Consider the following 288,358-nt stretch of genomic DNA (forward strand, 5'->3'; position numbering starts at 1 on the left):
AACCAGCGTAAACACCACCAACAATGTCAACCTGGAAATCCAACGCAGGATTACTCTTCCCAACAGGTGCTACTTCGGACTGAGTAAGCAATTGAAAAGTAAAGTCCTCTCTCGACGAACAAAAACCAAACTCTATAAGTCGCTCATAATTCCCGTCCTGCTATATGGTGCAGAGGCTTGGACGATGACAACAACCGATGAGTCGACGTTGCGAGTTTTCGAGAGAAAAGTTCTGCGAAAGATTTATGGTCCTTTGCGCGTTGGCCACGGCGAATACCGCATTCGATGAAACGATGAGCTGTACGAGATATACGACGACATCGACATAGTTCAGCGAATTAAAAAACAGCGGCTACGCTGGCTAGGTCATGTTGTCCGGATGGATGAAAACACTCCAGCTCTGAAAGTATTCGACGCAGCACCCGCCGCGGGAAACAGAGGAAGAGGAAGACCTCCACTCCGGTGGAAGGACCAAGTGGAGAAGGACCTGGCCTCGCTTGGAATATCCAATTGGCGTCACGTAGCGAAGAGAAGAAGCGATTGGTGCGCTGGTGTTGACTCGGCTATAATCGCGTAAGCAGAGTCTACGCCAGTAAAGAAGAAGAAGGAGGAATTTCTCGGACTTTGAATTTTGCATGTTGAAAGACTATAAAATGTTCGAAATTAGCTCTTTCTTACTAGTTTTTGAGAAGTTCCTCAAGTAATAAAACATCTCAAAGATGTGATGATTCGTTAGATAATAAAATAAATTGACTTTAAATAAATAGCCTATTTTATTTTAATAGGTTTATGTTAGGAAGTATTCTCGTAAAAAAACAAGCAATATTTATTAGTTTTCGTGAACTTCTGCACAGGTCTCCATCCTCCTAGGACACTAACCGATATTATGATGCCAATAGTACCCACAAGGGACAAGAGGGATATCACTTTAATACACCTCAAACCAACGCAAAAAAAAGTAACGTGCATGGACTTTTACTCATTCCATATAATAGTCCGTGAAAACAATTTTAATTTATAGGGCACTACCATCTAAATTCTTGCTGGATATTTAAATAAATATGAAGAGCGAGTGTGGCCGCTATATGTATCATAAAAAGGCACGCGCCGAGAGCTCCGTACAACTCCAAGGCGCCGCCCATTTTCGGTAACGCAAACTTCACAGTTTGGATGATGAAACCAGTTCAGAAATATGGCACCTTTGCCAAAATTGAAATTTCGAAAAAGCATTACTGCTGTAGATTTTGCGCAAAAGCGCGCGAGTTTTGCAACATTTGAAAAGTAGTTGCACAAAACTTTACACCAAAACCAACTATGCTAGCTAAAATATCATTGAGAGTTATTTAAATTAAATAGAATTTTAATATTATTGTTTTAATATATTACAGGAAGGACGGAAAATGCACAAAAACCACGTGCGCTCTTAAAAGAAGCGCAAACAAAAGAAAATGGTTCTCTGTTGTACAAGTGTACATTTTTTAGCCCGCGTTAGGAAGACAAGTTTGCGCGGACATAGTTCGATGTGGATGTGCCTCAGATGCCCTGGATAGAATTTATACCATACACATAACACAATTTGAGTGTTATTGTGTACGGTTGCTGCTAACTAGAAGGTCCTACTAATTTTCAAGCGCTCCAAATCGTAGATGTGAAGGAAAAGGCCACTTTCCGAGAAGCACGTGAGACGATGAGGTTGCTTGAGGACGTCAGCCATTGGGACGACCATGTTGAGAGTGCTCTTTGTGATTATAAGCACTTGCGGACTCCCCAACCCCGGGCAATTGTGGGACAAGTATAAAAACGTTTTGTCAGACCACATTGCTCGCCAGCAAAAAGAGATAATACTAACCAACGATGACATTATTTTTAACGAAGCGCTAAAAATATTGTGGATAAAATTTTGCGGTGAACGGAGAAGCTGTCAACTGATTTATTCAGAGAGTTATGGAAATTCATGTAAACCATAAAAAGTTCCTGCTACTATCGGAACTAAAACAAACTTTCAATTTAGTGATAAATCACGTAGATATCGGACAAGACCACCAAACTTTCTACTGGCAAAGAGAAAGTAGTTGCAGTGTCTTTTGCCTCCTCCTGAATAGCATTTAAGTGCTGACAGAACCGCACACTCTGCTTGCAAGTGACGTAGTAGTCACGGTGCTATATTGCAACGGTGATTGTGCAAGACAATCGGAACAATCCAATATTGATGGGTGGAATGGTCAACTTGTTGGTAGGTTATTTTCGCCAGACGTGGCCGATTACCGAAAGAGATGCCTCGGCAGATGAGATAAACGCATGTCTTAAGGCTACGCAGTTGTCGGCTAAGGTGGAGCAGTTACAGTTGAAAGCAAACATAAAAGTCTTCAATGATCAAGAGTGCAGACTCTCACTCAATCGCTTCTCGAACTCGGCGAGGGTGGAAGGCGGAAAGAGCTATTCTGGCGCCCAAACAAAAGTTAGTAGAAAAAAGAATAAAATAAATTAGAGTAAGTTCCAGGAGGTGACAACTGACGACGCAACTATATACACTTCAGAGTTCCTAAATTCCCTCGGCTTGTCAGAGATATCTTTCGACAAGTTGAAACTCAAATTTGGTGTTCCTGTCATATTAATGCGTAACCTGGGCGCGCCTAGGACTGTGTAACGGCACTAGGTTACATATCACTGAGCTGAGACGGCACAAAGTCCTGGCCATCAGGAACGAATTCGATGATCATGTCATAAGCCATGAATTGAACTTCAATACTGACTTCTAAAGCTTGAAGAAAGTCTGATTTATGGCTTCAAATAATCCTACAAGAAGTAGTCTAATGGTGTTTGGCTAAATGAGTATCGACGTGAAAACACATTCACTTCACTTCACCACACCGAAACACACAAATCACCACATAACTAAAAGTACAACACTGATACGCTACATCCACCTCATCACTACACGAATTCACCTCATCACACACATACATCAAAATGACATCGATGGCACCCCTCAGCACACCAATTGCAACAAAGGGGAACGATAAAGGACCACATTTTGTCGATCGCTTTACATTTCCGTTTTTTCGCAGCATCCCGGTTCTATTCTATATTTACCCGCCTTTTATATATTATATTTATTTAACATTTAATACTCATTTTTAAACAAACAATTGTATTAACATTTTTTAACTTGCATACATCTATTAAAATTTAATTTTGTATAAAATCAACTACCTTAAACTAAATAAGCATTTATAACAATTCTTTCGGAATTGAGTGCATTTTTCTTTTGAAGAAAGTGACACAAATTGTAAGTGAACACTAAGGTGAGTCTTTCTACATGGTCCTTTGAACCATAAAGAAAGGCACTGAGGCTAAATAAATACAAGAAAAACAAACAACATATGAATGTGCCACAAACCAGTTTAGTGAAGCAGCAAGTGCAGTGACCAAAAATAATATATAGTACACACATATGTACATATATAAAAAAAATAAAAACTTTAAAAACATATATTCCTGCATTAGTTTACATATACAAAAAACAAAAATATAATAACAAAAACAAGTGCTGTGAAAAAATAATAAATATAAATATTAAACAAAATCTAAAACATAAATCGGGCATGATATAACTATAAAAATACCAAAAATTAAAACATAAATCAGGCGCGATATATGTATTTAGAAAAACATAACCTTACATCATAACAACTAAGGCATGCCGGAACAGTCTACAAAGGAGGAAACGGGAGCTAGAAGACACTAAATAAAGGAGGAAATTATAAAAGGAACATAAACACAGGAGGAAACTGAAACAAAAGCAGAGGAAGGCAGAGGAGGAACACACACCTTCTTCCAAAGACATACTTTCCCCCAAAACTCCCTTGAGGCGAGACAAAGTAAGTCGTTTCCATTTTTTTTAACATATGTAAATATGTATTGTTACAAAAAGTAGTATTAAGTTGTATTTGTATTACTATATGCATCCCTGATTATGAACAATAGCTGTAGGTATATGGAATAGCATTTGTCTTGTTGTAGACATCTGGCGCCACACTGTCTGCTCGTCTAGTTAAACAATTGCTGAGTCTGGCGCCGCGACTGTCTGCTTGCGTCTGGCGCCGTATAGCCGTATGTTCTGGTAATATCCAGACGCGATATTCTAGAAGGACACGTCGGCATCAGCGAGAAGTGCGTGGCTATATAAGCCGTGGCAGTGCCAACGTAATCAATCAGTGCTAAGAGTAAACTGCTATAGTGTAGACGAGTTGTGAAATAAAGAGTTGTTGAATTAAATTAAACAGTGTTGATTTTATTTGTCAATCCAGAGATACGAACCTAACAAAGTAAACTAGCAAGAGTAAATTCGTAATAATTGGTGTCAGAAGTGGGATTGTCAAATAATCCAAATTCAAGATGGTTAAATTCGGAGAATTGAGAATTCAGCAATTAAAAAAGGAACTGGAGGAGCGTAATTTGCCGATAAGCGGGCAAAAGGCGGATCTGCAGGCACGATTACGTGAAGCAATGGAAGCGGATGGAATTAATGTCGACGAATTCGAATTTGATGGCCCAGAAACTTCTACAAAGGTAGAAGAAAAAGTAGAAGAACAACGAACATCATCAAGCGTAGACACGAACATGCTGTTAGTGGCTATTAAGCAAATAGCAGAAAATGCAGTGCAAACAGAAAATCGTCTGGCACAGCAAATAGCAGAAAATGTAGTGCAAACAGAAAATCGTCTGGCACAGCAAATAACGCAAATAGCTGAAAATACATCACAGTTAGAGTCTCGCCTTACACAACAGATTACGGAAAATACTACACAACTACAAAAACAAGTGCAAGAGAAATTTTCAAAATTTGAAGACGAATTAAGCACTTTAAAAAATGGCGAAGAAAATTTAAAATCAGAAGTTCTGCAATTAAGTAATCGTGTGCGAGAACTGCAACTACATGGCCCTGCACCATCAACAAATAATCAAAGATTGAAGGCACCCACATTCGATGGAAGTATTCCATTTCAAATTTTCAAACTTCAGTTTGAAAAGACAGCAACGGCCAATAATTGGAATGCAGCGGACAAAGTGGCGTCCTTGTTTGTATCATTGAAAGGACCGGCAGCAGAAATCCTTCAGACTATTCCAGACTGTGAACGGGACAACTATGAGGCATTGATGAGTGCGATAGAAAGACGTTATGGTAGTGAGCACCGGAAACAAATATACCAGATCGAACTGCAAAATAGGGGTCAGAAGATGAACGAGTCATTGCAAGAGTTCGCAACTGAAATAGAACGACTGGCTCATTTGGCAAATGCAGATGCACCTGTGGATTACATTGAGAGGGTAAAAATTCAATGTTTCATAAATGGAATTCGTGATGTGGACACCAAACGCGCCACATATGCATTGCCAAAAAGAACGTTTGCTGAAACGGTTTCGCACGCCCTCACACAGGAAACAGCTACCCTACTAAGTAAACCAGCACACAAAGTACAAAGGGTTGAAATGGAACAACCGGCGCTGATGGAAGAAATATTGAAGACTCTGAAGACAATTGCTGCACCGCGAGTAAATACAACAGGAAGATGTTTCAACTGTGGAAAAGCGGGTCACTTTGCCCGAAATTGCAATATAAAAGTAAACCCATCAAAACGGAAACAACCAACAGATAACGAGGACGGAGCATCCACATCTCACAAGTCGTTAAACTAAAACGGAACAGTTCAAAGGGGCGTGAGCTGGTTCCTACAACTATTTGCCCCGCCATCTCGATATCACAAATAGGTCGCCATGACAACAATCTTACTATCAACGGCATCGTAAATGGACGACTGTCAACGCTTACTTTGGATACTGGTGCCACACATTCAATTATCCGACCGGATGTGGTAAGAGGAACGGTTGAACCATTAGTCGGTTGCAAGCTTCGAACGGCCACCGGGGAGGAAGCAGCTGTCGCGGGAAAAGTGTTTTGCAAAGTGATGATTGGTACCCTGGAAGTTAATCACATCTTCATCGTAGCAGATATCACGGATGAAATTATAATGGGAGTAGATTTCATGATTGATCACGGGGTTACTTTGGATTTAAACAAGCAAATGCTGTTTTGCCAGAACATGGAGATGCCTATAAACACCGGATATGTGATCAACGTTGAAAGTAAGAGGGTGATTGTTGATGATAATCAGAGTATTCCACCAAAATCTGAGGCGATTGTATGGGCCAAAGTGAATGGAGGAGGTGGGACTGAAGAGTTGTGGATTGTGGAACCAACAAAAATAGATACACCCGTATTGGTAGGAAGAACGCTTGTGAAATCTAGTGAAGACGCCACCAAGTCTGAAGAAAGGAGCCGTAATTGGACAGTGCCAGAATATAAGTGCAATAGCACGATGCGAACGGTCACAACAGAAACCTACTATTGAGCCACAGCAGATAAGTCCTACACTCCTAAATAATTTGCTGAACGAACTGCATGGAAAGGAAAAATTAAAAGCAGAAAAACTATTAGAAAAATACGCATCCATATTTGCAAACGAAGGAAACACAGGAAGAACCGGCATTGTCAAACATCGCATAAATACCGGAGACGCTAAACCAATCCGGCAAGCTCCGCGTAGGGTTCCACTAGCAAAACGTGAAGATGCTAACAAAATTATTGAAGACATGCACAAAAACGGTGTAATCGAACCTTCAATAAGTCCATGGAGCTCACCTATCGTCTTAGTTAAAAAGAAAGATGGTAGCACCCGTTTCTGCGTAGATTATAGGAAGTTGAATGACGTCACAAAGAAAGACAGTTATCCTCTACCAAGAATCGACGATACATTAGACACCTTGTCTGGAGCGAAATGGTTTTCTACATTAGATCTACAAAGTGGATATTGGCAAGTCGAGATCGATGAATGTGACCGTGAAAAGACCGCTTTCAGTATGGGCGACGGGTTATGGGAATTCTCTGTGATGCCATTTGGGTTATGTAATGCGCCTGCAACGTTCGAGCGACTGATGGAACATGTGTTAAAAGGACTCAACTGGAAGACATGTTTGGTGTATCTTGATGACATTATCATCATGGGAAAAAGTTTTGATGATCATCTGAAAAATCTAGAGGAAGTCTTTCAGCGAATAGCATCAGCCGGATTACGCTTGAATCCCAAAAAGTGTTCATTATGGAAGAAGCAGGTCACATATCTCGGACATAAAGTGTCAACTGAGGGAATTCACACCGAGGAAGGAAAAATAAAAGCAGTGAAAGATTGGCCTCGACCCACCAACATTCATGAACTCCGCAGCTTCCTCGGCTTATGCACGTATTACCGCCGTTTTGTACCTGGATTTGCGAACGTGGCTAGAAGTTTACATGATTTAACAAAGAAGAATCGCCCGTTTGTATGGCAGTTGGAACAAGAAAAAGCGTTTGAGCAGCTTAAAGAACTACTTTGTACGGCGCCGATGTTGGCTTATCCAATACCTGGAAAGAAATTCATCCTGGATACAGATGCGAGCGCTTATGGAATTGGAGGTGTCCTGTCTCAGCTCATCGACGGACAAGAAAGAGTAATTGGGTATTACAGCAGAGTGCTCGGGAAACCAGAGAAAAACTACTGTGTGACGCGAAAAGAACTACTAGCTGTGGTGGAATGTGTAAAACATTTCCACAAGTATTTGTATGGACAACGATTCTTGCTGAGGACTGATCATGCAGCATTAAAATGGTTATTACAGTTTAGGAATCCGGAAGGCCAAATTGCACGATGGATCGAAAGATTACAGAATTACGACTTCGAAACGGAACATCGAAAGGGGATTCACCACAAAAATGCGGATGCATTATCACGTCGCCCTTGCCCACTGGAATGTAAACATTGCTCCAAATCAGAAGGAAAAGAAGGTATAATCGACGTGCGATTACTGAATATAGAACCTGAAGATGATTGGACTCCTCACCGCATCAGAATCAATCAGCTGGAGGACCCTGATCTTGCAAAGCTGATAATAGCCAAAGAAAATGGGGTACGACCACCAAAGGAACAAATAAGTAGCGAGAGTCCAACGGCAAAAGCATATTGGGCCCAATGGAACAGCATAAACCTCGTTAATGGATACCTTCATCGTACCTGGGAAAGCGAAGATGGCAAACAGTCTCGTCTGCTGATCATAGTACCAAAGTCCATGATCCCGAAAGTATTGAAAGAATATCACAATGGACCTAGTGGAGGGCACCTTGGGATTACAAAAACTATAGAGAAGATTAAACAACGGTTCTACTGGATCGGTTGTCGAGATTCCATAGCAGAATGGATAAGTAATTGCGTAGAGTGCATGGCAGCTAAAGGTCCTAAAGCCAAAAGTCGCGGTAGGCTACAACAGTACAACGTGGGATCACCATTTGAACGAGTCGCAATGGATGTTGCAGGTCCGTTTCCAACCAGTACGGCCGGAAACAAATATCTACTGGTTGTCATGGACTATTTCAGTAAATGGCCAGAAGTATATGCCTTACCAAACCAGGAAGCGAAGACCGTAGCCGAAGCGTTTGTAGAAAATTGGATAACAAGGTTCGGAGTGCCCGTCGAATTACACTCAGATCAAGGCAGGAATTTCGAATCTTCCATTTTCCAAGAAGTCTGTACATTATTGGGCATCCACAAGACACGGACAACAGCGTTACATCCACAATCAGATGGAATGGTGGAGAGATTCAACCGAACGCTCGAAGAACATCTGCGGAAAATCGTTGATAAAGATCAACGGAATTGGGACAAGTGCATCCAGATGTTCCTGCTGGCGTATCGTTCAGCGAAGCACGAGACAACTGGTTACACGCCGGCAAAGATTATTTTCGGATCTGATCTGCGACTCCCTGCTGATCTTAAGTTTGGAACGAATCCTACAGCTGTAAGAAATGATGGAGATTATTGTTCTGCCTTAAAGGAAGAAATGAATGAATTGCATCTAATGGTAAGACAGCATACGCATCTGATGAGCAATAAGATGAAGGACCGGTTCGATCAAGCGGCAAATTCAAAAGGTTTTGAAGAAGGTGATCTGGTCCTGTTGTACAATCCACTTCGAAAGAAAGGCTTGTCCCCGAAACTGCAGACAGCCTGGGAAGGACCCTATATGGTGATGAAACGACTTAATGACGTGGTATACCGCATACAAAGAAATGGAAAAGCACGATGTAAAATGAAAGTAGTACATTTGGAGAGGCTCGCCCCATTTGGTTCAAGAGGATTTGTGCCTAATCGGGACGATTAGGCTTTAGTGGAGGGCAGTGTTACAAAAAGTAGTATTAAGTTGTATTTGTATTACTATATGCATCCCTGATTATGAACAATAGCTGTAGGTATATGGAATAGCATTTGTCTTGTTGTAGACATCTGGCGCCACACTGTCTGCTCGTCTAGTTAAACAATTGCTGAGTCTGGCGCCGCGACTGTCTGCTTGCGTCTGGCGCCGTATAGCCGTATGTTCTGGTAATTTCCAGACGCGATATTCTAGAAGGACACGTCGGCATCAGCGAGAAGTGCGTGGCTATAGCCGTATGTTCTGGTAATTTCCAGACGCGATATTCTAGAAGGACACGTCGGCATCAGCGAGAAGTGCGTGGCTATATAAGCCGTGGCAGTGCCAACGTAATCAATCAGTGCTAAGAGTAAACTGCTATAGTGTAGACGAGTTGTGAAATAAAGAGTTGTTGAATTAAATTAAACAGTGTTGATTTTATTTGTCAATCCAGAGATACGAACCTAACAAAGTAAACTAGCAAGAGTAAATTCGTAATAGTATGATATCATACGGTTTTGTCAAATAGAAATATAAGAATACATGCCTACACACACATTATACGGTATTCGCAGTAATACACCCTACATTCGGGTAAATTATTAAAAGCCGCGATAATAGCATTATTTATAAACAATAAGCGTTGCGGAATTGTATTAAACAAACAAAAATAAAAAATACACATATAAATTGGTAATAATGATCAATATATTATTACATACTCTAAGCCCGTATAAGTAAATATTATTCAACAATACTCCTTATTCTTTGTATTACAAAAACAAGCAGGATTGTATACCAACCAATTTAGCATATCATATGCACATAAATACGCACATAGCATACACATATACATACATATGTAGAAAGGTTATTGACCCCCTATTCCTCCCTTACGAGTGCTTATACACAAGGATATACGGATAAGTCCGTAATAGATTATTTATTTATTTATTTATTTATTCACGCCAATCGGCTTTGTACAGAAAAGTGTAACAAAAATAAAAATAATAAAACAGAAAGCATACCCATGACTAGGCAAATCACACATTAATGATACTGTATTGATACATTATTAACTAATTCCTTAACCCTAGAGACGTAGCTCGCATATGTACAACCAAACATATTAATATTTTCATAGTGTCTATTTACTAAGTCTACAACCCTGCTCCTCGGTCCACCCCGCACGTAGTTCTTCGATGAGTTAACTGTTTTTAACAGTCTGTGCGACCTCAAACCAGGCATACGGCCTACAATGCCGAATTGTTCCAATATTTCCGGGGAGTCGATTAACCCATTTAGTAATTTAAAAGCAAACAAGAGATCTGATACTTGTCTCCGACTCATCAGGTTACATATCCCAAATTGACCACGAACCTCCTCCGAGCCTCCGACCCATCCTTTACGTCTCAGGAAGTACGCGACATATTTACAGAGTTTCTTCTGCACTCTCTCCACTTTGTCAATGAGGCAGTCGGTATGGGGAGACCAAACCACTGAACAGTACTCCAACATCAGACGCACCAAGGTCGTGTACAGCCTAACGAAAGTATCAGCATTCCTGAAGTCATCACCACATCTGAAAATGAACCCGAGTGTCCTGTACGCCTGTGAAGTAATTTTGTCAATGTGCTTGGTGAAATTTAGTGCGTTATCGATCATGACACCAAGATCTTTTACAACTGTGACTTCTTCTAGCTGATGATCAGCAATACGGTAAACTGCTGTACGACGACTCAAGGACCGTGACAAGAACATCACCTCGCACTTGTTTAAATTCAAACTTAATTTATTTTCATCGCACCACTCCTCAAGTCTATCGAGGTCTTGCTGTAATGCGCTAATATCATCCACAGTGCTTATCTTTCTGAATATCTTGAGGTCATCAGCATAAAGTAGAAAGTCCGACGACATTTTGTCCCCAATGTCGTTTACAAATATGCTAAACAGCACTGGAACCAGATGGGAACCCTGTGGAACCCCGGCAGACACTTGAAACTCGGACGACACGTAGCCATTGACTCGCACCTGCAGGCATCTCCCAGTTAAGTACGAGTTGAACCAGCTCAATTAAGGAACGTATTCCTTATAATAGTAACAAACAACAAAAGAATCTTTTGTTTCAGTAAATAGAATGCATCAAAACAACCTTGAGTTGGAACAATTGAAATGCACTATCACTGAAACAAACAATCCTAAACAAAGAAGTATCAAAACAACATTGAGTTTGAATACCACGACAACCTTATCTTAAAACAAAGAAATTGTATCTAAGCAAACAATATAAAGGGTGATTTTTTAAGAGCTTGATAACTTTTAAAAAAAAAAAACGCATAAAATTTGCAAAATCTCATCGGTTCTTTATTTGAAACGTTAGATTGGTTCATGACATTTACTTTTTGAAGATAATTTTATTTAAATGTTGACCGCGGCTGCGTCTTAGGTGGTCCATTCGGAAAGTCCAATTTTGGGCAACTTTTTCGAGCATTTCGGCCGGAATAGCCCGAATTTCTTCGGAAATGTTGTCTTCCAAAGCTGGAATAGTTGCTGGCTTATTTCTGTAGACTTTAGACTTGACGTAGCCCCACAAAAAATAGTCTAAAGGCGTTAAATCGCATGATCTTGGTGGCCAACTTACGGGTCCATTTCTTGAGATGAATTGTTGTCCGAAGTTTTCCCTCAAAATGGCCATAGAATCGCGAGCTGTGTGGCATGTAGCGCCATCTTGTTGAAACCACATGTCAACCAAGTTCAGTTCTTCCATTTTTGGCAACAAAAAGTTTGTTAGCATCGAACGATAGCGATCGCCATTCACCGTAACGTTGCGTCCAACAGCATCTTTGAAAAAATACGGTCCAATGATTCCACCAGCGTACAAACCACACCAAACAGTGCATTTTTCGGGATGCATGGGCAGTTCTTGAACGGCTTCTGGTTGCTCTTCACCCCAAATGCGGCAATTTTGCTTATTTACGTAGCCATTCAACCAGAAATGAGCCTCATCGCTGAACAAAATTTGTCGATAATAACACATTTCGAACCGAACACTGATTTTGGTAATAAAATTCAATGATTTGCAAGCGTTGCTCGTTAGTAAGTCTATTCATGATGAAATGTCAAAGCATACTGAGCATCTTTCTCTTTGACACCATGTCTGAAATCCCACGTGATCTGTCAAATACTAATGCATGAAAATCCTAACCTCAAAAAAATCACCCGTTATATGTAAACAAACCTAAACAAACAATTAATCTGTATGTAGACAAACTATCAACTATTTAGTAATAAGTATAAATAGAAGTAAGAACGATCTAATAAGTCAGTCTTAAGAGTATAAATAAAGAGTACACATTTCAGTGCAGCTCAAAATATATTCTTTTGACTCATTTTTACTTCTGGTAAAAATTAACTGGAGGCTCAACCGGGATGGCAAATTTATTTGCTATCCAAAAAGCCAGATTTTATTCCGAAAGGACTAAATCAAAAAATTCCACAGGAAGTAGGACTTCCAGCACTAAATGTCTGAAAAAAGTGCAGAAAAAATTGGCAATGAATATAAGTATAAGTCCTATAACAGCGGACAATACATCCAGAATGCATCAAAGCAGATCCTGAAAAAACGGACAGCGGCGAATTCAGCAAGGTTCACAACAGACCCTGGAACAGCGGACAGCGACAATTCCTGAAAAAGTGGAACAAGGTAAAAAAGTATAGGTCCTGAAATAATGGATAATACTTTCACCAATATTCGCAATAGACCCTGAAAAAGCGGACAACGTTGAATCCTGAAACATTTTACAGTTAATTATAAGTTAGGAAGAAGCAAAGATGCCCCAACTCCAAGCACAAGTAACTGCATTGATGGTAATTATAAACAAGCAACAAGAGGAATTTATACAAAGATTATCCTCAATCAAAAAGTGAAAATTTCCACAAGCAACACCAATTACCCAAAAAAGGCACCGAAAACAAGGCAAGCCAAAATGGTAAATTGTTGTTGAATTCTAGAAAATTATCGCTAATTCAAAACTAACTAAAAGGAAACGTTATATGTAACACGAAAAAATCATTAAGTATAGATATGTATTAATTATAAACATAAAAAATCAAACACATACGAAAGGTAAAAATGTTCACAAACACAGCCAATAATTCCAAAAAAAAGGCACTGAAAACAAGGCAAGCCAAAAAGGAAAATGGTTGTTGAATTGTAGAAAATTGACGCTAATTAAGAACTAAATTATACGAAAAAAGAAAGTGGTTGAATTGTAGAAAATTTAAGCGAATTAAAAAATAAATTATAATAGAAGAGAAAGCTTCATAAGAAACATGCAAAAACAATAATAAGCCCAGATGTTTTGAAATGAGGACATTTCATTTTAACATAGGGGAGAGTTAAGGAACGTATTCCTTATAATAGTAACAAACAACAAAAGAATCTTTTGTTTCAGTAAATAGAATGCATCAAAACAACCTTGAGTTGGAACAATTGAAATGCACTATCACTGAAACAAACAATCCTAAACAAAGAAGTATCAAAACAACATTGAGTTTGAATACCACGACAACCTTATCTTAAAACAAAGAAATTGTATCTAAGCAAACAATATATATGTAAACAAACCTAAACAAACAATTAATCTGTATGTAGACAAACTATCAACTATTTAGTAATAAGTATAAATAGAAGTAAGAACGATGTAATAAGTCAGTCTTAAGAGTATAAATAAAGAGTACACATTTCAGTGCAGCTCAAAATATATTCTTTTGACTCATTTTTACTTCTGGTAAAAATTAACTTGCATCAAAACAACCTTGAGTTGGAACAATTGAAATGCACTATCACTGAAACAAACAATCCTAAACAAAGAAGTATCAAAACAACATTGAGTTTGAATACCACGACAACCTTATCTTAAAACAAAGAAATTGTATCTAAGCAAACAATATATATGTAAACAAACCTAAACAAACAATTAATCTGTATGTAGACAAACTATCAACTATTTAGTAATAAGTATAAATAGAAGTAAGAACGATGTAATAAGTCAGTTCTTAAGAATATCAATAAAGGCACGCATTTCGGCGTATAAATAAAATTGTTTAAATTCTTGAACTCATATCGTGTAAACGATATTAACTCTCGTGAAATTCCGTCCGCCTCTGTGGCATGGTTGGCTTCAAATTACAACTATTAGGGCAGTCATACATGTCCCCCTTCGTTGCTTTATGTGATTCTCCTGACTCCTTGCATTTAAAATTTTAACTTTTACATAATTTCTTTTGTTCCATATGATTAGCCATATAACTGTTCCTATTATAATGACAATTAAAATAGCATTTTCTCCGTATGAAATCTTTTTATGATATTTTAGTTCTTTAATTTCATTTCAATTTTCGATATGGTTTAATATAATTTTTTCAAAATTTACTTTCACTCCATATGTTTGATTTAATACTGGTACAGGATATATGTATTTGTCAAAAAATTCTTTTCTACAATTTTCAAACGATTTTACAATTAAAAAAATTTATTACATAATTTTTTTGAAGTGTAAATTTTCGTGTATCACAGTTTTAGATCATTTCATTGTAAATGGCATTTTTAACTAACAGAGTACAAGTTTTAGTATTATCAGGCATGTTCCAGAAATCGTTTTCGCATGAAAATGATACTGAAATCGTGAAACGGTGTTCTGAATACCACTTTGCGATTATGAATACACATTTTTCGAACATGAAATCGGTGCGATATGGCATGTTCTAGAAATCGATTTCGCAAATTGTTTGACGTTTTGATATCGGTCAAAAAGAAGTGCGCGAAATTATTGAATTTGCTTTTAAAACTTAAAATGTAAGTATTTGAGCCAGTTTTTTGGATTTCTTCACAAAAATTAATACTTTCCTTTTCTTATTTTAGGGGAAAACATAAAAGCCAAAGTCAAGATAACATTTTTTTAAATTTTATGCGCAAATTCCAGACTTGGCGAATAATTTCGTTAAAGGGGATCGCGTCGGTGCGGAGGCTTTGTGGGCAGACCTTGCTAAAATGCTAAATAGCGAAGGTCCACCGCAAAAAGATGTTAACGGCTGGAAAAAAGTGAGAAAAATACCACGCGATAGTATATGTGAACTGCATTAACAATTTTTTTAATAGGAGGGCAATTCAACAAATTTTTCCTGACCTCCAGTGAGGAAGAAATAGCTCAAATTTGTGGAATATATACCGTGAAAGGCATCGCAAATAGCTCTTCATTTGGAGTTTACGTTAATTTTGTTGATGTCGCCAACGATTCTTTGGATGCCATGTTATCAAGTATTGATGAAATTGCCAACGGCGGACCAAAGTCCACAGCACGAAAACGACGGCATGAAGACACAAACCAAATACTAAAAATATCGAGTAATAAATTTTACTAATTAATAATATTATTAAATGATCTCATAGTCAAAAAGTTTAACTTAATGTGAAGTTTTTTATTGAATAAAAAAATATGAAAATTAAAGCATACGCGTTAAGTTATTTGCGATTCATCTCAAATGGATACAGCGTCAGTTTGCAGATGGCCAGAAAATCGTCCACTACATCTAAAGCAAAGGCATCCAGGTTTTAATGACGACAAATGTTGTGCAAAGCACTGTAAAAGAACTGAATTAATATCACCAACAAATTTCATATTTGTAAAATTCGCCGCCGAACTTTCTCATTTTTTTCCCATTCATTTTTTGCCAATAAATATGCAGTAGTGGTAAATAAGCTCATTTTGTAACATTTTTTTAAACAAATTTTATTCGTCAATACTCAATCAGCTGTTTCGTAGTTGATTTCGAATTTAAGCCAATTCGCGCGAATTGTGGAACACTGTTGCCAAATTCACGCGATTTGGAAATTCGGTGCCGAATTTAAATCGTGCGATTTCCAGAACATGCCTGATACAATTTTCAATAAAAATACTATTTTCACTTAATTTTAGTTTTCTTTACAATGCATTAGCTTTGTATTGATAATGTTAAGATTCTAACGTTATTATTTCCTCATCGATTTGATCAATTTCTAAATGATTTCTGTTTGGCATTAGGTTAGGACTGTACGTAGTCCTTTGTGATGCCATAGAAACAGAACTCCCGTTTTCGGGCTTACAGATCGGCAAAGCGCTTGATAGCCAATACAAATTTGCAAAGGCATTTAATATCTACACCCACCAGTTCGGTAGGATGTCTGAAGGTATGTGCCCCCAAGTGTCTAAGTCTTAACCTCCCGAATGCGGGACAGTCAAGAAGGAAGTGCTGGCTTGTTTCTGCCGCATCTTCTTCTAAGCAGCTTCTGCATACGGCATCCGGTAAGATTCCAAGTCTTACAGCATGTGTGCCAATAGGGCAATGGCCCGTCAAGACCCCCACCACTAAAGAGAGGTTAGCCTTACTGAGGGCAAAGAGATCGTTAGATCTTCTGCTATCTATTTTGGGCCCGAATGCTCTTGCGACCGCGCAAGTACCAATGCTGGCTCAACGTTGACCAAGGATCCGCGAGGAACAACTATCCAGTAGTAGGACACAAAAGGACAAGAGGACAGGCGTCGGCACCATTCTGAGACGCTTCCGCCAAGGTCCTCCTTAGCAATACGGGAAGCGGCTCCACCGCATCATCATGCGGCATATATGCAGAGATAATCCAGATATTTCCGGTATCACACTCCAGTTTTGCTGTTACTATGTCAACATTGCTAAAATTAGGTAAAAGAAATACCGTTAATTCATTTCTGACCAGCATACAGGCTCTGTTTCCACCTGAATTGTTGGTCGCCAGCAGCTTATGGCTCTTCGTCGTCAAGCCAGAGATCCCGCTACTAGTCAGCCACGGTTCCTGGATCAGGACGACATCGGCTTCGTCTTGCTCCAGACGGAATCGCCAATCGACGAACCTCCTCCAGAACTCGCCACGTCCGAGAGGTTTGGGTCATTTTCCATGGTCGCTTGACCATCGCTAACGCCGTCTGCTCTCTCCCTGCATGTGCAGTTTGAGTGCCATTAGCTTTGGTATTCGTTGGGAGTACCTTTAGCACCACCATTTCGAAACCATAGCTGATGGCTCCCTTGGTGTTGCTGAGAGGACCGATGGACTCCTCGTTAAGCATTATAAATGCCTGCGGATATGGTTCATCGGTTCTCTCTAGCCTTATAACTCCAGTCGTGCGTGGGAAGTGAGGGGTTGCAGTACTTGAGGATTTCCTCAATCTCATTTGCAGTGGAAGGTTCGGCCGGCAGCCAAACGCGAGCCCCAGGGCGAAGCGGAAGGTCCGCTTTGTCCACGGCCTCCAGTCTGGCCCCGCCAAACCGCCCCCACCTGAGATACTGCCGCCTTATATAAGATGGCCGATCTTTCATCGGCACACCTTGTCAGCTTGTGCAGCCCATGATGCCAACCGGCACTTACACATTTTGGGGGTGGACCCGGGTCTCCCTTAACCGCCTTGAGGAAGACTGAAAAGATAGCCGCTGCTACTCTCTTCCACTCTTCGTGGGAGATGGCACCGTCCTCCCTTCTACGGTCGAGCACACCAAGTACTCTGGCGCCAACGCTTTTAGCGATTTCGCTAAAAGTTGGCGCAGCCCCCGTTCGCGATTTCTTACCAAGGGAGGTTTCTCCCTCATGCGACCTTTGCCGCTTAACCGCTGGTTCAGGTACCTTCGTTTCGAGTCGTGACCTATCGGTTTCGCTTTCACTCTGAATCTTCTTAGCCCATTCGAGCGTGCTTGCATGCTGCTCAGACACCTGACCAGCATGCTTGCCACCGTAGCGTTCTACAATTTTTGCCGCCAGTCGACGGTCCGACTTCAGCTTCCTAGCTAAAGCTCCCCTGCTAGTGCCCCCTGTGGATCCCTTCATAATTCTAACAGAAGTTCCTCTGCTAGTGCAAGCGATTCCGCCATGCACGAAGGCTCCACCCTTCACTACCTCTTTTGCCGGCGGTTTTGCGCCGGCTCCCCCCATTCTTCCGCCTGATGAGGAGACTACTACCGAGGTCTTTGTCCTGTCGCTGCAGCTAGTCAGCAACGGTTTCGTCCCCAAAGGAGCAGCAGCTCCGCCTGGAACGAATCCGGATGTCGATTTCGACATCCCTTCGTCGCCTTTCCGTCAAAGTTTGTTGTGTTTGTTGGTGACTTGTCCATGCTAAAAGGGTCCCCACTCAGAGCTGCTATCCGTCCCCCGGAAGGTAGTCGCCTTTTGTGGTCCCAAGGTTATCTCAGTAACGAGGCCAAGGCGAGGGTTGACGTACGCCCTTATGAGGCAATACGTTCAGAGCCGACCAGAGTAAAGAAAGAGTACTCTTAACTTACACCTACCACGCCAACTTAACGACGACGGGGGGAGACGTACTCTGAGGCCTACCAGGGTTTTAACGGGACGGAGGCAGATCCAAATAAGTTTACCTACTCTAAAAACAAAAAAAAACCAGTTCAGTGCCAAAGTCGTCAGGGAGTTGTTAGGCCGTGTAGGCCGCAGGCCATTTAGCGTTACCCAGGATGCACCAGCGCGGAGGCGACCTGCACTACACTCTGTTTGGCATTGGTGTGATTAACTTTAAATCGGTGGATAAAGATGTTTTTGGTACCTGTATTGCAAGAATGATTTTTGTAAGTCAAAACTCCTACCTTTGCAAGTCTTAGCCAATAAAAATGTATCTTATAATAGTCGATTTCATCTTTTGTTAATATTGCTAGGTGTATAAGGTTATATTTTGCTGCTGCTATATTGTTTTTTATTTCTTTAATTTTTTCCTCTAAGTACCTTAATTTGTTCAACTGATCATTAAAGAAAACATGTTTCATTATTTTACCGTTCTCTGTTTGTAAAGGGTGATTTTTTAAGAGCTTGATAACTTTTTTAAAAAAAAAACGCATAAAATTTGCAAAATCTCATCGGTTCTTTATTTGAAACGTTAGATTGGTTCATGACATTTACTTTTTGAAGATAATTTCATTTAAATGTTGACCGCGGCTGCGTCTTAGGTGGTCCATTCGGAAAGTCCAATTTTGGGCAACTCTTTCGAGCATTTCGGCCGGAATAGCCCGAATTTCTTCGGAAATGTTGTCTTCCAAAGCTGGAATAGTTGCTGGCTTATTTCTGTAGACTTTAGACTTGACGTAGCCCCACAAAAAATAGTCTAAAGGCGTTAAATCACATGATCTTGGTGGCCAACTTACGGGTCCATTTCTTGAGATGAATTGTTGTCCGAAGTTTTCCCTCAAAATGGCCATAGAATCGCGAGCTGTGTGGCATGTAGCACCATCTTGTTGAAACCACATGTCAACCAAGTTCAGTTCTTCCATTTTTGGCAACAAAAAGTTTGTTAGCATCGAACGATAGCGATCGCCATTCACCGTAACGTTGCGTCCAACAGCATCTTTGAAAAAATACGGTCCAATGATTCCACCAGCGTACAAACCACACCAAACAGTGCATTTTTCGGGATGCGTGGGCAGTTCTTGAACGGCTTCTGGTTGCTCTTCACCCCAAATGCGGCAATTTTGCTTATTTACGTAGCCATTCAACCAGAAATGAGCCTCATCGCTGAACAAAATTTGTCGATAAAACACATTTCGAACCGAACACTGATTTTGGTAATAAAATTCAATGATTTGCAAGCGTTGCTCGTTAGTAAGTCTATTCATGATGAAATGTCAAAGCATACTGAGCATCTTTCTCTTTGACACCATGTCTGAAATCCCACGTGATCTGTCAAATACTAATGCATGAAAATCCTAACCTCAAAAAAATCACCCGTTACTTGGTTCAATGAGTTCGATACTTGCTTCCTGTAATTTCCTATTGTACTATTTAATTTATTGAGACTATTATTAAAATGGTTGTTTATTAAAATTTGTTTATTTAAATTGATTATCTCATTGTGACTATTTTCATCTACTATCCTTAGATACTCTTGTCTTCATCGTCCAAATAACCATTTGTAAGTTGTGCCTACTATGTTAATGAGTCCTATTTTCCTCCCTGGGGTAATTGATCTTATTTTTGACTATATAATTTCTATTTCATTTAAAAGTAGTTCTTTGTTATTTATAAATATATTACTTTTTATAATATTTTTTTTTTTAATCTTATTAACGGCTTCCATTATCTCTTTTGCTTTGATTATATGTAAAATAGTATTTACATCCCGTACCATCTCTACTTCTCCTAGTTGAACTACTTATGATATATCCTGCTTCTTCTGTGATTGGTGTCACTTGTAATTTCCGTTCTATCAACTCCTCACTCAAAACCACTGCTATAATGGTTACGCATATCTGAAACTGAAAAAAATTATTCATATATTATACACTAATTGTTTTTTTTTTTACCTATAACCTATATAGTTACCTATGATCTCTATATTCATTTCTGTTGAGAGGCTTGGATCCTCAATTCCTATTAGTTTTTCTAACAAGGTTGAGTGCAGCCTCTCAATGTCTGCATTACCTGTAAGGGAGTTTGGTTTTGTTAAGTGTACTTCGACTCCTTCTGTATCTATGAACTGAATTAACTGTTCGGTTCTGAATTCGTTGTCCCTGATGATCTTCTTTGGTTTCCCAAATTTCGTCAAATGTTCAATTATGATGGCCTTCTATACTCTCCAATTTCTGTCAGTTATATTTTATGATGCTGCAAATTTTGTTAGTTTATCAATTACCGTGGCAAATGACTTTTTTTTAAATGAAAAATGTCCACATGTTTTATTTAATTTTTATCTGAAGGTGTCTCTGTTAGTTTAAACTTCGGCTTTATCGGTTTCCTGCCATATTTAATTTGCTTGCATTTTTCGCAATTGCCTATAATTAGCTGTACATGTTCCCTTAATTTTGGATACTATATTTTATCCTTAAGTAAGTCTCATAAGTCTCGTTTATTCCGCTATGCAATGACTCATTACTATGGTAAAGTGAAATATGTTTATGAAGGTCTTCTTCTTGTATAATTTCTGTTACTCATTTTGTACATTTGCTATTGCAAGAAAACATGCTTATAAGTAATAGTTGAATTTTGTGATAGGCGGCCTCCTCCATTTCGGAAAAAATACCCACTTTGCCTCTGTTAATTTGTCTTCGGAAAATATTTTTCAATATGTTCTCCGTGTCAATAGGGTTGATTTCGATTACTTTCCTTTCATGTATTATTTGAACTTCAGTTTGGGGACTATATTTTATTATAATTTGGGTCTTATACTTGTTGACAATTTATTCTTTTGTGAAGAAATGTTCTAACAGTTTCTCTTCTGTGGAATAAACCTTTCAATTTGTTAGGATATTCCAACTCTTTCACACACACAATCAAAAATGCAAAATAAAACTGTCCGGATAAGTTCGTAAACAATTTGCTTTAATGTTTGATATATTTAAAATACAATAAAATATTTAAATATATCTAAATAAATTCGGAAGGTTGTAGCGTTCGATTAAACGCAGTTGGTTGTTTAATTGATACTGGCAGGAACGATTAGTGCATGTTGTTTTCCGATATTAAGTGTGGTGTTCTTCTCAGGGGAGTTGAGTTGTGCTAGTGTGAGCCAGTTTTTCCCGGATAGAGTGGTGGATGCTTAACTCATTTAAACATACTGGGCCCCCTAGGCAAATATTTTGCCAGTAATACGTATGTACATAGGCTGCTGTATATATTTCTGGACTAGGCAACACTAAGTGTTGCCAGGTGCAATCTGACATTTCCATTGGAAAGTTTGACATTTTTTAGCATAACATCACTCAGAACGTTTTGCCATTTAATGAATTGTTTTATTTACAGGGAATTAAAAAATTCATCTCGGCCAAAAAATGGAATTAACTCGTTAACATATTCGTGCGATCATTTTTCACAACTTTCGACGTGGATTATCACGACAAGAGTGCATCGATGAACTAAAATCTTTGTATGGCTATGAAGCACCATCCTATAGCACTGTGAAAAACTGATACAACGAATTCAATCGTGGCCGACGCTCGCTCAAAGACGAATTCCGTGAAGGTCGTCCAAAAACAGCCGTTTTGCCAGAAAACATCGATGCCGTACGTGAACTGATAATGCAAGACCGTCATCCTCTGCGAATGGTAGGCACCTTGTCGTGGTGCAGGGGCTTAAACCGCAGCACAGCACAGCATCTTCCAACCACCATGGGGGATGCCGCATAGCATCTCTCCTGAGGGCTGGCAGAAGCTGCATGTGCGCGGCGACCAAGAGCTACCACCTCCTAATCCAGGGTGTTATGCGACCCGTGCCCATGGATAATTTGCAGCCAGGAGGTAAATTCGGCTGTATTCGTACGGAGCCTTCCCAACACCGGGCCGCCTTGGGAAGTAACGGTGGCCTTACTGCGTCGAGGGGCTCTGGCGCAGCGGACTTTCAGTTTCCCCTTTCCAATACTAGACCGGGATGCTCACAAGACGGGCCAAACGGTCGTAAGCATATATGAATCAACAAACACACCAAAAAAAACAACAACAAACAACAACAACAAAAGCAACAACATCTACAACAACAGCTGGCAGCAGCAGCAGCACTAATGCCGCTAGAAAGAGTGGCCCAGGAGCTAGACGGAAGTTTAGCTTCCTGAATGCCTTGTCGCTGGAAGAACGTGTACTTTTTGTGGAGCACGCACGTGACGACGACGAAGAGCTCTCCTGCAGCGGCACTCAGCGTAGTGTGTCAACCGTGGCCACTGTAAATTGCGCAAGCGCTGCCCCCGCAACCCCCTCGAGCGGGATCGACTGTGGACAGGAGGGTGGTTTCACGAAAGTGGAATCAAGGGGAGAAAGGAAAAGGAGACGACAACGAGGGAACATTCCATGTACCCCGGAGCCAGAACGGCCAAGAGGTCACGATGACCCGCGCAGAGCTGGCATGAGTGGAGCCACTCTCAAGTGGTACCTAAGGTTCCTCGAAGACGGTATGACACCGGAGTCAGCTGAAAAGCGGGCTCTGAATAGGAGCGGTGGGAACAACCCCTCTCCTAGCAGTGCACGACGCGTAGGTGCCAATTGTGGTTCGTCCGCAACTAGACGCAGGAATCGGAGGCGCCGCCGAGCTCAAGCAGCCCTGTCGGAGGGACGAAGCGAAGCAAGGCAAGCACCCCAAGAGGCACTCAGTCGGATGGAGAAACGAAAGAGTGTACAAATAACACCCCAGGAGCCACCAATGCCCAAGAGAATACGGGAGGACAGACCACAGGGAGCCAGTGGAAAACGCCCCACCCCAACCAACAGCCGATGAGAACCAGGAGCCGCAAGGCTGTTAGCAGCATCCGGATGGCAGTGTTGCCCCAAAACTACCCGGCGGAGGCCCTAGGGTCGGAACAGCTGACGGCTCTCCAGGACTGCCTAGTAATTGCCTTAACTATTGGCGTCGGCTATACCGGCGCCTTTAACGGCATTTTCTTCAAGGGCGGCATGCTGCTGGTCGACTGCCAGGATGAGAAGTCGGCCACCTGGTTGAAGAATATCACGCCGAGGTTAGAGGGTTGGGAGGGTCCGGCCCTGTGTGTAAGAAGAGGAGAGGAAATACCGCAGCTGCACAGAATCGTAGCGTACTTTCCTAGGAGTTCTGACAAGAACTACGACTTCGTGCTCAATCTGTTGAGAAACCAGAACGAAGGTTTAAGTACCTCGGCGTGGAAGGTCGTAGCAAGCAGTGTTGAAGGCTGAACCTCGGCTGTCATCGTGAAGAGGTTCATTTCGGATATCCTGGGCATCGTCTTAATCCAGGAACCTTGGGTGTTCAGAGGAGAGGTATGTAAGAGGCCTCAACACGAGAAAGAGCAAGGTAATCTGGGATCTCTCTAGCGAGAGACCCCGTTCCTGTGTAGTCGTTAGGACGGCAGCAGCGTCCAAGATGTTGGGACCAGAGCCATACATAGCGGTAGGACCCCACACTCTTAAGGAGCTGCTCCGCACGGAGGAGAGAGAGGAAAGAGAGCGGCACTGGCGGCAGGCAGCAAGTATGCGCCACGCTAAGCTGCTTCTGGGAGGGTACAATCTCTCCAGGTTTAAAGAAATAATTAACCTTCCCCGTGAGAAATTCCGTCTCCTCGTCGCAATATACACAGGGCACTGTAAGCTCAGGAAGCACCTGTCCAACATGGGCATGGTCTCCTGTGCCAACTGCCGGTTCTGCGACCTCGAACAGGAGACACCAGCACACCTGATCCTGGATTGCACAGCAATCTGTGGGAAAAGGCTTAAGGCCCTGGATTCTGTTCATATCAGCAGGGATCACATCACCTCGCCTGAGCCCGGCAAACTGCTGGAACTGTTCAGGCTACTGGGGCTCTGTGAGGTCATGTGATATAGAAGAGGGCACAATAGACCCTAGGTCGCGGTGCATTACCTCAATTAACTATTCTAATTCTAATTCTTCTAAGACCGTCATGTAACATACCTTCAGATAGAGGCATGCCTATGCATTTCTCCCACCAGCATGCATTCGATATTGCATGAACACCTGGCCGTAAAAAAGGTTTGTTATCGTTGGATCCCGCACAATTTGACAATCGCTCAAAAAAAAGGCTCGTGTGGATTGGTGTAAAGAAATGCTGAAAAAATACGATCGCGGTGCTTCAAAAGACGTTTATAAGATCGTCACAGGTGACGAATCATGGATCTATGCGTACGAGCCTGAAACAAAACAGCAATCGACCGTGTGGGTCTTCCAATACGAGCCAAATCCAACGAAAAAAAAAAATATTCCTATTTGCATTATTAGGCCAGAAATATATATAGCAGCCCTCGTATTTGTTATTTATTTCTTTTAGGTGCGTATGGTTAGGACCTATATTTTGCTCGTTTATCCGACTTATTATTATAGTAAACATGTGTATTCGTTGTTTGCTTTTATTAATTTCATTAGCGGTTATTTAAATTTCTTATTTCATCGGTATGGTATACCGGTTGTTTATTATTTGCCTTTTTTATGTTATTGGCTTATAAAGGATAGTAACTCCACGCCTGGCTCAGATGTGGCCAGAATGGGTACTCCTTAGCCCTAGATTTTGGACTATGAAATTAGAGGGATCTTGCGAGAGAATGGCCGTAACTGGAGAACGGCTTCGATTCATACAGTAGAAAATTCTTCATAATTAAGTTGATGCTTTGTAGAGCTGATTTCTGTAAGTGTAGGTGCGTCACTTCATCGCATTGGGAGTATGGTGATTCCTTCCTTTCCTTTTGAGATTTTATTTATTTTTGAAAATTAATGAAAATGTCGATTTTTCGACAGGCAGGCCTAAGCAATCCTGTTTCAGTGTCGACGTGGACCTCTGGTTCCTGTGACTCGAGGAGCTTTATAGTTTCACTCAAGAAGGGTCGGCTTTTGCTTCGTTGACGTTTTCGCTGGCAACTTAAAAATGGATCAGATGTGAGAAGAAGCTTGTTTAAAACATCTTGTTTGCACTGAACCCGTTAAAATTTTGTTGCAAAGTCTTGTCGATATAGATGATAATGCTTGTTTCGAGCCTCCGCTGCCTCTTCTGATAGCTGACCCATAGGTAAGATAGCGTATTTTATAATTGTTGGGCCATGTGCAAGGATTTTATGAAGAGTGGGCGTCATTGGATGCCAGGAGTAGTTCTCCACGTACATTTTTGCTGTATCTTTGCAAAATATTTGAAATTTCATTACATCAATTTTATGGCTAGATGACATTGCTTCTAGAATGACCTTAAGTTTGATAATGAAATCTTTTTTTATTCCTGTAATTTCAGCCGCCAAATCTGGATCGCTGAAGAATCTTCGAGATGTGTTACCCGAAATAGAATTTCCGAAACCAGCTTTTGGCATGTCCATTAATAGTCCAGTCCTATCCCTGTATGCTTTTTGGATTCTCTCCTTATTTTCTTTCACAAGTTTTTTCTCTTCTGTGTTTCGGACTTGCCATTTCTTTAAAGGAAGTTTATAAGTAAGGTGTAATATGGTTTCAAATAAACGGATTCTAGCGTGGAGAATTGACAAACCAAATTTTAATGACTTGGGATCTTCCTCATTAGTACTTTCAAAGTTATTGAAACTTTTTAACGTTTTCCCACATATGTAACATCTCATGGTAGAAGTGGTATCGGTAGCCGCATTGCAAACTTTTGCGTCAACCACGTTGAAAGCAATGTATGTCGCACGAAAATATCTCGTATTGGATTGGGTATTTTGGTCACCAGCAATCGTTTTGCCTGATTCTCTACGTATAATATCTCTTCTTTTGTGACATTGACAGTGTCATGCAGAAATCGAATTCAAATTGGTCGGCAGAAACTTGTAGATGAAGGTGTAGGATTTTGCCACAGAACTTTTTTGATGTCGCCTATATGTGACTGCAACCTCAAGGGAACCAATGAACTCTGAAATATGTTGGAGTCGTCATCGTCAGGAGAGCTAAGGAGCGAGTATTTTTGTTGATATACAACTTGATGTGAACCATCGCAACCCCATTTTGAAATAAGTTCAAGATTCTCTAATTCGGCCACCGTGCAGTTTTGAAGAACGTCCTCAGTATAAACACATAGCCTTGGGGGGAAGGTTGGTGGAGGGGTCTACTGTCGGGAGCTCTCCATCAACTCCTGCTTCAGACCTCCCGACTACTGTAGTGTATTCCAGGCTGAGATCGCAGCCATCAAGGTAGCAGCTGATTTGCAGCTATGGAGTGCATTCACCTTCAGAGAAGTTACTATTCACTCAGATAGTAGAGCGGCTATATTAGCCTTGAACTCTTTCGCAGTGCGTTCACGCTTGGTCGAAGAATGTCTAACGTCGCTATCTCTAGCAGCTAGAGTTTTTGTGATTAGACTGGCGTGGGTGCCGGGTCATAGCGGAATTCCAGGCAATTGCAAAGCTGATGAGTTAGCAAGGAAAGGTACCCTAGAATCATTATCGGTAGAATGGGAACGGCTCGGTGCTCCTGTTTCTTCTTGTGGTCTACTACTAGATAGCTGGGCCACGCGGATGCTCGTCCAACGCTGGGCCAGCACCGGCACTTGTGCGGTTGCAAAAGCTTTCTGGCCCAGGATAGATCGCAGGAGATCTAATGATCTCTTAGCCCTCAGTAAGGCTAACCTCTCATTGTTAGTGGGTCTTTTAACAGGCCACTGTCCTATTGGCTTACATGCGGTAAGAATGGGTATCTTACCGGATGCGGACTGCAGAAGCTGATTGGAAGAAGATGCGGTAGAAACAAGCCAGCACTTCCTGCTTGACTGTCCCGCTTTTTGGGAGGTCAAGACTCAGACACTTGGGGGCGCATACCTTTGGACACCCCACCGAACTGGAGGGTGTTGAAGTTAAGCGTCTGTGCAACTATGTATTGACTACAAAGCGCTTCGTCAATCTGTAAGTCCGAATTCGGGAGTTCCTTTTCAATGGCATCACAAAGGACTAACTGTTAGTCTACGTGGGGTCTTTGATCAGCCATCTTACCTAACCTAACCTAACCTGCCGTGCGCTGTTGAGAGAATTTTTGGCGAGAGTATGGATTATTCATTTCTTTACTTACATTTTTTACTATTGAGTTGACTTCCATTAAGTTAAATTTTTCGAAGTGTGTTACGATAAGTGAGAATCGAAACAAATTAAAACGGAATTTCGCTCATTTATGAGTGGCGAGTATCTTGGTTTATTTCTGAAATATATTTCATTTGCCTAGTACAAATGCTTATCATATTTACTTTTGATTTTGATAATTATCAAGATCCACAAAGACAATGAATATAGAAGAAAATAGATAGATATAGAAGATATATTTTAGATATGTATAACCAATTTTGGAACCCATGTTTTCGTTTCTCTATCTATTTTAACGTCCTGCTATATGGTGCAGAGGCTTGAACGATGACAACAACCGATAAGTCGACGTTACGAGTTTTCGAGAGAAAGATTATGCGAAAGATTTATGGTATTTTGCGCGTTGGCCACGGCGAATATCGCATTCGATGGAACGATGAGCTGTACGAGATATACGACGACATTGACATAGTTCAACGAATTAAAACACAGCGGCTACGCTTGCTAGATCATGTTGTCCGGATGGACGAAAACGCACCACGCTGTTGTTAACTCGTCTATAATCGCTTAAGCGGTGTCTACGCCAGTAAAGAAGAAGAAAATCTATTTTATCGACCTAAAATTTCAGGTTACTTTCTTCCAAAATGCGGCAATTTTTCTTATTTACATATGTACATATTGAGCTAGAAATAGGTCTCATCGCTGCAAAAAATTTGGCACGAAAACGTCGAATCTTCTTGGAACTTTTCAAAAGTCCATAGAACGAAGCCGTGTCGCTTGCGAAGGTCGAGGGTCTTTAGTTCTTACACAAGCTGTATTTTGTACGATTTCAATTTAAGATCTCGACGTAAATGCGCCAAGTCGTTGCATACGTAAGTCATTGTGGCTGCGTACTGCGCTGAATCGACTCTCCACGGTCTTCTGTATTTTCTTCACTGCGAGTTGGACGTGGTCTATTCGGTCAAATAATTATTGTTGGGTCTCAAGATGGGTAAAGGTGTTACGAATAGTATGCTCAGCAGGCCGATATTGACCATAGGTTGAGGGCGGAAACACGTTCTTTATAGAACATGAATTTTCGTAATAAAGTCGAACGATTGTAACTAGTAAATGTTGTTCAGGCGTAATTTCTTCCATGATGAAATGCCAAACAATACTGAGCAAAAAAAACATGACAGTTTGACACGACTCACACATGATTTGTCAAAGAAAGGCTCTTGAAAAAAAATACATCTACTTGGATCACCCGTTATAGTAAATATTACCTGGGCTCTTGGTGCCTTAGAAGACTTTCGATGGTATTTACGATGCCAACGAAGCTTTGAATTATCCAAGTTAGTTTTAAATTTATATACCGTAAAACTGTAAAGTGGGACACGTTTACAACTTGGACTCTCGCTTAAATTGGACAAAATGTTCTGTACCAAATTAATATACTACAAAATATCCATATATTCACTGTTGAATTTTGGCATCAAATTTCATGGATTAGCTACGACACAATTACGCTTATTTGATCAGTTGTTGCAATCATCTATAGATATAAAAGAAAGTTGTGTTAGTTACACCATTTATAACTCCAGAACGGCTGGGAGGTAGCTTAGAACCAGGGTAGGGACATAGGATACTTTTCATCTCTTTATGTTAAAATTTAATACAACTTATAAATACAAAAATTATATTTCAAATCATAGACATTTGTTCAAAATTCATGTTTGTAGAAATCATTTGAATATATGCGTACAATTTGAAACAGATTCTTCATCAAAAATAATACCATTGCTAAGTATTTGGAATAGAAGAATAGAACTGCAACCAAATACGCAGTGAAATAGATTATAAATGGCTCAGTAATCAGTCCTTGAGTATGTATTATACCACATGCTTCCTAAAAGACTGATGTCATAACCTTTCCAGCCGCCTTTTTCGTCTTTTCCCGCCTGAGAACCAGTTCATCATGTGCAGTCCACTAGAATGACTGTTGATTGGACTCCAATAATCAGTTATTCATTATTTTTGTTGGATTATGAACTTGCGAGGCACCCGCTTTACACAGAGCTTTTGTTTCTTTAGAGCAACATTGTCCTCGGTGTTAATTTCGCCTGTTTCCAACTTAGCAAATATCTTTTCAACGGTGGATTTCTCTGAGCATAAATTCAACAGTATTTTCCCCCAAAAATCAATGATTTATTAACACACGAAGTGCTTTATGATCCATTTTTTTGTAAACTAACACAAGTTGCTTCACAAATATGCTATATCTCATTAACTAATAGTTACCAGTATAATCCAACTAATAGAAATCATATAGATGGTAGTAGCAGTATTATCTATGTATCAACCACAGTGAAGCGTGGACGGGTCCTCTAGTATCATATATAAAACACGCAGTGGATTTATCTCTGAAAATTAAAAGAAACAATTAAACGATCCAATAGAAAACCTGTCTAAAAGAAAATTGACAGAAAAAATGCAGATTTTAAAGCCATCTCAGAATGACGAAACTGGACTGTTTCATCGTCAATTACCTACTCGAAGTCTCCTTGCGAAAGGCGCAGTTTCTAAAAGCGATAAACTGGACTGGAAAAAAGTTCATGCCACTGGTTTTAGGTAACGCTGCGAAACCGCGAGCTTTTCACCCAAATCAAATCGATCCTAAAAATTTTATTGTGCAATGCGATAAAAAAGGATTGGATAACAACTGAGGAATGGTTTCGGCGATTCAGAGCGGATGAAAACGATACCATGGATAAGAAAGCCGACGGAAGACCTTCGACGACGAACACCGATCAATTCATGGAAAACATCGAGTTAGACCAGCATGTGGCTGGATACACAGAAAAGCTTGATGTTTGGGTGCCGCATGATTTGACGCAAAAAAATCTTCTGGACCGAATCAATGCCTACGATATGCTGCTGAAACGGAACGAACTCGAGCCATTTTTGAAGCGGATGTTGACTGGCGACGAAAAATGGATCACATACGACAATATCAAGCAAAAACGGCCGGTGAATCGTCCCAAACAGTGGCCAAGCCGGGATTGACGCCCAGGAAGGATTTGCTGTGTGTTTGGTGGGATTGGAAGGGAATCATCCACTATGAGCGCCCATATGGCCAGACGCTTAATTCTAACATCTACTGCAAACAACTGGACCGCTTGAAACAGGCGATCGGAAGGGTGTAGTGTTCCACCAGGACAACGCCAGACCACACACTTTGTTGATGACTCGTCAAAAGCTACGGGAGCTCGGATGGGTTTCACCGCATCCACCATATACCATCCCGGACATAGCGCCAAGTGATTATCATCTGTTCCTGTACATGGCGAACGTCATTGTTGGTGTAAAGTTGAACTCAAAAGAGGCTTTTGAAAAGTGGCTGTCCGAGTTCTTCGCAAATAAGGAGGAGGGCTTCTACGAGGAGGGTATTATGAAGTTGCCGTCTAGATGAAATAAGATTATTGAACAAAACGGCGCATATTTGAACTAAATCCGATCACTGTAACACTTTTTATAGACCATTGAATAAAGGGCAAAAAAGCGGAAGGAAGACATTTGACAACCTTATACATATACTCTCTATAACTCATACACTGACTGACAAATTGTGCATAAGATTTGTTAGAAAAACAAAAATCATTATATGTACATATGTATGTAGTATATGGGAGTTGGCGTAGTATCGCCCCGATCTCATCTATAAACTATTATCTTGCCACATATTAAAAAAAATTTTGTCTGGTTTACAGTAACCGTGCGATTCTGTACTGCAATACAGTCTCAAGTCTCTAAATTTGAGATTTTAAGATAGAGACAATTTTTGAGACTTGAGACGATTTTGCTTTCTGTAAGACAGTCACAAAATCTATTACATTTGATTATTCAGAGATATTTTTACACAGAATGAAAATAAATATGTCGATAACAAATATTAAATTTTCTATAACATCGTCAAAAAACATAATTATCAATAAAAATAAAAATATATGTTGACTTTGTTTCATAATATTTACGAAATTTATGTAAAATTGATTTATTTTTAACCTTTTCGTGTTTGAGTTGCTTACAAAATATAAAAAAACGACAATCGATTAATATCTATGATGATCTCTATTCAGTATATTCAAAATGGCAGACAAGAGTTCTTTTTAGTTTTGTGACCTGCTAACTCTCAGGTCTCAAATTTGAGGCATTGTTTTGAGACTAACGCTAGAGACTGTTTAGTGAATAGTACCTAGTCACAAATTGAGACCTTACCTCAAAATGTCTCAAATAGAGACTAGAGACTGGTTACAGAAATCGGCTATAAGATACTTCACATACAATCACCATTCATATGGAGCAAGGCCGGTTGTTCGAAATATGTTCTGTAATTTTGATTGAGATAGCTCAAATATTGTATATTGGCCTGTATATCCAGCATAAAGTCAACCGGAAGTTCGAAAATCGTAATATTAGGTAAAGGGGGCTCAAGGAAGTATTGACCCGATTCAACCCTTTTTTGATACACAGACAGAATCCTGTCCCCATCGACTGACATGTTCAGTCAAAAGCCAACTAAAAATGCTAGGGTCTACATATTCGATATCTAGGGGACCGAACAGTTTTGTTTGGATTTGGACAATTTTTAGTCATAAAGTGGCATACTTTAATGAAATTATTAGTACAAAATTGTATTTCATTATATTAATTACTTCTTAAGTTGTGTATTGGAAAGTGAAAAAATTAAGTGGAATTTAAAATTAGGCTATATTAAAAGTAGGCGTGGTTATTGCAACCAGTTGCCAATAGGCTTCAGTTAAACTCCAGAGCGCTTAGGTGTAATAAGTGCAGTGGATGGAGCCATCTTAAGACCTGCTCAGGCTTTACGACACACAGGGACTGGACCCTGAGTTAGGTCGCACCATGCTACCAACTTCGCCCTTAGTCTCTAAGAGTGTGAAATCTGCATCTAGTTCTCGCACTGCCCCGTCACTCGACCAAAGTGGCCTCCAGAGTACCTCCACCGTTCATTGGGGCTCAAATAGGCAGCATGACTTTTTATCCACTATTTCACTCCCAGGATCACCCACGGACACCCGCGACAAACTCAGATTTTACAATTTAATTGCAACGAAGTTTGGAGCAAAATCGTAGAGATAGTCGCATTCATCAGCCGGGTATTTTGCTCCTGTGGACAACCGTACCTTCGTTAATATTAACAAAGCTAACTGGGTCGGCTTCACAGAATTTACCGAGAGCACCTTCACTGCTTTACTCATTCCTAAATATGTAATTGTTAGCGAGCGTCACTTCCGCAACGTGATCGCAGCAGTTTCCGCTTGCTTTATCCCGGCCGAAAAAATAGTAGAACTCCGTCCTAATTTCCCTGCTGAAGCAGCTGTTTCAACTAATGATCCCCAAATAAGGAATTTCTTTTTCGAAATTCGACAAATGGTAAACCAACATAAGCGGAAAAAAATGGAAAAAACACCTGAAGTCATGTAACCTGTCCACCGGTGTGAGTAAGCTTCGGACTACTGTCAACGCTTTGCCTTATCTAAAGAGATATGATGACAGAGTTGAAATTCAATTCAAAGCCCGCAGAGTGGTGCCTTCTCCCAGTTATTGTTTAACTTTTACATCTCGGAACTCCCCCCCTTTACTGGCGTAGACACCGCTTACACTATTATAACCGAGTTAACAACAGCGAGCCAGTCGTTTTTTCTTTTCGCTACGTGGCGCCAATTAGATATTCCAAGCGAAGCCAGGTCCTTCTCCACCCGGACCTTCCAACTGAGTGGAGTTCTTCCTCTTCCTCCGCTTCCCCCGTCGGGTACTGCGTCCATTCGGACAACGTGATCTAGCCAGCGTAGCCGCTGTCTTTTAATTCGCTGAACTATGTCAATGTCGTCGTATATCTCATACAGCTCATCGTTCCATCGAATGCGATATTCGCCGTGGCCAACGCGCAAAATACCATAAATCTTTCGCAGAACCTTTCTCTCGAAAACTCGTAACATGGTCTCATTAGCTGTTGTCATCGTTCTTGTGCATCTGCACCAGGACGGGAATTATGAGTGACTTACAGAGTTTGGTTTTTGTTCGTCGAGAGAGGACTTCGCTTCTCAATTGCCTACACAGCCCGAAGTAGCACCTGTTGGCAAGAGTTATCCTGCGTTGGATTTCCAGGCTGACATTGTTGGTGGTGTTTATACTGGTTCCTAAATAGATGAAATTATTCAACAACGTCAACAACGACGTGAGAGCCAAGTCGCGAATGCATCGACTGTTTGTTTGATGACAGGAGGTATTTCGTCTTGCCCTCGTTCACTGCCAGACCCATCTGTTTTCCTTCCTTGTTTAGTCAGGAGAAAGCAGAACTAACGGCGCAGGTGTTGAGCCCGATGATATCAATATCATCGGCATACGCCAGCAGCTGTACACTCTTATAAAAGATTGTAGCTGCTCGATTAAGTTCTGCAGTTCGAACTATTTTCTCCAGCAGCAGATTGAAGAAGTCGCACGATAGGGAGTCACCTTGTCTGAAACCTCGTTTGGTATCGAACGGTTCGGAGAGGTCCTTCCCGATTCTGACGGAGCTTTTGGTGTTGCTCAACGTCAGCTTACACAGCCGTATTAGGCGGGTATTGTCACTTGCGAAGCGAATGAAAATTTTGGCAAGTTTCGCCGTGGCGAATTGTAAGTTGCGAATCTCTAACGAATTCGCCAGAAAATGGCGAACGAGTGGCGAAAATAAATTTCTGGTATTGCCACTGGCGAAAAAACGTCATTCGCTTCGCCATTAGTGTCAAAATTTGACGAATGTATTTTTTATTCGCTATTTGAAATGGAAAGGACGTAAGTAAATTTTGATCGTTATTTGAGCAAATGTAATTATTTAATTATATTTAACAAAACGATACTTCTAGAACAAAACGTACAACAACGCAACAATTCCAAAAATTGGTTGCGTTAATGGAAAATAATCCGGACGTCGCCAGAGGAATGGGGAATTTTGGATCGACGAAGAAAAGCAGGGCAGAGCAATGGGATCTGTTCGCTGCCGAACTCAATGCCATTGGTCCACCATTGCGAAACGGACGCGAGTGAAATAAGGTAAAAATTTAATTAATTTGTTTGGTTGAAGTTACTTATGTGTAGCATTTAGGTTTGGTTAGATTATAAACTGAAACTAAAAAAAAATAGCGACAAACCGACGCGAAACTGTTGCCACAGGAGGAGGACCTTATGCTCAGCAAAGTTTATCTCCATTAGAGCAAAGTGTAGATGAGCTTCTTCACCTTCAGGCGGCTGTAAATCCTACAGGCTTAGCATATGGCTCTAATGAAGTGGAAACAGCGGTAAATAATAATGAAATTCAGCCAGAAGAGCGCACGACCAAGGAAACACAACGAGCCATGGATTTGGCATCGCAATCCTCAAGCAGCCGTCCTAGAATGACAGTAGAGGAACGTGAAGTCATTCGAATGAAAGCGTTGGAAAAGCAAGCCGAAGTGTAAGACATCCTTTCCAACAAAATTGCAAAAATGGAAAAAAAAGTTGATGAAATTGCAAGGTATGCAAGAAAAACATATGAACTTAAACAGGAAGAAATTAAATTAATGAAAATGAAAGAAGAAAGGAAGAAGGAAGAATATTTAGAGAAAAAAAAGACATAAAGAAAAGATGGAAATAAAACTACAAATTTTAAAATTAAAAATGCAAAAAAAATAGGGTGCTTGTAAATAGATTGAATTTAGTTTATAGTTTATTTCATAAGAATGTGATGAATTTTTTTTTATTTCATATTTTAACCATGTGATGAATTTATTTTTACTTTATTATTGTAAGTGACGGAATTGAATCTGTGATTTTTTTAAGAAAACATGTGATGAATTTATTTTTACTTTATTATTGTAAGTGACGGAATTGAATCTGTGATTTTTTTAATTTAATTTAAAAGCATGTAGTTTTTGTAGTTTTTGTAATTTTTATATATTTATTATCTATGTAATATTGAATTTCAAAGTATTGAATAAAATGAAAGAATACAATATATTATTCACTGAAGTCGGTATAGTTTCATTTACATCAAAGCATCAGCAATTTGTCTTCTGCGGCGCTCTCCTGGTGAACCATTGCCATTTTCATTAATTGGTTCCAATGGTACAACGGCATCAAAGAAGGTTTCAGCCTCCTCCGGATCACCGATTCTAAATTTTTTACAAATGTTGTGCAAGGCGCAGCATATATTAATAACGGATGTTACTTTAGCAGGATCGTAGCGCATTTTTCTATCACTCAGAAGACATCTGAAACGGCATTTCAAAACTCCAATCGTACGTTCAACAACATTTCTCGCTTTCGCGTGCTTCTTATTAAAAATTGACTCCCTAGTTCCAGATTCTGCATGACGGAAAGGTGTTAATAAATAAGGGCTTAGTGGGTATCCGGAGTCACCTGCAAATGTATTATTGTTTTCAATATTCATATGTCAAGATTAAACCTGCGCAGTAGTCAAATATTGCGAATACCTAAATAAATAGAGTTCTGATCTCCATTTTGATGCGCTGCCTCTAAACATGCCTTTAGAGAACTATTGTTCCATACGAACGAATCGTGTGTAGAACCAGCATATCTAGCATCCACAAAACGGATATTCATATCATGATCACAAGCCTGTAATAAAAATATAACAAATTTTTTATACCAATTTTACTGTATTAAATTCATAAAAACTCACAATCATTGCATTTATGCTAAAAAATCCTTTTCTGTTTAGATAGAGGTGTTTGTTTGTGGTAGGAGCATAAATCGCAATATGGGTTCCATCGATGCAGCCTATTACATTTGGTATTCCCGATCTTGAATAAAATTTGCTCCTTGCCTGCTGCTTTTCTTCTTCACTCATATCTACGCTTATATGGGTACGACAAATTTCATTTTCCAAAATGGGTATGATCTCTTTTAAAATAAGGGAAACTGTTGGTTGAGCAAGTCCCAACTGAAATTCATTCCCTATAGCTTGTTGGTAACTGTCATGTGCAAAAAATCTGAGTGCGGCACACAATTTTAATATGGGCGTTATGGAAGACGACATCCGACAATGAAATTTGTCTTTTATTTTATCCAGCACATACATAAATGCGTCCTTGTTCAAGCGGAAATTCGCAACGAATCTACAAAAACGTGTACATTGAAAAAAAACTTCTTATTATTCATTATAATTGAACTGGATACATACACTGTATAAGGTAGCTCTGTAGGATTAGAATTATCTCTAATAAAACGGCGCTGTCGAAGAAGATTAGTTCGCGTTTCCACATCGTAATTATCTTCAAAATACAGATCCGCGTTATTAAACATATTTTCAAATTTCAGTTGATATAATAAAAAATTTTTTAAGTATAAATGGCACAAATGTCAAATTCGGATGAACGCACTACTTTTTTCATGAATGGCAACGACGTATTTTAGCGAATACGTTCATTCGCCATTCACAATGCAAATTTGGGGTATGTTCGCTAAAGCGTTCGCTTCGCCAAATAAATTCGCTTCGCAAGTGACAATACCCGCCTTAGTTTTGAGGGGATACCAAATTCAGACATCGCGGCTTTGAAATCGACGAATAGGTGGTGAGTGTCGATTCTCCTTTCACGGGTCTTTTCCAAGATTTGGCGCATGGTGAATATCTGGTCGGTTGTTGCTTTGCCAGGTCTGAAGCCACACTGATAAGGTCCAATCAGTTTGTTGGCGGTGAGCTTTAATCTTTCACACAATATGCTTGATAGAACCATATACACGATGTTAAGGAGGCTTATCCTACGGTAGGTGGTGCAGATTGTGGGATCTCCCTCTTTGTAGATTGGGCAGAGCACTCTTAAATTCCAATCGTCGGGCATGCTTTCGTCTGAAAATATGTTACAAAGAACCTGATGCATGCTCCTTATCAGTACTACGCCCCCGTGTCTGAATAGCTCGGCCGGCAATCCATCGGACCCCGCCGCTGTGTTGTTGTTCAGACGGGTCATTACTATTTGAACTTCTTCATGGTCGGGCAATGCAACGTCTGCTCCATCGTCATCGATTGGGGTATCGGGTTCGTCTTCTCCTGGTGTTGTGCGTTCACTGCCATTCAGCAGGCTAGAGAAGTGTTCCCTCCATAATTTAAGTATGGCTAGATCACCTTGGGGGGTTCTACAAGAGTATGCTCCGGTCTTGAAACCTTCTGTAAGCCGCCGCATCTTTTCGTAGAATTTTCGAGCATTACCCCTGTCGGCCAGCTTATAAAGCTCTTCGTACTCACGTATTTCGGCTTCTTTCTTTTTCTGTCTACAAAGGCGTCTCGCTTCCCTCTTCAACTCTCGGTATCTATCGCATCCCGGACGTGTTGTGGTCGATCGTAACGTTGCGAGGTAGGCAGCCTGTTTTCTCTCCGCTGCGACACGGCACTTCTCGTCGTACCAGCTGTTCTCTTGCACTTCCCCAAAACCAATTGTTTCGGTTGCAGCTGTACGTAAGAAGTTTGAAATGCCCTCACACAGTTCCCTTATACCGAGTTGTTGACGAGTGCTCTCAGAGAGCAGGAGTGCAAGCCGAGCAAAAAATATTATCTCTGATAATTATGGCACTCCCCCCTCTCACATTGTTATTTGGGTGATTCGAGCAATACGTCTTATAGTTTTTGAATTTAACAAAAGTCGCATTTGTAAAATGGGTTTCTGATATAAGACAAATATCAATTTTTTCAACATGGAGTAATGTCTCTAATTCTTTACTGCGTTTGAGCAAGCCGTTTGCATTCCAGGTCATAATTTTCATCGGTTTCACCGTATGAAGAATAAAATCCAATATCCTACCTGTCAGTCCCTCACATTTAAGCTGGGCAAGCCCGTCACAAAGCCAGCACGAAATAAAGTGTTCCGGTCTCCTTTAACAGAGCAGTTCGGAAAATTGCAAGTCATATTGATAAAAAACAATTTAAATAAAAATATAAAAAATGTTAAATAATAAAAGTAAAAAGAACAATGACAAAAGTATTTTATTAATAATTACAATTAGTACGTAATTATCAGTCTTATGTGACTTCTGAATAATGCTCGGTGGGAATGTCTTTCTTAGTTTACATCCTATCCTCCATGTCTACTTTTGGTCCCCTTTGTACTAGTTTTAGGTCTCAATTTTTCAATTATTTACGATAGTAAGAAACTGGACAAAATAGGGTGAGATCTGCAATGCACATGTTTTCCTAACTACTCAATGAAATTACAAAAACTCTCTAAATACTGTGAAACCTTCAACAACCGTCCTGAAGATTCCACAATTTGCGATAAACTTATTAGTTTCCAGATAACACTAGTATTGTCAAATCACGAAAATGAAATGTAACGTACGTATTAAACATATTGCGCTAAAATGACAGATACCGAATAATATAATGCTGCATAAAAACAGCAGTTGTATCCAAAATAAAGGTACTCTAAATCTACATATCGGAGTATTACACTCATATGTGTGTATATACAATACATTTCATATCACGCCTTCAACACGTCTATAATAATGCGTAAAACTGGTTTATCAAAATTTTAGTAGCATTTGTTCAAAATGTAGAAATCATTTGAATATTTCATTTCTTAAAAAAAAAAAAAAAAATAATAATAATAATAATAAAAACAAAAACAAAAAAAAAACACATTTATATACATAAAAGACCCGGCATTCTTTGTTTTTCCATAGATGAAACAAATAAGCAGGTTTTGAATTTTATCAAGTCATTTTTCAGGAAATAAAAATTAAATTATTTAAGTGTTTTAATGATTCTTTATTGTTCATGTATTCTAATGCTAATATCATTTAGGAATAGTTCCTTAGTTGCCAAATTTGTATACGTATGTAGATGGTATTAGGAGTACCTTCTATGTATCAGCCACAATAAAGCGTGGACGGGTCCTCTAGTCTAGTCTTAAATAAGTGCTTCATGAAAAAACAAAACTAAAATTTCGTGAGTTTGAATTTTCACTGGAATTTATATATGTATGAATAAATTAACAATAAATATTTATTTATCTTATTGCAATGTATACATAGGCTTGTGCATACTTACATTGCAACAACTTTAAATTATCTTTCACAATGAACACATTTATAATCTCTCTTGTTGTCGAGAGTGTTTCGTTCATGAGCAAAAAATAGTAAGCCTTTGTTCATAATTTTAAAATTCTTAATTTATTCTTCAAAATCTTTGTCGTTCCATTCAAATTAGTCTCCCTTGGCCCAAAACACTTATACCATTTTTCCCAATCCTCGAAACAGGTGTTAGAATCAATTTCTGGAATAGCATTCAATGCGCATAGTGATTCACGTTTAATGTCTTCAATTAACTGAAAACAGTTTCCCCGGAGCGGTCGTTTGAGTTTGTTGAATAGCTAGAAGTCACACGGAGCTAAATCGGGCGAATAGGGCGGTTGTGGCACGATATTGGTTGAAAATTATTCGAAAAACTCACGAGAAATCAATGCAGTACTCGACGGCGCATTATAGGGGGGCTGAAACCAATAGTTGAAGGCTCATATTTCCAGTTTCTTTTTACAAATAGCCATGCGCAAACGACGCATAATACTTATAGTGTTAATAAAATTTCATGTTGTATACTGTTAAAATGATCTTGACTTTTGACCTGCTTTGACGTGTTTTTTTCGGCTTCAGCTCACCTTTGCCGCGATATTCGGTCGATTTATTTTCTGTTTCCGGGTCGTAAGCATAAATCCAAGATTCGTCGAAGGTAATACAGTCAAACCTGGGTAAGTGAGAACTGAAACCTCTATTAGGGACAGACGAGCTATATTTATTTATGTATATTATTTAGGAGGAACTATAGCTACAATAAAAATACATACATGCACAAAAGATACACGCATACAGTAACAAATGACAAAACAAATTACAAACTTAACATACGCTATTTTATGACTAATTCTGAACTTTCGTGGAACCTCCTACCATGGGTTTTTTATTATTTTCTTGTCAATATTGTGGCTATTCTATTGCTTGGAACTAAATAGCGTTGTTAATTTATCGCATTCTTTTCGAATGGACATGTCGCTCATTTGCTGCAAGACCGGCATAAATCAAAAAACGTGATTTTTGAGTTAATGCTGCAGAATTGTTCGTTATATCATACTTCATGTTGAGTGAAAAATTCATATGAATACCTCTTATATGCTCCGCTTGAGAAGAGGTGTAAGGTTGGAGTCACCGTGTAAGGTTGTAGTCAGTTGAAAACTATAAACGCGTTTTCTGGAAAATCGATTTTTTTGACTTATGCCGGACTTGCAGCAAATGAGCGATGTGTGCCTGTGTAACGTAATCAATTGCGAAGGAAAATTCTGGTCTGCATCATGTCAAAACGGAAAATTAAAGTACTGTTATTGAGTGATAAACTTAAATCGTGCAATAAAATTCAGAGGAAGTTTAATTTACCAAAATCCACCTGTTATAAAATTAAAAAACTCTATATGCCTGAGTGCTCTGATATACATGGAAATATGAAAAGAACTAGAGTTTCTGAATTCTTCTTCTTTTTAATTGGCGTAGACAACGCTTACGCGATTATAGCCGAGTCAACAACAGCGCGCCAGTCGTTTCTTCTCTTCGCTACGTGGCGCCAATTGGATATTCCAAGCGAAGCCAGGGCCTTCTCCACTTGGTCCTTCCAACGGAGTGGAGGTCTTCCTCTTCCTCTGCGGATACTGCGTCGAATACTTTCAAAGCTGGAGTGTTTTCATCCATCCGGACGACATGACCTAGCCAGCGTAGCCGCTGTCTTTTAATTCGCTGAACTATGTCAATGTCGTCGTATATCTCGTACAGCTCATTGTTCCATCGAATGCGATATTCGCCGTGGCCAACGCGCAAAGTTCCATAAATCTTTCGCAGAACTTTTCTCTCGAAAACTCGTAACATCGACTCATCAGATGTTGCCATCGTCCAAGCCTCTGCACCATATAGCAGGACGGGTACTTATAGAGTTTGGTTTTTGTTCGTCGAGAGAGGACTTTGCTCCTCAATTGCCTACTCAGTCCGAAGTAGCACCTGTTGGCAAGAGTTATCCTGCGTTGGATTTCTAAGCTGACATTGTTGGTGGTGTTTACGCTGGTTCCAAGATAGACGAAATTATCTACAACTTCAAAGTTATGACTGTCAACAGTGACGTGAGTGCCAAGTAGCGAGTGCGACGACTGTTTGTTTGATGACAGGAGATATTTCGTCTTGCCCTCGTTCACTTCCAGACCCATTTGTTTTGCTTCCTTATTCAGTCTGGAGAAAGCAGAACTAACGGCGCGGGTGTTGAGACCGACGATATCAATATCATCGGCATACGCCAGCAGCTGTACACTCTTATAAAATATTGTAGCTGCTCGATTAAGTTCTGCAGCTCGAACTATTTTCCCCAGCAGCAGATTGAAGAAATCGCACGATAGGGAGTCGCCTTGTCTGAAACCTCGTTTGGTATCGAACGGCTCGGAGAGGTCCTTCCAGGTCCTGACGGAGCTTTTGGTCCCGCTCAACGTCAGTTTACACAGCCGTATTAGTTTCGCGGGGATACCAAATTCAGACATTGCGGCATAAAGGCAGCTCTTTTTCGTACTGTCGAAAGCAGCTTTGAAATCGACGAAGAGGTGATGTGTGTCGATTCTCCTTTCACGGGTCTTCTCCAAGATTTGGCGCATGGTGAATATCTAGGCAGTTGTTGATTTACCAGGTCTAAAGCCACACTGATAAGGTCCAATCAGTTTGTTGACGGTGGGCTTTAATCTTTCACACAATACGCTCGATAGAACCTTATACGCGATATTAAGGAGGCTAATCCCACGGTAGTTGGCGCAGATTGTGGGGTCTCCTTTTTTATGGATTGGGCATAGCACACTTAAATTCCAATCGTTGGGCATGCTTTCGTCCGACCATATTTTGCAAAGAAGCTGATGCATGCTCCTTATCACTTCTTCGCCGCCCAATATCAAAAAGTTCCTTTTGGAATGGATAAAACAAAATCTCGATAATAACATTCCCATAGATGAACCTTTGTTGAAAGAAAAATCAATAGAGTTTGCTACAAAACTGGAATCCAGAACTTTTGTGCTAGCAACGGCTGGTTAGATAGTTTTAAAAGGCGTCATAATATAGCTTTCAAAAAAACAGCTGAGAAAAGTAAATCTGTGGACCAAGGTGTGTGCAACCACTCGACTGAAACTCTGCCAAATCTTTTAAAAGGGTATGATATTTACAACGCGGATGAAACTGCTTTGTGTTTCAAGTGCCTTTCGAATAAAACATTTACGTTTAAAGGCGAAAAATGCCATGGAAAACAACAAAGCAAGAAACGCCTTACACTTCTACAGTGTGTAAACATGAGTGGTACGGACAAACTCCCACTTCTCATCATCGGGAAATCAAAGCGACCTAGATGTTTTAAAGGTGTCAAGACTCTGTCCGTTAATTATGCCAATAACACAAAGGCTTGGATGACCAAGATATAATATAAAGATTGGTTGAAAAAAGTTGACAAACAAACGAAGATAAACCGAAAAAAACTGCTATTCATGACTACTGTGCTGCCCATACGGACTTACCAACACTTCCAAACGTAAAAGTAATAGGGGTATTTAGACCAATTTTGTTAATTCGTTAGTCGTTATTCGGTAGTTTTGCATGGTTTTGTTTCTGTAAAATTAACAGATTACCGTTTTACCGAGTAACGAAGTACCAGACTGGCAAACATGATAGTTTTTTCGTTACTTGGTAACATCACTCAGCTGTTTTGTTTGCGTTCTTGCATCAAAAATTAACTTAATTCATTGCCAGACAAATACATTTACTGTCTACTTCTTCTTCTTCTTTACTGGCGTAGACACCGCTTACGCGATTATAGCCGAGTCAACAACAGCGCGCCAGTCGTTTCTTCTCTTCGCTACGTGGCGCCAATTGGATATTCCAAGCGAAGCCAGGTCCTTCTCCACTTGGTCCTTCCAACGGAGTGGAGGTCTTCCTCTTCCTCTGCTTCCCCCGGCGGGTACAGCGTCGAATACTTTCAGAGCTGGAGTGTTTTCGTCCATTCGGACAACATGACCTAGCCAGCGTAGCCGCTGTCTTTTAATTCGCTGAACTATGTCAATGTCGCCGTATATCTCGTACAGCTCATCGTTCCATCGAATGCGATATTCGCCGTGGCCAACGCGCAAAGGACCATAAATCTTTCGCAGAACTTTTCTCTCGAAAACTCGCAACGTCGACTCATCGGTTGTTGTCATCGTCCAAGCCTCTGCACCATATAACAGGACGGGTATTATGAGTGACTTATAGAGTTTGGTTTTTGTTCGTCGAGAGAGGACTTTGCTTCTCAATTGCCTACTTAGTCCGAAGTAGCACCTGTTGGCAAGAGTTATCCTGCGTTGGATTTCAAAGCTAACATTGTTGGTGGTGTTTACGCTGGTTCCAAGATAGACGAAATTATCTACAACTTCAAAGTTATGACTGTCAACAGTGACGTGAGTGCCAAGTCGCGAGTGCGACGACTGTTTGTTTGATGACAGGAGATATTTCGTCTTGCCCTCGTTCACTGCCAGACCCATTTGCGTTGCTTCCTTGTTCAGTCTGGAGAAAGCAGAACTAACGGCGCGGGTGTTGAGACCGATGATATCAATATCATCGGCATACGCCAGCAGCTGTACACTCTTATAAAAGATTGTACCTGCTCGATTAAGTTCTGCAGCTCGAACTATTTTCTCCAGCAGCAGATTGAAGAAATCGCACGATAGGGAGTCGCCTTGTCTGAAACCTCGTTTGGTATCGGACGGCTCGGAGAGGTCCTTCCCGATCCTGACGGAGCTTTTGGTCCCGCTCAATGTCAGTTTACACAGCCGTATTAGTTTTGCGGGGATACCAAATTCAGACATTGCAGCATAAAGGCAGCTCCTTTTCGTACTGTCGAAAGCAGCTTTAAAATCGACGAAGAGGTGATGTGTGTCGATTCTCCTTTCACGGGTCTTTTCCAAGATTTGGCGCATGGTGAATATGTGGTCGGTTGTTGATTTACCAGGTCTGAAGCCACACTGATAAGGTCCAATCAGTTTGTTGACGGTGGGCTTTAATCTTTCACACAATACGCTCGATAGAACCTTATACGCGATATTAAGGAGGCTAATCCCACGGTAGTTGGCGCAGATTGTGGGGTCTCCTTTTTTATGGATTGGGCATAGCACACTTAAATTCCAATCGTTGGGCATGCTTTCGTCCGACCAAATTTTACAAAGAAGCTGATGCATGCTCCTTATCAGTTCTTCGCCGCCGTGTTTGAATAGCTCGGCTGGCAATCCATCCGCCCCCGCCGCTTTGTTGTTCTTCAGGCGGGTAATTGCTATTCGAACTTCTTCTTGGTCGGGCAATGGAACGTCTTTTCCATCGTCATCGATTGGGGAATCGGGTTCGTCTTCTCCTGGCGTTGTGTGTTCACTGCCATTCAGCAGGCTGGAGAAGTGTTCCCTCCATAATTTAAGTATGCTCTGGGCATCGGTGACTAGATCACCTTGGGGGGTTCTACATGAGTATGCTCCGGTCTTGAAACCTTCTGTAAGCCGCCGCATCTTTTGGTAGAATTTTCGAGCATTACCCCTGTCGGCCAGCTTATCAAGCTCTTCGTACTCACGCATTTCGGCCTCTTTCTTTTTCTGTCTACAAATGCGTCTCGCTTCCCTCTTCAACTCTCGGTATCTATCCCATCCCGCACGTGTTGTGGTCGATCGTAACGTTGCGAGGTAGGCAGCCTGTTTTCTCTCCGCTGCGACACGGCACTCCTCGTCGTACCAGCTGTTCTTTTGCACCTTCCGAAAACCAATGGTTTCGGTTGCAGCTGTACGTAAGGAGTTTGAAATGCCGTCCCACAGTTCCCTTATACCGAGTTGTTGACGAGTGCTCTCAGAGAGCAGGAGTGCAAGCCGAGTAGAAAATCGCTCGGCTGTCTGTTGTGATTGCAGCTTCTCGACGTCGAACCTTCCTTGTGTTTGTTGGCGTGCGTTTTTTGCTGCACAGAGGCGGGTGCGAATCTTTGCTGCAACAAGATAGTGGTCCGAGTCGATGTTAGGACCTCGGAGCGCACGCACATCTAAAACACTGGAGACGTGTCTTCCGTCTACTACAAATTAGATTTTGACAAATTTTTCAAAAGTAAGTATTTAATATAATTTAATCAGCTGTTTTGAAACAAAACTTCCATCCACTACTGATGTACAGCAAAAAGTATGTTTAACTGTGTGTTTTATCGAAATATCAACTAACGAACTACCAGATTAACAAGTTCGGTCTGAATACCCCTAATCTGTTTTCCTGCTAACACCACTAATAAACTTCAACCATTAGATCAAGGCATCATTCACACTTTTAAACGCTTTTATCGCAGAGAAGTCATTAAACATATTCTTACGAGTCCGAAAAGAAACAGTAGCCTTAAAGTTAACGTACTTCTAACTAAGAAATTTGCTAGAAAAGTATGGTACTTAGTAAGTGACGTTACTGCGAAAAATTGCTTCAAGAAAACTGGGTTTTGGAAAAGTATAGATGAGCAAGACATGCCAAAAGAAAATTATAATGAAATTGAACCTTGCAACGAGAAATGGACTAAGCTTGTGCCTCACAAATCCAATATGTTAATGCCGAGCTTCGAAGATTTCTTTCAAATTGACGACGACGTAACTACCGCTGGAGAACAAACCGACGTCGATATCGTTAAGAAAATTGTGAACACCCTTGTCGTTGGAAATGACAGTGAAGACGAGGCACAGATTTCGGAAACAGAAATAAAGATCATTCCAATGAAGCTAGATTTAAATGTGCTAGAAACCGCCCATCAGTACTTTGAATACGGCGGTTGTTGATCAAACAATATTTGACAAAATTCATGAGCTAGAGACAAACATTGAAAATACAAAAACAGAAACCCAAACGAAATCGACGGATTTTAAATAAGTTCCCGTCTGAAGAACAACAAATCGGAGTGCCAGCTAATCTATTCTAACACGACAACGAAGAACCGATAAGGAGCATGCATCAGCGTACGCCGATGATATTGATATCATTGGCCTCAAAACCCGCGACGTTAGTTCTGCTTTCTACAACTAGATAAGGAAGAAAAGCAAATGGGTCTAATTGCACTCGCACTCGCGACTTGACTCTCACGTCATTGTTGACAATCATAACTTTGAAGTTGTAGATAATTTCGTCTATCTTGGAACCAGTACAAACACCACCAACAATGTCAGCCAGGAAATCCAACGCAGGATAACTCTTGCCAATAGGTGCTACTTCGGACAAAGTAGGCAAGCAAAGTCCTCTCTCGACGAACAAAAACCAAACTATATAAATCACTCATTATTCCCTTATTATGCTATAAGGTGTAGAGTCATTGACGATGACATATTGGCCACGGCAAATATCGCATTCGAAGGAATGATGAACTGTTTGAGATATACGACGACATTGACATAGTTCAGCGAATTAAAAAACAGCGGCTGCGCTGGCTAGGTCAAGGTGTCTGAATATACAAAAACACTCCTGCTCTAAAAGTATTCGACGAAGTACCCGCCAGAGCAGAAAGACCTCTACTCCGTTTGAAAGACCAGATGGAGAAGGACCAGGCCTGGCCTGGAATCTCCAAATGGTGTAAAGAAGAAACGACTGGCGCGCTGTTGTTAACTCGGCTATAATCGCGTAAGCGGTGTCTTCTCCAGTAAAGAAGAGAAGAAATAAGTTCTAAGTAAAATAAAATTACATAGTGCATGAATTTTTGTTTTGTTTTCGTAGGCATGTTTATTAGTATATGCCGAAATCTACAGCCCTATTCTCATGCCCTCACAAAAGTAACCAACCTCGCTGCAGTGATGTTTCTCACTATAGTGAGGGTTACCTTATTCAAGCTCAAATGCTCATTACTATCACAAATATCTGTGACGTGTGTTTGTTTTGTTTTACATCAATATTTGACATTTTTCAAAAAATTGAGGATTGAGTGTTATAATTATGTACTATATATACATATATACATATATGTAAGTTACTTACTGTCTCTGTATATTTTACCTCCTGTAAGAATGAATAAAAAGACATCTATCATTTATATTATAATTCTTGGTTTGTCGATAATAATTGTTGGAAAATTTTACCATGAGCAGTTAGAATCACAATTTATTAGGTAGCGCAGACCACTGTATTGTATAATACTCACAAAAATATGAAAGAAAGAGCCTGTGTGACTCAAATACACAATTTAGTTAGTTATAAAATTTTATAAGTTTACAGTAAAAGTTATTTACCTTAAAATCAGAGTGTATGTATATTAGGGTGTTGTTTTTTGAACTATTAATTTTTTTCAGTCCCGTCACGAAATTTCCTTGGAAATACGCTAAAAAAATTCCCTAAATATTTTAGACCTTAATATTAACATTAAGAACTGTACCAAGGCCTGTAAAAATTTTCCATAGAAAATGCACTACAATCGTGAGTTTTTATCTTTAAATTCCAACAGATCAGAAGTATTTTATGGCATCGCTTTGACATTAAACGCATATTTCTCAGAATTGTTCACTCTACAAAAGTGTGCAACAAAGTCGTAAATCACACCGGCGAGGTAGTACGGGGCTCTAAATCCGATTTTTCCAAGAATCTCGCATTTTTTTGTATATATCTTGTAAAAGACAGGAGCTATAGAAAAAATGTTCATGGCAAATTTGTAGGAAATTTTATTTGCTATAAAAAAGTTCCGATGTCAAAATCGCTATCATTAATACTCCTCGAGATATTCAGCTTTTTAAGTAAGGCTTTATAGAATTTTTATAGATGGTATGTATTAAAAAATCAAAAAGTTAGAGAAGTAATGACGTCACTACAAAAAGTAAATAAGTTGTCTTAGTCTGCAATTCCGTCATTATTAAGTCATAAGCTTATTTGGTTATATTATTTAAACTTGAAAATTCTAATTAAGTATAATTTGAAAATTTTTTATACCAAAAAGAGGGTTGTAAATTATACTTCAGTTTTCAATTCCGAATACTGGATTGAAAAAAAAATGTTACCCCAAAGTTTACAATTAAAATCGGAATCAAGTGATTATATGGAAAACCTTTCCACATGACTATATATTGTTTAGAAATCTGGCATACAAAGTCTGTCGCAAAAGAAACAGGACTGTTAAAAAAAAAACAAAAAATTAATATTTTTCAGAAGTTATATTTTTTTATTCAAAGTAGTTTGCTTGTGCTTCGATACAGCGTTTAGCGCGGTCAATTAGCATTTGAAAGGAGGGCACAATTCCGATTTCTTTGGCGCCGCGATTTAAATAAACATATAGGGTTATAGGGTCCGCAAACGCTTAGTTTAGAAGATATTCGACCTTAAAGTTCAAAAATTCGCAAAATTCGAACATTTCAAGAAGCTATTTCAGCACGATAAATACACATTTTTTTCTTCAAATTAATTAAATTACACTATAATCTTTTAAGTAAATCTATATTTTACACTTTTAGCAGGTTTTTTACCTAAGAAATCTTTATTTTAAAAATTACTTTTTACACTCGTAGTGAGCATCTTTTATGTGCTAACAATTATAAGGAAATGGAGCGCTGCCATATGATAATAAGCAAATATGAGCAATTCGCTGAATTTCTCTATTTTGATATAATTCCTCCTTCTTTAATTACCAATTTTAGTTTTAATAAAAACAAGTGTGTCTATAAATTATATCTCAAATAAAAATTAGTATGAACAATCTTTCCATGCATATGGATTTTTTCTTATTCAAATTTAATAAACAACTAGGTAATATATAATAATATTACGTATTAAAATAATAAAATGCATAGGTTACGTCGGGTATTGGCTGGATCAGGATTATCTTTTTAAAGGAGTACTACTCGAAAGTACTTCGGTCACCCCGGGTATTCTCTCGACTAGGGTTATTTTTTTAGAGCGCGGCCGAAGGCCGCCAACGCAGAAAGGAGTACTACACGAAATTACTTCGGTCACCCCGGGTATTCGTTCGACCAGGGTTATTTTTTTAGAGCGCGGCCGAAGGCCGCTAACGCAGAAAGGAGTACTACACGAAAGTACTTCGGTCACCCCGGGTATTCGCTCGACCTGGGTTATTTTTTTAGAGCGCGACCGAAGGCCGCCAACGCAGAAAGGAGTACTACACGAAACTACTTCGGTCACCCCGGGTATTCGCTCGACTAGGGTTATTTTTTTAGAGCGCGGCCGAAGCCCGCCAACGCAGAAAGGAGTACTACACGAAATTACTTCGGTCACCCCGGGTATTCGCTCGACCTGGGTTATTTTTTTAGAGCGCGGCCGAAGGCCGCTAACGCAGAAAGGAGTACTACACGAAATTACTTCGGTCGCCCCGGGTATTCGCTCGACCAGGGTTATTTTTTTAGAGCGCGACCGAAGGCCGCCAACGCAGAAAGGAGTACTACACGAAAGTACTTCGGTCACCCCGGGTATTCGCACGACTAGGGTTATTTTTTTAGAGCGCGGCCGAAGCCCGCCAACGCAGAAAGGAGTACTACGCGAAAGTACTTCAGTCAACCCGATATGATATAAATTTTACAATATTATAATAGATTTTTACTTATTTGTCTTTATTGAACATAAATCGCAATTTATACATATACATATGTAGATGGAAAAAGTTTTCACAACTCAATATTATAACTTGAAAGATGTTGGAAAGTATATTTCATTATAATTAATATAGAAAAATGAATCACGCAAAGAAACAAACAAAGAAATATCGTTAAGAATCCTACAAATTTGGTGTTTAAGATGTGGCAACGCTTGTTTTCCTCATAATTGTAAACAATCTAACCTTTGCAGCGATGAGTGAGATAAGTGATTTTTAAATTAATAAATTTAGGTAAAATATTACAAAATAAAAGTGAAATGTGAACTTATTGCAATCTTTAAAGTGTTTATTTAAATATACCAAGTGAAAAATGTAAAAAAATAGTGAAACTTAGAGAAATACCATGTGTTTTTAGTGCAAATTTGTGAATCTTTAATCGTGAATATTTTGAAAAATATAAGTTATTTTAAAATTATTTTTGAATATTTCTCCTCTGGAGAAGCTCCCCTATCCGCACACACCCCATTTATACGGAAATTCGGTTTTTTTACCCCTCCGCCAAAGTAATCGGAATCGTGCCGAAATGAGTGTTTAAGGTAATTTTTCGGAATGCTGAAATGTCCTGAAACCAGTGTCCTTTCATGGGCAAATGGAGTTTTCCAAATAGGTAAAACTCACAGGGTGCCAGATCAGGTGAGTAGGGTTAGTGATTGGTTAATATGGAGTTTTTTGTGAAAAAATCAGTGACAGGAGTCGACCAATGACACGGCGCATTATCGTGCAACAGCCGCTAGGACCCTGCCTCACGGTATTGTGGTCGAGCACGACGAATGCGTGACAAAAGACGCTTCATAACACCAAGGTAAAACACAGCATTAATCGTTTGGCCAGGTGGGACTAACTCTCGGTGTCCAATACCCTCGGAATCGTAAAAACAAATCAGCATTGTCTTTATATGCATTTTACGACCGATGACCAAAAGCTGCAGTCACTTTTTAAACGATAACAACGATTGTAGTTATCCAATTGTTTTAAAATTTTTACGAAATGTCAACAAGAACTTTTCAAACTTTGTATTTCATATACCCACCAATAGGTGGCGCCACCAGAAACAGTTATATTTAAAAAGTTCTGTTTCTTTTGCGACAGACCTTGTATATTCGTTGTTGACTTGTAAAGAGAAATTATATACAAATGGGTCAATAATCTAAATGTAAACAAATGTTGTTTTCTGTAGATGTAGTTGTATGCTTACCGTGGAGATAATGTGCTATAACAACGGGATATGTAAACAAATGGGGCATTAATATAAAGGTAAATGGAAATAAAGATTGTTATATTGTGTTATGCTCACGATACTACAATTTTCTTCGCATAAATAATGAAAAATGTTTTCGTGCAAACGTGTGTATTTTATATGGAAAAGAGCGACCTTTTTCTTGCATTTTGTTTCCTCCGAAATATGTCAACATATGGTTCCAGATATTGCTGATTTGTCCCTACGATTCACAAATTATACCATAAGATCCATTTCTGTCGAAGTTACGGGTTCAGATCATTGTCTTCATCCCAGGTGCAAACTTGAATTCTAAATATCTTTTGTTTTGTTTTTGGCCGTTGAGGAAATTGCATTTAGTGGCATAAAGATTTACGTTTGGTAAGTCTATTATGAATATAGAAGAACTAATTGCATTTAATATTTCCATGTGTATAAATTAACTTATTTTTGTTGAAAATCGCGTCACGTATTGTCATTTCATCCGAGACTTTCAAAACCGAGATATATTGAAAGAAGCGAGGCTCAGTCTAAAATGGCGCCAATTAAAGATTTAAGGCGTAGCCAGGTTCTACACCTGGTCTTTCCAACGGAGTGGAGGTCTTCCTCTTCCTCTGATTCCTCCGGCGTGTATTGCGTCGATTACTTTCAGAGCTGGAGTGCTTTCGTCCATTCGGACGGCATGACCTAACCAGCGTATGGTCTTTTAATTCGTTGAACTATGTCACTGTCGTCGTATATCTCATACTCATTATTTCATAGAATGCGACATTCACCATTGCCAACGCGTAACGTCGACTTATCAGGTATTGTCATCGTCCATGCCTCTGCACCATACAGCAGAACTGGAATAATGAATGACTTACAGAATTTTTTTTTTGTCGAGAGAGGATTTTACTTCTCAATTGCCTACTAAGACCGAAGTAGCACTTGTTGGCAAGAGATAATCTGCGTTGGATTGCAAGGCTGAAATTGTTGTTGATGTTAATGCTGGTGCCAAGATAGGTACAGCACCTGTACACTCTTATAGAAGATGTTACCTTCTCTGTTTAATTGTGTAGCTCGAATTATTTTCTCCAAAAATAGATTGAAGCAACACGAAAGGGAGTCGCCTTGTCTTGTCTCGCTTGGTATAGAACGGCTCGGATCCTTCTTGATCCTGACGGAGCTTTTGGTGTTGCTCAACGTCATTTTTTCCAGCCGTATTAGCTTTGCGGGGATACCAAATTCAGACATACCGTCATAAAGGCAGCTGCTCTTCGTACTGTCAAAAACTGCTTTGAAATCGACGAAGAGGTGGTGTGTGTCGATTTCCTTTTCACTGGTCTTTTCCAAGATTGGACGTATGGTAAATATCTGATAATTTACTGATTCTAGGCCTAAAGCCGAACTGAAAAGATCAAAACAGTTTGTTGACGGTGGACTTTAATCTTTCACACAATACGCTCGATTGAACCTTATATGCGATGTTTAGGAAAATTATTCCGCGGTAGTTGGCGGAGATTGTGGGATCTCCCTTTTTGAGGATTATGCAGAGCACACCAAGTTTTGCAAAGACGATGATGCATGCTGCTTATCAGTTCTTCGCCGCCGTGTTTGAATAGCTCGGCCGGCAATCCATCGGCCTCTTGTTCTTCGGACGGGTAATTGCTATTCGAACTTTTTCATGGTCGGGCGTTGGAACGTCTACTCCATCGTCATCGATTGGGAAATCGGGACCGCCTTCTCCTGGCGTTATACTTTCACTGCCATGAGAAGTGTTCGCTCCATAACTTTAATATGCTCGGGACATCGCTCATTAGATCACCTCTGGGGGTTCTACAAGAGTATGCTCCGATCTTGAAACCTTCTGTTAGCCGCGGAATTTTTTTGTATAGGGTGATTTTTTAAGAGCTTGATAACTTTTTTAAAAAAAAAAACGCATAAAATTTGCAAAATCTCATCGGTTCTTTATTTGAAACGTTAGATTGGTTCATGACATTTACTTTTTGAAGATAATTTCATTTAAATGTTGACCGCGGCTGCGTCTTAGGTGGTCCATTCGGAAAGTCCAATTTTGGGCAACTTTTTCGAGCATTTCGGCCGGAATAGCCCGAATTTCTTCGGAAATGTTGTCTTCCAAAGCTGGAATAGTTGCTGGCTTATTTCTGTAGACTTTAGACTTGACGTAGCCCCACAAAAAATAGTCTAAAGGCGTTAAATCGCATGATCTTGGTGGCCAACTTACGGGTCCATTTCTTGAGATGAATTGTTGTCCGAAGTTTTCCCTCAAAATGGCCATAGAATCGCGAGCTGTGTGGCATGTAGCGCCATCTTGTTGAAACCACATGTCAACCAAGTTCAGTTCTTCCATTTTTGGCAACAAAAAGTTTGTTAGCATCGAACGATAGCGATCGCCATTCACCGTAACGTTGCGTCCAACAGCATCTTTGAAAAAATACGGTCCAATGATTCCACCAGCGTACAAACCACACCAAACAGTGCATTTTTCGGGATGCATGGGCAGTTCTTGAACGGCTTCTGGTTGCTCTTCACCCCAAATGCGGCAATTTTGCTTATTTACGTAGCCATTCAACCAGAAATGAGCCTCATCGCTGAACAAACCGAACACTGATTTTGGTAATAAAATTCAATGATTTGCAAGCGTTGCTCGTTAGTAAGTCTATTCATGATGAAATGTCAAAGCATACTGAGCATCTTTCTCTTTGACACCATGTCTGAAATCCCACGTGATCTGTCAAATACTAATGCATGAAAATCCTAACCTCAAAAAAATCACCCGTTAGAATTTTCGAGCATTACCCCTGTCGGCCAGCTTGTCAAGCTCTTTGCACTCCCTCAACTCACCATCGGAAATTTTATCACCTCGTACGCTGATGATGTTACGATAATGACGTCAGGCAATGGAATCGATGGCATGTGCTCAAACGTAAACAGCTATCTCTACGATCTTTCTCGTTTCCTCCCTGCTCGGAACTTAACAATGTGCCCCACTAAATCTTCAGCAACAATCTTCAGAAACTAGACGAAGGAGTACAAACTTTACCTCAATATTGCAGTCGATGACGTTACAATTCCGACTGTCAATAACCCTAAAAAATAAGTTTAAGTTTGTTTATACGGCCTGCAGAGGACGTTCTTTTTTTTTGTAAAGTAATGATAGTTTCAATCTGTATACATGTAAATTTAAAAACTGTAATAAAATTTTGCGGTTTGCAAAATAACCTGACGTCTGAAGTAAACCAATCAAGCAACCAATTTTTGACTTCCCCGTACGAATCGAAATGCTGATCAGCCAATGCGTGTTCCATCGATGAAAATAATTGGAGATCGGAAGTTTTGTTGTTTTTCATTCAACTCATGTGGCACCCATTTTCTATATGGAGATTTGTTGTAGACCTGTATTATGATGATTGAATAAGTTATCACGATTAATTTGTTTGATTCGTTAGCAAAAATTATACTTCAGTTTTATCTTACTAAACCAACCCATATTTATTATATACGAATTAGATCTGAATATAATTGAAACATTAAAACTAACACAGCTAACAGTTAATCTACAAAATAAATACCTCACTATATGCAAGTAACTAAACTTTAAAACAAAAAGTAAACTTAAAGTTATTGCAGTGACAGCATTTAAATCTCATGAAATTTGGATTACATTAACATCATCACCTCTCATTTGTTTATCCATCAACAGTAACTTGGTTGGTTCGGACTCACTAAGTACAGTACATTCGGCTACCGTTGGCAAGGTTTGAATAGCTTGGATTGATTCCGCTTCGAAGAAACTATTTAATACATTATTTTGTGATGCTGGCGTGTCGAAGTTTTGTTCAGCTCTTATTTCAACATACGTTGGTTTAATTTCTGTAAGTAGTGTTGAAGAATCGAATGCCTGACATGACTGTGTTATTGACGGCCATGTTTTGCAACACCGCAAATCATATTCGACGTGCATATATTTCCGTTTCGATTTTTTCATATTTCTTTCGCGGCGCAGTTGCACTTTTTGAAAGAGTAAATAGTCAACAACGTATATCTCAACAATGACATGTACTAAAAAGTTGGCAGCTCCATAAAACAACATCCAAAATCGAAAGCGGAAATTGTTAGGTACAACTAGTTGGAAAAAGTCTCTAATCCATTGCGAAGGATAACATACTAAATAACAAACAATTGCAAGATTTGTAACCAATGAAAAGCAGAAAGGAACATTCGACCAAATTGGTTTTCGATATGGCGCTCCCTTAGAAAATATAAATGCAAGTATAATATACTGAAAACTGGATATCGCAAACATAGTGTAGTTTTCGTAGCATCCTAAGTGATCTTCATCACTGTGTTTGAAAGCAACAAACCAGTCCTGTTGATGCAACTGATACCAACCTATAAATAAAAAAGACACTTTGATTTTACAAGGAAATTTTGTTTGAAAATTAAATAAGACAAGCCTTTGCTGATAGAAAATATTTATCCTATTCGTACATTGTCCTCATCATAAGTTACCCCTATGTGTAAATAGTATTCCGCAAGCTTCGTTTAATTACAAAAGAAGAATAAAGCACTTATAACAATACTGCAGATTATAACGTTATTTACTAAACATGTGTAAAAAGTATCCAAACCATGGAAAAGATCAGAAGTCTGTTACGAACATAAGCACTTTTGCTAATAATGTAATAAAAACTAGTTGAATTAACACATGTATTAAATTTGTTTAAATGTGTAATCCCAAATACGGGAATAATAATTTAAAAAAAATATATATTTCAAATTCCGGAGTGAAACAAATTCCAAATACGGAATTAAAAAACGTAGTAAAATCAAAAAATCGGAATAAACATTTATTTTTGATTTTTTATTCCAAGTAACAGATAATTTCAAGCATGTAATTTTAGCAGATAAATTTTTTAATTTAATATTTTTTGTTGAACACTGGTCGGCAAACTTACACATTCAAGCGATCTAAATTTTATTCATATTGCATTCTGATTTTGGGATTGAAAATTCAATTTTCAATTTTAACAATTAAAATAAAAAATATATTCTTTAATTTCCAATCCCAAACGCATTAATATAATCTTAAATCACAACATTGGAATAAAAAATTTCATTAACTTAATTTTTCTTTAATTTATAAGAACGAAAGCAGAACTATATATAGAGCCATGAGCAAATAACCTTTAGGCTCTTTTGCATTTAATAATACACATCCCTTCATTAATAATATCGCAAAACGATTACTAATTTAATAAAAATCATATTATATTTGAACTTACCAGCCATTTGAAATACAACTACGACAAGTAAATGCAATATTATTGATGCTAATGGAGCTAAGGAGATAAGCGAGTTTAAAGGAACTTGTTTAGCGAGTGGTCCAACGTACGCCCCTGTTTTGCCAAAAAAAAATGCGAACACAGATATTAATCCTAAATCAACATATAAATACTGTTTATCCGTTAAGTTGGAGTCAATGGAGTATAATATCATAACTGATATAAATTGCACCATAGAATAAGCAGCCATGTATTTAAATATACCAAATGATGTAACTAGTGCAGCTCTTCCTTCCTTGATGACATATGGCACACATTCAATTGTTGCATTACGCGATGTAAATGGTGAGGCAATTGCAGACTCAGTTTCGCTTAGCGAAATACCAGTATGTGCAACTTTTAAGGCACCACAGTCGTTTGCACCATCACCACACATAGCAACGCAGTAGTCCATCTGTTGAAGATCTATAATTAGAGCTTGCTTTTGTTCCGGTGACATACGTGCGAAAATGGCGCCACGTACTACAAAATTTTTCAATTCATTCGGGAAATTTTCTCGTACAATCTGCCATGTTCTACCAATCATTGCGAATCTGTAATTGTTCCGCCAAGTAGGACGATGGCATTTTTTCTCGTGTTTACAGCTAACAACACCTAATTCTGGATCTTTGTACGTCCATGTTTCACAAGTCTCAACACTCGTTAGGCTATTACTGTTCGGTAGTGTCATTGATACACTACTTAATGATGTGATGTCACCATTAAATATTTGGTAATTCTCAGTTTCGCAAACTTCTTCAATAGAATTAGCGGTCGAAGATTGCAATGATATTATATCCGATATATTTACTAAATCTTTAGTAGCATTCTCACAACCACCTATATCAAGTGTGTAGTAAAGTTCATAAGCATGTGACTCTTTCTGAAGCACTTGTCGTGCGTTTACCGTGACAACCGCTTGATCCGACGAAACAATACCACAGTCACGAGCTACACTTATCGCCGTCAAGAGATTATCTCCGGTTATCATAACCGTACGAATGTTGGCATTGGTTAATGATGCTATCACCTCACCTGTATCCGGTTTTAGGCGATTTTCCATTACAACGAAACCAAGAAACTCAAGATCACTTTCAACTATTTCACGTGCCAAACGTTGTGCCTTAATATAACTCATTTTGGAACTAAGTGGTTTAAAAGCCATTGCGATAACACGATATCCGCGTTTTGCAAAAAATGCTAATTGTTGTGAGTAATTTTCTGGCAAACTGCTTGGTTGGCAAAGCTGCTGCATCATCTCAGGAGAACCCTTGCAATATACGTTGAAATTTGAGCCACTTAGACGGCGGGTAATAACGGACATCCGCTGTAAATTCGAAGTGAATGGAAACTCTCGAACAATACCATGGTCATTGTTTGTTTCACCATTAAGTAAACCAACGTCAGCCAACAAGTCGTCAATAGAAGACTGACGCTGTACTGAAGCCTCCGCAATATTCGATTCCCCGTGAAGAATTTCTTAAAACAAAAACTAAAAAACTTATATTGTATTTATTATGTAATAGTGATTTACCTTTCTTAGGCTGTCTTACGATGGTAGGATGAATTAGACTATACTTTTGACAGTCTGGCACATTTTTTTGGTCTTCTAAAGTCCAACCAGTAGACTCAAACATCTTCAAATCCAGTGGGTCACCCATCAGTTTTCCATTCACTATAGTTATTGAATGGCATGTTACCATCCCAAATAAAAAATTACCATAAGGTAAACGCTCAATCTGTTTGATGGGCATTTGAAACTCATTTGTAACAGTTTTCGGAACTACACCCCACATATCTAAACCTTCTTCCGTAAGAGTACCTGTCTATGAAATTTAAAGATTCAAATATACGTAACAATTCCACAGAGCAGCATTTCTATTATCGTACTACCTTGTCGAAACAACAGCAATCAATACTACCAGCAACATTAATGGATCGCGGAGAAATACAGTATATATTTTTTTTCTTAAGGCGCTTTTGTGCATAAAAACGACCCACAGTCATGGCGGCTGGTAGTGCTGGTGGAACAACAATTGTTATAAGATCTAAGGACTCCACCGCAATTTTGACCGCATCTATACCTCGTGAAACCTAAAATAAAAGACCAAATTCAGTTAAGTGAAATACTTATAATTAGGCTGTTCACGGTAAGGTGGTTATCGGGTTATGTGACTATTAGATTAAACATAACCTCTATGCTCCGTGAACATCCTATGTATGATTGTTTGCTTATTTTTACACAAACATCTGTTCATTGTTTACAATTCTAGTTCAATGAAATTCGTACTTATGTATAAAATGCCTAAACAAAGTTAAAAAAACAAAATATTCGAATTTAAAATAAGTTCAAGAAGTGGACTTAATTGAAGGTATGTGCTTATTACGTAATCCGAATTTTAAGAGTTCAAAAAATTCTTTGTATAAAATTTACAGACATCTTGCGTCCTGAGCAGTGTCACAATACTAGGGATGAAGTAGGACATAACTTTAATCATCTGTAGTAGACGGGGAGATGAACTACATGTTTCAAAATCTATTCATTGGCGAGAAAATGTTTTGTGTTGTTTTGGCGATGGAAGATCTTTACAAATGCTTGGCGTCAGCAAATGCCAATTCGCTCATTTCCTAGAAATATTTTCTAATGATATGCACTTTAATAATTCAAGTTTACAAATACCTGTAGATTTGCAACTCAAAATTGTATTGCTCCGATTAGGTCCATCGGGTGAAAGTGCTTCTATACGTAAAATCGCTACAACTTTGGTGTGGGAGATGGAGGTACATTGACAAATATCTCCAAAAGAGTTTGGTTAAATTGGTTATTTTGTCATACCTCTTTATCGTGGACAGCCTAAATGTATGGCGCGTATAACTCAGCAGATTGTACAACATACTTTCGCTGACCATACCAAGGACTGTACAAGTTTTTAATATTTATATTTCTGCTATAACTTTACAAATATTTTCGCTTGTAGCGGTACAGCAGACTACTCCGTTGCATTGCTTAATATTGCCAATTTTTTTCACCTAACGGTTTTAGGCAAACCCTAAAGAGATAAATAAAAAGAATCAAAGCGAAACGAGTAAAATTCCGATACAGTTGCGAGGGTCATTTTAGCAAATTCTGTGCCGACGCATATCGCATTGTTTAAAACTTAGCCTTTAGGCACAGACCGCCAGGAAAGTATTCGATGGCAACACGTCCCCCTGCTTTAAGTGTTGCTATATTAGTGACAAAATGAATTTGTTACGCACCAAACAGAATTAGATCGCCAAAAGGGGATCTCTTGGCCCGATAAAACACGAATCTTAACGTATTATCACATCATGTAATTCTTTTCTTTTACAATATGTAAGTCATCAAACTTTACCGTTACTTGTGTTCATATCGCGTATACATAATATATTTCAATAAAAATTCGTTCTATGTCATTTGGTAATAAATATTACGTATGATGAATATAGGCCCTGCAGTATAGCCCTGATGTTATGGAATGTGGACAGATTTGCTTAGATGTCACAATTTCAAACCAATTCTGATTTTCAATAGTTGCGCAGAATGATTAGAATTTCGGCTTTTCGAACATACGAAACATGATTTTACGCCTAGCTTAGGACCAGCCTAGTTACAGTTTGACAACTGAATACCAAAACGTACTTTACGAGTGAATAATGACTCTTGTCACAGGAAATTGAACCGTCTTTAGCCATTTTTTTAAAATATAATTATTGTGCAAAGTTTGGAGTTTGAATACAATAAACAGGTTTAGAGAAATTATGTACACGTATTTCTAAAAGAGTAAATTATCTAAACTTAAATATTTATTTTACGATACAATATTACAATATTTATAACTGTCAAAAATGTAAGTAATGCTGCCAAGTACTTTGAATAGTTTTTCACAAAAATTCATCTCAGGCTTATCTGTGCTATGGATATTTTTTAAAAGGTATGCAATGTGCATTTTGCAGTGTACTGACATTGTTGATGCTAGCAATAGGCGTTTCCGGGTAAGTTTTTCTCGTATAGCAACAATTAGACAACTAAACCTATACGAGGTGTGTTCAAAAAGTATCACGAATCGTAACTGACAGTTTTCTTCGATTGTAGGGGCGTGGTGCATCATGAGTTCTTGCCACAGGGAAGAACGGTCAATAAGGAATATTACCTGCAAGTTATGCGCAATTTGCGCAAAGCAAGGATTTGTAGAAGAACAAAAATTGGCTTTTGCGCCACGATAACGCCCTGCTCACACATCGTTGCTTGTGCGCGACTTTTTGGCCAAAAACAACACACTAATGATGCTGCAGCCACCGTATTCCCCAGATCTGGCCCCTGTGACTTTTTCTTGTTCCCTAAACTGAAGAGGAACCTGAAAGGACGACGTTACGCTTCTCTTGACGAGATAAAGACGGCACCGAAGGAGGAGCTGAAGAGGATAAAAAAATGATTTTTTAAAGTGCTTCGAAGATTGGGAAAACCGTTGGCACAAGTGTATAATATCTCATGGGGATTACTTTGAAGGGGACAAAATATATATTCATGAATAAATAAATAATTTTTGAAAAAAAACACAAAATTCGCGATACTTTTTGAAAACACCTCGTATTTAACTATTCTTATATATCTGAATAAAAATCCATATAAACAAATCGCTCAAACTTTTAAATAAACACATTTAGATTTATTATATTTTAAGAAACTCTCAGTAAAGAAATAACATTTATTACATACCTTTGTTACTAAAGTATAAATAAAACCAATCAAGGCAATTAAACCCAAGCATTCAATAAATTTATATGAGTCCTGTTCAAATTTATAGTCAATTGGTGGTGGATAGAGTATTGAACGAATAAGACCACCTTTAGCTGTTATATTGCCGGTGTTAATAACAATCGCCAAGACCTTTTCAGAACCAATATAACGCGTTTGTATAACTTTTGTTCCACAAAAAAGTGTATGCCTTGCATGTTCTTTCTTGTCGTATATCATATCTCGTCTCATTGGTAAAGGCGTTTTTGTTACCGGTACGCTTTCACCTACAAAAAAGAATTGTATATTGGAGTAAAATATAAACGTAAGATAAATAAAAACCTGTAAGCATTGATTCATCAAGTATGCAATTGCCTGATAAGAGCACAGCATCGCATTGCATAATACATCCGTTGGTGGGTATTTCGATTATATCGCCCAGAACTAGCCACTCAGTGCCAGTTTCAAGAACTTCTCCAGTTTCTGTTACAACCAAAGCACAACCTTTGTTTAGTACAGTTTCTCGCAGTGAATCCTGATTCTAAATATCAAAAAAGGCAAATCCTTTACTTGGAACTTTGAATTTTTCAATTAATATAACAAGAAACAACTATAGAAGGGTTAAGTTCGGGTGCAACGGAATATTTTATACTCTTGCAACTTTCAGGAATCAAAGCAAAGGAAATACCTTAAGGTGTAAAACGTCAAGCTGAGGATCGAAATCCAAGCAATTTTGCAAGGTGTATTCCAAAGTAAACAGGACTTTTTGAATTTAGTGCCCCCTAACCCCGCCATCGATATGTCGACTGGTGCCTTAGAATCTGCCATCTTTATCGATTGTCCACGAGTGAATTTCATGACATTGATTGGATGTGAAGTTATTGCGTTTTAAGTGTCAGTATGTTTGTGTTATCGGTGCGAAAATGAGCTTCGAACAAAGAGCCAATAATAAATTTTGTTTTCAAATTAGTAAACCTTTAACCGAAACGATTCGACATGCTTTTGGGCCGTACAAAAAGCTGTATTGAAGCAGGATACTATTTTGAATGAAATAAATTGATTTTGCCGAAAAAACTATTTGTTCTGTTTTTTGTAAGTCCTGTTTACTTTGGAACGCACCTTGTATATTGTATATAAATATTGTGTTGTCAAATATCGCCCCCCGGTTTTCTGCTTTTTTGCTTTTTATTCAATGGTCTATAAAAAGTGTTACAGTGATCGGATTATTTCAAATATGCGCCGTTTCGTTCAATAATCTTTTTCCACCTAGACGGCAACTTCATAATACCCCCCCTGTAGAAGCCCTCCTCCTTATTTGCGAAGAACTCGGACAGCCACTTTTCAAAAGCCTCTTTTGAGTTCAACTTTACGCCAACAAGGACGTTCGTCATGGACAGGAACAGATGATAATCACTTGGCGCTATGTCCGGGCTATATGGTGGATGCGGTAAAACCTCCCATCCGAGCTCCCGTAGCTTCTGACGAGTCATGAACAAAGTGTGTCTGGCGTTGTCCTGGTGGAACACTACACCCTTCATGTTGGCCAATTCTGGACGCTTCTGATTGATCACATGCTTCAAGCGGTCCAGTTGTTCGCAGTAGATGGTAGAATTAAGCGTCTGGCCATATGGGCGCTCATAGTGGATGATTCCCTTCCAATCCCACCAAACACACAGCAAAACCTTCCTGGGCGTCAATCCTGGCTTGGCCACTGTTTGGGACGATTCACTGGCCTTCGTCCACGACCGTTTTTGCTTGATATTGTCGTATGTGATCCATTTTTCGTCGCCACTCACCATCCGCTTCAAAAATGGCCCGAGTTCGTTCCTTTTCAGCAGCATATCGTAGGCATTGATTCAGAAGATTTTTTTGCGTCAAATCATGCGGCACCCAAACATCAAGCTTTTTTGTGTATCCAGCCTTCTGCAGATGGTTAAAATAGTTTGGTGACTAACTCCCATCTTCTAGGCGATGGCACGAGATGCCACATGCCGGTCTAACTCGATGTTTTCCATGATTTGATCGGTATTCGTCGTCACAGGTCTTCCGCCTGCTGGCTTATCCATGGTGTCGTTTTCACCCGCTTTGAATCGTGGAAACCATTTCACCGCAGTTCGAAGTGATAGAGTACCATCCATTAAAACACCATTGATCTCACGGGAAGCTTCTCTAGCGGATTTGCCTTTAACGAAGAACTTTAAAATAGCGCGAATTTCGGCGTTAGTGAACTCCATGTTTACACGTCTATAACTGTTGAACGCAATAGCCAAACTAATCATGCATAGCGTCGTTTTGTAGGTTATGTTAAGACCTGTCAAAGATATATAGTATTGCCAAATACGAGTTCTGTAGCGCTTTGACCAAGCCAAGTTTTTGCTCAAATTTAATTATTTTTGGCATAAAGATACACTGTTATGAGTAAACCATGCTACTCTTTATATTATAAATATGAGGACTAATGGAATTATTAACCCGATTCAACCCATTTTTAACATACAGACATACCATTATCAGAGTAGTACTATCCTTGAATTTCAATTATATATCTCAGACTATGAGTGATATTTTCTAATAAAAATCAACTATAGGCACTGGGGTCTAAATATAAGGTACTTAGGGGCGTGAAAAGTTTTTGTTGCATTTGAACAATTTTTGGTGGCATACACTAAAGGCATTATTCATGCAAAGTTTAATCCCTTTATATTAATTGCTTCTTGATTTGCATTCTGGAAACTGACGTGATTATTGTCCTATCTCGCTCATTTTCACAATGTGACATAAGAATATGAAAAAAATGTCACGTACCCAATTTTGTCGAAATCGGTTGGTGGGGTCCTGAGATACGGAGTCTCACCAAAAAGTGGGCGGTGCAACGCCCATTGTCGAATATTTACACCGGCTCCCATTTCTCATACCATCCCGGAGGAAAGTTTTAACGTTTCTGATGCATTTAGTTATTGATTTATCGCGCTTTTAGTAGTTTTTAACAGTGGGGAGTGAGCGGGATTATCCTCCGATTTCATCCATTTTCTAACTGTCGGTAGAAATTCTTATAAGATTTGTACTCATATGATATGACCTATGCACATTAAACCGCAGGACTTTTCTCAATTTTTTTTCCACAGGTGCCCCTTCCTACTGCGATCCCCTGTGCCAAATATGAGTTTTATATCTTAATTATGTCCTTAGTTTTGACACTTTATAGGTTTTTGGTTAATGATTTGTGGGCGTGGCAGTGGTCCGATTACGGCCATCTACGAACTAAAACTTTTTTTGTACTAAGAAACCTGCATACCAAGTTTCGTCAATATATATTAATTTTTACTCAAGTTACAGCTTGCACGGTCGGTCAGACAGGCAGTCAATCAGATTTCAATTTCTCTCCCTGATCATTTATCTATATAAAACCCTATTCTATCTCGATTAGTTTTAGGTGATACGTACAACCGTTAGGTGAACAAAACTATAATATTCTGTAGCAAGAGTATAAAAACTTTAACTTCGGTTGCACCGAAACTATAATACGCTTTACAAAAAAAAAAAAAAATCCATACAGGAACTTAGTTTGTTTAGCAGCCATATGCCATAGTAGTCCAATCTAAAAAAGATAATTCGGGATTATAGAGTTAATTTGAGTAATAAACCACGCGGAATTTCATGAACATATCTTGTTAAATAAAAAATTTTCCACACAAGAACTTGATTTTAATCATTCAATTTGCATGGCAGCTATATGATTTAGTGGTCTAATAAAAAAAAATTTCGGATATTTTACCATTGACTTGGCGAATAACCTTGCGTAATTTCGTGCAGGTATCTTGTTAAATCAAAAGATTTTGCTATACAAGAACTTGATTTGGATCGTTCTGTTTGGATGACAGCTATATGCGGCCACAATAGACCTAAGATGGCAGCGCAATCCTCGTGTAATAATCTTATATTGGTAAGTGGTCCGGTCTAAAAAATTTCTTCGTTCGGTTTGTATGGCATCTATTTGCAATCATGACCCGATATCGGTGATCCAAAGAAATTAGCTATTAGTGCGATAAGGACGGGTGCAAAAGTTCAGATCGATATCTTAAAACTTGAGAGACTAGATAGCGTATATATAGACAGACGGACAGACATGACTAAACCGACCTAGCTCTTCACGCTGATCATTTATATATAGTATACACTTTATGGGATCTCCGACGTTTCCTTCCGTGTGTTACAAACTTCGTGGGAAACTACATATTCTCTGTTCGGCGTATGAAACGAAATTAGTTGAAATCTTCACAGTATATAAACTCTTGTTGGTCCTGGTACCGCTTAAAAATGGATGATAAATAATTTATTTTAAAATACATTCATATAATACTACGTAATGGCAGAAGTCTAAGCTACTACTTTACTAAATCAACAAAAAGAAACCGGGCTGATAAACAAGCTAAACACATTTACAAAATATACTAACCTTTTTAGTTTGAATAATTGACATGGCAATGCCAAACATGGACATAAGCAGTATCACGCACGCGTAATAATAATAGTCATATGTGAACCATAATATGACAGAAAAGATTTGAAAAACGTAGAAAGGATTAAGCATTTCTAAAACTAATAAAGTTTTGAAATTTTTATAAGGAACAGTTATTTCATTTGGTCCATATGCTAAACGCCGCGATAATTGTTCTTGCACTGGTAGACCTCTCTGTTGATGAAAGTATGCGCTTGACACATTTACATCAAGTCCTTTTAATTTATTAAATGATTGCGTTTGTTTGTCCCACACGTAACGCAAATGTTTGCAATTGAACATTCTCACATGGTTAGTATCTGCAAAATAAAACCAACTAATTTTAATTTTAAGTATTTATGAATTGTTGTGTTTAATTTTTAGGCAAGTTTTACATCAACAAAAAGTTTAATAAAAAGGGAAGTCTTTAAAATGTGAGCAATGAAAAACAAGTCTGGTAGGGATTTCGACGCACTACAAAATATAATTAAACAAGCTGAAGGAAAGTATTGGCCCAATTCAACACATTTTTGACAAATAAACTATTGTCAGGAAAATATTATTGAATTTCAATTATATGTTTCACACCTTGACCGATATTTTAAGTCAAAAGTCAACTATAGGTGACAAATTTTATTTCGATTTAGACAATTTACATAATGCGTGCAAAGTTATATCTCATTATGATAATTTTGTCATTATTTGCATACTGGATAGCAAAAGAATCAAACAGATTCTTCTAGTCCGATTTGTCCATTTCATACTGTGACAGAGGAATGTTAAAATAATGTTATGTACTGAATTTGGTAGAAATCGGTCGAGCAGGTCACGAAATATGTGACTTTACCTAAAACAAGACTGCGTATTTAGTTAGTGATTTATAGAGCTTTTAGTACAGTAACAGTGTTTACACGGGGCAAAGAAAAATACTTTTATATTTTTCAAAACAATTTACTTTAATTAAAAAGATGTATTTTGACACTTCACATTTGACAATAAAAATTTATAAGTATATGAAGGCATTCACTGCATGCCAAGATACGATCGTATAAAAAGCGTATCCAGATGAAAATTGGACGATATGTGCAGGATCCCGGTCGAATTAGTCGTTGAATGACGAAAGCAGGATTGACCCGATTTATAGTGTATAAGCGAGAGTTGATTGCAGCGCGAGATCGGTGACGAAAAAACGAATGTATGTTGCTGTGCGCACTGTATGTGACGAAGTGTCGACCGAATGTGAGAGACGAATTGTGAGGCGCCGACGAGGCGTAGTGTACTTGCGCAAGTTTATGATCGAATTGTGTCTGCTTTCTCTTTGTCCAGCCCTTTTGATGAGTGAGTGTATAGGTATGGTGAGTTGTGTTGGTGTCATCAGCTGTGGTGAATTAAGCTGTCGCATTAGGATGCGACAATTTTACCGTGTAGAGGGGGTGGATGCTTAACTCGTTTAAACATCCTGGGCCCCCTAGGCGAATATTTTGCCTAGTTTTCCACGAATATGTGGTTGTCTGTATTTTGGCGTACTGCTAGTGGAGTAGCCGAGGCGCAGAATACATTCTGACAGCAGAAGTATTTGATGCTGGAGTTGTAATATACTCACATTTATTCGGGTGTGCAGAAAACGGATTTTGATTTAAACATGACACAGGTATTTTGTATGCATTTTAATTTGCGTGCAGGTATTTAAGAGAAGCAACTTTTTTTTTTTATTTGATATTTTGTTTATTTGATTTTGCTTTTTTGGGGAGTCATTACTACGGTTTACAAGTGTATGCGTTTTTTTTGCTTTTATTCATTTCATTGGCGGTTATTTCATCGGTATGGTATACCGGTTGTTTATTATTTGCCTTTTCTATGTTATCGGCGTATAAAGGATAGTAACTCCACGCCTAGCTCAGATGTGGCCAGAATGGGTACTCCTTAGCCCTAGATTTAGGACTGTGAATAGAGGGATCTTGCGAGAGAATGGCCGTGGATGGAGAACGGCTTCGATTCATGGAGTAGAGAATTCTTCATAATTAATTTGATGCTTTGTGTAGCTAATTCTCATAACCCACCCATATGAGGCGCGCGGATAGATGTGATTAGAACGACCTTTGCCTTTTGTAAGTGTAGGTGCGTCACTGCATCGCATTGGGAGTATGGCAATCCCTTAACTTCCTTTGGAGATTTTATTTATTTTTGAAAATTTAGGCCTCTGTGGGGCAATATTATATGCAAAGTGTCGATTTTTTTTTACTTTTGAGACACTTTTGTTATATTTTATGTTTAAGTGCGTATGCACTAATTTGACGTTTAGTACCGCGCCACATTGCTTGAGATTTTTTAAGCAGGATTTTTGTATCATTATTGGCGAAAGCCATCCTGCGGGGTCGAAAAGTTACGAACATATATTTTTGGTTTTATATGAGGTTGTCAGAGGGATTCTGACCTTGTTCTACCATTATGTGGGGTATTCGAAAATTGTGGCTCTAGTGGTTGTCGTACGACGTACCGGCCATTATTTGATCGAGTAGTTGTGGCTTTAGAGAAGTCCTCACAATACTGATCTTCTTTAGTTCTGTTTAATGTTAGGGGAAGTTTCCCTATCTCTTGAAATTTCCTTAATTGTGAATTAAGGTATTTATGTGATTTTTTTTCACAATGAGTTGGTTTGGTGGTAACTAGTTCTGTAACTAGTCCACTTTGTGTTTCGCTGTTGAGCGTTTGGAAAATTTGTGCGTTTGGAATATTGGGTGGTGAGAAAATCTTTCATTTGTTGCCACATTGGGTACTTTTTTCGTGATGAGAATGATTGCTCCCATAGAAGTAACGACTTTTCTGGTAATGCGGCGGTGCAAAAGTTTACCAGAATAGGATCCCAGCTGTCTGTGGGGATATTATGTGTCGATAGAACCGACAAACAATTAGAAACAGTGGATTCTAGTTTGATGAATTCTACATTTGTTTCTTTTTTAATTTTTGCAAGTTCATTAGTATTGTTACTTGCTTATCGACCAGTATTCTTTCGTTTTCATATCTAGCTTTTAGAGCTTCCCAAGCCATATTGAAATTATCGTCATTAAGGGCGAACTGTTTTATTATTATGCCTGCTTGACCTTTTGTTTTGTGTCGGAGGTGATACAATTTGCGCTTGTGATAATTGAGGATGGTTTATGTACACGGCCGTGAACATGTCCCGGAAGGACGGCCATTCTTCATAACCTCCGTAAAAGGTTTCGCTGCGGGCTACTCGAGTTGGATGCTTGAACTTGCCTTCTGACTGTCTTCTTGTGGCAGCTGTACTCTCGGATATGGAGTTTTAAAAGAAAACTCATGTCAATTCATTACACATGACCTTAAAAATGAAAAGTCATTTACTGCTGTTCTTCATGGCCTCGAAAATAAAACGACAGGTGAAGTGAAAAATGAACTAATCTCCATTGGATTAAAGTGCAAAGAGGTCAAAATGGTTACTAAATCATTTGAACACTATAACGACACTATTTATATAGTATATTTTGAGCGCAGTTCGGTAAAATTGCAAGATTTGAAAACTCAAGTAAAATCACTGTTTCGCGTTATTGTAAGATGGGACTACCAACGCAAGATAAAAAAACAAAATAATCCAGAGTCGCAACTGCCAAATGCACGGGCACGGCGAACGTGGATGCTTTGTGAAACCAAATTGCGCGAACTGCGCTGGAAAACACAAAACCTCGGACTGCACCTCTACGGAAAGAGTGCGATGCGCAAACTGCAATAGCAATCACAAATCAAATGACGCCACGTGTCCAAATCGGGCTATGTATTTACGCATCAAAGAGAAGTATAATAATTCTCCAGCACCTCATTCTCGGCCTTTACATAAAGCGCGAATGCAAGCAAAGCCAGACTTTTCTCTTTCACAATTTCCACCTCTCTCTGGGGAGCGTTCAATGATCGCTGCTGGAACAACAACAACACCGCAGAATTGGCGCTCACCTTGTAGCGCAACATCAGATAATATAAATAACAATAGCCTCTTTACTGAAAAAGAGATCACTGAGCTAACTTTTGAGCTTATACTAAAATTAAGAGAATGTAAAACTAAATACGAGCAATTTAATACAATTGCACAATTAGCAATTAGCAATTAGGTTTCTGTACTCTACTCCTAAGTAATGAATACATCTAAGTTGAGAGTAATATTTTAGAACTGCCGTAGCATCCGCAATAAATTTATGGAACTATTTAATTATTTAGTTAAAAACGATATTGAAATTTGTATGCTCTCTGAAACGTGGCTGAAGCACTCAGACAAACTTTATCACCCTAGTTATGTTTGTGTACGGAAGGACAGAGAAATGAGGGAAGGTGGCGGTGTTGCCATATTAGTTAAGAAATCTATTATCTTTACTGTAGTACCTAATATAAATACCGAAGTAGTGGAAAGTATCGGAATTGAAATTATTTCATCAGAAAACAAAAAAGTTAAACTTTTCAGCTCTTACTTTCCCGGGGGTACTAATACCCAGGAACTTAAAAATAAATATAAAAAAAGATTTGAGAAAACTCTTCAGAGTCAACGGATATTTCAACCATTGTGGGGATTTTAACAGCAAGCACCGGGATTGGGGATGCTCGAGAGCAAACGCATGGGGGAATATTCTACACGAATTCACAACATTCTTTCCAATATCAGTATCATATTCAAACTACCCTACGTATGTACCATCGTCCAGCAGGTGTGCACCATCGAATATAGATTTGGATTTTGGTACTATCAAACATTTCCAGCCATTTAACACAACCAACAGCGCTAAATGAATTCTTTTCTGATCATTTGCCTGTTAAGTTTGTTCTTAATTTAAGTTTCACGCAGCTTGAAAATCTTGAAATTGACTACAATAAAACGAATTGGAAAGTTTATCGTCGCTCCATCAGAAATGCTCTGCTTAGTCTACCTACAAATCTCCAACAAGTTAATTGCTCTGAGGAAGTTGATAAAAATATAGAAACCTTTTATGACAGCATAAATATCGCAATTTAAAGTTCTGTACCTTTTAAGAAAGCCCAGAAAACTTTCTTAAAACTACCTGGTTTTATATTAAACCTAATAAAAATTAGAAATTACCACCGTAGGCAATGGTGTAGATACAGACAACGTTATATTCATGAATTAGCGGGTTTATACTCCACAAAAATCCGTAATGAAATCTTCAAATTCAGAAATGAATCTTGGAAAAGAAAGCTTAGCTCACTTGAAAGTAGAAGTAAGCCCTTCTGGAACATCTGCAAAATACTACGCAAAAAACATACACAAATCCCTCCTTTACATAATCAGGATAAAATCATTGTTAACAAAATGAAAAAGCTAACCTCTTCGCTTATAAATTCCTTGATGTGTCATAAAGTGTCAACTCAACTTAGCACACCAATGCAGGAAAATTTGGTTACCACAACATTAACCCAACTTACTTCGTTACCATTAGACACTCCTGAGTCTGAATTTGTAGACGAAAAATATGTTGAAGATTTAATTCGTAGAGCCCCACTAAGAAAATCAGCAGGTCATGATGATATTAAAAATATTATGTTAAGATATCTGCCTACAGAAGCCATACTGTATTTCACGTTTATAATAAACTCTTGTCTAAAATTGCAATATTTTCCTCGCACCTGGAAGACAGCAAAAATCATACCAATCCGAAAGCCTGGTAAACCAATTAATATTACGGATAGTTATCGACCAATTAGTCTTCTAAGTAGCCTTAGCAACATTTTTGAAAAAGTTATTCAACAAAAAATGTCTCTATTTATAAATCTTAATCAAATATTACCAAATGAACAATTTGGATTTAGACAGTTTCACAGTACAACGCACCAGATTAAACGTATCTCTAATCATGTAAAGTCAAACTTCGAAAACAAAAAGTCAACTGTTCTAATATTACTGGACGTTGAAAAAGCATTTGACACAGTGTGGCATAATGGTCTTATACATAAATTAGTTAATTTTCACTTTCCATTGCATCTTTTAAAAATAATTCAAAGTTTTTTGACCAATCGCTATTTTTGTGTGTGTTTAAATAATGAATACTCCGACATGATTCAACTACCGGCTGGAGTTCCGCAGGGATCAGTACTTGGCCCCTTGTTGTATACACTATACTGTTCCGATTCCCCAAGAATTGAAAAATGTCATTATGCTATGTATGCCGACGACACTGCAATTTTCTATTCGCATGAGTTTGGCAATGACATAGTAACTAAGTTACAGGGTGCACTATTCAACATTTCAAACTACATGAAAGGATGGAAAATTAGAATTAACGCTAGTAAAACACAAGCTATCTTTTTCACTAGAAAAAGGAGTCCTTGCTATTTACCAAGCTCAAGACTCAAACTGGAAAATCACGAATTAACTTGGGCCAGCTCTGTGAAATATTTTGGTGTCATTTTTGATAAAAGAATTGCATATAGTTCACATATAAAACACATACAAGAGAAAGTCAACATAGCTATAAAAATGCTGTACCCTTTGATTAATAGAAAGTCTAGTATGAGCAAAGAAAACAAATTAGTAATCTATAAAACAGTTTTCCAATCCATAATTTTATATGCTTGCCCTGCATGGGGCACAGCCGCTGCGTCGCATTTAAAAAAACTGCAAATAAGTCAAAATAAAATCCTTAAAATGATGCTTGGTCTTCCTTGGGATTTCTCTACCATAAGACTTCATAATCATTCTAACATCAAACTAATATCAGAATAAATTCAAGTATTGACTGACAGATTCGTGATACGTTGTGCTTTCTCTGACAATATATTAGTATCTAATCTATATCCATAATAATTTAGTATTTTCATCATTTGGTCGAACAATACAAACTAGTTTGTAAGATTTATAGCAGAGGTTTTTATATAGTAGTACTTTCCTCTGAAATACCTTTTATAGAATAAATGAAATCTGTGATAACAAAAAGAAAAATGTTGTAGAATTAAGGTTTATATACCATATTCTGTGAATTGTACGCTATTTAAGTTTATAATGTAATATTTTTTCTACTTAATAAAGAATTTGAACATTTGATTGCTTTAATGAGCTTTAACTGATCGGAGTTCATAGCTTTCGTTTCTTCATATTGGTCCAAGCAATTTTCGTAAATATCGTAAGCCGATGATTTAAAATTATGTGTATCTGAATCGTTAGAATCTAGAATGGTGTCATGAGCCACCTGGAGCCGAGTCCAAAAGTTTTCAAGATTTTGAATTTTGATTTCTAATAACGATTAAAAGTTTTCATAAATCGGCAAAGAGGCAAATCTAGAGCAGTATCTTAATAAACTGTCACTTTGTGAAATGAATTTAGCGTAAGAAATATCTTTCCTACTTTTTTGCTTTGTAGCACCTTGTTTCGAGCGTGTAGCTTCTGCAGGTGTACTTGGGCTTTTGTCATCAGAAATCATTTTCGGAATTTTTTAAAACTGAGTAGATTTAGAATCTTTAGAGTCTGTGCTCATTTAGTAACAAATAAATTAATAAACGTGAAATATATTTTTAATATAAATTCAGATGAATGTAAAAACCCGAAAACTCTTTTACGTAAATAAGAGTTTTTATTTCCGAATTAACAATTATTTTTATTGAAATACGCGTATGTCGTGGTTTTTTTGAATATTTTTTTGAAATATTTAGGCAATAATATGATAAATATATTGTATATTTTATATGTGTGTATATATATATACATATATGTATGTACATATATATATACTTTTTATTTTATTTTTATTATGCCCTCGTATTCACTCTCGTAGTTACAGGCGTCAATACTCTTCGTATATGTGGCTGGTCTGTATGTAATGCGCTATAATATAAATAAAAGTATGCAGCGAAGACGAAAGGAAATATTTGCCAATGCCAGTATATATATATATTGGTTGTTGTACCGAACCGTAGAGGGGGTGGATGCTTAACTCATTTAAACAAACAGCTAACAGTACCGTTTTAATCCGATTTCATCCGTTTTAACACTAGAGGACCCCGTCTCAGCTTTACAATGACTAAGATTTGCATTAATTATTAGCTATTCAATATAGTAAAATTTTATTTATAAATAAAAACGAAAACGTTATTTTCGGTGTAAGAATAACCCCGTGGAAATTTCCAAATTTGAAAATAGTTGATACAAATTTTTTCGATTTGTATTAAAATAAACATAAAATATATTACCACATAAACTATTAGTTTTAAAAATTGATAGTTGATAATACTTGTGATAATGAAAGAGGGGAGATAATTCTTAATTTTTAACAATAATATTTATAGCTTCTTTACTATAAACTTTTTTAAATTCAATTTAAATCTGCAAGAGGCAAGAGTAGCATTTCTGTATTAAAGTTTTCAGTAAAGAGGTTTCTACAATAATATTTCTACCAATAATTTTGATTACCTAACGTAGGTGGTTGCATAATTGAGGTGGATTGAAATTACATTAAGTATAATTAGCTGAACAATTCTCAACGGATGATTATATGATATCATTCCGGGATATATCTCGATAATTTTCATTTTCATTCTCATGAACAGTATCGAATGATTTAAAACACATACATATGTATATTTGCCTGATGACAACTGTTAATTGTTAATTAATTTTGTCAACTTCCACATTAGCCGCAGAGAATTGATGAGCCAGTTATGAACCAAACAATTAATTTTTACTTTCAGGAATATACTCTCACTTAATCAAGCCAGTTTTGTGATGCACTGCGTATCTGGTTGCAAGTTCAATTCTATCATTTCCAATATATAGTAATTGTACTATATTAGAGACTGGATCAGTTTGCAATTGTTGGCATATATTAATTGAATTTTGTATCAACACTGCAGCTACTTCGCTATTTTTTATGTAAGATGTTGCGTTTGGTTTTTTGTGAATGCTTGTGCGTTGTTTGGTCATAATCTTGCAAAGCAACCGCAATTCCTTGGCAATGCAATTGTCAATGCGATTTTCTGTTGTAATATTAATAATGTCTTACCGGTTAAACACGGTGCGTCCTTAAAAACCGGCTTGTCATGAACAGGGCAAAAGTCAGTATAATCCATATACGAAAATTGCTGAACTTTTACAATAGCTATAAGTCGTTATTATTATTTTTCTTTTTGTAGTTCTGGTTCTAAGCCATCTCCTCACAAATTTTCAGCCAAATCGAGTCAGCCGTTTTTGAGTTATAAATAGTGTAACTAACACGACTTTCTTCTATACATGTATATAGAAATAATCTGCGTTTGTTTTTCATAATATCTGTCTGAACATTTTCAGTGTACGATTTCCTTGCAAAACACCCTTACTTTAAATTAAAAGCTACATTTTTCAAAAATGCAAAAAAAAAACCCCACTAAATGCTTCAAAGCTGCTTTTTCATCTAACGTTACGGTTATTTCCTAGTAGCAGCTGTAAAAAATGACGGTTTGAATAGTTTAGGGGGTTTTTTGTGGGTATTTAATTACATACTTTTTTGTTCATGCTAAACTATATAAATTTCTTTTCTACATCATGATTAATGACTTATTACGCGATTTTTTTATGGTGAGGAATGTATTAATTAGACAAAATTTATTTCTATTACTAACGGACCCACAAAACGTTGCCCTGCATGGGGCACACCTAGTGTGAAATTTTCAAGAAATTGATTTTCATATTTCGATAGGTTATACCTTTAAAAATAACATGTTAAAATTTCAAATCGATATCTGAAACAGTTTTTGAGTTACATTTTTTTTACGCTGTCAGACTAGGTGTGCTCCTTAAGCTATTAGGATATTAAACAAAGTACGTAATCACAAATACTAAATCAATTTCCTTATGTGAAATAACTTCAATAGTTCTTTAATTTTATCTTAATTCGAGTTGAAAAACAATATTTTTAGAATAAAATGATAGGTGAGCCAATATTTAAACGCAAGTTATGTGGTATCATTCGTAGGTTAATCCAGCGAAATCAAAAAATTCAACAGAATATTTGACCGCTGCGTCAGGATCGGTAACAATGTCGTTCGACTTGAACAATTTCTTATTGCCGGGCAATGACCGTTGTATTTGAAAGGGTGAATATCGATATTTTTGCAGCTAAAGTAGACAGTTCACGAATATAAATCAAAAACAAATATACATATATGAAACATTAACGTCTTTTCGCATAGCCAAACTAACTTAGTATATTTAGATTATAATTGAAAAACCAGTTTTTGCCTTCCGCACAGCTGGCTACTCTATTAAAGATAAGCCGATAATTGATCAAATCATTCTTGTGCGAAAAGGCTACTAGGGCGATTTAATTAACACATGTGAACATTGTACAGAAAGTTTTAAAAATATTATTTCAATTACACATTAAATTTGCATTAATTACAACTTAAAATAATATTTCAGTACACATATGATTTTTATTATATAAAGATGCGAAGTTTTAATTATTATTCTGAACAAGGGGGTTTTGGCTGGTAGCTAGGCTGTGTTTCGGGCATTAACCATTTTTAAATTATCTTGTGTATTTCCAACAAAATTCTGAACTTAAAAAATATATGTTGACTCATGCAAATAATTTGTCTACTCCATTTTTCAGTTTGTAAAATTTTGTAACAAAATGTTTTGCTTCACAGAAGCCTCCACCTCATTTTACTACATTCTAGGGTTCTGTTGAGCTTCATTTTTATGAAATCGTCACATCTAATTCGTGCTTTCCATTAAATTATATTGAAATTTACGTAAATTATCTCATTATCTGCGCGTTTATCACAAGTATAACGGGAATTCGATATGAAGTGCCAAATATGTATGAACTGGATGTCAAAAAATGTAAACAAAGAGAGTTTTACTTAATATTGTATATTTTGCTCGAACCTTTCAGAATTTACTCGCCCTTATCAGTGTGTTGTAGCTTAGCTAAACGTCGAATAACATTTTATGTCTAAATTTAACATTCTGTTACAACTAAGTAATGAATTTTATTTTGAATTTACGTTCGTAAGTCGGTTAAAAATGAACATTTTCAAATTTTACAGACAAAACAGACAAAAATCCAACTTAATTAATATAATACAATATATATAATTAAGATTACTTTCTATTCTTCCAAATTTTCATTGAATGATAGTATTGCTGATTCTATAAAAAGATATTAATCAGCAACATTTTGAAAGAGAAGAAATGCTAATGGTTGCATGTTTATAGGTAATCGATGCAGAGAACTGAGATATTTGCACGAAACTTACTACACTTATATTATGGATCCGCTCCGCTTAGAAGTGCTAATAAGTTCCATGTTGTATAATGAAGTGACTATTTAGAACTTAAATGATCTTTTAGACTAATATACCTGTGCTATTTAATTAAATCTAGAACTCTGCCGTCTGTACCACTCACGTTTAAATTGTCCTGAAGAAAGATGTAAACTTATGTGAAAACTCTTTTCATCAATTTCAACTTCACTCTGCCTTTGTAATGTCAATGTGTTTCCATTCCCTGAAGATCCATTTTTAGCAAGTGAAGATGGGGAGAATCCAGCTTGTAGTTGTAGAGATTTCCTAAAAATATTAAAAAATTTATACTAATATAAAACTAAGGATTATAAATGAATTTACATCGACATAGTAGCATTTATTTCTTGAATTGCTTTCACGTAATATGTAACATGTTTCCCATGGTAGTGTTCCTGTATCAAAACTTTTTCGGCTATATCTAATGAACATTTTTCGTGGGTTGCAATTAGGTACAAATGACGCCACCAATGCATTATAAGACTCAATAGTCCGCCTGTAAGGCAAATGAAAAACCAACAAAACGTGGTACGTAATAGTGAACGTTTGTAACCCGTAATTTGCATTTCATCATCTTCTTTTGCGTTCACCAAGCCTACCCAAGGTTTGGGATCTGTAAGAAAAAAAATATTACAAATACCAGCTAATTGTTTATCCTAATTAAATTAATCTCATTATATTTACTAAAAAATATTTATAAGTACCTGCTTGAACACAATTTATTTTAGCACACATTGAAGTTAGAAGCTGTAAAAAAAATTAATTTTATTATTTTTGAACTGTCTCGCCCATAATATTACTCCACGTATAGTGTGAGGAGCCCCTTGATCTGGTAAAATCATGACCAGAATTTGATGGTCAAATAAGTTCCTATGTGTTCTGGCAGGCTGCCCATACGGCATATGAAGTATTTAAAACATACCAAGGCAGTTAGAGACATTTTCAAGCAGTTGGAATAATTAGAAATAAAACAAAAGGTTCTGCTGATGCAATTTTAGCATCGTTAAATACAGTTTTTTTTCTACTTTAAGACAGGGTGACGTTTCAGTGATACAACACAATGAGGTTGAGAAAAAATTGACTCTTCTCACGAATAAAACTATGACCCATGAAGATGAAATAGCAAATTCAATTTGCGAAAAGTATAGAGCAGATGCTTTACGAATTTTTATATCAGGTCTTAAAAGACTATTATGCGATATACTGTTCGCTTCTCGACCCACTGACCTACCTAGTGCCTTAGGATTAGCACAAGAGGTACAATCAAATAGGGAAAGATATTTATTCGCTTCAAATTTGGCAACATCCATTGAGGATCAAAATAAATTTAGAGAAAACAATAACTCAGAGAAAAAGATACAACATCAACAAAGAAATCCCCTACAGTTTTGTAAAATGATTAGCAATAAAAAAGGCATTTGCAGACCCTAACGAGTCTTTGCATTTCAATACAAATATTGTATAATTGCTGCCAGTTGACTCGTAACTCTACCCATATCTTATGGGTGTAGCTGACTTCGTAAACAAAGAGGTAGCTGACCTTCTTGCCAATGGCATAATTCGTCCAAGGTCCCCATTAAACCGATTTGGGTTGTTGATAAAAAAGGAATAGATCAAGAAGGGAATAAAAAGAAACGCTTGGTGATTGACTTCAGAAAACTGAATGAGATCACAACCGAGGACAAATATCCGATGCCCTATCCAATGGTAATATTGCAAAATTTAAAGGGAGCTCAATATTTTACCACCCTTGATTTGAAATCGGGGTTTCACCAGATTGAGTTGGCGGAAAGAGACAGGAAAAAACAGCCTTCTCTGTAAACAATGGCAAGTAAGAATTCTGCCGCTTGCCTTTTGGGCTTAAAAACGCCCCAAATATATTTCAAAGAGCAATCGATGATGTTCTGAGAGATCAAATTGACAAGGCAGGCCACGTTTACATCGACGACGTAATTATCTACTCAAAAACAGCCGAAGATCACGTAAAGAACATCGAATGGGTGTTACGTAATCTTTACGAAGCTAATATGAGGGTATCGGTAGAAAAATCAAAGTTCGTTCGTTTTTGGGATTAGCAAGTTACTATAGATGTTTTATCAGAAACTTTGGCAGCATAGCAAAGCCACTGACAGACATGCTAAAAGGGGACAATGGCAAAGTGCAATCCAGTCGAAAAAAATTAAAATTCAGTTAACGCAAGAAGGTGAGGATGCTTTTAACAAACTTAAAAAAATTCTGTCTTCAGAGGATGTAACATTAACGTATCCTGATTTCACTAAACCGTTCGATTTGACAACCGATGCTTCCTCAAGGGGCTTAGGAGCAGAGCTTTCACAGGAAGAGAAACCAATAACCATGATATCGAGAACTCTTAGATAAAAAGAATAACAATTAGCAACAAATAAAAGAAAACTCTTAGCAATAGTATGGGCACTAAACAATTTAATAAATTATCTATATGGAGTAAACCAGTTGAACATTTATACTGACCACCAACCTCTGACGTTTGCAGTTTCGGATAAAAATCCAAACGCTGGAAATCTCTCATAGAGAGTTTTAACACAAAAATCCTTTATAAACCAGGTAAAGAAAACCATGTCGCCGACGCATTGTCAAGACAACACATGAATATGATAGAGGTTGAAACGGAAGCACACTATGACTGTGCCACTATGCACAGCGAAGAGTCACTGACCTACACCATCGAAACGGTGGATAAACCGGTCAATTGCTTCCGAAATCAGATAATACTTCAAGAGGGCGAAAGCTTATCAAAGCGATCATTTATAATATTTGGATAAAAAACAGGCATATAATATCATTCTGTAGTATAGAATCACTGCTAAAAATGCTGGAGGAGGTTATTAATGACGGCATTGTAAATGCTATTCATGGCAACTTACCAGTTTTAGCAAAAATTCAGCAGTCTGGTTGAACTCCACCCTAACATAAAATTCCGTCACACAGAAAAAATGGTTAAGATATCTTCAATGAAGGTGACCAAAACGAAATAATAGTTGCCGAGCAGAACCGAGATCATAGAGCGGCACAAAAAAAAGGTGAAGCAGATCTTTACCAACTATTTTTTTCCAAAAATGGTTAAGAAGGCAAACGAAGTAACAGCAAATTGTTGAATTTGTTCAAAATCAAAATATATAATGAACATTTTTCTGAACGTTAAAACAATATACTGTGATAATGAAAAGTCTCTAAACTCAAATACCATAAAATCAATATTATTAGAATACAACAATGCGAAAATTATTAATGGTCCTCCACTTCATAGTACATCAAACGGACAAGTGGAGCGTTTTCCCAGTACTTTGACTGAAATAGCTAGGTGCATGAAACTCGAAAGAAATCTGAATGACACTGTTGATTTGATTTTATTGGCCACTATAGAGTACAATAAGTCAATTCATTCCACTACGAATAAAAAACCTATAGATATCATTTATTTATATTACGGAATCAATTCGAAATCGCGTAAAAAAGTACAGACCACTGACCTCTCATATCATAATAAGGGTCGTCAGGATATGACGAATAAGACTGACGATAAGGTCTTAGTAAAGGGTAACCGAAGGCTAGGCAATAAGCTTACCACACTTTATACAGAAGAATTAGTTGAACAGGATCTGTTTACCACTGTAGGGGAGGGTTTGATGAAGCTTAAACTGTTTCGGTACGAGACTTAAAATCATCGCCGGCACCCCAGACTTTGATGACTTCCAGAGACCACAGATGATACAGGATATACTCGTTGACTGCAATAACAAACAGTATAGGATAAATACTCGTAACAGGAGATATTAGAAATAACAGAAAAAAGCTTATTCGCCTTTTGGAGAAACCAATACCGTTGCTGAATGCCGAAATAATGCGTACGCGGTGGAATGCGAAAAATCTACGTTTGCTACATTTTGCAAAACACTAAAAACTACCACTTGCGGTCAACAGCTCATGACGGGAACAGTGGCGAACTGCTCAACTTCCTCCAATCATTATAAGAGCCTTATTATAAACTATTATAAACTATCTTCAAGAAATGAATGTGGAAAATGTGAATTATATTGTCGCTCTTCAAGAAGAAGTCAACTGTAAAACTATTGTTTTTATATTTATAATAACGCCAGTCATTATCTTAAAATTGTTACGGTTTGCTTTGATAACATACAAAAAACATACTGCAAAAAGGGCAATAGGTGTATTGGTAAGAAAGGTAAATGAAGCACTAAGGAAGAGAGGAGTGAGCCCAAAACGCTGGCAGTCAAATTGCTCAGTCTGCCTAACATCTGACGAGACAATGCAGAACATAGTAACCCGACCCCAACAGCGAAAACCGTGGGATTCGCTGACTCAACATACTCCCAACGTCTACGACAGGTAGCCACAGGTCGAGTAGCGACGGTAGCGTAGGTTAAGCTATAGTTGTTAGTGAATTGTAAGTTTAGTTTTAAAAAGACTCAATAAAGAAGACACTAATAATAAAATAACTTGTACACAAATATTATACTTATAATATCCGCGTGGTGGTGGTGTTAGATTTTAGTTCAGATTTTGAAATTTTTAGACAATCATATCTGCGGAAATAAAATTAATCAATTTATACATTTTTATTTTACAAATAGAAATTGTTATTAAATTTATTTCAACGAATCCAAACTGACTAAACCGACGGTCATTTTGAAAAAACAGTGTTAGGACCTTCTGTAAGAATAAATGAATAACTGTACAAATTTTCACTTCTTTTGGTGGTGTAGCTTAGACCTATTCGAATACATAACGAAATAGCGTTTAATTTTTACATATGTTATGTAACAATGTTATATCCTGTTTATAAAAAAAAGCAAATGAAGTACATATAAACGCATTCTCATCTCCTTAAATCTTTCCGTGCTAGCTATAGCTTTTAACATTGGTTTAAAACATTCGATAATCAGATCTTTCACTAAAAGTTCAACACAAGTGATCTTACGGTATTGGGAACGCTCTCCCTACTACAGATTCAGATTATGGAGCGAAAAGATGCATGCGAGTTTTCTCTGTCTTGCAGTCAAAGTGATGTTGGCACTTCTACTTATATAGAACGTCCGAGCAAACTCGTTTTCTTTGCACAGGGGGAATAATACGGTGTGGTTAATAAGCCGTGATGTAACATGGTCTTGCAGGTTTGCCTTTCTAAAATACACGCGCTCACCGTTTGAGAGGTGCATGGTAAGATGGGTCACTGTTACGTACCTTTTATGTAATGAGGAACCGAGTATTCTCTATGGCACTTCGTTAAAACTTACACATCGGCCCGCCCGAAACATCAGCACCCAATCCTTTGGGCCAATTGTAGCGTTATTCCCCTGTCTCTGGGTAAAAATGACCTGGTCACTGTCCTCATATATTTATATTTCTAACTAACCATTAAATTTGAAATTTCTGTACATTTATATATATATATAAAGGGTGATCCACTTTCTACTTTTTTAAATAAAAAGTACAGAAACTTCAAATTTAATGGGAAAATGTTTATTATCGTAGGAAAGAACATTCTTTGGCATTTATTTTTTGAAGATTATTTCTTTAAAATTTTGGCCGCGATATATACGTCCGTTAAGTCCAATTTTCGATTACTCGTTCGAGCATTTCGACTAGTAACTAGCGAATGACACGCGAATGTTTTGCTCAAAAGCCTGAATCGAAGCACGATTGTCAGCAAAAACTTCAGACTTTACATATCTCCATAAGAAATGCAGAACATAGTAGTCTAGCAGATAGTAGTCTAACGGCGTGATATCACACGATCTTGGCGGCTGGTCGACTGGCCCAAAACGTGAAAATATTTGTTCACCGAAGTGTTCTCTCAATAAATCGATTGATTGACGCGATGCGTGAGAAGTGGCGCCGTCTTGTTGAAAACAAATTTCGCGAAGGTCCAAAAGGTTCAATTTCAGGCATCAAATAGTCAGTTATCTTGGCGCGATAACGATCGCCATTGACTGTTACGTTCTCACCGGCATCATTTTTGAAGAAATATGGACCGTTGATTCCACCGGCCCACAAACCACATCCAATCGTTGTTTTTTCTGGATGAAATGGCAGCTCTCAAATCTTTTCAGGTTTTTCTTCGCCCCAAGTGCATACCCATTGTGTCAGAAATGGGCCTCATCGCTAAAAAATATTTGGCTCAAAAACGTCCGATCTTCTTAGGCTTTTTCAGGAGCACATAGAGCGAAGCGATGTCGCTTGGCAAGCTAAAGCGGCTTCAGTTCTTGTACAAGCTGTATTTTTTACGTTTTCAATTTAATATATCGGCGTAAAATGCGTCAATTCGGCCCATACGTCAAACCAGTCAGTCAGTTTCGAATAGTACGCTCAGCAGGCAAATTATGTTGACCATAGGTTGAGCGAGGCGCGCGAAACACATTCTTAACGGAACGTAAATTTTCTAAATAAAGTCGAACGATTTGTAAACGCTGTTCAGGCGTAAATTTTCCATTATGAAATGCCAAACAGAAATAACATGACAGCTTGACACCACTTCTGAACAGTACCTCTGCTTGAATCATCTATAATAATGGGGTAACACAAAAAATTAAAAATCGCATACATCCGACAACGACGTTCGGAAAATTATAGATTTTTCAGAGCCGGTGAGGATTTTTTTTTTAGATACGGCTGGACCGACATTTAAGTATGTGTATTCCTTCTTTGATACATTTATCAGACAATAATCGACCGATAAATGTGTTAAAAATAATTTCGTAAATTGTGTAAATTTTTTCACAAGAAACTAGTTTGGTATGGGGCTTTTATAGCAATCATATTTTATTTTAGTTTTACTTGCTTTCGGACCCTAGTGAAATCGGTTACGAAAACCATTAGTTTTTGAAACAAGAAAAAAAAACGTTAACTTCGGTTGAATGGCAACCTTAAAAAAAAGGTTTCCCATACAAGATCTTGATTATGATCAGTCAAATGTACGCTATACGTAGACTGCTTTTTATACATCGGGATACGAGAACAAAATCAAATTTTAATCATCGAAATTCTGCTTATTGTTTTTCAAAACATTCTCCATTAAGATCTACACACTTTTGCATTCGCTTGAATCAGTTGTGGAAGCACTTTTATCACTCTGCTTGAGGTATTTCCAAAACATGCTTTTCGAATGCATCAACTGGGACTATTCTAGTCCCACTAATGCTAGTTCTTTCAATCGATAGCTCACAAGACGAACTTGCAATATTAGTTTGCGCATAGTATCAATAACGCTCGTATGCCAAAAAGTTCTAAGTATGCATACAATTAAAAAAGCCAAACTCTACGATATGTCAAAACCAAAAAAATACCATCAAATATGTCAAACTTTACGGTGAAATCGTGAATTTCCAGATAGCAACACTAGTGCTAATTTTGTTGTAAAAAAGTCCTGCGGTAATTTCGCTAGTTGGCGCTGAAAGCGCGTAGTACTAGTTTTATTCGTCCCATCGGGTCCTTTTTATAAAGCTCATTTCACGCGCTAACACGTGTTTCATTGATTGTCGTTTCTTTTAAGTCGTTCGTGAGTTATAGCGTCGCAAATATGGAGCAAAATAAAGAGAAAATACGGCATATTTTACAGTACTACTACGATAAAGGCAAAAATGCATCTCAAGCCGCCAATAAAATTTGTGCAGTTTATGGACCCGATACAGTTTCCATTTCCACCGCACAAGGATGGTTTCAACGTTTTCGTTCTGGTGTAGAGGTGGTCGAAGATGAGCCACGCTCCGGAAGGCCTGTCGTCGAAAATTGCGATAAAATCGCTGAATTGGTCGAAAGAGACCGGCATAGTAACAGCCGTAGCATCGGTCAAGAGCATGAGTCATCAAAAATTCATTTCAATTTCATTAAAAAAAAAATCAATAAAAAAAATACCGCAAGACTTTTTTGACAACCCAATATATGGACAGACAGACGCTGATCAAAACGAAAAATTTCATGGCAAACTTAATAAACCCTTTTTACGATGTAACGGATCGTCTATTATTAAAGTGCATTACTAACGTTTTTTGTTTCTTGTAAGTGTAAACAATATTGATAATTTCAAAGAATCATTAGTCATATTCGTATTCTCAGATACAAATGGTCGAATTTGTTTTATATACGATACGAATCCGATTGTGTGAGAAGTACATCTCAGAAACTGTATGAACCGCCTAAATCCAACATTATATATGTCTTATGTATGTAGAACACTCAAGGAAATCGTAAAGCTAGACCACAAATAAAACCATAAGTCTGGCCAGATTTATAACAAAATCTGATATCTCAATAAAAGAACCAAGACTTTCTTCATGTTCATCTCAGTTTGCAAAAATTGTTTAGAATTCGTTTGTAAACTAATTTTTTAATTTTGTTCAAAACTAAAGAAAACTTCTTACTTTGAAATCTTTGATCTTAATCAATGCTCAAACGCCTTATGAGGATGTAATTGAAATTTGATTTTTATTTTTGATTATCATACTTATAAATGGTTATATGTGATAACAGGAGATTACAATCAATTTTGTACACACAAGGTACGTTCCAAATTAAACAGGACTTAAAAAAAAACAGAACAAATGGTTTTTTCGGCAAAATCAGTCTCCTTCTGTTTCAATACAGCTTTTTTGCATAGTCCAAAAGCATGTCGAACGAGTGTTTTAGCTCGTTGGCCGGTGTGGCCGCCAGTATGCCGGTGCAAGCCTTTTGAATGGCCTCTACGTCTGCATAACGGTTTCCTTTCATGGGCAAATGAATTTTTCCGAAAAGGAAAAAGTCGGTGCTATATCAGGTGAATACGGAGAATGGTTAATGGTTAAAATGTGATTTTTGGTCAAATAATCGTACTTCGAATGTTGGATTCTGAACAATTTTTGGTCGGCAGTCAATTTGTGCGGAACAGACCGTGCACACCAAATGTTCGGTCAAAATACGACAAATCGATGTTTTAGAGATGTTCAATTCCATTTCCATGAATTTCAATGATTATTTTGGCTGAATTTTGTGAACTCACGCACAGTTTCGATGGAATTTCCGGTGATCGCGGATTTTGATTGGCACACATGTTGATCGTCATTTACCACTTTGAAAACGGAATAGGCAATCATCGCCGTAAACTTGTTTCATGATTGAAACGTTTCGGTAAAAAAAAAAAAATTTACCAGTTTTAAAACAAAATTTAATGATGGCTCTTTGTTCGAAGCTCATTTTCGCACCAATAACACAAACATACTGACACTTAAAACGCAATAACTTCACTTCAACTCGATGAAATGTCATGAAGTTCTCACTGAAAAATCAATAAAGTTAGCAGACGCACCAGTGGACATATACATGGTGCCACCAATGGGCGCTAGATTCAAAAAGTCCCGTTTACTTTGGAATTTACCTTGTATGATGCAGTGAATCGTAATCAATAAAAACTTAACTTGGTATTTTTTGACGATACATTTTTTATATTTTAGAGGGCGATATACTTGATATTATTTTTCAACCAGAATAAAATTTTCCTAAACGTGTTTGTTAGGCTAAAAAAGGTGGCTAAAAGTTTTCCAAGCCAAAATTGAATTTATTTAAACGCGTATGAAAGAGTTTGTGAATTAAAGCAGTTGTTATAGCTTACTGAAAATGGAAAGTAGATATTCATATTATATCTTATCAAACTAAGTTATATTAATATATTGAAATTTTTGCAAGATATTCCAACCACTTTTCAATACAACGGTTATAGTAGCGATCCTGTATTGTGTAATTTGTCTATGAAGAAAAAATCATAAAAGCTATTAAGATTAAGAAATATTTTTGTTTGTTTATAATCAATTGCGCACTTCACGTTGCTAAATGAAATCTAGATTCATTTGCATTCTAGCCGCCCGCGCTATTTACATTCTACTGAATATTCATACTACCCTGCTAGCACACATAAGTGATTGTAAATTGTTTATGCATTGTTAAAAAATGGCAGCAGGTTAATTGGTTGCAATAGTTGGAATATAAATTTTGATAAGCTGATATTTTTGGTGACTTTAACTCACAATTTATTGCCTGTTTTCTACAATTAACGATCATACTAATGTACGTATAAGTACTGGAACAAAACAACGCGGTGTTACACACAAAATCAAACATATTATATGTTACACTAACTACACAAGAATCACGTCTCGACAAAAACATATCTTTGGGAGGAGAAAGAGTTCCTGTAAATAATATTAAATTTTTACTTTCAAATTGCTGTCCATATTACAGAACATCTTCCTTAAACAGCGTTTTACTCATGTATGACAATTTTGTAGTTTAACAGTGAAATTAAGGGTAATTTTTGAGCTAAGCCAGATAATCACGATTTTTCCATCAAAACCGTCACAACTAGAAATAGTAAACTTTAGTTAATACCGCACAAGCTAATCGACCCAATTAACACAAAAGTAGACAAACGGTAGTTTTTCTGTAAATAAGATAGTGATTGTCAGAAATTTATTGAGCAGATAGATAAGTGTATTAATACATTGAAAAAAAAAAATGTATTTTGAAAAATTTTGAGTTGTGACTCTTTTGTAGTTAGTGTGCGATATATAGTACACAGTGAATCAAAATATTTACACATATTTGTATTAGTCCACGACACGCTTATTTGTTTTTATATCTATTTCAAAAGATGTAAATTTAGCAGATATTATGGCTTATTAAAATATTTTTTTTAAACATATAAGGAAAAAACGAATACAGAACATAAAAAGCGCATACACTAATTATTATTTATATAAATCAACACTAATTACAATAGTTTAAAATATATTTATTATTTTGTTGGCGTTTTTTATGTTGCAATAATTGCCTCCAGACGTCGATGCAAACTCCTCACTTAATTTCTAGAATTATTTCGGGATATTTTGACCTACTCAGTCGATAATGCAGTTTAAGGGCATCGGTTTAATTAGATCTTTTCGAATACGGTTCTTCAATATGTCTCAGATATGTTGAATAGGATTAATGTCTGGTAATTGCGGTATTTTTGGGAATAGAAGTTACACAATTCAAACCACACTTTAACGTAAATTTTTTTCTGATTTCTTAGCAGAGTTATTAAAGTTTTTTTTTGCGTGCAGTTCGTGCATTGTGCTCATTTTTGTGGAGCACATTTCAAATCATTTGTGGATGCACGCTATGCCCTGAGATGCATAATAATTTCTTCTGTGTATCTGTTATAATGCCTGCGATCTTTTAGTACAATATTACAACCTATATTTAAATTTATAGAGGGGTGTTAATTTTTATGAACGAACTGAGCGTGGCTTTACCTGAAAATTTCGGTGTTTGAATTTTTGTCTGCACACTCGATGGTGATTTGTTAATAATTCGGCCAATAGCAAATACAAGGCTAAGATAATTTTTCGAGTTTCCAATAGAATTTCACGACCACGACTCTACACTGAGCAATTGAACAGTTTTAAACAGAAATAATTGATTACCGATAGATTTCCGCGAAAAACGCAGAAAAAACAAAATACAACATTTTTTATGTGATTTTTAGTAATTTCTTTTTTAAATTTCTGACAATACTGAATGGTAGATATTACTACGTAAAATATTAAATCTTAATAGTATTGTTGAGTATTGTATAAATTACAGTTTGTTTTAATTGAAATTCTTGACCGTGAAAGGTTGATGCGGTTGTGTACGTAAACTTTCTTTACTCACTGTATATGTATGTATACTATATGCTATTCAGATGTGAATAATATTCAAGTTCAATTTATGCAGTTATATTTTACCAGTAAACTTTTGCACCTAATGTTAACAAACAATTAAATTAGGTATTTTTGTGTGTTCGTCTTTGTCTATTGTTTTGTGTATTTCAGCCAATGACAGCTTACACATACGTTAAAAGTGATTCATTATTTCCATCATAAGTGACACTCCGCGAAGAAAAAAACTTTGACTTGCAAGTACAAAATTATAACGTTAACTACCCCCGCCTTACTCTGGATCCGCCCCTGCACATAGCAGATGTAGAAACAAGAGCATGTAGAATTTTTATAGTGAGTCGTAATATGATAGTTTTACGATCATAGTTATTTTTATACTCTGAACAGGATATATTAAGTCTTCCACGGAGTTTGGTAATACCCAGAAGTAAACGTCGGAGACCCTGTACAATATATACATAAATGTTCAGCATGATGGCCTAAGAAGATTTAGACTTGTACCAAATTGAGTATTCCGCAGGGTAGAGTCTTCTCCCTGTTACTTCTAAACTGGCTCAACGACTGGATGGAATTTCTACCAAAATGATTCTATGATATCGACGTCAGGCAATGGAATAGGTGATATGTGTGTTAAAGTAGACGACCGTATCACAGATCTCTCTTCCCAACTAAATCCACGGCGGCTATATTAACAAACTGGACTAAAGAGTACAAACTAGATCTTAATATTGCAGTCGATGAAATAAAAATACAGGCTATTAAGAAAGATTTTAGGTATTATATTCGACAATCGCAAATATTGCGAAAGTTCAGAGCTGAAATAACATCCTCAAGCCGCTAACCGGCAACACCTGGGGTAAAGACAAAAAAACATTGCTGCATTATACAAGGCAATCTGGATATTTTAGCTAGTTAAATTAATACTTATCCAAATACGAAATGGTAATTTATTTTTTCACATATATTTATTTTACGCCTTGACCAAATCTCACAGGCTAATTAGATTGACGTCCTAATGACTCAAAGAAATAGAGAAACTTGTAAACTAAAAAATTAACTACTGAGGCAATTTAATCTATACCTACACACGTACGTGAGTGACGAGATAGCTAGAAAGAATGGGCACAAAGTTTTGGAACGTAATGAAATGGCCAACTATGTAGCTAAAGGAGCGGCATCAACAAAGTCAACACCCTTTCTCTGAAGTGAGTATACGCACATAGAAAAGAGCTCAGGGATGTGGTTGAGCTTTTTTGATAGAACGTTGCTCCCTAGGTGGCTGGTAGATCACTTCTTTGATCTGTTTGATTGCAGAGATTTACCAAGGCATTAGCCAATGGGTTTGAATGTTCGCGAAGTTTAGAAATATATCTCGTTCTGCAGTCCTCTATCTCCTTCTTTACCATAGGAATATCAAGTGCTTTATGATTACTTTCATTACGCATGTGCAATGGTGCACCCGTTATTGTTCTAAGCATTTTGGATTGGAACCTTTGTATCATATCAATCTTGGTTGCACAGGTCGTACCCCACAGTTGAATGCCATACATCCAAATTGTTTTTATGATTGAATTGTATAACAGGACTTTGTTGTCTAGGCTAGGTTTAGAATTTTTGTTTAAAAGTCAATTTAAATTTGATGATCTTAACTTCATGCAAGTTATTTTACTCGCTATAGGTTTTCGCCACGTGTATATTATGTACAGAGTTGGGCCTAGCACGATACCCTGAGGTACACTAGCCCTTATTTCTCGTTATTCTGATATGAAGTTTGCTACTCTATCTGTTAATTTCCTGTTTCTTAAATATGACTCACAAGTTTTATGCAATTCGTAAAACGATTTTGGTTTTCCATAAAAGGCCTTCATGCCAGACCAAACCAAACGTCTGAGCTACATTTAGCAACATAACGGAACAGTACTCTCTGTGCTCGAATGCTTTCCTGATTTCGTTGGTAATTCTATGTCATGTTTTATTTTCGTGGAGGAAAGGAGTCATCTTTGATAAGAGCTCTTTTTCACATATTTTAGAAACACACGGTACGTGATTTATTTGTCTATAGGAAGACGGCTGTGTTAAGTCTTTCCCAATCGTTAGCGGTATTGGGCAAAGTTGGCAACTTAAAGTTGTTTTTGGGGAATTAGGTTGAAATACCTTTTCTAGGTGAATTGCAAAGCAATTACCTTTTCCTCCTCACTACTTGCCCAATTACCATTCAACTGTCTTAGAGGCATGTTGAATTTTCTGGTGGCTTAAAGGACTTTTGGGCTTTTCAAAGGGTATTTTGCTTACTAGAATTTTATACAATTTTCAGTATTGTGTTCTTCATTGCATTTAATCGCTTTTTTTAACTTACGTACAGCAGATTTCAGTTGAAGGGAAACGACGTAACTGCCATTCACGTCTAGCTCGGCTCTTCTCATTTCTAAGTTTTTCTATTTCATTATTAGTGATTTTACTAAGACCATCTAGTTTATTGTTTCTTTTTGGTGTTGCCAATTCAGTTGCATTAGTTATTACATAATTAAATTCACTATCTATTCTTTTCTTATCACCATATGATATCGCCATCATACATACATACATGTATACCGTCACAAGCTAATGCGACTGCATCATATGTCACACACATGTCTCGATTCGAATTTGCGGAATTTGCTTATAAAATTTACTAATCACCGATGTTCACAAGCGAAATCTATTAAGTTCGGAATTTTTTTCTGTCACTGTCGGCTTACCAGGAGATATTATATCCAGGTTATGATTCTTATTCACAATAGCGTAGTACAACTGTCGTCCTTTCGAATTAATCAGACGTGAACCACAGTATGTGTGTTTTGCGTTGTAATCTCCACTTGCTAGAAATCTTTGACCTAGCATTTCAAAAAAATCTTTTAATTCGTTATTTGTAATTTTGAAAAGAGGTGGACAGTATATAAGTATAGCCGTAAGGTGTAAGTCAACACCTCGATTTTTTAGAAATATTGTTGAAGCTTTTAACTGCGCTGTAGCACGAGATTCTAATGCGTGGTGGTTTAATCGTTTTCTAACGAACATTGCTGATCCACCATGTATCTTTTCATCTGGGTGGTTTGTAACATAGAGTCTAAGTCCCGATATACATACATTGCGTAAGGTTGAAAATCATAGCTTCAGCGCATCCAATGATTTTGGGGCAATTGCATTTGTGAAGTTTTGCCTTTCACCACGTTTGCATAGCTCTCTTATGTAGCATTGTCTTTAAAGATTTACTGTTTTGAAATATTTGCAGAGATTTCAATATTTTCGTTACGAGGAATGTTTAACATTGGGTTACGACGTGCTTGAAAACCGACAGACAATTTCGTTTTTAACTCTTTATATACAGGGCAACCCCTATACCGTCACAATTACTAAACTTTTTATTTAAATTCTCTTCTGTTACAGTACATTTTGATGTGAGATGTAAATTACCACACAGTACACAGACACTGCGTAGGGTGCAATATGATTTCGTGCGTACAAGCTATTGACAGTTTGTGCATTGTATTGTGCCATTTCTTTTGTGTGGTTCCTCAACGGTAACTATGCGATGGAGCAGATATTTTAGGTTGTAAATGGGATGTGTTTCATTTTTCTTAAGTTGGCTATAAGTTTGCATCAATTCTATTTTGAACATTGGTTGTTGCGCTTTGTTCCTGATAAAAATGTTTACCACTGATTTAATACTAAAACCACCTTCTTCCAATGCTTCTTTAACATCCTTAGAGTCTACCGAAGACTCTATGCCTTTTATGACAAGAACTAGGACTTTTGAGCATTTCAGTTGGTAAGAGTAGTAATTCTGGTTATTATTTGACAAAAAGTTGAAAAAATTGTCTTCGAATCAAAAACAGAAAATTTAAAGAAGGAATTTTTGTAAGTTCGCAGACACGTTGAAAAAAGAATATGCCACATTTAACTTAAACTACCGACACAAGAAGACGTATCAGAGGACCATGGTGAAAGATCTCATCATGATATTAAGCAAACAGAAAAACGTTACAGTGGGAAATATTCAATGGAATCGATGGAAAAAAACTACAAAATAACTTGAATACCTTATCAGCGTATTGAGATATTTATATAGAACTTGAGACAGTAAAATTATAACTTATCACTGCAAATTTGATACTTAATGTTTTTCACCTTTTTATAATACTTATTGGGAAGACTTTAGAATACCGTCTCAGTATCTCGGGAATAAAATGGGCATGGCCGGATAGAGGAGGTTCTCCGGATCAAGAATATATAGTTACATACATAGTGTCGAAAACTTATAGTTTTCGAGATATTTGCGTTTAAAGTTGAAAATTACTACTATTTGAATTACCTATTTTTGCGATTTATATTTGAACTTTTATATCCACTAGCACTTCACTAATTCGTTTGTTCAAATTCAGTATACATTATATAGTGCAAAAATAGTTTTAATTCATTATTTAACTTATTGCTCAAATCTATTTACTTAACAATAACGAAAGAACTACAAACTCCATTTTTTGTGGATAGTAATGATGTTTGGAAATACTTTGTTGATGAACTCGGCTTTTGATGAGACAATGAAATTCCCTAGATTCATCGACAGGTCCTCACCATTACCGATAGTCGTTATTCCTCAGAAAAATCTTCAGCAGATATATCGTTAAGCAATGTAACTCTCATGTTTGTTGGCTGCTTAAGTTCATTCACATAGCGCCATAGATCCGATGATTTGAGGCAAGCGTTTATTTCATCTGCAGCAATTGATCTTGGTATTACTGGCAGTGTTTGGCGGAAATCTCCAGAAAGTAAAATCATCACACACACACACTCACACAAATCATCACATCCATAACATCTCGAGTCATTGCGTAGATCATTCAATGTGCGGTTTAATGCTCGTTTATGTGCCATTTTGCATTCGTCCCAGATGATGATTTTCGATGCTGTTAAAACTTTGGCCATTGCGGAGTGTTTTGCAATATTAAACGTTGGTTCTTCAATAGTTGAAAGATTTAACAACCCTTTTAATGTTGAATGAGCCGTACGGCATCTTTTTAACAATGTGGCTGCTTTTCCAGAAGAAGCAACTGCCATCGCAATGTTGGATCTCGCACAAACTACTAACATTAAATATAGCATATCAAAATATTTTGTTTTTACATAAATAAAAAAATTATTGCTAAAGCTTAAAATGCGCCTAATTCATATCAAAAAGGGTTACGTACGCTATTGATTATTTATATAAATCAAAAGTAACAACAATAGTTTTTGCGGTTTTTAGCCTACAATGGCAATTATTGTCCCAAGACGTCGACGCATGCTCCCCACTCGATTTCTAGTATTATTTCCGGATATCGATGATCCAGTTTTTTGGCCTTATTTTGATGAAATTCGATGTTTTCAAATACGGTTTTCCAAAAAGTTCCAGATATTTTGATTAGGATTAATGTCTGGTGATTCCGGGACCTATGGAGTACAGAATAAGACATCACTACGGACTATTAATGCTACAGTATTCCCAACATATCGTGCTGCATGTCAGGAACTAAATTTGTTAGAAAACAATATGTATTGGGAAACGACAATCGTTGAAACAATTATCTCCAAGTCAAATACGCACATTATTAGTATCATCATATCAACACGCTTTCCCTCGATCCCATCTGACCTGTAGCACAAACACAAGAAATACCGAATTTCAGATGAATGAGGAGATACATAATTGGGCTTTGATCCTGATCGAAGACATGTGTTACCTCGTGTGCGATAATTTATTAGTCAGTTTAAAAATGAAAGCGCCGAATCGTGAAATGAATGAGGCATTTATTCAAGAATTTAAACGGAAAAGTGACTGTGATCCCCAGGAATTAGATTTAATAGCTCGAATGAATGTACCCCTGTTGAATCACCAACAAAAGGAAGTTAATGATATATTTATGACGACCATTAATGATGTAAATAGTGGTTTATATTTCGTGTATTCTCCTGATGGTATTGGTAAGACATTGTTAAATATACATATTTTGAAATGAATAGAAAAAATACACAAAATTTGTTCATTTTAATACAACTAACGTGTCGTAATTTAATAGAACTAGGTGTATGTAAACTTTATTGATTCACTGTATATAGATATAGTGGACCCGGCGAACTCTGTTTTGCCGCAGAGGAAAGTCCTTTTAAGGAAATACAAATAAAATATTTAAGTATTTTAATCGTCCCACATATAATTGACCTTGCGAAAAACGTGGTTATTCCAGATGCAAACTACAAACTTAAAAAGATTGACCTTGTGGTTTGTATGATCATTACGAATAACAAAATCGGAAATTAAAGTATTTTAAGCTCAAACGGCATATCATTGATTCACTGTATATATATATAGTGGACCCGGCGATTTCTGTTTTGCCGCAGAGGAAAGTCCTTTTAAGGAAATACAAATAAAATATTTAAACATGTTAATCGTTCTTTATTGTTCATGTATTCTAGTGCAGAGGTAGTGCTCTTCAGTTAAATACCTTGTGATACACGATATTTTCTATTTAATTATCAGACGTAAGAACAAAACAACGCAGATGACCTTCTGTCCCTTGAGCATTCCACATATAATTGACCATGCGAAAAACATGGTTATTCCAGATGCAAACTACAGACTTAAAAAGATTGACCTTGTGATTTGTTAATGATCATTACGAATGACAGAATCGGAAATTAAAGTATTTTAATCTCAAACAGCATATCGGTATACTCCGAATCAAAACTTCCTTACCTTCGAATTTTCCTTTGATTATTTCAACGCAAATCACATTGATCATCAATTTACTTACCACGAAACGCGTACCGTCATTTGTGCGTTGGCAAACCAGGCTCATCCAAGGAGTTTACATTTCAATAGATTAGTTAGTGGCTTCATCTTCATTCATTACTTAGCTAACAGATTTGAACTCTTGCATTGACCCGATGTCTTCATTCTGAACCCGTAGGTTAGTTCTTCTACATCTTTATTATTTGTCGCTCACTCAACAATTCATCGCTTTTGTGGTTAGTAATGATGTTTGTTGATTAGTTCGTCTTTCGATGAGACAAAGTAACACAAATTATTAGAAAATTAAATTAAACGGCTCGTTTCATCAACAGGTACTGATAGTCAACATTAAGCAATGCAGTCATTCATTTCACAATTTGGCGCTGCATTCCTAACCTGATAAATAAACTATTGCACATGACGTAACACATGTCTTCGACCAAGAGTAAAACTCTATTATGTATCTTTTTATTCATCTCAATATCGTCATTTTTGGAGGGGATACGAATTTGATGCAAAATATCTTCTGAAGTCGAACCTACTAACGCGGCGCTTTAACCGACAATTTCTTGTTATTCTAAAGTCCTTTCATTTACAATATTTCGTATCCTTTTTGCATCTTAGTCGCGGGATTCTAATGATGATTATGTCAAGCCACACGGAAACATAAAATTTAATGATTGTACACTTGGGACGTTTGGTATTTTATTTTTTTAAGCAAAAAATATTCAAATGATTTTTGCAAACATGAAAAAGTACTTATGATTTGAAATATAATTTTTGTATTTATGAGTTGTATTAAATTTTGACATAAAGAGATAAAAACTATCCTATGTCCTTACCCTGGTTTTAAGCTACATCCACACCAATTTTCTGTTAAATCGGTTTAGCCGTTCTTGAGTTATAAATGGTGTAACTAACATAACTTTCTCTTATATACATATGTATATAGATGTGACGTTGTTTTTATTACTATTTTTTTTGTGGAGAAATTAAATATTCAAATGATTTCTACAAACATGAATTTTGAACAAATGCTTATGATTTAAAATATAATTTTTGTATTTTTGTATTTGCATGGATTTTGTACAAATGCTTTTTATTTGTATTTTTGAGTTGTATTAAATTTTGATATAAAGAGATAAAAAGTACCCTACGTCTGTCCCCTGGTTCTAAGCTACTACCCAACATTTTTCAACTAAATCGGGTCAGCCGTTTTTGAGTTATAAATAGTGTAACTAACACGACTCTCTTTTATATATATACATTCAGGGTAATTTTTCATCGTACGGCAATTGAAAATAAATTTTTCTGATATTATTCCACTCAAACGAAAAAAGTTCTTTCAATTACGGCAATTGAAAATAAATTTTTCTGATATTATTCCACTCAAATGAGAAAAGTTCTTTCACAAATTGATCAAAATAAAAGAAAAAATATATTTCATTTCATTCATATCATTTAAATGTTCCAAGTTGTTGCATCATAATTTATCGTACGGCATATTTTTAGTTAGTTTTCTGTTAGTTTTAAGTATTAGAATATGGAAGAGGCAGCATCTGACCCTAATAAGCAAAGGCAAAGGAGACCCAGGAACACCATCAACATACCGACCTTTATGCATGGTAGACACAGCAGGTAAGCTATAAGAAAGATTGTTGAAACCCCGCATCATAGCCGCCATAAACGATCCTGGAGGCCTATCAGACCGACAACATGGCTTCAGACCAGGCAGGTCCACCATCGGAGCCGTGGAAGACGTCGTGCGCAGCGTGGAGGAAGCTCATCGAAAGAACAACTTCTCGAGGCCAATAGTCCTCTTCGCAACAATTGACATACGAAATGCTTTCAATAGTGATCGACGCACTAGAAAGTCGCTTCAAAACGCCCTTCTACTTGATGAAAATGATACGAAGCTATCTTAAGGACAGGAAACTACTGTAGGATACGAGTGACGGCCCGCAAAGTAAGGAAATAACCTCTGGAGCTGCTCAGGGACCAATACTTGGACCAGGTCTTTGGAATGCCAGCTACGATGGAATTTTAAACGTTGAAACGCCTGACGATTTTGCTACCTCGTTGGCTACGCAGACGATATCGCCGCCCTCATAACCGTCGTAATACCGACATGGCCAGGCGTCGACTGACACAAGTTATGATACGAACACAGACATGGTTGGACTCACACGGCCTCAGCCTAGCTGCTGAAAAAACAGAACTGACCCTGCTCACTAGGAAACATATCCCGCTGGAGGTAAACATGCAAGTTTATTCAGAAACTATTAAAACGACGAAAACTCTAAAATAACTAGGAATAAGAATGGACAACAAATTGACGTACTGGGCTCAAATTCAACATGCTGCAAAAAAGTCAGCCAATATAACCATGGCGCTATCAAGACTCATGGCAAACACCGTATGCCCACTTGCAAGTAGAAGGAAATTGCTTATGGACACAACACAGTCAGTGCTACTATACGGTAGCGAAATATGGGTCGATACATTAAATGCAGAATACAGACGGAAAGTGCTTGCTAAAGTGCAGAGAACAACAGCCCTGAGAGTCGCCTCGGCGTACCGCACTGTATCCGAATCCGCAGTGCTAGTGATAAGCGGCGTCATCCCAATAGACCTTCACGCAAAGGAGAGAAGACAACTATGGCTATGGAAGAAAGACGGAATAGAAATACACATGGCCACAAGACAACAGGCGAGGAAGAAAACTCTTGAGCTGTGGCAAAATCGGTGGACAAGGGAGAGCAAAGGAAGATGGACCGCCAAACTGAAGTAATGCGAAAGCGGTCCCGGGGTAAAGGAAAAAACTCCATGATAGAAGGGGCGAGTTTTAGTGGGTACACCACTCACGTAAGAAAAAAAAAGTATTAGATTGTAAAACAAAATAGCTTCAACATAGAAGTGGAATCAGTTTATCAAGTATAGTGAAGTGGACAAGTGTTAATTTCATATTTCTCCTATAATGAATAAAAAAATGAGCTCCCTCAGATTTTCGAAAAATAGTTACAAAATTATAAAAAGAAGTGAAATCATTGAGCGAAATTGTTAGAAACACATCTAAATCGAAGTTTACTATACAGAATATAGTAAATTCGTTAAAAAAAAAAATAATAATACATGCAAATACAAAAAAATATCGGGACCTGCGCGGATATTCTTCACGAACAGCGCGTCAAAAATAATGATTGGCTTTTGGCAGACAGTGCTTTTTACAAAAGAAAGAAAATTGAACATTTTCGGATATGTTGGACCTTCAAAAGTTTGGCCGAAACCGGGTAAAGCTCTACGAACTAAAAATTATTAGGGAAAAATGGACAAATTATAATATTTAGAAATTTGAAGAAAAATTTAAAGCAGCCGGTTGAAAATTTGGGTTTATCTGATGATTATGTTTTCCAACAAGATAACGACCCAAAGCACTCTACGTATTTGGTTCACGAATGGTTGCTATACAATACGCGAAAACAGATTCGCGCTCCTCCACAATGCCCGGACTTGAATTCTATAGAAGACGTATGGGATTATTTGAAAAGGAAACTTCAAAATCATACAATTTCGTCATTGGCCACTCTAAAAAAAGGCCTTAATAGAAGAGTGGAACCAAATACCCACTGCATTTACAGATAAACTCATCTCTTCAATGCCAATTAGAATGCAAGAGGTGGCGAACCTACAAAATATTAGATTTTAAATTTCAAAACGAATGAATCGCATAAAATATAATAATAATGGATATTGATTGCATAAATATGTAGCGTACGATGAAATATTACGCAAAAATTTTGTTCGATTTACGCTTTTTTTAATTTATCATTTCCTTTAAGAAATATAATCAATCAATTTGCATATGAATTCTATTACTTATAAACTTTCTCTCATTTATTTAGATAAGTAAATTATGTGTTTTATAAGAAAATAAAAATACTTTAAAAATTGCTGGGGACATGAAAACTTGCACAGTTTGAAAACTCCACGTTTATTTTTGCAAAGGTCCTACAGAAGACCTTTTTGTAAAATCACTGTCTGTTTTGCAATTACATACGATGAAATAGATTGTAATACATAAAACTGAAATTCAATTTAAGTTTGTAAAATAAATTTTAAATAAAAAAAAAATATTTCGGCAGATACGATTGTTTGCCGAAAAATTCACGCCCTCAAATCTTCATTACTTGGGAAAATACTCTTGTGATTTTCTACATATGGATTTTGACATATTGAACCGTGGTAAAATATTTTATTCCCGCCTTTTCTCCGAATTTTGCCTTCTAATCTGAAAAAACTGCAACAATTTCTGGCTTTCTTAAAACATAATGGTGAGAGTTTAACGACGATGTCTATTTTTCGTTTTTATAGTTATTTTTCTTTATCAAGTTTTTCTTCTAATTATAATGAATCGATCAGTTTTGTTAAGCTCAATAATAGATGTAGTAGTTTGGTGTACTTAATATAATAAACTTAACAAACAACACCAAGAAAATAAATTTAAAATCGTGCTTAGCGACTTTAATGCCAAGGTGGGCAAAGAAGGCATCTTTGGCACTATGGTCGGTAAATTAAGCCTCTACGATGAAACGTCCCCGAATGGGTTAAGGCTGATCGAAAACGGCGTGGCCCGAAATATGGTTACCTGTAGTACTAGATTCCAGCATATGAAAATTCATCAATCTACCTGGATGTCTTCGGATCGAAAAGCCACCAACTAGATCGATCATGTTGTGATAGATGGAAGACGTGTCTCCAGTGGTTTAGATGTGCGTGCTCTCCGAGGCCCCAATATCGACTCGAACCACTATCTTGTTGCAGATAAGACTCGCAGCCGCCTCTGAGCAGCAAAAAATTCCCGTCAATAAATATAAGGAAGCTTCGGCGTCGAGAAGCTGTAAATCACAACAGACACCCGAACGTGCTCTTGGGGGCACTCATCAGCAGCTCGGTATAAGGAAACTGTGGGACGGCATTTCAAGCTCCTTACGTACAGCTGCAAATGAAACCATTGGTTTTCGGAAAAGACATAAGAACAGCTGATGCGACAAGGAGTGCCGTGTCGCAGCGGAGAGAAAACCGATTGTCTACCTCGCAATTGACCACATTACGTGCGGGATGGAATAGATACCGAGAGTTGAAGCGGGAAGCGAGACGCATTTGCAGACAAAAAAAGAGAGTCCGAGATGGATGAATAAGAAGAGCTTTATAAGCTGGCCGACAAGGGTAATGCTCGAAAATACTACGAAAAGATGCAGCGACTAACAGAAGTTTTCAAGACCGGAGCATACTCTAGTAGAATCTCCAGAGGTGATCCAGTGACCAATACCCAAAGCATACTAAAATTATGGAGAGAACACTTCTACAGCCTGCTGAATATTAGTGAAAGCATAACATAAGGAGATAGCGAACCCGATTCCCCAATCGATGACCATGGAGTAGACGTTCCAACGCCCGACCATGAAGAAGTTCGAATAGCAATTACCCGTCCGAAGAACAAGAAAGCGGCGGGGGCCGATGGATTGCCGGCCGAGCTATTCAAACACGGCGGCGAAGAACTGATAAGCAGCATGCATCATCGTCTTTGCAAAACTTGGTGTGCTCTGCATAATCCTCAAAAAGGGAGATCCCACAATCTCCGCCAACTACCGCGGAATAAGTTTCCTAAACATCGCATATAAAGTTCAATCGAGCGTATTGTGTGAAAGATTAAAGTCCACCGTCAACAAACTGTTTTGATCTTTTCAGTTTGGCTTTAGGCCTAGAATCAGTAAATTATCAGATATTTACCATGCGTCCAATCTTGGAAAAGACCAGTGAAAAGGAAATCGACACACACCACCTCTTCGTCGATTTCAAAGCAGTTTTTGACAGCACGAAGAGCAGCTGCCTTTATGACGGGATGTCTGAATTTGGTATCCCCGCAACGCTAATACGGCTGGGAAAAATGACCTTGAGCAACACCAAAAGCTCCGTCAGGATCAAGAAGGATCCGAGCCGTTCTATACCAAGCGAGACAAGACAAGGCGACTCCCTTTCGTGTGGCTTCTTCAATCTATTTTTGGAGAAAATAATTCGAGCTACACAATTAAACAGACAAGGTAACATCTTCTATAAGAGTGTACAGGTGCTGTACCTATCTTGGCACCAGCATTAACATCAACAACAATGTCAGCCTTGCAATCCAACGCAGATTATCTCTTGCCAACAAGTGCTACTTCGGTCTTAGTAGGCAATTGAGAAGTAAAATCCTCTCTCGACAAAAAAACAAATTCTGTAAGTCATTCATTATTCCAGTTCTGCTGTATGGTGCAGAGGCATGGACGATGACAATACCCGATAAGTCGACGTTACGCGTTGGCAACGGTGAATGTCGCATTCTATGAAATAATGAGTATGAGATATACGACGACAGTGACATAGTTCAACGAATTAAAAGACCATACGCTGGCTAGGTCATGTCGTCCGAATGGACGAAAGCACTCCAGCTCTGAAAGTATTCGACGCAATACACGCCGGAGGAATCAGAGGAAGAGGAAGACCTCCACTCCGTTGGAAAGACCAGGTGTAGAACCTGGCTACGCCTTAAATCTTTAATTGGCGCCATTTTAGACTGAGCCTCGCTTCTTTCAATATATCTCGGTTTTGAAAGTAACTGTATTAAGGAAAATTTAATCTACATTGTCAGTCAAGAAACACGGGAGAGCTCTGTGGTAAAATTATCCATATTTTTGCCTAAACCCCATAACAGATCCTGCGCCAAATGAAATTTGATGTCAAAAATGGATGAAATGACAATACGTGACGCAATTTTCAACATAAATAAGTTAATTTATACACATGGAAATATTAAATGCAATTAGTTCTTCTATATTCATAATAGACTTACCAAACGTAAATCTTTATGCCACTAAATGCAATTTCCTCAACGGCCAAAAACAAAACAAAAGATATTTAGAATTCAAGTTTGCACCTGGGATGAAGACAATGATCTGAACCCGTAACTTCGACAGAAATGGATCTTATGGTATAATTTGTGAATCGTAGGGACAAATCAGCAATATCTGGAACCATATGTTGACATATTTCGGAGGAAACAAAATGCAAGAAAAAGGTCGCTCTTTTCCATATAAAATACACACGTTTGCACGAAAACATTTTTCATTATTTATGCGAAGAAAATTGTAGTATCGTGAGCATAACACAATATAACAATCTTTATTTCCATTTACCTTTATATTAATGCCCCATTTGTTTACATATCCCGTTGTTATAGCACATTATCTCCACGGTAAGCATACAACTACATCTACAGAAAACAACATTTGTTTACATTTAGATTATTGACCCATTTGTATATAATTTCTCTTTACAAGTCAACAACGAATATACAAGGTCTGTCGCAAAAGAAACAGAACTTTTTAAATATAACTGTTTCTGGTGGCGCCACCTATTGGTGGGTATATGAAATACAAAGTTTGAAAAGTTCTTGTTGACATTTCGTAAAAATTTTAAAACAATTGGATAACTACAATCGTTGTTATCGTTTAAAAAGTGACTGCAGCTTTTGGTCATCGGTCGTAAAATGCATATAAAGACAATGCTGATTTGTTTTTACGATTCCGAGGGTATTGGACACCGAGAGTTAGTCCCACCTGGCCAAACGATTAATGCTGTGTTTTACCTTGGTGTTATGAAGCGTCTTTTGTCACGCATTCGTCGTGCTCGACCACAATACCGTGAGGCAGGGTCCTAGCGGCTGTTGCACGATAATGCGCCGTGTCATTGGTCGACTCCTGTCACTGATTTTTTGACAAAAAACTCCATATTAACCAATCTTTGAATAAAAAAATATAACTTCTGAAAAATATTAATTTTTTGTTGTTTTTTTTAACAGTCCTGTTTCTTTTGCGACAGACCTTGTATGCCAGATTTCTAAACAATATATAGTCAAATGGAAAGGTTTTCCATATAATCACTTGATTCCGATTTTAATTGCAAACTTTGCGGTAACATTTTTTTTCAATCCAGTATTCGGAATTAAAAACTGAAGTATAATTTACAACCCTCTTTTTGGGATTAGAAATTTTCAAATTATACTTAATTAGAATTTTCAAGTTTAAATAATATAACCAAATAAGCTTATGACTTAATAATGATGGAATTGCAGACTGAGACAACTTATTTACTTTTTGTAGTGACGTAATTACTTCTCTAACTTTTTGATTTTTTAATACATAACATCTATAAAAATTCTATAAAGCCTTACTTAAAAAGCTGAATATCTCGAGGAGTATTAATGATAGCGATTTTGACATCGGAACTTTTTTGTAGCAAATAAAATTTCCTACAAATTTGCCATGAACATTTTTTCTATAGCTCCTGTCTTTTACAAGATATATACAAAAAAATGCGAAATTCTTGGAAAAATCGGATTTAGAGCCCCGTACTACCTCGCCGGTGTGAGTTACGACTTTGTTGCACTGGGCACTTTTGTAGAGTGAACAATTCTGAGAGATATGCGTTTAAAGTCAAAGCGATGCCATAAAATACTTCTGATCTGTGGGAATTTAATGATAAAAACTCACGATTGTAGTGTATTTTCTATGGAAAATTTTTACAGGCCTTGGTCCAGTTCTTAATATTAATATTAAGGGCTAAAATTTTTAGGGAATTTTTTTAGGGTATTTCCAAGGAAATTTCGTGACGGGACTGAAAAAAATTAATAGTTCAAAAAAAAAAAAACACCATAATATACATACACACTGATTTTAGGGTAAATACTTTTACTGTAAACTTATAAAATTTTATAACTAACTAAATTGTGTATCTGAGTTAGGCATATTTTTGTGAGTATTATACAATACAGTGGTCTGCGCTACCTAATAAATTGTGGTTCTAACTGCTCATGGTAAAATTTTCTAACAATTATTATCGACAAACCAAGAATTATAATAGAGTTCAAAATTACGCTAATTTATATGTAGTAGTATGAAATTTGCTTCACAAAAATGTATATAGTACAGCCATGCATACATAAATAGCACACTTGGTCATTAAAAAAGAAAAATATTTATTTATTCCTTAAGGAATTAGGGGTAGTCAAAATTTTCAAAAAATGATTTTTTTTTTTGCATTTTCGTTATGTGTAATATCTTAAAAATATTCTCTGAAAATTTCACGTTGATCCGATAATTAGTTTTTGAGTTATTCGACAAATAACAAAGAGAGCTCGGGTACTCAGCGATCTTGTGAAACTTTAAACGCGTTTTTCTCAAAACTATGGCAACTCTAACTCGAAAACCGCTCAGTAAATTTTAATGAAATTTATACAGCTTTTATAATACGTAGAGAACTCGGGCATAATCGAAGGATTTTTTTTTTCAAAAATTTCGATTTTTTAAGATCAATTGATTTTTTCCTAAAAATGTAGACAAAAATTTCCTGAGGCCGCCATTTTTGTTAATTTTTGAAAAAAAAAGTCTTCGATCAGGTCCAGGATTTATAAAACTAATTTGCTTAGGTTTAGTCAATTGATTACAAATGCACATGTGCACTTGAAAACAACCCAAACCATGCAACATAAAATGATAACACACACACACACGTGTGTTGCATTGTATAGATAAAAAATCAACCCCATGTGGTGTGCAGTCCATACACATACATATATTTAATTAGATAAGTAAGGCAGACTTCCAAAATAGTATATAAGGCTTACAAAAATAAAAATTAAATTAAAAATAAAATTTGAATGAAAGATTTCTCACTACACATAAGACTTATTTATTTCCCCCACCAGTGGTAAGGTTGATAAAATCTTTGTTGATTTCAAACCTTTCCTTCGAGCCGGATAGTAGCTCGAGCCAAAATTGTAAGACCTGTATGAATAAAATACAGGAAATATATTGTATGTAAAAGTCCTATTATATGTTACTTACACAGGCAAATTAATAAGGAAATTGTAAGACGGGTCCATATTCCCGCATATTTTTATAATCGCATAAGCCGTTGTAGTACGAAACTAAACCTATGTAAATACTGTTATCTAAAAAAATATTCAGCGGCCGACAAATTACCTCCAACGATTTTTTAAAGAATAAAAACAGTTTATAAAAAAAAATTGTTAATAAAAATGTCGAACACTGCGGACATGTTACAAAGGAAAGGCGATCTCCGCGTAGAAGGAATCACTTTTAAGAAGAAGCTGCGCGTTGAAGATATTAGATTTTAGGAAATAAATCTAGACTATATATGGTGGAGAGCTGAAGATAATAGAAAGCAAAACCAGGAGCTCCAAAAGGAAATAGCTTCCAAAGAGATGGTCATAAAGGCTAGAAGAAATAGCCCAACTGATAAAATGATAGACCTCATAGAGCAGGCAATTGAAAAAAGATCGGAAAGAATTCGATCTACAATTGCAGATGCAAAAATAAATATAAATACTGGAGACGAAACTGGAATCGAATTTTACGAAAACCATCTCAAGAATTTATGGAGCAACATGGAAACAAATATCCACGAATTGACACTATTACAACAATTCATATTTTAATGTTGGGATAGAAGATCTATCTTGAGAAGTCACTCAATAAAAAAAAAAAATATTAAAGAAACAAAAACGCAATTTAAAAAATAGAGAAGATGAGCTATGCGTAGAAGAAATTACCTTTGGTAAGCTGCGCGTAGAATATATACGCATATTAGAAGATATACTTTTTGAAAAGCATATTGACGATATATTGAAGGAAGGTTAACTACGCGTAGAAGATATTACATTTGAGAAGCTACGAGAAGTGTTGCGTTGATGACATATTAGAAAATATAAGTTTCGAAAAGCATTGCGTTGACGACATATCGAAGAAAGAAAAGTTGTGTGTAGAAGATATAACCTTCGAGAAGTATAGCATTGATGACACAAGGCACGACTTAACGGTAGCTGACAAAAAGTCGACAACTAAATGCGATCAAAAACCATGGCGGAAACGAAGAAAAAAGAAGAGCAAAAGGAATCTTGGAAAGCTAAAATTTTGGATAATGATTTTAAACAAGCGATTATAACAACCACGGGAAGAGAAGACTTTAAGAGGCATTTTATTCCCCGGTAGAGTCCTCACTTCGGAGGAAGTAGGGAGGCTGGTTATCTTATTTAAGATGCAAAAATGGATATTGACCCGCCTGATGAAGAGCCAAATGAAGACATTACAATTAAAGTCGCTGACGATGGAGGTATGACGGCGGAAGATGCAGTACTGAATCCAAAAGCCAAGGAGAAGAAACGGATGGGATGTCTAGCAATAAAACACACACAGCAATTACCGAAAGACGAAAGCAATGAAGAGGATAATACTAAAGTGAAAAAAAAGAAGCGTCACATCAAAGGTATAGCGTCGTACGATATGAAAGAAGAAAAGTCGAGACGATCACAAACTGTAATTACTTTTGTCGCAGGACAGACAACAACATTTAAACCTTTTATATATTTATTTCACAAATATTAAATAAGATAAGAAAAATCTTACTATTGTAATACAGTCCACATATATAAGATAAGGCAGAGGTAGTACAAAACGTACATAAATATACATGCATTTATATGCAACATACATACATATATGACAACATAAATTATATGATAACACACACACACACATGTATTGCATTGTATAGATAAAAACAACCCAATGTGGTGTGCAGTCCATACACATATATTTAATTAGCTAAGTAAGACTTCAAAAATGGTATACAAGGCTTACAGATTTAAAAATAAAAAAATTATAATGAAAGAATTCTCAGCTTGAATAAGGTCTTTGTTTTCCGCCCACCAGTGGTAAGGATCTAATCTTATTTAAGTTTTAACGTTTGATCATACAAATCAAGCAGTTTGATTCTAAAATTCAAACAGGTACAAAAATGTATAAAAGTTATTAAAAAATAGCATAAGATTGCTACTTCATTAGTATTTTGTACTATATCCACCACCATTAGCAAAAAACCCTGCATTCTGTCCACCAGTTTTTGACATCGTTCCGTTAGGATAGAATACCAGGCTGAGTTTATGAGTATGGATTCAAATACAAATGGAGGATAGAGTCATGTGTAGAGCTTCACACAAGTGAGAAAAGTTCTCTGATCGCCACTCACTTGGGACTGACCAGAAACGATTCTTTTATATATGGTTCAAGCAGCTCCACACTTTCGGTTTTTGAAAAAGTATCTCTGGGTAGCCAAAGAACATACGTTAAAAGGCGAGCTATAGTGAGAAGACGAAACATCACCTCCGCAGGGTTTTGGCCACGTAAAAAAAATGCACCCAATGAAAAAGAACAACAAGCCTCGGATGAGAGACCCCCTTCTTTTGATGACGACCATTGCAAACGAATTAAGGATTAAGATTTGAAGGCATGCACCTGGAATTCCCGGTCCCTTAATTGGGAAGGCGATCAAAGATGCCTTGTACTCCTGCTCTCTGAGAGCACTCATCAACAACGCGGTATAAGCGAACTGTGGGTCGGCATTTCAAACTCCTTACGTATAGCTGCAACTGGAACCATTGGTTTTCGGAAAATGCAAGAGAAAAGAGAAACCAGGCTGCCTACTTGCATCATTACGACCGACCACAACACGTGCGAGTTGGGATAGATACCGAGAGTTGAAGATGGAAGCGAGGAAGAGTTTGACAAGCTGACCGACAGGGATAAAGCTCGAAAATTCTACCAAAAAATGCGGCGACTAACAGAAGGTTTCAAGACCAATGCCCAGAGCATACTAACATTATGGAGGAAACACTTCTCCAACCTGATGAATGACAGTGAAGGCACAACGCCAGGAGAAGGAGACCCCGATTCCCCAATCGATGACGATGGAGTAGACGTTCTATTGAATGACCATGAAGAAGTTCGAGTAGCAATTATCCGCCTGAAGACCAACAAAGCAGCGGGGCCCGCTGGATTGCCGGCCGAACTGTTTAAACACGGCGGCAAAGAACTGATAAGTAGCACGCATCCGCTTCTTTGTAAAATATGGCCGCACGAAAGCATGCCCAACGATTGGAATTTAAGTGTGCTCTGCCCAATCCACAAACAGGGAGACCCCAAAATATACGCCAACTACCGTGGGAAAAGTCCCCTCAACATCGCGTATAAGGTTCAATCCAGCGTATTGTGTGAAATATTAAAGCCCACCGCCAACAAACTGATTGGATCTTACCATTGTGGCTTGGAAAATCAATAGCTGACTAGATATTCACTACGCGTCAAATCTGGGAAAAGATCCGTGAAAAGAGGAACCACACACCCCACCTCTTCGTCAATATGAAAGCTAATTTTGACAGCACGAAAAGGAGCTGCCTTTATGCCGCGATGTCTGAATTTGGTATCCCGCACAACTAATACAGCTGTGTAAACTGATGTTGAGCAACACCAAAAGCTCCGTCAGTATCTGGAAGGAGCTCTCCGAGCCGTTCGATACAAAACGAAGTTCCAGATAAGGCGACTTCCTATCGGGCGACATCTTCAGTCTGCTGCTGGAGAAAATAATGCGAGCTGCAGAGCTAAATAGACAAGGTACAATCTTTTGTAAGAGGGTACAGCTGCTGGCGTACGCCGATTATTATGCATTTATTCATTTTTAATTTATGAGCTATCTAAAAATACGATGTGGAGTCTATTCGCCGCCGATATGAAGTATGCATTAGAACAACACGAACAGCATCGCCTTTGTATATCATCAGGATATATGAATCTACATTTTTGTTAAAGAGGTGCCACCATAACCTATATATGTAGGTGCAGTTCCCGGATTCCCAGCCTGGTTTGAGTCGTAAAACGAAAACGATGCTGTGTCCTTAGAATATTTTAATGGTGCATTTAACCGTGATAAGAAAGATAGGGTGAATAACGAAAAATACATATTCATCTGATATTATTTTGATTATACGAACGTTCAAGGTGTGCGGACATGTTTTTTAATTCGTTCCGTGTATTCTGATTTTGCAAAATGTAAACAACAATAGTAATATTACAAAAAAACAGGTGCGTGGAGTCCCTACGCGCGGAAGAAGTTATACTTCTTAGCGGTGTTCAGAAATGCATAACATTTTCTATGAAAGAAAACTTAAATTCACATTTTATAATTTTATTATGCACATTTTATAAAGCAAAGTCTAAATGAAGGAATTTTAATTCGGAAAGAAGTTCTGTATCTTCGTTGCGGAAGGGAATATTCAGCGGAACCATATATCTTTTGCAGTCCATCAACACGCGTTGAAAGCCCAGCAGTTATCGGTGAATTGACGATTGTTGATTCATCAGTAGTTATAGATGCTCCCGCAGAGATTGATGAAACAGCAGACGTTGAATCTTTTTTACGCGCTCTCTGATATTCCTCAGCTGTTTTCCTCTTCCTCGGTTGGCTGCCAGCTATCATTTCCAATTTCTCCTTTTCCCGCTCTGCTTTCTTTCGTGCTCGGTATTCACGATAATATTGTACTGTTTTCCCTCCTTTTGAAACACGGGACAGTTAGAATGGAAGATAGAGAGATGAGGAAGAGTGGTGATGCCACTAATATGTAAAATGTAAAATTATTCACAGCTCTAGCAAACTTGACGTTATTTTACAAATAAAAGCATAAAATAGCTGTATTATAACTTTATTATACCATTTGTAATAACAATTGCTAATTTAGAACAACAACCTAAGTGTCAATGGTGGTGTTGATGGTAAGCGCCTAGAATGTCACGATGAGAACACTGGTTCGAATCTCAACAGAATTTATTTTTAATTTTTTGCTTACTAATAGAAATTAAATTTATCACAGCAATATTATGTATATGTATATACATATTATGTATATGTATATTGCTGTGATAAATTTATTTTCTATTAGTAAGAAAAAAAAAATTTTATTAGTATAGTATACGATGTTAAAAAGCAAAAATTTAAAAATAAATTATGTTGAGATTCAAACCAGTGTTCATATCGTGACATTCTAGGCGCTTACCACCATCACCACCATTGACACTTAGGTTGCGCTGACTTAAATATGATTTGGTTATGCATGCAAGAAACATACGATGGTTCTAATAATTTTGTTTAAGTTAGAATATACATATACATTTGTAGAACATTTGCTTTCGCAATAAATTTATCACAGCAATATACATATACATAACATTGCTGTGATGCCCTGAGAAGTATAGTCTTAACTTCTTAACGGCCAACGCAGAGTATTTCAACCAAAAGGAATTTATTCATTAAAATCACCACTCAGAAGTCATTTTATCCATTGTAAGCGAGCGATTATCGAAGAAACATCATTTCTAATATGCCACACGACAAAATTAGAAATGAATTTCTTAAATCTCACGCTCCCAGATAAAACGATATACCTCGTCATCGTGGGTCGTTTTTCAAAAGCACAGAAATGATTCTGTGAAGTGTTAATTTTGAAAGGCCAACGCAAAGCATTTCAATTAACCCTCGTCGAGACCAGCGGGTCTGGCCAGGCATATTTTGTTTTTAAATGTTATTTAAATATATTTAGAGTGCAGCAAACGACTTGCGCTTCCAGGTAGCTTCCTAGAATTTTATTGTCTATAGAATTCAGAAAAAAAAATTCAAGGATATAGTATCGAAAAGGACGAAAAAAGGATATTATAATATTACACCTTAGTCGAGACCAATGGTGCTTGGCTAGACCCCATATGTTTTGTATGAAAATATATGAACTTTGGAATGTTTCTATCACTTCGCACAGTTAATTTATTTGTTTTCATATTCATTACATGTCCAAATTGGTTTGTATGTTTATCTAGGTCAAATACTTTAGCCGCTAGAGCGTTTTAAAGGTCAAGAAAAAATGTATTTTTTCTCAAAATGTTACATTTTTTGTGAACGCTATTGCGACGCCCCTGGTAGAGATAGAGGGAAGGTTGAGGGCTTCCCTGAAAGCCCCAAGGGCGAACTAACTCGCAAAATGGTTTTGATCTCCCCCGGCCCCATACCTCCCCAACTGTAGTGAAACAAAGGAGGGGACATGGTGAAAACCCATTTTCGCTTATTGCCACGCCCCCGGTGGGGCCTTGGGGGCAATTGGGCCTTGGAATTATACATTTCCTGAAAGCTCTTTAAATTACCCAACCGGTGCAATTTATTTGACCAACCTAAGTCAAATACTTTAGCCGCTAGAGCGCTTTAAAAGGTTAAGAAAAAATGTATTTTTTCTCAAAATGTTACATTTTTTGTGAACGCTTTTGCTACGCCAAGCGTGAACAAAGCGGTCAATTTGATTTCAATCAAATTGAGAGGTAAGAAATTTCAAAAATCTATATATATTGTACATATATGAGCGTAAATACAACACGTATTTCCATACAAATGTATGTAAACACATAGGGGCCTAGCCAAGCACCATTGGTCTCGACTAAGTGTATCAGACCGTTGGTCTCTACGAGGGTTAAAAGTCACACAAAATAGTTGAGAATTCGCAGAACAAACGAAAAGAAAAAGAAGTATAACTTCAATAATGCACAAGCATACAAACATATTTATGCGCACACATGTGAATATGTCACCAACCAAAAATTGAAACATTGTTCTACGAAAACAAAAACAACAACAGCATAAGCATGGCAACGTTGTGTTGTTGGTAGAAAAGCCGAGCTGTGCCGAAAGAAACGAACAAACGATCGGCGATTGTCACCGCTTCGCTTGCTGCTCGAACATCTTCGCAGACAAGGTTGCGTTACATTCATATGGATGGAGCGAGGTTGCGCAACCTTGCGTTACTTTTATATGGAAGGTTGCGCAACCAGAATCTATCGCAACCTTTTCCGGCGTCGTATAAGAAGTTTAACTTCAAAAATTAAAAACAAAAATAATGAGCGCTGCGCAGCCTCACCTCCAAATCCGTAGGCACTCCTTAAATGCCTAATGGTATGGTATTGATCGCTATATACATAAATGTAAAAAGCAAATCGAGTCTAATTAAATCAGCGGTCAATATCAAAACTTTTCAACCAGGCACGCGAAATGGTAAAAAGCATATATGAAGAAAAATATAAACATACACTGAAAAAAGTTGCAAGGGTCTTGTAAAATTCTTATAAAATAATAACTAGAAGTACTACTCTTAGCAACTGATGAGCTAGGCCTAGTAGATGTGATAAAAGGTATAGAGTCTTCGGCAGACTTTAATGATATTAAAGAAGCATCGGAAAAATGTGGCTCTAGTACCAAATCAGTAGTAAATATTTGTAACAGAAACAAAGTAAAACAACCATTGTTCAAAATAGAATTGATGCCAAATTCTAACCAACTACAGAAAAATGAAATACACCCGATTTACAATTTAAGATATCTGCTCCATCGCAGAATCACAGCTGAGGAACCACAAAAGAGAAATGGTCCAGTAGAATGAACAAACTTCCAAGAGTATGGACACACGAAAGCACATTGCACCCTACGCAGTGTCTGTGTGATTTGTGGTGATCTACAACCTACTTCAAAATGTACTCTTAAAAAAAAGTATTTAAATAAAAAATGTACTAATTGTAGGGGAAATCACATTGCATACTATAGGGGTTGCCTTGTATATAAAGATTTAAAGACGAAATTTTCTGTCGGTATTCAAGCACGACGTAATCAAATGGTAAATAATCCCCCAAACGAAAATATTGAAATCCCACGGTTCCTGGATCAGCTTCCCGGTTATCCGATTTGAACATCCTCGCGGTGATAGCCGAGGCTGCCGTCGCATGGTGTAGGTTCTAAAGGTCACAGGATTGGCTCGATGAGAGACCACCGTCCTCACCAACCCCTTGACGCTGCTCGCGACTACCTTCCATGCCATCATGTTATTCACTGGCGGTATCTCTTCACTCCTCTTCGCGCACAGGACTGGACCTGGCTAAACCTCCAGCTTCGGAGCGATCTCCGCTAGTCAGATGACCGTCTTCTCGTCCTGAAAGTCGACTAATAGCAGACCTGCTCTTAAGTATACTTCATGGAACGAGCCGGTGTATCAATACCCCAAGCAGATTTCGTAATATAATACTAAGCCAAGGTGTCGAGGTACCCGTGCCGAGGGCTTAATGGTCAGCGGGGGGTAATAAATAACTGATCGCGAACGGTCCCCTCCGATGCCCGGTCAAGGTCGGAGGTATAGAAGCCTTCTCTCCGCATACCGGCTCTGCGGACAAGTGACCAACCCTTTCCGGCCTACTGGTGGGACCAGAAATGAACAATAACTCAACAGCACCAACTACCAAATTCCCGACAACAGCGACGACTAAGGACATGTACAGGAATTCCATTACGGACTCCAAAGAGGACGAATTACTCGCCTCCAGCCAGGACACGAGTAAGAGTACTACCGGACATACCAATCAAAGTATACCGGTAGATACAGCAGTGAAAACATCAGTTATAAGGGAGGAAGCGTCCACCTCCAAGGCTGCCATGAGCACCAACCAAAGTGCACTGGCGGCTAAAGGAGAGAGCAAAAAGAAGCGCAAGAAATCCCAGAATCAGATGAGCAAAAACCGGTACCAGAGGACAGTCTTCACACTAGGGAAGATAGCCAAAGACCAGGCAGCCGGTACCCCAGTTGATGAGGCTGAAATAAAGCGCCTCAAATCAATAGTAGAGGAATATGAAAGCTACCTGAAAAGGAAGCAATCACAACCTCAAAAAGAGAGCAAACGAGAGAGTACTTCTCAGAAAAGAAATCGCTCCATCACAGAAGTACCAGGAACTCTACCTAAAAAACCGAGGCGGAGTGAATGTGAACATAGCAGCACAACAACGGCAAGGCATTTCTGCGATGTAGCCAGGGATAGCCTGCAAGTGGTCATCATAGATGGAAATTCCTCCTCTCCGAGCACTATACAGAAGAGATGGGTGGAGATCGACGTCAGATTGTCGAGTATGCTGCTAAGCTATGTACTCGACAATCCACCGGGTCCTTTGACTGCGCTGAGACCCTCAGGGGCTACAGGGTCATCAATGGCGCGGACCAGGCCTGGCTAGATTTCCTGACGGGTAGTGTTGCTAAAATCAGCAACGCCTTTGTAGGCCTCCAATTAAGGCTTATACCCGCCAGGGACATTCCGATGAGAGCTCGTGCTCGCATTTGGCTACCCCCTCCAGAGGAGACAGGCGAAAAACTCCTGAGGTGCATTAAGCTGCAGAACAAATCTATACCTGGTATAGGTGAGAGGCAGCTAATCAAGGAGGAAAAACCGAATAAAGCAAGCAAGCCAATACTAGTGGCCATTTGCGATGAGTCCATTGAGGCTCTGAAGAAGACAGGCTATAAAATCAGCTTCGGAATACGCAAGGCCAGACTAAACATCTTCCAAGGCGACAAAGTGGCTGACGAAGACGACATGGAAGAGGTCGACGATGTCAGCCAGTTGCTAAGGAATGTGGGCATCGAAGAAACCCGAGATGCCCAATAGCTTAAGATGCGTTCAGATAAACCTGCAGCACTCGAAGAGTGCTACAGCGAACCTGACAACCCTCATGAACGAGCGGGGCATCGACATCAGCCTAGTACAGAAGCCCTGGGTCAATGAAGATACCATAAAAGGGCTAAACAGCAGCAACTATAACATTTTTTACACACGGAACAAAGGTAAACCTAGGGCATGCATTCTTATCAATAAAAGTATAAATGCATTTCTTTGTTCTAATTACAGCACAGCAGATATCACAGTGGTAAAGGTGGAACAGAACGAAAAGCCTTTCTTCTTGGTCTTAGCCTACTCGGCCCATGACGAAGACATACCATCGGCCCCGCTCACCAGACTAGTAGAGGAGAATAGGAAGGAAGATGTCCTCATAGGGTGTGATGCAAACGCAAGGCACACCGTATGGGGAAGCTCCAGCATAAACACCAGAGATGAGTCACTCTTGCAATATATTCTTAATAGTAATCTAAGCATATGCAACAAGGGCGATAAGCCAACTTTTATTTTCCTAAGCTCTGATAGGTTTCCGGGGTGGGAGGAAGTGCTTGATCTCACGCTATCAACAGACACAGACAGTCTCGTTGTGGATAACTGGAGGGTATCCGATGAGCCTTCCATGTCGGATCACTCCTGGATACTTTTCAGCATCCGCGAGGGAAAAATTTATCAATAGAGCAGCAAAATGCCTCGAAAAGGGAGGCAATAAGAGTATCAGAAATCCTTAGGAACTAGATTCAGAAGTAAAGAAGTTGGAAAAAATCTTAAACACAACTTTCAATAATCTACTCCATTAACAGTTTTGAAAAAGGGAAACTCTCTTCCTTGATGGAACAGTGAACTCAAGAATTTGAGAACACAACTAAGGAAAGCTTTCAATGAGAGTTTTAGAACGAAAATCTGGCAGCCATATAAAGATATTATGAAAAGATACAAAAAAGCAGTCCGGAAAGCTAAAAACGACTCATGGCGATCTTTCTGCACATCTAAAGAAAGTTGCAGAGAAATCGCTAGGCTGAGCAAAATGCTATCCAAAGATCATATTAATACTGCCTACATTAGGGCGGAGGGAAGTGATTGGACCTCTTCGGCAAAAGAGTCTCTGGAGGTACTAATTACAACACACTTCCTCGGGAGTCAGCAAACACCTTCAACGAGGGTTCAATCAGAACCACCGTTGAACGCAGCTGATTATCAAAGCCAAATAGTAGACACAAGCAAAATCAAATATGACATAAATAGTTTTGCACCATTTAAGACAGAAGGTCCAGACGGGATTATGCCCATAATGTTGCAAAAACTGGTAGAACCACTGGTTCGAAGGCTTGAAAATATATACAAAGCTAGCATTCAACTATCTTACATCCCAAGAAGTTGGAAAAGAAGTAAAGTTGTGTTCCTTCCAAAACCAGGCAGAAGAACACACGAGAATGCCAAGGATTTTAGACCTATAAGCCTTACCTCATTTATGCTGAAGGTACTGGAAAGGCTAATAGATGTACAGTAAGCACAATAATGGCGGAGAAGTTATCGAAGTCTCAACATGCGTACATAAAAGGCCGATCAACCGAAACTGCCCTTCACGAGGTGATAAGTGTAATTGAAAAATCACTACACCACAAACAATACACCATGGCTGCTTTTCTAGACATAGAGGGCGCCTTCAATAACATAGAAGTAAATGCGATAATTAATTTTCTGTCACATGGTGGCATAGATGACACTGTGTGCAGATGGATACTATCGATGCTTGAGAATAGGAAGATTATAGCTCCAAACGGCGCTACAACACAAACAAGCTATGTGAGTAGAGGGACGCCTCAAGGGGGAATCCTCTCTCCGCTTCAATGGGTTGTAGCGCTGAACGAAATACTCCTCCAACTAAACGGTGGCACGGGGGTATTCTCCGCTGATCTTGGCATATCTCTCTCTATACGTCTACCGAACTCGGCTAGCATCCTCCAAGCGGAAGTACTAGGCATAGAAAAAGCCTGCGAAGCTCTATTAGAAAACCACGGGAATATAAATAAAGCAACTATATTTACGGATAGCAAATACGAACAGCTTGGCAAGCTGGCTGACTGAGGTAATGCTCGAAAATACGAACTTGATTCCCCAATATATGACGATGGAGCAGACCTTCCATTGCCTGACCATGAAGAAGTTCGATTAGCAATTACCTGCCTGAAGAACAAGAAAGCGCCGCGGACCGATGGATTGCCGACCGAGCTATTCAAACACGGGGGCGAAGAACTGATAAGGAGCATGCGACAGCTTTTTTGCAGAATATGGTCGAACGAAAGCATGCCCAACGATTGGAATTTAAGTGTGCTCTGCTCAATCCACAATAAGGGATCCACGATCTGTGCCAACTACTGTTGTATAAGCCTCCGCAACATCGCGTATAAGGTTCTATCGAGCGAATTGTGTGAAATATTAAAGTAAAATCTTCGGAAAGACCCGTGAAAAACTTGGTATCCCCGCAAAACTAATACGGCAAATAAATCGCTCTCTTTCCATTAAGCTTCATTTAAGCTATGCGTAAATTAAAAAATCACTTAAAAGCGAGGAAGAATTAACACCCAAACGTATATAAGGAGGTTGTGCCCAAATTCAAGCAAGCCAAAATTCCCTTTGGAAACCTCAAAATTTCATGAAACAACATTCGAACAAGTCTTGACTTGAGTGGAAATGGGAGCCAAAGTAACAGAGAAAAGGCTAATTGTCCAAAGAACAACTTTAAGCTATCAATCTTACCCAACATAGCTAGCGAGTCTGTCGACTCTTTTAAGGCATCATCTTCCAAAATTATCATCATATTCATGAAAGAACACAATTCAAAGAAGTCGCCAGGACAGGATAATATTACCCCAAAAATGATAATTGAGTTATCAAATATTGCTGTAGACGTGCCCTCTTTGCTCTTCAATGCAATTCTTAATCTCGGATACTATCCTAATTATGGAAAAAGTCGCAGATTATCTTGAAAGACAAACCTGGGAAAGGCTTAACACAGCTGTCTTCATACAGACCCATCGGTCTTTTACCCTGTCTTCCTAAAATATTTGAAAAAGTGTTACTATCAAAGATGTCTCCTTTCCTCCACGAAAAGAATATAATACCAACGCACAAATTCGCGTTTCGTGAAAAACATACCACGGTAGAGCAAGTAAATATAATTACTAACGAAATAACAAAAGCGTTTGAGCACAGAGAGTACTGTTCAGCTATAGTTATTTGTAGATGTAGCTCAGGCGTTTGATAAGGTGTGGCATGATGTCCTTTTATGCTACCAGCTGGCGTTGTGCTGCGTGAAATTATGTGTTTGGAAACGAAAAGAAAGCTTAATTTATATTGTATTGAAAATCATTTATTTGCGATTTGTTTACATTTTTTCAATGTAACGCAGCTTGATAAACAACATTTTTTTGTGAACACGCCACGTATAGCTGGCTGTGCGAAAACCATGAAAACACACTTCTAGCGGCTATACTTGTGTCCTGTTGATTGTCATCACAAATGCAATTTTCCCAGGAAACTGAATACGTTCGAACTGAAAAGGCAAATCGTTGGAACTCAAAAGAATTCGTAGAATCAAGCATTCTGCCTTGACTTCGATAGCTGCGTCACAATCAGTCGGGTTCCATTACACAGTTTCGGCGCATGCAGATATCGAAACATAATGACAAATCCAACATTGAGACGCAAATGATGCGGCCGCATACCAGGCCTCTCCAAAGATTTTAGAAATACCACTGGATGATTCAGGGCTTCGTCTTCACTGTCAATTGCTGGCATGCTCCTCAAAAAGTTGCACACACCATACCATTCACAATACGCAATGATTCCAATGAAGTTGAACCACGTACATTAATACAGTCGTCGTTTTACGGGTGGATTGTATAAATTAGTCGTAATGCATTTCCGAATAGAGCAATGTTTTCACAAACGGATCACTGACGCAAATTGACTCGTCAATGTCAATTTTGTTCTTCAAATGAACTGCGAGATGCACAACAATCGTAAAACGATCATGAATTGTATAAGTAAATATCTAACAAAACGCTTTATTACAGTTCACGTATCGACCCATTTGATACGTGCTGATCTTATCTCGTTTAAGGCCAATAACCGCCATGTGGCTTCCTTTGGTGACTTACTTGCAAACGTATTTGACCGATTTTACCAAACAGCAATGCTCAAGAGTTTTGAACGTGAATTAGACAATAGTGGCGAATATGGTACGATCCATGTGTTGTTATCTTCCATATTCACTCCTACAAACCGAAGTGGGATTGTGGTGTCTGCAAGGTCCATGAACCATATTGGGTTTTAACACTTCGTATAATTCTGGATCTATCTCTGTATCAGGGAACGCCGAAAAAAGTTAAAAAAAAAATTTGTATGGAAAAATCACATGTTACATTTTAAGACCAATATTTTGGTATCCCCAGCGAATAAAGTAATTAAAGTAAATTATAAACTAAAGTATTTACCTAAATAGAAGGCTCATGTGGAGAAAACACATCACTAGTAAAATAACTTACATGAAGATAAGAGCTGCAAATTTAAATACACTTTGTCTAGACAAAAAGGTCGGATATAAACCGATTTGGATGTATGGCATTAAACTGTGGGGTACGACCTGTGCAACTAATATTGATATATTACAAAGGTTCCAATCAAAAATGCCTAGAACAATCACGTGTTCGCCTTGGTATATATGTATATGCGTAGTGAAAATATCCATAAATATCTTGGTATTCCTAGTGCAAGGAAAGAAGTAGAACACAGCAGAATTAAATATATATCTAAACTCCGAGATCACCCAAACCCTTTGGCTAATGCTTTGGTACATTCCTGCGATCAACACGCCTTAAAATAAGATATCTGCCCGCGTACTAAGGAGCAATGTACATATCACCGAAACAGCTCAATCACTTGCTTGAGCCTGTCTACTTTTTAAATAGATTTAAGATTTTATAACTTATTGGCTTTAAAAAAAAACAGATTCATTAAGTAAAGAGATATTGAAAAAAACTGAAGTTGAGCAATAGCAAAACCTCGCAGTTGCCAATGAGCAAAATGCCGTAAATTTTCCGCAGAACCTTTCTCTCGAAAACTCGCAACGTCGACTCATCAGATGTTGTCATCGTCCATGCCTGTGTACCATATAGCAGGACGGGAATAATAAATGACTTATAGAGATTGGATTTTATTCTTTGAAAGAGAATTTTACTTTTTAATTGCCTATTTAGTCCAAAGTAGAACCTACTGAGTGATTCTGTGTTGGATTTTAAGGCTAATGATGTTGTTGGTAGTGTTATTGGTTACAAGGTACGACTTCGAAATTATGACAGTCAACAGTCTGAAGAAAGCAGAACTAACGGCTATTGAGTATGCCGCAGTCTTGAAACCTTCCGTTAGTCGCCACATTTTTTCATAGTATTTTCGAGCATTACCCTAGTCGGCCAGCTTCTTAAGCTCTTCATACTCATGCGTCTCGGTCTCTTTCGTTTTTTGTCTACATGACGCCACTCTTCCGTATTCAACTTTCGGCATTCCACTCGTGTTGTGGGCGATCGCAACATTACGCGTTAGGCTGTCCGCTTGCTCTCCACTACGCCACGGCAGTCCTCATCGTAACTGCTGTTCTTTCGAACGTTACGAAAACCAATGGTATCGCTTGCAGCTGTACGTAAGGGACTTGAAATGCCGTCCCACAGTTCCCTTATACCGCGTTGTTGATGAATTCTCTCAGAGACCAGGAGTGTAAAAGAATGCCGTTTAGATGACGATTGTGATCGTAGCTTCTCGACGTCGTGCCTTCCCTGTGTTTGTTGATGGACGTGCTTTGTTGCACAGAGGCGGGCGCGTATCTTTGCTATAAGATAATGGTCCGAGTCGATGTTAAGTCCTCGGACGTACACACGTCAAGGGCAATGGAAATATATAGTCCATCTAACACAACATGATCGATTGGGCTTTGAGCTGTTCGATCTGGAGACAACGAAGTAGCTTGATGAATTTTCTTTTGCTGGAATCGCGTACTACAGCCAACCAAATTTCGAGCCTCAGCGAAGTCGATCAGCCTCAATCCATTTGAGAGGTTTCGCCATGGAGGCTGAATTTGAACTGTTTTACCAAGGATGTGTCTTCTTTGCCCACCCTGGCGTAAAATCTCCAAACATAATTTTTACATCGTGGACGGGGTAGTCGTCCCAAGGGCGATCCAGCCGCTCATAAAATACATATTTGGTGATATTGTCCTGCTCTTCCGTCATGGTCTAGGCTCAAATCAGTGTGATGTTGAAAAATTTAGCTCTGTTGCGAATTGTGGCTTAGACGCCCATCCATGGCCATGAATGCCAGGACTCGACGACATGGTCTTTTTTCACCACGAATCCCAGACTAAATATGCGATCTTTTATAAGGATGCTATAGTAAATGTAATAAGGACCCACTCGTCTCCATCCTTGTCCCGTCCATCGTATTTCTTGAACGGCGGTGATGTCAGCCTTTAGTTTTATGAGGACCAGCTGGACAGCGACGCTTTAACAATTGAGGGTCCGCATATTCCAGGTGCATCCCCTTTAACCATAGTCATTTTTACGTTTGCTGTGGTCGTCATCAAAAGCTGAGTATATTATATAATAAAAAAATTCGGAATAATTATGTATTTATTAGTAAAACAAATAACAAAATGATTTATGGTAACTGCCAATTTATTATTTACCAATTTCACCCGGGCTTCGCAGACATTGAATTCCTTGAATAAATATCAAAGATTATAAAATACTAAAAAACTAAATACATAGTATGTATACGAATACTATCCTGCGATGATCATCTGTGTGGTGGTGGTGTTAACCCTAATTTTGTTTTATTAACGCTTTTGATACAGTTTTGTTTTATTTTCAAACTTTTCAACAAACAATCCGAAATCTATTTTACAAACAGAAATTGAATTTCAATTTCTAGAATGGAAATTTGTTTCATCGATAATCCCTATGTATGAAACAATTTTATGTTTTTAACCATTGTCTCTTTACATGATAAACTGAAAATTTGTTTATTAATTTTTCATAACAGGAAAATGGCAATACTGGTATTTGTCGAAAATGTAAATACCCAAATATGTTGAAACTGTGAGTGTGTCAAGTAATTTAAACCCCGTTCTAGATACCTCGGATGAAATCTTACCCCATTCTTCTCCAATGGCTTCTTTCAATATTGATTTTCTTGTACATTGAGCTTCCCTATATACATAGTATTTCGTTCCAATGACGCCAAAAGGTGTTCAACTGGATGCATATCCGGCAATGGCAGTAGTTTAGGTACGTCGTAAAGTAACCATGACAATTTCGGCCGTAAGTTTATAGTCTAAGAGCCCGTGACATCCAGACCTTCGTCATTTCATAAAAGCTGAAAGTTTGTTGAAGTATGCTTTGAACATAGGTAAGAACGATGGCAAAATGTGAAATTCAAGTCATCGTGGCTTTGGGGGGTAGCGGGTGGGACAGGTGCATATAATAATTGATGGATTCTTCATGTTGCATACGATGAAAAATATTCCAAAAACATTCGGCAGCATTTCTAAAAAAATGTTGCAAATGGTTACTCAAATGCGAGCATCACGAGTTGACGTTATATTCGACCAATACTTTACACCATCGATCAAAAATTACGAACATACCGAGCGAACTGGAACTGATCAAATTCGGCCGAATAATTTTCAAAAGAATTAAAAAATTCTAACTTTAAAACGGCTCTTGTTGACTTTTTTATATCGCATTGGGCCACTGACGAAATGGCGCCATTTATTGGTAATAAAACCATCCATATCAATTTTAAACATTGCCAGTCTTTTGTTGTTAATGGGTAGAACAGCGTAGAATCCAGGATTGTGGAAGAGTTATCATGTCCTCAACATTAAGAGGCTGATACTAAAATAATATTTCATGTCATCAATAACTCAGCGCAAGCGAATATAGTTATCAGAAGTATCGATACCGATATTGCTGCTTTCATGCTTGGTCATATGCACCATATACCAAATGATTCCCGTGTTTGGATGCTAACAGGTACTGGAAATAATTTAAGGTATGTAGATCTCACAAAGATACACACCAAGTTAGGCGACTCCATTTACGAAAGCTTACCTGGGTTTCATGCAATCACAGGAAAATTAGGACCGTACAAAATATTAATTACTACAGAAAAATATCAAAAGGCATTTATAAAATTCGGCGACACTCAATTATTTGAAGATGATAGTGAAATACAAAGCACTTTTGACATAATACAGCAGTTCATATGTGATATATATAATGTTGGTACGATAATTGATGTTGATGCTGCCCGTCTTCAATTGTTTATTAATAATTATACGGTCTGCGATGTTAATGAAGCGTTTCAGCGAAAAAAAATATGCAATTTTGATGGGAACAGTCTGCCACCCTGTAAATCAGAGCTATTCCAACAATTTCGACGTGCTAATTATATATCCAGCATTTGGAATAATGCTCATAAGAAAATTCCATCAATACATGAACCAGCAAACAATGGTTGGGTACAAGTTAACAGCCAATACAATTTTAAATGGTTTGAAGGCGATCAGTTACCGAATTTTGTCAGTGATGCACTGCAAACTATATCAGGTATATACATATTACTTCAAATTATTATACATAAATTTTTACTTTTCATAATTGTGTAACTTTTTTTACAGAAACTAACGAAGAAGATGACACTGACAATGAGCCAGAAGAAATATGGTGCAGCAGTGATGAAGAGTATGAAGAAAATTACGAAATCAATATTAATAATGAAAGCTATGTAGAATGTTTATAATTTTGTAAATTTCAAAAGAAACAATGCGCTTCTTTGAAAATTTAAATAAATATTTCTATTAATTAGATATGATAAATAATTTCTATAGCCTATATGTCGTAATTACAAAAGAAATATTTTCATTCCTTTTATGTATTAGCTATGCAATCAAATTTGAATGAGAAGTTTAATTTCGCATTAAATTTACACATTATTTAGTAATTTACCAAATAGGTTAATTTTTAAACTTTTTTTGAAATTTTAAGTCGTAAATAATTACACAATAACATCATTCGATCGCTCCTGACGCGCTATCTCACTCGCACCTATACGATTGTATATTGCCTCGCGCTCGTACCTATACCCTTGGTATTGGGACCCAATATGTTTGTCTGGCCTAGGTAGGAACTGTCGAAACTGTCTGGCAACTGAGAAAACATCTTCTAATAGTCACCCAAATAACATGTATAAATTTTAACTTTTATACTATAACGAAAGTAGAATTAAAATTTATTAAAGTTTTAGGGCGTCTGGCAAGGGATTGCCACCATAAAAAGTGTCTGGCAATAAATAAGATGGTTTGTAATGTTATTCCGAATAACATATTAAAAAATTACGCTTTATAAAATAACGAAAGTTGGCTGTTATTTTATGCACCCGCTACCCCCCAAAGCCACGATGACTTGAATTTCACATTTTGCCATCGTTCTTACCTATGTTCAAAGCATACTTCAACAAACTTTCAGTTTTTATAAAATAACGAAGGTCTGGATGTCACGGGCTCTTACTCTATTAAGGTCGTTGTCATATTGGAAGAAATATTTATTACCAAACCCAAACCTTCAAATGCTTTGCCGTACATTGGCTTTTAAAATATCCAAATATGCAAACCTATCCACAGTGGATTTAATAAATTAGAATTTTCCAACGCCACCGACTGCCATACACCGCCACATCATTGCTCCTCCACCACCATACTCGACGGTGGGAAATAAACTTCCTTTGTTAAGCGCTGTCCCCGTTTTTGTCAAACAATTATCCATCCTTTGATGCCGAAGATACAAAATTTACTATCATCCACAATTCTAAAGCATGTTGACGTAATTATTTTCGAAGGCGATACGTTTTAGTCGGTTTTGCAAGTAAATGCACATTTTTTCAACAATTATCGCTTTTTGTCGTTAGTTTTGACCTTCCTTATGCAGTTTTATTATAATTTGTCTTTTGCTAACGTCTGTTTCCTTTCTTTTTGAAACCATGATTAATATAAATAAAAAAACCACTGAAAATCTATATGTATAATATTGGGTAGTCGAAAAAGTCTTTTCGTATTATGCCAACAGATGTCGTTACAGTCGTATATCTCCAGTGCTACCAATCACATTGTGTCATAAGTTGAAAAAAAGTTACAACTGTTCAAAAATGAGTGAAAATAATGAAGAAGTTAGCTATATTTTGAAATTTTTGTATAAAAGTAGGGAGCAATGTCATGCAAGCCACCAATGAAATTTGTGAAGTTTAGGGAGAGGCTGCTGTATCAGTTCGTGTAGCACAAGAATGGTTCGCTCGCTTCCGTTCTGGAAATTTCGATTTAAACTGATGGAATAATGTCTCTAGCGGAAAATGGCAAAAAGTGGTCGACCAAAAATATTTGTTTATTTATTTATTAGTATAAATGTAAAAAACAAATAATTTGTAGTTTGATTAGAAATACGAAAAGACTTTTCCGACAGCCCAGTATATAAGATTTATGCCATAAACAAACGCTATTGTTATTAAATTCAACATACTGTGGCTACGATAGTTTGAAACGAATTATAATGAGCGTACACTTTTGACGCACGCATTACAAGGCTGCAGTAACAAAAATGTCGTTATGACTGTGCAAAAGAATTTGTGGTGCCAACATCTTAGCTTGCTACTATTAATACCGTTTATGGAGAATTTCTATTATTTTGGCGATTCTTTTATACATTCTGTGAAATAAATATGTATTTATTTCAACGTTTGGGAGTGTGTATGTTTGTTACTTCTTCACGACTAAATGGCTAGATCCTTTTTAATAAAGTTTACTGCAAGAAAATATCTTGTTTTAATGGAAAATCGATACGAAGAAATTCGCGGATAATGTATGGGGAACTTTGTACATAACTTTTTCAATTAAAACATGGTACTTAAAATGACTTTCAATTCATAAGTAAACACACGCGCGTTCAGTCGCTTGTCTTGAAGCCGGGACCGCGGGGAGTGACATGGATGCCCATTAGAAATAACGTTGACCCAATCGGACTGATGACCTTGTCGGATGCATGCGATTTATAATTAATTTATGTAATATATAAAATACACATACATTAGGTAGAAAAAGTCTCCGCTCACTAATTCGTGGAATGAGTTTTAATAAAAATATTGATAAAATATACATATGTGGTCTTTTAAATTCTTATTACAATATCAGATCCGCATACTTATAGCATTACAGTCGCCAAACTTCTTGGTATTCCTATGTAGCTTTTCAATGCTAATGGCAGTTTTTGAATGCTACTAATACGAGTATACATATGTACATTAGGGTGTGTCATTCTGGGGCAACCTTTTTTTTCAACTGAAAAACAGGCTCAAAACCTTCGAAAATGTGTAAAAAAGTCACTCAAAAGATGAGCTCTTAATATTAATATTAAGAGGTGCCTTCTTCAAATTTTCTGTTTTCCATATAAATTACATGCAAAAAAAATAGTTTTTTTTTGTGGTGGTTATTGTGCGGAGGTTTTATATGTGCCCCGATAGCTGCCAGTAGGGATGGTAAACTCGACTCCGATTCTACTCGAAAATCGAGTTTTCTCGTGAAATAATCGATTTTTAAAAATCGATTTTCAGTAGTCGAAGTGGAGTAAGAATCGGTTCTTGACATTCGAAAAATCGACCATCGGGGCACATATAAAACCTCCGCACAATAACCACCACAAAAAAAATGATTTTTTTTTCCATGTAATTTATATGGAAAACAGAATATTTGAAATAGGCACCTCTTAATATTAATATTAAGAGCTCATCTTTTGAGTGACTTTTTTTTACACATTTTCGAAAGTTTTGAGCCTGTTTTTCAGTTGAAAAAAAAAGGTTGCCTCAGAATGGCACACTCTAATGTACATATCGCTCATTTGCTGCAAGACCGGCATAATTCAAAAAACGTAATTTTTGAGTTAATGCTGCAGAATTGTTCGTTATATCATACTTCATGTTGAGTGAAAAATTCATATGAATACCTCTTATATGCTCCGCTTGAGAAGAGGTGTAAGGTTGGAGTCACCGTGTAAGGTTGTAGTAAGTTGAAAACTTTAAACGCGTTTTCTGGCGAATCGATTTTTTTGACTTATGCCGGTCTTGCAGCAAATGAGCGATATAATAAGCAGAAAAAGTTTCTGCTCACTGCTAATTGCATTAGTTTATTGTACTTTCGTCGCGTTTAAGACATGTTGATTTTTTGTGCGTTGTTGTCAATAATATATATTTAACGAATCGAAAGAAAAGACTGCAATTTTTGTGTAAATTTGTCTCAATTATTCAGCTTTAATCGAAATGAAGCAAAGTGCTGACAAATTAGGGTTGCCAAACGTGTTTTGCTTCCAACAGGACAATGAACTTGTTTGTCTTTGGCTACTTTACAATGCTCCAAAACAGCTACATTCACCCCCAAAATCACCTGACCTCAATAGAGTAGAGCATTTATGGGATCTATTGGCGCGCAAAATCCGCACACATACGATAACCAGCAAAGAAATGCTCCAGACCGCTATATTGGATGAATGGAGTAAAATATCGGCAACAGAAACAAAGAAATTAGTACATTCCATGCCTAAACGTCTAGCAAAAGTTCTAAAATTTCGAGGCTACCCACCAGCTATTAAATTTTTTATAATTACTTCATATGCTATTGTTTTATTCGATAAGCGGAGACTTTTTCTGCCTTATTTAATTGTTTTTTAAAATGTCACTGAGCTTTGTGACTTTTGTTTATTGAATTATTAGAAAAAAAATTATATTTTTTTTTAACAAAAAGAAATCATTTAATAAAACAAAAAACAAATTTTGAAATCTATTAAATGGTCAAACTTTTATCTCAGTTTAAAAGATTTTGCACCCAATGAGCGGAGACTTTTTCTACCTAGTGTATGTATAATAGGTATAAATACAAACATATATATAATGGGTATAAACATAAATATAGAGATAGTCGGTACGATCGACATAAAGGTTGAGGTCCTGATGTTTCGGGCGGGCCGATATGTAAAATGTAAGAAAGCGGCATGTAGAATGCTCGACTTACCGTTAGCCACTTTCTGAGAGGCATGTGTGACGATGAGTTTTTTTGAGGACGTCAGGCCACTGGGATGACTATGTTGAGAGTGCTCTTTGTGATTATATGCACTTGTGTACTCTCCAACATCCGGCAATTGTGGGACAAATATAAAAACGCTTTATTAGAAGACATTGCTCGCCAATACAAAGAGATAACACTAGTACACGATGACATTATTTTTAACAAAGCGCTAAAAATATTGAGGGTAAAATTTTGGGTTGGTTGGAAAAATACTGCTTGATTTCAGTATACCTGCTTTACAAAGAACGGCTGAATTGCCCACTGATTTCGTCAGAGAACTTGGTTATGATAGTGCGACTATGTGAATTCAAGTCAATCAAACACAGTCCCTCCTGCTACTATCGGAACTAAGACAGATTTTCAATTTAATGAGAAATCGAGTAGCTAGCGAACGAGGCCACCAAACTTTCTTGCTAAACTTTCTTCTGGCACAGTTGCGCAAATAGAAAGTGTTGCGCTATATTTTTTTAAGTGGTGACGGAACCGCACACTCAGTATTTAAGCTCCCGCTGAACCTTGCAAGTGAAGAAATGCTCATTTGCAATATCATCAAAAGTGATCGTCACGGTGCTCTATTACAATGGTGCACATTGATCGAACGATTGAAGCACTGGATCGTGCAAAACAATCAGAGCAATCGAATCTTGATGTGTGGAGTGATCATCTTGCTGCTAGGTGATTTTCGACAGTCGTTGTCAACTATCAAGTGAGGTACCGGGGCAGATGAGTAAACGCATGCCTCATGGCTACGCCGTTGTGGGCTAAGATGGAATAGTTACAGCTGAAAACTGTCTTTAAGCTCTTTAATGATCACGAGTGTGCACTCTCCCACAAGCGCTTCTCGAGGTTGGCTCATCGACGGATACTAACGGCCATTTAACCTTTGACAGACTATTTAGCAATGTTGTTAGCTCAGAAGATAACCTTATTAATGAGGTATTTCCGAGTTTACAAGAAAACCTGACTAGCGAAGAGTGGTTGCGCGAAAGAGATAACGTGGCGCCCAAACAAGAACTAGTAGAAAAAATAATATTAGAGCTAGTTCCAGGTGAAGTGAGAACCTACATCTCAATTGTTACGGCGATGACAACTGATGACGCAACTATATACACTTTAGAGTTCTTATATTCTCTCGACCTGTCTGTGGTACCCTCCCACAAGTTCAAACTCAAAGTTGGTGTGCCTGTCATACTGATGCGCCAAACGCTTACAATTTCTTTTAAAAGTGACGTTCTCTATCACAATAAATATCAGTCAAAGACAATCTCTGAAATTAGCTGGCATTCACCTGGACACCCCTTGCTTCTCCCATAGACAACTGTAATCATTTTATTGACGCAGACAACAACTTCCGCAATGTGATTTTTCGGAATGAACAGTCATTAGTTTTGCTGTTAATATACATTCTGACACCGCATAGCAATGCTAGTGTTAGAATGTATGCCGAAATATACTATAAGAACAATAAAGCACGGCGTTCTCAGTATTATGGTTTGGCCGGTTTTTCTTACTATGGTTATTGGTTCATTGGTTTAAAACTATGATAATTCAGCATGCATATGTTGATATTTTGCAAAAGCTGATGTGTAAGGACAATCGGATAAGCTTGATGAACTGGTCCCTACAATCGTCAGATCTGCGCTCAATTGAAAATCTTGGGGCCGATTTAGGTTAGACTAGATTAGGGTCGATTTAAAGAAAGGTATGTTTAATTGTCAGCCGAAAAACAATTACTAAGTTATTGTCTGCTATCCTCCGCTAATGGTAGACACCTGCCGTGATGCAAGGGCTTAATTGCGATGCATTTACGGCATCTCCCTACCTTCATGAGCGGTGCTGCATGGCATCTCTCCGGGGGGTTGGCAGAAGCTGCATGTGTGCGACGACCAATAGCTAGCACCTCCTAATCCAGGGTGTTATGCGACTCCGGTATTCATTGAATAGTTTGCAGCCAGGAGGTTAAATCGGCTGTATTTGAACGGAGCCTTCCCAACACCGTTAGGGCTGATGAGGAATAGCCTGGCGATGACGTATATCCCAGAACCATAGAGAATTGCGAAGGTAATATTCATCCCCAAGGTAAGTAGGAGAGACTACTCGTTTGTCAAATCCGATTAGTCTTACATCCCCCATCAATTGTGGGCAGGGAGTTGGAGATGTCGAAAGAGGCCAAATTCCTTGGCCTTACATTAGACTCATCCCTACGGTAGAATAAGCATGTGGATCTAACGCTGTCCAAAACCACCAAGGCTCTCATGATATGCAGACGCCTGGCCGGAAGATCCTGACGATGCAAGCCACCAAATAATTTTAGAGTTACTCTGAGCCATAAGACAGAGTGGAATGACTCCAGACTCAAGATACTGCTGAGAAACAGTACTATCCAGTGATACACTGACAGCTCGAAAACACCGGAAGACATTGGAGCAGGTAATGCGGGACCGCATACCAAGATATCCATACCAATGGGACGTTTTCCAAGCATTTTTCAAGCAGACGTTTTTGGTATAAGTCAGTACGTAGAACTTCATCTCCACCGCAACTATGGCAACAAGGGTATCGCCATTCTAAGCGATAGTAAAGTGGCACTAAAAGCGGTCTCAGCATATGAGATTAAATCGACTTTAGTAGAGAAGTGGATAGAAAGGTTGAACCGCCTATCAGTATACACCTAATCTGCGTGCCGGGGCATAACGGGGAAATGAGCTAGCCTACGAATTAGCCCGCTCTGCGGCAGCGTCTAAGATAACGAGACCAGAACCAAGCATCGCAGTGGGGTCCCACTCTCTTAAGGAGCTGCTCCGCACGGAGGAAAGAGTGGAGAGGGAACAGCACTGGCAGCAGGCAGCAGGAATGCGCCATGCTAGGCTCAGGAAGCACTTATCCAACATGGGCATAGTATCTTGCGCAAAATGCAGGTTCTGCGACTTGGAACAGAAAACACCAGCACACGTGATTATGGATTGTCCAATTTGCAGAAGCTAGCTTAAGGCCCTGGGTTCCATCTACACGGAAAGGAATCAAATCACCTCAGTAGCGCCAAACAGGCTCCTGGAATTATTCAGGATGCTGGACCTTGGTGACCATATGTGATATAGGAGAGGGCACAATAGATCCTACGTCACAGTGCTAAACCTCAATATTAGCTATATATCTATCTATAGTCTGCTATTGAGCGGTCTTAGAAGGCGATTCCAGTGGAAAGATATCAGAAACTAGTTGCCTCCACAGCCACGATTTACCACAATAACAAAGTATAAAAGTATAAGTTTAAGAATAAAGTTTTGTTTATGTAAAATTGAAATACTATAAAATGAATACACGTTTTTGTTACACAGCTTTATTAGTATATTTTATTTAACAACATTTAAGTGGAGATGCTATTTGTTTGAAGGAGTGCATTTCTTGTAGTGACATATATGACAACTTCTTTAAGTGTTGTTAAATTCTAATTTTAATAGAATAATAAGCCCGTTTGTTATGCCGAGTATTTTATAAAATACAACGTCTAGATAGTTAAACAATTCCAAGATTTTGTTTGTCAAACATTTGTAATGAAAAATATATAAATTAAAAAGTGTGTATAAAGTGTGTTAAACAAAGTGAAATAGCGTGCATTATTGTCCCAATTTTTGAAGTTTTATAACAAAAATTTCGAAAACTGTAAGTCTGCTGTGATTAGATTTTTTAATCTTGAGAACGTTTCCCATTCGTATCATGGTATGGATCGCAGCGCCAAAGATTTTTTTTCATTTTTGGGATTTTTTCACAAAGTGTACAGCATAAATAAGCTGTGGCAATTGGCAGTGCATGATTTGAACTAAAAACGTCTGTGTTTTTCGATTCTATTAACTAGCGTACTTATAATATTTTTTCGGATGCATATTACTAAGTATTTTACTCACCTTTTGCAAGGAGTTGAGAATCTTGCGATACATGATCTTCTCCATCGTTGGCTCTATGAGTTAAGAAACTCTGGTGGCGTGCCTCATTGCACGATGTCGATTTACTTGCAATGCCATTCTGAAGTTGCGGCTCGTGAAAACTCACATTAGCATGCTTCGAAGGTAAATCTGTTGGAGACGAACCGCCGCTACTATAAGAGACACCGCTGGGTTGACGTGAGGTACTTTTTTCGTGATGAGTAATCATCTGATAAGACGAATTATTGAGTTGAAGTAAGTTATCCTGTTTCATTCCTCTTTTGGTAAAGTGCATCTTTGACGTATTAACTAAGATTTGACATTTTTGGTCAGGGGGCTGTGGCTGTGTATCACTCTGATTGTTCATTGACACAAATTTTGGATTAGACGAATTTTGCAATATTGTATCTTGTTATTCAGAAACCTGTAGGGATAGCTCTTGCAATCTCTGTTCATATAACTGTCGACGCAATTAAAACCCTTTTTAGTCGTGAAACACTTTTTTGCATTCGCAACCGCTAGAAATTTGTCTGCATTCACCGATGTTGGCCTTTCAGTGTAATACGCCATAATTTCACGAAGCAGTAATGGTGCAATCTTTTGAAATTCAGGATTTGTTATTAACACAACATCTCCCTTTAGCACTGATTAATTACACTGCCCGTTATTCATATGTATATCATATTTAGCTTTTGTTAACACTATTTAATAACTTTCCTTAATATTGTTTGTTAATGCCGGCTGTATAAACTTAATCATGCCTTATAATATTTTTAAAAAATTTACTTTACGCATGCAAATAATAAATAGTAGCAAACCAAAATTGGTCCATTTTACAAAATAATATATTTGAGTTGGTATTATAATAATGCTGGAGTCCTTTCCATTTTCTATTCTGTAGTATTAATATTTATTCTATAGAAAAACGTAATACTTTGGTTTACTAAAGCAGTCATAGCCAGTAATATGGTTATCTGTAGACTAGATCCCAGCAAAGGAAAATTCATCAAGCTACCTGGCTGTCTCCGGTTCGAAAAACTACCAACAAAAACTTTCCGGTTGTGTAGGTTATAGACGGAAGATACGTCTCCAGTGTTTTAAATGTTCGTACGTTTCGAGGTCCTAACTTCGCCTCGGAACACTATCTTGTTACTGCCACAGAGACTTCGAGAAGCTGCAATCACAACAGACAGCCGGACGATTATCTGCTCGACTTGCACTCCTGCTCTTTGAGAACACTCATCAGCAACTCGGTATAAAGAAACTGTGGACGACTCCGTACAGCTGCAAGCGAAACAATTGATTTTCGGAAAAGACAAAAGGACAGCTGGTACGATTAGGAATGCCATGTCGCAGTAAAGAGAAAACAGTCTACCTTCTTCGCAACGTTACAATCGTTACTGCGGGATCGGATAGATACCGAGAGTTGAACAGAGAAGCGAGACGTATTTGCAGACAAAAACCGAGAGAGGTCGAAATGCGTGATTCTCAGAGCATACTAAAATTATGGAGGGACCTCTTATCCATCCTATAACACCATGAGATGGTGAACCCGATTCCCCAATCGATGACGATAAAGTAGATGTTCCATTGCCCGACTAAGAAAAAGTTCGAATAGCAATTACCCGTTTGAAGAACAACAAAACGGCAGGGCCGATGGAGTGCTGGCCGAGCTATTAAAATACGGCGGCGAAGAAATCTTGCCATACCAAGCAAGGTTTCAGACAAGCAGACTCCAAATCGTGTAACTTCTTCAATCAATTGCTGGAGAAAATATTGCGAGCTGCAGAGCTAAATAGAGAAGGTACAATCTTCTACAAAAGCGTACAGCTGCTGGCGTACGTCGATTATATTAATATAATTGGCATCAACTACCGCGCCGTTAGTTCTGCTTTGTACAGACTGGATAAGGGAACGCGGCGTATGATGCTGAAAATCTCCTGTCATTAAACAAAAAGTCGCCGCACTCGCGACTTGGCTCCAACGTCACTGTTGACAGTCATAATTTCGAGGTCGTAGATAATTTCGTCTATCTTGAAATCAGTAACAACATCAACCTCGAAATCTAACGCAGACTAACTTTTGGCAACAGGTGCTTTTTCCCGACTGAATAGGCAATTGAGAAGTATAGTCGACGAACAAAGACCAAACTCTAAAAATTACTCATCATCTGCCACAAAGGCATGGAAGATGACAACATCTGATGAGCCGAAGCTGCGAGAGTGAACGGCTATACGGAAGATTTATGGTCCGTATGCCGCAGTCGATGGAAAGATGAGCTGTTCGAGATATACGATTTTTTCGACAAGAAAAGATTTGAGATTTTACTGAAAGTTTACAAAATAAGCAAACTATTAGAACATAGGTCTTTCGTTTTTACAGATTTAAATATATCCGTAAAATTAATAAAATATTATTCGAAAATATTTATGACAAGTATCATAGGTCTAAGTTCAGGTGTAACCGAACATTTTATACTCTTGCAAATTCCATCGATTGAAGCCGGAGAAATACTTTCAGGTTCTGATAAAGTGTTTTATTCCACGAATTTGTGAATAGATTACAAACAGACAAACTTTGATTTTTAATAAAATAAGTTACAGGTAATAATCTCATTTAGTTCTATTGCTATATTTTACTTCAGGTCAGCTAATTATCTATTAAAAATCATCCTCAAATAAGATAAGGAAGAGTCTAAGTTTAATGTATTAAGTTTAAGAGGAAAAAGTCAAGCATAGGAAACGAAATTCATAATATTAGGGATTTGAGGTTTACAAATATTTTTTTTTCATATTCAGAGCAAAGCCATTAATATAATTTTAAAATTTCTATGGAAACTTGTACACTTAATTTCATGGAAATATCACACATTTGCACGAACTTAAGGGGTTATATCCACTTGTGATTTTCAAAAAATCGATTTTTCATTTTTTGAACATACATATATTGAAGAATATTCTCTGAAAATTTCGAATCGATCTGACAATTAGTTTCGGAGATATGAGCGTATTACTTAGAACGTTTCCGAGCGTTCGAAAGTAGGCGGAGCACGAGCCGGAGTAGCCGTTCACGAAACTTTAAACGCGTTTATCTCAAAACCGTGTTTTCAGAGTCGGTGAGGAAAATTTCTCCGAAACCGCTAAACCAATCGGTTTGAAATTTTCACACGACTTACTCAGATATATTTTTCAGGTAATAATCGAAGGAATAACGTTTTGGACAATAATTTCGATTTTTTAAGCCACTTTGAAGTGTAAAATTTTCATGGAAAACTGATTTTTTTTTTTTGAACAGCCGCCATTTTGTCAAAAATCAAAATTTTGACTAGACCTTCGATCATTACCTGTATTTATTTATCATAAAACTAAATATTTTTGGTTTTCAAATAATTTGGACCAGAGATATCTTGCTCACCGCCAAGAACTTTTTTTGGACGTCTCTCCGCAGATCATCTACAGGATCTAGGGGATCCAATATTTTTTGAAATAAACCGCTGATTGTTAAAGAAAATTAAATTCTGTTTAAGTACATTTTTTCCATTAATGTATAAAATAAAATGCTTCTTTGGCAAAAATTACAAAAAAACGCGTTTTTTCTGCCTCACAAGTGGATATAACCTCTTGAACTGAACTGGAATGTCGGAAATCATTTCACTAAGTATACAGGGTCTGTTCTTTTGCCATTGCGAAAATATCTTAAATCTATATATGTACAATATATACTGTGAGCGTCAAAAATAAGTAAACAGTAATTCTCTCAATCTTAATGTGTTTATTACAACGCAATCTTTAATACAATAATAATTCAAGGCCTATATTATAAGAGTTTAACTTAGCATTAATAATACAAGGTGGGTGCCAAAGTAAACAGGACTAAAAATAAAACAGAACAAAAGAATTTTTCGCCAAAATCAATTTATTTTATTCAAAATAGTCTCCTTCTGCTTCAATACAGCTTCTTGCACGGTCCAAAAGCATGCCGAACGAGTGTTTTAGCTCGTTGGCCGGTATGGCCGCCAGTATGCCGTTACAAGCCTATGAATGGCCTCTTCATCTGCATAAAGCTTTTATTTCATGGGCAAATGTATTTTTCCAAAAAGAAAGAAGTCGCACGGTGCCATATCAGGTGAATACGGGGAGTGGTTAATGAATAAAATGTGATTTTTGGTCAAATAATCGGTCACAAGTGTCGATCGATGAGACGGAGGATTATCCTGCAACAAACGCCAATTTTCATCTTCGTGATATTCAGGCCGAACACGTCGAAAACGGCGCACCAAACGCACGCTTCAAAACTCCAAGGTAGAATACCGCATTAACGTTTTGGCCGGGTGGAACAAGTTCTTTGTGGGCAATACGCTTGGAATCATAAAAACAAATCAGCATCGTCTTTATTTTTAACTTCTCCATGAACGATTTTTTGGGTTTCGGCTCGTCCGGGGCCTTCTATTCAGCAGTCTGGTGTTTCGTTTCGGGATCATATTGGAAACACCACGTTTCGTCACCAGTCACAATATTGTAAAGGAAGTTTTTGTCTTTTTTAACCTCTTTGATGATATCCTTCGAATGTTGGATTCCGAGCAATTTTTGGTCGTCAGTCAATTTGTGTGGAACAAACCGTGCACACACCTTTCGTAAGCCCAAATGTTCGGTCAAAATGCGATAAATCGATGTTTTGGAGCTGTTCAATTCCATTCCCATGAATTTCAATGATGATTTCTGCTGATTTTTGGTGAATTCACGCACAGTTTCGATGGAATTTCCGGTGATCACGGAATTTGATAGGCCCACATGTTGATCGTCATTTATGTCCTCACGACCACTTTGAAAACGTTGAAACCACTCGTGCACTTAGCTATGGGATAGGCAATCATCGCCATAAACTTGTTTCATCAATTGCAACGTTTCGGTAAAAGTTTTACCAATTTGAAAATAAAATTTAATTCTGGCTCTTTGTTCGTGGCAAATTTTCGCACCGATACCACAAACATACTGACACTTAAAACGCAATAACTTCATTTCCAATCGATGAAATGTCGTGATGTTCTCACTGGACAATCGATTCTAGCAGATTCTAACTCATCAGTCAACATATAGATGGCGCCACCAGGGAGCGCTAGATTCAAAAAGTTTGCTATTGTCTGTTTACTTTGGAACGCATTTTGTAAACAAAACCTAAACACAGCCAAAAATAATTCACTTGAACTAAAAATACTCTTGTTTTTTTGCGTCAAAAACAGAGTTCTGTAAAGTTAAAATCTATGTACATAAACTAATTAATATTCATTCTAGTATTTTGTTTACTTTACTTTGGACTTCTGGACCTCCCTTACACTTCTAGGCATGTATTCTGTAATATTTTTAGTAAATTCTGAGGAGATTTTGCTCCATTCTTCAATCATAACATTATTTAGGCCGCCCTTGCTTGAAATGTCCTTCTGTCTGATTTTGCGGTCAAAGTGCTCCCACAGATGCTCGATAGGATTAATGTCTGGGGTTTGTGGAGGGTTATCCAGAGTTTTGGTGTTCGATATAACAGCCAATCACTAACAATTTTGGACTTGTGTTTAGGATCGTTGTCCTGTTGAAAGATCCAGTTTCCTGAAAGGCCTAATTTTTCAATGCTTTGGCAACGTTATTTCTTTTTAAATGTTGAAATAATCCAACTGGTTAATAGTGGGCTCAATATACAGTCTGTCAAGTAAGAGCGTGGTCGACTTTACCGACAGTTAATGAAAGATTTCGCTCTAATTCCTTCGCGAGCCAATAGAGGGAAGCTTTGTCCTTGATGCATTGTCAACAAAGGTTCAGTTGCCGTTGATCTTTTGAAAGAGAATCACGTTAAACTCCATGGGTGCTAAGTACGCGTCGCGCTACGAAGCTCTGTTCCTTTGCATCCACCCGAAAGGTCCCAAAATGTCGCAATCAGCGGATACAGCGATATATAGTGGCTAAAAATGTCGATGATTTACCAGAACGAGGTTCGATAGAAAAAGTGAACAAAAAAGATGAAAAAAGAATAGTGAATCTGTTTTCGCGGAATCCTGCTTTAACACTGCGGTAAGGACAAGCAAAATTAATGGCAAAAAGTTTAGATATATCCTACGAAACTACCCGAACCCATCTTCATACTCATGATCTGAAATGGCGCAACACAATGAAGAAGCCTCTGTTGACTCAAAAACTTGTGACAAAGCGACTCGCTTAGGCGCATGAGAATATTGATACAAATGCCATTTTTACTGATGAATGTTCTCACGCGAGCCTGGTCAACTTCCACCAATAGACTTTTTCAGCGGCCCGTAAAACATGGAATAAAGGTGCATCTTTGGGGCTGCTTTTAAAAGCAGGGATTCGGCACCTTGTACCTCTTTACGGACAACCTAAATGCCGAGAAAATGATAAAAATCTACAAAAAGGCTTTACTGCTATCTGGCAAACGTTGGTTCATCAGAAAAAATTAAGATTGGATTCTGCAGGAGGACAACGATCCTAAACACCGCAGCAAGCGGTTTAGTGGAAAACTCAATCTGGCAACGTTACATTGAATTGGCCGTCGCAGTCGCCCGATGCAAACCCTATTGAAAATGTGTGGGCATTTATTAAACAGAAGCTTCATGGAAGACGCACATACACTTTGAAGCAGTTGACTTACGAAATTCCTCGGAGATCGTTGCCACTAGAATACGCCGTCAAATTAGTAGATAGCATGCATTGGAGATGCCAGGCAATTATCGACGCCGGTGGTGACTGGAAATATTATTGACCAAATTGTATTATTGTTTGTAATGTGTACAATGTATGTACATATATATAAATATGAAAGTGACAGGTGTAAAAAAAAATGTCGCATCCTGGTGACATTGATCCTGACTCTCCTGGTTTGAAAAAAAAAAAAATCAAAAGAAATTCTTAATCAGTAAGGATTCTGTTATAGTCCCTACCTCAGGGAACACGAAATTTTTTTTTTTTTTGAAAAATGGCGACTGCCTGAAAATAAAAATTATTTTTTACGCTTTTTTTTTGAAATTCCTGATTTTTTTTAAATATTAAAAACAAAGGATTAAGGATTATGTAAAGATAAAGGATTATATAAAGAAGGTTCACACAAAATTTCAAGCAAATCGGTTGTATAGAACTTGAGATAATGCCGGTACCGTGTGGAAAAAAGTAGTTTCGAGAAAAACACGTTTAAAAAAGTGAGTCTACCTACCTACCGGGCTAGGTACTGCGTCACTAAAGTAACTGTAGCTCTTAAAATTATTTTAATTTTTAAAAATCCTTTGGAGGATATGTTCTTAAGGGTCTAAACTTTAAATATATGAAAAAAAAAATCGAATTTTTCAAAATTCTAGAGTAGAATACCCCCTTAACACGACCACCTTCTTGCTTGACAGACTGTAAATTAAATTCCCAACATCAGATGCTACCATACAGCCCCAGAGCATAACCGCCGTAAGGCGCTTTGGTCGGCCCGGTCGTGACAAATTTTCAACAGTCTGATGTTTACCATGTTTAGCAATAAGTTTTTTTTATTATGCAATAGTGTCTTCCAACTATTTCTCTTATTTCGCATTTTATTATTTTGGGCGCTCACAGTATATATAAAAGAAAGTCGTGTTAGTTGCACTTTTTATAACTCAGGATATAACTCAGGAAAATTTGTGGGGTGGTAGCTTAGAACCAGGGACGGATATAGGTTACTTTTTATGACTTTATTGTTACAAAAGTAGTATTAAGTTGTATTTGTATTACTATATGCATCCCTGATTATGAACAATAGCTGTAGGTATATGGAATAGCATTTGTCTTGTTGTAGACATCTGGCGCCACGGCTGTCTGCTTGTCTAGTTAAACAATTGCTGAGTCTGGCGCCGCGACTGTCTGCTTGCGTCTGGCGCCGTATAGCCGTATGTTCTGGTAATTTCCAGACGCGATATTCTAGAAGGACACGTCGGCATCAGCGAGAAGTGCGTGGCTATATAAGCCGTGGCAGCGCCAACGTAATCAATCAGTGCTAAGAGTAAACTGCTATAGTGTAGACGAGTTGTGAAATAAAGAGTTGTTGAATTAAATTAAACAGTGTTGATTTTATTTGTCAATCCAGAGATACGAACCTAACAAAGTAAACTAGCAAAAGTAAATTCGTAACAATTGGTGTCAGAAGTGGGATTGTCAAATAATCCAAATTCAAGATGGTTAAATGAATTGAGAATTCAGCAATTAAAAAAGGAACTGGAGGAGCGTAATTTGCCGATAAGCGGGCAAAAGGCGGATCTGCAGGCACGATTACGTGAAGCAATGGAAGCGGATGGAATTAATGTGGACGAGTACGAATTTGTTGGGCCAGAAACTTCTACAAAGGTAGAAGAGAAAGTAGAAGAACAACGAACATCATCAAGTGTAGACATGAACACGTTGTTAGTGGCTATTAAGCAAATGGCAGAAAATGTAGTGCAAACAGAAAATCGTCTGGCACAGCAAATAGCCGAAAATGCAGTGCAGGCAGAAAATCGTCTGGCACAGCAAATAACGCAAATAGCTGAAAATACATCACAGTTAGAGTCTCGCCTTACACAACAAATAACTGAAAATAATACGCAGTTAGAAAAGCGTTTGGTACAACAGATTACAGAAAATAATACACAAGTGCAAGAGAAATTTTCAAAATTTGAAGACGAATTAAGCACAATAAAAAATGACGAAGAAAAATTAAGATCAGAATTTCTTCAACTGAGTAATCGTGTGCGAGAACTGCAACTACATGGCCCTGCACCATCAACAAATAATCCAAAATTGAAGGCACCCACATACGATGGAAGTATTCCATTTCAAATTTTCAAACTTCAGTTTGAAAAGACAGCAATGGCCAATAATTGGAATGCAGCGGACAAGGTGGCGTCCTTGTTTGTATCATTGAAAGGACCTGCGGCAGAAATCCTTCAGACTATTCCAGACTGTGAACGGGACAACTATGAGGCATTGATGAGTGCAAAAGAAAGACGATATGGTAGTGAGCACCGGAAACAAATATACCAGATCGAACTGCAAAATAGGGGTCAGAAGATGAACGAGTCATTACAAGAGTTCGCAACTGAAATCGAACGACTGGCTCATTTGGCAAATGCAGATGCACCTGTGGAATACATTGAGAGGGTAAAAATTCAATGTTTCATAAATGGAATTCGTGATGTGGACACCAAACGCGCCACATATGCCTTGCCAAAAAGAACGTTTGCTGAAACGGTTTCGCACGCCCTCACACAGGAGACAGCTTCGCTACTAAGTAAACCAGCACACAGAGTACAAAGGGTTGAAATGGAACAACAGGCGCTGATGGAAGAAATATTGAAGACTCTGAAGACAATTGCTGCACAGCGAGTAAATACAACAGGCAGATGTTTCAACTGTGGAAAAGCGGGTCACTTTGCCCGAAATTGCAATATAAAGGTAAACCCATCAAAACGGAACCAACCAACAGAACACCGAAAGAGGATTCACCACAAAAATGCGGATGCATTATCGCGTCGCCCTTGTCCACCGGAACGTAAACATTGCTCCAAATCAGAGAGAAGAGAAGGTATAATCGACGTGCGATTACTGAATATAGAACCTGAAGACGATTGGACTCCTCACCGCATCAGAATCAATCAGCTGGAGGACCCTGATCTTGCAAAGCTGATAATAGCCAAAGAAAATGGGGTACGACCACCAAAGGAACAAATAAGTAGTGAGAGTCCAACGGCAAAAGCATATTGGGCCCAATGGAACAGCATAAACCTCGTTAATGGATACCTTCATCGTACCTGGGAAAGCGAAGATGGCAAACAGTCTCGTCTGCTGATCATAGTACCGAAGTCCATGATCCCGAAAGTATTGAAAGAATATCACAATGGACCTAGTGGAGAGCACCTTGGAATTACAAAAACTATAGAGAAGATTAAACAACGGTTCTACTGGATCGGTTGTCGAGATTCTATAGCAGAATGGATAAGTAATTGCGTAGAGTGCATGGCAGCTAAAGGTCCTAAAGCCAAAAGTCGCGGTAGGCTACAACAGTACAACGTGGGATCACCATTTGAACGAGTCGCAATGGATGTTGCAGGTCCGTTCCCAACCAGTACGGCCGGAAACAAATATCTACTGGTTGTCATGGACTATTTCAGTAAATGGCCAGAAGTATATGCCTTACCAAACCAAGAAGCGAAGACAGTAGCCGAAGCGTTTGTAGAAAATTGGATAACAAGGTTCGGAGTGCCCGTCGAATTACACTCAGATCAAGGCAGGAATTTCGAATCTTCCATTTTCCAAGAAGTCTGTACATTATTGGGCATCCACAAGACACGGACAACAGCGTTACACCCACAATCAGATGGGATGGTAGAGAGATTCAATCGAACGCTCGAAGAACATCTGCGGAAAATCGTCGATAAAGATCAACGGAATTGGGACAAGTGCATCCAGATGTTCCTGCTGGCGTATCGTTCAGCAAAGCACGAGACAACTGGTTACACGCCAGCAAAGATTATTTTTGGATCTGATCTGCGACTCCCTGCTGATCTTAAGTTTGGAACGAATCCTACAGCTGTAAGAAATGATGGAGATTATTGTTCTGCCTTAAAGGAAGAAATGAATGAATTGCATCTAATGGTAAGACAGCATACGCATCTGATGAGCAATAATATGAAGGACCGGTTCGATCAAGCGGCAAATTCAAAAGGTTTTGAAGAAGGTGATCTGGTCCTGTTGTACAATCCACTTCGAAAGAAAGGCTTGTCCCCGAAACTGCAGACAGCCTGGGAAGGACCCTATATGGTGATGAAACGACTTAATGACGTGGTATACCGCATACAAAGAAATGGGAAAGCACGATGTAAAATGAAAGTAGTACATTTGAAGAGGCTCGCCCCATTTGGTTCAAGAGGATTTGTGCCTAATCGGGACAATTAGGCTTTAGTGGAGGGCAGTGTTACAAAAGTAGTATTAAGTTGTATTTGTATTACTATATGCATCCCTGATTATGAACAATAGTTGTAGGTATATGGAATAGCATTTGTCTTGTTGTAGACATCTGGCGCCACGGCTGTCTGCTTGTCTAGTTAAACAATTGCTGAGTCTGGCGCCGCGACTGTCTGCTTGCGTCTGGCGCCGTATAGCCGGATGTTCTGGTAATTTCCAGACGCGATATTCTAGAAGGACACGTCGGCATCAGCGAGAAGTGCGTGGCTATATAAGCCGTGGCAGCGCCAACGTAATCAATCAGTGCTAAGAGTAAACTGCTATAGTGTAGACGAGTTGTGAAATAAAGAGTTGTTGAATTAAATTAAACAGTGTTGATTTTATTTGTCAATCCAGAGATACGAACCTAACAAAGTAAACTAGCAAAATTAAATTCGTAACATTATATTAAAAGTCAATACATTTCATATATACCAAAATTATATTTCAAATCATATGCATGTGTGAAAAATTCATGTAGGAATCATTTCAAAATTTTATTACTTCAAAAAAAATATATAGTTAAAAAATAACAATGCAGATCTAACGCGGCAGAACACTAATTTTCCTATGCATACATAATTAAAATATGGGTTATACTTAATATTGCTCCTGAACAAGCCAGTTTTTTAGGACGAACCCATAGATATTTTTAATATCACCACAAAAAATCGCATTGACATTTTCGTCATCAAAGCATCGCGGCCACAGGGTTTGTCCGGAAAGTAATAGGACTGATTCGATTTAAAAAAATTTATTGAACCGATCGTTAATATTCTTTAAAAACTTTCAAAATAGACTCCTTCTGCGTCGATGCAGCGCTGCTAGCGCGATTTCCAAGCATTGAAGGTGTCAAGTGGCGTGTGCCACTCGGAAGGTTGCCTCCTCATGACTCGTAACCTGTGATTACGTTATTCAAAAATTAGGGGTCACTTTCACACATGTTCAAATCTTCTTGGTACACTTCCACTAGCTGCAATTTCTGGTCGCCACTGTGCACTTTTGAGACAATCTTCGCGCACACCTTGCGCATGTGCAAGAGTTGATAAATTTAACATCTGGGCAATTAAACGAATACTTAGTCGACGGTCTGGGTTCAAAAACTTTGCACACACGAGTCACATTGTCGGTGTTTGTCAAAGTCGCAGGTCTCCCAGCACGGTCTTCATCAGCGACCGCTTCCCGGCCCTCCAAAAAGGCCGAAACACACCACTTCTGGCTAAAGCAACATCTGGGTAAGCCTACTTCAGCATATCAAACGTTTCTGTCTTAATTAACCGAGTTTCACGCAGAATTTAATCGCGTACCCCTGCTCTTAGGAACTGTCCGATGTACAGACGCGGCGGAAGAAAATCTGTACTTTGCTAGGCGAAGAACGCAAACGAATTCATAACAAATCAAACGCGACATCTAGCATAAAAAAATAGCGGGATAACTGTAGAGATATACAGAAATATTATAGAAGCATTGCAATGAGCAGTGCCAGAGATAAAGAGATGTCCAACTCCTCTCTCACTGGAAATGAGAGAGCAATTGCCAAACGTCAAAACCTACAGAACTTTGACAGCTAATCGAGTTCAGTAGGTTTTGACGTTTAGCAATTGGAAAAGAGCAACGACCAGATTAAAATCTTAGCAAAAAAGGTAAATGTTCAGGATAGCGGCTTTTCCGAAAACGTGCGCCAATTTTCACGGGAAAGGTCTTAAAATACTCGTTTTTAATTCTACTTTACGAATATGTATGGCGCGTGCCTTTAAAATCAATATTTTATTTGTTTTTATCAAAAAACATCGTATTTCCCGAAATGATAAATTCACTTTTACACTTTACACGTCTTTAGATGTTAAAATTATACTTTCTATAAGTTATATACACGTAATTATTGATGTTGTTTAGTTAATCAATAAGAGAAATTGGTTTTTTTTTTATTATAAAAATATGAAAGACTTTACAATCACTTCACTTCAACGAAAATGGCAACGTTACGTTCGAAATTACGGCATCACTGTTGTAAATTCGAATGGCCACTATTGACGAATATCGAGAGTATCGATATTTCGAACTCGATCACTGCTTACGTCACTAGTGCGCAATTGAATTTTGAACAGTGATGCCATTTATAGCACAAATATCGTGCAAAATCATAAATTGATGCACATCCTGCTGCTCTCCTGAACATTTACCACAAAAAAATATGTAAACCGAGGGATTTGTTGCCGTCGGTCAAGATCGTTAATAAAATATATAAAACAATGAAAATCAAAGAAAATAGGAAATTTAAACATATTTCATGAAACGTTTGCAAATTTGATGCATAGCATAATTAAGTTTCAATTACAAATGATTAAAACCATTTATGCACGACGCCCCTGCTATCGAAGAAAAGTGTTACCAAAACCTTCACATTTGACCTAACTTGCCGTACTTTTTTCGGTGTTAACTCATACGGCAAGTTCCATTGGTACGATTGAGCTTTAGTTTTTACGTCATAGCCATACATCCCATGACCCTCTGAGGCAGACCTGGTTTGCCGTGGACTAAATCCAACATCTTCTGGGCATTGTCAACGCTGCGCTGTTTTTGGTCGAAAATGAGTAATTTTCGTACAAAAAAAAAAAAAAAACAAGACGAGCCAAAACGCGCCGAAGCAAAACAGCTGTCACAAATTAACTAAACGATCAAAATGGCCGGCCTTTTCAGCATAAGTAAGGGGTATGAGTACCAACATAACACGAAAATACAACCAACAAGTAATGAAGAGCTAAGTTCGGGTACAACTGAACATTTTGTACTGTTGCAACTTGCGAGAATCAAAGCAAAGGATATAATTTAAGGTGTAAAACGTCAACCTGAGGATCGAAATCCCAGCAAGTTTATATACATATATACAAGTATACTATATACAACTCCTATACTGACGGACACATAAAGTTTGTTAGAAAAAGGAAAACCATTATGGCAGTTGGGGTAGTATCGATCAGCTTTTATCTATTTTTCCAATACCACATATTATTAACATGTTACATACCAAAAAACTAATCATGTAGAGTAAAGTCAGCCAAATGTTCGAAAATCTTTGTATGCATAAAACACCCTCTCATATTTTTATTGGGATAACTCATCTGTATTGGCCGATATATGCGGTACAAACTCAAACCGAAATTCGAAAATTTTTATATTAAGTATATGGGGGCTAAGGAAAGTATTGGTCCGATTCAACATATTTTTGACATACAGACATACCATTATAAAACAAGGATTATCCCTTAATTTCAGTTATATATATCACATATTGATCGACATTTTCGATCAAAAGTCAACTATAGGTACCGGGGTCTGCCTGTCTGTCTGTTTATATAAACTCGTAGGTATAGCTCGTACGTTAACTAGTTTTTCAACTTTTGAGATATCGATTTAAAATATTGCACACGTTCTCTTCTCACCAAGGAGCTTCTCATTTGTCGGACAATCTGTGCGATCAAACTCAAGTCATTGTATTAAAAACTTTTGAATTTGAGAAGGAATCTTCACAAAATTTTGTATAGATTATTATCGGAAGCATCGCTAAAAACTCCGAATATATTGATCAAATCGGTCGACTTAATTCCTCTCGTTCGCGGATTTCGCCCCTCGCATCGGTTGGGCGAGAGGAGGCTAATCGTTGGGTATTATTAAAACGACGGCCCTTCAAGGTCTTATTTATTTTAAGAAATATGTAGGAAAAAGTCACATGGAGATATATGTGGTTAATATGGAGGCTGGATTATTAATTTTGATCGTCTGTCAGGGCTATAACCTTAGAGCATATTACAGACAAAATAAGTACTGAATACAGCAAACAATTAGACTCTCCAAACTCGTTAAATTTTAATTTTAAAACACTCGCTATTGTTTGAACCTCTTATATTTAAAGTTTTACTAAGATACTCTAAGTTGGAAAACGTTTTGTGATATCACTGCATACGATTGTAAATCTAAAAATTAACATGCATGTTCGTAAACTTATATTCTAATTACTACAGCTAACTTAAAAAATTCGTGTATCATATGCATTTATCAACCGTTAATGCAGAACATTTTTAATTACTAATGCTTTGAACTAAAATATATGCGAATGTATCGTAAATTTAATAGCACTCGTATTACTATTTATTTTATGAGGATACATACCTTTATTTCATATTAATACAACACATGCCGTGTATATTTATTATAAGTAAATACGGACGTATCTACGCGTAAAAGCCTTCAAATTGAGAAATACATAAACATGCGCATAACACGTAGGGTATATGTGTTGAGATTGTATTATTACAGTCCACGAAATAAGTATAGTCTACAAGCTAAAAGTCTTTTCTATTCATCTTTCTTATGATTATTTTTTATGTTATTTATTAATGAAATCAACCTCGAGAATTATTTACACAAAAATTATTATTTATAAATAAAATAATTCAAAACTCAATTCACTCGGCACGAAAAAAGTATAGCGTACTAAGAAATATTTCACATATTTAAATCAAACTTATTCGAAGTATTAAGGGGGTATTCTAGTCTAGAAATTAAAAAAAATCGAATTTTTTTTATATTTTCAAAGTTTAACTATTCAAGAATATGTGTACAAGAGGATTATTCAAAATTCAAATTATTTTCGGAGATATACGCATTTTTCTGACCCGGCATCCAAACTGGTTGGGCCGGAACGCGAAACTTTAAACGCGTTTTTCTCAAAACTGACTTTTTCGGAACGATGTCCACGATTTCTCAGGTTCTACTAGACAGATTTACTTGAAATTTTTATAGAGTCTTCTTTGTAGGCTTATCTATGGTTAGAACTAGTCCCATCCCCAAATTTTTATTTTTATTATTTTTAAAAAATTCGAAAGGTCAGAAAAAGTGATCCAAAAACACTTTTGTTTTTTAGGCAGTCGCCATTTTGTGAAAAAATTTTGTCCCCACTTTTCCGTAGTTCCGACCATTGCGACATTATTCTAGATTAATAATCTTTTTTTTTCTTTTTGGTTTCAGATAACTAGAAATCATGGGCATAGTCTCGTGGAAATTTTTAGAAACCCCCCACTTCGTCAGCTCATAATTTTTGAAATTTTTTACTTTTTTTAGTTTTAAATTTTTTTCTCTACTCTTCTAAAATTAACACATAACTAATAATTGCCTTTTTTACAACACCTTAAAAATTACCTGAAATTCATGCTTCTAGACTAGAATACCCCCTTAATAACTTATATGGTTACCGTTAGCCAAAATAACGGTGTTTATGCGTCTCGGAATGGATTCAATTAGAAAGCGAAGGGTGGAAATCGATATTTTCTTCTATTCGGCTTCAGTGCACTTCCTTAGATCTCTAACAGTATCAAATTGTCCACCACCGGAAAACTTGCTGAGAAAGTATTCCCCAAAGATTTTCCATGGCGCTTACGTCGGGACTTATGGCGGGCCAGTCCACTAATGCTATATTTTTGCCCATAAAAAAACTTTTTATTGCAGCTGCATTGTGTATCGCGGCGTTATCTTGCTGAAAAGTCCATGGTTCTTCATAAAATCGTTCCGAAAACTCTATTAAGACGTTGTTTAATAGTTTACTATAACTCATAGCATTCATTTTATGAGTTACAAAACAAATTGGGGTTGCACCATTATATCCGAAAGGGGAGAATGTTTAGCTAAGCTGGATTGCTAATATCTGACAGCAGAACAGCAAATTATTATTTTTAAACAAAAACAAGTAGATTTTTCAGAAACAAAGTCCACTACTGAAACGTATTTTAAGCATAAGTTTCTAGATGTCATACTTACATCGACAATCAACATCAATAAAAAATGCAACATAACATAGCATATTCTGGCTTAAAGTAAACCTTGACATGCTTCCAAAAATTGGAAGATTTATAACATTCATTTAGTGGAACGTAAAACACTGGCAATGTTTACCGAAAATGTTAACGTTCCTGGCCATACGATTAGATTGATAATTCATTTGAATCGTTACATTTCGGGTTCTTATGCTTAAATTTGTTTTTTGACTTTTAAATTTTACCCCAAACAAATGCCATATGCGATACTAACGTCACGCAATTGTTTTGCTTTTCCGAAACGTATGCACTAACACTTGCTTTTTGTCGTATAGTATTAAAGTTCAAATTGAGTTTTAACCCTCTAATACTTAAGAGTAACTCAAGGTTCTCTTCAGAAAAGTCGCACTTACGGCCATAGTTACAAGTTCTTTTTTTTAGAAAAGACATTACATTTGCCGGTTGGTTTTGAAAATACTTGTATACTCCTTTCTGTCACTTTTGTTCAGCTTTGTACTGGACAAGTGCAATTGTAATCGTACCAACTGTGCACGTACATCATCTTCCGTAAGGTACCGAATTAAGTGTTTTTGGATGTCGCGATCGCGTTCATAATTATTTTTCGAATATATTACTATACTAATATTTTATTACTTTGAAGTTTCATTTATGTGAATCAAGTTAATTTGAGAATTGCAGTAGAGTTCTGTTGAACAGTGCTTTGAGGCACTCTTCGCTATTAGGGAGAGCATGCTTTAGAGGCTTAGAAAAATCGAATTTTTTGAGAATTTTTTTGGGAGAGACAAAAATAATATATTTTAACATAATACCCAAATTTTATGGATACGAAAATTCTGCCTTTGGGAAGCAATTGCCCGAAGCATCTCGCATGTGCATTTGCCGGACGGCGGGCAGGATATGCAGGTCGCAATTACTATTTGAAACAGAAAATTCAAATAATAGTGATAGATAATAAACTTTGTTCCAATTTCATATGACGTTTAGTTTTTTTTCTATCCTGTCCGCCAATTAAAAAAAATCCAAAAAATTAAAAAACCGAGAAAACGAAAAAACGAGCGTCAAAGTCTGCCCAAGTGCGCATATACATACCAGCTAGACGCTCGGCACCTATTTCCCCTCCAGCTTCGATAATTTTTCAAAATCCCATCTGTAACTTTGAATCATCTGCGATGAAGAATTAGAGAAACTGTTTGACGAGGTGGAATCATTAGGCTCAATTTAAGATTTCGTATAAAATGTTGAAAAGACCTCGATAGCCTTGCCATCGATTGAAATATCTGGACACACATTTTTTGACTCGGCCAAGTGGCCGACAGCAAAATCCCTACAACCAAGTAAGTTAAAAATTGGCTGCAAAACTGTTCAACCAGCCATAAAAAAGGCATTGTCTTAAAAATTGTTTTTATGATAGATTATTTATCAATATAACCAATAATATGTTTTTGAATTCTTATTCATATTTTTAATTAAACTGAACTGTTTTCACTAAAGCTCAATAAACTATAGTGCATAAATTTACTGTGTTTTTACCACTGAAGTCTCAAGAGTGCGTCCAGCCACTCATTTATGTACGGAGTTTTCCAATAGGGGTGATATGATTTCTAAGTGACGTTTCGGATATTTCTAATATATCATGATCAGTAATCTTTTTTTCATTACATTCAGTAATGTTTACAATTTCAACATGGAAAGATATACGCAAGAACAATGTTTACAGAATACTCAATTTTGTTATCAAAATAATCGTTTTCCAATTGCAACTTTCGTGCGCTTTTGCCATTTTATTGTCGTAATATTGGTTAATAAACAAAACAATCGATTCTGGTGCGAAGAAAATCCAAAATTTATTCAAGAACTACCATTATATTCACCTAAATTGACAGTTTTCGATTTGGTGGTATCATCGGTCCGTACTTCTTTCGAAAAGAAGCAGGTGATACCGTTACTGTCAATAAATGATGATGATAACTAATTTTTTATGGTCGCAGCAATTGTAAGAAGTTAATCTTAACAACGCCTAACAATGACGGGGCTACGTGCTCCACAGCTCGTGCAAAAACAGAATTATTTCAAAAAAAAAAGTTTGAAGATTCGATTATTTCAAGAAATTGGGACATTGTGATTTCTGATTTAACACCATTAGGCTACTTCTTGTGAAGAAATTTGTTGTCATTGGTCTTTAGCAATAAACCAGACTCTCTTCAATATTGAACGTGATAATTATGACATTCGACTTGATTTATTAGAAAAAGTTCTCGTAAATTGGCTTCATCAAATTGGTTTCTGCCAAAGAAGTTGTGGAGACCGTTTGAATTGTGTTATATTCAGAACTTAATTGCATCGATTGTACTTCGCATTAAATAAAAAAATTGATTTCCTTAAAACAATTAGTGTGTGTGAGTTTTTAAAGAAATTATATCACTGTTATTGGATAGCCCTGTATTATTAGGTAGAAAATACACGATGGTTTGTGCAGACTTGCAACCCATTTTTTCGAAATCAGGGGCTCAAATTTACCGAAAAAAATATTATTATTAAACTTTTTTAAACCATCTTTAGGGGGGTATAATTATGAATCGTTTGTGGGATCGTTTTAGACATTTTTTTTTAATTTTCTCTGCGTCAGAACCAATCTCATACTTCAAATATTCCAAAAAAAATTTTATTTATAAAAGACTTTTATTAGTTTGACCGGTCTGTTTGTAACTTTTTCTAGTGCCACTGAAACTGAATAACACTGTGACAAAATGTATTGGGTTGTAAAAAAAAGTCTTGCGGTATTTTCGCTAGTTGGTGCTGAAAGCGCGTAGTTGTAGTTTTATTCGTCATGCTATACCTTTTCGGAAAGCTCATTTCACGCGCTAACACGTGTTTGATTGATTGTCGTTTCTTTTAAGTCGTTCGTGAGTTATAGCGTCGCAAACATGGAGCAAAATAAAGAGAAAATACGGCATATTTTACAGTACTACTACGACAAAGGCAAAAATGCATCTCAAGCCGCCAATAAAATTTGTGCAGTTTATGGACCCGATACAGTTTACATTTCCACCGCTCAACTATGGTTTCAACGTTTTCATTTTGGTGTAGAGGTGGTCGAAGATGAGCCACGCTCCGGAAGGTCTGTCGTCGAAAATTGCGATAAAATCGCTGAATTGGTCGAAAGAGACCGGCATAGTAGCAGCCGTAGCATCGGTCAAGAGCTGGACAAGAGTCATCAAAAATTCATTTCAATTTCAATAAAAAAAAAAATCAATAAAAATACCGCAAGACTTTCTTGACAACCCAATACAACTAACAGTTTCATACGCATGAGTGGGGCGCAGTTAACGTAGAATAATAAGCGACGTTAGGAGCCACTCCCAAAAACTGTCTTTTGTGCGCGGGATTCTCGCATATTCTTTTTTGGTGCTTTCTGTCTGTTCTTCTTATATCGCGTAACAGAATACACGAGCCGAAAATCTGCCAATGAGAATGTCACATAGAAGAATGACAATATGCAAGACCATAATTTGAAGTTTACCATTATGTTTGCTCATTTCCTTTTGATGCCCCGTTTTAATATTTGATTTGTATATATTCTATTATGCATTCACTGGCTTTATTGTTCAAAAGATTCCCGTAGAGGCAATTGCAAAAAAAATAATAATAGATGTTCCGACCACGTGGTTATTTACGAAGTGAGGATACCCGTACCAACACCACACCAAGCCAAGGTGTCGAGGTACTCATGCTGATGGCTGAACGGTTACGGGGCGCTAGTCAAATTACTCGCGTACGGTCCCCTCGGATGTCCGGGCGATGTCGGAGGTATCAAGTGCCTTCTCTACCAATACCGGCTGTATGTACGAGTAACCAACCCTTTCCCACTTACCTGTGGGAACAACAATGTACATACGTTACCAACGATGTAAAACCAAAAACGGTAACTACAAACACCTTGAAAACTAATGCTCTGACAGTGAAAACGACATAAATCCTCCTCGCCTACAGCCGGGAGACGATTAAGACTGCTTCCGGATGTACCAACGCCGGTGGAAACAACAGCAAATACAGAGAATACCAAAGAAGGTAGCCAAAACCCAAACGAACCAACCAAAGTGTCTGCTAAAGGCGAAAAGGTTCAAAAGAAACGCAAGAAGTCCTTGAATCAAGTGCGGAAAAGCCGGTTTCAGAGGACAGCCTGTATACTAGGTAAGATTGCCAAAGAGCAGGCTACCAGCATCTCAGTTGATGAAGAGGATGTAAAGTACCAAAAGAAGAAGTGGAGAATTATGATAATTTTCTAAAAAGGAAACAAACAGAACCTCTCGTCAAAAACGCCAAAACATTAGCAGATCGACACAATAACAACAAGCACTTCAGTGATGTGGCCAGAGACAGCCTGCAGCTGGCTCTTATTAACGGGAGCTACTCCTCACCGAGCACCACATAGGAGAGACGGGTGGAGATCGACGTCAGATTGTCGAGTCTAGTGTTAAGCTATGTGCAGGGCAGGTGCCCATCAAGTGTGCGAACCAAGCCTCCCTGGGTTTTCATAGGGATGGTGTGATTAAGATTAGCGATATCTTTGTGGGACTCAGACTGAGGCTTATACCAGCTAAGGACATCCCATGGTTGTTCCCTCTAGAGGCCTTCAAACTGCCAAATAAATCTATACCTGGTATAGACGAATGGCAGCTGATAAAGGAGGAAACCCCCAATAAAGCCAGTAAGCCAATACTAGTGGCCATGGGCGAAGGATCATTAGGGGATCTGAAAGTTGACAACAAAATCAGCTTCGACATCCGCAAGTTGCTTAGGGATATCGCAATAAAAGAGCGGAAAGATGCTCCGCAAGCTTCCCAGAAGAACAGCATGGGATAAATTTACTAAGAAAAGAAATAGCAAATGCCAGAATATAATCAGCCCTGTGCAAGAATCGAATGAGGACGTAGAAGAGTTCCAAAACACAACGTAACTTTAACCAAAATTTTAAACAATGTTCGGCTGCACGCGAACTAAGTCCTTCCTTATTTGTTTTAAACTTTAGTTATTATATTATTAGATGAACAATTTTATTTGTAACTTCAATAATTTGTTTATGTTTTACTTAAAAAATAAATAAATCCAGAGATTATCATAAAAATAAGTGTGCAAAGTCGAGATCTTTCAGTTTGAACCAGCAAAAAGCAAGGAAAAAACTATCCAGAAGTTCGAATACTGATAAAACCTGTTGAGACCTTAAGACTCATAGGGAGTAGTCGATATGTTATTTGCATGCTGCCAAAGCACTAATGCAACAAAACCCCCACGGCCATGCAAAATGCACCGCCAGTCTAGCCGAGTGGCCAATAAGGAACATCAAGGTCCCAAGAAGGTCAACCAGGAAGCATAACACACTTTCTGACCAAATAGATGAAATTATTAGCTGTGAAGGCATATTGATAGCTGAGGTCCAAGAAACCAAGCCAAACAGCAGTTCAAATCTTCTGAATTATGCAGCAAAGATGGTGAGCGAGACAGTGGTGGTTCATTTCGCCCTAAACAGTGCGGTATTGTCTTATCGGAAGGGGTATTACCTGAAAATGTCAGGGTATAATATCCGATCAATCGAGGCAAGCTCGAAATATTTAATATATACATGTTCCTAGTTACTTGTTGCCAAAGGGGATACTACCTGAACATAGGGCGCTGCTTCGTGATGAAAGCCGACGGGTACTTTGCGACTTTAACGTACACCAAGATTTTTGGCAGTCTTGCCTGTCAAACGATCGTAGGGAGTTGGAGCTGAGGAAACAGATACACGATTCGACATTCTGCACCATGAACGCTGAAGCTCCCACCAGAATAATGGCAATTGTAGCAGCTCGCCTAATATCACCATCGTTAGTGGTAGTCTGATAAACAGCATAATCTGAAAACGTATACTAACTCTCGCATTAGTCCAATTCTTCATAATAATGTTTATCGAGAAACCTGCTTGACTTTATTCTGTGGACAACCGCATCTACAAAGGCCTTCGGTGATAATTTTTTGTCGAGAGCAAGTGATTTTGATTAGTACAATTTATTCAAAAAGGGTTGAGAACGCGTTGCCGATGAACCACGTTCAGGGCGGCCATCAACATCAATTGATGATCAATAAGTCATCGAGGATTAACAATCAACAATCTTACTGGTATTGTTGAAATATCGGAAGGATCAGTGAAAATCATTTTTGAAGATCACTTGAGCCTAAGAAAAGTGAAAAAAACGATTGATATTATGACTAGCCACATGTCTAGGATCTACGATTACGATTCGGAAACGGCCGAAAAGTTGAACCGAAGCAAAAAAATACGTCAAAGCAGGCACCTCTATCTGCACTCCGAATTCCTTCGTATCGGCCAAACTGTCAACAGAGAATACTATTTGGATGTTATTAGTAAGTGTTTGTGCGCCACATTATTTGCTTGTGATTTTTTTGCACAATTTTTTACCAATATTTTCAATCTCAAACGATCACTCCGGAGAAACCGTTTTGCCTTTAACAACTGTTTTGAAGATTGGAAAAAACGTTGGCACAAGTTTATTGGGCAAATAGGATTACTTTGAGACATAGATTTTGAAGAATAAATTAATAATTTTAAAATTATAAAAAAAGTGTAAATATTTTTTGTCATATTTAATAATTGCTACTTATTATAGTTTTTTGTTTTTTTATTTTTATTGTTATTTCTTGCATAAGGTTTGATCATTATTACGTTCAAAACTTAGTTTATTGGTTATGAAGAAAATTACAAATCAAATATTTACAATTTATTTATTCAATATAATATATGTTGAAAATCCCCGAAAATATATCTAACGCCGTTTTGCCGAAAACTTGAAAACACATTCCAAATACCTTAATAATTAATCAGCAACAGAACCACAATTTGCGAATAATCCAATTTCATGTTTTGTAGCTCTTCCTTACCGTGTTATAAAAAGCAACTTCTAATATTTTGTCTAAAATGCAAATGTTTATCATACAGTTTCAAATTATGTACTCAAAAAAATTAAATCTTAGCAGTTTACAGGTTCGCAAAAAAATCCTAATAAGTCTGCTAAGAGATTTTCGTATTTTGTTAACATTGGGGTTCTACGTGGTGGGTTCCAAGCAACTGCTTATTTCGGCACCGACGTTCACTCGCAGGCGCTCCTCTGGTGAACAGACGCTGCAATTAGATTTCAACGAATCCCTAAATCTAATAAGCTCCGCTGATGCTTCCTCTTTTTAAGCTGTGATACGAGGCTCTACACGCGTTGGCTATCGCATCTTACACAAGGTTACTTACGTTTCAAAGGTGCGCGGCGAGGACACATAAGTAAGAATATGGTATAGCTCTACGACTGTAACTGCCTACTCAGAAGCATGGCTATACCTTTGCACCCCCACCTGAAGAACAACAAAGCGGCAGGGGTCAATAGCCAAGATAAGAGGGAACCCCATAATCTGCACCAATTACCGTGCGATAAGCATCCTTAATATCGCATATGAGGTCTTATCAATCGTGGTGTGTGAAAGACTGAAGTCTACCGTCAACAAACTAATTGTGATAAGGTTCAATTAGTTTGTTGTGTGGCTTTCAACCTGAATAATCAACTATCGACCAAAATTTCACCATGCACCAAATCTTGGAAAAGACCCGTGAAAAACAAAATTGACACGCACCACCTCTTCGTAGATTTCAAAGCTGATTTTGACATCACGAAAAGGAGTAAAAGCAGTCGCGATATCTGAATTTGGTATCCCGGCAAAACTAATACGGCTGTGTAATCTGAAGTTGAACAAAACCAAAAGCTCCGGCAGGATCGCGAAGAACCTCTCCCAGTTGTTCGATACCAAACAAGGCGACTCTCCATCGAGCGAATTCTTCAATCTACTTTTGGAGAACATAATTTGACCTACAGCTGAATAGTGAAGGTATAATCTTCTACAGGGTGGCGTAAAAGTAATCCTCCTATCAGAAGATGCTATAAATTTTGCAATTGACCTCGAATGTCAGTTCTGTTTTAACATTTGTGTAGTAAACACGTGCGAAATACAAGTAAATAAACTATGATACGCTACACTGCGTGCCACAACCGATATATCAGGCGCCTTATCTCCCGTTTTGGCGATTTGCGGTGGCCAGCAAGATCGCCTGATTTTACTGCTCCAGACTTATTTTTGTGGGGCTTTTTGAAGTTGCGGGTTTATGTCATCAAGCTTCACACTCTTGCAGCTCTTACAATATACAATATCCTTCAAGAATTTGAAGACCTATTGCCGGAAGATCTGGTCAAAGTGATGGAAAATGCCATAAAAAGGGCTCAAATAACAATCAACTGTGGCGGCGGCCATTTACATGATATCATATTTGGGACTTGGTGTAGAAAAATTTAAAAGGCCAAATAAAAATAATCAGCAAGCAGAATCAAAGTTTTTCGTTTTTTAAAAAAATTACAGCCAAGAAACTTCGGAAGGTTATTTTCGCGATATTTATAAAAGTGTACAACTGCTGGCGTACGCCGATAATATTGATATCACAGGCCACAACAAACGCGCCGTTAGTTCTGCTTTCTACAGGCTAGATAAAGAAACGAAGCGTATGGGTTCTGGTTGTGAACGAGGACAAGACGAAATATAGTCGACGTTAAGAATTTTCGAGAAAAAGGTTTTGTGGAAGATTGGCAACGGCGAATACCGCAGGAAGAGGAACGATGAGCTGTGCGAAATATACTGTGACAATGACATTGTTTAGCGAATCAAGAGACAACAGCCGGTTCTACGCACCGAAATTGACCGGGATTTTATCCGGCCAAGGGCTGTTAATTCGGAGATTTAACCACATTTAGATCGGTAAGTTTCAGGTTAACTTTGTCGTCACTGCCTGCATCTAGTTCGCGCACTGCGCCGCCACTCAAGCTCAAACTGGTATTTTGACTCACTTTCTCATGTCGAGCAGTGATCTGGTAAATAGACCTGGAGACCTATTAGCATAGGTGCATAATTATTTCGATCGAGAAACCTCCCGATATTGTTACTGTAAATTGCGGAACTCCGCCCTAATTTCCCAGCCGAATTAGCTTTCGCTAACGAGAGCGCCACCTTACGCCACCTTACACCTTACGCTGATCCCGGTGATCATAGAATAAGGGACCTCAATTTGGATATTCGGCGATTGGTAAACCAACACAAGCGGGCGAAATAGATAGAGCACCTGAAGTCCTGTAACCTCTCCACCGGTGTGAGTAAGCTTTGGACTACTGTCAAGACTTTGTCTTATCAGAAAAGACATGATGACCGACAACAGCATGATCCTCGTAGCGTTATCGAAAAATCTACGCTCCCTCCAGAACTGAAAAAGTTGACTACCACTCAGCCGTACTAACTCAAAACTGAGAAGAATCAAACAAGTTCCGCAGGGTGGTGTCTTCCGACAAGAACTGACCGCAGCTTCGATCTGGATACTGTTGCAGGTTGAACTTCTTTCTGTCCAGAATAGACCCCGACATATCCAATATATCTCCTGCGAGCAATGAGTCTCCGCATGACACTAGCCATCTTTTTGTCTCACCAACCCCACTTATCTGACACCCTCTCCCTTTGGTCCGTTAAATGACGTCGACAACTTAGCTAATCCTCGCCATCCTAACGGAGAGTAGGTACCCGCTACACAAACAACAACAGCGGCTGCACTGCTTAAATCATATTGTGCGGAAGGAAGAGAACACTCCAGTTTTGAAGGTTTTCGATTCAATACCCGACGGTGGAAGCAGAGGAAGAAGAAGACCTCCACTTAATTGGAGAGATCGGGTGGAGCTGGTTACACGTGGTATCTCAAATAGTCAAAAGGAGAAACGACTGGTGGCTGTTGTTTACTCGGCTATAAACACGTAAGAGCTGTCTACACCAGTAAAGAATTTTTATTAATAATGAATTGTGTTATTTTTCTTCCAAACATGGAAGCGGTAGTGGATTTAATTATCCGGGAGGGCATATCGGTAGTTGCGGTTCAAGACATCAAGCTAAACAACCCCTCCGATGCAAAGTGCAAGTTTTAACTTTTTACGTAAAGAGCTCGAGCGAGACATTTAAGGCTGTCTGGCCATCATTTTGTACCACACAAGGAATAGCTTTCTGATCCGACGATGTCGAGCTTGAAATCGTATGTATAAAACTGAAATGTTATTTCGTTATGTGCTCGTATAACGTCCGAGCCACAGCACTGAAAGACATGACAATTTGCCCAGGTACTCCTTTAGTCCTGGAAATGGCAAAATCGACATGGATTTTACAATATATGTATATATAAATAACTCAAGAACGGCTGAACCGATTTGTAGCATTTTTCAATATTCATAGAAGAATTATTTGTATTTTTTACTTCAAAAAACAAAATAACATCACACAGTTACTGTCAGGGTTTTACTTATAGTAGTTCCTGAATAAGAGAAAGTTGATCCATATTTTGAGATAGCTCACAAATATTATTTTCATACGTGTACTACTGACTGAATAAGTACTACTGGCTGAATAAGTAGAACAAAAAAATTAAATTTGAAGATTCGACAACTGGTAGATCAGCATAAGCGAACAAAATGGGTGGAGCACAAAAAGTCATGTAATCTCTCCGCCAGAGTGAGCAGGCTCGACGGAAGTAAGCTATCTCACCACGGTGTTTAATTTGTCACTGACCACCACTCACATAGCCGATGTGTGGAAATCGGAGGAGGAGTCCACTACTGAAACTTGGCAAACCCCAGTCTGCCCAGTCGTGAAGACACTTGGGGCTTAACTACTCCCGCCCTTCACAGACCACTTGAGCCTAGCCGAACACCAGCACGGGTTTCCTAAAGTACACACCACCACCACAGCACTTAGCGTCGTAAACGCTCTGATGGCGTGTGTTCAACCAGACATCGGGATTTCGACCATGAACTATATGAACGGTCGGCAATCATGGATACTATTTCGAGATTAACATTTCAAATTACGCCAAATTAAGGAGAATTAAAGAGGGGGTTCCGTTGATGCCTTCTCGCCACTACTATTTAATCACTATACATATTTCGAAACTCCTACAACCACCAGAAGGAGTCTCTATAACCTCATCTGCAGAAACCATTCCTGCAGTCACTTCCGTAAAGAGGAGCCGCTTCCTAGAAACATCAAAACATTCCTCTGACACTTCGATGACATAAAACAATATTTCGACCAAACTTCCGAAGTGACGAACTTTCGACAGACGTTGGCCGCCATTCACAATGGAGCTATTAACACATTTATTTACTCCCTCCCAATCAATGACGTACTTTGAGTCCAAAGATCGCCAACCGCATAACTAGAGTTCGAGTTGCCGCTAGAAACAAGAGTGAGTGTAGCGCAGCTTCGTTCTGGGTATTGTAGTAGATTAATGTCTATATAATAATACTTACCAGAATACACCCTGATGAGTCCTCTCTTGATACCAATAGCCTCTTTGCATTCCCCATGAAATCAATTCACTTACCCCCTTCTCCCTTTGGTACCAAGCGACGAAACAACTAATTTCCTGGGCCTAACAGCCAACTTATTACTTTCCCTTAACACAAGCAGCGTATAGATACTCGTTACAACAACAACAAAAAATCATGTTTCTATACAAAAATTCTCATCTGATTCTAACGCAAACACAATATCGTTGCAAGCAGATTGGTCAACTCAAGTCGAAAGCTCGCAAACTAAACCAAAAAATAAATGAATAAAGGCTACATCCTAAGTTAGTACCGACGCTCGACATGCGTCACTAAATTTTAAGGTATACCATACAGGTATACAAGTTCTGGGACTTATTTTCTTCAGCCGCGACTGTACTTCGGAGCGTGTGCGCACCGACTGCATTCGATAGAGGGCGTTCTTAACACGTTCGCGGACGCAAAAAATTTTAGGGAGCTGCAAAAATATACAGGCAATTATTTTTGAAACTAGTTGTAATATCCGAAATCTAATTAGACATATATTATAAGAGTAGTCAGAACATCGTATTTTAACCGTTATATACAATGAATGCTATAGCATCCACGACGATATAGATAAGGTTTTTCAACCAGAATGACGTGAATGAATTTGTAAATACACTGAGAAAAGATAAAATAATATGAAAGTATCTAATGAACCAATTGGTCATTATTTTGAAATGTGTATTAATTAAAAAAACTTAAGATTGTATTAAATTAAATGAATAAAAATTGGCTTTAAAGTTTGAATGCTATAGCATTCACGTCATTTTGCATCAGTATGAAAATGAATGCTATAGCATTCACGTCCGCGAACGTGTTAACTAAAGAAGGAACGGCTGGTCCGTTACCTCCGAGCACCTGGAAAGTCAGGACAAACATTTTCGCGCGATGTGTTTCTGTGAGTGGTGCAAGACGAAAATGCAGCGTTCGTTAGAGCAGAGGTACGTGATTAAATTCTGTGTGAAACTCTGTAAATCTGCGACAGAGACGTTTGATATGCTCAAGCAGGCTTACCCAGATAGTGCTTTAGCAAGAAGTGGTGTGTTTCCGTGGCAACAGGCCTTTTTGGAGGGCCGAGATGAGGTCGCTGACGAAGACCGGAAAAATGAGCAAATCCAAAGTGAAAACGATAGCCTTTGTCTTTTTTGACATCAAAGGCATCATCCACCATGAATTTGCTCCTCCTGAACAAACCGTCAAGGCCAAGTTCTGCGTGAAAATTCTCAAGAGACTCAAACGAAGGGTAAATCAAGTCCGACATGACATCGCAACCGATTCGAAGTTGCACCACGACAACGCCCTGGCTCACATCGCCTTTCTTGTGAACAGCTATCTAACCAAGGCTGGCATCCCAACGCTTCTGCAGCCGCCCTACAGCCCAGATGTGGTCTCCGGACTTTTTGGTTTCCTTGTCTGAAAAGGCCGATGAAAGGCAAGCATTTTGATATGATAGAGCATGCATCTCGGCTCTCAAGCCGGAATGACTTCCGTGACGCCTACAACGCTTGGAAATCGCGCTGGCAGCGCTGCATCGGCTCAGAGGTAGCCTATTTTGATAGTTTTGAAAGAATTGTAACGATTGGTTCAAAACATTTTCTTAAATCGACTCAGTCCTATTACTTTCCGTACAAACTCAGTATATAAGCGATTAATTCAAAAACACAGAAAGCAAGGACAGAGGCAAGTAGCTCCTTGTGGCAGTAACTACAGTGGCCATATAAAGGAGAGCAAGTTTGGTGTGGGATGCGTGGTGGGAGAGAGACTTCGTGTAGTTGTTGTTTTAACGGTTTGCTAATCCCCGTTAGGATGGTAAGGGTTGTTTGTGTTGTCGTCGAGGTCATCTAACGGTAGGCTCAAGAAACGTGCTGTTTCGACGGGGTCGGACCAAAGGGAAGAAGGTGTTAGATGGGTAGGGTTTGTAAGGCATGCAAAGAGGTGGCCAGTGTCATGCGGGGAGAGGGACTCCGTCGCCGAGTACTATCATTCACTCCGGTGAATGAACGTCTAGCCACAATCCGCATCAAAGCGAGGTTTTCAACATATCGCTGATTTGCGCCCACGCTCCGATGGAAGAGAAGCACGATGTGACCAAAGATGCCTTCTATGAACGCTTGAAGCGCACTTATGAGAGCTACCCCCGCCACGATGTCAAAATCGTGCTTGGCGACTTTAACGCCAGGGTGGGCAAAGAAAGTATCTTTGGCACTACGGTCGGTAAATTCAGCCACCCAAATGAGTTGAAGCTGATCGACTTCGCCGGGACCCGAAATATGGTTATCTGTAGTACAAGATTTCAGCATACGAAGATTCATCAAGCTACCTGGCTGTCTCCGGATCGAAAAACTACCAACCAGATCGATCATGTTGTGAAAGACGGAAGACACGTCCCCAGTGTTTTAGATGTGCGTGCGCTCCGAGGTCATCACATCGACTCGGACCACTATCTTGGTGCAGCAGCCAAGATTCGCACCCGCCTCTATGCAGCAAAAAACGCACGCCAACAACAAGAGAGGTTCGACGTCGAGAAGCTGCAATCACAACAGACAACCGAACGATTTTATACTCGGCTTGCACTCCTGCTCTCTGAGAGCACTCGTTAACAACTCGGTATAAGGGAACCGTGGAACGGCATTTCAAACTCCTTACGTACAGCTGCAATCGAAACCATTGGTTTTCGGAAAATGCAAAAGAATAGCTGGTACGACGAGGAGTGCCGTGTCGCAGCGGAGAGAAAACAGACTACCTACCTCACAACGTTACGATCGACCACAACACGTGCGGGATGGGATAGATACCGAGAGTTGAAGATGGGAGCGAGACGCATTTGCAGACAGAAAAGTAAAGAGGCCGAAATGCGTGAGTAAGAAGAGCTTGATAAGCTGGCCGACAGGGGTAATGCTCGAAAATTCTACGAAAAGATGCGGCGGCTTACAGAATGTTTCAAGACCGGAGCATACTATTGTAGAACCCCCAAAGGTTATCTAGTCACCGATGCCCAGAGCATACTTAAGTAACGGAGGGAACACTTCTCCAGCTTGCTGAATGGCAGTGAACGTACAACGCCAGGAGAAGGCGAACCCGATTCCCTAATCGAAGACGAAGGAGCAGACGTTCCATTGCCCGACCATGAAGAAGTTCGAATAGCAATTACAAAGCGGCAGGGGCCGATGGATTGCCGGCCAAGCTATTCAAACACGGCGGCGAAGAGCGGATAAGGAGCATGCATTAGCTTCTTTGTAAAGTATGGTCGGACGAAAGCATGCCCACGACAGCCGGTTCTACCCACCGGAATTGACTCGGATTTCATCCGACCAAGGGCTGTTCTTTCGGCGATCTAACCCCGTTTGGATCGGTGAGTACTAAGTTGTGTGTGCAGTCATTGGAGCAACGCCTTGCAGCAGGGTTGCTCCGCATCCTCCTGACTCGTGCTGGCATTGAGTCCAACCCGGGCCCGGAGGAATTTTTCTGCTGCGTTTGCGCAAAAAGGCTCCATGCACACTCCACCTCGGTCAGGCGTATTACATGCAATGGATGGAGCCATCTTAAGACCTGTTCAGCCTCTACGGCTGTGCAATCTGCACATAGTTCGCGCGCGCCGCCACTCGATCAGAGTAGCCAACTGAGGACCTCTACGGTCAGGAGCTCAATCAGGCAACATAGCTCCAACTCTGACTTGTCCCCCCCCCCAACCTTCATCCCGCTCCAATCCTCGTGCGAGAACCAATCAGCAACTCTTGGTTCCTCGCACAGTCTGTTCCGTGTGTCAGACCGTCATACGTCGGAATGTCACATCAGTTAAGTGCAATTCCTGCGCTAGCTGGTGTCACTTCCCGACGTGTTCCGGCCTGCGCAACACATGTAACTGAAGTGAGTCGTACGTTGCCCCATGCTGCAGGAGTCTGCCCCCGCAACTCACACCACTGGCGTCGCCTACCAACACCCCAGCGCGACAACCTCCCCTGCGGGTTCTGCAGCTGCAACAACTACCACCCACACGCCACTCCCTCACCCCCAGGATCACCCACGGACACCCGCGACAAACCCGACTACTTCAATTTAACTGCAACGGACTCCAAGATCGATGAGATAGTTGCACTCATGAATCGGGAACGTGTACCGATAGCTGCGGTCCAAGAAACCAAGTTAAACAGCCGCTCAGATCTTCTGAGTTGTGCAGGTTTCAACGTTATACGTAAAGATCGCGAGCGAGATAGTGGTGGTGGCCTAGCTTTCACAACACCGTGCAGTATCGTCAAATCGAAGAAGACATCGACCCGAGATACTACCCTAGAATGTCAAGGCATAGCTATCCGGTCAGGAGATGTCGAGCTCGAAATATTTAATATATACATCCCCCCAGTTACATGTTGCCCTACAGGATATCACCCGAACATAGGTGCGCTACTTCGTGGTGAAAACCGTATGGTACTAGGCGACTTTAACGTGCACCACGATCCTTGGCATTCCTGCCTGTCAAATGATCGTAGTGGGATGGAGCTGGCGGAACAGATTGATGACTCGACATTCTGCACAATGAATGACGAAGCGCCCACCAGAGTTATGGGCACCTGTAACAGCTCGCCCGATATCACCATTGCTAGTGGTGATCTGCTAAATAGCTATGCTAACTCTCGCATCAGACCATCTGCCCATAATTATCTCGATCGAGAAGCCTCCTGATTTCGTTTCTGCGGACAACCGTACCTTCATTAACTTTAAAAAAGCTAATTGGGTCGGCTTTACAGAATTTACCGAGAGCACCTTCAACGCTCTACCCATTCCTACGGACGTATGCGATGGCGAACGTCAATTCCGCAAGGTGATCGCAGCAGCTACCGCTCGCTTCATCCCGGCTGGAAGAATAGCGGAAATCCGCACCAATTTCCCAGCCGAAGCAGCTGTTCTAGCTAACGAGCGCGACACCTTACGCCATGCCGATCCCGGGAATCCCCGAATAAGGGATCTCAATTTGGAGATTCGGCGTATGGTAAATCAACATAAGCGGACGAAATGGATAGACCACCTGAAGTCCTGCAACCTCTCCACCGGTGTAAGCTTTGGGCTACTGTCAAGGCTTTGTCTAATCCGAAGAGACACGACGACCGAGTTGAAGTTCAATTCAATGGTCATGCCTCTTCGGATCCAAAGAAGTGCGCGAGCTAGTTTAGCCGGCAGTTTACACTGCACCCTTCGGTAGACAAGGCTAAGAGATGTGTTAACCGGCGGCTGCGCAAAATGCCAAACAACTGCGCGCCACTTACTTTCACCGAAGAGGAGGTTCAGGGTGTCATCAACAAGGCAAAGTCTTCCAGATCCATCGGCCCTGATGAAATCAACATGCTAATGTTAAAGCATCTAGGCTCGACGGGAGTAAAATATCTCACCAAGGTCCTCAACCTGTCGCTCACCACTCTTCAAATACCCGATATATGGAAAGTCGGAAGAGTGATCCCATTACTCAAACCTGGGAAACCCGCCAACAAAAGGGAATCTTATCGTCCGATAACTTTCCTCTCCCCAGTAGTGAAGACACTTGAGGCCTTGTTACTCCCGACCTTCACTCACCACCTGAGCCTAGCCAGCCACCAGTATGGATTCCGCACAGTGCACAGCACCACCACAGCACTTAGCGTCATAAACGCCCAAATAGTTCGTGGCCTCAACCAGAAACCACCCTGCGAAAGAACGATCCTCGTAGCGTTGGACCTGTCAAAAGCTTTTGACACGGTCAACCACACAACGCTACTGCAGGATATAGAAAAAACAACGCTTCCTGCAGGGTTAAAGAGGTGGACCATGAACTAGCTGAGCGGTCGTCAATCATCCGTACTATTTCGAGGTGAAACATCTAAATTGAGAAGAATTAAACAGAGGGTTTCGTAGGGTGATGTCCTCTCTCCGCTACTGTTTAACTTCTACATCTCGAAACTCCCGCAACCACCAGAGGGGGTTTCCATAACCTCGTACGCTGATGACAGCACGATATTGACGTCGGGCAATGGAATCGATAGCATGTGTTCGAAGGTAAACATCTACCTGTCCGACCTTTCTCGTTTCCTCACTGCACGGAACCTTACACTTTCCCCCACTAAATCCACAGCGACCATATTTACAAACTGGACGAAGGAGTATAGACTTGAACTTAATATTGCAGTCGATGGCGTCAAAATTCCGACTGTCAATAACCCTAAGATTTTAGGCGTAACCCTCGATAGTCTATGCTCTTTCTTTCCCCATACGACTGCGATTATCGCCAAGGTACAGAGCCACAACAAAATCCTCAAGTCGCTAGCCGGCAGCACAAGGGGAAAAGACAAAGAAACGTTGTTGGCAACATACAAGGCAATCGGCCGGCCGGTCCTCAACTACGCAGCACCTATATGGTCGCCAGGATGCAGTGGTACGCAGATGAGGAAACTTCAGATCTGTCAAAATACTGCACTCCGGACCACGACGGGATGCCTTCTGATGTCTCCCATAGAACACCTCCACAGTGAGACGCTTATGCTCCCGGTTAAGGAGCAGAATGAACTTCTCTCCAAGCAGTTCCTACTGGGATGTTTTCGTAGAAATCACCCCTGCAGCCATCTGCATGGAGCGGAACCGCCTCCTAGGAGCATCCTAGGACCGCGTCGACGTCGTACAGTACGCCGACCGGACTTCGGGCGTACTGACTTTCGACAGGCACTGACCGCCTTTCACATCGGAGCCATCAACACCTTTACCGACTGCCTTCCCGTGAATGGCGTTCTTGGAGTCAAATCACCACCCATAGCAGGCGAAGAGCTCCAACTGCCGCGAGAAACGCGAGTGACCTTAGCGCAACTTCGTTCTGGATACTGTACCAGGTTAAACTCCTACTCATCCAGAATAAAGCCTGACATATCCAATGTATGTCCTGCATGCAACGAGTATCCGCATGATACCGGCTACCTCATTGAATGCGCTACGAACCCTACTCATCTAACATCCTCCTCCCTATGGTCCGACCCCATCGAAACAGCACGTTTCTTGGGCCTCCCGTTAGATGACGTCGACGACAACACAAGTGGCCCTTACCATTTTAAAGGGGATTAGATATTCCGTTAAAACAACAAACAACAACATATCATCGGCCTCAACAGCCGCGCCGTTAGTTCTGCTTTCTCCAGACTGGACAAGGAAGCAAAGCAAATGAGTCTGGCAGTGAACGAGGGCAAGACGAAATTTCTCCTGTCATCAAACAAACAGTCGTCGCACTCGCGACTTGGCTATCACGTTACTGTTGACAGTCATAACTTTGAAGTCGTAGATAATTTCGATCGATTAGTCGACGTTACGAGTTTTCGAGAGAAGGGTTCTGCGAAAGATTTATGGTCCTTTTAGCATTGGCCACGGCAAATATCGCATTGACATAGTTCAGCGAATTAAAAGACAGCGGCTACGTTGGCTAGGTCATGTTGTCGGGATGAACGAAAACACTCCAACCCTGAAAGTATTCGACGCAGTACCCGACGGGGGAAGCAGAGGAGGAGGAAGACCTCCACTCCGTTGGAAGAACCAAGTGGAGAAGGACCTGGCTTCGCTTGGAATATCCAATTGGCGCCACGTATCGAAAAGAAGAAACGACTGGGGCGCTGTTGATAACTCGGCTATAATCGCATAACCGATGTCTACGTCAGTAAAGAAGAAGAAACATTTAAGCAAATTCACATTTTTGGCTTTTTACAGGGGTTTTAAGTAAAAAATTAATATCTAAAAATTATTTTTAAACTCGTAGTGGACATCATTTATGTGCTAACAGTTATGAGAAAATAGCGCGCTGACATAAGATAAGGAAATAAGAGCAATTAACTGAAATTTAGCAATCTTTCGCATTTAACATTTTTGTGCATTAAAATATAAAAAAAAATTCCCATAAAATATATTTCATACATATGAATTTTTTCTTATTTAAATTTAACAAAGAAATAAGTAAAATTACATAATATTACCTAATAAAATACTTAATTTACTCCTGGGATTGACTGGACTAGGGTTAATTTTTTAGGGCGAGGCCGATGGCCGCCAACGCAATAAGGAGTATTACGGGAAAGCACTTCAGTCACCCCGGCTCGACCAGGTTTATTTTTTTAGCGTGCAGCCGAATGCCGCCAAAGCAGAAAGGTGTATTAATCAAGAAAAAAATATATATGCAGTTGCCGCAGACTTATGGTTTTTGAGATATTTGCATTTAAAGTTCAAAAACTCATGTTTATTTTTTAATATGCGAATTTCTCTGATTTATTATGAATTTTACAAAAAATTAAGTTAAATATTATTTAAACAAATGGCCGCGAAAAAATATCTATAATATATGTAGCACGACCATTTTTCTTTGACTTCACAAAATTTCATCGATTTATCTCTAGTAGTTCATTAGAAAAAAATGTTACAATTTTATCATGCTCTAAAAATCAACTTTTAATAATTTTAATAAAAAAAAAAGACTTTTGACGAAATATTTATATCACGGGTATGCGTCTGGTCCCCTTCCTAATGAACTGCTAATTTTCAAAATCGGAGATTTTTTGAAATTTTCGTAGACCACTTAACGTGGTTTGACCCTATATAAAGGGACAGTGGTTCAAATTCAGTGGTTTTTTCATTAATATAGATCATATATTAAATATAATTTAATAAATGTAGGTAGAGATAATTTTTATTTGTCGGAGGAGTAGTACTTGTATTTTGTATGTCAGTGTATATGCGTAGGTTGGAGTGCTAATATTTTGTAGGTAACTGTATATGCCAGAGTGTTATTTAAAATAGGCGTCGCATTGGCGGCGCAAATAAACATAGTAACAGGACTAGAGAAGCTGTTACTGAGTGAGATCTGATCGTATTCTGCGGACAGGAAGAAAAGGCTCAGGAACCGTTAGCAACTTTTAGAACAATGAAGGGGTGCGTATATAATTAGGCGCTATGTCCTCGCAGAATCAGTTCAAGAAGTGATCTTTATAGGAGCAGAACTTGCTGTGCTCGAATAGTGAAGTGAAGTTATTGAGTAAAGTGTAAAGTGTAAAAGTGTGAAGTGTAAAGTGATATGGAGACATCAACAAGTAAATCCCTGACATCAGAAGTGGGATCAGCTAATCCTACAAGCCAAGATTCGTGCCAAATCCTCGCAGCGCTAGAAGCACAGCACCGGAATCTAATGGACATAATGAAGTTCATGCATATACCAAGACCGGTACGCACGCATAAGTGGAAAACCAAAGTCTTGAAGGTAGCCGCAGTGGCGGTAACGTTGGCAGACATGGCGTAAACCGATAGCAGTTTGTTACACTGGGTATGTACCTCCAATGTAACAAGCTGCAAAGAGCTACAACAACTGGAGGCCTACGGCATTAAGAGGCGTAACACGGAAGAGGATGTAACCGCCCCAGGCGGAAGAAGTTCAAGTTCCAACGACTGGAAAGGCGAAACAACGCAAAAGGAAACATAAAAATGAGAGCACCAATTCAGGAGTGATAGATCGGTACGGTATACGATGTTTCAAGTGCAACCATAAGACATTACGCTACTTCATGTCCTGAAATCCGGATCAGTGGGGGAGAGAGGAGATATAGATGCGTGTAGATATTTGCACTTTAGTTTCGCCAAAAGTTGTGGTAAAATTATCAGGTGAGTCCGTTCCATTTTGATTTAACTCTGGAGCTGAATGTTCATTGAAGGAAAGAAATTGTTAGTGTTTGTCAATATAGTAAGTACACACTATTGTTAGTAAAAGTTGTGGTTGGTTGGTAATGTCGAAATTGATGTACCTGAATTTGAACGTTAATCCTAATCTAGTGAAGAGTTAAAAAATGTAAAGCGAAATACAAAGTGGAAACGAAATTGTAATAAATCAAAATTAAGTGCATGGAAAATGAGAAGTGACCAAAATTATTAAATAACACTGTGGAACACTTTTGGGATTATTGAGAAATTTTAAGTCAGGGTGATGGTACTAGGTCAGTATAGTTTTCTACAGCTTTTTTTATGACCTTTTAAACTTTTTCCTTATCTTGATGTTTTTTCGCTTAGTTGTAAAATTTTGACAAAAAAAAAATTATAAAAATGTTTACTTTATTTTTTTAGTAGTTTATGGCCAGAAGTCCCCCCCCAGATTAGCTGTTGTACTGTGTGATCGAAAGAAGAAGTGGGCGTAGAATGCAAATAGGTAGTGAAGGGAAGTGGAACAGTAATAATACTTCAGGCCCTTCCTATTACTTAAATGTGCGTCAGACTATGCGTGTGTGTGTGGTAGTACGAGTTTATTTATTAGAGTGCTTTCAAATGGATTGTGATGCCCAGCAGTTGATAAAAGCATAACCAAAAGTTATAAATGACACGCGTTAATATTTTATCAAGGAATTCTATGATTAAAGAGTGTATGGAACAAAATAGTTAAAGGACGGATCGAACTCACTTAGGTAAATGATAATTGCCTGGTAGCCCAGTTATCAAGTAAGCTAAAAAAATGATGATTTGACAGAAAATTTAGAGAAAACATATGAATTGAGGAAAGGAGTTTTACATAGAAGGATAAAAAGAAGAGGTAAAACTAAATGTTTGTCCGTAATACCTAGGGCATTTAGATTAATCACCTCCACGAAGCTCTTATGCATTTAGGCTGAAAAAAAAAAACTTGGATATAGTCGATGGATTTTTTTTGTTCGAAAATATGTCAAAGTATGTTCGTTGGTTCGAAAATTGTATCAGCTGCAAATTAGCTAAGCTATCAATAGAAAAATTTTAGGCTAAATTAAATCCGATTTCAGAGAAAGACATTCCGTAGTGCAATAGGCATAAGGTGAAGATGAGTGAAAAAAAATTAATTAATTAAAATTGTTCTTAAAAAAAAATATGGAGAGAGAGAGCTACATTTAATTGCTACAGGTGTGAACAGTGCAGGGTAGAATGTATAATGAGCATGCTAAAAAGTATGCTACGCACCAGAATTGACTCGGACCAAGGGCTGTTTAAAAAAAAAAAAAACAGGGTTTCTCCGTATCCTCCCGACTTGTGCTGACATTGAGTCCAACCCGGGGCCCTGAAGAATGCTGCGTTTGCGCAAAAAGGCACCATCCAAACTACACCTCAGTCAGGTGCAACACATGCAATGGATGGAGCCATCTTAAGACCTGTTCAGGCCTTAAGACTCACAGGGAGTAGACCACGAGTTACGTGGCCCCATGTTGCCTACGCAATACAGCGACGCTAGCCTCTACGGCTGTGCAATCTGCACACAGTTCGTACGCTGCGCCACCACTCACCCCGAGTGGCCAACTGTGGGCCTGCACGGTCCCCAGGAGCTCAATCAGGCAACATAGGTCCCACTCTGACTTGTCCCCCCCAACCTTCATCCCGCTCCAATTCTCGTGCGAGAACCAATCAGCAACTCTTGGTTCCTCGCACAGTCTGTTCCGTGTGTCAAACCGTCATACGTCGGAACGTTGCATCAGTTAAGTGCAATTTCTGCACTGGCTGGTGTCACTTTCCGGCGTGTTCCGGCCTGCGCAACACATGTAAGTGAAGTGAGTCGTACGTTGCCCCATGCTGCAGGAGTCTGCCCCCGCAACTCACACCACTGGCGTCGCCTACCAACACGCCAGCGCGACAACCGCCCCTGCGGGTTCTGCAGCTGCAACAACTACCACCCACACGTCACTCCCTCACCCCCAGGATCACCCACGGACACCCGCGACTACTTCAAGTTAACTGCAACGGACTCCAAGATCGATGAGATAGTTGCACTCATGAATCGGAAGCGCATATCGATAGCTGCGGTCCAAGAAACCAAGCTGAACAGCCGCTCAGATCTTCTGAGTTGTGCCGGTTTCAAGGTGATACGTAAAGATCGCGAGCGAGATAATGGTGGTGGCCTAACCTTCATATTGCACAACATTGACCGCAGGGATACTACCCTAGAATGTCAGGGTATAGCTATCCGGTCAGGCGATGTCGAGCTCGAAATATTTAATATATACATCCATTCAGTTACATGTTGTCCTAAAGGATATCATCCGAATAAAGGCGCGCTACTTCGTGGTGAAAACCGTTTGGTACTAGGCGACTTTAACCACCACGATCTTTGGCATTCTTGCCTGTCAAATGATCGTAGGGGGATGGATCTGGCGGAACAGATTGACGATTCGACTTTCTGCACAATGAATGACGAAGCCCCCACCCGTTATGGAAACTTGTAGTAGCTCGCCTGATATTACCATTGCTAGTGGTGGTCTGATAAATAGCATAACCTGGCGACCTATGCTAACTCTCAAATCAGACCATCTGCCCATAATTATCTTGATAGAGAAACCTACCGATTTTGTTTCTGTGAACAACCGTACCTTCGTTAACTTTAACAAAGCTAACTGGGTCGGCTTCGCAGAATTTACCGAGAGCACCTTCAACGCTCTACCCATTCTTACGGATGGACATGCGTTGGCGAACGAAATCCGCCCCAACTTCCCAGCCGAAGCAGCCGTTTTAGCTAATGAGCGCGACACCTTATGCCATGCCGATCCCGATAAGGGATCTCAATTTGGAGATTCGGCGTATGGTAAATCAACATAAGCGGACGAAATGGATAGACCACCTGAAGTCCTGCAATCTCTCCACCGGTGTGAGTAAGCTTTGGGCTACTGTCAAAGCTTTGTCTTACCCGAAGAGACATGACGACCGAGTTGAATTCAATGGTCATGTCTCTTCGGACCCCAAGAAGTGCGCGAGCTATTTCAGCCGGCAGTTTACACTGCACCCTTCGGTAGACAAAGCCAAACGATGTGTTAACCGACGGCTCCGTAAAAGGCCAAACGACTGAGCGCCACTTACTTTCACCGATGAGGAGGTTCAGGGTGTCATCAACAAAGCAAAATCCTCCAAATTCATTGGCCCTGATAGAATCAACATGCTAATGCTAAAGCATCTAAGCTCGACGGGAGTAAAATATCTCACCAAGTTCCTCAACCTGTCGCTGACCACTCTTCAAATACCCGATGTGTGGAAAGTCGGAAGAGTGGTCCCACTACTGAAACCTGGGAAACCCGCTAACAAAGGGGAATTTTATCGACCGATAACTCTCCTCTCCCCAGTAGTGAAGACACTTGAGGCCTTGCTACTGCCGACCTTCACTTACCATATGAGCCTAGCTAGCCACCTGCATGGATTCTGAAAAGTGCACAGCTCCAGCAAAGCACTTAGCGTCATAAACGCTCAGATAGTTCGTGGCCTCAACCAGAAACCACCCTGTGAGAGAACGATCCTCGTAGTGTTGGAGTTGTCAAAAGCTTTTGACACAGTCAACCACACAACGCTGCAGGACATTGAGACAACAACGCTTCCTCCAGGACTGAAGAGGTGGACCATGAACTATCTGAGCGGTCGTCAATCATCCGTACTATTGGTAAAACATCTAAATTGAGAAGAATTTAACAGAGGGTTTCGCAGGGTGGTGTCCTCTCCCCGCAACTGTTTAACTTCTACATCTCGAAACTTCCGCAACCACCAGAGGGGGTTTCCATAACCTCCTACACATATGACAGCACGATATTGACGTCGGGCAATGGAATCGATGGCATGTGTTCGAAAGTGAACAGCTACCTGTCCGACCTTCCTCGTTTCCTTACTGCACGAAACCTCACACTTTCCCCCCACAAATCCACAGCAACCATTTTTACAAACTGGACGTGAAGGAGTATAGACTTGAACTAAATAATGCAGTCGATGGCGTCAAAATTCCGACTGTCAATAACCCTAAGATTTTAAGTGTAGCCTTCGGTAGTCTATGCTCCTTCACTCCCCATATGACCGCGATTATCGCCCAAGTACAGAGCCGCAACAAAATCCGCAAGTCGCTAGCCGGCAGCACATGGGGAAGACAAAGAAACGTTGTTGGCAACATACAAGGCAATCGGCCGACCGGTCCTAAATTACGCAGCACCAATATGGTTGCCTGGATGCAGTGGTACGCAGATGAGGAAGCTCCAGACCTGCCAAAGCACAGCACTCCGGACCAAGACGGGATGCCTCTTGATGTCTCCCATCGTACACCTACATAGGGGGACTCTAATGCTCCCAGTTAAGGAACATAATGAACTCCTCTCCAAGCAGTTCCTACTGGGATGTTTTCGTAAAAACCATCCTTGCAGCCATCTGCTTGAAGCGGAACCGCCTCCTAGGAGCATCCTAGGACCACGTCGACGTCGTACAGTACGCCGACCGGACTTCGGACGCAACTGACTTTCGACAGGCACTGACCGCTTTTCACAGCAGAGCCATCAACACCTTTACCGACTCCCTTTCCGTGAAAGGCGTTCTTGGAGTCAAATCACCACCCATAGCAGGCGAAGAGCTCTAGCTGCCGCGAGAAACGTGAGTGACCCTAGCGCAACTTCGTTCTGGATATTGTCGCAGGTTAAACTCGTACTTATCCAGAATAGACCCTGACATACCCAAGGTATGTCCTGCATGCAACGAGTTTCCGCATGACAGTGACCACCTTTTCTGCATGCCCTACGAACCCCACCCATTTAACACCATTTTTTCCTTTGGTCCGACCCCGTCGCAACAGCACGTTTCCTGGGCCTCCCGTTAGATGACGTCAACGACAACACTGATAACCCTCACCATCCTAACAGGGACTGATAACCGGTTAAACAACAACAACATGGAAGATGAGCATTATGATAAACTTAGGTTTGATAAGAATAAGACAAAGATAATAAAATATAACATAGGAGACCTTGTGTTGATAAAAAAACGAAGAGCGTAACCAAACAAAACTTGACCCAAAATTTAAAGGTCCGTTTGAAATAATCGAATTATTAGATGGAGATAGGTGTGTTTTAAAATCAATAATAAGTATAATAGTCCAAGAGCCAGTGAAAAGCTACCAGTATGTATTTGACCAGACCTAGCGTTTTGTCCAGTGAGGCCCCTATACTTATTGTACATGACATAGGGACTCACTAAGCCCAACGTGGCGGACGCGGCGCGCGCCCAGGTAAGACAGGTATCGATTTTTGGTGAAATTTATATGTTTTTGACCACGTCTGCCGTTTTGCAATTTTACAATATATTATTATTATTATCGAAAAACAACAATGGCAGACCATTATCGCGATCATGAATGCTCAACACCACTGATGATTTCTGAATTTTGTTCATCGATTTTCGGAGGTTACAACCGTAAACGGCGGAATTGTGATAGTTTTCAATGTCACGTGAAATTTTTGTCACAGGACATTATTTATATGACTCACAACGGTAACATCAAGACTTCCAAACATACTTGCCTAGGCATGGCACTAAAAAGTATAACAAGCAGTCGTAAAGTCATACATATAATTAATCGTTACGGTCATTGCATAACTTACAGCGCTGTCGAGGAACTAGAAACAGAAGCGACGTTTTCATCAGTTTCACGTACCGAAATATGTCCAGAAGTAATTAACAAAGAAGAAAATCTCGTGGCTGGTATGGCATTTGATAATTATGACCGATTTGTTGACACCAAGCCTGGAAAACGACACTCTCCATGATACAGTTGGGATAATGTATCAGAATATTGACTCCAAAGCCGACAATGGAGAAGAAGATGAAGATACTGGAAAGGCAAACACAATAGATCTAGTAGACGATCTTTTGAGTCCTTCGACTTTGAGTTACCGCAGTGTGCTAAAAAACTGAAAAGAACTAGCAATATTCAAGCTGAAAGTGAGGAAGAAGTTAATATAATCGTGTACAAGAAACTTTACGATCATATTGACGCAGTTTGGATGCTAAGTCATGCTTTGGGATTGTCTAATACTCCTATGTGGACTGGTTTTAACAGTAAAATAGTGATAGACGATACTCCACAGCAATTGATTTCATATTTAACTCCGATTAATCACTCACCAACAAGCAACGCAGTCGTTTTGGCAACTATGAACAGTGCATGAAAGCTTTGCAGGACTTAAATCAAGATTACATGTAAGTACGATTTAGCGATGGCAAAAATTGCACTGCAAATCCAAGCTACAGAAGGTAACACCTTCCAAAAATTATTTATACACCTGGGTGCTATTTTAAGGCGATTGGAAAAGTAATTAACGATTGTGGTTTATCAACAATCATGGTTGAAATCGAAATGCTTGCTGGTGGATCCGTTTCAAGTTTTATTGAAGGCAAGCATTTCAATCATTGTAAAAGATTACACCCAGTAATGCCTTTAGCACTACAAATAATGCATTTTAGACCTTTTCTCACACATAAAATATTGAAATCTCTAAAGATATTATAGAAGAGATTGAGCGATTACAGAATTGTGACACATCTTAATTTTTTATTCACAATGAAAGCTTGAAAGAACTTTGCAATGATTACGCTATTTATGAGCAGCAAACATTAAATGGTGAAAATGGTAAGACAGCTCAATTTTATATGATTTATGTAAAACTCGTTCATTATTATTTACAACTGAGTAGGAGCATTCGCATTGGTGACTTTCAATTGTATCTGGACACTTTACCAAAAATAACTTATTTTTTGTATTGAACCATCAAAATTATGCAAAGTGGACAGTTCAATATCACTACAATTTGATTAAAGTATAAGTGGTTTAGAGCAAGACTTCCGAAAAGCATTTTTTGGAGTAAAGCGTACCAATAAACCATTTTCAAGACAGCCTATTGATCTTTCGTTAGAGCAGACCATTAATGCCGATGATGCGAGAACGCTTACTGGTATCACACATCTCACTCACCTGATTTCAGCTCGTCAACGTGGCCGTGGTTCGAATCCACCCGACAGTCGCGGAAAAACATTTAACTTAATTAACACTACATAAATAGTGAGAGCTACAAACAATTTTCTATTTTAAAAAATTTTAACCGCAAATTAATACACTATGTAGAGATGGTACAAACCGCAAACATTTCATTAAACTCTTATTGCATTAAATATATTATTTTGTGAAAATTAAACACGACCTAACCGTGGGAGAAAGTGTGGAGCCAATGCTCTAAGAAATAAAGCATCCTAATCATCGTAATCGTGTCTTCCTGCTGCTGGATCACAACCCCAGGAATCATCGTGCTGCTGTGTGTTCGAAGCGGATCAGGGGAGCTCAAGGCGCTACCAAGCGGTAGGCATAATACGAAATAAAGTAGTAGGAGCCGCAGATAGCGATTTATCCTCTTTTAATACAGTTTTAAATTTTCACGCTATCATTTCTCGACTAGACTTTGTCTATGCGGACAAAAGACCAATTTATTTAATAGAACAAGAATTGTCGACCCTTAGGCAAGGAAAATCATCAGTGGTGGAGTTCTATGATGCAGTGGAGAGAAAGTCGACTCTGATAGTCAATAAAACAATCATGACCCACGGTGAGAACACCACGCCGATAGGATCACTTAACAAGAAATATCGGGATGATGCCCTTCACGTGTTCATTTCGGGACTCAACCGCCCTTTGTGCGATGTTCTCTTCTCCTCTAGACCCGCTGATCTTCCGTCAGCACTTGCCCTAGCGCAGGAACTGGAAGTGAATCAAGCCAGATCAACATTTGCATGCTCCTTTAACAGGCAGGCACCCCATAACTTAGACCCTTATTATTATTCACCCCATTCCGTAGAGTACCTCAAGACCAACGAGGACAAACTCGAACTCAGCAAACCCCAGTACCAATGGACATAGACCCTTCATATTCCCGACTCAGACAGAACAGACCCCAGCAACTCCGCGGTAATTACGATAGGTACCGTAATCAAGGAGCCTACCCTAAGATAAACCGTCCAGATAACGGAAATACGGCCGGCACATTCAATCGCCAACAGCATGTGTCAACAGGATTGAATAAAGAAAAAGCTGAGAAAAGACTACCGAAACCGGTAGTGATCAGCTGCCAATCAAAAAGTTCAGCGTATCAACAATCTCACCCAGGACCAATATGAACCTGAAAGTGAATATTGGAGTAATACCGGCTATGATGACTATTATCATGACGCAGAACTGACGCAGAGTGCTGAGTATGACCCGGACGGACCGAAGGACGACGTTAATTTTTTAGGACTAAGTCCCTCTTGCCCTATGTCGAAAGGACGCTTGGGGGAAGAGGAATAAGATTTTTAATCGACACCGGTGCTGAAAAGAGCTATGTAAAACTCCTTAACGCTCTAAAGGGAATAAAACCTGTGAATAACCCTTTCACTGTTAAATCCATCCATGGTACCGATATAATAAACAAAAAATGTACAATAAATATTTTAAATAAGAATGTTGAATTCTTTGTCTTACCCAGTTAAGAAACTTTTGACGGCATTATAGGATTCGACTTAATAAAAGAGGTAAATGGTCGTATTGACCTGAAGAGTGGTACGTTGAATTATGACGGTGTATTACGGTGGAAAGGAAAAATTCTTGTATCACTATTGTTCGGACGTTAACAAGTTAGCAGAAAGTAAATCGAAAACAAGCGAGGACAATATTGATATCTCTATACTGCTAAAGCGTCGTTTTCGCTGATCCAGATGAAGCACTGCCCTACAATACCAACATTGTAGGTACAATAAGGACCGTGGACGATTTACCTGTCTACTCAAAAAGTTACCCGTACCCCATTGCTTCTGCGGAATTTGTCAATAGGGAGATATCAGATCTGTTGCGTGACGGAATCATTAGACCATCCCGTTCCCCTTATAACAACCCAATTTGGGTTATAGAAAGGTTTAGACGAAAGGGACAACAAACGATCACGACTCGTAATTGACTTCAGAAAGCTAAACACTAAGACAATAAACGATAAATACCCAATTCCGGACACCTCTGTAATCTTGGCAAACATGAGAAGTGCTGGATTTTTCTCGACAATAGATCTCAAATCAGGATTTCACCAAATCAAACTTGCGGAAAAGGATAGGGAGAAAACGGCTTTCTCAGTTAATAATGGAAAGTACGAGTTTTGTAAGCTCCCCTTTGGCCTGAAAAATGCCCCTAGCATTTTCCAGAGGGCGATTGACGATGTTCTTAGAGAAGAAATTGGGAAAACGTGCCATGTTTACATAGACGACGTTATAATTTTCTCTCAAACTGCCAAATAACACAGTAAAAACATTAGCAAATCCTGACAAAACTTTTCGATGCCAATATGCGCGTTTCCCCTGAGAAACCCAAGTTCTTTCAGGCAAGTGTTGAATTTCTAGGCTTTACCGTATCAATGGAGGGAATCAAAACATGCCCCGACAAAGTCAAAGACATTTTAGAATTTTCTATCCCAAAATCGTTAAGAGCTTTGCGTTCATTCCTAGGATTAGCAGGATATTATCGACGGTTTATAAAGGACTATGCCTCGATTGCAAGACCTCTAACGAAGTACCTAAGGGGGGAAAACGGAAATATAGGCGCTAATCAGTCGAAGAAAATTCATATTACTCTTGATGAAGAAGCACTTAATGCATTTAATAAGATTAAGAAAATCCTTGCATCAACAGACGTATTGCTTCTTTATCCTGAGTATAAGCAAACATTTGATCTGACTACAGATGCCTCTTCCTATGCTATAGGCGCCGTTCTGTCAAAGAATGGAAGACCTATCACGATCATTTCCAGGACCCTCTCTTCAACCGAAGAGAACTACGCTACCAATGAGAGAGAGCAATAGTTTGGGCTCTACAAAAGCTGCATAACTATTTGTATGGCGTAAAGAATTTGAATATTTACACCGACCATCCAACCCCTCACACTCGCTTTATCCGATAAAAATCCGAACGCGAAAATGAAAAGATGGCGTGACTTTGTTGAAGAGTTTTCATCGCAGTTTCATTACAAGGAAAACTTCGTCGCAGACGCCTTCTCCCGACAACATATAAATGCATTAGACCACGACATGGACTCGGCAAGCATGGCTGCGAATAGCGAAGAGTCGCTGTCTCAAACAATCCCTACTGTAAAGAACCCCATAAATTGTTTTCGGAATCAAATAGTCCTTGAAGAAAGAAATTCCACAACGCTTAACTCGAAAATTATATTTAAATCCCGAATGAGGCACCGAAAATCGTTCAATAACGTAGGGGAACTGATGAAAACTATAAAACAATGCGTCAACCCAAATGTTGTGAGCGGCTTGCAGTGTGAATTGCCCATCTTGGCAAAGATTCAAAATGAGCTGGTCACGGCATATCCGGCTGCCAAATTCTGTCATACCACCAAACAGGTAATAGATGTCTTCAACAAAGATGACCAGCGCGAGATACTTCAAATTGAACATAACCGAGTTCATCGGTCACTCCGCGAAAACCAGGAATAAGTCCTTGAAAGTTATTATTTCCCCGAAATACGGCAAATTTTGAGGGAAATAATTTCTAATTGCAAGATATGCCACGAGGCCAAATACCAACGGCATCCCCCAAACCCAGAAATAGGATCGACTCCTTTACCTGAATATCCGGGAGAAATCCTTCATGTTGACATTTATTCCACCGATAAGACACATTTTCTAACATCAATAGACAAGTTCTCAAAGTTTGCAATAGTATTTCCAATCAAATCTAGAGCCATAGTTGATGTTAAAGAAGCCATATACGAACTTCTCAACTTTTACAGAAATACTAAGGTGTTGGTCTGTGACAATGAGAGATCTTTGAATTCAGAAACCATTAAATCTATACTCAAACATCACTTTGGCGTCGAAATCTACAACACCCCACCCGCCCATAGTACGTCAGGTAGAAAGATTCCACAACACCCTCACGGAAATCGCCCGCTGTCAGAAGCTTGAGACTGGTATCGCTAACACAATTGAGCTAATTCTGCTAGCCACAGCAAAGTACAACCGCACAATTCATTCAGTAACGAACAAAAAACAAATAGACGTAATACATTCAACACCGGACGAATTAATAAGGGAAATAAAAACTAGACTTACACGTATTCAGCAGAAAGATTTACAAAAACATAATGAAAATAGACAAACACGACAGTATAATCCAGGGGATAAAGTTTATGTGAAGACTAATAAAAGAATAGGAAACAAATTTTCAAAACTTTACATCGAAAAAGTAATCCAAAAGGATAATTGATGAATTATTATAATTGATGAACGAAAAGTGCACAAAAATAATTTGAGACACTGACCGCTCTCCCTTCTGTCGCCCTCAGAATCATGCTGCTTTCGTTAAGCTTTCGAGCTAACGCGGGAATACTCGACTATACCAACTCTTTTTACATTCCAATTACATCCGGAGCTGTAGCTGTTTATGAGCAGCATGACTTTTTACTTCATAGAACTAATTTATCAGCCGAACTACTGATCCAATTCCCACAATCACATATTAAACGACTATTAGAGAATGACGCTAATGAAATATTGCAACTATTGCGCGCAATAAAAATACACCATCGGTACGCTAGAGGTATAAATATTCTGGGGACTGCCTTGAAATACATAACAGGGACTCCAGACTCCGACGACTTTGAAATGCTCGAGACCAGAACCAATACCCTATTAGAAACAAACGAACAACAAATAGCGATAAATTCAGCTACACAATAGAAAATAAACGAATTGACAGTGACAGTAAACAAATTACTACAAAATGCAAAAAGCACTCAAATAGATACGGGATATCTCTTTTATCTAGCCTCTGCCAGAAATAGAGCAGTTATAATGGAATAGGAAACCATTTTAACGTCAATCACTCTGGGCAGGTTAAATATCGTCAACCCTATCCTGCTAAATGGTATGGAGATCAATGGGTTGTTAGCTGCTGAACACTCTGCAAATACTGGCATAAGTGATTTATTGTCCATTTCTAAAATTAAGATATTTCCCTCAGCATTAGCTCAAGAGTGGAGTCGTTCCACTCATTATTGTTGCTGAGGGTAACCTTAAACTTCTTCGTGAAGTTAACCCTTTCAGCCACGAAGTTGCTTATAAGCAACTTCTATGTATGTTTGACATCGTTTAAAAAGTTAAATACACAAAAACTTCTTTAAAATACACATCCTATAGATCAACTTCATGATCATAATTAACCCTTTTAGCCCCAAAGTTGCTTATAAGCAACTTCTATATATGTTTGACATCGTTTAAAAAGTCCTTTGGGGCTGAAAGGGTTAATTGTTTTGGTAATGCCGTCCTTCGGGAGGAGGGCTATTGGAATATTGCCACTTCCAACAGCTCTCCATGCAAGAAGGACTTATTATGACGGGGGTTAATAAGTGGGTGTAAAAGGAAATACACCAGTTGGTAAAGATAATTAATTTTCCATGAACTATAAAAAATGGTGAAGAAGCAAATGTAATGAAAAGAATTTATAAAATTTTATCAAGAAACCAATTTGCTCATTTGTATGTTGCTTACTTTTGTCTACTGCTTGATTTTGTCTAAAAGCCTCAAGCTTAATATAAAGAAAAATTAATGAAATGTTTTGTAAGTGACAAAAGCAGCAGCAACTGATGTGTTAGATTATGGATTAAAGTAAACATACGAGGACGTGTAAATTGTCAGGAAGGCCGTGTCGAAGCGGTAGTACTTGTATTTTGTATGTCAGTGTATATGCGTATGTTGGAGTGCTAATATTTTGTAGGTAACTGTATGTGCCAGAGCGTTATTTGAAATAGTCGACGCATTGACGGCATATATTACGAAACCGTTAGCTACTTTTAGAGCAATGAATGGGTGCGTATACAATTAGGCGCTATGTCTTCGCAGAATCAGTTCAAAAAGTGATCTCGATAGGAGCTGAACTTGGTGTAGTCGTATAGTGAAGTGAAGTTATTGAGTAAAGTGTGAAGTGTAAAGTGATATGAACTACTTTCTGCCTGGCGGCCTTCGGCCGCGCTTCAAAAAATAATAATCCTGGACGGTCCAACTCCGGGGTGTTCATAGTTCTTTTGTCTCGAACTACTTTCTGCAAAATAATAATCCTGGTCGGTCCAACAACGGGGTGTTAATAGTTCTTTTGTGTCGAACTATTCACTGCTCACCATCAAAAATAATAACCCTCATCGACCCAACACCTATATTAATCAAAAGGAAAGAAATACTGAAAAACTTTGCGTTCTATATAAAGTTTTTTTCTATTTTTTATGATATATAATCCATATAAATATTTATTTATTTATTTATTAAATTAACGCCAATCGGCAATATACAGCAGTTACTTTTATACTTCTTCTTCTTTACTGGCGTAGACACCGCTTACGCGATTATAGCCGAGTCAACAACAGCGCGCCAGTTGTTTCTTCTCTTCGCTACGTGGCGCCAATTGGATATTCCAAGCGAGGCCAGGTCCTTCTCCACTTGGTCCTTCCAACGGAGTGGAGGTCTTCCTCTTCCTCTGCTTCCCGCGGCGGGTACTGCGTCGAACACTTTCAGAGCTGGAGTGTTTTCATCCATCCGGACAACATGACCTAGCCAGCATAGCCGCTGTCTTTTAATTCGCTGAACTATGTCAATGTCGTCGTATATCTCGTACAGCTCATCGTTCCATCGAATGCGATATTCGCCGTGGCCAACGCGCAAAGGACCATAAATCTTTCGCAGAACTTTTCTCTCGAAAACTCGCAACGTCGACTCATCGGTTGTTGTCATCGTCCAAGCCTCTGCACCATATAGCAGGACGGGAATTATGAGCGACTTATAGAGTTTGGTTTTTGTTCGTCGAGAGAGGACTTTACTTTTCAATTGCTTACTCAGTCCGAAGTAGCACCTGTTGGCAAGAGTATTCCTGCGTTGGATTTCCAGGTTGACATTGTTGGTGGTGTTTACGCTGGTTCCAAGATAGACGAAATTATCTACAACTTCAAAGTTATGACTGTCAACAGTGACGTGAGTGCCAAGTCGCGAGTACGACGACTGTTTGTTTGATGACAGGAGATATTTCGTCTTGCCCTCGTTCACTGCCAGACCCATTTGCGTTGCTTCCTTGTTCAATCTGGAGAAAGCAGAACTAACGGCGCGGGTGTTGAGGCCGATGATATCAATATCATCGGCATACGCCAACAGCTGTACACTCTTATAGAAGATTGTACCTGCTCGATTCAGTTCTGCAGCTCGAATTATTTTTTCCAGCAGCAGATTGAAAAAGTCGCACGATAGGGAGTCGCCTTGTCTGAAACCTCGTTTGGTATCGAACGGCTCGGAGAGGTCCTTCCCGATCCTGACGGAGATTTTCGTGTTGGTCAGCGTCAGTTTACACAGCCGTATTAGTTTTGCGGGGATACCAAATTCAGACATCGCGGCATAAAGGCAGCCCCTTTTCGTGCTGTCGAAAGCAGCTTTGAAATCGACGAATAGGTGGTGAGTGTCGATTCTTCTTTCACGGGTCTTTTCCAAGATTTGGCGCATGGTGAATATCTGGTCGGTTGTTGATTTACCAGGTCTGAAGCCACACTGATAAGGTCCAATCAGTTTTTTGACGGTGGGCTTTAATCTTTCACACAATACGCTCGATAGAACCTTATATGCAATGTTGAGGAGGCTAATCCCACGGTAGTTGGCGCAGATTGTGGGGTCTCCTTTTTTATGGATTGGGCATAGCACAGACAATAGATTCCAATCGTTGGGCATGCTTTCGTCCAACCATATTTTACAAAGAAGCTGATGCATGCTCCTTATCAGCTCTTCGCCGCCGTGTTTGAATAGGCCGTCGGCCCCTGCCGCTTTGTTGTTCTTCAGGCGGCCAATTGCTATTCGAACTTCTTCATGGCCGGTTAATGGAACGCCTGCTCCATCGTCATCGATTGGGGAATCGGGTTCGCCTTCTCCTGGTGTTATGCGTTCACTGACATTCAGCAGGCTGGAGAAGTGTTCCCTCCATAATCTAAGTATGCTCTGGGCATCGGTAACTAGATCACCTTTGGGGGTTCTACAAGAGTATGCTCCGGTCTTGAAACCTTTTGTAAGCCGCCGCATTTTTTCGTAGAATTTTCGAGCATTACCCCTGTCGGCTAGCTTATCAAGCTGTTTGTACTCACGCATTTCGGCCTCTTTCTTCTTCTGTCTGCAAATGCGTCTCGCTTCCCTCTTCAACTCTCGGTATCTATCCCATCCCGCACGTGTTGTGGTCGATCGTAACGTTGCGAGGTAGGCAGCCTGTTTTCTCTCCGCTGCGACACGGCACTCCTCGTCGTACCAGCTGTTCTTTTGCACTTTCCGAAAACCAATGGTTTCGGTTGCAGCTGTACGTAAGGAGTTTGAAATGCCGTCCCACAGTTCCCTTATACCGAGTTGTTGACGAGTGCTCTCAGAGAGCAGGAGTGCAAGCCGAGTAGAAAATCTTTCGGCTGTCTGTTGTGATTGCAGCTTCTCGACGTCGAACCTTCCTTGTGTTTGTTGGCGTGCGTTTTTTGCTGCACAGAGGCGGGTGCGAATTTTGGCTGCAACAATATAGTGGTCCGAGTCGATGTTAGGACCTCGGAGCGCACGCACATCTAACACTGGAGACGTGTCTTCCGTCTATCACAACATGATCGATCTGGTTGGTGGTTTTTCGATCCGGAGACAGCCAGGTAGCTTGATGTATCTTCTTATGCTGGAATCTAGTACTACAGATAACCATATTTCGGGCCCCGGCGAAGTCGATCAGCCTCAACCCATTTGGGGATGTTTCCTCGTGGATGCTGAATTTACCGACCGTAGTGCCAAAGATACCTTCTTTGCCCACCCTGGCGTTGAAGTCGCCAAGCACGATTTTAACATCGTGGCGGGGGCATCTCTCATAAGTGCGCTCCAAGCGCTCATAAAAGGCATCTTTGGTCACATCGTCCTTCTCTTCCGTCGGGGCGTGGGCGCAAATCAGCGATATGTTGAAGAACCTCGCTTTGATGCGGATTGTGACTAGACGTTCATTCACCGGAGTGAATGACAGTACTCGGCGACGGAGTCTCTCTCCCACCACGAATCCCACACCAAACTTGCGCTCCTTTATATGGCCACTGTAGTAAATGTCACAAGGACCTACTTGTCTCTGTCCTTGTCCCGTCCATCGCATTTCTTGGACGGCGGTGATGTCAGCCTTTATCTTTACGAGGACATCTACCAGCTGGGCAGCGGCACCTTCCCAATTAAGGGACCGGACATTTCAGGTGCATGCCCTCAAATCATAGTCCTTGTTTCGTTTGCCGTGGTCGTCATCAAAAGAGGGGTCTCTCGTCCGAGGCTGTTTTTTTCTTTTCATTGGGGGTGTTTTTTACGTGGCGGGTCCCAAACCCAGCGCACAACCCTATGCAGGGGATGTTTCGCCTTCTCACTTTAGCTCGCCTTCAAACGGATGTTCTTAGGCTACCCAGAGGATACTTGGTCAAAGACCGGAAGTCGTGAGCTGCTTGAGTCATATGTAAAAGAATCGTTTCTGGCCACTCCCAAGTGAATGGCGATCAGAGAACTTTCCTCACTTGCGTGAACTTCTACACATGTCTCCATCCTCCTGAACTTCTACACATGACTCCATCCTCCTTACTTTTATAAGTAAAAGAAAAAAAAGAGAAAAAATATATAATACTAAGGGCTATCGTATTACAGTGATCACATTAATGGTATGGAAAGAGTTTGTCCTTTATACTATTGATGAACGAACTGAGGGAGCCTCCATAGAAATCGATGTTCTGGTGAAGTGAATTTACATGGTTAGCAATTCTGTTGTGAGGTCCATGGAAGACGTAGTTTTTCTGTGTCTTTGTTGTTTTAAGTTTCCGTGATTGTCTCAGCGAGAATGCCGTAGGAGCAAACTCAAAACTACCAAGAATCTCTGGGGCATCGATTAGGTTGTTAACAACCTTGAAGTAAAAGAATAGGTCAGCGACTTGACGACATGTAGCTAGGCTGTTGATTTTATAGCATGAACGTATATCGTCAGTGGAGAGTACCTGCGACCTCAAGGTTGTATGATAGGATAGAGACTTACAGAATTTGTTTTGGACCTTCTCCAATCTGTTGATTGAGACATCAGTGTGAGGAGACCAGACTACAGTGCCGTACTCAAGTATGGGTAGAACTAGTTGGCGAAATAGAAAAATCAATGTGTAAGGATTGCGAAAATCTTTGCCTGTTCCCGTGATTAATCCAAGAACCTTGAAAGCTTGGAGTGTGATCTTGTCTATATGCTTCGAGTAAGTATGTGAATAAAAATTTTGATTATATTTTCAGAACACAAAGTATGGCAACACTGCTATTTGTCGATGACTCGTCACCTGTGACGATCTTATAAACGTCTTATGAAGCACCGCGATCGTATTTTTTCAGCATTTCTTTACACCAATCCACACGAGCCTTGTTTGGAGCGATTGTCAAATTGTGCGGGATCCAACGAGAACAAACTTTTCTTACGGCCAGGTGTTCATGCAATATCGAATGTATGCTGGTGGGAGAAATGCATAGGCATGCCTCTATCTGAAGGCATGTTACATGACGGTCTTGCATTATCAGTTCACGTACGGCATCGATGTTTTCTGGCACAACGGCTGTTTTTGGACGACCTTCACGGAATTCGTCTTTGAGCGAGCGTCCGCCACGATCGAATTCGTTGTACCAGTTTTTCACAGTGCTATAGGATGGTGCTTCATAGCCATACAAAGATTTTAGTTCATCGATGCACTCTTGTCGTCATAATCCACGTCGAAAGTTGTGAAAAATGATCGCACGAAAATGTTCACGAGCTAATTCCATTTTTTGGCCGAGATGAATTTTTTAATTCCCTGTAAATAAAACAATTCACGATTAAATGACAAAAAGTTCTGAGTGATGTTATGCTAAAAAATGTCAAACTTTCCAATGGAAATGCCAGATTGCACCTGGCAACACTTAGTGTTGCCTAGTCCAGAAATATATATAGCAGCCTACGTATATATTAATTGAAAAATGTGAGAAAAGTGGGTTAAACATAGTGAAATAACGAGCATTATTTTTACAAATTTTTAAACTTTAAATAGAAATATCTCGAAAATTATGAGTCCGAGCAGGGTATATGTGTATACATTTTTAAATCCTGAGGATCTCCTCTATCCATCCGTACCATCAAATCGCAGCGCCAAAGGAATCGTAATATTGCCAGAACATATATAATTTTTGACGCCGCAAACTTATAGTTTTCGAGATATTTGCACTTAAGGTTGAAAAATTTTTTTTCTGAAGCGCGGCTGAGGGTCGCCAACGCAAAAAGGAGTTTTACTAAAAAAAAAAACTGACACACCCCGGTGTTGGATCGGTTAGGTTTATTTTTTTCTGCATTTGAGTTTTTTTGTTCATTTTTATTGTGTTCAATCGTTTGGGGTATGGTAACACTTATTTTTTGACAACACGGAACACTTACATATGTTATTGTGCATGTAGTGAAATTCGTGTAAAAAATAAAATGCTTAAGCAAATATCTAAGTAATAAATATAAAATAAATATGTACAAATGCTGCAGTCAAGTGTAAGTGTATAAAAACTGCATAATATGAAATAAAAAGTAGCTATAAATCGATTCACCGGGTTGGGTCCAAATACCTTAGAGGAGCTGCTCCGTAAGGAAGAGTGGGCAGAGAAAAGCATTGGCAACGAGCACATGGTAATAACATGCAATTCCCACGCCAGCCGGTTCTACGCACCGGAATTGACTCGGATTTTATCCGACGAAGGGCTGTTTTTTCGGCGATCTAACCCCGTTCGGATCGGTGAGTACTAATTTGTGTTTGTCGTCATTGGAGCAACGCCTTGCAGCAGAATTGCTCCGTATCCTCCTGACTCGTGCTGGCATTGAGTCCAACCCGGGCCCGGAGGAATTTTTCTGCTGCGTTTGCGCAAAAAGGCTCCATGCACACTCCACCTCGGTCAGGCGTAATACATGCAATGGATGGAGCCATCTTAAGACCTATTCAGGCTTTAAGACTCATAGGAAGTGGACCACGCGTTACGTGGCCCCATGTTGCCTGCGCAATACTGCGATACAAGCCTCTACGGCTGTGCAATCTGCACATAGTTCGCGCGCCGCGCCGCTACTCAACCAGAGTGGCCAACAGAGGACCTCTACGGTCAGGAGCCAAACAGGCAACATAGCTCCCACTCGAGGAGATAGTTGCACTTATGAATCGGGAACGTGTATCGATAGCGGTCCAAAAAACAAAGTTAAACAGCCGCTCAGATCTTCTGAGTTGTGCAGGTTTCAACGTTATGCGTAAAGATCGCGAGTGAGATAGTGGTGGTGGCCTAGCTTTCATATTGCACAACACCGTGTAGTATCGTCTAATCGATGAAGACATCGACCCCAGGGATACTACCCTAGAATGTCAGGGCATAGCCATCCGGTCAGGCGATGTCGAGCTTGAAATATTTAATATATACATCCCCCCAGTTACATGTTGCCCTACAGAAGCATTCCATGAAAAAGTGGAACTCTGAACTGTTTTACAAATATGCATTTTTTAATATATTATTGCACGTCCTTATGTTCTCATCTAAAATAATTTACAAAAGTTGTAGTGAGTATGTCTCATTTTTTGTAAATACCGTTATTTATTGAGAGTAACAACAAGTCGGATTTTTTCATTAGTCTTTACACAACTTTTTGCGAGGTCGCTGCCGCTATTGTTTATCAGATAGAAATTAGATTTCTGTTCTTAGTTATAGTATATGGTCTGCTGTATTTAACTGCATACTAATTTTTTTTGGTTAAGAGTTTTTTTGATAAGAAATTAATCATAACGGAAAGGTAAGTTTCGATGTCCCATACGTGACGCTTAATTCCTTTTTCTATTAATAATTGTAAAACAAGTCGACTATACAAATTGAATTTTTCTGTTCACAGCTAAATTTTAGCGGTCTAAAAACTGGTGAAACAATTTTGTTTGAAATCGCTTTGCTTACAATATATTCTTGGTGATAATAAAGTGTCTGTACGTGACGCTAAAGAATAAGTTATCTAACATCTTCAACTTTTACTGGCGTTTGTAATAAACAAAGCCCTTTTTTGTACTGCAAATCTCAATAACGCAAAAATGAGCGACCAGCAACCATCAACCAGTGCTAGCCGCATGCGAAAATTTCGAGAAAAGCAAAAAGAGAAAGATCCAAACTTTACCGCTAATGAGACTGAAAGATTGCGTGAGCTTCGTAAACGAAAAGCAGAAAATCTTGCTCAAGGTGAGTTAAAAGCAATTTTACTTAAGGAAAGGGATAAGAAGAGATTGCAAAGGGCAAAAAAGAGGGTTGAACTTAAAAATCTTACTGATTCTCCTGTAAGTACGGAATCTCCGTACAAGTCGAAACAGACTTTATCTAAAGCTGTTCAAAAGGCTCTAAAAGCACTGCCTCAATCACCAAGAAAGAAAAAAGTGGTTTTTACAGAACTAGCGCGTAAAATGGGCATTGCTCTAGCAGAAATTCCAAACATTAGCACATCAGGTGACGATATACGTTATGACGATGTGAAAGAATTTTACTATCGTCCGGATATTGTGTATACCTGCCCAGGCGCAAATGATTTCATCGTTGTTTGGGAAAACGGCATTAAGAAGAAGTGTCAAAAGCATTATTTGACTTTGTACCTACGAGAAGCCTTTTGCATTTTTAAAGAATTTTTTCCTAATATCGAAATTGGATTTTCAAAATTTTGTAGTCTAAGACCGAAAAACGTTTTGCTAATGAAAGACACACCTTCAGACCAGTGCAAATGTTTAACTCATGAAAATTTTATGTTGAAATTGAAAGGTTTGAAACAAAATTATTGTAACGACTGGTGGACTATGATTTTATGTGATCCTTCTTTGGATTCGAAGTGCTGGAAAAATGAATGTGATACTTGTTCTGATGGCAAAAAAATATTAATTTCTGTGGATTTAAGTACAATCTGTGTATGGAAAGAATGGGAAAAAAACTCAGAAAATAAACTGCGTCTAGTAAACCACGAAACAAGTTCAGGTGAACTTAAAGAAAAATTGATTGATTCTATCCATATTATGATGAAGCATGTTAATTTAAAACGAGTTCAAGCCGGTGAATTTCAAAAAGACCAACGCAATGAAAATGTGCGAATCCTTCAAGTTGATTTTGCGATGTCTTTTGGCTGTGAATACCAAAATGAAGTTCAAAGCGCACTCTCGTCACGAACAAGTGTTCTTTTATTTACTGCTGCAAGTTTTTACAAAGGCAATTGCCAAACATATCTTATATGCTCAGATGCGAATTCGAAAGACAAGGATACAGTTTTTGTTTTCATCACTAAGTTGTTTGACTTGATGCATAAAGAAAATGAAGACTTACCTTAATTTAAGAACCGTTATATGGTTAAACTAACATCAATGTTGAGCAAAAAGTACAAAAGGCCCTTTTATTGGAAATATTTTGCTACATCGCATGGAAAAGGTGTGATAGACGGAGTTGGCGGAAATATCAAAAGACTTGTAAGAGAGAAAATGATGAGCCAAAATGAACATGTCGTTGTCCAATCAGCCAAGGACTTTTCTGATTTAGCTTCTCAATTAGTCACAAAAACCCGTGTGATTTATGTGCCATGAAATTTATGAAAGGATTAGTAGTGCATCGTCGTGGGACAATGCCAAAGCTATAACTGGAATTTCCAACTTCCATTTTATTAAAACTGTCGAGAAAGTTGTGGAGTGCAGAAAACATTGCCTTTCCCAAGACACAACTGTATTTACATATTAATGTTTACATATATGTATTATAGATTTAAGTTGAACTATGTCCCGTACGTGACGCGACTTGTCTGTACGTGACAAATAAAAAAAAATGTTTTTGAATAATAAATATGTGTTTTAATTAATTTTTTTTTTTCGCTAGTAGCAAGCTTAATTCTTAGTTATAATTTCCTTCGAAGACACTTTTTGTGCACCTGTAATATATTCGCTGAAATTTGAATAAAACTCTAACGATTTCAAATGCTGGTTGACTTGATGTGCCCCGTACGTGACGTGGGTTGTTTGCTTTTTTCTTCAGTATTTCATGACTTTTTTTAAATGTTTCTTCGAACTATTAAACCCTAGTATATAATCTATTAAATTAGAGAAAAAATATATATATCTGATAAAACAATTAAGGGGTTATATACAGTTAGGAGGTCGAAAAAAAGGCATTTTTCAAGAATTTTTTCTAAGCAAACTATTTGGTTTATTGATCTGAAACTTGGCAGGTATATTATGACAACCTTAAACTATATTCACATGTTTTTTTTTGCCAAAAATAATTATCGGGAACGTTGATATTGCCAATTTTGCAGAGGTCCGCAAAAAAAAGGCCTCTTGCGGTGAGCACGATATCTCTGGACTGGATCATCTAAAAAGCAAAAACCAGATAAATTTCATTAATATAAGAAATAATCTAGTGATTGATCGAAGGAATTAGCAAAAAAAATTTTTTTGAAAAAATGGCGTCTACTCAAAGCAAAAGGTTCGATTTTCGACCAAAATTCGTGTCTTTAATTGTTTCTAAAAATAAAAAATTTTCATCGGATGGGGAAATCCTTCAATTAAGTACTAAAAAATATAGTTAAGAAGCTTATGTAAAAATTTCAGACCGATCGGTTCAGCCGTTTCTGAGAAATCTTGCTCACCGACTTTGAAAACACCGTTTCGAGAAAAACGAGTTTAAAGTTTTGAAAGCACTTTACTTGTAGTCGGCGCGCCTTCACTAATGTGTCTATAACTTCGAAAATATTCGTCGGATCGACTTAAAATTTTGTATGTGTATAGGTAGGTAGGTATATATTAAGAAAACGTAAAAACAAAAAAATCGATTTTTTGAAAATCCTAACTGTATATAACCCCTTAAGTGCTATATGTAATATAAACCGTAAAATTAGTTGAACTTGTCTGTACGTAACAGTGGAATGAACCTACAGGATATTACCCGAACATAGGTGCGCTACTTCGTGGTGAAAACCGTATGGTACTAGGCGACTTTAACGCGCACCACGATCTTTGGCATTCCTGCCTGTCAAATGATCGTAGGGGGATGGAGCTGGCGGAACAGATTGACGATTCGACATTCGGCACAATGAAGGTCTCAATTTGGAGATTCGGCGTATGGTAAACCATCATAAGCGGACGAAATGGATAGAGCACCTGAAGTCCTGTAACCTCTCCATTGGTGTGAGTAAGCTTTGGGCTACTGTCAAAGCTTTGTCTTACCCGAAGAGACATGACGACCGAGTTGAATTCAATGTCTCTTCGGACCCCAAGAAGTGCGCGAGCTATTTCAGCCGGCAGTTTACACTGCACCCTTCGGTAGACAAAGCCAAACGATGTGTTAACCGACGGCTCCGTAAAAGGCCAAACGACTGAGCGCCACTTACTTTCACCGATGAGGAGGTTCAGGGTGTCATCAACAAAGCAAAATCCTCCAAATTCATTGGCCCTGATAGAATCAACATGCTAATGCTAAAGCATCTAAGCTCGACGGGAGTAAAATATCTCACCAAGTTCCTCAACCTGTCGCTGACTACTCTTCAAATACCCGATGTGTGGAAAGTCAGAAGAGTGGTCCCACTACTGAAACCTGGGAAACCCGCCAACAAAGGGGAATCTTATCGACCGATAACTCTCCTCTCCCCAGTAGTGAAGACACTTGAGGCCTTGCTACTCCCGACCTCCGAAAAGTGCACAGCACCACCACCGCACTTTGCGTCATAAACACTCAGATAGTTCGTGGCCTCAACCGGAAACCACCCTGTGAGAGAACGATCCTCGTAGTGTTGGAGTTGTCAAAAGCTTTTGACACAGTCAACCACATAACGCTGTAGGATATTGAGACAACAACGCTTCCTCCAGGACTGAAGAGGTGGACCATGAACTATCTGAGCGGTCGTCAATCATCCGTACTATTTCGAGGTGAAACATCTAAATTTAGAAGAATTAAACAGGGGGTTCCGCAGGGTGGTGTCCTCTCCCCGCTACTATTTAACTTTTACATCTCGAAACTCCCGCAACCACCAGAGGGGGTTTCCATAACCTCGCACGCTGATGACTACACGATATTGACGTCGGGCAATGGAATCGATGGCATGTGTTCGAAGGTAAACAACTACCTCACCGACCTTTCTCGTTTTCTCACTGAACGGAACCTCACACTTTCCCCCACCAAATCCACAGCGACCATATTTACAAACTGGACGAAGGAGTATAGACTTGAGCTTAATATTGCAGTCGACGGCGTCGAAATTCCGACTGTCAATAATCCTAAGATTTTAGGTGTGACATTCGATAGTCTATGCTCCTTCTCTCCCCATACGACCGCGATTATAGCCAAGGTACAGAGCCGCAACAACATCCTCAAGTCGCTAGCCGGCAGCACATGGGGAAAAGACAAAGAAGCGTTGTTGGCAACATACAAAGGCCGGCCGGTCCTTAACTACGCAGCACCTGTATTCAGACCTGTCAAAATACTGGACTCCGGACCACGACGGGATGCCTTTTGATATCTGCCATAGAACACCTACACAGTGAGTCGCTTATGCTACCATTTACGGAGCATAATGAACTCCTCTCCAAGCAGTTCCTGCTGGGATGTTTTCGTGGAAATCACCCCTGCAGCCATCTGCATGGAGCGGAACCGCCTCCTAGGTCTTTCCTTGACTACGTCGACGACGTCGTAGAGTACGCCGACCGGACTTCGGACGCAACTGACTTTCGACAGGCACTGACCGCCATTCACAGAGGATCCATTAACACCTTCACCGACTCGCTTCCCGTGAATGGCGTACTTGGAGTCAAATCGCCACCGATAGCAGACGAAGAGCTCCAACTGCCGCGAGAAACGCGAGTGACCTTAGCGCAACTTCGTTCTGGATACTGTAGCAGGTTAAACTCCTACTTATCCAGAATAGACCCTGACATACCCAATGTATGTCCTGCATGCAACAAGTCTCCGCATGATACTGACCACCTCTTTGCATGCCCTACGAACCCTACTCATCTAACATCCTCCTCCCTATGGTCCGAACCCGTCGAAACAGCACGTTTCTTGGGACTCCCATTAGATGACGTCGACGACTACCAAATGACCCTTACCATCATAACGGGGATTAGATATTCCGTTAAAACAACAGCACATGGTATGCAACATGCCAAGTTGCTAATTGGGGGGTACAACCAGAATAGGTTCAAATCGATAATCAACCTCCCAATAATACTCAGGTTACTAGTCGCATTCTACACCGGCGACTGCAAGTTGAATAGGCATTTATTTAACATGGGTATATCCTCTTGCGCCAACTGCCGGTTTTGCGAAAGGAAGCCTGAAACCCCGGAACTAATCGACTGCATAGCAGTCTGTAGACGCAGGTTGAAGGCCCTTGGATCCATGTTTCCGGATAGGGATCAGATCGCCTCACTGGCACCCAGCAGGATATTGGACTTTATCAATAGGCTGGCTAAGTGCGTCCCTATGAGTTGGGAAAGGGCACAATAACCTAAGGTCGCGGTGCATTCCTCCATTATTTATCTATCTATAAATTACGAAATTGCGGAATTAAAGGAACTGAGCACGCCCAGGTTTTGGTCCGACTGAGGGTTTTTTTCTTAGAGCGCGGCCGCTAACGCCAAAAGGAGTTCAAGGCAAAGGAACTGAGCACGCCTAGGTGTTTGTCCGACTAAGGGTTATTTTTTGAAACGCGGCTGAAGGCCGCCAATGCAGACAATTCCCACGACAGCCGGTTCTACGCACCGGAATTGACTCGGATTTTAGCCGACCAAGGGCTGTTCTTTCGGCGATCTAACCCCGTTTGGATCGGTAAGCATTAATCTGTGTTTGTCGTCATTAGAGCAACGCCTTGCAGCAGGGTTGCTCCGTATCCTCCTGACTCGTGCTGGCATTGAGTCCAACCCGGGCCCGGAGGAATTTTTCTGCTGCGTCTGCGCTAAAAGGCTCCATCCAAACTCCACCTCGGTCAGGTGCAATACATGCAATGGATGGAGCCATCTTAAGACCTGCTCAGGCCTTAAGACCCACAGGGAGTGGACAACGCGTTACGTGGCCCCGTGTTGTCTGGGCAATACTGCGATACAAGCCTCCACGGCTGTGCAACCTGCACACTGTTCGCGCGCCGCGCCGCCACTCAATCAGAGTGGCCAACAAAGGACCTCTACGGTCAGGAGCTCAAACAGGCAACACAGCTCTCACTCTGACTTGCCCCCCCCCCAACCTTCATCCCGCTCCAATCCTCGTGCGAGAACCAATCAGCAACTCTTGGTTCCTCGCACAGTCTGCTCCGTGTGTCAGGCCGTCATACGTCGGAACGTCGCATCAGTTAAGTGCAATTCCTGCACTGGCTGGTGCCACTTCCCGACGTGTTCCGGCCTGCGCACCACACGTGAGTGGAGTGTCACCTACGTTGCCCCATGCTGCAGGAGTCTGCCCCCGCAACTCACAACAGTGGCGTTGCCAACCAACACCCCAGTGCGACAACCGCCCCCGCGGGTTCTGCAGCTGCAACAAATACCACCAACACGTCACTCCCTCACCCCCAGGATCACCCACGGACACTCGCGACAAACCCGACTCCTTCAATTTAACTGCAACGGACTCCAGAGCAAGATCGAGGAGATAGTTGCACGTATGAATTGGGAACGTGTATCGATAGCTGCGGTCCAAGAAACCAAGCTTAACAGCCGCTCAGATCTTCTGAGTTGTGCAGGTTTCAACGTTTTACGTAAAGATCGCGAGCGAGATAGTGGTGGTGGCCTAGCCTTCATATTGCACAACACCGTGCAGTATCGTTTAATCGAAGAAGACATCGACCCCAGGGATACTACCCTAGAATGTCAGGGCATAGCTATCCGGTCAGGCGATGTCGAGCTCGAAATATTTAATATATACATCCCCCCAGTTACATGTTGCCCTACAGGATATCACCCGACTATAGGTGCGCTACTTCGTGGTGAAAACCGTATGGTACTAGGCGACTTTAACGCGCACCACGATCTTTGGCATTCCTGCCTGTCAAATGATCGTAGGGGGATGGAGCTGGCGGAACAGATTGACGATTCGACATTCTGCACAATGAATGACGAAGCCCCCACCAGAGTTATGGGCACCTGTAATAGCTCGCCGGATATTACCATTGCTAGCGGTGGCCTGATAAACAGCATAACCTGGCGACCTATGCTAACTCTTGCATCAGACCATCTGCCCATAATTATCTCGATCGAGAAGCCTCCCGATTTCGTTTCTGTGGACAACCGTACCTTCATTAACTTCAAAAAAGCTAATTGGGTCGGCTTCACAGAATTCACTGAGAGCACCTTCAACGCTCTACCCATTCCTACGGACGTATGCGATGGCGAACGTCAATTCCGCAAGGTGATCGCAGCAGCTACTGCTCGCTTCATCCCGGCTGGAAGAATAGCGGAAATCCGCCCCAATTTCCCAGCCGAAGCAGCTGTCTTAGCTAATGAGCGCGACACCTTACGCCATGCCGATCCCGGGGATCCCCGAATAAGGGATCTCAATTTGGAGATTCGGCGAGTGGTAAATCAACATAAGCGGACGAAATGGATAGAGCACCTGAAGTCCTGCAACCTCTCCACCGGTGTGAGTAAGCTTTGGGCTACTGTCAAAGCTTTGTCTAATCCGAAGAGACACGACGACCGAATTGAAGTTCAATTCAATGGTCATGCCTCTTCGGACCCGAAGAAGTGCGCGAGCTATTTTAGCCGGCAGTTTACACTGCACCCTTCGGTAGACAAAGCTAAGAGATGTGTTAACCGGCGGCTGCGCAAAATGCCAAACAACTGCGCGCCACTTACTTTCACCGGTGAGGAGGTTCAGAGTGTCATCACAAAAGCTAAATCATCCAAATCCATTGGCCCTGATGGAATCAACATGCTAATGCTAAAGCATCTAGGCTCGGCGGGAGTAGGTTATCTCACCAGTGTCCTCAACTTGTCACTAACCACCCTTCAAATACCCGATGTGTGGAAAATCGGAAGGGTGGTGCCACTACTGAAACCTGGGAAACCCGCCAACAAAGGGGAATCTTATCGCCCGATAACTCTCCTCTCCCCAGTAGTGAAGACACTTGAGGCTCTGCTACTCCCGACGTTCACTCACCACCTGAGCCTAGCCAGCCACCAGCATGGATTCCGAAAAGTGCACAGCACCACCACAGCACTTAGCGTCATAAACACCCAGATAGTCCGTGGCCTCAACCAGAAGCCACCCTGTGAGAGAACGATCCTCGTAGCGTTGGACTTGTCAAAAGCCTTTGACACAGTCAACCACACAACGCTATTGCAGGACATAGAAAAAACAACGCTTCCTCCAGGGTTAAAGAGGTGGACCATGAACTACCTGAGTGGTCGCCAGTCATCCGTACTATTTCGAGGCGAAACATCTAAACTGAGAAGAATTAAACAGGGGTTCCGCAGGGTGGTGTCTTCTCCCCACTACTGTTTAACTTCTATATCTCGAAACTCCCACAACCACCAGAGGGGGTCTCCATAACCTCCTACACATATGACAGCACGATATTGACGTCGGGCAATGGAATCGATGGCATGTGTTCGAAAGTGAACAGCTACCTCTCCGACCTTTCTCGTTTCCTCACTGCACGGAATCTCCAACTTTCCCCCACCAAATCCACAGCGACTATATTCACAAACTGGACGCAGGAGTATAGACTTGAGCTTGATATTGCAGTCGATGGCGTCAAAATTCCGACTGTCAATAACCCTAAAATTTTAGGCGTAACCTTTGATAGTCTATGCTCTTTCTTTCCCCATACGACCGCGATTATCGCCAAAGTACAGAGCCGCAACAAGATCCTCAAGTCGCTAGCCGGCAGCACATGGGGAAAAGACAAAGAAACGTTGTTGGCAACTTACAAGGCAATCGGCCGGCCGGTCCTCAACTACGCAGGACCGATATGGTCGCCTGGATGCAGTGGCACGCAGATGAGGAAATTACAGACCTGCCAGAACACAGCACTCCGGACTACGACGGGATGTCTCTTGATGTCTCCCATCGAACACCTCCATAGTGAGACGCGCATGCTTCCTGTAAAGGAGCATAATGAACTCCTCTCCAGGCAGTTCCTGCTGGGATGTTTCCGTAGGAATCACCCTTGCAGCCATCTGCTTGGAGCGGAGCCGCCTCCTAGGAGCATCAAGAGGTCATTCCTCGACTACGTCGACGACGTCGTACAGTACGCCGACCGAACTTCGGACGCTACAGACTTCAGACAGGTACTGACCGCCATTCACAGTGGAGCCATTAACACCTTCACCGACTCCCTTCCCGTGAATGGCGTTCTTGGAGTCAAAGCACCACCTATTGCAGATGAAGAGCTCCAGTTGCCGCGAGAAACGCGAGTGACCCTAGCGCAACTTCGTTCTGGGTATTGTAGCAGGTTAAACTCCTACTTATCCAGAATCGACCCCGACATATCCAATATATGTCCTGCATGCAACGAGTCTCCGCATGACACTGGCCACCTCTTTGCATGCCCCACAAACCCAACTCATCTAACACCTTCCTCCCTTTGGTCCGACCCCGTCGAAACAGCGCGTTTCCTGGGCCTACCGTTAGATGACCTCGACGACAACACAGATGACCCTTGCCATCCTAATGGGGATTAGCATATCCGTTAAAACAACAACAACAACAGCCGCCAATGCAGAAAGGAATTCTATGCGGAAAACTAATCTGTGGGTCGGCTTTAGTATACCATCCCACCATTTTAGGGTTAAAAGTGGTATGGTTGGATAGAGCTGATGCTCCTATAAAGAGTATATATAATTTTAGCCGCCGCAAACTTATAGTTTTCGAGGTATTTGCATTTAAAGTTAAAGATTTTGCAACTTTTATCTTGCAATTTCTCGATTTCTAGTAATTATTTCTTTCATATTATGAATTTTTTATACACTTACACTTCATTACATTGTTTCTACATACTTATTTTTCAGTAATTATTTAAATATTTGCTTAAAAGAAGCATTTTATATTTTACACAAACACAATAACAAAAGTGTTCCGTGTTGACGGATAATAATTGTTGCCATAATTACACATTTATCAAACGAATAAAAATTAATAAAAAAATAGGTTTATACCCCAATTCATTATCCCTTTTCTTGCTATATCATGAGTAAAAAGCAAAAAAAAAAAATTTAATCGAAAAAAAATTGACACACCCCGGTGTTGGATCGGACAGTTATTTTTTATGAAGCGCGGCCGAAGGCCGCCAACGCAAAAAGGAGTTTTACTCGAAAAAAAACCTGACACACCCCGGTGTTGGATCAACCAGAGTTATTCTTTTGAAGCGCGGCCGAAGGCCGCCAACGCAAAAAGCAGTTTTACTCAAAAAAAAAACCTGACACACCACGGTGTTGGATCGGCCAGAGTTAATTTTTTTGAAGCGCGGCCGAAGGCAATGCAAAAAGGAGTTTTACTTAAAACAAAACCTGACACAACCCGGTGTTGGATCGGTCAGGTTTATTTTTTTCCTGCATTTCAGTTTTTTTTTATTTATTATTATTGTTTTCAAGGCACGATTCCGATTACTTTGGCGGAGGGAAAAAAAAACCGAACGGATGGGGGGGCTTCTCTAGAGGAGGAATATCCAAAAATTATGTAAAAATAGCAAATATTTTTAAAAATATTCACGTTTAAAAATTCAAAATTTGCCCTAAGAACACATGTTATTTCTCCATGTTTCACAGAATATTTTCACGTTTTCACTCACTATATTTAAATATACACTCTTAACATTGAAATAAGTTCACTTTTCACTTTTATTTTGTAATTTTTCAGCCAAATTTAGTAATTTAAAATCACTTACCAAATTTATGGCTGAAAAGCTTAGAGTGTTTATATTTACGAGGAAAACCAGCATTGCCACACCTTAAAAACCAAAAGTGAAGGATTTTTTTAGCGTTTCACAGCGTTTTCTTTGTTTGTACTTTCGAGTGATTCCTTTTTCTTTATTAACTATAAAAAAAACTATAAAGAAGATTTTTCGAGCTAAAATTGAATATGTGAACACTTTTCTATATACATACATACATATATGAATAATATGTGATTTATATTTAATAAACACAGATAAGTAAAATCGTGTGATAATACCTATTGTATAATATGATTGTAATATAACATTTTTATATATGTACACATTACAATTTTATACTATAATAAAATCATCAGCGAATACCCGGGGTGACCGAAGTACTCTCGCGTAGTAAATCTTTCTGCGTTGGCGGCCTTCGGCCGCGCTCTAAAAAAATAACCCTGGCCGAGCGAATACCCGGGGTGACTGAAGTACTTTCGCGTAGTACCCCTTTCTGCGTTGGCGGCCTTCGGCGGCGCTCTAAAAAAATAACCCTGGCCGAGCGAATACCAGGGGTGACTGAAGTACTTTCGCGTAGTACTCCTTCCTGCGTTGGCGGCCTTCGGCCGCGGTCATAACCCTGGCCGAGCGAATACCCGGGGTGACTGAAGTACTTTCGCGTAGTACCCCTTTCTGCGTTGAAAATAAAAAAAATATATTGGCTTTACGGTATAAAGTGGTTATAATTTATGGTTATCATGCACTCAAAATTTAAGTTTTCGTTATAAAATGGTAAATTTTGGTTATTATATCTATCAGCGATTTCCATTTATTTTTGATGATAATTTGGTTTGGAGGATGGAGTCATGTGTAGAAGTTCACGCAAGTGAGGAAAGTTCTCTGATCGGAGGATGGAGTCATGTGTAGAAGTTCACGCAAGTGAGGAAAGTTCTCTGATCGCCATTCACTTGGGAGTGGCCAGAAACGATTCTTTTACATATGACCCAAGCAGCTCACGACTTCCGGTCTTTGACCAAGTATCCTCTGGGTAGCCTAAGAACATCCGTTTGAAGGCGAGCTAACGTGAGAAGGCGAAAAATCCCCTGCATAGGGTTGTGCGCTGGGTTTGGGACCCGTCACGTAAAAACCTCCCCCCAATGAAAAACAACACACAGCCTCGGATGAGAGACCCCCCTTTTGATGACGACCATGGCAAACGAAATAAGGACTATGATTTGAGGGCATGCACCTGGAATGTCCGGTCCCTTAATTGGGAAGGTGCCGCTGCCCAGCTGGTAGATGTCCTCGGAAAGATAAAGGCTGACATCACCGCCGTCCAAGAAATGCGATGGACGGGACAAGGACAGAAACGAGTAGGTCCTTGTGACATTTACTATAGTGGCCATATAAAGGAGCGCAAGTTTGGTGTTGGATTCGTGGTGGGAGAGAGACTCCGTCGCCGAGTACTATCATTCACTCTGGAGAATGAACGTCTAGCCACAATCCGCATCAAAGCGAGGTTCTTCAACATATCGCTGATTTGCGCCCACGCCCCGACGGAAGAGAAGGACGATGTGACCAAAGATGCTTTTTATGAGTGCTTGGAGCGCACTTATGAGAGATGCCCCCGCCACGATGTCAAAATCGTGCTTGGCGACTTCAACGCCAGGGTGGGCAAAGAAGGTATCTTTGGCACTACGGTCGGTAAATTCAGCCTCCACGAGGAAACATCCCCAAATGGGTTGAGGCTGATCGACTTCGCCGGGGCCCGAAATATGGTTATCTGTAGTACTAGATTCCAGCATAAGAAGATACATCAAGCTACCTGGCTGTCTCCGGATCGAAAAACCACCAACCAGATCGATCATGTTGTGATAGACGGAAGACACATCTCCAGTGTTTTAGATGTGCGTGCGCTCCGAGGACCTAACATTGACTCGGACCACTATATTGTTGCAGCCAAAATTCGCACCCGCCTCTGTGCAGCAAAAAACGCACGCCAACAAACACAAGGAAGGTTCGACGTCGAGAAGCTGCAATCACAACAGACAGCCGAACGATTTTCTACTCGGCTTGCACTCCTGCTCTCTGAGAGCACTCGTCAACAACTTGGTATACGGGAACTGTGGGATGGCATTTCAAACTCCTTACGTACAGCTGCAACCGAAACCATTGGTTTTCGGAAAGTGCAAAAGAACAGCTGGTACGACGAGGAGTGCCGTGTCGCAGCGGAGAGAAAACAGGCTGCCCACCTCGCAACGTTACGATCGACCACAACACGTGCGGGATGGGACAGATACCGAGAGTTGAAGAGGGAAGCGAGACGCATTTGCAGACAGAAGAAAAAAGAGGCCGAAATGCGTGAGTACGAACAGCTTGATAAGCTGGCCGACAGGGGTAATGCTCGAAAATTCTACGAGAAAATGCGGCGGCTTACAGAAGGTTTCAAGACCGGAGCATACTCCTGTAGAACCCCCAAAGGTGATCTAGCCACCGATGCCCAAAGCATACTTAGATTATGGAGGGAACACTTCTCCAGCCTGCTGAATGGCAGTGAAAGCACAACACCAGGAGAAGACGAACCCGATTCCCCAATCGATGACGATGGAGCAGACGTTCCATTGCCCGACCAGGAAGAAGTTCGAATAGCAATTGCCCGCCTGAAAAACAACAAAGCGGCAGGGGCCGACGGATTGCCGGCCGAGCTATTCAAACACGGCGGCGAAGAACTGATAAGGAGCATGCATCAGCTTCTTTGCAAAATATGGTCGGATGAAAGCATGCCCAACGATTGGAATTTAAGTGTGCTATGCCCAATCCATAAAAAAGGAGACCCCACAATCTGCGCCAACTACCGTGGGATAAGCCTCCTCAACATCGCATACAAGGTTCTATCGAGCGTATTGTGTGAAAGATTAAAGCCCACCGTCAACAAACTGATTGGACCTTATCAGTGTGGCTTCAGACCTGGTAAATCAACAACCGACCAGATATTCACCATGCGCCAAATCTTGGAAAAGACCCGTGAAAGGAGAATCGACACTCACCACCTATTCGTCGATTTCAAAGCTGCTTTCGACAGCACGAAAAGGAGCTGCCTTTATGCCGCGATGTCTGAATTTGGTATCCCCGCAAAACTAATACGGCTGTGTAAACTGACGTTGAGCAACACGAAAAGCTCCGTCAGGATCGGGAAGGACCTCTCCGAGCCGTTCGATACCAAACGAGGTTTCAGACAAGGCGACTCCCTATCGTGCGACTTTTTCAATCTGCTGCTGGAGAAAATTATTAGAGCTGCAGAACTGAACCGAGCAGGTACAATCTTTTATAAGAGTGTACAGCTGCTGGCGTATGCCGATGATATTGATATCATCGGTCTCAACACCCGCGCCGTTAGTTCTGCTTTCTCCAGACTGAACAAGGAAGCAACGCAAATGGGTCTGGCGGTGAACGAGGGCAAGACGAAATATCTCCTGTCATCAAACAAACAGTCGTCGCACTCGCGACTTGGCCCCCACGTCACTGTTGACAGTCATAACTTTGAAGTTGTAGATAATTTCGTCTATTTAGGAACCAGCGTTAACACCACCAACAATGTCAGCCTTGAAATCCAACGCAGGATTACTCTTGCCAACAGGTGCTACTTCGGACTGAGTAGGCAATTGAAAAGTAAAGTCCTCTCTCGACGAACAAAAACCAAACTCTATAAGACGCTCATAATTCCCGTCCTGCTATATGGTGCAGAGGCTTGGACGATGACAACAACCGATGAGTCGACGTTGCGAGTTTTCGAGAGAAAAGTTCTGCGAAAGATTTATGGTCCTTTGCGCGTTGGCCACGGCGAATATCGCATTCGATGGAACGATGAGCTGTACGAGATATACGACGACATTGACATAGTTCAGCGAATTAAAAGACAGCGGCTACGCTGGCTAGGTCATGTTGTCCGGATGGATGAAAACACTCCAGCTCTGAAAGTATTCGACGCAGTACCCGCCGCGGGAAGCAGAGGAAGAGGAAGACCTCCACTCCGGTGGAAGGACCAAGTGGAGAAGGACCTGGCCTCGCTTGGAATATCCAATTGGCGCCACGTAGCGAAGAGAAGAAACGACTGGCGCGCTGTTGTTGACTCGGCTATAATCGCGTAAGCGGTGTCTACGCCAGTAAAGAAGAATTTGGTTTGTATTTTAGGTGACAATATATATATATTATTATATTTAAAATGTGAGTTTGAGTGCATAATAACCAAAAAATATAACTACTTTATATCCAAAACTCAAATTTTGTTTCAATATGAGTACATGATAACCAAAAAATATAACCACTTCATACCCAAAACTAATATTTTAAATATAATAATATATATATCGTCGCCTAAAATACAAACCAATGTATCATCAAAAATAAATGGAAATCGCTGACAGATATAATAATCAAAATTTATCCATTTTATAACGAAAACTCAAATTTTATTTCAATATGAGTGCATAATAACCAAAAAATATAACCACTTTATATCCAATATTCTGATTTTCGTAATAAAATGGATAAATTTTGATTATTATATCTGTCAGCGATTTCCATTTATTTTTGATGATACATTGGTTTGTATTTTAGTCGACGATCAACGGTACCTTCAAATCGCAGCGCCAAAGAAATCGGAATTGTGCCGTTTTCAATCGTTTGGTATATGGTAACACTTATTATTTGACAACACGGAACACTTATGTTATTGTGCATGTAGTGAAATTTATGTAAATATAAAATGCTTATTTTAAACAAATATCTAAGTAATAAATATAAAATAAATATGTACAAATATTGCAGTGAAGTGGGCTGGGATTTAGAATAGCATCCCCGGATTTCGGGAATAAAATGAGTATCACTGGAAAGGTGGCGTTCTCCAGATCACGAAAATACATATATATAGTTGCCTCTGACTTATAATTTTAAAGATATTTGCATTTAAAGTTGAAAAATTGACAACTTTTACATTGATAATTTGTATATTTCGTCTATTTAGGAACCAGCATTAACACCACCAACAATGTCAGCCTAGAAATCCAACGCAGGATTACTCTTGCCAACAGGTGCTACTTCGGACTGAGTAGGCAATTGAAAAGTAAAGTCCTCTCTCGACGAACAAAAACCAAACTCTATAAGTCGCTCATAATTCCCGTCCTGCTATATGGTGCAGAGGCTTGGACGATGACAACAACTGATGAGTCGACGTTGCGAGTTTTCGAGAGAAAAGTTCTGCGGAAGATTTATGGTCCTTTGCGCGTTGGCCACGGCGAATACCGCATCCGATGGAACGATGAGCTGTACGAGATATACGACGACATTGACATAGTCCTGCGAATTAAAAGACAGCGGCTACGCTGGCTAGGTCATGTTGTCCGGATGGATGAAAACACTCCAGCTCTGAAAGTATTCGACGCAGTACCCGCCGCGGGAAGCAGAGGAAGAGGAAGACCTCCACTCCGGTGGAAGGACCAAGTGGAGAAGGACCTGGCCTCGCTTGGAATATCCAATTGGCGCCACGTAGCGAAGAGAAGAAACGATTGGCGCGCTGTTGTTGACTCGGCTATAATCGCGTAAGCGGTGTCTACGCCAGTGAAGAAGAAGAAGAAGAATTTGTATATTGTGAATAACTTTTTCACTTATATTATGCACTTTTCACTTACTAACACTTTACTATAACGCTTCTGTATATTAATTTCGGGTCGGCTTTAGTATACCATCCCACGATTTCAGGGTTAAAAGTGGTATGGTTGGATAGAGCTGCTGCTCCAGATTACGAAAATATATAATTGTTGCCGCCGCAAACTTATAGTTTTAGAGATATTTGCATTTAAAGTTGAAAATTTTGCAAAATTTATTTTACAATTTCTCGATTTCTAGTAATTATTTATCTCATATTATGCAGTTTTTATACACTTATACTTCATTATATTGTTTATACATATTTATTTTTCAGTAATTATTTAGTTATTTATTTAAAATAAGCATTTTATATTTTACACAATTTTCATTCCATGCACAATAACAAAAGTATTCCGTGTTTACAGATATTAAGTGTTGCCATAATTACACATTTATCAAATGAATAAGAATGGATATAAAAACTCACACGCAGAAAACAAATACCATCTGAAATAAATTTTCCATTGTAATAAAGAAAGTTTTAAGGCTTATAAGTATGTTTAATCTAATAATTTAATAAAAGGATCATAATGATTATTTGCAATACAACAAAGGTAAAACAGGGTAAACATTAGTCCATTCGCGTTCCACTTATTTCTGCACAGGCGGCCTTCGGCCGCGCTTCGAAAAAAATAACCCTGGCCGATCCAACACCGGGGTATGTCAGGTTTTTTTGAGTAAAAGTCCTTTTTGCGTTGGCGGCCTTTGGCCGCACTTCAAAAAAAATAACCCTGGCCGATCCAACACCGGGGTGTGTCGGATTTTTTTTTAGAGTAAAACTCCTTTTTGCGTTGGCGGCCTTCGGCCGCGCTTAAAAAAAAATAACCGTGGCCGATCCAACACCGGGGTGTGCCAGGTATTTTTTTGAGTAAAACTCCTTTTTGGCGTTGGCGCCCTGCCCAATCAAAAATCATGATGTATGAAGAAAAGGGGCAATGATTTATGTATTTGGGGTATAATCTTATTGTTTATTCATTTTGATTCATTTTAATTCGTTTGATAAATGTGTAATTTTGGCAACACTTATTATTTGTCAAAATGAAAATTGTGTAAAATATAAAATGCTTATTTTAAACAAATAACTAAATTATTACTGAAAAATAAATATGTATAAACAATGTAATGAAGTATAAGTGTATAAAAACTGCATAATATGAAATAAATAATTACTAGAAATCGAGAAATTGTAAGACAAATTTTGCAAAATTTTCAACTTTAAATGCAAATATCTCTAAAACTATAAGTTTGCGGCGGCAACAATTATATATTTTCGTAATCTGGAGCAGCAGCTCTATCCAACCATACCACTTTTAACCCTGAAATCGTGGGATGGTATACTAAAGCCGACCCCTAGTGGTTTTTATAATTCATAAGTAATATATGTGCGTGAAAATGTATCCATAATTGGTTTGGTACAATGCACAACAGATGAAAATACACTTAACATATACAGTAGAATCCCGATTATCCGGATCAAAACAAACCAGGGGTGTTCCGTATAATCGAAAATCCGGATAATCGATTTCAAAGCAAATCAAACAATATTTAAATTACATATAATAAAGTTTTATTGGGTTGGGTTTAGTTAAGTATCTCATTTTCGCTGCTTATTTCTCTTAAATGCGTGCACGGATTTTTTTAAATTTATATAGCACGGATAGCCAATGAATTAAACTTTTATTTAAATGTAAATTTATTGTTAAATGTTAATTTGTTTTTTAGATATAAGTAAGCAAAAAACGCACATTTTCACATCTTCTCAAAAAATGGCTCTCTTCTTTTGAAGTTTTTGTTGCACTGCTTGCGAAAAATTTAACACACACACATTCTTTGAAATATATTTAATTGAATTAATGATAAATTATGAATTTTAAGTTGCAATTTTATGTACAATTTAATAAATAAAACAGCTTTCAATTACGTCTTATACTGTTCCTTGAAATGTAAGCAAAATTACTGAATATGAACTGTCAAACGACGAAGAAAATAAGCACAAAAGGAAGACAATAATAACCCAACGAATCAAAATGGTAGGTCTTATATATATTTAGGTTACTTTACATAGGACTCTTTTCGGATCGATGGTTGTAAGTATTAACACATGTGAAAAGGGGTGGGGTGGGGTGGGGTGGTGGATCCTTAGGGCCACACTCAATTAAGGTTATGCTATATATTTTAATAATGGAATAATACGTTAGTATTATTGAAAAAATGTTGGTTGGGTTAATTCTGTAGTAACGGTATATTGATTTCAATGGAATTCAAATTTTTATTATACTATATTCGCGTGCCTTAATTTAAACGTGTTTTCGCAATTGAAAATTTGTAATATAAATAAATAAAATAACTCTATAATGATGTCAAATAACCAATCAGGTAAATAAAATACGTTATTTAGCTCTCTGAAAAGTGGGCAATATATTACGTCCATATAACGAAAATTTGGAATAAAAAATCGCGCGATGTAATATAATGTAAATATATTATACTGAAAATATAATGAAAATATATTATACTGAAAATATAATGAAAATTTGGAATAAAAAATCGCGCCCCTCCCCCTTTGCGCAAAACCTCTTCAAAATGGGATACTTAACTAAACATTCTCCCATAATGTATTCATAATGCCTATGTAATTCAAAATTTTGGTTGGAAATAACTTGTTATTGGTCTTTGACGTAAAGAATCACATCGTTTCATTCCGGCCAAGTCCCTGATGCGTTTCAGTTGTAACGACTGTATGGGATCCGATTGACAATTAGAGCCGAGACGAATAAGTCCGGATAATCGGATAATCGGGATTCTACTGTATTGAGAAATTTGCATAAAAATAGCATTTTTTAAAGTGAATTTTTGGAAAAATTTGAGAACCGATTTTTATAAAATACGTTTTAAAATAAAGTTCGATAATTTAGGCATACATGCGTGTTTAAAATTTTCAATTTGGTTCTCTCGTTTAGGTACAGTGAGCCAAAATTAACCGGCGCGATACTAAACCCAACCCGTTGAATTTTTGAACTATAAATGAAAATATCTCAAAAACCATAAGGCAGCGGCAATTATATATACATATGTACATATTTTCTTAATCTAGAGGACCTCCTCTTTCCTCACACCCATTTTAACCGCGAAATCGGGGGATGCTATTCTATAATTTGCCCATAAATCGAATTAAGACGATGCCGGCATGTATCGATATACATAATTGCTTTCATTGATATTTCTTAAATACGCTTATTCGTTTCTCCACATGACCTACTCTCTTAGCCCAAAGCACACATCCACAAACACTTGCCATGTTATTTTACTTATTACATCTTTACATATGCGAACACTCTATTATTTATATTGTAAACCATTTCAACATATATCACAAATTCTTAAAAAACTCTATTATAATACACAAAATATTACTCCTGATAACTTCTTTTCAACATTTATGGCACAAATTACTTTCGGTCAAATATTACTCCTAATAACTTCTTTTGAACATTTACGACACAAATTACTTTACGAAACAAACTTTCAGCAAGAGGGCGATATGAAAAATTCATTACGCTGCATATGCACTCTCAACAGCATTACTCAACTTTCTGCCAATTTATGTGACCAAAAGGTTGGCAATATTTTTCTACCGGAATTTGTTACTTGACAAGTCTTTACGAAATCGCATGGCGTATGTACAGTAATAAGGCCCATACATGACACACATGTGCGTTCGATCTGTGTGAATTCGTTTCGCCCATACACGACACAAAAATCCATTTTGCGTTCGTTCTTCACATAATGAACATGTGCGACAGGCAAGCGGAACATTTCTTCGAATTTATTTCCAATGTAGTACTTTTATCGATTTTTTTATAATTCGTTAATAAGTTATTCCAACTTTTATTTTTCTCAATTTTACTTCTATATTTATCACTATTCGTTTGCCAAATTGCCAATTCATTTTTTATAAGATTAATAAATTCTGATACGAAATCTTTATTAAGTGGGGATCCTGCTTTAGAAGCTTCAAACAATCGATTTTTTGTTTAATTCTCTTTAAAAATTATCTAACAAAATTTCCCCAAAGTTATAGATTGGAATTCGAAATATTAGAAAGGAAATAGTGACTGAGCGTCTAACAGATATGTGAGGGCTTGGGCAAAAAGCGAATACTTTGAAGCGCGAATTTTTCATTTTTACGATTATTATTAATTGGCTGGCAGGATAGAAAAAAACTAAACGTCGTATGGATTTCGAGCAAAGTTTATTATCATTGCCATAAAATTATCTTCTATTAAGACTAAAAAAAAATAAGAGAAGACAAGATTGAACCAACTTTTTTGGTCAAAACACTTTTTTTTAAATAACAAAATTTAAAATTTTACACTTTTTTTTGAATTTTCTTTGTTTAACTAGAGGATAAATTATAAAAAATATGAATCTCTTTGAATTTTTTTTGTTGGCGATAGAAATTGCGACCTGCATGCCCGCCGTCCGAAAAATGCACATGCGAGACGCATCGGGAAATTGCTTTCCAAAGGCAGAATATCAAAGATTTCGTATCCAAAAAATTTGTGAAAGATGTTCAAATATATAACTATAAAGCCTAGAAATTTAACTTGAATCAATTATTTCTTTCCCTCCCAAAAAAAATCCTCAAAAAAATCGATTTTTGAAGCCTCTAAAGCAGGCTCCCCCCTTAACACTTGCCATTATTCGTCCGCGGTCTTCACTGTTCGGCGACACGAGAGAAATGAGATTTTGTGCGCACACAACGCCATACGCGACACACATGTGCGCGCACCGATCGTAAAAAATCAAGCATTTTCGCGAACATGGATCGGTACGCGCACAAGCCCATACATGAGTAAACCGCATGCGCACACATACCGATCGAACGCACTTGTGTATCGTGTATGGGACTTTAATGGTGCTCGCTTTTAGAGTAATTCAGGACTTTAGAACTTTGATACAAAATTTATTTGATTGGTCATTTCTGTGCTCGCTTCTGCTCTGTTTCAAAAAGTTTTGGGGTGAAAGTAACAACAAAGTTATCAAGTTAAATTGAAGAAGGAAAGTATGCTATTCTTCATTAAAATGATATAATCGCTTCTTCAGTGCTACAAAGTTTTGTTTTCTATATTTTATGATAATTTTAGTTTTAGGGAAAAATTAAAATGACAAATTTCTTTTTTATGTGGCATTTTAATATTTTTTTTTTATTATCTTACATTGTACCTAGTATATAAAAATAAAATACTAACAACAATTCTGGTCGAAATAATTAGGAGAGATACTTAACACGTTGACTGCCAACCAGGAATAATGGGATGCACAACTTATTCCAGTGTGAGAGCGCGTCAAAATAAGCGTTTTTTATAACATTTTCCGTTATGGCCAGATCGAACAAAATAAGAATTTTTGGGCATTTTAAATTAAAACACCCAACAATTATTATATTGCAAATTGTTATATATTAGGGGTATTCTCTTGCTCTTGCAAAACCCGGTGCACGGTGCAAACATTGCAGATTTACAACGGCACAACAACAAACACACGCAGAAAAATATTTGCAAGGGCTGTGAAATATGTTAGACCAAAACCCATGTATATTAGCGTGCAATGTCACGCAAAAATAAAATTGCAACCCTGTTGTAGTTGCCAATTTACATAAAGACATATTACGTCGTTAAATTGTTGAGAAAGGTAAATTTTAATTATATTTTATAATTTCTATATAAATTATAAAGTTTTGTTACAGTTTTCTTTGTTAAAAATGTATGCAGAAGGTGCGCCAATTCATAATAGCCATGCACAATAGTCATTTACAATAAATTGACTGAATCAGTCGCTCATATATCACTAGATTCTGCAATGGGTGCTCTCGTGCCCTTGTATATTTCGGTGTAGTATTTTTGCAATCTGCAATCTTGCAAGAGCAAGAGAATACCCCTATTGAACTTTTAATATATGGCGAAATTACTGAAATCATTTTTTAAGATTTTATGGTATATTAAAACAACTTCCCTTCCAGGAAGCCAACTACGAGTTATCTCGTACTACCTAAAACTACCACTTTTTGTGTAGCTACGAGTAAAACCGTATTATAATAGTGTTAGTATCGATAAATGGCTTCTGGGAAAAAAAAAATTTTGGGTTTGTCTTCCGTGAGCTTTTTTTTTATAAAAAAAAAATTATGGAAAAATTCATTCAATATAATGGAAAAGTTTACTCTAATACAATAAATAAAGCAATATATTATTGTTTGTGGTAGTTTTTAAAACAATTTTCGACACAAAGGGCTGGCTTCTCTGGACAGGCTGGACAGAAGTAACGCGTTTCTCGACGTTTTTTTCTTGGGTACACACGCAACATAGCTTTGTCGGACGCTGTTTTTTTCCGTTGGTGGTAAACACTCTAAATAATTGAGCTCTTTAGATGTATTTTTTTTTTAAGTGGTTGAAAATCTTCATTCAACGCCAAGACGAATTCTTCTCTGAACTTTATCAGTTTTATTTTAGATGAAGTTAGTTTTTGGTAAATTCTGTGAGCATTTTGTATATATGTATATCTCTATAATACGAAGTGAAACCTTTTTGTGCCATCTAATAGTCTTTGTTAGAGATGAGTAGTACGAAATCATTTGATCTGATCGGTCAATGCCAGGCATTCCATTATTGTAATCTCGAATTATATTCGGTTTCATAGAAATTGTTCCATTGCGATTGGGCACCTCGACCATTTCAATAGCATGCATGTTTGAAATGGAAAGGACTTCTCGTTTGTCTTTCCATTTGCATACAGTAACAGGATTATTTGTCTGCTCAAAACACTCCCCTTTTTTTAGTTTACGATTTACCTTTTCTGTTACTTCGTAGGGTTCCACACACATAAGTTTTTCGTGTATATAACAGTTTTGTAAGACTAACTGAATTATAAAAATTATCCATGTAAAGCGCGTAGCCTTTATCGAGATCTCAAGTAAATGTAGTTCCCTCATATTTTCCCCTGTAAATTTTTATTTTTATTACAAGACCGTCGGACTCACCATGGTTCATATAGTTTGACACCATATTTGTGTTTTTTATTTTTTATGTATTGGCGGAAAAGCAATCTTCCCCGCCATAGCATCATGGATTCGTCAATACAAATATTTTTACTTGGTACATAGTTTACACACATAACATCGTTGAAATGATTTAGGATTGGTCTCACCTTGTATAATCTGTCGGTAGATGGAGTCATGTGTAGAAGCTCACGCAAGTGAGGAAAGTTCTCTGATCGCCATTCACTTGGGAGTGGCCAGAAACGATTCTTTTGCATATGACTCAAGCAGCTCACGACTTCCGGTCTTTGACCGGTCTTTGACCAACGACTTCGCCGGGGCCCGAAATATGGTTATCTGTAGTACTAGATTCCAGCACAAGAAGATACATCAAGCTACCTGGCTGTCTCCGGATCGAAAAACCACCAACCAGATCGATCATGTTGTGATAGACGGAAGACACGTCTCCAGTGTTTTAGATGTGCGTGCGCTCCGAGGTCCTAACATCGACTCGGACCACTATATTGTTGCAGCCAAAATTCGCACCCGCCTCTGTGCAGCAAAAAACGCACGTCAACAAACACAAGGAAGGTTCGACGTCGAGAAGCTGCAATCACAACAGACAGCCGAACGTTTTTCTACTCGGCTTGCACTCCTGCTCTCTGAGAGCACTCATCAACAATTCGGTATAAGGGAACTGTGGGACGGCATTTCAAACTCCTTACGTACAGCTGCAACCGAAACCATTGGTTTTCGGAAAGTGCAAAAGAACAGCTGGTACGACGAGGAGTGCCGTGTCGCAGCGGAGAGAAAACAGGCTGCCTACCTCGCAACGTTACGATCGACCACAACACGTGCGGGATGGGATAGATACCGAGAGTTGAAGAGGGAAGCGAGACGCATTTGCAGACAGAAGAAGAAAGAGGCCGAAATGCGTGAGTACGAACAGCTCGATAAGCTGGCCGACAGGGGTAATGCTCGAAAATTCTACGAAAAGATGCGGCGGCTTACAGAAGGTTTCAAGACCGGAGCATACTCTTGTAGAACCCCCAAAGGTGATCTAGTTACTGATGCCCAGAGCATACTTAAATTATGGAGGGAACACTTCTCCAGCCTGCTGAATGGCAGTGAAAGCACAACACCGGGAGAAGGCGAACCCGATTCCCCAATCGATGACGATGGAGCAGACGTTCCATTACCCGACCATGAAGAAGTTCGAATAGCAATCACCCGCCTGAAGTACAACAAAGCGGCAGGGGCCGATGGATTGCCGGCCGAGCTATTCAAACACGGCGGCGAAGAACTGATAAGGAGCATGCATCAGCTTCTTTGTAAAATATGGTCGGACGAAAGCATGCCCAACGACTGGAATTTAAGTGTGCTATGCCCAATCCATAAAAAAGGAGACCCCACAATCTGCGCCAACTACCGTGGGATTAGCCTCCTCAACATCGCATATAAGGTTCTATCGAGCGTATTGTGTGAAAGATTAAAGCCCACCGTCAACAAACTGATTGGACCTTATCAGTGTGGCTTCAGACCTGGTAAATCAACAACCGACCAGATATTCACCATGCGCCAAATCTTGGAAAAGACCCGTGAAAGGAGAATCGACACACACCACCTCTTCGTCGATTTCAAAGCTGCTTTCGACAGCACGAAAAGGAGCTGCCTTTATGCCGCGATGTCTGAATTTGGTATCCCCGCAAAACTGATACGGCTGTGTAAACTGACGTTGAGCGGCACCAAAAGCTCCGTCAGGATCGGGAAGAACCTCTCCGAGCCGTTCGATACCAAACGAGGTTTCAGACAAGGCGACTCCCTATCGTGCGACTTTTTCAATCTGCTGCTGGAGAAAATAGTTCGAGCTGCAGAACTTAATCGAGCAGGTACAATCTTCTATAAGAGTGTACAGCTGCTGGCGTATGCCGATGATATTGATATCATCGGCCTCAACACCCGCGCCGTTAGTTCTGCTTTCTCCAGGCTGGACAAGGAAGCAAAACGAATGGGTCTGGCAGTGAACGAGGGCAAGACGAAATATCTCCTGTCATCAAACAAACAGTCGTCGCACTCGCGACTTGGCTCCCACGTCACTGTTGACAGTCATAACTTTGAAGTTGTAGATAATTTCGTCTATCTTGGAACCAGCGTAAACACCACCAACAATGTCAGCCTAGAAATCCAACGCAGGATAACTCTTGCCAACAGGCGCTACTTCGGACTGAGTAGGCAATTGAGAAGCAAAGTCCTCTCTCGACAGACAAAAACCAAACTCTATAAGTCTCTCATAATTCCCGTCCTGCTATATGGTGCAGAGGCTTGGACGATGTCAACAGCGGATGAGTCGACGTTGCGAGTTTTCGAGAGAAAAATTCTGCGAAAGATTTATGGTCCTTTGCGCGTTGGCCGCGGCGAATATCGCATTCGATGGAACGATGAGCTGTACAAGATATACGACGACATTGACATAGTTCAGCGAATTAAAAGACAGCGGCTACGCTGGCTAGGTCATGTTGTCCGGATGGATGAAAACACTCCAGCTCTGAAAGTATTCGACGCAGTACCCGCCAGGGGAAGCAGAGGAAGAGGAAGACCTCCACTCCGTTGGAAGGACCAAGTGGAGAAGGACCTGGCTTCGCTTGGAATATCCAATTGGCGCCACGTAGCGAAAAGAAGAAACGACTGGCGCGCGGTTGTTAACTCGGCTATAATCGCAAAAGTTTACATTATATAGCTTGTTTGTGGTCCAGTATTGTTCTATTGTTGGAAAAGTACAAGGTCCCATTTGCAATAAAAGTGCAATAAAAACTTTCATCTCTGTAGCACTTACGTATTGCCAATTCGATATCCTTTTAGATTTTTTTATAGCATTTTGATTCCCATTTTCCAATGTTGCAATTTCTTGCGCAGCATATAAATTAGTTTGTTCTACCAGTAATGCAAGAAACTCATCCGAAAAAAATAAATTCACCAGCCTTTTTATTGTAAAAATTTGATGTATCTAATTTCACACCAATATTTTCTTCGAAAAGAAATAATTCAGGATTGTGTTAAACTTCTGTCCACAAATCATCATTCTCATTTGACGTTGTTGCTTGAAAATCTGCGTCATTTTTATCAGATTCGGAGACGTCTTCAGGTTCGGAGATGACTTCATCTTCACTATCACTTGTATTCTCAGAAGGCTCATAAATGTCGTTACTACTGCTCTTAATTTGGGCACAAAAGTATTAACCACTTTAACATTTGTTTATTAAAAAGGCTGACGTTTAAAATGTAAAATTATTTAATGTACTTTAATGGGATTACAATCATTTAATGTACTTAAATTTATAAAATTAATAAATTATATTTGAACGACGACCAACTACATACTGTGCGGAGCGGGGTGGACGTAAGCTGCATACCGGACCGCTGGGGGATCGCAGGAGAGATTTTCGTGGCGCCGCGTATGTTCGCACGGATAAAGCGAATGTTTATGGGTGAATTGTATAATATGTTGAACGGTGTCGACGCGGCGCAGTGTAGAAGCGAATGTCGTGCAGACCAATTGTTTAGAACGAATTGTGCTTCTATCTTGTTGTCCATCCTTTTTGATTAGGTTGGTATAGATGTGGTGAGTTATTCGTATTGCGTTGCAGTAGCATCCTGTGGTGAATTGCGCTGGTTTATTAAGGTGCGCCAGTTTTTCCGGGTAGAGTGGGCGGATGCTTAACTAATTTAAACATCCCGGGCCCCCTAGGCAAATATTTTGCCTAGTATTGCGTATGTATATGCTATTGCATGTATTTCGGCGTACTGCTAGTAGAGTTGCCGAGGGCGCAGAATACATGCTGTATATCCTGAAAATGCCTTTGGTTTTAAACATAATATTTGTTATTTATTTACTTTTAGGGTCGTATGGCTAGGTCTTATATTTTGCGGGTTTATCCGACTTATTATTATAGTAAAGAAGTGGATGCGTTGTTTGCTTTTATTCATTTTATTAGCGGGTATGTAAATTTCTTATTTCATCGGTATGGTATACCGGTTGTTTATTATTTTCCTTTTCTATGTTATCGGCTTATGAAGGATAGTAACTCCACGCCTGGCTCGGATGTGGCCAGAATGGGTACTCCTTAGCCCTAGATTTAGGACTATGAAATTAGAGGGATCTTGCGGGAGAATGGCCGTGAATGGAGAACGGCTTGGATTAAGAGAATAGAAAATTCGCATAAATAAGTTGATGCTTTGTAGAGCTGATTTCCCTAACTCACCCATGTGAGGAGCGCTTGGAAAGATGCGATTATAATTCGACCTTTTGGATGACTTTATTATGAGTTTATGTGCGTATGCACTAATTTGGCCAGTAGTAGCCCGCCATAGCTCTAGGATTTTATTTCTTTTTTGTTTTTTCGGAATTTGTTTCTTTTTGTCATTATTGGCGAAAGCCATCCTACGGGGTCGAAAAGTGCCATATATTTGAGTTTTTTATATTGTTAGATTGAATTTTGACTTTGGTTTTTTCTACCTTTATGTGGGGAATTAGAAAATTGTGGCTCTATTGGTTGTCGTACGACGTACCGGCCATTATTTGATCGAATAGTTATGGGGGGAAGTCTCTTTAAGTTTTGAAATTTTCTTAATTGTGAATTAAGGTATTTGTTTTCATTATACTCAACTAGAGTTGGTATGGTGGTGACTAGTTCTGTAACTAGTCCATTTTGTGTTTCGCTGTGCAGCGTTTGAGATTTTTGTGCCTTGGAGCAGCATGGTGTCTCTAAGCAGTTTTTCGAATTTTGGGTTTCGTGATTTGCTTTTGCAATTAAACCCGGGGTTCCTTTTGTGCTATTAAATGCGCTCTTTTGAGTTGAGCTAGGAAATGTGCTGTAGTGAAGCATTGAATGGTGTCTTTTATGCAGCGTTTGAAAAACTACGCTACTCCCGTAGCATTTCATTTTACTCTTGCTACCGCTCTCACTTTGTCGGGAGCCACAGCATAGCCTTAGCATAACAATGTAAAAGAAGTGCTCTACTCTGCTCCGAGTTTTGTTAGGTAAAAAACTATAGCTGGAGCGGTATCAAAAAATTAAATTCTGCGCTATGCTCTGGCGTAGCGGTAGCAAAAAATTGGGAGCGGTAGCACAGCAGAGCTAATGAAAATTTTCATGTGCTACAACTCTCGCATGTGTTTGTTGTTTTTTTTTTTTTCTTTGCTATTTTCTGTCGTAATATTTGAATTAATTGAATAATTCAAACAAAAAAATGTTATGCAAATCATTTGGGCACTTGTTTCGTCAAGTGGCTTTATAAATCTAACTACAAATATTTTGAGAAATATTAGTAAAGTCAATTAGATAATAATTGAATAAATTATATATATTTTTTTATTATGTAAAATATTTACCATTTTTATATTACCAAAAACATCATCTATTCCAAATGTATTACAATGCTAAATTACTATGAATTTTCGAAATTAATTTTAACTACATTACTTTCGCCTTTTTTATATACATTAGGGTGTTTTTTTTAACTATTAATTTTTTTCAGTCCCGTCACGAAATTTCCATTTCATTCAGTTGTTCCTTTCGTTAAGGCTTAATTTTTTAAACTTCTCGCAAGTTTTAAGTTTATGCCCTATTTTACATAGTTCGCATGACGTATGTTTTCTTTGTTCGGATGTGAACGATTGTGTTTTGTTAAAAATTATGTTTTATTTGTTTTTGCTTCTAGCTTGGGGTCTATTGAAGCTTACATTGAGGTCGTGTTTAATGTTCTTATTTTTTATTATGTTTTCTTCTAACCTTACCGCAATTTCATATTGGGTGGTGAGAAAATCTTTCATTTGTTGTCACGTTGGGCACTTTTTTCGTGATGAGAGCGATTGCTCCCATAGAAGTAACGACTTTTCTGGTAATGCGGCGGTGCAAATGTTTACCAGAATTGGGTCCCAGCTGTCTGTGGGAATATTTTGTGTCGACAGAATCGACAAACAATTAGAAACAGTGTCGTTACTTGCTTGTTGACCAATATTCTTTTGTTTTCGTAACGTGCTTTTAGAGCTTCCCAAGCCATATTGAAATTATCGTCATTAAGGGCGAACTGTTTTATTATTATGCCTAGGGATGTCGGAAATGGAATAAAGTAGCGATATATATTGTATCGGTCATTTTTGAATATATCAATATCGACATTGATATTTTTATTTCAAAATATCGATATATCGATATATCGGTATGATATGGAAAAAAAATATTTGGCCTAATCTACTTTAATCATCTTACCTTACTAGATAAATACTAACCAATTCACATAATTTTTAATAAATAAGAACAACAATTAAAACATTAGTTATTTATTAATCAAACCAATATTTATCTGATACAGGCATAAGAAAAACTCTTTGATTTACGTGCTCGGCTGTAAGCCGGCTTCTGTAATTGGGTACTGCGAGATTCACAGCAGATGCCACTCTCTCCGAGGAAACCGAGGACGTAGGCGATATCAAATACTTTAGAGCTATGTCGGAAAGGACTGGGGTAATATGACGACAATCAAACCAGAATTTTGTTGGATTCTCTTTTCTGGGTATTATAGGCTGATCTAGATATAGCTTTAGTTCGCTAGGCATACCATCACTGGTTGAAGTTGAAAGTAAAGAGTTTGCTGAAGCTGCAGCAATATCTATCATAATTTTTTCATGTCCGGACCACAACGACGGCGAAGATTTTTCGGAATTTGGAATTATGGTAGTGCGAGTGGGTCTGAGTTTAGGCGAAAGTTGTCCCCTACGCCTATGTTCTAAACGTATTTCTTTTGACAGTTCGGTTATTGCTGCTAGCGCTGAACTAAAATGAATACGCTTAAAGCGTGGGTCTAAAATTGTTGCTTTGGCCAGATGTAAATGTCGCTCTAGTGGTACTAGTTTTGCAATAACTAAATTTAGCAAACTCTTCTGAACAGCAATACCAAATTCGGTGAAAAGCTTCACTTGTTCAAGGCCTCTCTGAAGTAAGTTTGCAATGGGAATCACCAAACTTGAAGTCACGTACTGATCGCCGCTAATTTCTTCAGTAGCTTGCTTAAATGGGGTAAGCAATATTATCAGATCTCGTATGACACCTAACTCTGAAGAACAGTGTGCCCACAATCCTTCTGTAAAAAACGCGGGAAAAGATCTTTTCTTTTTCTCCTCTTTCGCCTGTTGAGTGATGTTGGGACGGTTGATATTTCTCTGCATTACGCTTTTATTACTTTACGTAATTTGTGGGAGTAATGCAGGGGAGTATTTGTTTGGATTAAATAGTTAGTATAAAAAAGGATTTAGAAATTGTTGATCATAAAAATATCGTTTTTATACCTTTTCAATACTTATAAAATCATATCGATACCTCGATATATCGAAATAATAAATATCGCTTAAAAATATTGTTACATTGAAAAAATTATATCGATATATCGATGTATCGATATTTTTTCGACAACCCTAATTATGCTTGCTTGACCTTTTGTTTTGTATCGGAGGTGATACACTTTTTGCGCTTGTGATAATTGAGGATGGTTTATGCACACGGTCGTGAACATGTCCCGGAAGGACGGCCATTCTTCATAACCTCCGTGAAAGGTTTCTGTGTCACATGCGGGCACCTCGAGTTGGATGCCTGAACTTGCCTTCTTACTGTCTTCTTGTAGCAGCTCTACTCTACTGTGGGGAGTAGGTGCAATTGCTTTAATGAGCTTTAGTTGATCGGAGATCATAGCTTTTGTTTCTTCGAAATGGTCTAAGCAGTTTTCGTATATGGCGTCAGCAGATAATTTAAAATTTTGTGGTAGATCTGAATCGTCAGATTCTAGTATGGCGTCATGAGCCGCTTGGAGGCGAGTCCAAAATTTTAAGATTTTGACTTTTGATTTCTAGTAGCGATTCCGAATTTTCGTGAATCGGTGAGGAGGAAAATCTAGTGCAGTATCTTGTTAAACTGTCACTTTCTGAAATAAATCTAGCAACCTGTTTTGAGCGTGTAGCTCCAGGTGTACTTTGATTTTTGTTATTGTTTATTATTATATAGGTTTCTCAGTGTGAACTGAATACTTTTTATGTGTATAAACCTTTGTAAAAGATGGATTATTTGTTTTTTTTTTTAATACCGTTACTTATTTACTTGCTATTTAACTTTATTTTTATTTTTTATTTTAATTTTATTTTATATGCTTTGTTTTCAAGCCGCAATATTAATTTTAAGTATTTTCCTTTTTAGGGTAGGCACACTCTAATAATTTGCTTGTATGTACTTGTTTTTGTGCAGTTGAGAGCTCGTCCAAGAGATCAATATGCTTTCTACATAAGTATGCACGAATTGTTTATGCACGAATTGTTGTGCTAATTTTGGTTTTTGTTCACCGCACAATTCCTTTATTTTCTTGTTTTAATTTTTCTTGTAATTTATTTTGGTTTTTGTCACTTCACCTTTTTTTGATAGTTTTGTATTACTAAGTATATTTATTTATTTTTTTTTTTTTTCTATTTGAGTCACTGCACTTTGTGTTTATATATGTATGTATATCTTTCATTTTCATTATAGCATTTGAATTTTGCCACCAAAGTTTTTTTTTGATTTTAATACATATGTATGTATGTCTGTTTGTTTGTAGACCCAAAGGTGCCTTTCGTTAAGGCTCGAAGGACCATGAATACTTTGCTTCTCTTAATGTGGGCACAAAAGTATTAACCACTTTAACATTTGTTTATTAAAAAGGCTGACGTTTAAAATGTAAAATTATTTAATGTACTTTAATGGGATTACAATCATTTAATGTACTTAAATTTATAAAATTAACAAATTATATTTGAACAACGACCACCTACATACTGTGCGGAGCGGGGTGGACGTAAGCTGCATACCGGACCGCTGGGGGATCGCAGGAGAGATTTTCGTGGCGCCGCGTATGTTCGCACGGATAAAGCGAATGTTTATGGGTGAATTGTATAATATGTTGAACGGTGTCGACGCGGCGCAGTGTAGAAGCGAATGTCGTGCAGACCAATTGTTTAGAACGAATTGTGCTTCTATCTTGTTGTCCATCCTTTTTGATTAGGTTGGTATAGATGTGGTGAGTTATTCGTGTTGCGTTGCAGTAGCATCCTGTGGTGAATTGCGCTGGTTTATTAAGGTGCGCCAGTTTTTCCGGGTAGAGTGGGCGGATGCTTAACTCATTTAAACACGCTGCAATCATCTTCGAATCACTTAGATTTGCGTTGTACTCAATTTCACTTTGATTCAGTGACTTTTCCTATCCATATTGGGTTCTTGATAATTATAACAGTAATTTTAGAGAATGTTTATAAATCTAAAAAGAAAGAAAATAATAATAAAATTATGATAATCTTAATAAATAATATAACTATAAAACAAAATACTATAGAAAGCAAAAATTATGTTTTTTTGGAAAAATGACCTACCTACTACGAGATATTATAATTCGTAGCGTCCTTTCCCATACGCCAACTACGAGATAACTCGTAGGTCCTTTTTCTCCTTAAAAACCATCATTTTTGATTTTTAATGATACCAATGATCTAGAAATAGAGTTTTTAGTAATATAATGTGAAAAAATCAAAATGTCATTTTTGGACAGTTCAGAAAATGGCCTTTGCAGTCAACGTGTCAAATGCTAAATGTTAAGAAATACATTTTTTGCTACTGTTTGTTTAATCCAAACAAATACTCCTCTGCATTACTCCCACAAATTACATAAGGTAATAGAGGCGTAATGCAGAGGAATAACAACCGCCCCAACTTTACGCAACAGGCGAAAAAGGAGAAATGAAAAAAAAACTTTTCCCGCGCTTTTTTACACTGAAGGATCATTATCCCGCCAACATACAAACGATATACAAGCGAACGGAGACATATGTATAATAAGTGAATTAACAAGTGAACACGGAGAGCTAAACGGCTTTAAATAGAGTGAACAATTATAATATAAAGTACACGTTACATTGATATATTACAATAAGTACAATCTCAAATTACAACATAAAGTAATACGGATACAGCACAAGGATCCACCCAAATTCATCAACAATACTTCAAAGCGAAGGTATCAACCCAGCACGCAAAACGGATTAGTACATTTAAAACCAAAACAATACGTATGTATATTAACACACAACTCTAACACTAGTTAATACGAAATCAATAACAATTAACCGATATTGGAAACTAACACACACCCATATATTTATATATATACATTAAACTCGAAATTTATAACGTTTACACTTGAACCAATTATCTTTTAATTATTCATAATCGGCCCCATACGTCGACATACCCCGACACTGTTGTCTTACTAGGTCGGAAGGCTTCTTGCGTTTCAACATGATTTCTCGCCCAGCAGCTTCGACGAGTCTGGAGGCTTCCTCATTAACGTGCTGTCTAAGCTTCAGTTCGTGAGACTTTGTTAACTTGGAGATTTCATTTCTAATGTACCAAGGAGGATTAACCAAAGTCCTTAGTACCTTACTTTGAAAACGCTGAATGCTGGCAATACAGCTTTGACTTGAGCAACCCCATAGTTGGGCTCCTTAGGCCCAAACTGGCTTTAGAACTTGATTATATACTAACAGCTGTTTTGAAATGATAGAGAGGATTTCCTGCCAACTAGGTGATAAAGTTTAGCAAATTTCATATCAAGCTCGCTCCTTTTTTTTGACATGCTCTTTCCAGCGTTGCTTAGCATCTAAGGTGATACCCAGGTACTTAGCACTGTTATGGTGTGGTACAGGAATGTTATTTACATATATAAATTGGGCAATATGCTGGCTTTTTCAAGGTAAAGCCGACATGAATTACACGACATGATCTACACGTTAAAATTACTGTATACATGTTTTGTTCGGTCCATTTTGGAGTACGCAGTGTTCATTTGGAGACCATATTGCATTTCGTCAATTAATAGAATCGAGCGTGTCCAAAAGATTTTTCTTAAATTTGCTCTCCGTTCCTTAAAGTTCGTTGACCCAATACCATCGTATACATCTCGCTTATTGCTTCTACATCTTAAATCGCTGGACAACCGACGGTCCATTCTCTGCCTTTCATTTGTTTAAAATGTAATTAATGGAGATATCGACTGTCCCTATTTACTAGGGAAAATCAACTTCAATACTCCTCAGCGTTGTCTTAGATCTGTTCCCCATTTTACTATAAAAAGGAAAGTACTAATTTTGCTGGAAATGCTCCTCTCAAGCGGGCTATGCGTGAGTTTAATTCGATTTCCGAGAGGACTCTTCTAGATTTTTCTCACTCTAGGTTATCCTTCACTAATACCCTCAATTCTGTTTTTTAGTCTAAGTTATCTACCTATTTAACTGTAATTTACTTTCCATTAGTCTGTAAGAATAAAAAAAATGTTCATAGACTTAAATAAATAAATAAATAAATAAAATAAATTGATTTGGTGTCGTTTAATTTGATGCGCCACATAAATGCCCACATAGTGATTGCATTGACTACTGTCTGCACTCGTCGACTAGATAGTGAAGTTGACACTCCAGCTGCTACCAAAGCTGTGTTTTTTTTTTAAACTCATATACGTTTCTATTTTTATATTATGTCAAGGTGGACTATACAGAGCAATAAGATACAATGAGTGATTGTGCAATTTAACTGAAATTGTTGTAGCTTGAATTTCTTCCATCTTAATCGGATCTTCCTCACAGTGTTCAATATTGCTTTTGATAATTATAGTGCTCCTTCCTCGTGCTGAGTTTGCCGGGTGTAGTGTGTGATATATTCGTAATTCATAATTTTTCATGATTGGTTCGTAAAATGCGTTTCAGTTAATAGACATATGTATATCAATATTTCTGTCGTGTAGAATAATTTCGAATTCATTTTTACTTTTGGAAAGACCATTAGCGTTCCATAGCATTATTCTCAAAGAGTTACTGTTCATCAATAAATCGTAGATGGTACTCAAGAGCGTTGAGCCGCTGATTAAAGGACTTAAATAGTTTCTCTTGCTAATTTAGTTTACCCAAGATTTGGGATAACGGACTACTTTTTTGAACTGTATTTGTATGGCTTTGTTTAGCTATTTGCGCAAATGAAACTTTAGAACCGGAAGGAAGGGATTTTACTTCTCCTGTGTTCACAACGGGGTTGTTCGTCGGAGCATTGGCATTCTACTCAACTGAATTACCATTCTTTTTATCTCTAAGTTTTTGCAGATCTTTTGCGACGACACAACCGCGGTAGCTTGCAGGATGAGAATCGCCGCAGTTGCAACATTTAGCAGGGGTTTTTAGCTTTTCAGCATTCAATAGTAGGATGTTTGCCTTCATATTTCACACACCTCGATGGCTTACCACAGAAGTTTTTTGTATGTCCAAAAGCTTCACAGTTCTTGCAGTGTAGATTTATATCTTCGTATATTTGATCTACATTCATACTAGAAGGTTTTGCTTCAACACTTACATGCTTGCTTTTACTAGATTTTAGTTCCTCGTTTTCTCTTTTTAATTCCATGTTATCTTTATGTAACTAATTGCACATCGCTTCCAAAGTTCTAAGCCTCTCATTTATAAGTGAGTTAGTTTTTTCTAATTCTCTTATTTTATTTACTACAAATGAGCTGAGACTATTTCTTGGCGTCACCTTATGAAGAGGTTCAGCCATTTTTATTTTCTAATGATTTCTCTTTTGAGTATTAGAAACCTGTCGTTTGGTCGATAATGCAGTTTTAACAAGAAGGTTTTTTTGTTTTTATTTGACTAGTAAAACAGAACAGGTGATTTCATATACACAGAAATAACGTGTAAAAGAAACGGCTGATGAGCACTTTTTCCCCGCGAAAACTAATTATTTGAGTGTTTATTTGATTTGTTATTGTTAAAAAAAAACTTCGATTAAAATACGATTTTATTTGAATGATTTTTACCAATTTCTACCACTAATCCAAGGAAATCGAGGTGTAACGTGTTGACAACATCAATACCTCCCACGGCGCACACACCAACGAATTACCACAGATTAGTTTATTTGCAAATTGTCGAAATTGCGGATGTTGCACACTTAGATGTTGACCGCACTCATTCGCGATAGCGAATAACATAACACTTAAAATCAATTATAATAATTTATAGGAAACCAAAATAAATAGTTACAACAACGTTTTTTAACGCGAAAAACATAATTTCAGCACTAAAAAAGAATATTAACACTATTGCGCATGCGTCAGAAGAAATGCGCGGGGTTGCACCATACCATAGATAAATTGATCAGACACTCTTTACTTACTCTCTCGCTTGTCAGCTGGCAGCGGACCCTGATCTGTTTTCTAAGCTGGCAACAAAACACAATCAGGGTGTCGTCAATCAGTAGTTAGAGAAAAAGGCGGGATGCCAAAAGAATAGCTCTAAAACGAACTGCCAAAATTAGTGCATTGTTGAAATTCTGTAGAACTAGATGTCGGTAGTTTGTAAAATTATTTATATACATGGGTGATATAGGCCTACTGGGAAACCGAGCACCCAAAAATAATACGGTTAACGTGCTATTTGCATACTTCAGTGGTAGTGTGGAAATTGCAAAATACCCAAAAGTTATAAAATGCCCACCTAATATTTTTCAGCAGTGGCATCTTTAGAAAATGTTATAAAAAATAGAGCAAGGTATTGGTATGGCCACAGCGAAATTGTGTACATGCCGGTCATTGTTATGTTGCTGCCTTCTCACAAATGTTCATGTAGACGGATTCAGTTCACTGTCGTGCTGATGCAGTCTGCCGCGGTCATTGTGTTCATCACATCAAAGAGTTTCGAATCAATTTATCTATGACCATATTAATGCTGCCTTGTTTGTTTGGGTTTGGTATAGTTTTTTATATTTGCTGGAGAGCAACGAATGGCTACGGGTATGGATTTTAACCCTTTATTTTAAAAGTCAAAACAATTCATATAAAAATAATTATATTTTGAATCATAAGCATGTGTTCACCATTTATGTAAGAATCCTTTGAATTATTTTTTCTTAAAAGAATATCATACATTTTTAGGAACGTACTACATATATGGATTATAATCATAATTTGAGATGAGTGCATAATATCACAAATATTCCGGCAGCGTTACACAGAACAACGCAATATGTTGCCGTTCAACTATCAAGTTAGTGTTTTCTTACATGTCGTACTATCTGAGCTTGGCCGTAATTTTTGTAATTAAATTCGATGAATGTTGAATAAAACTATGTACACCCAATTCTTTTTTTACACGGTAGATACGTTCCTCAGAAATCCGTGTAAAAAAAAACCGTGTAAAAAAGAGGCGTTTCCTATAGAAAAAGGGGGGATACGTTTCATGTCATCTGAAAACCGTGTAAGATTAAATAAATAGCTATATTTACTTCGAAAAACTGTGTAAAAAATGTTGAAAACTATAAAACTTCGGACGTGCATACAAATTGTATATGCCGTTTTATTGAGCATTAAATTAAGTTTTAAAATACATAATTCATACAGGTGAAAAATTGGTAGATTAAGCAAAAAACAAAAGAAATCTGTTAATCCAGAACTAAGAACAGAAAAATTAGAATAGAAATAAGGAAAAACTATTAGCATTGGTACATAATTATTATTATTATTTGATAACAATCGCCATTGTTTGTGACGAACTGGACTAAAGTCGGCATATTCGCTGGAGATATCCATTTCAGCAATGTAAATATCATGCCGGGGTACCTGCGGCACTTTTTTTTTGAACATGGATATCTCAGAAAATATCCAACGAATCGAAACTTATATAATCTTGAACGAGTCTCACATTATTTAAAAAGACGTTTGTTCATACCAAATGAACACACCCCTGCATTGTCCTCCTAACTCGTCTAAATACGAATTAGAGGACAATGCAAAAAACACCCAACAGCGCCAACATAACAGCGAAGTACGAAAAAACACAATGAAATAAATCAGCAAAGCGGACGGACATATTCAGGCGCCAAAGCAGCAGCAGCAATATCAGCAGCAATAACAACCACAGCAGAATCAATCTCAACGCGGGAAAATTCAACCACATCAGGTTACATATAAATTTATAATTAGAGAAAGTATAACCGTAATTAGTTTTATACACTTACATACAATTATAAACATCCACACATAATCACCCAATTGTATTTATTAACCCATATACATACATACATATATTATATTTACTCAAATATACACACATCCGAATTGTTACCCAATTACTAAAAGTTTTTATTTTATTTGGCACACCGGCAAATATATCGTCAACAACCCCGACATTTTGGTCCTTTGAGCCGGATCTTCTGCCTCATAAAATCAACCCACCCAATTAAACACCAATTAATCATCGTTTGAAACAACAGGATTTACACAAATTCACCCACCCAACAACCACCTTTCGGATCTTCAGGAGTTCACCCACCCAACCAACTACTTTATCAGCAAACCCATACGTGGAAAAAATTGTAAGTACTTAAACCCAAATTTATTTAAATTATAAATTTATTAGTGCAAATCGGAATAAAACGGCATAGTGAAACAAAAACAAAATTATTATTCTATTCCAAAGTAAATCGTTTGCTTAACCGGTATTAAGCACAAAGTATTTGCTAACTTTGTTATTGCCATATTCCGCTTTGCACCTTACCCGTTGACATATATACATACTCATATAATTATTGAGAGCCAAGTAGCGTTGCTTTGGCACCCACCCGTACCTACGCGCACATATGTTTTATTGCTTTAAAGGTTGGTACGCAGCTCTCAAGTAATTGCTCAAGAACAAAAATACATTATTTCTCAAGTAATTTTGACAGCTGGTTACGCATTGTGAATGATCCACATTAGAAGAGCAAGAGAGAATAAACAAAGTAAATAAACTTTGTGCGTATGTATGTATGTATGTATGTATGTATGTTTGTGTATGGTAACACAAATATTTTCATTGAGACTTAAGGAATGTTGTTGATGATTGGTTGGTTTTATACAGCATTTCAAAATGGAATATACTTTATAATATTGATTTCAACTAATTTAGGATGAATTTGACGATTACTTCGAATTTCCTTCATGAAACAATTGTTGATTTGATGTTTCTTCGCAAAACCAGGTTTGCCATATTCACATTTTATTGAAAAAAAGTATTAAAAATTAGTACTAGATTTCTTGAGAGCTGCGTACTAGCACAAGTAAGTTTATCGCAGGAACGTTTCTGGACCGTTTCTTAAGCGTTTTTTTATATGAAGTTTTTACGTTTCTTGAGAGCTGCGTACTAAGCTTAAGGTTGGTACGCAGCTCTCAAGTAATTGCTCAAGAACAAAAATACATTATTTCTCAAGTAATTTTGACAGCTGGTTACGCATTGTGAATGATCCACATTAGAAGAGCAAGAGAGAATAAACAAAGTAAACAAACTTTGTGCGTATGTATGTATGTATGTATGTGTATGGTAACACAAATATTTTCATTGAGATTTAAGGAATGTTGTTGATGATTGGCTGGTTTTATACAACATTTCAAAATGGAATATACTTTATAATAATGATTTCAACTAACTTAGGATGAATTTAACGATTACTTCGAATTTCCTTCAAGAAACAATTGTTGATTTGATGTTTCTTCGCAAAATCAGGTTTGCCATATTCACATTTTATTGACAAAAAGTATTAAAAATTAGTACTAGATTTCTTGAGAGCTGCGTACTAGCACAAGTAAGTTTATCGCAGGAACGTTTCTGGACCGTTTCTTAAGCGTTTTTTTATATGAAGTTTTTACGTTTCTTGAGAGCTGCGTACTAAGCTTTACCCGCTCAACTAACAACGAACTAACGTTGACTGCAAGTGCAGTGTGAGCAAGCAAAAAACAGACCCAGTAGGAAAAATTTCAAAAGACCCAATAGGAAATTTTTCGTTCTTCGGAATTTCACCCATCATAATTTGCGGTTCAAAATTTACACAGCAAACAAAAAATAAAGTCGTTTCTTATTAATTTATTAAAGTTCAAACTTAAATAAAGAAATATTTTTTCAAATTTATTATTTGTTTTATTTCAATTTAATCCGTCGTCGTAAACCCGGTTAAGTGATTTTTTTAATAATAATGGAAGAGTTTAAATTTTGTATTTCCGATTTGTTCGAATACATTGAGGAACATTACGACACCAAACCCGAAGATGAGTCAATTTATACCCTGGAAATAAAAAGGGTTGAACTCAACGCGATATATGACAAGGCAATCAAATCGTACGATACCTTTCGTAGAACCCCACAAAAACCCGGTGAAACTATTGATTTTGCAAAAATCAAAGAAAAATTTAAAAAGGGTCATCAATTATATTTAAAATGTTTAGGATCCATTAATCAAGCTATTGATGATCTCAAGACCTCAACCCCAATAAAGGAGTTTCAGAAGAATTTACATCGCGGGACATAGGACCCTCAATACATATACCCCCTTGTGATACGGACATATTTTATGGAGAGTTCGCAACCTGGCCTTCATTCCGAGATATGTTTACGGCTATATACGTAAACAATCACAAAATCAGCAACGTGGAAAAACTGTTCCATTTGATTCAAAAAACCCGAGGAGAAGCAAGAGCAATTGTTAAAAATACACCCTTAACAAATGATGGTTTCCTGATGGCATGGAGAGACCTGGTATCCCAATACGAGAACAGTTCAGGTCAACGCGCAATTGAAGAATTTATTCAACTTACCCCAAGCAACCCAAGAAAGTGGATGCGCGATCAAACACCTTCAGAGGACCGTCAATAATTGCCTCACAAATCTACACAACGTGTACATAGACACTAGTAGCTGGGACCCCATCTTAATCTTCTTATGCGGATTGAAATTACCCAAAACCCTACTTCATCAATTCGAGGAAACCCTAGAAGATAACTCGGAAATACCATCCTGGAAAACTTTCGACGCGTTTCTCACTCATCGATATAAATCTTTGGAAGCAGTCGGAAATCTAACTGACCCCGTTCCAGTGACCCAATCCGACAGTGGATCCTATAGGAAAGGAAAAGACAGGAAGTTCAGCACATTTCACGCTAATGTTTCCGGAACTTCGACCTTTGATTTTTCACACGCTAGTGCACACCCAGTTAGAGGCAACAACCTTTCAAAAAAGCCTCAAGACATTGAAAGTTGGAAGCTTTGTAGAACACAACATTCAATTCGAGAATGCCCAAAGTTTTTACAAATGAATGTTGAGACCCGAATAACCACAATAAAAAATAATGGTTATTGTTTCAATTGCCTTGCATTATCTCACAGTTTCAGAGATTGCAAGAGCAATTTTTTTTGTAGAATATGCAGAAAGAAACATAACACACTTCTGCATAGGGATACACCAACCCGTTCCCAATCCCCCCGCAAGGATCAAGAGCCTCAAACCCGCCTCTTGACCCAAACACCAGTAGTACCTCCCAAACCCTTAATACCAATATAAATCCGCAAGCCTACACAACCCTCTTACAGTCCACTACAAATAAAACCCAAGACCCGCAAAACTTCAGTGGGAAGCAGATTTTGTTAGGTACTGCTGTAGTCCAAGTTTTATACAAAGGGCAAACATTCACAGCTCGCGCACTAGTCGATTCCGGGTCAGAAGCCACTTTTACTTCAGAGAAATTCCAGAGAAAATTGGACATACCCACGTTCAGGAGAAATGCACAAGTGACTGAATTGAACAACACCGTTTCGGCGACACCCTCCAAAATTTGTGAACTCACCCTTAGTTCACCGACAAGAAAGGAGTTTAAGATAAAAACACACGCGTTCATCTTAAAATCTTTAACCGATAATTTACCCACTCACTCACTTAGTACGATCATCACTAACACAGATTTCGGTTTTAGTTTAGAAAGGCACAATTCCAGAGAAAATTGGACATACCCACGTTCAGGAGAAATGCACAAGTGACTGGATTGAACAACACCGTTTCGGCGACACCCTCCAAAATTTGTGAACTCACCCTTAGTTCACCGACAAGAAAGGAGTTTAAGATAACAACACACGCGTTCATCTTAAAATCTTTAACCGATAATTTACCCACTCACTCACTTAGTGCGATCATCACTAACACAGATTTCGGTTTTAGTTTAGCTGACCCTCACTTTTATAAACCCAGACCAGTGGACATATTGATCGGAAGTGACCTGTACCCACAAATAATTCTCAGTGGTGTACGGAAAAATGTACTCGGGACCCTTCTAGCCCAAGAAACGGAATTCGGATGGATTTTATCCGGACCCACACCAGAAAACCCCTTATCACCCTCGATAATGTAATTTTTCAATAAGATGACCCCAGACAAGTTGGTCACACAATTTTGGGAAGTTGAAGAAGTTCCAAGGAAGCCTCTACCTTCAACTTCAGATATAGTTTGTGAGCAAATTTATAAAAATACGACCCACAGAAACTCAGATGGGCGCTATGTGGTAACATTACCCTTTAAAACCCCAGAAAACATAGAATTAGGCAACTCAAGGCACAAAGCTCTAGCTCAATCTCTTAGAAATGAAAAGTCATTGTCGAGAAAACCCGAAATAAAAGCGGAATACGACAAGGCCATCAACGAGTATTTGGAACTCGGTCATATGACCAAAGTTGAATACGACCCTGCGGATAATACGAAAACGTATTGTCTGCCACATCACGCAGTCATCAAACCGGTTCGCATAACGACTCAACTGCGAGTGGTATTCAACGCTTCATGCCCCACATCGAACAGGAACAGCCTCAATGATGTACTACATACTGGACCCATTCTACAAGCAGACTTCGTAATCCTAGTAGTAAAATGGCGAATGTTTCGAATCGTATTCAACGCAGATATCCAAAAAATGTATCGTCAAATACTCGCTGAAAGCAGACACACTCCGTTTCAAAGAATCTTATTTGGGAAATCCCCTAACGACCCTATAGACGATTTTGAATTACAAACTGTTACGTTCGGTATTAACTGTGCTCCATTTCTAGCTATCCGTACCCTCCTCAAATTAGCGGATGATATGCAAGGCACCCACCCACTGGCAGCAGAGATACTTCGAAACGGAATGTATGTTGATGATGTACTTGCAGGAGCACATGACACACCAACGCGATATTGGCACGAGATGAACTCACTTCATCTTTAAGGTCCGCAGGATTCGCTCTACGCAAATGGACCTAAAATGACCCGACAGTTTTATCTGGAATCCCACAAGAACATCTATTGGATACCAACTCACTCAGTTTCTTCTTCTTCTTCTTAATTGGCGTAGACACCGCTTACGCGATTATAGCCGAGTTAACAACCGCGCGCCAGTCGTTTCTTCTTTTCGCAACGTGGCGCCAATTGGATATTCCAAGCGAGGCCAGGTCCTTCTCCACTTGGTCCTTCCAACGGAGTGGAGGTCTTCCTCTTCCTCTGCTTCCCCCGGCGGGTACTGCGTCGAATACTTTCAGAGCTGGAGTGTTTTCATCCATCCGGACAACATGACCTAGCCAGCGTAGCCGCTGTCTTTTAATTCGCTGAACTATGTCAATGTCGTCGTATATCTCGTACAGCTCATCGTTCCATCGAATGCGATATTCGCCGTGGCCAACGCGCAAAGGACCATAAATCTTTCGCAGAACTTTTTTCACGAAAACTCGCAACGTCGACTCATCGGTTGTTGTCATCGTCCAAGCCTCTGCACCATATAGCAGGACGCGAATTATGAGCGACTTATAGAGTTTGGTTTTTGTCTGTCGAGAGAGAACTTTGCTTCTTAATTGCCTACTCAGTCCGAAGTAGCACCTGTTGGCAAGAGTTATCCTGCGTTGGATTTCTAGGCTGACATTGCTGGTGGTGTTTACGCTGGTTCCAAGATAGACGAAATTATCTACAACTTCAAAGTTATGACTGTCAACAGTGACGTGAGTGCCAAGTCGCGAGTGCGACGACTGATTGTTTGATGACAGGAGATATTTCGTCTTGCCCTCGTTCACTGCCAGACCCATTCGTTTTGCTTCCTTGTCCAGCCTGGAGAAAGCAGAACTAACGGCGCGGGTGTTGAGGCCGATGATATCAATATCATCGGCATACGCCAGCAGCTGTACACTCTTATAAAAGATTGTACCTGCTCGATTAAGTTCTGCAGCTCGAACTATTTTCTCCAGCAGCAGATTGAAAAAGTCGCACGATAGGGAGTCGCCTTGTCTGAAACCTCGTTTGGTATCGAACGGCTCGGAGAGGTTCTTCCCGATCCTGACGGAGCTTTTGGTGCCGGTCAACGTCAGTTTACACAGCCGTATCAGTTTTGCGGGGATACCAAATTCAGACATCGCGGCATAAAGACAGCTCCTTTTCGTGCTCTCGAAAGCAGCTTTGAAATCGACGAAGAGGTGGTGTGTGTCGATTCTCCTTTCACGGGTCTTTTCCAAGATTTGGCGCATGGTGAATATCTGGTCGGCTGTTGATTTGCCAGGTCTAAAGCCACACTGATAAGGTCCAATCAGTTCGTTGACGGTGGGCTTTAATCATTCACACAATACGCTCGATAGAACCTTATATGCGATGTTGAGGAGGCTAATCCCACGGTAGTTGGCGCAGATTGTGGGGTCTCCTTTTTTATGGATTGGGCAGAGCACACTTAAATTCCAGTCGTTGGGCATGCTTTCGTCCGACCATATTTTACAAAGAAGCTGATGCATGCTCCTTATCAGTTCTTCGCCGCCGTGTTTGAATAGCTCGGCCGGCAATCCATCGGCCCCTGCCGCTTTGTTGTTCTTCAGGCGGGTGATTGCTATTCGAACTTCTTCATGGTCGGGTAATGGAACGTCTGCTCCTTCGTCATCGATTGGGGAATCGGGTTCGCCTTCTCCCGGTGTTGTGCTTTCACTGCCATTCAGCAGGCTGGAGAAGTGTTCCCTCCATAATTTAAGTATGCTCTGGGCATCAGTAACTAGATCACCTTTGGGGGTTCTACAAGAGTATGCTCCGGTCTTGAAACCTTCTGTAAGCCGCCGCATCTTTTCGTAGAATTTTCGAGCATTACCCCTGTCGGCCAGCTTATCGAGCTGTTCGTACTCACGCATTTCGGCCTCTTTCTTCTTCTGTCTGCAAATGCGTCTCGCTTCCCTCTTCAACTCTCGGTATCTATCCCATCCCGCACGTGTTGTGGTCGATCGTAACGTTGCGAGGTAGGCAGCCTGTTTTCTATCCGCTGCGACACGGCACTCCTCGTCGTACCAGCTGTTCTTTTGCACTTTCCGAAAACCAATGGTTTCGGTTGCAGCTGTACGTAAGGAGTCTGAAATGCCGTCCCACAGTACCCTTATACCGAATTGTTGATGAGTGCTCTCAGAGAGCAGGAGTGCAAGCCGAGTAGAAAAACGTTCGGCTGTCTGTTGTGATTGCAGCTTCTCGACGTCGAACCTTCCTTGTGTTTGTTGGCGTGCGTTTTTTGCTGCAACAATATAGTGGTCCGAGTCGATGTTAGGACCTCGGAGCGCACGCACATCTAAAACACTGGAGACGTGTCTTCCGTCTATCACAACATGATCGATCTGGTTGGTGGTTTTTCGATCCGGACACAGCCAGGTAGCTTGATGTATCTTCTTATGCTGGAATCTAATACTACATATGACCATATTTCATTTGGGGATGTTTCATCACGGAGGCTGAATTTACGGACCGTAGTGCGAAAGATGCCTTCTTTGCCCACCCTGGCGTTAAAGTCGCCAAGCACGATTTTGACATCGTGGCGGGGGCATCTCTCATAAGTGCGCTCCAAGCACTCATAAAAGGCATCTTTGGTCACATCGTCCTTCTCTTCCGTCGGGGCGTGGGCGCAAATCAGCGATATGTTGAAGAACCTCGCTTTGATGCGGATTGTGGCTAGACGTTCATTCACCGCAGTGAATGATAGTACTCGGCGACGGAGTCTCTCTCCCACCACGAATCCAACACCAAACTTGCGCTCCTTTATATGGCCACTGTAGTAAATGTCACAAGGACCTACTTGTCTCTGTCCTTGTCCCGTCCATCGCATTTCTTGGACGGCGGTGATGTCAGCCTTTATTTTCACGAGGACATCAACCAGCTGGGCAGCGGCACCTTCCCAATTAAGGGACCGGACATTCCAGGTGCATGCCCTCAATTCGTAGTCCTTATTTCGTTTGCCATGGTCGTCATCAAAAGGGGGGTCACTCATCCGAGGCTTGTTGTTCCTTTTCATTGGGGGTGTTTTTTTACGTGGCGGGTCCCAAGCCCAGCGCACAACCCTATGCATGGGATGTTTCGCCTTCTCACGTTAGCTCGCCTTCAAACGGATGTTCTTAGGCTACCCAGAGGATACTTGGTCAAAGACCGGAAGTCGTGAGCTGCTTGAGTCATATGCAAAAGAATCGTTTCTGGCCACTCCCAAGTGAATGGCGATCAGAGAACTTTCCTCACTTGCGTGAACTTCTACACATGACTCCATCCTCACTCAGTTTACCAGAATCCAATAACACAAAAACACTAGGACTCAGATGGAATGCAAAAAAAGATGCGTTCTTTTTTCTCATCAACCCTATTCAGGATAAAACCTCGTATACTAAAAGAGAAGTACTATCGATTATAGCAAAATTGTTCGACCCAGCTGGTTGGCTCAGCCCCGTTGTAGTCACCGCAAAAATAATAATGCAACAGATCTGGCTGGATAAATTCGATTGGGATGAATGTTTGAAACCCTTAACTCTCCATCGATGGAAAATGTTCATAAAGGACTACAATTCCTTAAATCTCATCGAAATTTCTCGAAGGACCCACTTTTCGCCATCCGCGATCCGTGATTTCTACAAACGCAAATACCTGGACAACAACCCTTTTGGTATCCAAGACTTGTGTGGCCCCAATAAAAACTATATCATTACCAAGGCTAGAACTTTGCGGAGCAGTTCTTCTGGCGAATCTAGTGGATGCGACCCTACCCCAACTAAACATGACCCAATACCGTACTCACCTTTGGACGGATTCCACAATTGTTCTTTCATGGCTTAGCAAACCCCCATATACATGGACAACCTTTGTATCCCACCGAATTGCCACAATCGCAGAAAAGGTTGGAACCAAAAATTGGACTCACGTCGAAAGTCAAGACAACCCGGCAGATCTAGCTACTCGCGGAAGCACACCTCTAGAAATGGTTAATAATAACCTCTGGTGGCGCGGACTCCAATGGCTAACACTCGACCCAATACACTGGCCAGTTACCAAAAAATCAAGCGATACAACACTGGAACTCCGGCCAATCAGAACCTTCGTGAACACAACACAAGAGGATATCCTGGATAGATGTGATAGATGTCCTTACCCAAAGCCATTCCAGTTGTAGCATATTTGTTCCGATTCTGTTCGAATGCGTCACCCAATAAAACACAACAGTCATACACGACGTTGGAAATAACTCCAGAGGAGTTCAACACTACCCGCACGAAGCTAATTATTTTTTCCCAAAAGGAGTATTTCCAAGAAGAATATGAAGCTTTAACCCCGAAAACCAGCATACCCCAAAAAAATACAATTTTGACACTAAGCCCTTTAATAGATCCCAAAGGAATAATGCGAGTTAATGGTCGGTTGAGCAATTCAGCGGCATCATCATACAACGAGCGTTATCCGATTATATTACCCTATAGCAGTCGATTAGCCAAACTACTCACCCAATTTACCCATCTAATAACCCTTCATGGCGGCAACCAGTCTTACGACTTATGCGCTCGGAATTTTGGATACCGAAGCTGAAAACCCTCATCAAGTCTACCATTCATCAGTGCAAAGCTTGTACAAAAAGCGCAACACTACTCAGATTATGGCAGCACTACCCGCAGAACGTACCACCTTAACCCGTCCATTCGCAGCAACAGGAATCGATTTCGCCGGTCCCTATGACATAAAAAATTACACCGGCAGAGCATGTCTGATGACAAAAGGCTATGTATGCGTATTTGTTTGTTTTGCAACCAAAGCCATACATCTAGAGCCAGTAAGTGATCTCACCACCAACGCATTCATGGCCGCATTCGCACGTTTCTTTTCCAGGCGCGGATGTCCCGCCGATCTCTATTCGGACAATGGTACTAATTTTGCTAGAGCGTCTAAACTTTTAGTTAAAGATCGGCGAGAATTCATGAAGTCATTGAAAACTCAATTAACAACTAGTGAAGCGCACCAAAACATCAACTGGCACTTTAACCCTCCAGGAGCTCCACACATGGGTGGACTCTGGGAAGCAGGAGTGAAAAGCTTAAAGAGCCACTTGAACAAGGTGTCTCAGAACCAGAAATTCACTTTCGAAGAACTAGCTACCCTTTTAACCCGAATCGAAAGTTGCTTGAATTCTCGCCCTTTAAGCCCATTAAGTGAAGACCCAACAAATTTAGAACCTTTAACTCCAGGCCATTTCTTAATAGGTACCCCTTTATTAATCCCAGCAGAACCCAACTTAAAAGATGCACATCTAAGCACCGCACAAAGATGGCAAAAACTGAAGATACTAGATTAGAACCTTTAACTCCAGGCCATTTCTTAATAGGTACCCCTTTATTAATCCCAGCAGAACCCAACTTAGAAGATGCACATCTAAGCACCGCACAAAGATGGCACAAACTGAAGATACTCCATCAACACTTCTGCAAACGATGGAAAGAAGAATATTTGAAAGAACTCCACAAAAGATATAAGTGGAAATACCCTCAACGCAACATAGACGTTAACGATATGGTAGTTATACGTCAAGAAACTCTACCCCCAAATGAGTGGAGACTTGGTCGCATCGAAAAAACATATCTCGGTGCAGACAATAAAGCAAGAGTAGTTGACATACGTACCTATCAGGGAACATTTACCCGCCCAATAACCAAAATAGTCACTTTAGCAAATAATTAATCTTATTTCCTTATAGTGACATGGCCCCTCAAAGCAGTACGAAGTCGATTTGCAGCCGCCAAAGCAGCCCCACATTCACTGTGCGATCACTTAGCGTGACCCGTAGTATTAGCCCACTCTCCGACGAAGGAACCCTGGCAAGACGCCTACATCGCTTTAAAGCGACCCTTTCCCCCATTCGAGAGGAGCGTGGAAATACGCATCGCACGGCCCGACGTACCATCAGCCTTTCCCCTATTAGAGAAGAACGAGGAAGTACCCATCGCACAGCCCGGCGTACTATCAGCCGTTCATCAAAACGAACACACAAACACGTCGCCTGTGGATTGTGTAAAAAAGACCATAGACTGGTAACCTGTTCAAAATTCACCAAAATGAACATCAATGAAAAGTTTGACGCAGTTAATAAATACAAGTACTGCGTCAATTGCTTGGCCAGATCGCATTCCACCCAAAAGTGCACAAGTAAAAAACGATGTGCCACGTGTAACGGGGAACACCATTCAACCCTACATGGACACCCCAGGCTGTTTTGCAAAGAGCAAAAGAAAACAGCAAAAGGCGAAGAAAGATTGCATAGTCAAAAAGATCTACCCACGTTACTGGCCAAGCCGACCCTCATACCAACAGTCATGGTCAAAGTTAAACACGATGGAAAATGGAACAAATTCCGAGCCATAATCAACCCGACCCGAAAAGTGACTATAATTGCGTCAGAGCTGGTTCAGAGATTGAGGTTACCGAAAACGTACCATATGCAAAGTCGTCATAGGATCATTAACTGATTCCGACTGGCACGTCGAAGTTAACTGCCTATTGACGCATGATTTACCGACCCGACCCTATAATCGTGACTTAAGTGGCGAAATCACTTAGTCCTAGCCGACCCTAAATTCTGGAAAGACGATAAAATCATGTGGTAACTGGGAGCTGACATCTCCCAAGATTGATGAAACCCGGACTATTCAACCCCGATAACAGCACCGTGATCGCACAAAACACCGCACTCGGTTGGACTTTAACCGGTGCTTGTGCGATTTAAACCCAAAGTATACCTCCAACCCGTTTATAACAATACTCATTTACCCAATTCAAAATAGATCTAAAAATCTTTTTATTCGCAGACACTGCAAGGCGGCCGGGATGTTCATACCAAATGAACGCATCCCTGCATTGTCCTCCTAACTCGTCTAAATACAAATTAGAGGACAATGCAAAAAACACCCAACAGCGCCAACATAACAGCGAAGTACGAAAAAACACAATGAAATAAATTAACAAAGCGGACGGACATATTCAGGCGCCAAAGCAGCAGCAGCAATATCAGCAGCAATAACAACCACAGCAGAATCAATCTCAACGCGGGAAAATTCAACCACATCAGGTTACATATAAATTTATAATTAGATTAAGTATAATCGTAATTAGTTTTATACACTAACATACAATTATACACATCCACACATAATCACCCAATTGTATTTATTAACCCATATACATACATACATATATTATATTTACTCAAATATACACACATCCGAATTGTTACCCAATTACTAAAAGTTTTTATTTTATTTTTCACACCGGCAAATATATCGTCGACAACCCCGACAAAGATCTTGGTGAGACTTTTGTTGAAATTGTAGCGGAGACAAATTTATTTAAGGTTAATTGAAAAGAGTCAAATCTGCTGAATGTACCCCCGGGGTAGTTCCGGCAATTGCTGGGGAACCTTCGTCGTTCATGTGGTGAGATTTAGTTATTAAATAAAAAGCCCTTTTTTAATCTTTTTGCGTTTTATTAAATATAAAGGGATAAACAAAAAGCATATTTTATGGTACTGTAGTTAAAAGCGTTGCCTCCTTGGCTTTTTTTATTAAATATAAAGAGATAAACAAAAAGCATATTTTATGGTACTTTAGTTGCCTTCTTGGCTTTAAAAAATATAAAGTTATTTGATGTTGAAGCCACTTAGATCGATTTCAAATATATATTTAGTGTGACTACGTGATGTTGAAGCAGGATTCACTGGGTTAGGAAGTTTAAATATAATTTCGCTTTTCAAAACCAATGATATATCCTTGTTCTCGGGCTTGACAAATCAAGTTTCCTAAGAAAGCTAACTGTGAATGTACATTCACTAAGGCTCTCAATGATTTCAGCAACATAATAAACTTTTTGTTTACAGGTTTGAGGAGGTGCGGCAAGAACATAATCTCCCACATTCAGTTCGAAGTTATCAGTCAATTCATTATTTGAAAAATAATATGACACGTCAAGTGGCTGGAGACAGTGCGAAGTATGAGGGGGAAACGACAATAGATGTATTCCATTATCCCGTGAATAATTGATGCAGCCAACGCTGCAGTGAGATGAGTGGTTGTCGAGAAGCAAAAGAATCGGTCCCTCTTTAGAACATTTTGTGTTATTTTGAATGTGTTTAAGAACGTCTATAAACAATTCCGACATCATCCAACCACTTTTACTGACTAACCCCATAGACCCCGAAACACATCCATTTAAAAATTGGGAACTATGTCGTACGCGTGGAAAAACGTAAGCTAGTGGAAGCCGATTTCCACTGGCGTTGATTATTCCTACAAGGGTGACCAAACTGCCTCTCTCAGCTGAAACAGCTTGCCCAACTTGTCGTTGACCCTTCGTTACAATTATCTGAAATGCACCTCGAATTTGTTAAACATTATAACTAAAATCATTAATTAATTCACAAACCTTTGGCGAATCAACGACGGTCGTAATACCGTTTCATCCAAATTGTATATATCATTTGGTTGAAATGAATACGCCTCATAAAGTTATTTTAAGTTTAAATAAAATTCGTCGACAGCTTTTTTGAGAAACCTCTTAGTCTTGCTAAACTAGTTCGCTCTGGCTTACGAAGAGTTAGGCTCGAATTCCGTTTCATAAAACCATATAGCCAATTCTCCCCAGCTTCTTTCTGAACATTCCATTTTTCAGGAAAGTCTTTGCCGTTAGCGACAGCGTATTGGTATGCCAACTTCTGAAAACTTTTATATGATAACCCATATTGATAATAACAACACTGTTTAATGTAGTCCACTAGTTCGATTTCTTCCTTCATCGTAAAAACTTGTCTCCAGGTAAATTTTGACTGGTAAATAGCATCTCCAGCCGTGTGAGCGGCTAAAGGATCTTGTTTCTTTACTCGGGATTCGATGGTTTGTCGTTTTAAATTATATTTTTTACCTGCAGACGGTTGCGTTTCTACACCGTTTAACACATCTGCAACTGCCATTCTCATCCCCTTTCGTCAATATTCGATTGTGCTTTACGCTTATAATTTCGAACCATTTTTCACTATCTATATAAATCTATAAAAAAAAAATTATACGGGGCACCTTCGGCGAACTTGTATTTCTGCCCGGGGCACATTCGGCCAAAATATAGGTTCGCTGAATGTGCCCCAACACAAAACGCTGTATCTACCCCGGACATTCCCATTTTCGTTTTCTCTATTTTATTTTAAGTAATTCACTCTTTTTATCCCTTAATCACACTTTTTCACAGAGTTAACATTCTCACCTTTTAGTTTTGATCAAAGTTTAAAAAAAAGTGAAACACAAAAAGTGTTTATGCGACTTCCTGGTATCTCGCCCCACAACATAACATTCATCCCACAACGCAACATTCGTCCCGCAACACGACATCTATCATACAACACAACATTCATCATACACAACATACAGCATCACACCACGCAACCTCACGCACCGAACACCACCATACCACAACACACATCGTTCGCACATCCCAACCGAGTAAAAAAGGATTGGCCAGATCGGGGCGGCACCAGTCGTTTCTTACGCCCGTAGACTAAACACGCGTCTCGCCAGCAATTTCTCTTTTTTCGTCCTTTTCATCGAGGTAGTGGTCGGAATTTTGAAAGATCCGTTCGGTCGTGTGATTGTGCATCGGCAGCCGTAGCAGTGAAGTTACAGAAAAAAATACAATACCATTACACATATATTGTTCCTCCATATTCATAAAACATCGAAATCTATGTAAACACCTACATTTATACATACATATCGCACCCTAAATACAAAAAGGTCACAACTCAAAATACTAAGATTTTCAGGAGAGACGAAAAACGTTTTATGTAAAAATTATTGCAATATTTAAAGAAAATATTGTGCCATCATGAAAATATACAACATTGAAGAAGGTTCTGCTATATTTTTTTCAATTTTATATTATGTTTGCGAAAATAAAACAAAATTTTGATTTATGACTCTTTAACTGAAATTTTTTCGATTAACTAGCGATATTATCTTAAGTTGTGCCTTTTTAACTGATAAAATGTTTTAATTTTATAAGTTTCCTAACCGCCGACTGAATAGAAGAATAAGAATAATAAGAAAATCACAGGAGTGAGGAAATGTATGTTTTTATTTAAATATTTCTATTTTGAAATAAAGCTTTATTCATTTCAATAACACATATGTATCAAAGTAGCACAAAGTAGAAATCAAAATAGTTCACTATATTAAAAAAGAAAATCTTCAAAAAATCTATAAACTCTCTCTGTCTTTGCAAGTCACTGCAACCCCAATATTTTTTAAATATTTCAAGGCGCATCGATTCGGAAATTAATTCATTGCATCGAAGTCGGCATTTTGCTCCGCAGGGTGGCCTTATACACCTGGCATTTACTTCTTTTTTCGACTTGGAAAGTGATGTATAAGAGGCTCCAGAGTTTCTTAAAGATTTTTGTTTCTGTTGTTTCTTATTTTGATATGTATATCTAGAAAGTGTTCTCTTCCTACTTAATCTTTTTATATCTTCTTCTTCTTCTTCTTCTGAGTATTCTTCTGGGGTGGTGCTTTTTCCGGACACACAAAATTCACTCCCTGAGTCACTAAATGCATTAGTGCTACTATCATCATTGTGACAAGGCACACTACAATCTGTTTCCATTGTGTTTGAGTAATGTCCAAGGTTTGGGCAAGACATTTTCATCAAAGGGGTCACAACTAAAAATTAAATTTTGTATTGCAAATAATTTAAGATTTTACAAAAGGCATGCAAAATAAGTAAACAAACAAAATACTAATACCAATATCATTAACATTTAATTCTTTTTTCTACTTTAAAATAAAAAAAAATTATAAAACTTACGACGCTCACGATTATTTCATCAAAGAAGGCACATAAATAAATAATACTGTTAACTGAACTCACTTTTCACAACTAAAGAGGCACAATGCAAAATAATATACCACGAAATTTATCATTTTTTACAGTTATAGAGGCAGAACTCAAAATAAAACTCTTTATGTGTAATAAAAGTAATCAGCTGGGTTTGAGCACATTAACGCAACTAAAAATAATTCTCTTTAGTTGATCGTGCAAAAGCAACACACTTGACATAAAAATAGACATAACTGTATTTTTCCAGTTAACGAAGACAGTTATGTGAACGAAATTTTTGCAGTAGTTAGAGATGTGTACTCTGAATTAATTTATGCAAAAAACTCATTTTTGGAAAATTTTGAGTTGTGACCCTTTTATATTTAGGGTGCGATATGTATATATATAATTGAAACCCCGAAAAAGAAAATACAATAGTGCTTGAATTTTACCCTTTTAAATACACTTCTTTAAATTACGCGCTAACACCAAAGGGATACGTAATTCCATGTTGCAAGTTGCAAGTAAGTATACCCAGGGAAAGTAAGTGCAGTGAACAAATGGTCCTTCGAGCCGGTCAGAAAGGCACCTAAATTAAACACCACAAGTGCAAAATAAAAAAGAAAGGAAAAATTAAAAAATAATACAAAAAAGTAAAAAGTGCAAAACACAAAAAAAAGTTGCATATACATATTAACAAAAAGCATTAAACGGGCGCGTTATAATCCAAAACAAAGGTCAATAACCTCAACTCCACAAAATACATAAACGGGCGCGATATAACACAAATAACTAACTAAAGAAACGAACAACTAAAGTGCAATACTAAAGTGAAGTGACAACAAATTAGAGAAACTATATAGAATAAAAATACGAAAAAGTGCTGTGAAAATAAAACGAAATACACATGTACATATGAATATAAAACCTCAACTAGATTGCAGTGGAACAACGAAAATTCGTACATATGTAACACATTTTGGCACAGAAGACAAGGATTACAAGCAACGTGGGAAGAGAATACAAACTCAACACTGAAGAAGGAATAAAAACCAAAAAGAGGAAAACGACTTAGGAGAACACAAAGTATTGCCCAAAAACCCTTGACGGAAGAAAAAGTGAGTCCATTCCGATTTGATTTTTTATAAAATTATATATGCGCATATGTATGCTTGATATACAGTTGAAGCTGTAAGACGGCATACAGCTATTTAGAAATAACCCAACTGTTCTATACGAAAAATCGGTTAGACGGTTCGGTATATACATATGTATGTATAGGTACCGAAATAAATGAAAAAATTACGGTACCTGCCTAACGCTTATTTTGTGTTTGCAAACACACTGTAATTTTCGAAAATAAAAAAAAAAAAAAATTATTTTCAAAGTCAAGTATTATTACTTGCATGTTCTGGTGATACCCCTTGGGCTAAAAAAGCAACAAGCAGGATCGCCTATAATAAATAAGCAAAGGCGAGCAAAAAAAAAAGAACATGCAAATACATACATATGTACACAAATAAGTAAAGGTACTCCATCGTGTAAGAGACACATACATACATATGGGCATATACATACATACAAAAATTTATGGGCAATCCAACTTTCCGCGCCAAAGTTTATATGCCGTAATTAATATACATATATTCATGGACATATGGTACATACATAAATCAACTATAAAAAATTTTTGAAAAACTGTTGTTACATAACTACCTGCCTTCAAGCTTACTTCGTGTCTCCAAACACACTTCAAAAAAAAAAAAAAATTTAAATTTTTTCAAAGTCAAGTATTCTTACTTGCAAGTTCTGGTGATACCCCTTGTGCTAACAAAGCAACAAGCAGGATCGCTTTAAAAATAAGCAAAGGCAGAAGAAAAAAAAATATAACAACAGCATAACAGTGGATATTTGTGTATGTACATATGTGTACATATGTATATCGCGATATAACTACATATTTCTCGGTTATCTCTATTACGTTTTCTCTCGGCCTTAATATATACCAACATACCAATATAAAGGCTACAAATACATACGTACGTACATACAAGTAATAATATATAGAAAATATTTATTACTAAGGTCAACGAACTTAAACAAAAAAAGGAAAAGGCGTCAAAACGGAACATAGAAAATCATCAAATTATATGTACATGGAAACATTGGAAAATAGAAAATAAAAAACAAAAAGGAAAAAACACACATATTTGCGTATGCGCATTTTTACATATATACCTGCTTAGGGTATATACATACATATGTGCATACATCGTGAGTTATCGAAATTTCTTTTTCGCGCTCCTTTGGACTAACGTATGCAGATAAACAAAACATTTGCATACATACTTGCTTACTTAAATATTAACATATTTACAAACATATAAAAATTTTATACTTATTCAGTATTATTATTTCATTTGCCTATATTGCACATTCGTATTATATACATACATATGCATGTACATATGTACATATGTGACAAGGGTACGAAACTATAAGGAAAACGAAAGCACAAACAAACATTAAGCATAACTATATGCATATAAATATATACATACGTTTATTTTTGCGTCATTATTAATTTCTTTCCTTTTGCGTTCTTATCTCCAAAGATAGACGTACTAAGGAATAATATACAAATTAATTGCGAGTATATCGCAGATACTTTTGACCAATACACGGTAACAAGAAAACAAAAAGAAAATATAATAATTATATACAAATATTTTTTGATTTGACTATTTATGCGGTACATATCTACGTGTTCGAAAATTTATATAATTAATTAATTAATAATAAAAGATTCAATTCTATTATTCTTCTCATTTTTAATTACACATTTGCTCCTATTATCAATTTTTAATTGTATTTTAAAGCAAACCAATTTTAAGCTCAAAGCCTACAATTTAATTTTATAAATGCAACCGGAAAAATCAAAAGAGGTTAAACCAAGAACACCTCAATTATTAGAAATTCCGAAAATGGCTGATGATGACAAATCACAAAGCACACCTGCAGAAGCTACACGCTCAAAGCAGGGTGCCAAACAAAAAAGAACCAAAGACAATTTAGTGTCAAGGTTCATAACTGAAAGTGACAGTTTTGTTTGATACTGCACAAGATTTACTGCTTCCCCCATTAATGATAACACAGAATCGGTTCTAAATTTAAAATTCAAAGCATAGATAGCATATGGGCACGCCTTCTGGCAGCATACGATACAGTACTAGATACTGACGATGCTGAACTCCCAGAAAACATAAAAGCTTCGGCGTCAGCTAAATATGAAAACTGCCTCGAACAATATGAAATTACGAAGGCAATGATATTGGACCAAATAAATTTATTAAGGCCATGTAGAGCCACTACTCCTCCCCCGACAGTAGTTACGACTCAAAAAGAAGAAATAGATACAGGTATATTCTTGAAAGTGCCAGCTTGTGATACTGAAGTTTTTCATGGAGGTTATGAGCAGTGGCCGTCCTTCCGGGACATGTTCACTGCCGTATACATTAACCATCCCAAACTTTCACGAGCTCAAAAGCTGTACCATCTTAGATACAAAACAAAAGGGGAAGCTGGCAGTATCGTCAAGCGTTTCGATATGACGAAAATTAAATGACGAAAACTTTAATCTGGCTTGGGAAGCACTGGTCGAAAGATACGAAAATGAAAGAGTATTGGTAGACAACCAAATAACAATTTTAATGAATTTACCAAAAATTCAACAAGAAACCAGCCAAGAATTTCAAAAACTATACTCGACAGTGACTAATTGTTTATCTGTGTTAGAAACACAAAAGATTTCCACAGAATCGAGGGACCCTATCCTAGTAAATATTTGTGCAGCAACACTGCCTGATGATGCTTTGCTACGATGGGAGCAATCACTAGTGGCAAGAAAAAAATCGCCAAAATGGCACCAAATGAAAGACTTCTTATCAACCCAGTACGAAATAGCTGAGCGAGTTGACAAGAAAATAATCAAGCCAAAAAACAATCAAAATGAGTCGAATAAAAACTTTTTTAAACCCCAAGCCAGCAATAGTACACAATATAATAGGCATACTAATAAAGGGTGATTTTTTTGAGGTTAGGATTTTCATGCATTAGTATTTGACAGATCACGTGGGATTTCAGACATGGTGTCAAAGAGAAAGATGCTCAGTATGCTTTGACATTTCATCATGAATAGACTTACTAACGAGCAACGCTTGCAAATCATTGAATTTTATTACCAAAATCAGTGTTCGGTTCGAAAATTTTTTATCGACAAATTTTGTTCAGCGATGAGGCTCATTTCTGGTTGAATGGCTACGTAAATAAGCAAAATTGCCGCATTTGGGGTGAAGAGCAACCAGAAGCCGTTCAAGAACTTCCCATGCATCCCGAAAAATGCACTGTTTGGTGTGGTTTGTACGCTGGTGGAATCATTGGACCGAATTTTTTCAAAGATGCTGTTGGACGCAACGTTACGGTGAATGGCGATCGCTATCGTTCGATGCTAACAAACTTTTTGTTGCCAAAAATGGAAGAACTGAACTTGGTTGACATGTGGTTTCAACAAGATGGCGCTACATGCCACACAGCTCGCGATTCTATGGCCATTTTGAGGGAAAACTTCGGACAACAATTCATCTCAAGAAATGGACCCGTAAGTTGGCCACCAAGATCATGCGATTTAACGCCTTTAGACTATTTTTTGTGGGGCTACGTCAAGTCTAAAGTCTACAGAAATAAGCCAGCAACTATTCCAGCTTTGGAAGACAACATTTCCGAAGAAATTCGGGCTATTCCGGCCGAAATGCTCGAAAAAGTTGCCCAAAATTGGACTTTCCGAATGGACCACCTAAGACGCAGCCGCGGTCAACATTTAAATGAAATTATCTTCAAAAAGTAAATGTCATGAACCAATCTAACGTTTCAAATAAAGAACCGATGAGATTTTGCAAATTTTATGCGTTTTTTTTTTAAAAAAAGTTATCAAGCTCTTAAAAAATCACCCTTTAGAAGCCAAACATTTGTGGCAAATCAAACAAATCATTGGCAATCAGTATGCGAAATGTGTAAAGGAGGTCACAGTATAAGATCTTGCGAGAAATTTAAAAAATTATCCGTTTCTGACAGAAACAATCTTGTCAGACAGCATAAACTTTGCATCAACTGTCTGTCGAATGCTCATACGACAAAAGACTGTGAAAGCAAATTTAGTTGTGTGTACTGTCAACGAAGACATCACTCATTGCTTCATATTACAAATTTTCAAAATATGAAGCAAAATCAATTCCATAAAACCACCGGGTTAGTCACTACAACCAAAAGTGATAATCCCGAAATCTCAAATCCCGAAAAAAGGGAAGAACAACCATGTTGCTCTAAAGCAGCAAAAATTCAAGCTCTTCATTCAGAGAATGAAAGCAAAATTCTTTTACCCACTGCGGTCATCGCTATTGAACATAGAGGAGAATTATTCAAACTAAGAGCATTAATAGATCAAGGTTCTCAAAGATCCTTTATATCATCTAAAGCTCAAAATCGGCTAAAATTGCCTGTCAAAAATTCAAATTTCCAAATTTCAGGAATGGGCGGAAGAATTATCCAAAATTCGAACAAAATATGCCCAATTACCATAGTATCTCCAAATGCGGATATTAGAATAGATGCGCAAGCCATCGTTCTACCGCAACTTACAAATTTGCTTCCAAGCTGTGAAGTAAATAAAAAGCAATGGGAAAAATGCTCATATCTCAAATTAGCAGACCCCAACTGCCATACCCCATCACAAATCGATGTGTTGTTAGGTAGTGACTTAATACCTCAAATAATTCTTGAAGGTATAGAAAAAATATCCAATAAATTGTTAGCCCAAAATACAATCTTTGGGTGGATATTAAGTGGCCAAGTCACAGAAAAAATTAATTCTTTTACAACTGAAGTTGAAAATATTTCAAACGAATATTTAAATAATGAACTCAAAAAATTCTGGGAAGTAGAAGAATTGCCTCAGACTACTCAACTTTCAGAAGAAGATCAGGCATGCGAAGCCCATTACAAGTCCACAACAACAAGAAACGAACATGGTCGTTATGTTGTGCGACTACCATTCAAACCAACTTTTCCTGAAACCATAGCTCTAGGCCACTCTAGAATATCAGCAGTCCAGCAATTTCTAAGCCTGGAAAAAAGCCTGATGAAAAAAAGTGAGCTCAAATCAGCATATGATAATGTGATGGACGAGTATCTAGACCTCAATCATATGGAAGAAACTGTACCATATGAAAAAGTATCTAAAGGTAGATATTTATCTTTTTATCTGCCACATCACGGGGTAATACGTCCTGATAAACTCACAACAAAAGTACGAGTGGTTTTCAATGCCTCAAAGTGTACGAGCTCAGGCAAATCACTGAACGACGTACTATATACTGGCCCAACCTTACAACCTGATCTCATGCTGTTAATATTAAATTGGCGCATGTTTAAATACGTTTTTAATGGGGATGTAGAGAAAATGTACAGACAAATTCTAGTACATAAAGATGACCAAGATTTCCAGCGTATAGTCTTCCGTAAATCGAGTAATAGTCCAATCAGCGACTACAAACTTAAAACCGTCACCCTATTTGCGCGCACCCTATTTGGCGATCAGGACACTGCATGAAGTGGCAAAAACGTGTGAAACAAATTTGCCCTTAGCAACTTCTGTGTTACAAACACAAACATACGTGGATGATATTCTATCAGGTAGCCACAGTCTGTGGCAGTACACACGTATGTATGTATGTGTGTGCATTTGGTTAAATTTCTGTGCTCTTCTCCGAATCGTTTCCAGCTGGTATGACTTGCAATGTTGTTTGTCAACTCCTTCTTCTCCACTTCCAGTTCGTTGTATTTGATTTCAGCGTTGTTTCGGGTGTTATTCGCGCCCGAACGTCTTTTTTTCTTATAAGGTGCTTTAGTTTTTCGCGCCCGATTTGTGTTTTATTGTGTAAGCGCTTTTAAATTTCGCGCGTTTTTGTTGTTCTTTTATGTTCGCGCCCGAATATTATTAATTTATGATTTGCTTTTTTTTTTTTGTTTTTGGACTTAGAGCATTTTGGGTTTAGTTTGATAACACAATTTTTTTTATTTAGTTTTATTTAACTCGCACTTTTAATATGTGTACATATATGTTTGAAATAATTTGTTCTTTAAATTTTGTTTTATTGCGTATTTAACCCCATGTGTATGTAAGAATGTAAATATGTATATATATTTAGGTATAGATTTGTTTGTATGTATATATGTTTTTCTTTTCCTTGTACCATTGCACTGTGTTGTATTTGTTTCTTTATTGTCGCATTTCGATTGATTTCTGCTACCACAATTTCTGTTTATATTGATTTTTCTGTTGAAATCCAAAGGTGCCTTTCGTTAAGGCTCGAAGGACCACAAATAAATGGATGCCCAATTTAGTGGGAAGCATCCACCACTTTATTTTTAGTTCAATAAGCACCCAGTAATTCGATAAAAGAAAACACATTAATTTAATAGATATTAGACACTTTAGGGTTAACTTTATTGAATTTTATTAAAATCAGAGATGTAAAAAATGATTGGGCATGGTCACGGCGACCATATCACGCAGGACCGCTGAGATTCGAATTATATCTCGTAGCGCACAGGACTGGAAGTGAACAGGAATCGTATGGTGACGACGTTGTTAACGAAAATTGCGGCGCGCGGGATGGTTGTCGGAAAACGAATGTGTTGAGGACGAAAATTAATGTCCGAATGTTGATGTGCGGAGATCGAATGTTGATGTGTTGATGCGAACTGTGTGTAACGAAGTGAGCCTGCTTTCCCGTCGCCCATCCTTTTTATTGACTGGGTTGGCGTACAGATGTGTTGAGTTGTGCTATAGTGCCATCAGCTGTGGTGAATTCCGATGTAGCATTAAGATGCGCCAGTTTTTATCGAGTAGAGCGGGTGGATGCTTAACTCATTTAAACATCCTGGGCCCACTAGGCGAATATTTTGCCTAGTTTTGTATATATAATCTGATGCATGTAATTCGGATTACTGTTGGTGGAGTAACCGAAGCCGCAGATTATTAGCTGTAAGAAGCGATTTTGGTTTTAATAGCCAATTGTATTTTGTGTAAATATTGGTACTTGAGGTAATAATGGATTTCGCGTGCTTTGACGACTTATTGTATTATTATACCAAAAAAATTGTTTGCTTTTATTAATTTTATTAGCTGTTATTTACAATTTATTATTTATCGGTTTTGGCATACCGGTAGTTTATTATATGCCTTTTCTGTATTATGGGCAATGTTTGGACCTTATTTATTCTCGGTTTATGAAGGATAGTAACTCCACGCCTGGCCATATATGGCCAGAATGGGTACTCCTTAGCCCTAGATTTAAGACTATGAAATTAGAGGGATTTTGCAAGAGAATGGCCGTGAATGGAGAACGGTTTCGATTCATAGAGTAGAAAATTCTTTATAATTAAGTTGATGCTTTGTAGAGCTGATTTCCCTAACTCACCCATATGAGGAGCGCTTGGATAGATGTAATAAGAGCGACCTTTGCCTTTTGTAAGGGTAGGTGCGTCACTGTATCGCATTGGGAGTATGGTGATCCCTTGACTTCCTTTTGATATTGTATGTATTTTTGAAAATTTATGGAAATATCGATTTTTCGGCTTTTTTATACTATTGTGTTATATTTTATGTTTTAGTACGCACTAATTTGGCGTTTAGTAGCCCGCTACCGCTCTAGGATTTGTTTAGAATTGTTTTTTTCTTTTTTTCATTATTGGCGAAAGCCATCCGAAAAGTTGTATGCGCTTTTAATATAGGAAATTTCCTTAATTGCGAATTAAGGTTTGCATTATCCTCAACTTATGTTGGTATGGTGGTAACTGGTTCTGAAACTAGTTCACTTAGAATCCAACCGAATATATTGTTTTGCGCTAGAAGGGTGGTTGATATGTTTTCAACACCTTTAAGTAATATTTGCGGTATAAGGTCGCTGCCTAATATAATATCTATTTGAGATGGTTTGTTGCAGTCGGGATCTGCTAGTTTTAAGTGTGAGACCTTCTGCCAATGTCTGCTATCTATGTGATAGCTTGGAAGCATATTTGTTAATTTCGGTAGGACTATAGCTTCTGCTTTAATTCGCTTATCCGCTTGGGGGGAAATTAGGGTGATGGGACAGATTTTATCTGAGTTTTGGATTACTCTTCCGCCCATTCCCGTAATTTCAAAATTTGATTGTTTGGTTGACAATTTTAGTTTATTTTGTGCCTTAGACGCTATGAATGATCGTTGTGATCCTTGGTCTATTAAGGCTCTGAGTTTGAACAGTTCTCCTCGGTGTTCGATGGAGACGACTGCTGTGGGTAGTATTCCCTATTTTGATTTTCGCTGTGTAGCGTTTGCGTTTTTAATGCCTTTGAGCAGCATGGTGCGTCTTGGCAATTTTCGGGATTTGCTTTTGCAACTAAGCCCGCAGTTCTTTTTGTGCTATTACATGCGCTCTTTTGAGGTGAGCTAGGAAATGTGCTGTAGTGAAGCATTGAATGGTGTCTTTTGTGACAATGTAAGCAATTAAATTTGCTTTTGCAATTTTTATATGTATGCGCATGTGACAGACAATTTGTTCAAAGTCTTTTTGACCTGACAAAATTATTTCGTTCGTTTACTTTTAAGTTTTTAAACCTCTCGCAAGTTTTAAGTTTATGCATTTGGTACATCGCTTGACGTATGTGTTCAAATATCATTGAACATGCTTACTTATCAGCAAAGCCGAAATTGTACTAAATAGAAATATCTATTTATATATTAATATACATACATACATACATATATACATAATGCATTTACAAGCAATGCATCGAATAATAGTTAATAAAAATGCATGGGACACATATCATAAATTTACAGAAGAGATAACACACACACACACATGTATTAAATTGTACACTTAAAAACAACCCCATTCAGCATAAAACATGTCAAGCAGCAATAAAAAAATATGCTGCAATACATACTGACATACACGCATACACATATATTTAGTTATTTAAGATAGTTTTAAAATTTGTATATAAGCATAGAAAATACTTAATAAAAATCAGAATGAATATATTCTCCCTTGAAATAAGACTTTCCATTTCCCCCCACCAGTGGTAAGGAATGACAAGTTCTTTTTTGAGGCCAATGTTGGACACCACAAATCAAACAGTAAGTGTTCGTTGTTCAGATGATATCGTTTTGTGAAAGTTTTTGTTTAAATTGTTTTTGTTACTAACTTGGGGTCTATTTAAGCTTTCATTCTGGTCGTGTTTGTTCTTAGTTTTGAGTATTTTTTCTTCTAACGACTTTTCTGGTAATGCGGCGGTGCAAATGTTTACCAGAATTGGGTCCCAGCTGTCTGTGGGAATATTTAGTGTCGATAGAATCGACAAACAATTTGAAACAGTGGATTCTAGTTTGATGAATTCTACACTTGTTCCTTTCTTAACTTTTGGCAAGTTCATTAGTGTCGTTACTTGTTTATCGACCAGTATTCTTTCGTTTTCGTAACGTGCTTTTAGAGCTTCCCAAGAAAAATTGAAATTTTCGTCATTGAGAGCGAACTGTTTTACTATTATGCCTGCTTGACCTTTCGTTTTATATCTGAGGTGATACAATTTTTGCGCTTGTGATAATTGAGGATGGTTTATGTACATGGCCGTAAACATGTCCCGAAAGGACGGCCATTCTTCATAACCTCCATAAAATGTCTCTGTGTCACATGCGGGCACCTCGAGGGGGATGCCTGAACTTGCCTTTTGACTGTCTATTTGTGACAGCTCTGCTCTACTGAGGGGAGAAAGTGCAATTGATTTAATGTGCTTTAGCTGATCGGCGATCATAGCTTTTGTTTCTTCGTACTGGTCTAAGCAGTTTTCGTATATTGCGTAAGCCGAGGATTTAAAATTATGTGTATCTGAATCGTCAGAATCTAGAATGGCGTCATGAGCCGCTTGGAAGCGAGTCCAAAAATTCGTAAGGTTTTGATTTTTGATTTCTAATAACGATTCAGAGTTTTCGTGAATCGGTAAGGAGGCAAATCTAATGCAGTATCTTATTAAACTGTCACTTTGTGAAATGAATTTAACAACCTCTTTTGAGCGTGTAGCTCCTGTAGGTGTATTTTGATTTTTATTATTATTCATTATTTTTACTGTTTAGTAAAATATTTGTCAAAATGAGTTAAATTTGTCTCAGTGTAAACCGAATTCTCTTTTCAATAAATTTCGTATAAAACGGATTCTTTATTTTTTATTATTACCGTTTCTTATTTACTTGCTAAACGATATTGCTTATTTATATTTTAGTTTGAAGTTTGAAAATATCCGCACTTTAAATTTATTAACACTTTTTACGTCCTTTTGTTAGTATTTAGGTACACCCTAATACTTGGACTTGTATGTATGTATGTATGTGCTTATTAAGGTACTTATGTTTTGTGCGATTGAGAGCTCGCTGAGGAGATCAATGCGCTATTTACATAAGTATGCAGGAATTGTTTGTGTGTTTATGATTATGCGACTGAGAGCTCGTTAAAGAGATCAGTTCGCTTTTTGTACGCAATCCTGCTTGTTTTTGTTTACCAAAGAACAAGAGGTATTGCCGGATAATTGCCAATGCGGACTTATAATATGTGTTTTGCATAGTTGCATAGTGTTTCTTACAACTTATGTATATTTTGTTGATATATATTTTTTTTGGTATATATGTAAATGTTATTTAATTTTTTCGTAAAAGAGAGAGAGATTTAAAAGGGAATTGAAAACAAAAGGTGCACACTTTTATATGTGAATATATACCTTGTCAAGATGTTTTGGTATAAACATATACATATATGCAGATAAAATATATTAATTTTTTCCGTTTTTGTTGTATGCAATCGTGCCTAATGCTTTATAAAGTAGGACTGCCGGAAATATGTTACAATTAAATATTTGATTTTCTTATTTGATAATTTGGTGTTTTGAGAACACAAATTTATTATTAATTTTTTTTTGGAAACATTTTTGAAAAAATTTTAAGCATAGACATGCATATGTGCAGAAATTAAATAAATTATGGGCATAATACGCTCACTCTGTTTTCCAATGAGGGCTTTTGGGCATTATCCGACTGTACACACGTATGTATGTATGTGTCTGCATTTGGTTAAATTTCTGTGCTCTTCTCCGAATCGTTTCCAGCTGGTATGACTTGCAATGTTGTTTGTCAACTCCTTCTTCTCCACTTCCAGTTCGTTGTATTTGATTTCAGCGTTGTTTCGGGTGTTATTCGCGCCCGAACGTCTTTTTTTCTTATAAGGTGCTTTAGTTTTTCGCGCCCGATTTGTGTTTTATTGTGTAAGCGCTTTTAAATTTCGCGCGTTTTTGTTGTTCTTTTATGTTCGCGCCCGAATATTATTAATTTATGATTTGCTTTTTTTTTTGTTTGTGGACTTCGAGCATTTTGGGTTTAGTTTGATAACACAATTTTTTTTATTTAGTTTTATTTAACTCGCACTTTTAATATGTGTACATATATGTTTGAAATAATTTGTTCTTTAAATTTTGTTTTATTGCGTATTTAACCCCATGTGTATGTAAGAATGTAAATATGTATATATATTTAGGTATAGATTTGTTTGTATGTATATATGTTTTTCTTTTCCTTGTACCATTGCACTGTGTTGTATTTGTTTCCTTATTGTCGCATTTCGATTGATTTCTGCTACCACAATTTCTGTTTATATTGATTTTTCTGTTGAAATCCAAAGGTGCCTTTCGTTAAGGCTCGAAGGACCACAAATAAATGGATGCCCAATTTAGTGGGAAGCATCCACCACTTTATTTTTAGTTCAATAAGCACCCAGTAATTCGATAAAAGAAAACACATTAATTTAATAGATATTAGACACTTTAGGGTTAACTTTATTGAATTTTATTAAAATCAGAGATGTAAAAGCGATTGAGCATGGTCACGGCGACCATATCACGCAGGACCGCTGAGATTCGAATTATATCTCGTAGCGCACAGGACTGGAAGTGAACAGGAATCGTATGGTGACGACGTTGTTAACGAAAATTGCGGCGCGCGGGATGGTTGTCGGAAAACGAATGTGTTGAGGACGAAAATTAATGTCCGAATGTTGATGTGCGGAGATCGAATGTTGATGTGTTGATGCGAACTGTGTGTAACGAAGTGAGCCTGCTTTCCCGTCGCCCATCCTTTTTATTGACTGGGTTGGCATACAGATGTGTTGAGTTGTGCTATAGTGTCATCAGCTGTGGTGAATTCCGATGTACCATAAATCTTTTGCAAAATCTTTCTCTCGATAACTCGACTCATCAGCAAGACGGGAATAATGAGTGATTTCTAGAGTTTGGTTTTTGTTCGTCAGAGGACTTTACTTCTCAATTGGCTCCTGCGTTGAACTTCGAGGCTGACGTTGTTGTTGGTGTTGATGCTAGTTCTAAGATAGACAAAATTATCTATAACTTCAAAGTTCCCAAAAGTATTGAAAGAATATCACAATGGACCTAGTGGAGGGCACCTTGGAATTACAAAAACTATAGAGAAGATTAAACAACGGTTCTACTGGATCGGTTGTCGAGATTCCATAGCAGAATGGATAAGTAATTGCGTAGAGTGCATGGCAGCTAAAGGTCCTAAAGCCAAAAGTCGCGGTAGGCTACAACAGTACAACGTGGGATCACCATTTGAACGAGTCGCAATGGATGTTGCAGGTCCGTTCCCAACCAGTACGGCCGGAAACAAATATCTACTGGTTGTCATGGACTATTTCAGTAAATGGCCAGAAGTATATGCCTTACCAAACCAAGAAGCGAAGACAGTAGCCGAAGCGTTTGTAGAAAATTGGATAACAAGGTTCGGAGTGCCCGTCGAATTACACTCAGATCAAGGCAGAAATTTCGAATCTGCCATTTTCCAAGAAGTCTGTACATTACTGGGCATCCACAAGACACGGACAACAGCGTTACATCCACAATCAGATGGAATGGTGGAGAGATTCAACCGAACGCTCGAAGAACATCTGCGGAAAATCGTTGATAAAGATCAACGGAATTGGGACAAGTGCATCCAGATGTTCCTGCTGGCGTATCGTTCAGCGAAGCACGAGACAACTGGTTACACGCCAGCAAAGATTATTTTCAGGATCTGATCTGCGACTCCCTGCTGATCTTAAGTTTGGAACGAATCCTACAGCTGTAAGAAATGATGGAGATTATTGTTCTGCCTTAAAGGAAGAAATGAATGAATTGCATCTAATGGTAAGACAGCATACGCATCTGATGAGCAATAAGATGAAGGACCGGTTCGATCAAGCGGCAAATTCAAAAGGTTTTGAAGAAGGTGATCTGGTCCTGTTGTACAATCCACTTCGAAAGAAAGGCTTGTCCCCGAAATTGCAGACAGCCTGGGAAGGACCCTATATGGTGATGAAACGACTTAATGACGTGGTATACCGCATACAAAGAAATGGAAAAGCACGATGTAAAATGAAAGTAGTACATTTGGAGAGGCTCGCCCCATTTGGTTCAAGAGGATTTGTGCCTAATCGGGACGATTAGGTTTTAGTGGAGGGCAGTGTTACAAAAGTAGTATTAAGTTGTATTTGTATTGCTATATGCATCCCTTATTATGAACAATAGCTGTAGGTATATGGAATAGCATTTTTCTTGTTGTTGACATCTGGCGCCGCGGCTGTCTCCTTGTCGAAACAATAGACATCTGGCGCTGCACTGTCTGCTTGTCTACTTAAACAATTGCTGAGTCTGGCGCCGCGGCTGTCTGCTTGCGTCTGGCGCCGTATAGCATTATGTTCTGGTAATATCCAGACGCAATATTCTAGAAGGACACGTCGGCATCAGCGAGAAGTGCGTGGCTATATAAGCCGTGGCAGCGCCAACGTAATCAGTCAGTGCTAAGAGTAAACTGTTATAGTGTAGACAAGTTGTAAAATAAAGAGTTGTTGAATTGAATTAAAGAGTTTTTGGTTTTATTCGTCAATCCAGAGATACGAACCTAGCAAAGTAAACTAGCAAGCAGTAAAATCGTAACAATATGTATGAGTTCAACTAACGTTGTGTTGAGTCCACAGTCGCAACTTTGAGAGCTATATAAATATAAATAATTTTTAAAGAATTTTTTTTAGTTCTTAAGCAGTAACCGAACTGATAGTTACACCATAAATAAAAATTTTAAAATTTAATCTTTCGTTCGTCTTTAAATACGAAAGTGGCGCAGTCGGAAATCCACACAGTAATCTAAAGATTACGTCGGTAATAAACCAAAGATTAATAAGTCTAAAATTACGTCGGTATTAATCCAAAGAATAATAAGTCTAAAACAACGTCGGTATTAATCCAAAGATTAATAAGACTAAAACTACGTCGGTACACTAAATATTAATTAAAAAAAAATATATAAAATAAAATAATTCATTCATTTAACAGGTTCAGAACTAATAAAAGAAGCATCCACAATAAAGGAACACACCTCCCTTTTGATGACGACCATGGCAAACGATAGAAGGACTACGAATTGAGGGCATGTACCTGGAATGTCCGGTCCCTTAATTGGGAGGTCCCGCTGCCCAGCTGGTAGATGTCCTCGTAAAGATAAAGGCTGACATCACCGCCGTCCAATAAATGCGATGGACGGGACAAGGACAGAGACGAGTAGGTCCTTGTGACATTTACTACAGTGGCCATATAAAGGAGCGCAAGTTTGGTGTTGGATTCGTGGTGGGAGAGAGACTCCGTCGCCGAGTACTATCATTCACTCCGGAGAATGAACGTCTAGCCACAATCCGCATCAAAGCGAGGTTCTTCAACATATCGCTGATTTGCGTACACGCCCCGACGGAAGACAAAGACGATGTGACCAAAGATGCTTTTTATGAGTGCTTGGAGCGCACTTATGAGAAATGCCCCCGCCACGATGTCAAAATCGTGCTTGGCGACTTCAACGCCAGGGTGGGCAAAGAAGGCATCTTTGGCACTACGGTCGGTAAATTCAGCCTCCACGAGGAAACATCCCCAAATGGGTTGAGGCTGATCGACTTCGCCGGGGCCCGAAATATGGTTATCTGTAGTACTAGATTCCAGCATAAGAAGATACATCAAGCTACCTGGCTGTCTCCGGATCGAAAAACCACCAACCAGATGGATCATGTTGTGATAGACGGAAGACACGTCTCCAGTGTTTTAGATGTGCGTGCGCTCCGAGGTCCTAACATCGACTCGGACCACCATATTGTTGCAGCCAAAATTCGCAACCGCCTCTGTGTAGCAAAAAACGCACGCCAACAAACACAAGGAAGGTTCGACGTCGAGAAGCTGCAATCGCAACGGAGATCGGAAAAATTTTCCACTCGGCTTGCACTCCTGCTCTCTGAGAGCACTCGTCAACAACTCGGTATAAGGGAACTGTGGGACGGCATTTCAAACTCCTTACGTACAGCTGCAACCGAAACCGTTGGTTTTCGGAAAGTGCAAAAGAACAGCTGATACGACGAGGGGTGCCGTGTCGCAGCGGAGAGAAAACAACACGTGCGGGATGTGATAGATACCGAGAGTTGAAGAGGGAAGCGAGACGCATTTGTCTACAGAAAAAGCAAGAGGCCGAAATACGTGAGTACGAAGAGCTTTAAAAGCTGGCCGACAGGGGTAATGCTCGAAAGTTCTACGAAAACAGGCGGCGGCTTACAGAAGGTTTCAAGACCGGAGCATACTCTTGTAGAACCCCCAAAGGTGATCTAGTCACCGATGCCCAAAGCATACTTAAATTATGGAGGGAACACTTCTCCAGCCTGCTGAATGGCAGTGAACGTACAACGCCAGGAGAAGGCGAACCCGATTCCTCAATCGACGACGATTGAGTAGTCGTTCCATTGCCCGACCATGAAGAAGTTCGAATAGCAATTACCCGCCTAAAGAACAACAAAGCGGCAGGGGCCGACGGATTGCCGGCCGAGCTATTCAAACACGGCGGCGAAGAACTGATAAGGAGCATGCATCAGCTTCTTTGCAAAATATGGTCGGATGAAAGCATGCCCAACGATTGAAATTTAAGTGTGCTTTGCCCAATCCATAAAAAAGGAGACCCCACAATCTGCGCCAACTACCGTGGGATAAGCCTCCTCAACATCGCATACAAAGTTCTATCGAGCGTATTGTGTGAAAGATTAAAGCCCACCGTCAACAAACTGATTGGACCTTATCAGTGTGGCTTTAGACATGGAAAATCAACAACCGACCAGATATTCACCATGCGCCCAATTTTGGAAAAGACCCGTGAAAGGAGAATCGACACTCACCACCTAATCGTCGAGTTCAAAGCTGCTTTCGACAGCACGGATAAGAGCTGCCTCTATGCCGCGATGTCTGAATTTGGTATCCCCGCAAAACTAATACCTCTGTGTAAACTGACGTTGAGCAGCACCAAAAGCTCCGTCAGGATCGGGAAAGACCTCTCCGAGCCGTTCGATACCAAACGAGGTTTCAGACAAGGCGACTCCCTATCGTGCGACTTCTTCAATCTGCTGCTGGAGAAAATTATTCGAGCTGCAGAACTTAATCGAGCAGGTACAATCTTTTATAAGAGTGTATAGTTGCTGGCGTATGCCGATGATATTGATATCATCGGCCTCAACACCCGCGCCGTTAGTTCTGCTTTCTCCAGACTGAACAAGGATGCAACGCAAATGGGTCTGGCAGTGAACGAGGGCAAGACGAAATATCTCCTGTCATCAAACAAACAGTCGTCGCACTCGCGACTTGGCTCTCACGTCACTGTTGACAGTCTCTGTTTTAATAATATTTATGGCAGTATTAGGAGCTAATTTTGAATTTGATTTAAAAAAGATTATTGCTCTTTCCATATTAAGACAATTAGGTCTTATAATAAGAATTTTATCTATGGGGTTTTATAAGCTTGCTTTTTTTCATCTATTAACTCATGCTTTATTTAAGGCATTATTGTTTATGTGTGCTGGAGCTATCATTCATAATATAAATAATTCTCAGGACATTCGCTTGATGGGGGGATTGGGTGTGTATATACCTTTGACTTCTGGGTGTTTTTATGTAGCTAATTTTTGCTTTATGCGGGATATCTGTTTAGCCGGGATTTATTCTAAGGATTTGATTTTAGAAGTTGTTTCGTTAAGTTATATTAATATGTTTTCTGTTTTTCTTTATTTTTTTTCTATTGGGATAACTGTTTCTTATACTCTTCGGCTGGTCTATTATTCTATAACCGGGGAATTAAACTGTGGTTCTTTAAATATGTTCAGAGATGAGGGCTGAGTTATACTGCGAAGTATGAGCGGTTTATTAGTTATGAGAATTGTCGGGGGTAGTATATTGAGTAATTTTTCCGACTCCTTATATAATTTGTTTACCTAGTTATTTAAAATTATTAGCTTTATTTGTTTGTGTAGTAGGAGGTGTATTGGGCTATTTAATTTCAAATGTTTCTTTATTTTATTTTAATAAGTCTTTACATAACTATTTAGTGAGTTATTTTTCTGGTTCCAGGTGGTTTATACCTTATATTTCGACTTATGGTATTATTAACTATCCTTTAATATTAGGAATAAGAGTGTGTAAGTCTTTTAATCAGGGGTGGTCAGAATTTTTAGGGGGTCAAAATTTATATAAAGAATTAGTTAAATATTCTCAATATGTGTCTGTTATACACAATAATAATTTAAAGATTTATCTTTTATTATTTGTTTTAGGAATTATTTTCTCGTTTTAATTTTTTTAAATTTTTGTTCAAGTAGCTTAAAATAGAGCATAACACTGAAGATGTTAGGGTAATTGAATAATTCTTGGAAATACACTACTATTCAGTAATTTATAAAAATAGAAAATTTTATTTTTACATTGAAAATGTAATGTTTTTATTAAACTATTTGGTTGTCAAAAAAGTCTTGCGGTATTTTTATTGAATCAATTCGTGTGGCACCCATACATCGAGCTTCTTAGTGACTCCAAGCTTCTTCAAATGGTTTATAACGGTTTGATGACTACTATGTCGGTCTCTTTCGACCAATTCAGCGATTTTATCGAAATTTTCGACGACAGGCCTTCCGGAGCGTGACGCATCTTCGACCACCTCTAAACCAGAACGAAAACGTTGAAACCATCGTTGTACGGTGGAAATGAAAACTGTATCGGGTCCATAAACTGCAAAAATTTTATTGGTGGTTTGAAATGCATTTTTGCCTTTATCGTAGTAGTACTGTAAAATATGGCGTATTTTCTCCTTATTTTGCTCCATGTTTGCGACGCTATAACTCACGAACGACTTAAAAGAAACGACAATCAATCAAACACCTGTTAGGGCGTGAAATGAGCTTTCCAAAAAGATATAGCATGACCCGATGCGACGAATAAAACTAGAATTACGCGCATTCAGCGCCAACTTGCGAAAATACCGCAAGACTTTTTTGACAACCTAATATATAAACAGAAGTACAAATGGAGTTTAACCATTAAAAGATAAAAGTTAGCAGCTTTTTCTTGAACGTCATACTTCCTTAATTGGAGAGCGGTCTCAGTTCTATCATTAACAGTGATAAGCCTCTTTTTGGCTTCAATTAATAATTAATTTAATTAATATTCAATTTTATTAGAATAATGCCGGTATTCTGCGAGCAGTCTCAAGTCTCTAATAGAGACGATTCTGTGGTGAAATCTATTTAGTGACGGTTTGGTATTCTGGCGAGTTTGTCTCATCTCTAATTGAGCAATATCAGTCTCTAACTTGTTATATGCTTTGCACCAAGTCATAGAAAAACAAGATCAAAGCAATGGCTGATGAAGTTGGACTATTTTACCTTATGATGAAAAAACGAGAGGAGGAAGAGAGGTAATGTATTAATATTTATAATTTTGCAATAATGGATAATAAGGTGCATATCTTCTAGCTACATTCGCAGTCGCAATCTGATTGTTTTGCGAAACAAAAAAGATCCGTTTTCATACGAAGAGAACACATTCAGGAAGTTCTTTCGATTTCCCAAATCTTTGTGCTGAGATCTCATTAATCAACTCAAGCCGTATGACCAACAGCAAACATCGATTCCATTTGAACTTCGGGTGAGTTACATTTTAACCTTAAATAAACATGTTGTCATGCAATCAAATTTCTCTAGATTATTTCAGTTTTATATTTTTTATGCAATGGCTCATATCAGTGTTGCGTGGGAAATGCATATTTCGCGGTGATGAGCCAACCAACCATTTCCCGTTGTATCGAATATATTTGTAAATTGGTGGTGGAGCGTAAACACGGCGAAGTGCGTTTTCCTAATTCTGTTGAAGAATATAATAGAATTAAGACTGGGTAAGTTGTTTTCCAATTTAAAAGAAAATAAATCGCTATTCAACAATTTTATTCCAGATTTTACTCGAAATTTGGAATAAAAGGTGTAATTGGAGCAATTGATTGCACTCATGTTGGCATAATTGCACCTGCCTTGTCAAACACAGTTGTACCGCATGATTATATGAACAGAAAAGGTTATTATAGCATTAATGTTGAAGCGGTAAGTATTATATTCAATAACCAATAAATAACTAATTAATAAATAATTTTCCCAATAGGTTTGTGACGATGAACTAATTTTCCGGCACGTGAATGCAAAATTTCCCGGCTCATGTCATGACTCCGGTATATGGACTACTTCGCCAGCAAGGACAAAGCTAATAAGAGAACACTCTGATGGAGCTTTTAAATGGCTTTTGGGTGATTCGGGATGTCCATTGGAGCCATGGCTTCTTACACCGGTGGCAAAGACTGAAACACCAAATGAACAAAATTTCAATACTAGGCACATAAGAGCAACGCTTTCGTTGCATTTCAAGAGAACGTACATTGCGGTACAAACATTCCAAAGCTGCATTATTTGTTTATACTTGTACAATATTTCACAATATTTTACAAAAACGTGGAATTTTTCTAAATGAAACCGAAATATTGCCAGATCGATCACCTCCCTAAAATGTGGGATCAATCTCTGAAATCCATTCGGGGGAGTATTACACTCGAGGCAGAGCAGCACGTCAAAGGTGCATTAACACATTAGATAATTAAAATTCTACCAAAACATAATTCAATTCAAAATTCATTTATTTCATTTTTAAATTAAATAAACATAATAACATACTTAAAAAGGAACATTTTTCTTTTTCACTTTTTGTACAAAAAAACATAACAATAAATAATTCATATGTGTACACATTTTTCACTTTTTCTCTTCTGTTTTTTCACAATGGTTTGAGCAAGCGACACCATCGCTACCGCTAAATTATTAATAGACTCCGTGTGTTTGTTGATTGAATCTAACGTTTTAATACGGGAATCTCTTTCCTCCTCGGCTTTCCCTTTCATTACATCAGTGAAGCGCTTTACCTAGCCCGCGGGCGGCCGACTTTATTGCTCTCTCACAGACTCGCTCACACGTATTAGTCAAGCGCTCTCTATACATTGTGGAAAATTAATGTGCGTTTCACTTGATCAATGACTGTTGACCGCTACGCATGTAATTTGTATGTGCGCGCTGATTAACAATTTTACTATGTTTAATATTGAGTGGGAAAACAAGTCTTTGTTTTCCGAAAACTTTTTCGGTAATGCTGAGGGTTTAGTTTGTAAACACATAACTAAACGAAATAGGGAGTACTATGTTAAAAGGCATTATAGCGGAAACCATTCTATTTATGAATCGGTAACGGGCAGTTCTAGAGAATTATTTATATGCCAACTAAAAAAACCGCGTTATGAGCAATTCATTGGGGGAAAACTCAAGCGTTCGTTATGCTCAACGAAAGGCTAGTTTTGCTGTTGCTTTAGAACTGACAAAGCAGGGAAGACCATTCGAGGACGGAGTTTTTTTTTAAAGATATGTGTCAAAAGGTTTTTCAATGTTTCAGTACTATAGGTCAGGAAGTTTTCGCTGCTATCAGTTCAATACCTTTATCACGTGAATTGTCTTTATTTTTGTAATTGATAAAAAATTAATAAGGAATTTCATTAATTTCACAATTTTGTAAAAGTTGTCGAATCACTTTCAAATTATTTTTATATTAATTAATACTAAAGTTTTGTATTTTTTTTGGATGTAGCAGCAAGCTCTCTCATACTCCAACACAAGCACACAGTTTGGTAGTGTGCGTTTGGGCATCACTGCATTACATCCATATAATTGCGGAACATTTCGTCCGTCGTCATTTTTTTGCTGCGGGACGATGACGGAGTGCAGTTATTGGACGTATCCGAAGACGTATTCAGGGGCGATGGTGCAGCTGTGAATACTACTTCTTCCTAAATTAGAAAAAGAAAAAACAATTATAAATTCTGCACACTCGTATTGGTCTTTCTTGTTATTCTTACCTCTGTGCCAATGGCTGGTACATCAGTCAACCCATCAACCGCGATTGACCCCAACGTATCCAACGCTCTCTGCTCCGTTTCAGAGAGCTAAATTGTTGAGATGGGACCGCCACCTGTGACCAGCTTGTGCGCCTTGGCTTTCCTTGCGCGTGACCTTACTTGGTTTTTCCAATGGCTCAGATTCTGTAAAACAAAGGACATAAATACATGCATATGCCAATATATATGGTTAAAAATTACCTCTCTCCATTTGATGGGGTCCCGGGTGGGCCCTTTTGGGGCATTTAATTGCACGGAGAGTTCCGCCCAAAGCTCCTCCATTCTTTTCGGCCGCGAAGGGTCATTTTTGTGTAACTTTATCTCCGGGTGAACCCGAACAAAGTTAAGATAGCACTCTATTTGCTCCTTCGAGGTGCGCAACACTTTATTATGATCTGTAAAAAAGATATATTATACATATATTATAATAATCATAAAAAAATGAAATTTATATTGTTTACAATTACTTACCTGCCTTTTCCATTATTATCAAATAACGGGTGATTTTTTTGAGGTTAGGATTTTCATGCATTAGTATTTGACAGATCACGTGGGATTTCAGACATGGTGTCAAAGAGAAAGATGCTCAGTATGCTTTGACATTTCATCATGAATAGACTTACTAACGAGCAACGCTTGCAAATCATTGAATTTTATTACCAAAATCAGTGTTCGGTTCGAAATGTGTTTCGCGCTTTTTTATCGACAAATTTTGTTCAGCGATGAGGCTCATTTCTGGTTGAATGGCTACGTAAATAAGCAAAATTGCCGCATTTGGGGTGAAGAGCAACCAGAAGCCGTTCAAGAACTGCCCATGCATCCCGAAAAATGCACTGTTGGGTTGGTTTGTACGCTGGTGGAATCATTGGACCGTATTTTTTCAAAGATGCTGTTGGACGCAACGTTACGGTGAATGGCGATCGCTATCGTTCGATGCTAACAAACTTTTTGTTGCCAAAAATGGAAGAACTGAACTTGGTTGACATGTGGTTTCAACAAGATGGCGCTACATGCCACACAGCTCGCGATTCTATGGCCATTTTGAGGGAAAACTTCGGACAACAATTCATCTCAAGAAATGGACCCGTAAGTTGGCCACCAAGATCATGCGATTTAACGCCTTTAGACTATTTTTTGTGGGGCTACGTCAAGTCTAAAGTCTACAGAAATAAGCCAGCAACTATTCCAGCTTTGGAAGACAACATTTCCGAAGAAAGTCGGGCTATTCCGGCCGAAATGCTCGAAAAAGTTGCCCAAAATTGGACTTTCCGAATGGACCACCTAAGACGCAGCCGCGGTCAACATTTAAATGAAATTATCTTCAAAAAGTAAATGTCATGAACCAATCTAACGTTTCAAATAAAGAACCGATGAGATTTTGCAAATTTTATGCGTTTTTTTTTTTTGAAAAGTTATCAAGCTCTTAAAAAATCACCCTATATAAGGATGAACACATGTGTTAATCGATTACTGTGTTGTTAAATTTTTTCATATTTACTTAAAAATTGATTCAGATAAAATGCATATGTTAAGCATTTATTATAAACTGTTTCAATATTAGTTTTCAATAATTGTACTGTGCAATTATTAAGAAAAAGTTTTACTGCTGAAATCTTATGAAAAAAAACTAATTGCATGCAATCGTTTCATACATTACGATTGTGCACTTGCACTCTCTAATCAGCTAAACTAAACAGCTGATTGCTGCCCTTCTTTTCACCATACTATTTGGTGAATATATTTGAGACTGTGCCTGCCAGAATACCAAAATGAGACATCCTGACTAACAGAGTCACTAAATTACTATTGTCTCGATTAGAGACATGAGAGAATCGTGACAAACAGAATACCGGCATAAGGGTATAAAATACCTAAGGTTAGGTCGAAACTAATTGCAAATCAAACAAAATGCAAATCAAATGTTATAATTAACTACAACCCTAATTTGATCAATTTAATATTCCTTGATTTCACTCATGATACAGCCCAATAATTAAGATAATAATTAATACAATTCTTGTTGTAGCTCATATGGTGATGTTAGAAATTGAAATAATTAAAATTATAGGTAAAATAAGGGCGATTTCTACATCAAAAATTAAGAAAATAATTGTGATTAAAAAAAATCGAAGGGAAAAAGGTAGTCGTGAAGAAGATTTGGGATTAAACCCACATTCAAAGGGAGAACATTTTTCGCGATCACGAATAATCAGACGATATCAACAAAATGTCAGTATCATGCAGCTGCTTCAAATCCAAAGTGGTGAGTTTTAGAAAAGTGGTTGTTTAAATGTCGAATTAAACATACTGTTACAAAAGTAGTATTAAGTTGTATTTGTATTGCTATATGCATCCCTTATTATGAACAATAGCTGTAGGTATATGGAATAGCATTTGTCTTGTTGTAGACATCTGGCGCCGCGGCTGTCTGCTTGTCGAAACAATAGACATCTGGCGCTGCACTGTCTGCTTGTCTACCTAAACAATTGCTGAGTCTGGCGCCGCGGCTGTTTGCTTGCGTCTGGCGCCGTATAGCATTATGTTCTGGTAATTTCCAGACGCAATATTCTAGAAGGACACGTCGGCATCAGCGAGAAGTGCGTGGCTATATAAGCCGTGGCAGCGCCAACGTTATCAACTAGTGCTAAGAGTAAACTGCTATAGTGTAGACGAGTTGTAAAATAAAGAGATTTTGTTGAAGTGAATTAAACGGTTTTATTTGTCAATCCAGAGATACGAACCTAGTAAAGTAAACTAGTAAGGAGTAAATTCGCAAAAATACTATAAGAAATGTTGTTCCAATTAATACATGAATTCCGTGAAATCCTGTTGCCATAAAAAAGGTAGAACCATAAACTGAGTCTGCAATAATAAATAGTGCTTCGATATATTCATGTGCTTGTAGAATAGTAAAATAAATTCCTAGAAGAACTGTAAAAAATAGTCCTTGTGTTGCTTGAGAATGATTACCTTCTATTAAACTATGATGGGCCCATGTAACAGTAACTCCTGAAGATAATAAAATAGCTGTGTTTAATAGTGGAATTTGGAATGGATTAAAGGGTTGAATTCCTGCAGGGGGTCATATAGCTCCTAGTTCGATAGCTGGAGACAAACTTCTGTGGAAAAATGCTCAGAAAAAACATACAAAAAATAAGACTTCTGATAAAATGAATAGAATTATTCCTCATCGTAGTCCTAATGTTACGGGCAAGGTGTGTAGTCCTTGAAAAGTTCCTTCTCGAGATACATCTCGTCATCATTGATATACTGCTAAAATAGTAATAATATTTCCTAAAGCAAATAATGAAATGTCATATTGATGGAACCATTTTACTAATTCTGAGACAGAGGTTATAGCTCCAATTGCTCCGGTTAAGGGTCAGGGTCAACAGCTGATTCTAGTACCAATAGAGCAATTTGACCAATTAATAATAATGATACAATTGCGTAAGAAAGAGAAGGTCCGGTATTTCCTAAAAGAGTAAGTAATAAATGTCCTGCAATTATATTAGCTGCTAATCGAACGGCTAAAGTTCCAGGTCGAATAATAAAGGGTGATTTTTTAAGAGCTTGATAACTTTAAAAAAAAAAAAACGCATAAAATTTGCAAAATCTCATCGGTTCTTTATTTGAAACGTTAGATTGGTTCATGACATTTACTTTTTGAAGATAATTTCATTTAAATGTTGACCGCGGCTGCGTCTTAGGTGGTCCATTCGGAAAGTCCAATTTTGGGCAACTTTTTCGAGCATTTCGGCCGGAATAGCCCGAATTTCTTCGGAAATGTTGTCTTCCAAAGCTGGAATAGTTGCTGGCTTATTTCTGTAGACTTTAGACTTGACGTAGCCCCACAAAAAATAGTCTAAAGGCGTTAAATCGCATGATCTTGGTGGCCAACTTACGGGTCCATTTCTTGAGATGAATTGTTGTCCGAAGTTTTCCCTCAAAATGGCCATAGAATCGCGAGCTGTGTGGCATGTAGCGCCATCTTGTTGAAACCACATGTCAACCAAGTTCAGTTCTTCCATTTTTGGCAACAAAAAGTTTGTTAGCATCGAACGATAGCGATCGCCATTCACCGTAACGTTGCGTCCAACAGCATCTTTGAAAAAATACGGTCCAATGATTCCACCAGCGTACAAACCACACCAAACAGTGTATTTTTCGGGATGCATGGGCAGTTCTTGAACGGCTTCTGGTTGCTCTTCACCCCAAATGCGGCAATTTTGCTTATTTACGTAGCCATTCAACCAGAAATGAGCCTCATCGCTGAACAAAATTTGTCGGACGTAAAGCGCGAAACACATTTCGAACCGAACACTGATTTTGGTAATAAAATTCAATGATTTGCAAGCGTTGCTCGTTAGTAAGTCTATTCATGATGAAATGTCAAAGCATACTGAGCATCTTTCTCTTTGACACCATGTCTGAAATCCCACGTGATCTGTCAAATACTAATGCATGAAAATCCTAACCTCAAAAAAATCACCCGTTATTACTAATTGTTTCAATGCACACTATAAATGGCATAAGAACTGCAGGAGTTCCTTGAGGGACTGGGTGGGCGAATATGTGCTGTGTGTGATTGATTCATCCATAAAGTATGAAACATAATCATGGGGGTAGAGCTAATGTAAGTGTAAGCGTTAAGTGGCTTGTTCTTGTAAAAATATAAGGAAATAGTCCTATAAAATTATTAAATAAAATTAATGAAAATAGAGAGACAAAAATAAAAGTTGATCCTGAATGTCGTGATGGGCCTAAAAGAGTTTTGAATTCCTTATGAAGCGTAAGAAGAATTGAATTTCAAAAAATATGTAATCGTGAAGGTATTGATCAGTAGGCAGAAGGAATTAAAAGAAGTCCTAAAAATGTTCTTATTCAATTTAATGATAAGTTGAAAATACTTGATGAAGGGTCGAATATAGAGAATAGATTTGTTATCATTTTCAGTTTAAAGAAGTTGTTGAATATTTGCTTGAAATTTCTGATTTAGGTGTTTTAGGAATTACAGAGTAATAATTTATTATACTGAACAAGATAAAAGTAATTGAAAAGATAATAAATAAGCTTAATCAGCCAATTGGGTCTATTTGAGGCACCAAAAAATATTAAACAGTTTAATAATTTTAGTTTGACATACTAATGTTATTTTTTAACTAATTTTTTTTTTCATTAGAAGTAAGTGCTAATTTACTATGAAATGGTTTAAGAGACCAGTACTTGCTTTCAGTCATCTAATGAAAATTATGAATTAGTTCTATTAGTTACTCATTTGATAAAATGATTTACAGGAAGTCTTTCAATTACAATGGGTATAAATCTGTGATTAGCTCCATAAATTTCTGAGCATTGACCATAAAATAACCCAGGGCAGTTTATTAGGAAATTAGTTTGGTTTAATCGACCGGGGGTTCCATCAACCTTTACACCTAAAGCTGGCACTGTTCATGAGTGAATTACATCTGCAGCTGTTAGTAAAATTCGAATTTGTGAATTTATGGGTAGAACTACGCGATTGTCAACATTTAGAAGCCGGAATCCGTCTGTTGCTAATTCAATAGTTGGAACTATGTGTATATGAATCAAATTCTACATTTATGAAATCTGAGTATTCGTAGCTTCAGTATCATTGATGCCCAATAGCCTTTATAGTAACTGAAGGCTCGTTAATTTCATCTAATAAGTATAATAACCGAAGGGAGGGGAAAGCAATAAATAGTAGGACAATTGCTGGAAGAATTGTTCAAATTATTTCAATAGTTTGACCATGTAAAAGATTTCGGTTAGTGTATAAATTAAAGAATAGTATATATATTAAGTAACCTACAAATGTTGTAATTATTACTAAAATTATTAAAGCGTGATCATGAAAGAAGGTGAGTTGTTCTATAAGAGGTGAGTCTCTATCTTGAAGGCCAAGGGCAGCTCATGTTGTCATTAGATTCTAATAAAAGTAAAATACTTTATACATATATGGAGCTTAAATCCATTGCACTAATCTGCCATATTAGATAATTAGTTAAAAGAGGTAGTTCTGAATAACTATATTCAGCTGGAGAAGTATTCTGAAGTCATTCAATTGAAGAACTGAGTTGTATAGGGTAAACTACTTGTCGTTGTGTTACTAAACTTTCTCAAATGATGAATAGGAAGAATAAAATTCCTAGTAAAGAAATAGATGAACCAATGGTAGAAACTACATTTCATGTTGTGTAAGCATCTGGGTAGTCTGAATAATGTCGAGGTATACCGGCTAATCCTAAAAAGTGTTGTGGGAAGAAGGTTAAATTTACTCCAATAAATATAATAATAAATTGACTTTTTAATCATTTAGGGTTTAGTACTAGTCCTGTAAATAGCGGGTATCACTGAACAAACCGTGCTATAATATGTAGCAAAGACTGCTCCTATTGATAATACATAGAGGAAACGAGCCACTACGTAATATGTATCATGAAGAATAATATGTACAGATGAATTAGCAAGGACTACTCCTGTTAATCCTCCCACTGTAAATAGGAATACAAGTCTTAGAGCCTATAGTATGGCAGGTGAATAGTTTAATTGTGCACCATGTAATGTAGCTAGTCAACTAAAAATTTTAATACCTGTGGGTACCGCAATAATTATTGTAGCTGAAGTGAAATAGGCGCGAGTGTCTACATCTATTCCTACTGTAAATATATGGTGAGCTCATACAATAAATCCTAATAAACCAATTGCTATTATAGCATAAATTATTCCTAGAGATCCAAATGTTTCCTTCTTTCCTAACTCTTGACTAATAATTTGAGAATCCGAATCCTGGTAGAATTAAAATTTAAACTTCTGGGTGTCCAAAGAATCAAAATAAATGCTGGTAAAGAATAGGGTCTCCCCCTTCGGCAGGGTCAAAAAAGAAAGTATTTAAGTTTCGATCTGTTAATAATATAGTAATAGCTCCTGCTAAAACTGGTAATGACAATAAAAGCAATAAAGCTGTTAATACGACTGCTCAGATGAAAAGAGGTGTTCGATCAAAAGAGATTTCTGTAGACCGCATATTAATTACTGTTGTAATGAAATTAACTGCCCCTAAAATTGAGGAGATACTAGCTAAGTGGAGTGAGAAAATAGCCAGATCAACCGAAGCTCCTCCGTGTGCAATAACAGATGATAGGGGCAGTAGCGGTGTTAGGGTAGGGCGCGGTTGGGCGACCGCCCAGGGTGCCGGTCAAAAGGGGCGCCGCAGGCGCCCCCAGTTCATGCTCATAGTTCGAGGTCTGCTTAGTCGTAAATTCCCTAAATTAAGCGGATTTTTTTATGTTAGCAACACTTGAATGGAACGCACTATTCAATCTGTTCAATCGGAGTTCATTTTACGGGCGGCCCCCAATCATAGAAAAACACATTGTCTATCTCCCTTTAACTTTTTGGTTAAAAAGAGCTAGCGTTATTTTAGCGAAGCGTAACAAACTCAGCTCATTCGCATTCATAAAATTGGTGCATATACAAAACAATTATTTTAAAACAAACAGACGCGAAGTAGTAACCAGACGGTCCATGTTCCATTGCGATGCTATGTTCGTCACTATCCGTTTCTAATATCGAGTGACATTAGTTTTATTTAAAAAGTTGTATGGTGTAAAAGAAAATACTTATTTGTTTTTTATCGGATAATTTAAATAGGTAAGTACTTTTATCTATCTATAATTATTATAATAACATTTGTTGTTTAAATGTTTGGCGTGGGGTGGCGGAGAAATAAGTGGCTTCTAAAAAATGTAATATTGGTTATACATATTATTATAATTGCAATACCTATAATTTTTTATAGAAAATACATTATTTTATTTTACATTTTCAAACTGAAATATATCAAAAAGTATATCATTTACGACATCTTGTCAAAAAATATTTGTTGTTTGTAATTATGTATATTTTATTGTCGATTGGCGTACGTTTTACGTACACCTATGTGTACACCAAAATATGACATTTTAGGTACTTAAAATTTTAGCCTATGCCAAGCTCCATACAAAAAAGTTCGAAGTCTTTTGAAAAAAACGAATAATTCAATAATTTTTGCATAAAAAACCTAATATACGATTTAAATCTGTTTAAAGTTTTTTGATTTGTAAATTTTATTGTATTTATCTATTTTTAGAAATTATTGGACCTAAAGGTTTAATTTGTTGCAGATTTTATTGATTTACAAAAAATGATTAGTACAAAATGTCTGAAAACGTTGAGAAAAAAAAGAAACCATCTGGAATATAGAAAACGGAAAGCAGAAAAAGAGAAGGAATTTCAGAGAACAAAAAAAGTTCATGAATATAGATAAATATATCACAACAAAAAATAAAGACCTGAATATGCCATCTACATCTGGAATGCAAATCAATGTATTGGTAGCGGAGCCTCTATCTGACAAGTCAAATCAGATAACTGAAGATTGTGTTGAAGAGATTGTGGACAAAATTTCCCAAAGTGAGATGATAAGCTGTGGTACAATTGCAAATGCTGCTCCGGATGACTCCATTGGTGATGTACAACACAATTTCTAGAGGACGTTAGTACTGTTGTCGCCAATATATCGGATCCTGCCATTTGGCCAGTCACTCGAAATGGCAAAATCATTGATCATATAATTACTAGTGCCCCAGTGCAAGCTCACATTGATAACACCGGTCAACAAAAAAATATTTTTTTGGGGGTTTCTGTTCTCATGCTTGAATTCTGATTCTAGACATTGAAAACCACTTAAATATTAATCTTTGGTTCTTAAAGTTTGCTTTGGGCTGATCTACATCGATATGTATATTTTAATTTATTTCATAAATCAAAGATGGCAGCACTTTGATTAACCCGAGAGTAAACAGTATTATTATTTGTAAGAGGCACAGTAGTGAATGTTAACCTGTTTATTATAGCTGTAACAACAAAATTAGTGCATTACTCAGTTAAAAAATGGCATCAAGTCAATGTAAAAATTATGTTGATTTATTCTGTTTTATTTGCGGTGAATTTATTAAAGTTAGAAGTAAAGAATTTGCTTTATCAACAAATTTGAAACTTTGCGAAGCCTATGAAGCCTATTTTAACCTAAAAGTCAGTAATCAAAATGAAAATTGGGTACCTCACATCGCCTGCGTTAATTGTAAAAATACTTTACAAGGTAAGAAAAAAAAATCGAAAAATTGCTCTAATTTCTACGAAAGCAAACTTTAACCGAAAAAAAATTTTTTTCCTTATTTTTGTCATAGGAGAAACTAAAATTTAACATGTAGATGTCAGACCCAAAAATCGTGTTGACCGGTGTAATTATCCGAAGAATGATACAGGTCGACATTTCTCTAATTCCCATTTCACAAAAAATCTTGCAAACAATGAAAGAATTCAACGCCGTTGGTTAATTCACTCCGTTTCTAAGGATCGAGTTTATTGTTTTTGTTGTATACTATTAGTAGCTCAACGTCGAACTTAGTATCTGATGGGTAGAACAACTAGAAACACTTGTCTGAAATATTAAAAATTCATGAAAATAGCACTTTTCATAAGAAGTTTTACCTTTCATGGATTGATGCTGAACTACGATTAAAAATAGGAAAAACACTTGATTAGAAAGGAAACTACAAGATGGAATAATGTTTTGTTTAGATTGATGCATATCACACTTTATTTAGCTGAAAACAATATGGCGTTCAGAGGTACTTCCGACAAACTATATACACCAAATAACGGAAAGTTGTTAGGCTTCGTACAACTACTAGCCAAATTTGATCTATTCATGCAGGATCACTTGCGATTAGCTATGAAGGGTGATGTTTCAGACCACACTGTGGAAAAGACATTCAAAAAGAATTAATAGAGCTGATGAGTGAAAAAGTGAAGTCAGAAATCATATTATACACAAAGAAATCAAAATATTATTCTATTAGAGCTGACTGTACTGCTGACATTAGTCATGTAGAACAACTTTCGCTGACATTACAATTTGTTGATTTATCAGACGATAATGAAAAAATATCAGTAAAAGAGCATTTCTTCGAATTTATACCGGTCATTCAGTCAACTGGTGAAAGGCTGACTGAAGTTATTAATGTTTTAAATAAATACGGACTAGAATTGAACGATTGCAGGAGTCAGGGTTATGACAACGGGGCGAATATAAAAGGAAAAAATATTGGGGTTCATAGGAGAATTTTCGACATAAACCCCTTAGCTGTTTATGTGCCGTGTGGCTGTCATAGCTACAATCTAGTACTATGCGATGCCGCTAAGTCATCCATAGGATCAGTCAGTTTGTTTGGGGTACTTCAGAGGTTGTTCACATTGTTTTCAGCTTCTGTTCATCGATGGAAAATTCTAACCGATCACTTGGGACTATATACTATAAAAAAGCTCAGTGACACACGTAGGGAAGCAAGAATAAGTAGTGTTAAAGCAGTCCGTTATCAAATTAGTACTATCTATGATGCTTTGATTACTTTGGCTCTTGAAACTCAGAAAACTGATGTTCAAGTGTCTCATGAGGCTACTATTCTGGCCGAATAGCTAAAAGATTTCAGCTTCATAGTTTCATTGGTTGTTTGGTATGACATACTTTATCAAATAAATATTGTAAGTAAATCTCTACAGATAGGGATCTTGGTAAATGTACAGAAATGTTGAAAAAATGCTGCAATTTCTTGGAAGACTGCAGAAATACAGGCTTTAAAAGCGCTATTTTAACTGCGAAGGAGTTGGCCGAAGAACTAGAAATTGAACCCGTATTTCGAGCTACAACAAGAATTCGAAGTGTTAAGCGTCAAGCTAGTGAAATTGCACGCAATGGCCCTATAACTTCTCCAGAAAAAAAATTTGAGGTTGAATTTTTCAACTGGCTTTTGGACACTACATTAATTTTAGTCAATGAAAGGTTCGAGCAGTTCAATGAGTACTCGGAAGGTCTTTTTTGTACAATATTAAACAGATTCCAGAAAAACCTGATTGCAACTTACAAGAACTGTATCCAAATGTATGGATAGCATTGCGAATATGATTAACTATACCTGTAACAGTTGCTAGTGGGGAGCGGAGCTTTTCAAAGCTGAAGGTGATAAAAACCTATCTTCGATCAACAATTTCTCAATCTAGCTTAACAAACTTAGCAACTTTGTCAATTGAAAACGAAATTGCGGAAACATCGACTTTGACAACCTTATAAAAGAGTTCGCTGATAGAAAGGCCAGAAAAGTAAAATTTTATTAGTGTTTTTGTAATAAATGGTTATTTTTTATAATAAATAATTATTTCTTTTAACAAACGGCTATTTCATTAAATGTTTCCCTTTTTTCGAATGGGTTTGAATTGCAGTTTGGAGGGCGCGGTAGAAATCTCGCCCAGAGCGCTGGTAGTGTTAAAACCGGCACTGGATAGGGGTAGGTAAACTGTTCAACCTGTACCAGCTCCATTTTCTACTATACTTCTCACTAATAGTAGTGTAAGGGAAGGTGGTAATAGTCAAAATCTTATATTATTTATTCGTGGAAATGCTATATCGGGGGCACCTAATATTAAAGGAACAAGTCAATTTCCGAATCCACCAATTATTTATAATTGGTATAACTATAAAGAAAAATATTACGAAAGCGTGAGCTGTTACAATTACATTATAAATTTGATCGTCTCCAATTAATGCTCCTGGGTGACCTAGTTCAGCTCGAACTAAAATTCTAAGAGGTGTTCCAACTATTCCTGCTCAGGCCCCGAAGATAAAATATAAAGTTCCAATATCTTTATGATTTGTTGAGAATAGCCATTGTCGCGATTAAATGGCTGAAATTTAGGCGATAGACTGTAAATCTATTTATAAGAATTTATTCTTTTTAATCATTATTATAGTAATTTAATTATTAGTAATTTAATTAATATTTAAGCTTGGCTTTATAGTCAATAATGACATTAGACTGCAATTCTAAAGGAGTAGTAAATTACTAAGGCTTAAAAGATTTATACTTATATTTATAGCTTTGAAGGCTATTAGTTTAATTAACTTAAAGCCTTACACTATAGTTTATAAGAATAAATAAATTATAGAAATTAAGATTAGACTAAATGTAGAGATAAATGATAAGATTAATATTAGTTTAAAAGAAACGTTGTTAATAGTTATATCAATAGTACAATTATTTTCATAATAATTAAGCATAAATGCTGCGAAACATAGTCGTAAGTAAAAAATTACTAATTACATTAGTGTTATAACTGTTATAATTGTTATTAATATATATTGACTTTTCAATACTAATAGTTGAATAACTAATCATTTGGGCCTAAATAACAAAAAACAACACAAACCGGGCGGAAAATCTCCAAACTAAAAATACATACATACATAAATACAATAAACAAACATGCGCGAACTTAAAAACATATAATACACAAAACAACAAAACCACAAGGAATGTCCGTAAGCAACAGGAGTAGAGAAAGAAAATTGGAGCAAAACGGCCAGGCACTTCAAAACATACACATACATAATATACATATGTACATTAACCCCAAAATCAGAGTGAGAGTATTAAGTTCTCATTTTACTTATTAAATGCACATACATATGTATGTAACACCAAATCCGTGTATCCATATAATACGGCAAACAAACAGTTGGTAAAATATATACATATGTATATAATATATATATATGCCCCTTATGTTTAACAAAACAATAAGCAGAATTGCAAAAATTAAATACGCAAAAGCATAAACAAAAAAAGAAAAACAAAAAAGAGAGAAGCAAACATACTTACATACATATATTTATGCACATTTTCTTATTTATCTATGCATAATTTTAGCATACATACATACTGCATATGCATATGTTGACATCAACAAAATTAACAAAGTGCATAATAAACAATTTGTCTTACAACCCGATAAACATATATAAAGTGCATATGGGAGCACTTCGTTTTCGCGCTCTCTTCCCAGTGCAAATATATGTACATACATATATACATAAATCATACGGCATAAAATCTTCCTGTAATTTAATACCCTACACCGGGTACTACATACTACTTTATTAAAATTATAAATTTTTATTAATTTTCCAAAAGAAAGGGTAATTATCGTCATTTTCCGTAAATAACTAAACGGAACGGTAAAATAAAATTCAGATAATACGTCTATTGAAACGAATACCAAAAATCAGTTCAACAAAATTTACATAATTTGTGAACACTGTATATGCAAACATACATATATACTTATATTAAAAGATATAAATCTTCAAAGTCCACATTGGCCTCTATTCGGCAATACCTCTTGTTCTTTGACAAACAAAAACAAGCAGGATTGCGCACAAAAAGCGAATTGATCCCTCTAACGAGCTCTCAATCGCTTACGAACAAATTAGAAATACATACTAACAATTCGTGCATACTTATGTAAAAACAGCATAACTATAACTAGCTCTCAATTGCACAAAACATAAGTACCTGCATACGTACATATGTATAAACAAGTCCACGTATTAGGGTGTACCTAAATACAAAACTTTCGGACAACAAATACGTCAATAAAAAAAGAGCGTAATAATAAAAAAACAAAAAGGTGCGTGGAGTCCCTACGCGCGGAAGAAGTTATACTTCTTAGTGATATTCAGAAACAAAATGCGAAACAATCATACATATATATATTATATCGTTTGCACATTTGTCTGTATGTTTGCGAAAGCAAATGTTCTACAAAAGCATATTTCTATACCTAAACAAAATTTTTGGAACCATCGTGTAAGGTAACCCTATGCGAAATATTACTTCCTATCTGAGTGGCATCACCGGCACATCAAAAGCAACACTCGACTTTCAACCGCCAAAGTGAACGCAGCCTTTCGTGCTAATATTATCTCTTTTTATAAATAAACTCTGTGAACTAATTATTCATTTTATATATAAATAAAACCGACCATCCTGTGAACAATGAGAAAGTGTCCGATTATCATAAAATTTACTTTTTCAAATCAGAAGTAGGATTACTTCACGCGTACAAATGTCAAATGCGTCCTAATACGTTTACCTGTACACAATTTTGAAAACGGTTTCGCGATGATTTAGTGTGTAAATTAATAAACGGAAAATGTGCTAAACGTTAATCTGTACATTTTCAAACGACATTATTTCTACCATACTTGTATAACGAAAAGAACATACGGTTCTTAGTGAAACGCATTTACGTACATACGTGTGAAATACTGCAAAACGTTAACCTGCAGATTTCATAAACCTAAAGTGTATTATAAAAAAACGGAAATTTTTAAGATATAACTTAACCTACAATTTAAACGTGTAAAAAAAAAAGTGAGCATCATCTCGATCATTCGATATAACGGCTAACGGTACATCATCTTGAACATTCGATTTAACGGCGCGTGTGTATATGCAAAAACGAAGTACATAATATACATACATATAACGAAGTACATAAATTTTTGAGATATAAAAATGAGAGCTATTGCATCATTGAGTGTAGTGCAACTAAAACGGCAGTTGTCAGAACGAAATTGCTCAACGTCAGGTACGAAGGTAACACTCATAAGTCGTTTGAGTGAAACGATCGGATCGGATGAAATCGAAGTCGAAGAGGACGAAAACGAACAAGTTACGGGTGATGATAGTGAACAGTGTGATGACGGAACACAAAAATCGTTACAAAGACAAATGGACGAAATGCGCGGAATTCTAGAAAATGTGTTGTCATATATGCAAAATAATTCCCAACCTCGAAGTGTGCCAATTGAAAACACAAGCAACAGTGAAAATAGAAACGTCAATAACATTGGCTCGATGCGACAGAAAGACTACATTCAAATTGGAACGATTTCGCGAAAGACTTAAAAAATGGATTTGGTAATTATCCCGATGAAGCAGAAATACATTTTAAAATGCAAAGTGCCGTACGTAGACAAAATGAAAAAGTAGACGACTACTGTCTTCGTGTTTGTGCGCTTGGGCGACGGTTTAAATTAAGTGAAACAGCGATAGTTAAATAGTACGTGAGAGAAGGACTACGAAATCGTGAACTACAAGTGGCAATAGCGGCCCAACGAATAAATACAATGAAAGAACTAAGAGAAACCTTAAACGAATATAAAAGAAACGTGCCAATAAATTCACACCGAAGTGTAACGAAAGTCGAAATAAAAGAATATGAAAGTAAGAATGTAAACAAAAATGAAAATTCCAACAAGAAGTTTGAAGCAAAAAGTGTAAAGTGCTATAATTGCGATGAATTCGGACACATATCGAAAAATTGTCAAAAACCTCAACGTAAACAAAGATGTGAAAAATGTAATAAAGTGCATTCAAGGTATGATTCTCAGTATAAATCCGAAGCTAAAATACGAAATACATTTTGTGTAAACGATGAACTCTTTAAAGTTGACGCATTATTAAACGGTCAGAAATTAAAAGCATTTATTGATACGGGAGCTCAGTGTAGCATGATTCGGAAATCGTTATGTAAGAAACTAAATTGCAAATAAATAAAGTGTGATATACAAATCAAAGGATTATGTGGTGGTAGTCGACATGCAAGAAAATCAGTGAAAACAATTTTAACAATCGATAGCATTACTATACCAGTTACCTTGTATTTGGTGGACGATCAATTATTACCTAGTGACATTTTATTAGGGCAAGAAAACTTTATAAATAATTTGCGGTTAAATATTCAAAACGGAAAAATAAAAATAGAACGCGAACGCGAACGCGAACGCGAACGCGAACGCGAACACGAACAAGATATTAAAGTTTAAGAAATAAAACGTTACGTTAATGAAAATGAAATTATATGTGAAATAAACGATAAATGCGTAAAAACAACGTTAATGAAAATTATAAACGATATTAGAAATGTTTTCGCAAACAACTTAAATGAACTCGGAAAAACTAGTTTGGTGAAAATGAAAATTGATTTAAATTCAAATGAAATTGTGTCTCAATCTCCATATCGTGTACCAGAACCAAAAAAACAAATTGTTTCTGAGATGATAAACGATTTATTAAAAAACGACATAATACAACGTTCAGAATCACAATATGCAAGTCCAGTTGTGATTGTAAAAAAGAAAAACGGTAACGATAGATTGTGTATTGATTATCGACGTTTAAACAAATTAATTATCAAAGAAATGTTTCCAATTCCAAATATTGAAGAGTGTCTTCAGAAAGCAGCACGTTATAAATACATATAATACATTATTATATATGGGTACTATCAAATTGAAATCGAACCAGAAAACCGTAAGTATACATCTTTTGTTACTACCGACGGTTTATATGAATTTAAAAGAATGCCATTTGGACTGAAGAACGCTCCAATAGTATTTCAACGTTTAATGTCTAAAATCCAAGAAGAAGCAAAGAAGGATAATATGATTCATTATATGGACGACATATTTATCTGCAGTAATACCTACGAAGAAATGTTTTGCAATCTTACGACAGTCTTAAAAGTTTTTAAAGAAGCTAATTTGACATTGAATATTTCAAAATGTGAGTTTTTGAAAACGACAATAAATTTCCTTGGACATCAAATATCACCGAATGGATTATCTCCAGGCCAAGCTAAAACAAACGCAATACAGAATTATGAACGACCAACAAATGTTACAGAAGTTAGAAGATTTCTAGGGTTGAGTGGATATTTTCGAAAATTCATTCCAGGTTACGCAATAATATCCGAACCTATTCGAAAACTGGTACGTAAAAATGAAATCTTTAATTGGAATTACGACCAAGACAAAGCCTTTAACGAATTAAAGCAGAAACTGACGTCAAAACCTCTACTAGTTGCATATCGAGTAGATGGAAATCACGAAATTCATACAGACGCTAGTTCAGCTGGTTTAGCGGGTGTATTGTTACAGAACGAATGCGATGGATTAAAACCAGTCGCGTATTATAGTAGATCGACGAGCGATACTGAAAGAAGTTTCCACAGTTACGAACTTGAAACTTTAGCTGTAGTTGAAACCCTAGAACGATTCCGATACTACATCGACGGTAAAACAGTAAAAATTGTAACCGATTGTAGCGCTGTTAAAACTGCTATGAGTAAGAGAGAGCTTATTCCACGAATTGCTCGATGGTGGTTAAGGATACAAGAATTTGATATCGATATTGTACATCGTCAGGGTAGTCGCATGGAACATGTCGATGCATTAAGTCGCTGTCCAAACGAAAGTGCTAAAGAAACAGATGTAGCAACTCTACGAGTAGATAAGGTATCGATTACATCAGACGATTGGTTGTTTAGTATGCAGTTACAAGACGATAATATAAAACAGATCGTCGAAAAGATTAAAAACAAAGATAAACAAATTTTAAAAGAATTTTGTATTGAGAAAGATAGACTACAGTAGAAACTCGTTTATCCGGCCCTCAGTTATACGGATTCGCGATTATCCGGACTACCAATCGCGACCAATTTATATGTACCTACGTAGAAATTATGGAATCATGAACTTGTCGGAACTTGCATATTCCGCTCGCGCAGTGTGGGGTCGCTGCCGCTGCCCGCGCGTTTCATTATTGTTTTAGTTCATTTGCAATTGTGACTCCGCTCTGACGTGCGTGTTACGTCTACATATTTAAATCTGCCAAAGCGTAAGAGACAATTTAACGACGCTATATGACTTTATGTAAAACGTCAGCTAAAACAGGGTTGCAATTATATTTTTCCATGACATTGCACGCAAATATACATGGTTTTTGGTCTGACATATTTTACAGCCCTTGCAAATAATTTTCTGCGTGTGTTTGTTGTTGTGGCGGTACACCGAGAGGAAATATATGCAATTCTTGCACCGTGCAAGGGGTTTGCAAGAGCGAGAGAATACCCCTAGAGTGATACTGTGAGTCTACTACAACTGAAACGAATTCGTGATAAAGCAGAAATGAAGAGAAAAAGTTGCTTACGTCAAATGACAATTACCAAATATTTTAAACCAAATTAAACTTAATACCTACCTACTTATCATGAAATAACCAAATGCAAATTACCAAATACATATTGTAGACAAATTATTCGCACATACGTACCTAAATATTTTATTGTATTTCATGATTAATGCTGCAGTTTAGTATTACGTATGTAGTGTAATCTAAGAAAATATGTACATACATACAAAGGTAAGTGTTCATTTTTTAATACATTGATTTTCGTTGCAGGATATGAATATCTATTTGTTTTTCTTCATACATTCGATTATCCGGATTTTCGATTATCCGAATGCCTATCGACAACAATTAGTCCGGTTAATCGAGTATCTACTGTATTTAGAATTGAAAAAGAAAAGAAATTATGGGTTGTTCCGAAAGCGTTAAGACATAAAATGTTAGAAAAATGTCACGATAAAAATGGTCACTTGCGTTTCGAAAAAACCATTGACAATATGAAAACGTACATATGGTTTCCACGAATGCGTAACTTCGTTAAATCATATTTCAAAGCATGTGTTGAATGAGCATATAACAAACGTCAAGGTGGTAAAATTGAAGGACAGTATCATTTCGATAACATCGTACCAATACCATTTAAAACCGTTCATATGGATAATTTAGAACCATTTATCAAGAGTTCGAAAAGAAACGAACACATATTGGTCATAGTTGACGCTTTTACGAAGTATACGATCATTAAAGCAGTAAAGAGTACAGCAACGAAGCACGTATTAGAAATGTTACGAGAAGTTAACAGTTATTTTGGAGTTCCTGAAAGAATCATCACTGATAGGGGTACAGCCTTTACCTCTAAAGATTTTAAAAGCTACTGTGTTAACAACGATATAAAACATATACTAAATGCAGTACGAACACCGAGGGCGAATGGTCATGCCGAACGAGTTAATCGTACGCTTTTGTCAATGTTACTCCCAACGACAAACATAGACGAAAAGTGGGACGAGAATTTATTCAACATCCAGTGGTCAATGAACACGATGAAAAACAAAACTACGGGTAAAAGTCCACGTGAACTTTTATTTAGTTTTTCACCAAGAGATATCCTCCAAAATAAAGTTTTGTTAGCATTACACAACAATAATCTAACAAGCGAAGAAGATATACAAAAACTACGAGAAGCAACTTGTAAAGCAGTAAACCAGAAACGACAACAAGCTAAGAAGCGATACGATGATCATCATTCAAAACCAACAGAATTCCATGTTAATGACTTAGTAATAGTCGAAAATGAACCTTCTAGTACTGGGACGTCGAGAAAGCTGGTAAAATTGAAGGACACGTTACAAAGGTCCCTTTATGATAAAGCAAGTGCTTGATAAAGATCGTTATTTACTTGAAGACTTGCCAGGAGCAGACCGAACGTCACGTCACTATACTTCAATCTACGCATCCGATAAGATGAAGTCATGGTGTCAACTTCCTCCCAATTTTAAAGACAACATGATTATGAAGCCGATGATGAAAGCGACGAGCATAGCAAGGGCGCTATACATTGCCAGGATAGCCGACTGTAAGGTAACCCTATGCGAAGTATTACTTCCTATCTGAGTGGCATCACCGGCACATCAAAAGCAACACTCGACTTTCAATCGCCAAAGTGAACGCAGCCTTCTGTGCTAATATTATCTCTTTTTATAAATAAACTTTGTGAACTAATTATTCATTTTATATATAAATAAAACGACCATCCTGTGAACAATGAGGAAGTGTCCGATTATCATAAAATTTACCTTTTCAATCGTATGTTTCTTACATGCATAACCAAACCATACTTAAGTCAGCGCAACTTAAGTGTCAATGGAGGTGTTGGTGGTAAGCGCTTGGAAAGTCAAGATGCTAACACAGGTTCGAATCTCGACAGAATAAATTTTCAGTTTTTTGCTTTTAACATCGCATATTATACAAATAAATATTTTTCTTACTAATAGAAATTAAATTTATCACTGCAATATTATGTAAATGTATATTATGTATATTGCTGTGATAAATTTAATTTCTATTAGTAAGAAAAATATTTATTTGTATAGTATACGATGTTAAAAGGCATACATCTTCTATCCTATCTTGTGTATCTGCACATGCTCATATGAGAGTATGTATACGCATGTGCGCGTTCAGAAATTGAAATCATATTTTCATCACTTATGAATATACTTATTACATGTGCGCGCATTGACTTGCATGTTCATACATTCATA

General features: G+C 38.4%; 4 protein-coding genes, 2 long non-coding RNA genes and 3 pseudogenes across 17 annotated transcripts; 3 read left to right on the top strand and 6 right to left on the bottom strand.

The window, feature by feature from the left end:
* Nucleotides 1-55,200: 55,200 nt before the first annotated feature.
* Nucleotides 55,201-211,106, bottom strand: LOC105226049 (polyamine-transporting ATPase 13A3). 12 transcript variants are annotated; one of them, XM_049460136.1, is made up of 11 exons: nucleotides 210,966-211,104; nucleotides 132,723-133,164; nucleotides 77,926-78,214; nucleotides 77,708-77,868; nucleotides 66,271-66,632; nucleotides 62,157-62,355; nucleotides 61,797-62,101; nucleotides 58,952-59,152; nucleotides 58,593-58,884; nucleotides 57,020-58,537; nucleotides 55,201-56,126 (listed from the first exon to the last, which is right to left on the bottom strand). In XM_049460136.1, exons 2-11 carry the CDS (start codon nucleotides 133,105-133,107, stop codon nucleotides 55,381-55,383), a joined length of 4,458 nt encoding a protein of 1,485 aa, XP_049316093.1. In that variant the 5' UTR covers nucleotides 133,108-133,164; nucleotides 210,966-211,104; the 3' UTR covers nucleotides 55,201-55,380. The 12 variants fall into 12 exon arrangements, with proteins under 12 accessions (XP_049316093.1, XP_049316092.1, XP_049316099.1 ...); XM_049460135.1 differs by having other exon boundaries at nucleotides 210,927-211,064; XM_049460142.1 differs by lacking the exon at nucleotides 132,723-133,164 and adding an exon at nucleotides 78,306-78,348 and having other exon boundaries at nucleotides 210,966-211,060.
* On the bottom strand, nucleotides 94,672-104,835 carry LOC125779644 (uncharacterized). The gene is made up of 2 exons (XR_007423431.1): nucleotides 103,025-104,835; nucleotides 94,672-94,796 (listed from the first exon to the last, which is right to left on the bottom strand). It is a non-coding gene; the product is annotated as an uncharacterized LOC125779644 (long non-coding RNA).
* On the bottom strand, nucleotides 111,398-111,583 carry LOC125779916 (small nucleolar RNA U3; annotated as a pseudogene).
* On the top strand, nucleotides 123,639-124,472 carry LOC125779446 (uncharacterized). Its single transcript, XM_049460807.1, has 2 exons — nucleotides 123,639-124,264; nucleotides 124,336-124,472. Exons 1-2 carry the CDS (start codon nucleotides 123,646-123,648, stop codon nucleotides 124,455-124,457), a joined length of 741 nt encoding a protein of 246 aa, XP_049316764.1. The 5' UTR covers nucleotides 123,639-123,645; the 3' UTR covers nucleotides 124,458-124,472.
* A 33,780-nt stretch (nucleotides 211,107-244,886) lies between the features above and the next one.
* On the bottom strand, nucleotides 244,887-246,280 carry LOC125779620 (uncharacterized). Its single transcript, XR_007423408.1, has 2 exons — nucleotides 245,634-246,280; nucleotides 244,887-245,488 (listed from the first exon to the last, which is right to left on the bottom strand). It is a non-coding gene; the product is annotated as an uncharacterized LOC125779620 (long non-coding RNA).
* Nucleotides 246,281-261,259: 14,979 nt separating this feature from the next.
* LOC125779403 (NADH-ubiquinone oxidoreductase chain 5-like) lies at nucleotides 261,260-264,489 on the top strand (annotated as a pseudogene).
* Nucleotides 264,490-265,646: 1,157 nt separating this feature from the next.
* LOC125779488 (putative nuclease HARBI1) lies at nucleotides 265,647-266,960 on the top strand. The gene is made up of 3 exons (XM_049460849.1): nucleotides 265,647-266,073; nucleotides 266,131-266,275; nucleotides 266,334-266,960. The coding sequence occupies exons 1-3, from the start codon at nucleotides 265,955-265,957 to the stop codon at nucleotides 266,694-266,696; spliced, it is 627 nt and encodes a 208-aa protein (XP_049316806.1). The 5' UTR covers nucleotides 265,647-265,954; the 3' UTR covers nucleotides 266,697-266,960.
* Nucleotides 266,961-270,364: 3,404 nt separating this feature from the next.
* On the bottom strand, nucleotides 270,365-271,543 carry LOC125779548 (cytochrome c oxidase subunit 3-like; the record flags this gene model as incomplete). Its single annotated transcript, XM_049460914.1, is given in 1 exon segment — nucleotides 270,365-271,543. A coding segment is annotated over 1 exon segment (660 nt), but the record flags the coding sequence as incomplete, so codon positions are not given.
* Nucleotides 271,544-274,130: 2,587 nt separating this feature from the next.
* Nucleotides 274,131-275,365, bottom strand: LOC125779699 (cytochrome c oxidase subunit 1-like; annotated as a pseudogene).
* Between the last annotated feature and the right edge of the window lie 12,993 nt (nucleotides 275,366-288,358).

Source organism: Bactrocera dorsalis, chromosome 6 (genome assembly GCF_023373825.1).
Source record: "Bactrocera dorsalis isolate Fly_Bdor chromosome 6, ASM2337382v1, whole genome shotgun sequence".
NCBI classification, from domain to species: domain Eukaryota; kingdom Metazoa; phylum Arthropoda; class Insecta; order Diptera; family Tephritidae; genus Bactrocera; species Bactrocera dorsalis.

Excerpts from the sequence above, each read along its gene's own strand:
- LOC125779446 (XM_049460807.1), top strand. The coding sequence starts at position 123,646 with ATGCACCATATACCAAATGATTCCCGTGTTTGGATGCTAACAGGTACT. Across the intron at positions 124,265-124,335 it reads TGCACTGCAAACTATATCAG|AAACTAACGAAGAAGATGAC; the intron begins GTATATACATAT and ends CTTTTTTTACAG.
- LOC105226049 (XM_049460136.1), bottom strand. The coding sequence starts at position 133,107 with ATGAACAATCAGAGTGATACACAGCCACAGCCCCCTGACCAAAAATGT. Across the intron at positions 58,885-58,951 it reads ATTGCTGTTGTTTCGACAAG|ACAGGTACTCTTACGGAAGA; the intron begins GTAGTACGATAA and ends TAAATTTCATAG. Across the intron at positions 56,127-57,019 it reads AGTTGTATTTCAAATGGCTG|GTTGGTATCAGTTGCATCAA; the intron begins GTAAGTTCAAAT and ends TTTTATTTATAG.
- LOC125779488 (XM_049460849.1), top strand. The coding sequence starts at position 265,955 with ATGAGCCAACCAACCATTTCCCGTTGTATCGAATATATTTGTAAATTG. Across the intron at positions 266,074-266,130 it reads TATAATAGAATTAAGACTGG|ATTTTACTCGAAATTTGGAA; the intron begins GTAAGTTGTTTT and ends ATTTTATTCCAG. Across the intron at positions 266,276-266,333 it reads ATAGCATTAATGTTGAAGCG|GTTTGTGACGATGAACTAAT; the intron begins GTAAGTATTATA and ends TTTTCCCAATAG.